At 43.7% G+C, this 243793-nt stretch overlaps 1 protein-coding gene across 1 annotated transcript; it reads left to right on the top strand.

Annotated features, from left to right (window-relative positions):
* Window positions 1-86845: 86845 nt before the first annotated feature.
* F13A1 (coagulation factor XIII A chain) lies at window positions 86846-242626 on the top strand. Its single transcript, XM_016221094.2, has 14 exons — window positions 86846-86990; window positions 100617-100805; window positions 130055-130306; window positions 153815-153933; window positions 156360-156467; window positions 177729-177903; window positions 180638-180776; window positions 197326-197429; window positions 198905-198993; window positions 207362-207515; window positions 215829-216116; window positions 222006-222166; window positions 235121-235257; window positions 240660-242626. The coding sequence occupies exons 1-14, from the start codon at window positions 86861-86863 to the stop codon at window positions 240811-240813; spliced, it is 2199 nt and encodes a 732-aa protein (XP_016076580.2). The 5' UTR covers window positions 86846-86860; the 3' UTR covers window positions 240814-242626.
* Window positions 242627-243793: the final 1167 nt, after the last annotated feature.

The following is a 243793-nucleotide window of genomic DNA, read 5'->3' on the forward strand; positions in this document are numbered from 1 at the left end:
CCTTTGGTCTCAGACTATAGTTGCTGCATTTGAGGAACTGTGGGGCTGGGCTGTTGGCGATGTCTCGGAAAAAAACCTTAGCAAGGGTGCTTGGAAGGCTCAGTGTTTTGTGGAGTTCCAGAACCTATCCTAGTGGTTGTGGAGCACTGTGTAGAAAGTGCTGTGTAACAAGCCTTTGGTCCACTAATATGCATAGGTTTTTATCACCTATCTAAGGGAATTGAACTCCCTCATTAAAACAAAATGCAGACTCTCCAAAGTGTTAGTCCTCAGAGGGGATTGCTTAAGTAAGGCAAGGTATCTGGACCAAGTACATGTACCTTTATTCTTTTTACAGTTTATCTATCCCATGGGTTTGTTTTTTTTAATTACTGTGGCCACTGTTGAATTGGCTTCCTTTCTAAAACTCTGTCCCAGGAATAAACAAATATCACTTTTCTGAGTTCTTCAATTTTGAGCGCTAATTTTCTAAAGGACTTTACTTAATGCTATAGGGGATACAGAGGGAGTAGGCAAGGGAAATGTAAAAGGCAGAGCACGGGTGTCCGACAGGCAGAGTCATCGCCAGCTCCTACCCATTCTCCTCCAATGGGAGCAGAAAGGCATATGTTCTTAATCCCAAGGATGGAGCAGCATTTTGCCTGAGCTCCTAGCCTCCCAACTCCTCATATACTCTGTCCCTGTAGATCATGTCTTAGATGCTTTGTACCTTTTAAGCCCAAGCCAAAGTCAATAAAGAAGACCTTAGAAGGCCTGAGAAGATCCTCTACCCAGTCCTTACTTCTAGTCTGGGGTGTGGACCTTTTCCCAAGTGACTGGCAGGTCTATGCTGACATTCATGATGAGTGAATGGCCTTATACTTCTCACATTTCTACACACAACAGCCTTGTCTCCATCATAGCCCCTTGTAGTAAAATGAATGAGCTAATTAGGTGGCAACCCATCTGTACAATGACCAGTGTGGTGGTCATAAGAATGTATCACTCAGCTCTACAGCGGGAGCATAAGTGACAGACGGGCCAGCCACTGCCGTCTGGATCCACCAGCATGATCACTCGAGACCACACTCCTATGAGCTGTCTCCGTCGCTCTGAGCCTGGCAGTGGTCCTGCGACAGGCCCATTCTGGGAGATACTGCACTTCTATGGGTGACTTGACTAGAGGCTGAACCTGGAGTTTTACTGCAGTTCAACATTCTTCCTGCCCAATTCTCCCTTCCCTCTCTCCTCCCATATTTGCCAGGCCTGCAGTGTGGTCTGAAGGTGCTGCCTAACCTCTCTGGATGCCTCTCCCAATAAATTTTTTGGAAACCTAATCCCATTTTAGCATCTGCTTCTCAGCAGACACAAATTAACATAACCAGTAACCAAGGAGATGTTTGGTTATACATTTGAAATGTGTTGACCAGCATAACTTGTGCGAATTTGGAGGTTCATGCTTTCAGTTCTCCACACATCTGCTAGCCTCTGGCTATTCTGGTAGCTCAGAGCACTGGGTTAGCAGGTAGAGTCAGAGCAGAGTGAAATCTGGTTTCTCTCTGCTGGGTTTTTCCCTTCTATTTTCTAGGGCAACTATAATCACAGGAGGGGACCTTATCACATAGCTGCTTTCAGACTGGGAGCATGACTCTTCAGGAATTCAGCCAACGTGCCTCACCTGTGTCTGTCCAGGTTACATTAGCCAAGCCATTTTGTTACTGTTTGGCATCCTCACTGTTTATGAGCTTCTGACAGTAGCAAAAACAAAACAAAAACAAGCAAATAAATAAAAACCCCACCTTGCTTGAGAAACCCTGAAAAATATAAGACTATGGTCATGTAAAGAATATGCTGCTTATTTAAAAAGCAAAATCAGATTCCGTCTTTGTCCACAGCTGTGCTGGATACTCAATACACAAATGAAGACTGAGCTTAGGGAACCATTAAAGCAGGGGTACCAGGTAATTCCCATTAAGAGTTCTATTTCCATAAACCTTTTCAGAGTTTTGCACCTAAAATAATTTTTAAAAGCCTTTAAACTTGGGGCATGCATATTTTTTATTTATAATTTAGCATGCTTTTTATTTTGTAATAATTTATGGAAAGGAACCTTATAATATTTTCCACATGCATGGTCTCTAAATGTCTCCATCTGGCCCACAAGCATGGCACTTAGACAACCAGTCTTCCGCACGTACTCACGAAAGGGCACCAATCCAATCGGTGGTATTGGTAAATGTTTAATGACTGTGTCTCTGAGTAAAAAGCCTTGATTTGCAGTGTTTGCAGTTTTCTGTGGTGTACAGACTCCCACCCTGGGGGACTTCAAGTTGTCAATGTGATGTCACTGAACACGTTGAGAAGACGTACACATGATTGGCTCCCGCGAACAGGTGGGAACAGGGTCCAGCACCCTCCTGCTTCTGATTCCTCTACTTTCCCTGCCTTCTAATGACAAGGACATCTTGGGTAGAAGGCTATTTTTGCAAAATTTACCCCAGAGGGCTCTTGTCAAATTAAGTCACTGCTTGTGTTTAAACTAAAGCTCAGGGTTTCTTTGGAATTTCTATAAATAACATGCTCTACTTTCTGGTATGAGATATCTATGGCCGTCACAAGAACATTATTGCAATAACAATGCCAACTATAAAGGCAGGAGTGATGCTCATCTCGTCAAAATTCTAACCTTGCTCTTCTACCACAAGAAAGATGTTTCACTGTCCGCACGTGGCAACTGTAAAGCATTTTGGTCAATGAACTTCAGAGATTAGCTTAGTGGCTGGTCATTGGCCCCATAATAAGATTCTTTTCAGAGCCATGAACGACTTCAAGAGCCTAATAACTGCTCTCATTCTTGCTTCAGAAAAATGCACAAGCACTTATAGGCATGCCTACAATTTCATGGAGGTCAGGGTTCCCCTCCTCTTCGACTGCATTTCATTCATAAATCCAAAATTAAGAACACTCATCTATGCAGCTGTAAAAAAGAAGCATCTCTTACCCTTTGGAACAGGGTGAATGGACCTGGAGAGTATTATGCTAAGCGAAATAAGTCAGTCAGAGAAAGACAAGTGTCACATGATCTCACTCATATGTGGAATCTAAAGAATAAAATAAACTGATGAACAAAATAGATCAGAGACATAGAAGCCTGGAACAGACTGACGAACCTCAGAGGGAAGGCAGGGGTGAGTGGGTGGGTGGGAAGAGATTAATCAAGAATTTATATGCATATGTGCATAACCCATGGACACAGACAATAGTGTGGTGAAGGCCTTGGGCGGGGGGGCTAGGCAGGGAGGACAGTGGGTCCTGGGAAGAAGGGGTCAATGGGGAAAAAAAGAGGGCACATGTAATACTTTCAACAATAAAGATAAATTTAAAAAAAGAAAAAGAACATCTACTTGAAAAAGACTCTACAGAAACTCTTTTCTCTCTACCTGCAAGCTCCCAGATCTGAGCCCATGGAACCCAAGGATTTTGTATAGGAAATGCAGTTACCTTGCACATGGAAACATTCTTTACAAGATTTATTCAGATCAAGCCTGTTGGATTCAAAGAGAGGTTCTGTAGAGAATCTAATATTAGACTCTGCAGAGGCACTTCCTGCGCAGAGGGGCTGGCTTCCCTCAGGATTCCGTGAAACTGTCCGGGCGATTAGCAGGAACTGGGGTAAGTGTTTCGGAGCTGCTTCCTCCACGAGAGTTAGTGCTGATTAATGAGCTGATGGCCGTAGAAGTGACAGGAGCAAGAAAAGGCAGGGAGAGAAAGTTGTGGGGGGTGGGAAGATGAGGTCCTTGGGTGAGAAGGATAAAAGCGCAAAGCAATCTCATTAAAAATGCATGCTACTGAGCAGGAAACCTTTCCATGGCCTCATTTTTTGTTCCCTCCTGAAAGACTTCCTAATCCAGTGGGTCTCTGATGAGCCCGTGAGGTCAGTTTCCTGTTCTCCACTGAGCACCCTTCCATTTCTTAAGTTCTGCTGAACTCATTACCACCCTGGGTTGGGTGGGGTGACTCGACCACCTTTTTATAGAAATAAACTTCCCCATCTATAAATTAGGCCTGAGGATAAAAAATTCACCTTAGAAGTTGCTTCAATTTTCTCAGTTTTCTTTAGTTTGGGGGACAAATTCCATCACCTGTGCGGATAGACACGTGTGCATGGTTTTCATTGGGCATTGCTCCAATGACCAGAGATTTCTTTTATAGAGATTTTTCTTTTTTTTCTGGTTCTTCAATTTGTGGACAGAGGGCTTTGACGTTTAAATTACTTTTAAGAGATTTCCAAAGTGCCTAACATTGAGGAAAGCCCTGTCCACTTTTATTCTGCCAGGATCCAGGGTCTTCCGTGTGCGAGGCACAGAGCTCACTCGGCGCCGAGTGGAAGCGGACATGGTTCCCGCCGTCAGGAGCGGAGACGCCTCTCGGTGAAGGAATCACCAGGTGAGTATAAAATGACACCTAAGATCAGGGCGAAGGAGAGGTGCGCGGTGAGCTAAGAACTTGGAATGCAGGACCTGAACTCAAGACAGGGCACAAAAAGTGACCATGTGGTGGAGCTCTGAAAGAGAGGCAGGAGGTAACCCAGGGGCAGCTAAGCGGAGCTGAGAATTAGCGCTAAAGGAAAGAGCACGCCCAAGTCCCTGCTGGTGGCCGTGGGCGGCGCAAAATGTTCAGGGCCTAGAAAAAGGCTAGCTGCCGAAGACAGGAATAACAAAATAATGGACGCGATAAACGTAAAATCTGGGGCTGTGGTTATGGTTGGTGTGGCAGGAAAGATGCAGTCTAGGTGGGGAACTCGCAGGGCTTCGGCTTCCTTATAATGCTGCTTTTTGTTTAAGGTTGGCAAGTGAGTACATGGAGCGCATTATAACACTCATATGTCCAAAGTGTTTAATCCTTGTTTTTTTAAAAAGAAAGACCAGTGAACCTGAGTAGAAGGAGCAAAGGAGGAGAGTTGCAGGAGATGAAACTGGCAGGTTAGAAAAGAGGTAAAGGGGTGTGTTGCTCAGCTTAACTGAATTTAAAACAGTAGGGTGGCTATTTTCACAGCACAGTTTATCACAATCCTGAAGTCCTAATTTTTGTAATCTGCTTTAGAGTGACCTAACCTATTGCTTATGGAATGGTGTTCACCAGGGGCTTTGAACATGCCACTCTCCCGCCATGGGGGCAATTAACCCAGCCAAGTATTATGACTGCTCTTACTATTGATTATAAATATAGAGAAAAATGAAAATACAGCAAAACTGATACTTATTTAGTACACTGCAATTTAACACAACAGAAACACTGAGAATTGAAGAGCTTTATTTTTTGTAAAAAAATAAAGAGCAGTCTGCATACCGCTTGCCTTCTTCCTGTCGAGTGAGTTCCTCTGTGGAGCCTCCCAGGTGCATTGTCAGGTCCTTAGTCTCCTTTCTAAGGCACGTGAGCTTCCAACATCTTATCCTTTGAACTCCCAATGTCGTGAAAAGCTTCCAAGAGTTCCTTTAATATGGATTTTGTTGTTGTTGCCGGTGTCACTTCCTCTGGGCCATGTTCCTCCTTTTTATCATAACCACTTTGCTCCTTCTGTGTGTCCCCTCGCTTGCCCTGAGTTGCTGGGGCTGCATGTCTAGTCTCTCCGGCGGGGACAGTGTCCACACTCCCTCACTCAGCCATTTCTTCCATAACTCCATTTATTTTCTATTTGAAAATAAACCGGTCACCGACAGACTCTGAAGAAAGTGACATGATTGGTCCCTGGTCCTGAGATACGTCTGCAATTTATGCAGTGACCTGTGACCTTGGGAGCAAGCTGCAGTTTGTATCTGATGCAACTAGTCACATTTAACACGCCTTGATAACTGTAGCTTAAGTGGTATTCATGAGGGACTGGTTTATTTATTTAACTAATCTGTGGTGGCTGGAATTCGTGCATGTTGAAACTGTGCCAAGTGGGGACCGCTTGGGTCTACATGGGAGTCGGAGAGTCTTTGTTTTTGGAGACAGCCGAGCAGGGCTCTGAAGAATTGAAACGCAGGACAGTGTAGATGCAAAGGAGGGAGACATTTGGAATCTAAGGTTCCAGTAGTGAGGTGCGACATCGCACCCAGCTCCAGGGACCTGGTTAGAGACGGTAGGAAGCAGGGTGGGAGGCAGGGAGAAAGAAGCAGCAGCTGGAGGAGGAAGGTTCCAGGGGGAAACCAGAGGCTGACCAAGATCAACTACTCTTGCTCTCAAGTTCTCCTAAGCTGGACATGTCACCATCAAAGACTACACGGAGAACATCTGGCTGATGTGGTGTTTCCCTCCCCTTCTGTCTTGTATACAGAAGGAGTATTTCTCCTATTTTTCAAAAGAAGGAAGTATTATGAAAAGATGAGTGTCGCTGAACAAGCCTGTGTGAGTGCCCAGCCTGAGCTAGCTGTACGTATTTCCGTGTGGAATTCGGTGTGAAACCCTCCCGTGCGACGTGAGCAGCCAGGCCCAGTCACCCCCGTCACGCTGCCGAAGGCTCGGGATTCGCTGCGGGAGAAATCGCCTGGCGGGGAGGCAGCGAGCAGGTTTCCAGACCTTGAGGAGAGCTGAGAGCGCACATAAGACACTTCGCTCTGCCAGCGAAAGGAGCTCTAAACTAAGCCTTCACTTTAAAGTGATGGAGACCTTCAGTTTTGTTTCCGTTTTATTGGCACCGTGAATGAGTCTTAGCAGCTCTTCTGGGTTTGGAAAGAGGGTCCTTCCTGGAGGAATCTCGGTGTCCTTCTCGGACGGTTCACAGCAAATAATGACACAACATTTTAAAAGCAGAGTAAAAACAGTGCCGTAAAAATGAGAATGAACCCAAAGCCAGCCACCTAACGGCATTCAGGACATATAATCACTGCTTTGGTACAGGCGAAGGAGGCGAGGCTTGGGACGGTGCTACATACTTCTTGGAAATCACTGTTGCTTAAATAAAAAGAAAAATCATCATAATGTTTCAGTATGGAGAAAGTCTCTATAGATCTCGGGGAAGCCTCCTTCATGGGGTAGCTGATAAATCTGGAGAAATGTTGTTTAGTTTGGATTAGGTGCAAAGTACGATTTGTAATTTTGCTATTTTGACTCCCCAAATCTGAAGCACAATGGTGCAATTAAACTTAAGCAAATTGGTTATGTTTTTAGACTTGAAATTAAATACATCCAGTTCTTGCTTCCTCGCTAGGCTGGCCTTGGGAATAAACTGAACCGTTTTCAGAATGGAACTTATCTTTATGAACCCACACTAGCTTTTAGAGTAATTTAAACATTTTTCACTTCAAATATTTCTGCTACTCTGGGATGCCACTGGACTTGTTTTTACTTTTTAAGAAAGGTAGAATTAAATCATGAAGTTTGAGCCACCCTCATAAACAGACTGAAAACCTGCTCCTTTCGTGTGGAAAGTGGATGCTTCCGTTATCACCTGGAAGTCCTTTCTACTGTTTATATACTTAGGGTAGCAAGATTGAGTTCTTTTGTTAAGACGTTTCTCACTATTTGAAAAGTCTGAAACAGAGCAAATCCTTAAAGCGTCTAAGAAAGGTTTTAGAGTGTGAGCATATTATTTGTGAGTTTTGTTGGAGACTTTATAGTGACTTCAACTTAGGGTCTGTTTCTGAAAAGCAGCTTAAATCCATTATTTGACAATAACGTATTTTTTACAGAGAAGTGTATACAGTTGGACATCCACACCCCCTTCAGCATCCTCGGATTCAACTAACGGCAGATAGAAAATATTTGGGAAAAAGTTGCATGGTTGCCAACGTGCACTATGGAGTTAGCCTATGATGGTTGCATCTACTCTGAAAGTGTATAGACTTTTTTCCCCTTGTCATTACTCCCTAAACAATACAGTATAACAACTGTTTACACAGCAGTTACATTGTCTTAGGTATTGTAAGTAATCTAGAGATGATTTAAAGTATGCGAGAGGATGTGGTTAGGTTATATGCAAATACTAGGGGGCCCTGAAGCTGATCCCCGTGGATAGTAAGGGGTGACTGCTGTTGACAACCTTTATCTTGCTTAATATTTATAGAAAAAGAGTAGGTTGATATTATTACTATCATTATCATTATCATTATCATTATCATTACCATTTTACAGATGAGATAAATGCTGACATTTGAGACATAAAACATTTTCAGTGGGGACCTTTTGCTTTCAGTAATGGAAAAAAACAACATGACCAAATCTTCCTGAGGACAAGTCGAACAGCTGGATGGAACAGGACCCAAAAAACCCTTTAAAACCCTTGTTGTGAGGCATTGGCTGACCCACAGAAAGCAGGTGAAAAATGAAACTGAGGTTTGGGCAGAACAACGGGGCAAGGGGAACAAAAGTCAAAGTCCAAAGCCCACCCAAGGTGGAAGTCTGGGTCACCCCCACTTGTATTTAAGCTGGGACTTCAGAGTTGCAGCCTCAGGGTGAGAGTGGGAGAGCCAGGTGGAAACCCCCATTCACGCTGACTCAGCTCATGTTCTCTCCCACTGGCTGGCCTGAGAACTCCAATGAAACTTGAATTGTGCTGGCCTTAGAATAAACATTCTCTCTGAAGAAAGGCACCGCCACCATCCTAGGTGTCAATGATATCTGCAACTGCTCTTCAGATAGTATGTCAAGGGCAGGCAGACACTACAGGAAATAAGATGCCATGAACAACTATCAGCAGAAAACAGAAAAAGTCCACAGTTACTCTTAGCGAATGATATGAGAATTATATGCAGATCATAGAATCACTATGCTTATTAAGTGTGAAGAAGTAAAAGAGGAACTTAAAATATATAAGCATCTAAAGGAAACTCTAAAAGTAGCATACTTGACATTTTAAAAAAAGCAGAAATTATAGACTTTTAGGCAATAAATTTATCAACCACTGCACTTAAGAACTGAAGGATGCACACTCTTTTTAAGCACACACAAAACATTTTCAAAATTTGTTTACATATATTGGGCCATAAAGTGAGGTCTCAACATTCTTTACATGTACAGGGAGTATATTCTAGCAATCATGCTAGAAAGCAATTTTAAAGAAAAGAAGACTAGAAAATCTCTATATGTTTTGAAATAAAAGAAATATATACTTTTTATAACCAATGGGTCAAAGAAGGAATCACAATGGGGATTTTAAAATATTTTAAACTAACTAATCATAAAAATACTATATATTCACAGTCATGGGATGTAGTTAAAGGCATGATTAGTGAAAAACTCATATCACCAATGAATATATATGATTCTAAAAATGCACAAAAGCAATAAGTTAAGCACCAGTCTAGAAAACTAAAAAAATAACAGTAAAATATACCTAAACAAATTAAAAGAAAAAATATTTGCTGTAGGTTTTGTGTTGATCCAGTCTACTTTTAATCTACTATAGTATTTTGTTGTGAATAAATGTGGAAATTTACAAGACATCTTCCTGCACCTATTATTGTTTATATAAACTTTTAATCTGATCATGTGGTTAATCACAGCACCAGATATGCTTATGTTGAAAGGACCTTGCATTCCTTGAATAAATTCAATGGGGTCGTCATTTTTTATCGCTAGATTACACTTGTTGATGCTTTGTTTACACTTTTGACATTAAGCTTATGGATAAGATCAGCCTGGAATTTTTTCTCTCTCATTTTATTATACTCAGGATTTTGGTACTGAAGTTTTGCTAAAACTATAGAATGAATTGGGGAATGTGCTCTTTTTCTTAACTAAGGAGTCTGGACAATTATATATTTTCCTGGAATATTTTGTAGAACCATTTAGTGAAACCAAATGGCCTTGAATAATTTTTGTGGGGAAAGTTCGGATTATTCATTCAAATTCACTGATAGTTATAAGACTACTTATTTCTTCTGTTTCTTCTTGAATCAGTTTTGGTTTTTGTTTTCTTTGTTAATCCCCACCTGAGGGTTTTTTTTCCATTGATTTCTAGAAAGAGTGGAAGGAAGGGAGGGAGGGAGAGAGAAACATCAATATGACAGAGACAAGTAGACTGGTTGCCTCCTGAACGCACCCTGACTGGGGCCAGGAATCAAACCCACAACCCAAGTATGTGCCCTTGACCGGGAATCAAACCCGAGACCCTTTGGTGTGCGGGCTGACACTCTAACCACTGAGCCACACCGGTGAGGGGTTGAATCATTTTTTTTTTTAAAGTTTCTTTATCTTTATTGTTGAAAATAGCACAGATGTCCCCTTTTTATTCCCATTGATCCCTTCCACTCCACATCTATCCCACCCCCAGGCTTTCACCATACCAATGTCTGTGTCCATGGGTTTTGCCTATATGCATATAAGTTCTTTGATTAATCTCTTTCCACCCACTGCCCCCTCCCAACCTTCCCTCTGAGATCCCTCAGTCTGTTCCATTCTTCTATGTCTCTGGATCCATTTTGTTCATCAGTTTATTTTGTTTATTATATTCCACATATAAGTGAGATCATGTGGTATTTGTCTTTCTCTGACTGGCTTATTTCACTTAGCATAATACTATTTAGGTCCCTCCATGATGTGCCAAAGGATAAAAGATCCTTCTTTTTTACAGCTGTGTAGTATTCCACGGTGTAAATGTGCCACAGCTTTTTTATCCACTCATCTACTGATGGGCACTTGGGCTGCTTCCAGATCTTAGCTATTGTAAATTGAGCTGCTACAAACATAGGGGTGCATAAGTTCTTTGTGATTAGTGTTTCGGGTTTCTTAGGATATATTCCTAGAAGTGGGATCACTGAGCCAAATGGTAGGTCAATTTTTAATCATTTGAGGAAACTCTATATTGCTTTCCATAGTGGCTGCACCAGCCTGCATTCCCACCAGCAGTGTACTAGGGTGCACTTTGCTCCACACCCTGTTGATGGTAGACATTCTGACAGGTGTGAAGTGATACCTCATTGTGGTTTTAAATTGCATCTCTCTGGTGATTAGCAATGCTGAGCATTTTTTCATATGTCTCTTAGCCATCTGTATGTCCTCTTTAGAGAAGTGTCTATTTAGGTCCTTTGCCCATTTTTTAATTGGATTGCTTGTCTTCCTTTTGTTAAGTTGTATGAGTTCCTTATATATTTTGGATATTAACCCTTTATTCAATGTGTCATTAGCAAATATGTTCTCCCATACTGTGGGCTTCCTTTTCATTTTGTTGATGGTTTCTTTTGCTGTGCAGAAGCTTTTTATTCTGATGCAGTCCCATTTGTTTATTTTCTCCTTAGTTTCCCTTGCCCTAGAAGATGTATCAACAAACATATTGCTATGAGAGATGTCTGAGATTTCACTGCCTATGTTTTCCTCTAGGGTTTTTATGGTTTTATGTCTTACATTTAAGTCTTTTATCTATTTTGAATTTAGTTTTCTGTATGGTGTAAGTTGGTGGTCTAGTTTCATTTTTTTGCATGTACCTGTCCAATTTTCCCAGCACCATTTATTGAAAAGACTGTCTTTACTCTATTGTATGTTCCTGCTTCCTTTGTCAAATATTAATTGAGCATAATGGAGTGGGTCAATTTCTGGGTTCTCTGTTCTGTTCCACTGATCTATATGTCTGTTCTTGTACCAGTATCAGGCTGTTTTGATTACAGTGACTTTGTACTATAACTTGATATCTGGTATTGTGAACCGTCCAACTTTGTTCTTCTTTCTCAAGATTCCTGTGGCTATTCAAGGTGTCTTTTGGTTCCATATAAATTTTTGAAATATTTCTTCTAGATCTGTGAAATATGCTGTGGTATTTTAATAGGGATTGCATTGTATTTATAGATTGCTTTGGGTAGTATGGACATTTAAATGATGTTAATTCTTCCAATCCATGAACGTGGTATATTTTTCCATTTATTTATATCTTCCTCTATTTCTTTTTTCAGTGTCCTGTAGTTTTCTGAATAAAGGTCTTTTACATCTTTGGTTAAGTTTATTCCTAGGTATCTTATTTTTTTAGTTGCAATTGTAAATGGGATTGTTTTTTTAGGTTCTCTTTTTGAGGGTTCATTATCGGTGTATGAAAATGCCATCGATTTCTGGGTGTTAATTTTGTCTCCTGCTACCTTGCTGAATTCATTTATTAAATCTAGTAGTTTTTTGGTAGAGTCTTTAGGATTCTCTATATACAATATCATGTCATCTGCAAATAATGACAGTTTTGTTTCCTCTTTTCCAATTTGGATGCCTTTTATGTTTTCTTCTTGTCTGATCACTGTGGCTAGGACTTCCAGTACTAGAGTGGTGAAAGTGGGCACCACTGTCTTGTTCACGTTCTTAGGAAAAATGGTTATAGTTTTTGCCCATTCAGTATGATGTTGGCTGTAGGTTTGTCATATGTAGCCTTTATTATGTTGAGATATGATTCCCTATAATCCCATTTTGCTGAGAGTTTTTATCAAAAATGGGTGTTGGATTTTATTGAATGCCTTTTCTGCATCTATTGATATGATCATGGGATTTTTGTCTTTCAATTTGTTTATGTGATGTATCATGTTTATTGATTTGTGAATATTGTACCAGCCTTGTATCCCTGGAAAAAAATCCCACTTGGTCATGGTGTATGATCTTTTTAATATATTGCTGGATCCCATTTGCTAATATTTTGTTGAGGATTTTAGCATCTATGTTCATCAGAGATATTGGCTTATAATTCTCTTTCTTTGTAGTGCCTTTATTTGGTTTTGGAATTAGGTAATGCTGGCCTTGTAAAAAGAGTTTGGAAGTGTTCCTTCCTCTTGGATTTTTTGAAATAGTTTGAGGAAGATAGCTGTTAATTCTTCTTTGAATGTTTGGTAAAACTCCCCTGTGAAGCCATCCAGGCCAGGGCTTTTGTGTACTGGGAGTCTGTTGATTACTGCTTCAAGTTCATCAGCAGTTATTGGCCTATTTAGCTTTTTGACTCTTCCTGATTGAGTTTTGGAAGGTTGTATTTTTCTAGGAGTTTATCCATTTCATCCAGGTTGTCCAGCTTGGTGGCCTATAGTTGTTCATAGTATTTTCTTACAATTCTTTGTATTTCTGTTGGGTCAGTTGTTATTTCACCTCTTTTGTTTCTGATTTGATTTATTTGGGTCCTCTCTCTTCATTTCTTGATGAGTCTGGCTAAAGGTTCATCAATCTTGTTTATCTTTTCAAAGAATCAGCTCTTGGTTTCATTGATCTTTTGTATTTTTTTAAATCACTATGTCATTTATTTCTGCTCTGATCTTTATTATTTCCTTCCTTCTACTTACTCTGGGTTTTTCTTGTTGTGCTCTTTCTAAGTTTTTAAGTTGTAAGGTTAGAGAGTCTATTAGAAGTTTTTCTTGTTTTTTGAAGTAGGCTTGTAGTGCTATGAACTTCTCTCTCAGGACTGCTTTCATTGTGTCCTATAGATTTGGAGTTGCTGTGTGTTCATTTTCATTTGCTTCCAGGAAGTTTTTTATTTCTTTCTTGATCTCTTTGGTAACCCATTCATTGTTTAAAAACATGCTTTTCAACCTCCATATGTTTAAATATTTTTTAGTGTTTTTATTGTAGTTGATTTCATGCCACTGTGGTTGGAGAAGATGCTTGATATGATTTCAATCTTCTTGAACTTGTAGAAACTTGTTTTGTGTCCTAACATGTGGTCTATCTTTGAGAATGTCCCATGTGCACTTGAGAAGAGTGTATATTCTGCCGCTTTTGGGTAGAATGTTCTGTAAATGTTGATTAATTCCATGTGATCTAGTGTATCATTTAGGGTCACTGTTTCCTTGTTTATTTTTTGTCTGGAAGACCTATCCAGTGAAGTCAGTGGGGTGTTAAAGTCCCCTAGTATGACTGTATTGCTGTTGATCTCTCCCTCAAAGTCATTTAGAAGTTTTTTTATACATTTAGGTGCTCCTATTTGGGTGCATATATGTTTATCAGGGTTATAGCCTCTTGTTGGATTGATCCCTTTAGTATTATGTAAAGAACCTTCTTGTCTCTCATTATGGTCTTCATTTTGAAGTCTATTTTGTCTGATATGAGTTTTGCTACCCCAGCTTTTTTTTCATTTCCATTTGCATGAAATTTTTTTTTCCATCCCTTCAGTCTCATTCTGTGTGAGTCTTTTGTTCTGAGGTAGGTCTCTTGTAGATAGCATATATCATATATTGGGGTCATGTTTTCTTATCCATTCAGCCACCCAGTATCTTTTTACTGGGGCATTTAATCTGTTTACATTTAAGGTTATTATTGAAAGATACTTATCTACTGTCATTTTGTTTCTTTATGCCTGTTTCTCATTCTCTTTATTTCTACTTCTAATTATAGCAGTCCCATTAACATTTCCTGTAATGCTGGTTTTGTAGTGATAAAGTCTTTTAGCCTTTTTTTGTCTCTTTATTTCACCATCTTGATTGATAATCTTGCTGGATAGAGTAGTCTTGGTTTCAGATCCTTGTTTTCATTACCTTGAATACTTCATGCCATTCCCTTCTGGCCTGTAGAGTTTCTGATGAGAAATCAGCTGACAGCCGTATGGGGGCTTTTTTGTAGGTAACAGATTGCTTTTCTCTAGCTTCCTTTAAGATTCTCTCTTGGTCTTGAATTCTTGGCATTTTAATTATGATATGTCTGGGTGTGGACCTCTTTGGATTCTTCTTGCTTGGGACTCTCTGTGCCTTCTGAACTTGTGTGACTTTTTCCTTGACCAGGTTAGGGAATTTTTTTGCCATTATTTCATCAAACAGGTTCTCTAACCCCTGCTTACTTTCAACCTCTTCTAGCACTCCTATAATATGAATATTGTTACGTTTCATGCTGTCCCACAGCTCTCTTAGACTGTCCTCCTGTTTTTTAATTGTTTTTTGTTTTTGAGTCTCTGACTTTTTTCTGCCCTATCTTCTAATTCGCTGATCCAATCCTCAGCTTCCTCTAATCTGCCGTTTATTCCTTCCAATGTATTCTTTATTTCTGCTGGTCATTTTTCATAGTTTCTATATCTTTTTTCATGCTGTTGAGCATCCTTACAATCAGTATTCTGAACTCTATAGCTGATAGATTGCTTATCTCCATTTCATTTAGCTCTTTTTCTGGAAACTTCTCTTGTTCTTTCATTTGGGGTTTGTTTTCTAGTCTCCCCATTTTGGCTACATTTTTGGGTTTGTTTTTAAGTGTTAGGTAGATCTGTTAGGACTTTCTCTTGTTCTTTCATTTAGGGTTTGTTTTCTAGTCTCCCCATTTTGGCTACATTTTTGGGTTTGTTTTTAAGTGTTAGGTAGATCCGTTAGGACTCTCAGTCTTTTTGGAGGGTCTCTGGTACAGGCCAATGTCAGACACAGTTTGTGACTGGCCCTGAGTACCCTGTTTGGGGCTATCAAAAACCCTAGGCTTGAGGTCTCCACTGCTGGGGCTGGATGCTTTTTGACAGGACCATGATGCACACCAAAGTCTACTTTTCTAAGGCCCTGGTCCCGAAGCAGATCAGGCAAAGACTCAAAGCACCCTGAGGTCTGCCTCTGCCTGCAGACTGATTAATCTGATTCTCTGAATGAGCCTCAGGCTGTAGAAGCTCCACAGGGTGGGGTGGCTGGTTGTTAACAGTCTCTTAACAAGCCTCAGACTGTAGAAACTCCTCTGGGCAGGGCGAGAGGCTCCCCAGCAGGGTGGGACAATTGCTTACCCCCTCAAGCAAAGCTGAAAATTTGCTGCCTGAGAAAGATGTCCCCCACAGTCTGGGAGAATGGCTTGGCACAGGAATCCAGATGAGCGTCCCCTGATCTCACTCTCCAGAGCCCACAACCCCAGACTCTCCCCAAAGAGCTCCAGTCCACTCCACACCCTCTCTGCCAGAGCCCGAGGTGAGTGCCTGCACACAAAACTTTGTGAGTTGGCTCTTTAAGAGGGTTCTTCTCCCTGGCAGACAAAAACCCAGCTGCTTTTCTCAGCCAGATGTTATGTGGGCATCTTTCCCAGTTCTGGTGCTCTTGGCTGGAAGCTTAGCCTGGGGTTTAGGCCCCAGAGGCCTCAGTGAGAATCCCTCACATTTGAGATATCCCTCTGGACCTTCAACTGCTGCCTGTGGGAGCCCAGCCAGCCCTCTGGTGCCTCCGCACTTCCTCCCAGTCTCTATGTGGGCTCCACTTTTCCTCCTTGGTTATGAGGGTGCTCTCCAGCTCGTCTTCAGTTGGTTATCAGGATGGTTTTTCTGTGTTTTAGTTGTAAATCCAGATTGGTCCAGGGAGAGTGTCAGTGTAGTTTCCACTCAGTCTGCCACCATCTTGAATCAGTTTTGATGAGTAATATTTTTGAGGAATTTGTCTATTTTATCTAAATTTTCAGATACATTGTGATTAAGTTGGTAATGTCCTTCTTTGTTAAATATCTGCAACATACCTTCTGATGTTTATTTATTTATTTTTTATATTGATTATCTCACTTAATCTTTACAATAAGCCTGTGAGGTAGATAATAATCTCTACTCTGTGAATAAGTCACCTGTGTTAAGGGATGGATCATAGACTTGAATCCAGGTAACCAGGCTCTACTTCCTTGACTCTTAAGTAACCATTATGTCCTACTCTCTCTACCATAATAACCATGGCAACAACACTTCAAAGACATGAGAAACTACAGTTTTAGTCACATGAGCTTTATATAATTTTCTATTTTTTATAAATGTGCTGTAAAATGTTAGCTCAACTAGTTGGCACATAATTCTGAAGGGGTCAGTGTTCTAAAATCCACTCCTGAATGGCAGGTTTGTTTTAACCTATTTTCTTAGTCCAAGCTCATAGCACTGAGACACACTTACTCAATTAAAAGTTTAGGCTTCTGTTCATAAGAGGACTAAACAGAACTCAGAGCCACTTTTGAAACTGACCAGGCAAATGCATCTCCATTCCTAAAATCCTGGGCCAAGCCACCATCGTTGTTTGCCTGGACCACAGCAATAACTTCTAATTGGTCTCTCTTTGATTTATTTTCCACAGAGAAGTCATTATTTTGCTTTAAGATATAAATTATACCATGCCATGTTACTCCCTTACTTATAAAGCTTCTTTTGGGGTAATATTTTAAAATTAATTATAATGTTTTCTTTTTCTTTTATTACCAGGGAAACAACTTTTGCTCTCATCTTAAGACACCCAACCCTTGAGGAGACATCAGAACTCCTGCGATAACAGAAGGAACTACTGGAACTGAGGAGAGGTGATAAGGAGGGGGAAGAAAGCCAGTATGAACCCATTAATGAGCTACGTTACCATGTGGGCAACTGAGGCCTGCCCCCACTGGAGGGCCTCTGGAAAACCATAGGTAATCTATTCAGAGTTGTCCCACCTGAGAATGAGATGGAGTAGTTATTTATCTATCAACTCTCAACTGACGTTAGTTGAAGTCTCCTTTTGGGGAAATTAACTTCCTGGCCCTTCAGGCTAGTCCCATATATGACCAAGCCTGCTCCCTTGATTAGAGAACACCCTAGGAAAGAAGGTCGCTGGTGCTTGCAGCACACAGCCTCTGGTGTACCGGGAACAGTGATGCCAGCAGTGTGCCTTGAGTGCAGCATCAACAGCTGCACCGCTGTGGTCAGCTTCTGTCCCATCTCAGGTTCATTCTGTCTGGTAACTGATTCTTCAAGGTGGAAGCCAGTCATAATTCCTTTAAAACACAACAAAACAAACTTCAGTAGGTAGGTTAATGGGACAAGCCACATAATAAGGGACATAATAGATATTTATCTCCCCCTTCCACTTTAGATTTCTTTCACCCTTGTGCAACACTTCTGCTAGCTTAGGTTGTTTGTGCAATGGGTTACTTAGGTTGTCTGCATCCTTGAGAAGCCTGAGCCACATGGCCATGCCATGGCTGCTACAACTGCCCATTCATGGTTATCATGGGCATGGAAGCACAAAAATCCATCCCTGAGTTCTTGATGTACTCCTCTCTGCTCTGTTTACCCAGCAGCAGCAGCAGCCAGGATCCTAATGATAATCCAGTTGGTTATGTGCAACAATGCAACAAGTCCTTCCTTTGCCCGTTTGTACATTTGCATTAGGAGCTCCAAATGACAAGGTGACAATCATAATTTTGTACTTAAAGCATTTAATGTAATTTTTACTGTGAATTCTGGTTTCCCTTCCCTGAAAAATCCATACTTCTAATCAAGATGAATATAAAATTATAGGGTTAAGAAGCACAAATTTTCCCAAGTGGGTCACTGAGAATGATTACGGGAGAAGCCACTTTGTCTTAACCTTTGGTTCCTAGACTCTTGTAGTTTAGCTATCACAGATAACATATCTTATAATGGTTAAAAGGATATACTGAATCCTAAATGACCACATTCCATTCCAGTCCTACGGAGCGTCTCAGCTGTTGCCAAGCTCATGACCCAGCTGCACCTTTAAAAGGACGGTCGGCATTCTATCAGCTTTGCAGTCCATGGGTGATGTGACATGGGTAGGAATGATGCATCCTACAGTGGCATGTCCAGCATCACACCTATTTTGTTGCCTTTGAGTGACTGAGTGGCTGAGCTGCTGGCATTGACCCAAAGGCTCATACATGTTGTGCTCATTCCCATAGACCCTTCTAATATGTTCTTCTCTAGACGTCCTTGTCTCTGATTTTTCGAACTTGTACATCTTGACTTCTGACCCAGCCAAGCCATTAATCAGTGTGCAAGGAGCAATGTGTAGCCTTACCTAGTACACTTCTCTTTCTACACAAATGCGATGGCCAGGTGTGCTGGACACAGCTCTGTCCGTTAGGAGGATTTCTTCTCTTCACTTCATATCGGAGCAACTCCTGAGTAGGGCTGTAGTTGTAGGTAATCCGTTTTTCAGCTCACATAGCTATGAAGTAAGGGAAATGCATTCATGCAATGAAGACAGGCGGCAATGGTGTCTAGATGTCCTGTTTGTGCAACTGACTTGTGCTTTTCAGACTTGTTCAAGCTCAGTCCCAAGCGTGTAGTTTTCATTGAATGAGAGATTGCTACTGAGCCTGACCACGCCTATAACTTATTGCCTATGATGAATGGGCAGCGCTAGTCACATAGTCACCTGATGCTCCATAATTAGGTACTCAATCTCCAGCAGGGCCCAATAGCGGGCCAGGCGCTGCTTTTGAATCGTGAACAGTTCTCTGATGCAAATTGCACTGTCTTGCTCCAGGACCTTTGGGTTCTGCACTGTGCCATTACTACTGAGGTTTACCTGAGATTCCACACAGTGTCCTCTGCTATCACAGTGATTTTTAAAAAAAATATATCGTTATTGCTTTCAGAGAGAGGAAAAGAGAGAGAGAGAGAAACATCAATGATGAGAGAGTCATTGATCGGCTGCCTAGCCCACGCAACCCGGGCATGTGCCCTGACCGGGAATCAAACCCCGATCGCCTGGATCCTAGGTCGATGCTCAACCGCTGAGCCACGCCCGGCTGGGCCACAGTGATTTCTAACACTATTGGATCTGCTGACTCATGTGGCACAAGTAGTAGTGATGCTCAGACTGCAGCCTGAGCCTGCCACAGAACTATTTCTTGTTCTGGACCCACCCAAAACTTGCAACTGTCTGAATTATCCAATAAATGTGTTAGAAGAGGATTTCCAAGTGTAATATATGATATCTCCAAATTTCAAAGATGCTTTCCAAACATTGTGCCTTTCCTAGAGTTAGAAAGTGCAGGGTGCAGTAGCTTGTCCTTTATCTTGAGAGGACGTCCAGACATGTTCCGGACCTCACAGCTTCTAGAAACGTTACTAAATCTCTGTAGGGTTTTTTCCTCCTGCCTCTTGGTATGCAGTGACTTACAAAAGCATTGGGAGTACTTGCTATTTCTTGCTCCTCAACTCTTATTAATAAGATGCTATCAACATAGTAGATGGGCATGATTTTTTGTGCAATGCCCAGATGACCAGAGCCTTTTTAGACTATATTGTGACAAATATCAGAAGAGGTAAAGATGGTAAATATGTAAAGTTATCTGTCCCAGGTTATTGTTAACTACTTTTTCTCCCTTTTTTGATAAGCATGGGAATATAATGCATTTATCAAATAAACATACATGAAACAAATGCAAGAGGCCATGTTGATTTAGTTCTATGTCTGGTAGAAATATCACATCCAGCACAACTGTTATTAGGACTATCACTTGGTTAAGTTTATGATACCACCCATCAGCTACCATGACCCATCTGGTTTTTGCAAAGGTCATATGGTTGAGTTAAATGGAGATGCGATGGGAGCCACCATCTGATAGTGATTGATAAGAGAAGTTTCAGTAGAGTGGTGGGACCAGAAGCCCATCTGAAGGAGGTTTGAGGAGAAGGGAAGGAGAGGTGGAAGAGTAAAGGGTGAGCATCTTTTCAGCAGACTTCTGTAGTGAAGCACAGTAGAACAATGAATGGGCAAGGAGCTGGAGGGGGTGATGTGGCCAAGCGAGCATTTATATTTTATTGAGGGATGTATTACTATACATCCAGTTGTACCCAGATGAATGATTCAGTAGAGGCAGAAAATGTGATGATACAGGAGAGAGAATGGGCAACTATGGGAATTTTGTCACTGGGAGTGTGAGGGGATGACTTTAGACAGGGTATGCAGAAGCTCTTCATGTCATTCAAACAGCACCTCCTCCAAGAGGTTTTCCCTGATACACAGTATAAGATAGCTCGTCTTTACATTCTCCTGTCCTTTGTTGTGTTTATTTTTAAAATCTTATTGCTTACTCTAATATAAGCCCCACAAGAGCAAAAACTGTTTGTCTTATCCAAATGCTTCATCCCATCCCAAGTGCTTAGAACTAGACTGGACGCAGAGCAGAGGATAAATATTTGTTGAATGAATAAATAAGTAAAAATAATTTCATAGTGCCTTCTCCTTGTGATAGGAGAGTTATTCTGTAGCAGGTTCCATTCCATGAGCCTCGGCCTCTGCCTGAGTAGAGGAGGGGCCGCCCTGTGCTCCTGAGTGATAATGAATTAAATCTACATGCGCATGGCTGGTCAGCCATTCCTTCTCATCAGAAAATCCTACTTTTCAAGTGGGGATCTAGGCAAAAGCAGTTTCATGGAGTGGCGGTGACAGAGCCCATTTGAAGTGGGAGAAAGGAAAAGAGCAGAAAGATTTTGCCAACTAATATAGCAGGTCACTTCTGTGGTCACACCCAGCACTGCCTTCCATCTCAAATTCCACCTGTCTCTTGTCCAGTTCCTAACCCCCCATCCATGTCCTCAAACAGTTCAAATTCTGATATAAGTGAAATTAAATTAAATAACCCGAGTGACCTATTGATTGATTGCCTCTGGTTCCTTTTTCTGGTTACTGTGTTTATTAGCTTTCCTTAGCAGCAATTAGATCTGTCTCTCAAGGGTAGTGGTACAAAAGGGAGAACCAGTCTTTCCTCCTGTTGTCTCGCCTGTGAACTCTCTGTGGGTGTGTTACTTTATAAAAATAGCAGCGGCAGAGCGTACTCTCAGTTACTGGGATTGCAACAGAGTGAAACGTGAAATTTGCTTTTGCAGCTGTTCTCTACAAAATGGCTCCCATTGAATAATGAGTGTCCTGGGGTTTTATCTTTTTTCAATCTATATTGTTTTCCAAATAACAAGGTCAAGTCTGTTGGCTTTGGTGAACTTGGCTGCGATGTTGGCTAGTACTTACTAACATGTGAGAAGGTGCCCCTCCTCCTTTTGTTGAATGCCTGGCCAATCACAGGGGCTAAAATTTATAGAAATTTCAAATGACTGACATTTAGTCTTGGCCATTATTTTGATGTTCAAGTCTGGTATTTTCCAATTTAGTTCATGTTTGAAATGGTTCATTGGCAGTTCCGTGGAATTTAGCTTCTGATGGTGGTGGAGTAGTCAGTATTTGCTGTCATTGCAGGATTCAGCAAAGTGTTGCTTTTTAATTTGATCAAGGTTTATAGTTCAAATCTAAATATTAGTACTAAAATTGGTTTGCTTAATTGTGTGACAACCAAATAGCTAGTAACTACATACAAAAAGCTTGGTATGATAGTAATTGCATCCTGGAGATGAATGCTGCTAATTCTTGATTGCCTAGATGTGCAGTATAAATGTTATCTGACCCTCCCTTTTCAGATTCTGAGCAGTTAATATTAGAAAAACAAGGCTCACAGTATTTGAGTTGCTGAATATCCATAAAGGTTTTTTGCCCAGTGTAGATATTTTGGAACATTTATTATGATCCACCAGTTGCTTGAACATTGCTTGGTTTAATCAAAGCATAAAGGAGGTAGCTTGGTATAGGAAGAGAGTGCAACCTTGGATTCAAATCCCAGGCCCCCCACTGACCAGCTGTGTGCTCTTGGACTAGTACTCTTCTAGTCTGAGCAAGTTCCAGTTTGCTCATCACTGCTGAGGGATAATCCAGATACACCTTTATACTTTCTAGCATTACTGTGACCCGAGTGTAGGAACCGTGTTCTCTTCAAGTCATGGCCACATTGCTACAGACACTATGTGGTTGTTTAACAGAAATGTATTGCGTTAAATGAACAGTAAGACACCTTGCAAGCTGGAAGGCGCTGCACACATCTAAATGGAGTTGCATAAGCTGTATAATTGCCTAAGTCTTCCCTCCTCCCCTTCCTTCTTCATGTTATAATAGAGGGGGAATGCCTGTAAAATTGACATTTTAGATGGGTGATATCCTCTGAAGTCATTCTGCTAAAGGGGCTGCCCAACCAACAGCTGGCTAGTTCAGGGGACAGTGATAGCCAAAAGGAAAGCTAATTCTTTCTGGAGCCTTAAGAGATCATGGTTCTAAGAAAGAGAGTTGTTTTACACCCTTATTTGGAAGAAAGCTCGGGCAGAATAGAATAGCATGAGCAGTCAAGGGCAGGTGACAGGAGGGAGCGCACTCTGCAGGGAGAGGGTGGTAAGGCCTCCCAGGACCCCTCTCCAAGGAAAATGTTGGTGTCCCTTTGGCTTCTGTGTCCTTGGGCTCTGCAGTAAATCCCAGCTCCGGTTCCCTCCCTGTGTTGTAACAAGGTGCTTATTTTCCCCTCTTTGAAGCCATGGGTGCATCTCTTTTCTTTGACCGATAGTACATTCTCTCTGCAGTGAAGTGGGAGCCACCCTCCCAGAAGCCCCCTCTGAGGTCCCCTCTGCCCTCCCTCCCTGAGTGCAGGAAGCAGAGCAGAGATGTCTGGAGGCAGGGGACTGCATCTGCCCTCCCCAGGCGCTTCATGAGATGCTTCCACCTCACACTGGTTCCAACTAGATAGTTTTTGAAGGAGCTGTGAAGGAGACCCTTTGCAAAACTCTTAGAGGTGCCAAAGAGCTGCAGAAGGCTGGTAAAGAGACTACGGGGAGATCTGAGGGGTTCCTGTGGGGATTGGGAGGCCTGATGTGGAAGGAGAAGCAGGGAAGGAATTGAGAAAAGGAGAGGGCCTCAGGATCATCTAGTCCACTGCTTCACTTAACAGTTATGAGGCTGGGGGTCTTGCCTAAGAATGATAGATGGAAATGGTAGAAAAACTAATTTAAGATTAATGTCCTTTTAAATAGGCAGCTACCCTACAAGGAACGTGTAACCCATGAAAAAAAGAACTCCTCTTCATTGCCAAAATATGGACCTATGTGCCACCTAAATGTCACCTATAGAAGGTGTGAAGGTTAATTTTATGTGTCCACTTCACTGGGCCAGGGGATGCCCAGATATTTAATTAAACAATATTTTGGGTGTGTCTGCGAGGGTGTTTCTGGACGAGGTTAACATTTGAATTCGTAGGCCAAGTAAAGCAGATTGTCCTCCCCAATTTGGGTGGGCCTCATTCCATTAGCTGAAGGCCAGAGTAGAACAAAAGGGTGCTAGTAAGAATTCTACCTACTTGGCTGCCTTCAAGCTGAAATAACGGCCTTCTCCTGCCCTGGGCTGGAACTCACACCATCAACTCTCCTAGTGCTCAGGCATTTGGGCTCAGACTAGAACCATTTGCTCTCCTAAGACTCTAGCTCACTGATTACAGATCTTGGGACTTCTCAGCCTCCATAATCACATGAAACAATCCTCTCTCTCTCTCTCTGGCTAATACAGAAGAATCCACAGCAGCATAGTGCCATAGAAACACAATGTAAACTGTGTATATTATTTTAAAATTTCTAGAAGTCTCATTAAAAAGCTAAACAGGTGAAGCTAATTTTACAAATTATATTATTTAATTCAATATAGCCAAAATAGTATCATTTCAACATGTAATCAATGTTCAACATAAAAATTACTAACAAAATATTTTACATTCTATTTTAAAATCCAGTGTTTCTTTTATACTTGGAGCACACCTCAGTTCAGACTAGCCATACCTTAAGTGCTAAATAGCTAAAGTCTTATATCAGAAGTGGGACTAGGTGATTTCTAACATTATTTATTCTCTCTGAAAATAGGTTTATCTTCTTTTATTCAGTAGATATTTAGTAAGCATTTACTATATTTAAGCACCATGCTAAGCTCTTCAATGACAATGGCTAACCTGGCATTTAAGAGTGTCTTAATGATTGGTAAAAAAACCCACATTGGATGGAACTAGCTATCACTTCTTTATCTCATTTCTTTGTTATTGATGGGGAGAAGGTGATAGTCATGAATTTGTGTACTAAAGGGACATAGAGATTCATATTTGACCCAAATTATCTTTTCCTTCACTTGTGATGGCTCATGTACCTGGCCCATGCATTGGGTCTTCACAGCCTCACTGACCAGCTCCAACTGGTCTTATTCTGGCCGATCATAAGCTACACTGTATGTCTCTCATTCAGAGCCCCATGTGCCTGCTTATGTGTTGTCATTGAGAAGTTGGGCGACTAAAGAAATGGTTGTACCAGCACTGAAGCAGAAAAATTGGAGAGAAGACTGGTCTGGAGGGTAAGATGAGAAAGCTGAGCTAAGCAATTTTGTTTGGAGACACAGCTAGATTTCCAATTAGAAATATCCGGCAGGAAATTGAAACTATGAGCTTGGCCAGGTCTGCAGGCACCTTAGCTGTGGAGAAGTGACGGATGAAACCATGTGCGGGAATGAGCTATCAGAGGGGGAGGGTACTGAGAGGGAAGCTCAGAGAAGGCAGCACTTAACCAGATGTAACACAAACATTCATGGGGGGAAACTAACCTTCAGTTCAACTCAGCACACCACTGTCTGAGTGCTTACTGTGCGTCAGGGGCTGTGTTAGGCGTGGGATTTGGGGGTGTAAAGGTAGTTGTAACCCCTCTTCTCATGGAAGTTAGGGTCTACACTGACTGAGAAGATTGGGACATGTCAGAAGTGGAAGACAGACCAAAAGCCATTCATTTCAAAGTCAGTATTACAGCTCAGTGGCAGCGCAGATCCAGGCTGATCCCCTCTAGGGAGGACAAGTCTTTTTCCTTCTAAGGAGGCGCTAAATTAGAAAGTCCTTTGACAGCCCTCTGAGATCTGAGGATATACGCCATGCCCCACACATTCCATGGCATGGATTTCCATCTCCGCACCATTGCGGTAGTTGCCTCTGAGGTTTTAATGTTGATGCCATCTTAAAGTACACACCCCAGAAGAGTTCACAAAGCTCTCACTCGGGCTTGGCCAGCAAGGAAAGGAAGAGGACTGCCCGATGAAGACACAGCATGCGCCAGGCAGGCGCTCCGCTGGATGCGTTACAGCCGCCCAGTCAGTCAATCACTATCACAGTGATCAATGAGAAAAGTCAGACACCCATGTCCTAGATCCCAAACTTCCCTAAACATCCCCCCAACTTCACTTACATGACTCTCCTTATTAAACTTACAACTATCTCCCACGGCTCTTAACCCCCTTCTCTTTCCCCCACCTTCAATGAGGATGCTGTTTTGGAGGCATCAAAGACGAAGACTTTGCAGTTGGTTCATGGCTCCAATCTGTTGATTTCTTATGATCTTCATGGTATAATCCAACACTGTGGGTGCGTTTCTCAGCTTCACAGAATCAAAGATGTGAACAGCATAATATCAAAGTCTTTGCCTGAGATCCTATCAAGTTTTAATAGGGCAGCATCCTTAATGTAGCCCAATCTAGAGAGGTCTGAAGGCCAGGTGCAGAACAAAGCTGTGAATCCTGGAGATATGTTTGCAAGAAGGAGTGATGTGGTCAGCAATGCCAAGGGGGGGCAGGAGGTCAGAGCGCGATATTCCTGGAAAAGTCCAAAGAGTAACTTGATCAAGACGGGAGTAGAAGTCGGACAGGAGGTAAAAGCAAAAAGAGGTAGAGAAGTGAAAGTCACCTTCATACGCCAAGAACATCTTCCATGTGAATCCACTCCATGAACTCTGACTTCCTGCCACATATGGGCATAGGCTTTAGGAAGAAGCTAGTTCTTTAGGAGCTTAAAATTCTTTGAAATAATTTCTACTAAATTCAATGTGCTTCCAGATAATAAAAGTGGTGTTGATTTTATTCTTGATACAATGAAACCATTTTAGAAAGGAGGGGATGAGACGGAGGGGGCAAGGTCCAGGCAACATCTTCATCCTGGGCGGGGGCTCCGGAGCGGCTCGGTTCTTTTGTAAAAGGAGAGCAACCGTTTTCAGAATCTAATTTCTTAGTTGCTTGCTTGCTACTATTCAGCTTACTCATAGTTTTTATCTATGGAGAAAAAGCAGTGAAAAACAGGAAATTTCACCATGCGGCAGGAACTGTCAAAATGGTTGTTCTGGCAAGAAACGGCACATCACGCTGACCGCAGCGCCAGCCCGCCTCCTGTTTCCTCCGTAGAGCCACTGGCCAGAAGAGAAAACACTAAAAATAAGGCCGTATTCTTGGGCTTTAAATATTATCCCTTAGTAACGATAATGACAGTCAACAGGTTGATTATTAAAATAAAATGTTTGTTCTTTAGAAACTTAATAAGCTGATGAACAGAATAGATTCAATGACAGGGAAGCATGGATCAGACTGACGCATGTCAGAGGGATGGAGGAAGGCGGAGGGGGGGGTGGAGGGGGGAGAGTAACCAAGGAATTTATATGCACATATGCACAACCCAAGGACATGGACAATGGGGGAGAGCGACTGGGGAGGGGTGGGATGGGGTGGAACGGGTCACTGGGGAGAAAAAGGGACATCTGTAATATTTTAAACAAACAGACAAAAAAATAAACAAAAAATAAAAAGAAAGAAAGAAAGAAAGAATCACTGGAAAAAATATCCTCAGGTGAAGATTAACAAAAATATAAAAACAAAAAAAGTCAACAACAAAAAAAAGTTTTGACTATTTAGTATATGACAGCCTCTATGTACATGTTTTAGCTTATTTACTTTTCATAATCCCATGAGGTCCTTCTGTTTATTATCTTTATTTTACAGGTGAGAAAATGAGGGACGGAGCTAGCAAGTGACAGAGCCAGACAGACGACATCAGAGCCCCAGATTTTAATCATGACGCTATGTCGTCCATACTTCACACATCACTCCCTCTGAATCTCGGGGACACAGCCGTCGTGAGTACGCAGTGAATGAATAAAGAATAAGTGAGTGACTGTCAACAACAGGGGAGCAGTTGGAGAAGCAAAATAAAGCTTAGAAATCAGCTCTGTGAATCATACAAATAAGCTCGTGTTGATCGCACAAGCAAATTATGTCTGCGAAATAAAGAAATCAGTCAAAAACCCAGCAGGCGTATTATCATTGTGAATCAACACGGCAACTGTACTTAAGACAATAACACAGTGAAACGTATCCTGTGACCAGTGACCTTTTGTCATTAGTCCAAATCCACGCAAATGGCAGGAGGACCGCAGAGCAAACGAGCAATTATGTTTTAAAATCAAGGATCAGAAATGGAATAGCTGAAGCAGTGATTATTTAGAACCAATTTAAATTTCCTGCAGAATTAGAAATGCTGTAGATGTACTTGCTCAACACGGTCGCCGTTATCCACATGTAGCTGCTGGGTACTTGGAATGTCGCTAATGTGACTGGGGAGCTGAGTTTCACTTTTAATCTGAATTAATTTAAATTTAAATGACCACATGAGCTGTTTGCTACTGTATTGGAAAGTGCAGAGAATGAAAATGTAAAAATATTTTTCCAGAATCATGTTATCCATTAAAAACAGCAACGACAACAGCAACAAAAACAGTGAATTAATTTAGCACCAAATCTGCATTTGAGAGACAGGATTTTCTCATTCTGGCTGAAAGGGGTAGGGTTGTCTACACACAAATGCCCGACCCAAACCTAAATAAAAGGGAAATCGGTGATTCCCAGCTACTCAAACATGACCTGAAATCATAAACAGAGCATATCAAAAGACTGAGCTGCTGGGGAGGGGGTCCTGGGAGCAAGTCGGTGACATCCGCCCCAAATAGTATCATTTTACTGCAAAAGACCCACAGCTTGAACAGAGGTGACCTTGCAGATGCAGATCTTAGCCAGCGAGTCGGGCTGCGGAGTGAGGAAAGGAGGGTCACTATCCCATGGCTCTGGTTTGAAGAATGTCAGTTTGTGTGAGAAAAAGAAAGAGGGGACCTCACCTGAGAGAAAATCAGAGGGGACCGTCCTACTACAAAGTCTCCTCCTTAATAATCTCTTGCAGCTGTATCTGGGCTGCCCTGTGCATCTGAGCAGCACCATCTTTTCCTCCTAGGGGTGCAGGCAAATGAGGCTGGGGGGGCATTTTCAACTGCGTGTGAGGGTCTCTGTTCCTCTCCCTCTAGCTCTGGTCTCTCAGGGTCCTTCTTCACTCATTCCCTCCGTTCCGGAAACAGAAGTGTTTCTCTCTGGCTAAGCTCTGAGCTATGTCCTGGACAAGGACTCCTATATCTAATTAGCCACCAAATTAAGGGTATTCGACCCTCCAAGTGTCCCTAGAATTTATCCCCTCCCCCATTTCCTCCTGTTTGCATTTCTATTGCTCCTGTCCTAATTCAGATCATCATTACCTCTTGCCTACACTGCAACAACAGCTTCCCTTGGGTTTCCTTCCTGCCAGTGCATCCCGCACCATGCCAACAGAGGGCCACTAGCTTGCCGCAGAATAACAAGGACAGTAATGTTTTCCCTGCTCCAAATCTAGCTGTGTCCCCATTACATACAGACTAAAGCACCAGCTCCCTAGCCTAGATTTTAAGATCTTCCCTGCTATGGGATAAAGTGTGTTCCCCTCAAATGCTGAAGTGCTGAGCCCCAGTGTTTCAGAATGTGACTGTCTTTAGCAATAGAGCCTTTAAAGAGGTAATTACGTCAAAGTGATGTCAGTAGGGTTGGCCCTAATTCAACAGGACAGATGCTCTTACAAGAAGAGATTAGAGCACAGACAGGCACAGAGGGAAGACCACATGAAAACACAGAGACAAGGCGGCATCTATAAGCCACGGAGAGAGGCCTCGGAGGAAACCAACCCTGCTGACACCTTGACCTCAAACTTCTGGCCCCACGAACTATGAGAAAATGTATTTCTGTTACTTAAGCTACTCAGTGTATTTTGTGGCACACCAGTCAAACTATACGCTCCCCAGCTAGCCTCCAACCTGCGTGTTCTGACTGATCTTCCAGGACCTGCCCATATACCCTAACCCTAGCCTCACTGGTTCTTACATGATTTACGGTCTCTGATTTTCTGTCTTTGCTGTGATGACCCCTCTACATAGATTTCCCTTCACCCCATGCTTGTGTCTGGATCCAGCTCAAATCCCACATCTTCTAAAAAATGTAGTAGAGCATCACAGATGAACGCATTTCTCTTTGCCCTCTACCTGTCCTGCTCACACCAAATCCATTCTCCCCTTCACCTCTCATTTTCTATTTTGTTGAATCAGCAAAGTGTCTTTGTAAAAATTTATTTTTCAGTCTCTCTTTCAAAAGGGGGTTTTGTGGTACTGATCAGTGGGATGTTAGAGGAAGCAGTTGGGTAGGATTCAAAGTGAAAGCCCTAAAACGGGCTGTCATAGTAAAACAGTGGCACCATACAGTTCTAGAAGCCAGGAGTCTGAGATCAAGGTGTCGGCAAGATTGTTTTCTCTTGAGGTCTTTCTCCTTGACTTGCAGAGGGTGCCCTCTCTGTGTCCTCGCAGGCATCCTTTGTGCACATGCATCCCCGGCATCTCTCTCTCTCTTCCTATTTGGACACCAAGCATATTGGTTTAGGGCCCATGCTAATGACCTCATTTTAACTTACTCATCTTTTTAAGGATCTTCTCTCCAAGTACTGTTACAACGTGATTTGGGGGGAGACACAATTTAGTCCCAAACAACATTCATACATGATTTACAGCATGTGCATGCATGTGTATGCATGCATGTGTGTGTGTATGTGTATACCAATTAATAAAGAAAATGAAGAGAACTGAAACGACGTTAAAAAATACTTGTCCCAAACTCCCACTCTAGACATGAAGAGATCCAGCAATGATTTAGTGGCCAGGTTGGGCCTGGGTCTAATGGATTTCCACTGTGTAGCACTCTAGTAAAGGAACAAAGGTAAGAACATTTTAGTTTATAAGCTGGGTCTGGGATAGTCTGTGAAATGAGGAGAACATAATAGATTATCAAACTCCATTCTGTGTTTAAGATACTAAACTGGTTTTGTTTTTTTAAATTTTTTTTTTCAAAAAATTTTTTAATATATCTTTATTGATTTCAGAGAGAGGAAGGAAGAGGGAGAGTGAGAGATAGAAACATCAATGATGAGAGAGTTGTCATTGATCAGCTGCCTCCAGCATGCCCCCAACGGGATTGCACCACAGCCCTGCATGTGCCTTGACTGGGAATCAAACCAGGATCTCCTGGACCTTAGGTCAATGCTCAACTGCTGAGCCACACCCAGCCAGGCTAAACTGTTTTCTAAAGGACATTATTCTTATAGATTGTTAATTGACATTTATGATATAGTTTCTGCAGTTTAGTGAGTTTGAGATCACACCCAGAAAAAGAGAGAGACAGGGACAGAGAGAGAAAGGAGGGAGGAGGGGGAAGAGGAAGGTATAGAGGGAGAGGGAGGAAGGAAGGAAGGAAGGAAGGAAGGAAGGAAGGAAGGAAGGAAGGAAGGAAGGAAGGAAGGAAGGAAGGAAGGAAGGAAGGAAGGAAGGGAGGGAGGGAGGGAGGGAGGGAGGGAGGGAGGAAGGGAGAGAGAGAAAGGAAGGAGGGAAGGAAAGAAGGGATGAAGGAAGGAGGGAAGGAAGGAAGGAAGATGGCATCAAAACAGACAGATCAATGAAACAGAATGGAGAGCCCAAAATAAAACTATCCAGATACAGTGAATTAATTTTTGACAAAGGAGCCAAGAATATACAATGGGGAAAGAACAGTTTATTCAATAAATATGTTGGGATAATTGGATATTCATATGCAAAAGAATGAAACTGAATCCCTACCCTATACCACTGCACAAAAATCAACTTAAAATGGATTAAAGATTTGCACCTAAGACCACAGAACTCCTAGAAGAAAACATAGGGGTAAGCTCCTTGACATTGCTCATGGTGATGATTTTTTGGAATTGACATCAAAGCAAAAGCAACAAAGGCAAGAATAAACATATGGACTACATCAAGGTAAAATCCTTTGCACAGCCAAGAGAACCATGGACAAAACGAAAAAGGCAACCTACAGAATGGGAGAAAATATTTACAAACTGCATTTCTATTAAAAGGTTAATATCCAAATTATATAAGGAACCCAGACAACTCAATAGCAATAATAATAATAATAATAATTTAATTAAAAATGGGCAAAGAACCTGAATAGACATTTTTCCCAATGAAGGCATACCAATGGCCAGCAGATATGTGAAAATGTGGGCAACATCATAATCATTGGGAAAATACAAATCAAAACCACAGTGAGATACCACTTCACTCATGCTAGAATGTCTGTTATCAAAAAGAGAAGAGATAAATGCTCTCAAGAATTCAGAGAAAAGGGATCCCTTGTATGCTGTTAATAAAAATTTACATTTGTGCATCCATTATGAAAAACTGTGGAAATTTCTCAAAAAATTAAAAATAGACCCACCATATGATCCAGTAATCCCCACTTCTGGGTATCTATCCAAAGGAAACAAAATCACTATTTAAAAGAGATACCAGTATTCCCATGTTCACTGTAGCATTTTTCACAAAAGCCAAGGTATAGAAACAACCTAAGTGTCTCTCAACAAATGAATGAATAAAGAAATGTGTAATGGAATATTATTCAGCCTTAAGAAAGAAGGAAATTCTGTCATTTACAACATGGATGAACCTGAAGGGCATTGTGCTAAGTGAAATAAACCAGACAGAAAAAGACAATGTATGGTGCCACTTATATGTGAAATCCAAAACAAAGAAACAAAAAACAAGTGTAACATAATAACAGAGAAGAATGGTGGTTGCCCTGGGCTAGGGTATGGGGGAAATAAGGAGAATTGGTAAAAGGATACAAACTTTGAGTTATAAAATGAGTGATGTAGAACATGGTGACTATAGTTGATAATTCTGTATTGTATAATTGCAATTTGCTAATAGAGTAGAACTTACGTGTTCTCTTACACACAAAATGGTAAATATGTGAGTCGATGGATGTGTTAACTCAATGGTGGGAATCCTTGCACAATGTATACATCGATCAAATCATCACATTGTACACTTTAAATATATTACAGCTTTATTTGTTGATTGTAACGCAACAAAGCTAAAACAAGAAATTAACATTGTGCTCCATAACAGACAACTTAAATATAAAAAATATTTACCAAGTGAAAAAGAAACAAAGAACGAACCAAAGAAAGAAGAAAACAAATTTGTGGCTGCTTCTCATTTACTTTGCTCTAAACCTCAGAAAAGCGTATCCCATGGAAACAATACTCTCTTTTTGAGGGGGTGGCCCCCGCAGTGAAATAGCTGTGTAGGTGGCATTTACACCTGCGATTCCTGTTTTATAAGGGAAATAAATTTGCCTGTTATGTGAGAAACAGTGGAAATCGAGCAGCTTTTACCGCACACCAAGATCTCACCTTGAAGTCATGAAGGGTAATGGCTAATAAAGCTCGGGAGTGGGCGAGACTGAGCCTGTGCCACCCTCTCCTGATGGGCTGGACTGGGCAACATCTGTGCGTGGGGAGATGTCATGGACCTGTGCTGGCACAGGGACCGCCTTCAAAGATGAAGCACAAATGGGCTTGTTTGGGGTCTGTGGCTCCTGTGAAGGTGACATTACATATGCAATGTGGCTCTTTTTGGCCATTTCAGGAAGGGAAGTGAGGCCAACCGCATCAATGCATGCCCATGGCTTCTGCCTTAAAGAAATTGTAATCTCAGGTTTATGACTGCCCTCAGCCATCAGATTGTTTTTAAAACATCAGATTTTCAAACCCTGTTTTCCAAAATCTATTTGCTCGCCTCGCTTACACTTAACAGGATGAAAGTTACAGGGTATAAGGATAAATGCCATGACATGTTTCTCTAAGAATCCTGACATCAACATATTGCATACTAACTGGGTTTATATGCGGATTTTAAATGCTTTCAGGTTCAAACCTAAAACATCTAGTGTTTAATGGCTGAAAGTGGAAACAGCCTTCTGGATGAAAGTCTTGTTTTCTGGTTTTGCCTAAGAAAATATCTTAAACAAAACTGAATTAGCATAGTGTGAGAGTAGGTATTGCATATTTTTAGTGATGCCATTTATTCATTCGTTCATACAGAAAATGTGTATTAAGAACCTGCTGGGTGCTATTGCATGAGACGCAGGACAACTAACTGAGCTTTGCAGGGACTGAGGCATTTGTAGGGGCATGGGACTGTGGTGCTAAAACCAAAATGATTTGGTGACTCTGGTCAGAGCCGAGGCGTCAGTGATAAATAGAATATGATTGGCTAGCAATGTGGTCGTGCTTCAGGAGTATTTTCCAGATGAGAAGCCACACTTAACTTCTACAGAACTTAAATGATTTCTTGATACAGCTACTTCTCACTTGCCCAGAGCGACCAGCTTATTTGTGTTTACACCCATTTACAAAGTTTTTTTTGTTGCAGCTCGCTTTCTTAGAAAGACATAGGCTTATCACCTAATCCGAGAGGTCACTGGAAAGAGGATGCAGCCTCCAGAACGAGGTTCACGGCTTCGGCATGCTCTGCGTCATGCTTCAGTGTGCAGAGGGGAACTAGTTCACCGTCCCCGACAGTCCGGTCTGTTACAGGTGCCGGCTGGTCCACGGAAACCAGAGAGGTGTCCTCATGCAGGTTTGCTTCGGGAACAGAACGGGAGCCATCACACCAGTTGGGCCACTGCGTCCAGCGCCCCTTGTATCAACCCTGGCTACTCCACTCCCACCTTCATGGGCCGGCTGCCTGCTCAGGCTTCCTTGCATCTGGCCCCTTCCCCTGCAACCAGCTCCTCAAAATGTGTCTGAGGTGGAGCGGGCGGAAGGCTGCCAAGGGATTTCCTAAGGTGTGCTTTCCAACACCGCGTCCCAGAGCCCCTCCAGAACTATTATGCGGGCTTTGCTTGCCTCGCCAGGCCTATTTCTCGCCTTTCTCTGCTTGCTCTGTGTCCCACCAGGTAACCCTTGCTAACGGCGCCTCTGGCTCCCAGTCTGCTGCTTGGCCTCTAACTGGGCTTAGTGAAGGGGGGCCCAAGAGGGAGATGAAAGAACAGGGGGCAGAGGGGTGGGCTCGTTTCTCCCCACTGCCTGCCTGCTCTGTCCCCCACTCCAGCTGAGCCTGCATCCGAGCGGGCAGGTGGCTGCTCCTGAGAGATGGGCCCCCGCCTTGGCCAGGGCCTCGTCACAGCTTCAGGTTTTCCTGGGCTCGGGTGGCACAGACTCTGCCCGCAGCCCCTTCAGCCCTTGGAGCAGTGACGTCCTTCTGCATTACTGCCCGCGAGGCGCCCCGGCATCGTTCTTGGCCTTCCCCAGCCGGCCCCATCTAAGTCAGCAGCCTCTCCCCTTAGTCCCTTCCGCTGAGCCATCTGGGATAATCCCCTGTCCTGGTGAGACCCTAACAGATAAGAAATCAGGCTTTCTGACAGCAGGACCCAGGAACCTGCCCCCTCACCTTAGAACTATTATCTTAAATTGTGGAAAATCTATATAACACAACATTTACCCCTTTGCCGTTCTCTGGCAGTAAGTGTTCACATGGCGTGCAACCACAACCCACCCCCCAATCTCCAGGGCTTTCTCATCTTCTCAAAGTGAACCTCTGTCCCCATGAAGCACCAGCTCCCCATCCCTGCCCCCCTCAGCCCCTGGCACCCATCATTCTATTTCTGTCTCTCTGAATTTGACCGCTCTAGAGACTTCATACACATGGAGTCGTGCGGGGCTTGTCTTTTTGGGAATGGCTCATTTCTCTAGCATGATGTTTTCAAGGGTCACACCTGTTGGAGCATGTGTCAGGGTTTCTTTTTAAGAAGGAACGGTAGTCACTGCGTGCATATACCACGTTTCGTCTCGCCAGTCCTGGCAGTGGACGCTGCGGGAATATTGCTGCCGTGTCTGCGAGTGCGCAAATATCCGAGCCTGCTTTTTAAATAGGATGCCCAGGTAGCTCTACTTTTTTTTTGGGGGGGGGTTACACTGCAAACATTTTAATAATTGTTGTTGAGTATACATTTTGGGAACATTTTACTTCAAACTGCAACAAGTTAAATAAATGGCTATAACGTAAAAATAAAATACAACCAAAAGTAAAACTTGCTTTAAGTGTGCCTTGCATCTAGACCTTAATATATCTTTATTGTTGAGCTTCACAAACACACCGAAGAATTTGATCTTTATAGTATGGCATTTAGGAAATAAAAATATACTGCTTGTAATGTTTAAGAATCATTGCTCTTAGGAAGTTAGGAAAGATCTGACATCATTATTTGTATTTTGGCTCAAAATTTATAAACCTTAAGAAGTTACCTCTCCAAGGGCATTTTATTTCTAACTATGGAGTGAAACATTCATCCTCACACTTTATTATAGGCACCAGTGAGCAGATAGGGTGATATTTGGGGGCTGCAGGGGACTCTATTCTTGCCCTGAAGACATGTTGTCCTGAAGGATTGTCTAAGGGCAAAGCCATTTTAACCTGTTGCTGATATTTAGAGAGTACCGAGTGGAAGGGGCTGGGTGGCCTCCCTAAGCTTTCTTAACAGCTTCTATTACTCAGAGGTACATGGAGCATTTTCGCACCACCTCTCTGTCTGGACCTCTCGCGTATAAAGTTAAATTAGATGCCATTTCTTCAGGAAGGTTTTTTGAGCCCAATCCCCAAATAGGATTAGCAGCCTGCCCCATGGGTTCTACCCACTCATTACCATTTGTCTAAGTCCCCAGTGTGTTTTAAGTTCTTTGATGGTGGGACTTGTGGTTCCCCAGAGTACAGCCCTGCTGCAGAAGCTGCCCAGCCCATCAGCATAGATGTGTGGGTGGAGGGGCTGTGGAGAAAGCAGTGGGATGCCCTGTGCACATGGCTGAGGCACAGGAAACCTGGTGCCAGGCAGGACAGGTGTGGAAGGGGGACAGGGAAACCTGGGCTTCTGTTTCTTTAACTATGTGAGAGCACCTGTGCACAAGGTCAGATGTGATGAGCATTTCTATGCATATCTGAGAGGTCATCAACATGGACACTGACTATACAATCAGCTAAGTTAGAAAGAAAAAAAATGTCATTTATTCGATAGTGCAATTAAAGCCATTTATTTATTTAAGGATAACATGTTGATAGGTTTTCCCCCTTGTAGAGTGACCATTCTGAAATTCTATGCACTATTACAACAATCATATGTGTTATCAGATTTTTTTACATTGCTGTAAATTTGGAATCAATCACAGAAGAATACCCTATGCAAGTCCTTTGTTCTTGTTTGCTCCTGGGGCACATTCTCTGCTTGCAACTAAGAAAAATGGGCTGTGCTAAGGACAATGGATGTGCTCTCATGATGCCCCAGGGCCCTGGACTGAAGCCATTGAAATCCTAAAGGAGTATAGAAGGTTGGAGAAGATTCCTGGAGATATCCGAACTCTGTTTTCGAGTATAAGGGGGTATAACTTGAAGAAAAAAGTGAAAAGTTTCAAACCCAAAGGGCAGTATTTGAAATCTTTAGTTTCAATCTCTCTCTCTCTCTCTCTCTCTCTCTCTCTGCACATTACCTGTTTGTTGACGGCAAAACTTGGTGGACATGTGAAGAAGAAATGCATTTTCCATTACACTTGTTAAGATTACTTCAGATTTGTAGGGCATGGATCTTCTGACAGTAGGGGCCACTGCAGGGTTTTTTGGTTGCAAGGTGGGTGAGAGTTTGACGGATGAAGGCATGGACTATTCTGAGGCCTGAGAAAGGAAAGCTGGGTTGGCTGAGGAAGGAGTGATGAGTGAAGGAGACTGACTTCATTCATCGCCATGACCATGTGTTGGGGTGGCTAAGGGTGTGTGTGTTAGAGGATCTGAAGACATCCAACCTCCCAGGATACTCCATGACTACATGTCTTGAGATTAGTGTGGACTCTCTAGGCACAGGAGGGAATATAGAAGGTGTGGGGGGAATGAAATTGATTAAGGATTGTTTTGCCTAAATTGACGTGACTTCAGAGGAGCTTGGGTTAGGCCTGTAATAATTTAGGTATGACTGTTGTTCTGGAAAATGCCCTTCTAGATTCAATGGGCTCCCTTTAAAGGGAATTTATATTCTCTCCCTTAATATTATCAGGTAGATAAAAATATAATTACTGCTCCCAAGGACTAGAAAGGTAACCCGAGTAGTCAGTGGACCTGGTTCACAATGCTAGCTGTGCTCCCCAGAGCAGGTCCCCAGGTACCTCTGTGCTGCCGAAGCACATCACCAATTTCTCTGGCTTCGTTTCTCCATCTATGAAAGGGACGATTGCATGAATGATCGCTCAGCTCTCTAGGCCTGCTAACACAAACACGCTGTCTTTCAGTTGCTATCCGTCTTCTGTGGCAGTGGTCCTCAGCTAGGGCTTATTGCATTCCCAGGAGACATTGGCAAGTCTGGAAATATTTTTAGTTGTTACAACTTGGGGGAAGGGTGTTGCTATGGGCATCTAGTGGGCAGGGGCCAGGGATGCTGCTCAACAGCCTTCAGTCCCAGGACAGCCCCATCATTAAAAATTATCCGATTCCAAATGTCGATAGTGATGAGTTAGTGAAACCCTGTTGAAGGGGGAGAAACTGATGCTCAAGAAAGGAAGTGGCACGGTCTTTTCTCTGTAAGCGTGACTGGGAAAGTTATGACAGTTTCTATGCTGTGAGCTGTAATAGCATAGCATGTTAAAGATAACATGTTGACAGGCTTTCCCCCTTGCAGAGTGTACACTATTAAGGTGAACTATCATTTATCAATAGCTTTCATTTAAAGAATCTGAAATGAACTTTAATTGAATGCACCATCTGGGAACACTGAACTGCATGGAGAGAGAGAGCAGTGGGCTCTATTCACATCCCCCCTCCATACCCCACTGGGTAAGTCTGAGTGTGAAATTCCTGTTTACTCAGTAGTTGTCATGCTGTGCCTTTGGAAACACTTTTTTTTAAAGAAGCTCAGGGTGCTACATTTAACTTGATAACACCACCCCTCTTCTCATCCTAGTGGGGTGCATTACATTTTAAGGAAAACTGAAGTACAGATGGCACTGTTCAGTCCATATCTCAAGAGCAGTGGTGGACTAAGGATCATGAGTTGACTCTGGTTCTTGGCTCTAGGTTCAACCCATTAGCATATCTTGCCCATTGCCAACGTTTCTGCCATGCGTAGGTGTTCAGTGTGAGCTGTGACTCTTCATGAGAAGCTACTGTAAGTCCTACTTGTGAGAATTAAATGAGACAATGTATAAGAAAGTATCTCATGTACAGCAGATGCTCAGGAAACGTTTGTATTCTTTGAGAGGGCCCAGCTAATGCTGAGTGGCAGCAGCAGGAAGATCTTGAAATTAAATGTCACCTCCATGCTGTGCTTCTCCTCAGCCCATTTCCTGAACTGAAGCAGGTGGTGATGGAAACTTAAGGAGGTTTGTTCTGGCCCAGCCTGGATGTGGCTCATGTTTGGGTAAGGTGGGGGAGTAAGACGAGTGGCACAGAAACTGCCTGTTTCAATTCTGTGACCACGAGGACTAATTGCTGTGCTAACAAGAACGCAATTTATTCAGACTTGCCGGATCAATGGACACATTCAATTTTCTGCATGCACAGTTCAGTTCTGTTCCTCCCTCTGGGTGCGCAGGCCAAACAGGCGCCGGTTAGAGAAACCCCCAGATGACTGCAAGTCCTCCCTCCTCAGCCTGGGAAGCTCCCTCTGCCAGGGAGGCCCCACAGGCTGCCTGCAGCCACTGTCACCTTTTCTAATCGCCTCCAGCCTCTCTTCTATGTCCCTCTGTCAACACAGGATTTTTTTTTTTTTTCAAATTCAAAGTACGTATACTGTAAGTAGAATAAATCCTAAGAGGCTATGTGAAAATCCAATTCTGTTCATGAAGGATAATGGAAGGAAAAACCAGATCTTGAAAGGAAGTTGGAAAGAAGGGGGAAAGAAAGTAACTGGCATAAAATTTACAAGCAGACATTTCTTTTCCCTATCTGGGTGGACTTCAGTTTGGCTCTGGATGGATGGTTCAGCTGTTCTGCTGGCAGCACTTTCCCAGGCAGGACTTTTGCTATTGGATTTATTTAGGGATGATCCCTCAGTGTTTCATAGAAAGAGCTGCCTGTGGCAGTGCCCGTCTTGAAGATGAACTTTTATGGATCGAGCGCAAATACCAGTAACAACTCACTGTCAATATATACTCTGGTATATAAAATCTACCATGCAGCTCTGGCTGGTGTGGCTCAGTTGGTTGGAGTATCACCCCATATACCAAAAGGTCACAAATTTCATTCCTGGTCAGGACGCATACCCAGGCTGAGGGTTTGATCCCCGGACCAGGGTGCGTACTGGAGGCAATTGATCGATGTTTGTCTCTCACATTGATGTCTCTCTCTCTGAAATCAGTTTTAAAACAAACAAACAAACATATCCTCAAGTGAGGATTTTAAAAAATGTTTTTAAAAAAATCTACGGTATATTCCTAGCCACCTACTAAGATGCTAGTATAAGTCAAAGTCCTTAGAGGAGCTGACCTGAACCGCCTTCCTGGCATGGTGGGGAGGCCAGACTGAGCGCAAGGAATGTTTACCCTGCGCTCAGACATGACTGAATGTGTTTGGGAGACTAGTGGGTTGTGGTTCACAATGATCCACTTAAACAAGGGAGGCATTGATCTGGGTTATTTTTTGGTTGTAAGTGTGAGAAATCTTACAAGATATTTCAAGGGGGTGGGGGGGAGAATGTGATGACTGCTCCAGTTAACGTGAGCTTCAGGCTGGACTGGATCCCAGGGCTCACTCAGTGTTACCAGGAATTTCCCTGTCTTCACCGAGGGTTGTCCGTTTCTTCTTTGACACCAAGTTGATGGCAAAGTGGCTACCAGCTATACTCACAATTCTACCGGCTTCATGCCTCGTGGGGAGAAATGGAGGAGCTCACTTTTCCCCCAGTGGTTGAACAAGTGTTGGGGTTGGATGTCTCTTGTGTGGTTCTCATGTCTCATTTTATTCCCCTGAACCTGTTCTACTCAAAACCATGACTGGGATGACCATACGGCTCAGTTTGCCTGAGAAGCTTCATATTTATATCTGCTGTCTGGGCACAGATGCTAATAACACTGTTGTCACCATGCCCTCGGGTGGGCCCCAGTTATCCTGGCCTCCAGGTGTTCACACTCTTCCCTGGCAGCCCCAGACTGAGTGGCCCTGACGCGTGTGACCCTTTCAGCCTGCTCTGGAGGAAGTCAGCGTCCATGTCCCCAGGACACTCAAGCTGCTTGTGGGGAGGCCCACTTGGGAGGTGCTGATCCTCCATCCCCGAGCATGTGAGCGAACCACCTTGGAGGCAGAGCTTGTGCTGCAGTCGAGCCTCCGGACACCTGCGGCCCTGGCCGGCATGTGACTGCCGTCTCCTGAGAGCCTGAGCCAGGACTGTCCTGCAGAGCCATTCCCAGGCTCTAGACCCGCATAAACTCTAGGAGATAAAGAATGCTCATTGCTACGCTAAGCTGCTAAGTTTGGGGTCATTTATTACACAGCAATAGGTTGCTAATACTCATTTCTTTCATTCTAGAAAGTTTGGGAAATAAATGTGCCCTCTACCAATAGCCTCCCTGTTAACAGTGGTCTTCAGTTCTCAGGCAGTCCTTAGGCTCGTCTCCCTCGGTGGCCAACAGAACCGGATGCAGTGGGTCACTCCCGGTTCTCTGATGCGCTTTCCTGGCGGGGTCCTCAAGGTGCCGCTCCCACGGCTGCTCCCGCTCACCTCTTGCCGCGCAGTCATCCTTGCCTGGGCTCTGAATGTCGCAGGTCCCCGGGATCCTTCGGAAAAAGTCTTCATGTCTTTTATTTACTAATGCTTAGTACCTAGTTGATATCACTTATTCCCTTTGATTTATATGATGAAGATCCCCAATTAAAAAAAAAAATATATATATATATATATATATATATATATATATATATATATTAAATATATCTTTATTGATTTCAGAGAGAGGAAAGGAGAGGGAGAGAGAGAGATAGAAACATCAATGATGAGAGAGTCATTGATTGAGCCTGCAACCCGGGCATGTGCCCTGACCAGGAATCGAACCCTGATCGCCTGGATCCTAGGTCGATGCTCAACCTCTGAACCACGCCCGGCCAGGCTAAAAATATTTTGTTTTGTTAATCCTTACCTGAGGATATTTTCTCTGTTGCTTTTTGGGGTGGGGGGTAGAGAGAAACACGATGTGAGAGAGACACATTGACTGGTTGTCTCCCGCACGCCCCCAGACCAGGGGCGGGGGGTAAACCCGCAACCCCTTGACCAGGAATCAAACCCTTGCCCTTGACCAGGAATCAAACCCTAGACCCTTTGGTGTGAGGATGGATGCTCCAACCACTGAGCTGCACCAGGCAGGGCAAGGCCCCCAATTTTAAACCACCAGTTCAGATTCCTTTTCGCACGCTCATCTAATATAGCCGGCTGCCTCATCGTAATCGTCACTGAAGAGGTATCTTGAAATCAATGTGTCCACAGTTTTGATTTTACCCCAGCAGCCTGCTTCTCCCATACACTTTCCCACCCCAGCTAAAGACAACTAACTCCATTCCTCATGTTACTCAGGTTGAAAAACCTGGAGCCATCCTTTATTCTCTCTCTCTCTCTCTCTTTTTTTTTTTTAAATACATCTTTAATGATCTCAGAGAGAGGAAGGGAGAGGTAGAGAGAAAGAACATCAGTGATGAGAGAGTCATTGATCGCCTGCCTCCTGCACGCCCCCTGCTGGGGACCAAGCCCGCCACCCGGGCATGTGCCCTGACCGGGAATCGAACCTCGATCTCCTGGATCCTAGGCCGATGCTCGACTGCTGAGCCACGCTGGCCGGGCCATCTTTCATTCTCTTCCCTCCCACCCCACATCCAATATGACAGCAAATTCTCAGCCCAGCCACGTTCTCCAAACCCACTGCTATTATCCTGATCCAAGGTATCACCATCTTTCACCTCTATCATCAATAGCTCCGAAATGGTCTCGCTGATTCCCTCTTGGCTCTCTTCAGTCTATTCAGTCAGAGTGTGATGCTTCTGAAACCTGAGACAGATCATGCCACTCATCTGCTTGATCCCCACAGTGATTTCTTATCTAACTCAGAAGAAAATACAAAGTCCTGCCCCAGGCCTGTGGGGCTCTGTGTGGGAAAAAAGGAGATTGTATGTGACCAGACGCCTCTGCTCCTGGCCTCTTTCCCCTCACCCACTGCGCTGTAATCATTGCCTCCTTCGGGGCTGCTGGAAGGTGCCTGGTGCAGTCCTCCTATCTCAGGGCTTTTCCACTTGCTGGCCCCTTTGTCTGGGGTGCCCAGCACATGGCCACCTCCATCTGCATCAGCTCAAAGGCCACCTTGTCAGAGCGGCTCTTGCTGACCACTCTGTATGAAACAGAATCCCCACCATTACTGTCTGTCTATGTACCTTACTTTGTTTTCCCTCTAAACAATGGTCACCATCACCTGATGGAGTTATAAGATGTCAACGACACAGGTGCGAGCAACCTCTGCCGCAGCGGGAGATGGCACCGAGGCTTCAGCATCCGCAGCCAGTGGAGGCCTGGGGTGGTCCTCACATCCCCGGCAGGTGCGCTGCCAGCCTCGGAGCAGCTAACAACTCAGAGCTCGGGGGTCCAGCTCAGGCGGTGGGTTGCTCTTAGCCTTGACATTTTATTTTATTCATTTCTCTGCTGTTGCCATCTCTGGTCTTGATGTCAATAGAAATAGGACTGCCCTGCCTTCTTTCTTTAGACAGTGACATGTTCTGGCGTTCACTAGGTTACTTGTTGACTCATGCTACAGGAAATCTGGAAATTGAAGACATGACCAGATAATTAAGTCCCAACTCTCTCAAATAAACTCCTTCCCCCTTTCCCTTATTTCCTTGTGGTACACTGGGACTAGAGTGATAAAAGATATCAAATTTGTTTAACTTTTTTTGTTGTTAATCCTCACTAGAGGATAATTTTTCCATTGACTTTTTTTTAGAGAGAGTGGAAGGGAGGGAGGGGGAGAGAGAGAAACATCGATGTAAGAGAGACACACCCATTGCTTGCCTCCCACACACATCCCGACAGGGGCTGTGGATCGAACCTGCAACCCAGGTAGGTGCCCTTGATCGGGAATCGAACCCATGACCCATTCGTGCACGGGACAAAGCTCTAACCACAGAGCCACACCGGCCAGGGCTGTTTAGCATTTTTCAAGAAATATTAACAAAAGGTGAACCCTGACCCTTAAAAAAAAAAATACAAATTGTCATTTTAGCTTAGACTCTGAAAAATCTCCTTACTTTTAGGTGTGTGTCCAAGGCTGGATCTCATGATATAGGGAAGAGAACTGAATGCACAGGGAAAAAGATCCTTGAAGGAGTTGCCAGCCAGATGTTAGATCAAAGAGACTATGACTCATTCAACCGGGGAGCTGGGCTTCTGAAGGCCTGTCCAAGTCGGGGCCTTTGAGGTCCGTCTGTTACCATTCAGAACTTGGTGTGTGTCATTGCATGTAAAAATTATGCAACAATTTGAAAATAAGCACCAGATTGAAAGATGTAATTACAGTGTCTCATCCCGCTGAGCCCCACCCTGGCGAGTAGAGATTAGCAAAGAGACCACACTGAGTGAACAGCAGCCCACAGGCCAGACTGTACATATGACTGAGCTCAATTCCGCTGCTATTTCCAGAGCTTTTCCCAGGCGTTTCTCGGGGCCAGCCCGGCTGCCATACTTTCCCGATTTATTTTCTACAGTTGCTTCTTTTATTGTTCTTGTCTCTTTACTGGCTGTTGCTTGATGTGGTACTTCTGAGCAGCCTCCTTAAAGTTTTTCTGTGCCCACATTTTCTAATCTAAATCTGCATGTTTGAAGAGCATTTTATATAACTTCCATGCTTTTGATATTTTCTGGAGTCACCACAGACTCAGTTAATAATACACAATGGCTTCAGGCCAACATGTTTTCAATGAATTTCTGAGCTTATAACATCCTCACTCTGCTTACAGATATTTTTTTAATTGCTGGCCTGTTTGCAGATGCATACACAGTTCCACACAAAGAAGTAAAAGTGTGCTGAGTTTGGGACTTTTTGAAAATAAAGCCCCATTACTGCTGCATTCAAAAGAGGTCTGGAAATATATAGGTAAAGCCACACATGTTGACATAAACTGCGTAAAAAATACAAACTCTTCAGCAACCTGATTTTTTTTTTACACAGAAATGTCATGTGGGTGAACATGTTATGCAGGGGTTTCCGTTGTGTGTGTGCTACGATTTATCTCAACAAGTCCCACGGATTGACCTTTGAGTTGTTCTCTCATTTTTTGTGATTTGTAAATAACATCCAGGGGAACATATTTTTGTACACCTGAACAAGTATTCCTAGAAGATAAATTCCTAGAAGGCTGACGTTTGGTGCAAAGGCAATGTGCATTAAAGCTGATAGATATTGTTAAAAATCATTCTTTTCCACATTCTTACCAGCTCTGGGTATCAGCATTTTAAAAATTAATATTTTGATTATAGTTGACATTTATATTAGTCTCAGGTCTACAACACAGTAATTAGACATTTATATGCCTTACGAAGTGATCACCACAATAAGCCTTGTACCATCTGACACCATAGTTATTACAATATTATTGACTGTAGTCCCTGGGCTACACTTGGGTATTAGCATTTTTAAACTTTTCCAATCTGATGTGTCAAAAACCATATTGTTTAAATTTGCATCTGATTGATTAGTAAAGAGCTTGAATATCTTTTATACTAAATATCATACATTCACTAGCCATTTTTCTTTCATTTGGAAACTGCCCACTCACGAGCTTTGCCTCTGATTCCATTGGGCTGCTCCTTTTTGCATTGACTTACTTGAGTTCCTTCTGTAGTATACGAAGAAACTCTGCTGTGCCCCGTGGCCACAACTGCTTTGATATTGATCAATTACTGATTACTGTGAAGTATTTTCCTATTTTACTTTATTATTAAAGTCACCCTAGCTTGGCTTTCTGGGCAAATCTGTAAATTTTTAGTAAAAAAATTATAAAACATTTATTTTAATATTATTATCAAAAAGGATCGGAGCCCGGCTAGGTGTGGTTCAGCAACTGAGCATCAACTAGGATCCACGAGATCACAGTTCGATTCCTGATCAGGGCACATGCCCGGGTTGTGGGCTCCGTCCCCAGTCAGAGGCGTGCAGGAGGCAGCCGATCAATGACTCTCATCATTGATGTTTCTATCTCTGTCTCTCTCTCTCCCTTCCTCTCTTTGAAGTCAATAAAGATATATACATATTTTAAAAGGAGCAGGAACAACTTTTTAAATATGCAAAGGCTATGGAAATGTCTGTAAGAATAAAACTTGCATTTTCCCAGAAGATTCTGGGAGCCTGGAAATTCTCCAAGGCCAAGGGTCTTGCACGTCTAACGGGCATTTCAGGTGTGAGAGAGGCCCGTCTGCCGCACTCAGAGCTCACCGTTATCGGCTCCAGCAGGAGCTGGTGCGTCCTAGAAAGAACCTGGGTCATTCAGACACTGGCTCAGCACCCAGCAATCACGTGGCCTGGTCTCCCAGAGCTACTTTCTCATCTGTAAAATGCACATTATGGTACCTGAGGTGTAGGGTAAGCCTACCTTGATTATTAAATTACACACAATATGCAAAATACCTGTGCATAGTGGATGCTCCATAAATATCCATGTTCCCAACCTCTGGAGTTAAAGAAAAATTACACCTATAATTTCTCAGCTGTGACAAGAACATTTAAAATGTAAGATCACCAACAAGTCAAGTGTAGAGGCTCAGCATGCTTGGAAAAGAAAACTGCCAGATTTATTTTCAATTGCCAAAGCTTCTCACATACACGCATATCAAGATTTACTCGATTTTCTAGAAAACGGTTGAAACGATACCCTCTGTGTGAGAGCTGGCCCTCCGTGCATCTTAAATAGTTAATGTTGAAAAGGTTGTGTGCTGGGAAAGAACATGCTCCGTGACAATCGGGGTTCATAAGCCGTTTACGTGCAAAGAGCCCAGGAAGTGGGCCGGGGAGCTGGTGCGCACCATGGGCCCCTTGTAGGTCCACTTTTTCGAGGCGGCTCTCACAGCAATAGTCTACGGGGGGAAGGAAAACTGTCCCTGACGTGCTGATAGCATGTGTCTGATGGCATGTGATGAAGGCGGCACTTTATCTGTGGTCTTCCTCCCCCCAAATCATAACCCTTGTCTAATCATGAGAAAAGCATCAGACAGATCTTAACTTAATTCTACAAAGGTCTGGTTGGTCCTCCTCAAACTGCCAAGATCATCAAAAATAGTCTGAGAAACTGTCACAGCCCAGAGGAGCCGCAGGAGACATGAGGCGTAAATATATGTGGTGTCCTGGGCCCCAAAAAAAAACAAACAAAAAACACCTTAGGAGACAACTAAGAAAATTCAAATAAAATATGAACTTCACTGAATAACCATGTATTGATGCAATTCATTCATTGTAGCACGTGTATCACACTAATGTAAGATGTTCACAGTAGGGGAAACTAAGTGCGAGGTATGTGGGAATTCTCTGTATTGCTTGCACAATTTTTCTACAAATCGAAAGTCGCTTTAAAATAATAAGTTTATTTTTTTAAAAGGCTCCTTAGATTACCATTTATTCTACTCCCACACACTACTACCTTAAAACAAGAAGAATAAAACTTCCCCACAAGGCCTGGAAAAATTGTATGCTCTCAGGAAACATTAAAGTCCCAGCCTCACACATCAACATTTAATTTTCTCCAAATTTGTCCCAAATACTAGTCTTTCTCTCCATCCAGATTGCCCACTGCTTTTGGGGCAAGTGTCAATGGGGGACACCAGTGGATGCTCAATAAATACTAATTGATCCAATGCGATAAGTAAGTCTTCATTAGTGAATTCTGATGAAACTAGAGTTCTTGCCATGAAATAAATTTATTACCCAAGAAGCCAGCCTCCGGGCCGAGCTGCGGGGGCAACACCGACGGTCAGCCTGCGCGTCCACGCACGGCCAGCTCTGCTCACGGCGGCAGCGAGGCAGTCCGGGGCGTGGGCCAGAGGATTCACAACTGACAGTTTGCGTTTTAACAGCGGACATCACTGCCCTGCTCTCCTTGCCTGCAAATTCAATCGGGTGTTGACACGGTCTTAAATATAACCAACAAGTTCAGGCAGAAATCACTGATTCGACATTTTAAAACAAGCGAGCAAGCGAGCAAACATCCTGAAGCACGTTGCCTCTGTGTCTCAGCTAAGTAGAATGCTAGGAATTTGCCAGCATTTTATTTAAATTAATGGGGCAAATCATTTATCGGGCTGAGTAACTGATGAATGTAATTTGCATATTTACATGAACGCATATTGCCAGCCAATTTGGCATGTTTTCCATCTATACAACTGAGTGCTGTACTGTTTGCAAAGCACGTGGGACTTAGAGGGATATCAAGTCCCGTCTCCTGCTCGTGTGCGCCTGCTGGTGGATGTGTGCACGTGTTGGTGCGATTTGGCTACTAATCACGCTGAGCCAGATGAAGGCAGGAGCAGAAATATCTTATATTGAGTGGTCTTTGCAAGTCACTTTTAAATGAAATTGCTGCTTAGTGTTTTCTTTTATGCCGATAATGAACATGGGGGGCGTGGCGGAGGGCTGACTCTTCAGGTCCTGAGGATGGTGGCAGAAGGAGCCCAGCAGGCCTGCCCACTCCTGTGGTTAATTAAAGTATTTTCACGTTCTCCAGGGTGTAATGCACCCTGGGCACTGAGCCCCAGAGAGACTTGTGCAGTCTAATGATCACACGTTCAAATAAATACAGTGGGGGGCCTCCGGGGAGCGTATCGTGTCCCCCACCTCATTAGCGGCTGCAAAGCTTTGCAAATGTCTGAAATGCACTGGCTCCATTTCATATGAATAATAAACGCTAGCCAGGCTCCCAAAGGTTCAAGGCACCACGGACCCCCACCTGCTCGGCTGAGACCTGCCGAGCTCGGCAGGGAGTGGGGCTGACGTTTGCAGCTCAGAGCTGTCCCCATGGCACTCACTCAGGGACTCTCGCCCAAGCCGATTTCCTCCGACTTATGCCACCCCTTGGTCCGAACTGCACTGTAATTCTCATTTATTGGCACTAACAGGTTTGTCTGTAGATGAAAGGGGAAGAGCTTCACGAAGCTGATTTTGAATTTGTCAGAGAATGTATCTTGAAGATCTCAAAGTCTCAGGACAAAATACATTTTAAATACTGATCAACCTTCCAAATGGCTAAATTGTGTATAAGTCTTTCCAATACTTGTAATTTTAGCTGAAAGAAAGCAGGGCAAATTTTACTTCATGGAGATATATAGTCCAAAAATATCAATGTAGGGAACCAGTTACCAAAAGAATGCCAGGGTTTTGACACTTTCCAGTGTTTTAGAGATTTTGCCCCTGTTTCAGGACAGAACAAACACAAGCATAGGTTAACAAAAATGACAACTTACATTTTATTGCATATTACGCTTCCCAAAGTGCCCTATATGTATGTAAACCTCATTTAATCCCCACAACAGCCTGTATGTTAATGTAAGAAACCTTCAAACCTGTGAAGAATTTTTGTGAGTTTATTTGAGCTAAACTGTCGACAAATGCAGAGAAGTAAAATCTCAACGAATTGAGATAATGCTCCTGAGAGCGGCAGTTTTGCACCTTGTTTTATATGTTACAATCGACAGAGGAGCTGTAAGTAGGCTCCAGGACATCCACTGACGGTAGATTAGAGAGGGGGAGGAAGCAAAGTGGGGAAAGCTCTGGGATTGGATAAAGAATAAAGTGATAAACTCTCACTTTTTTTACTTAGGTGGGTGCAGGATAGTTAACAGTCAACAATTAACATGATAACAATAATGAGGGGTTTTGTTGTCCTTTCAGATAGGTGCAGGTGCTTTGAAGGGTCCAGAAAAAGGAAAATTACTTTGTTTTTGCAAAGGCATGTTAATCAGGTATGTTATCACAGATGCAAAGGACAAACGGGTCAGGCTTAGCTAAGGTGAAAATTAACTTTTGTAAAAGAAAAGTACTGCCTTAGGACGTGACTACCCACCATAAGGTGCTCTTAGTTTAAAACATTTTAATTTCAGACCATCCTTTGTGGTTACTTTAGGTCTCTGAATGTGCAAGGCCACCATGCAGGCCTTCCCTGAGCCAGGCAGGTTTAGTATGTGGCCCCTTTTCCAAAACAATGTTCACACCCTAATTGCACAAAACATTAATTTGTGACACTCATCTGGGCAAAGCAGATGCAAAAAATATTGCACTTGTCTGTCAACAAGGCAATGTGACCTCAGTGCACCTCTGCCCTCACTCGCCCCCGGAAGGGTTGCCACAGAGAATATAGGATGCCCAGCTAAATTTGAATAATGTTTTATGTATAAGTAAGTCCCATGCCATATTTGGGATATACTTACAGTAAACAATTATTTGTTGTTTATCTGAATTTTGAACTTAACTGGCCTTCCTATATTTTTACTTGCTGAATGAGGCAACGCTACTCCATGGGGTCTAGGCTCTGCCTGTCCCTGGACTACTTTGGACACTAGGGTCTATTCTCTTTACATCTTTCAGAAAGATGCTGGATATTGTGGGACAATTGCTCTTCTGAAGCCTGTCACAGGCACTATGTGAATGAAGAAAGAAATTTATAATGTTTAAAAGCCTCTCCGTGTGGGCCACCTGATGCTGACATTGGCATTTGTGCTCCGTGAGGCCTCCCAGGGAAGCAAGGTTGTGAGGGCACTGGGCCTGAACTCCTGTCTCCAGTTTCAAAATCTTATTTTCACTCCAATCATAATGCCCTTAAGACACTGTCCAAGCACCTGTTACTGTTATGGAAAAATACTTTAACCCTTGAGTATCTTTGATTACATTCTGTATTCAAACAATGACTTCATTCAACAACGTTAAGAGATAAATAGTTTCAGTGTAGAAGGTAACACATGGATGTCCTAAAAATAAGAATAAAATTAAAGCAGGCAAAAATAACATAAAAGGTCAGGGGTGATCAGTAATAACCAGTTAACAGTGGGATTAACAAGATGAAGGTCTAGAATTTTATAATAGGCAAGTAATGAGATGTTTACAACTTATAATAGATTTTTTGTCCTTTGCATCATTTGGTAGCATTTTAAAACTAGATTTAGATTATTTCTATTTTTATTGGCTGTAAATAAATGAATAGCTTAAGTGAAGTCTGTGAGAGCAGATTCCTGACTTCTCTCACCCTTTAGTATGAATTGTACCATAATTAGCATTTGTTGTCCCTATTAACAAATTTATCATCTATAACTCTACGCAAAGCCTAAGGCTTTGCAAAACTGAGTTTGAATGGTCAGAAGCTAGAGATGAACATACCCCAGAATAATTTTAGAGAGTTTGTAGCCTGAAAAAATGTCCATGTAAAAATTTGGGCACTACCCAACTGCTCAACTAAGTGAGGTGAAGCCCTCCTCGCAGGCCCCTTTTCAGAGCAGAGCGAGCAGCGCGTCGCAGGTGGGCGGGTGGGACCCAGCGGGAGCTGCAGGTCCCAGTCAGGGCGTCTGTGAGCTCGGGCTTCGCTACCTGCTGGCTGGGTGATCTTGAGCTTGTCATGAACCTGCCCATTCTTCGGTTTCCTCTTCTAAAGTGCAGTTTTGGAGTTGTGAAGATGAAATGAATTATCATTTATAAAGGGCTTAAAAGAGTGTCTTACACATAGGAACTGGTATGAAAGTATACTAAGCATTGGTATATATGTGTTTGCTAATTAAATAAAAGATGTACACATATATGTATGTATATGTAATATATAGTACGTATATGTGTATATTTTTTTAAATTAATTTTTTAATGAAGCCTGGAACCCAGTGTAACAGCAGAGATCCCTACATTCCTTTGGCATTTTGGTTCACTTACCACCTGCAAAGAAGCACCTCTAGTCACCTGGTAGATGTAGCCAGAGATTTAAAAAATTGGCAGAAGGTCAAGGCGTCTCCCTGGACATGAACCTGACGGCCTCACACTGGTGGAAGGATGTGTTCAGCACAGGCAGGGCACCACCATCCCCCTCACACGCTGGTGGGGACCAGAAAACCCCCAGTGGACAACGCAAACTGAACACTGTGCCCTTCTTTCCAGGCAAATGAACAGGTTCTGCAGCTCTTGCAGGGGGTCTGCTCCCAACCCCAGAGGTGACAGGAGCCCTTTCAATGCAGAAAAACCCTGAGACGGACATTCCTGGGCCTGGGGCCTGCAAGTCCTTTCATCATCAAGGGGGAGACCCTCCGCCCACTGCTCAAACACCTTTCCAGAAATAAACTCATGCATCTCTTAAGTATGTGGAGGAAGCGTTCATGGACTGCTGCTCCGCTGGGGCCTACTGTGGACTTGGAAGGGGTGTGTGTGGCATGTGCATGTGTGTAGTGGGTATGTGTTTGGTATGTGCATGTGTGTGGTGTGTATGTGTGTGATATCTGTGTGGTAGATATGTGTGTGGTATGTGCATGTGTGTCGGTGGGTATGTGTGTGTGGTGTGTGCATGTATGTGGCAAGTATGTGTGTGGTATGTGTATTTGTGTGGTATGTTCATGTGTGTGGTGGGTATGTGTGTGTGGTATGTGCATGTATGTGGCAGGTATGTGTGTGGTGTGTGTATTTGTGTGGTATGTTCATGTGTGTGGTGGATATATATGTGTGTGTGTTTTCTTTTGTGCATATTTCTGTGCTTTTCTTGTCTATGTGCCTTTGCTAAGCTGAGGTTTTGTTTTTTGAGGCATCTCCCAAATGTCTATGAAACATCTAGTGGAATCAGGGGACTCTGGCTGCATTTCATGTCCTTCACCACGTGGAGAGGAGGCTTTGGAGTTTTCCTCAGCAAGTCTGCTGTCATCCAAATACAGGCTCAGAACACTAGCCATGGGCCTGGTTAAAAGCACTAAGTGTGACTGCAAAGCAACCAGGATTCACAGTCGTGGTTCTGCTGGGAGATATATAAGCAATTACTCCGACTCTTGCAAAATCGAGGCCCCAGAACCAATATCTGCCTACCCACCGAGAGCATCAGCAGCTTGGGGTCACCCGCAGGCAGGTGGCTTTCTCTGCAACTCGCAGGAAGCCGCCCCCTGTCAGTGATGGCAGAGGAGGGCTGAAAGAGCTCCCCCTCCATGCCCGGCTGGCTTCTTTAGAGAGCTTAGGAGGACAGTTTTGAATCTGTCAGTGACTAGGCTGAGCGCCTGCAGCATTTAGGTGTCAACACGGCCCTGGGCTAGCAGCCTGCCCTCAGCTGATGGGCTGAAGTGACAGGCAGGTGTGACAGAGCCAAGCATCCCACCCGGTGTGGTGAACTCTCACCACTGACCTTTGCCGGCTTTACGTAATCCCCACGCTCTCCCTTCTTCCCCCGCCCCTCTTGAGCGCGAGTGGGCTTTGGTGGATGCCCCTCCCCTCCCCTCCCCTCCCCTCCCCTCCCCTCCCCTCCCCTCCCCTCCCCTCCCCTCCCCTCCCCTCCCCTCCCCTCCCCTCCCCTCCCCTCCCCTCCCCTCCCCTCCCCTCCCCTCCTCCCCCAGGTGGATGGCCACCCCCATGCTGCACCCAAACCCCCCTGCTCCCCTGTGGGCACCACTCCAGGAGTTTGCTTGTAGGTTTTCACTTTCTTGTCAGGGGCTTGGTCGGGCTCCTATGCCAAGGAAAATGCCTGCTGACAGCATTTGGGGAAGTCCCCTGGGTGACAGCCACCTCTGCACCCATTTTCTTAGGACAGATGGTATTTTGCGACAGCTGACAGATTTACCAAGACCTCTGAGTCTAGGGAAAAGATTCAAGTGAAGGCGGAAAGCTCCTAGGGAGGGGGAACCTCACCGGTTTCAGTTCTCTTTTCCTTTAGCTGCAGATTGCCGCCTGCGCCCCTCCCGCGCCCCATCCACTTTGCACACGTGCTCTGGGGGCAAGGCCTGTGCGGAAAGGCCAAGGGTGTTACTGTGCTGCGAGTCATTTCCTTCCATCGTGGTCACTGTACCTTTCCACCTTGACTACTTGATTTGCTGCTTTCAAGATGGACCCCAGCAGTTTTTTCCTTCTGGAAATGGGTGACCCACTTCATCTCCATTTGGGCGTTTTTTCCCCAAGTGACAAGTATTCTGAAGAATCTCCTAGTTGCAGCCTATCCAAAGTATACTGGAGATCGCAGTCATTGCTCATCTATTTATTCTTCCAGGATAATCTCTGACTGTAACCCTATTGTCACAGAGTCCAGGGACCATGCGACATTGCCTCTTCTCTCTAAAGCCATGTATGATTAGACCAGGGGTGGACGCCTGTCCACAGGCACTTCTACGCATGTCATAGCCAACTTCAGTCCTGCCACCGACGTCTGAGTGGGACCAAGCAGATGTGAGCTGAGGTATTAGGAGCACTGGCAGCTGATAGCAGAGCTGGGCCTGCCAGGTAAGGTACGCTTGGGAGCTCAGGGTGTTATTGGAAGCACACATGGGGCAGGTAGGTAGAGGAAACCGGTGAGACTGAGACCAAGGAAAACATAGGTGAAGGAGAGCATGTGGCCCCTGAGAGGCCGTGAGAGTGAAGGGGCTCCGTCTCTGTTGTTTCCACTCCAGGCAACATGAGGCCAGGGTATGGTGTCAGTCCCATCCGTGAGATCACATAGCCTTAAAACAGTGCTCCTCTTATGTGACCTTCTTTTTTTACAATCAACGTTCCCAAGAACATGTTCTCTATGACTAAGACCACTGCCTTTATTCCAGCATCTACTCTCTCCTTCTTGGGTAATAGAACCCTGATTCTTAAGTAGCCCACCGAGACTTCGCATATAGGCTGACTTTCCCATGTTCCCTGTAGCTGGCAGTGGTCAGGCGATTCTGTGCTGGAAAAACAAAGGCATTCTATTATAAACCACGTGCAAATCCTAAAATCAGGGAATTAATATTAATACAATTTTATCATCTAATCTACAGACCTTATTGCAATTTTAGTCTCCTTTATTTTATTTTATTAATTTTATTTTATTATTTTAATTTTTGACTCCTTTAGTCTGGAACGATTGTTTCTCAGTCTTTGCTTGATTTTTGTGACTAACGTTTTTGCAGATGGGGCCAGATATTTTGTAGAATATCTTTCCGTTTGAGTTTGAGTTTGTTTGATGTTTCCTCACAGTGAGGCTCAGGTGGTGCATTTTGGCAACAATACTTCCAAAGTGCTGTTGTGTTCTCAGTGCCTCCTATCAGGAGGCATAGGACATTGATACACTGACTTGTGTCATTACTGGACTTGCTTGGTCTCTTGGTTAAGGAGATGTCTGCCAGATGTCTCCACTATAAAGTTACCGTGTTTCCACTTTGACTGTTTTAGAGCTGATGCTACAGGGTGCTTGTCTTTGCAACTGTCCCTTGTTTGATGACTGACAGATAATAAGGAATGGGACATGCAAAGATGGCTTGCTCTGTGAGGATATGTGAGATGGTTTTGATGCGCTGGTTGAGCAATCATTTAAAGACCTTGCTACTTTGTGAAGTTGAGGTTTTATCCCATGAGGTTGATAAAAATCCATATTTATCCAGCTCTTGATTCCTAAAAGATGGGTTACTCTTGTGTTTAAAATGAGCAGCACCCATGTAGAAAGCAGTGCCCAGAGGTATGTTGTTTTTAAAGTCTTTACCTAAGTCAGGACAGAGATAGAAGCTGTGCTGTGCTGCCAATAATAAAACAAGCAAAGGCCAACAGACCTAGACCAAACAGTTCTTTATCTTTACAAAAACTACCCTGAGCTAACTGTATACTAAATGAATGCAACGTACATGTGTCAAAATAGAAGAGAAGCAATTATGAGAGGATGTTTCGATAATCCAAAGGATCAAAATTACTAATATGGACTGTACTCACTTTTTTAGGTTACAGGATCTTTCAACCATCCAGGAGCACTAGATGGGAATTTACCTGGAGTACAAGTGGCACATAAAAATACTTGGGGATTAATACTATGTCTAGTAGTGAATTATTACTTTTTAAATTCAGACCCTATCACCTCTGATCCTTTAAAGACCCAAATCCCATGAGGTTGATAAAAATCCATATTTATCCAGCTCTTGATTCCTGAAAGATAGGTTACTCTTGTGTTTAAAATGAGCAGCACCCATGGAGAAAGCAGTACCCAGAGGTATGTTGTTTTTAAAGTCTTTACCTAAGTCAGGATAGAGATAGAAGCAAATGAGAAATATTAGTCCACCTGTAATGCAGCAGGTTTGAGCCTGTGGTTGAGCACGAGATGAGATGATGACCTGTAGTGGGTAAGCCTGGCTAGCAGGCCCCAGCCAATGCTGTACTGCAAAGAGCATTTAGTAGTTCATAGCAATGCTTACAGTACCCAGCTACTGGTAGGCGAGAAGGTAAAAGTTCAGTAAATATGAAATCCACAAATTTCGTAAACATAAGTGATGCAAATTCCAAAAAGTGCATTGTCAGAAACAATGGATGGTGTAATCCAAGTGTGGCAATCACTGGACAAGAACAGTGACTGTTTGCGCATGCTTTGTGTTAGAATGAGCTGTTTTGAGCCTTTTTGAGAAGGTATTTATCTACCTCCATCAAAAATACATATCCTTGGAATGATTTTACAAAATTAATATAGACTCATGATGAGGATTTTGAAAAGATATGCTACATTGTCCAATGTAACCTTCATTCCTTTACAACCTTCTCAACATCAGAACTTTTTTTAAATTATCACTTTCATTTTTCATAATTACTAAATGCAAAATGCAGCCTACAGATTAATTAGATACCTTCCTATATTGCTGGTCAAGGTAAGATTTACTACACATGTTTTTAAATGACAATTTGAAAACCTGAAATAATAGTCTTCAAAATTTTCATGTCTATTGAGGCTACATTTCTGCTTCTCAAACTCTATTCTAAGAAGAAAAAGATCCCCATCATTATTGCTACTATTCAGCATTGCTCTGAAGGTTCTGGACAGTACAATACAAGAAAAAATATGTGTTTTAAATATTGGAAAAAAGAGATAAGAACTTTGGGAGTTTTTTTGCAGATGGTAAGGCAGTATATTTTCAAAATATAAGAAAGTCAACTAAAAAATAATTTGAACTAATGAAAGAATTAGAAACGTGATCACTTATAAGGACAATATCTAAAAATCAGTATCTTTTTTATAACCAATAACCAATTGACCTGGTAAAGAGAAAGAATAAAGATTATGAAACCTGATAAATAAACCTCATAAGAAATTAAAAAGTATAAGGCTTAATAAACTATATAAAAAACCTGAGCAAACAGAAGGATAGATCAGGTTTATTCAAGGGAAGTCTCAATATTTTAAAGATAACTATTATTCCAAGTCAATATATAAACAGTGCAATTTCAATGAATATAACACCAAGATATTGCTTGGAAAGTGGGAGCATATTTAAACAATCATCTGGAGCAGTAAATGGGCAACAATAGCTATGATAATTTTAAAAGAGAAGAACAGGAACAGTGAGAATAGTGTGTGTGTGTGTGTGTGTTTATTTTATACTAATTGAACCGGGATGGTGGCATGAGGTGATATTAATAGACCAATGGAAGAGAACATTGGCTGGAGTCACAGCCTTGTGTCTATATGGAAATTTGGTTTATGAGACCAGTGTCACTTCAAATCAGCATACTGAGAAGAAATTCAACAAATTATACTGGGATACTTGGCTATCCATTTGATGAAAAAATTACGTTTTCTATCTCACACCATACCTAAAGTAAATTGCAGATTCAAAGTCCTAAATGTTAGAAGCAAAATTATAAATTTTTAGAGGATTTTTTTTTTGTAATTGAGACAGAGGAGGTCTTTATAACAAAACACAAATTATTAGCAGACAGTAACTCATAAAAATTAACATGTCCTCTACTAAAAAAGAGATTTAGAAAGCTAAATGACAAATTATAATTACATGAAAATATTTGTAGCAGTTCAGAAATTAATAACTAGAATAAATAGTTTCACTAATTAATAAGTAAAATACAAATAACCAATAATACATGGACAAAGAATATAATTCACAAAATAGATCCAGTTATTTAATTAAACACATTAAACTTTGATCAGCTTCATTAGTGTTAAGAGACATTAAAATAATGAGATTTGATTTTTTTTATAAAAATAGATATGATTAAATATCAACTTAAGTTTGATAACCTGTTCTGATGAAACTGGGGAAACCAGTGTTCTCACACAATGCATGTTGGAACGTAAATCAGTGTGGCTATAATTTTAATGGGAATTTTGGCAATATCCATTAAAATGAGAAATACTCATTCTCTATGACCCTGCACTTTCTTTTTTAGTATCTATTCCAGAAAAATTTGCTTTGTGAGGTCATTTTAAGAGCATAACAGAGCACCCAGCACATAGTCACTCAACAAATATTGTTTGGGGAGGGGGGATTCATTTCACTTTTAGAAACACGAGTGTGCAAAAAAATTTTTTTTAATCTTTTTCTCTATTACTGAGCTCATGAGTCCTTAATTTCTAAAAATGCAATAAAGCCATACAGTTAATTTAAATTTAGCTGGAGGGTTCCGTGTTAAACTCAGTCTATTTGGGGTGAACACCCTTTTTCCCCTTAGAAGGGCTTGTTCGCTACCTGGGCATCAGAGAATTACCTGAACCCTGATCCCGGGCCTTTGGCACAGGCCTGCCTGAGATGTGTGCTCTCCACAGGTCTCCCATCACTGGCATCACCCATCCCAGAGACGTCCCACAGGATGTTATTTCTAGACAATAGTGACGGCACCTCCACATGGCTCTGCCCCCCCCCCATGTGGCCGATGGGACCCCACCACCCTGAGTGGGTCTTCATCTTAGGAAGCGCCTTTGCACTTGGAAGACACGCTGAAGCAGGACTCCGGTGAAGGAAAGAGAGCAGGAGGGCTCAGTCCCAGCTGGTCTCCCTCGTCTTGGGAGGAAGGGCTTGTTTCCATCGCTGGTTTTGTCCTTCACACCCCTCCTCTCCCACAGCGGGGGCGGTAGGAGCCAGGAGCAAGGCCGGGGCGCAGTTGTAGGGCGAGGGGACAAGGCGCAGGCTGCCGGGCCAGCTTCCAGTTGATGCCTCAGCGTGACGGGTAAACGCAGGTTGTGAGGCGCACTTGTTATTTGGCTTAGTTCCCGAGGGTAGAAAAATCCAGTAGGGATCTGGGACCCAAGTCTCAGCTATGCGGAGTAGGTGTGTTTTCATGAATGGTTTTGGTGTGATGACTAAGATCCTGGAAGGTTTTATTCCTGAACAGAGATGTGAAAGCCAACGAGCCAGCAGCCTCTACGTCATGCTCGGTCAGATGCTTCGGCAAATCTCTGCTTTAGATCTCGGTCTCCAGGTCTAGAAGTAATAGGGGCCTTACTACCTGATCTGTAAAGTCTTCTTTGGTTCTAAATATTGCACAGCCAGCTTTTCCCTGAAATGGAGTAATAGTTAGATGAGAACACGGTAGGTGACCTGACAAGTTCAGTGGTTTAAATTTTATCAATTTCTGGAGCAGTGATTTCTACAGTTATAAATTCCTTTCCATGGCGATTCAACTTCCTTCTTCACATTGGTAAGTAGAAACTTCCATATAAATAAGTCAACCTACTTAATTTCAAGAAAAATTAAGTGTAGGTTAATTACAATTCTCGAAGACCATTTGCCAGTCCCACCGCCCCCCGCAGCCAAACTTCTGTGAAGTGATCTGTGAGCTGCTATTATCTGATGTAACATCGTTGTTTATTGAAACACTGCAGCTGGAGACAATCTGGTTATACTTCTATTTATGGTCAGTTATGGTCATCTGTTTCTGACCTTAAAATATGTCACTCCAGACTTTTATGTACTATGAATAATAACATTTCAGAACCCCAACTCAAGGTGGTCCTTTTTCTTGCAAAAATACGTTATCCTTAAGCCTCCTAGCAGAGTACCAGTGAGATCATCTGAAGCACAAGCAGGAGTTAGTCATGTCTAAGCTGGTCTGCAGCTAACCCAGAGCATATATTTCCTTTTTTTTTTTTTTTTTGGTTAAGTCCATTTCAGAAGATAGCCTTCCACCCTGTGGCATAGCGACTGATTTCATTCAACACTGCTGATTTGTTTTCTATGGTCTATATAATAATAAAATATGTAGTTTCATTAACTGAAGACATTTCTTGGAGGTCAAATTTGACTTATCCAAGAAGTGCAAGTCACCTAAGTCATCTAAGAAATCCCCCAAATGTCAATCTGATTTAGAGAACTCAGATATCTGCACAAAGCTGACAGAATTGTAAAGGCTTTTGCTTTTATGATCAAATGAATTTATCAACTCTTAGTTTTAGAAAACATAGAGCTATGAGAGATGATTATTATTAGTCTTAGTTCTTAACTTGATTTAGTAGGGGATTCTCTACAATCTGAGGATCCTTATAAGCTTCTGTTCAGACCCTCTGTTTAGTTTGCTTTAGGATGGAGTAACATTCTTATGCTTATGAATTCTAAAGAAGAGACTAAGAGGCTTATTAATATCAGGTTTTTTACATGTTTCAAAGAAGCCATTTAAAATTAAAGTTTTAGGACTTCCACTTGTAATGGACAAAGAGCTTATGTAGATCAATTCTTCTTCAGACAACTATCTGAAATCCCTGAACAGTGACAAAAATCTGAAACTGGAGGGGGGGCCACGCGTACAGTAAGGAAATAGCAGGAGGTCAGTTTCCTGTTTTTCTCAACTAAAGACAGGCCGCAGTCAGTGGCCCGTAGGCAACCCCAACACAGATAGGAACCAGCCATCTTATGACTGAGGAATCAGAACACAGGCTTCGGTTCTACCACAGCTACTGGATCATGAGAGGAGGAATCTTGGAAAGGAGAGAGAACATTAGAGGAAGCTCCAATTTCTGCAAACAAAGCTTGCTCAAATCTTTGGCTGGCCATGAAGTGTACGTGCCTGGGGTAGATTCGAAGCAGCTGATCTAAAGCTAAAATAAATCCACAAAGATTTCAGCCACTGCCCACCACAGAGGAGACAGAATGTGGACTTTGAGTTCAGTCAAATTAACTGACTGCTAGGACAAACAAACAAACAAATCAACACTATTTGGAAGAACATAGCATAACTGATGGACTCTACAATATACTATTCATAATGTTACGGTACAATCCAGGGTTACTACACATGAAAAGAAACAGGAAGAGATGGCCAGTACTCAGAGGAAAGGAATTACTGGAGACTAACTTTGAAACAACTCAGATATTGAAATTACCAGACAAGTATTTTATAGTAGTTATTATAACCATGCTCAAAAACATAAAAGAAAACATAGTGACAATGAATAAACATATAGCAAATTTTGTATAGAAACATATAGGAAAGTTTAACTGAGAAAGAAATTATAAAAACAACCTAATGGAAAAAAATTTAAATAAATAAAATTTCTGAAATAATAAATTCACCGATGGGTTTAACAGTAGATTGGAGATTAAATAAGAAAGAGATCAATAGAAACATTAATAGATATTATCCAATCTGTAGAACAGAGAGGGGAAAAAAAGATTGGGGGAAAAGTAAACAAAGCCTCGATGGACTAATGTCCAAAGTTCTAGCACACAGGCCATTAAAACCCTCCAAGGGAAATACTTGAGGAGAAAGAGACTGCAAATTTCCCAAATTGGTTAAAAACATATTTTATTATGTCCCATACTGAAGATTATATTTAATTGCATCCTAAAAGAAATAAAAGTGATTTTAAACCTTAACTTATCAAGCTAAGCTTCTTTGAAAAAACAAACAAAAAACGATAGTTATTCTATTGCCAGGTGATGTTTTATTTGTGCAGCAGAAAAATAAGCAAGGTATGAGTAGTCTTTCAAAATACATGGTTTGGTGCAATAAATAAAACTTAAACCAGATGTCAGCAAACAATTAGAAAAACCTAAAACAGTCACAACAACAGTAACAATGAGAAGACAACAGCAACAACAAGAAACTAGCACTACGGAACCACAATGATCTTTAAAATACATCACAATTGCTGGCTCGCATGGCTCAGCTGGATGGAGCATTGTTGCATGCACCAAAGGGTTGTGGGGTTTGATCCCTGATCAGGGCACCTATGGGAGGCAACCAATTGAGATTTCTCTCTCTCTCTCTCCCTTCTTCTCTAAAATCAATAAAAACCATATCCTTGGGTGAAGATTAAAAAATAAATAAATAAATAAAATACATCACAATTTACTAGCTTAAGTTCAAATTATCCTCAAAAAGCACATTATAGGGCAATGAAATCAACTAGGAAAGTTTGGTTTGTTAGTGAAATTCTATAATACCTAAAGTGGATGCAGAATTTCAGAGATAGAGGGATTTTGAAAGGTCACTGCAATCAATAAAGTCAGTGAGGGTGTTGAGGCCAGGGATGGTTTTAAAGCCAAATACCCAATTCTGTTTCCCAGTTATATAGTCTTGGGAGTTAGTTAATCTCTCCTAATTTGGAAAACAGGTTTTTAAGAGCACTAAATGAGGAATTTGGGCACTTACCACAGTATTTGGCCCAAATGTCCACAAAGTTAATACCCATCCCTAGTGATTTGACCAAGGCCATACAGCCAGTTAGATATGGATCTATCCTCAATTGATCTTGGACTCTACCCTCCAGGGCTTTTTCTCTCCACATTCCCACATTCCACACTCTTAAAAACATCTATATTCCTGGGGTCTGAGAGCATACTGTATCCAAAAAACTCAAATCAGAGACCATTTCTATTTCTTTGGAATTCAGGTGTAGCTTCTTAAAGAAACTACTCCCCAACCTGAGACTACCTTTTAATTATAATTTTGATTTAATTATGATACCCCATCATAATATCTCACCTAATTACCTGAAAAGATGGTTGTAAGATCAATAAGAGGCATGAAATGGAAGTTACATCAAGATTCAGTAAAAAGAGTACTAGAGAACTTCTAGTTTTACCCCTTACTAGCTGTGTGACTCAGTTAGACACCTTCATTTTTCTGAGCCTAGGTTTTCTCATCTGAAAATAAATGTGAGTGTGGGTCTCTATCTATCTTATAGAGTTCTTATGAAAAATAAATAGAATAATGAATGTGAAGGGGTCCTGTAGATAATGAAGTACTATTTAAGTGTGATTTCGTATTACACATTTATGGAAGTTTTTTGAAAAGTTTACAGCACAAATCAAAGAATGGTTATTATTGGATCTAAATTTGTTTGCAATGTGCTTCTTTCATGTGAGCACTCTCAGCATCTTTCTTTGGTTTATGTAACGATCAATCATAGATGTGGCACCAGATGTTCCTTGGTCTCTGAGTTCTGGGAAGCATGTCAGAAGATGTCAGGGGTGACCACTGAGAGGCACACAGAGTGACCTAGTAAAGCTCTTGGATCCAAAACTCACAGCAAAGAAGACAGATGGTTTTAACTGTTTAGTGCTTAATTCACGTCAGTTGATATTTAACCCAATGTGCTATTTACAAAAGTTTCTATTAAGATAGAAAACTCTCCAAATAAATATAAAACTCCTTCAATGATAATTATCTAAACTTACATCTACAAAAATGACATGTGGTTTTTAATTTAATTAAGACTTGTTATATACTGTCCTTCTCTTTTGAAAAGTATGGTTGAACATAGAAAAAGCTAATTTTATTTGTTTGCAAAATATAGATGAAGGTCTGTACTACAATAATTTTACAAGTGATTCAATGTCCAAAGGAGAAGCAAAATAAGGGTTGAAACCTAAGAACAGATGTGACATTACATCTATCATTACTGAAAAATTGAAGAGATTTCTTTCAGTTCGTGAAAACACTCATCCCCTGTAGAACTCCAAATTGCTTCATGATAGAGCTAAATTCAAAATTGACATTCATGGCCTCCCAGCTTTATTATGTTTTAAGTCACAGTCACATGTCCTTTTCATTTAGTCATCTTCAAGTGAAATTCAAATATGTACCTTTCTTTACTGACCCACGTAAAGTAAGACATACATTCACTGTTTTCTCCCATCTGGGGTGAAGGGTTTGCTGTAAGTTCCCATATCTCAGCCTCAGCACTCCCTTCGATGTGACATGGCAATAGCCTGAAACCATGGTTATGCTACATCAGTTTGTTTATTAATTTGTCTTATTTTCATAAAAATGTGCGTATATATGCCTGCATATACCAGTAAGTGGAAGGAGAATGGTACGCTAAATACACAGTTGACAGCTCCCTCTGCGTTGGGGGAGCAGACCAGGAATGTGTCATCAACCTATTTAGAGTCGCAGCTTTACAGAGAGATGCACAAATAGGTAAGATTTCATTTATGAATCCACAGATGACAATTGACCTCAGAGTAAGAAACCCTGAAGTTTGAGGAAGGAAATACCTTCTCCTGTTTTTTTAAAGGCCCTTTACGTTCTCCTCGGAGTAAAAGATCGTTCTTGCATGAGTGTCTGACGGATGGGTGCTTGTCCAGGAGCAGTGGGTCCCAAGTGCTATTCAAGGAGGACTTCATTTTCCATATTCACGTGGGAGGGAAAAGGAGCACAGCCACAGGGTGCATGTGGGTAGAGCAGGAGTTTCACTCCCTCTCATCTCTTTCTTTCCTTCTTTATTAGCAAAGTAATGCCTGAAGCTATTCCATAAGAAGTGGCTGATGTTAGCAAAAGGGATGGTTTTGATATGTTGTGTGTGTGTATCTGTTCTCTAGATGCTCCACTTTGAGGAATCTCAAAGACCTCAGGCCTCCTCCCACAAAGCACAGTAAGGACCTGCCTTCATGTATCTTGGTTTGAGCCAGGAGCAATGCTCAGAAGGTGGGGGACCTGGTGAAACTCACCTAGGATGGGAGCTGGGACCCTGGGAGTGAACAGAGGACGGGAAATGCTGAGGGGGGTGTGGGAATATGGGACAAGAGTGAAGGGGAAGCAATATCACAGAGAGAGGAGGGAACCCCAAGTGGGTTCTTTATGGGCTGATTAGGAACTTGAAAGGAAGAGCAAGGGAAAATGTTTTGCACCATTATATGAGCTCTCCAGATATGTGGTTATTGTGCAGTTAGGGATTTCTATTCAGGTAATGAACTGAACTAGCACACCATTGCAAACACTGCATTGCTGGTGAAAGACTGGCAATTCATTTCTTGAGAGGAACTGGCCTTTATTCAAATAGAATGCATGCTTCCTTCATTGGCAAAGTCTTACTATGAAAAAATAAGTCAGCTGGACTACACGGTACAAACGATTTGTAGCTGGTCCCTGGACCGCATTTTGAGTAACACTGATCTAGAAAACATCTAAAGTAGTTGAAATTACAGATAGAGAACTTGGACTCTGAACTCAGGCAAGCCTAGATTTAAGTCTGGTGAGTGCTCCTGGGCAGGTTACCTAATCTCTCACTCTGTTGGATCAGTGAGAATAATCGTGGTGGTATCTGATTAGGTTGTGAACATGCAGAAGGAACACTTTCTATAGTGTGTTTTGGCAGTAATAAATCCTCAATAAATGTTATAAGTCCTCAATAAACTTTATCTTATTTATTAATTACACATTTATTCTACATTTATTACTTTACACCCTGGCCCTTGCTAAGTACTGGGGATTCAGAGATGAATGAAATGCAGTTTCTCTGCTTAGCAGCCACATAGCTCATGTCCTTTCCACCCTGGAGATTCTGGACCAAGTGGACACCTTGCAGGTGAGTCACTCTTACTACTTCCTCCCCAGCATGCTGAGTGCTCGAAGAGGAAGGATGACCACGAAAGAGCACTTCATGTACAAGGGCATGGAAATCTCAAAAGTCTTTGTTTGCAAGAACCTGAAGGACCAACTCCAGCCGGCGGAAGCAATAGGAATTGTGTTGGCTCATGGATCTGCAAGCCCAGAGTAGGCTCAGCTTCAGTGCTCACTTAATCCTGTGGGTCTGGATCCATGTTTCCCAACAATTCTTTGACTCAGCCTTTCTCAAAACATTGGTTTGCCCTCGGAGAGTGGTAGGGAGATAGAGATAGCCTTTCAGATTCTACATCCTCACCACCAGGTCTAGAGAAAGAGAAGGGGGGGTTTTCTCAGGAAACAGGAATGAACATTCCCAGAACCTTCAATCCAGTGTCCACAACCCTAGACACATTCCCATTTCCAAACTAATCACAAAACTGGTTTCTCTTAAGCCTGGGGATTTTACAAGATGGATGAAAGAGAAGGCAATAGGTGTTATGAACACAATAACAATAAAACTTTTTAGGAATTCCTAAAGGAATGAATAGTTGCACATAAAGATACAAAGTGTTAGGTCTTACAAAGCAGTTAGAAGTAATCTGTTGAAATTCTTTAGTCTATAGAAAGGGAACTCAAGACAAGAAATAAATTAAGTAAATTGTCCAGGGTTGTTCAGCCAAAGTTGATTCAGCTGTGACTCTAACTTGGGCATTATTATTTCAAATCTATTGTGCTTTCAACACCAGCCCCCCCCCTTTTTTTTTTTATCTTACCTAATAAAAACAAAAGCAAACCACATAATTTTGATTGTTTTCCCATTGCTTAGGGATTCCAGCAGCGGGTGAGAGCCGTAACTCATACTGAAGAGAAAGGTAACTGCAGTTTATGTGATATAACTTGTTTACAATACCCTTTAGTTTCTTTGGAGAATATAGATTACCTTTCAACATTCTGGTCTTGTGTAGTTATTTTGTCCCGTATCAATAAAATTTTAAAAGGGCATCTAGTGTTCAGGAAAGAACTACGGAGCTTGGGGAGAAAAGCTGCATTAATTTGTGATGCCTGCTGTTATGTATAGTAAACTTCTGGATCCTATCGAACCAAGTTTTATTGCAGATGGATTCTTGAGTTTTCGTTGTTTAGTTGTGCAGAATTGTAAAATTATTAAGAAGAAGTTTTTTATTTGGAGCTATTGCATTATGGCTTAATGCATGATCTTATTATATTTAGAGTGGATCCCAGAAGAACTCTCATTCTCTTGAGCAACTTCGTATATTGAAGGCCTTATACTTAATTATTCTAAAAAATAACCACACACTTATAGTGAAAGTCTTTTTAGTTCATGTCTCTGAAACAGTTTTGGGGGAGAAAGAGATTAGTGTAGGAAGCCCCACTGGTGGCCAGCAACTGAATGATTAATATAAATCTAGAACTTCAAATCCTTAATGTAAAAATTCAGTCATTAGGCCAGCAGACCAGGCATTTCATCTGGCCTGTGAGCACTGTCTCTTCTATTCTGTGACAGGTTTAAGGGTATTTTAGTGTTTCCATATAAAGACACATGTAAAACTGGGAATACCTTTTGGATACACAGTCCCATTGATTGTTTCTCAAATCCCACTAAGAGGTCTTGGTTGCACAGAAAAATCATTCTGATGTTTTAATAAAGCGTAAAGCCCGTGCATCTTTAAACCATATAACCTAAATATTTCTTTCTATTCCTTTTGTCTTTTCCCGATGAGCGTTGTACCATTTCTAAATATTTGACAGAGGCAATAACGTGCATTGGCCTCCGCGCCGCGGAGACCCGGGGAATCACTCCAGCTGCAAGCGCTTCTGGGGCAGGATCATCAAGATCAGTGACTTTCGGACGTCAGTGTGTTTCCCCAGCTGTCCTACGATGTGGACATGAGAAACTGTGCTGGTGCTGCTGAGCCACGCTCTCCTTCTTTTGAGTGTCAACACGTGGATTCCTAGATGGAGCTTTGGCGGCTTCTCCCCCTTCCCCCGAGTGGAGGGAGCTCAGTGGGGAGTGTAAGGACGAAGCCTAGGCCTGGGGTTCATTCCCAGCTTCTCTTTCTAGTGCACGGTTTCTCATAGCCTCTTCTAATGCTCTAGTCTCTTTACTGTCTCAAATGAAACTAATTCTGTTCTGGCTAGGTAATGTTGATTTGGGTAAAATGCTATGACTTATAGAAAAATGTGTCTTATTTTTCTGAATTGTCATCAGTCTTGTCATATGGGGAGTTAGACCAGTGTAGCCTGTTTTAACAACAGTGCATGAAATAATGTGGTATACTTGTCGATAATTAGAGATTAAAAGGAACAGTTGTATTCCTAATAATTTCCAAGACTATATAACCTATTTATATTAAAGGGAATTTGAACCAAGTAGGTCATTAACTGCAGGCTTTGTTATAAATCTTGATTTTGTAAATTATTTTTGAGTCTTGCACTTTTGAGTGGGTAAAGGGAAAGAATGACTAGCAACATATCAGCCTGTATTGTGTGCATATTATCCTTCCTGAATGTAACCCTGATTTTGGTATATAATGTACAAGACATTAGTTTTATTTTGCTTTATTTAAAGCATTTTAAAATTCTGTTTCTTATTTTAGTTCCTTCTTGTCATATGCTTCGAAGACTGATGGTTCCTCACCTTGCACACCTTAAATTCACACAGTGTTTTATGTCAACTATATCTCAATAAAACCAAAAAGGAAAAAAAAAGAAAGACTGAATACTTACTGTTTGGATTGGAGACTCCAGTTCTCCAAATTGGATTATCTCCCGGCTCTAACTTCGTGTATATAGTCCCTTCCTTTCTCTGTCTAGCACTTGGGTTTTGGTATCTCATCTGGGTCATTCCCTTAGCGTCCCTATGTCATGCCAAGCTCAAAGATAGCCTTCCCAGGTTATAACTCCCGATCCCACTGAAGCATTTCAGGCTCTAAAGGTCACATACAAACAGAAATTGTGTTGAGCCACCTTGCCTTCTTTCCCTTTGTTATAAACTCCTTGAAGCCTGGGATCACGTCTCGCCCCCAGAATGGGATCTACTATAACTCAAAGCAGAGCTCATCAGATACCAGGGGCATACACTGGTGGCCCAGGCATAGGACAAGTTCAGAAATGTGTTTTATTTGGCCACAAGGCATGTTTTAGAAAAACCTGAGCACACCCAGGCAGGGAATGGACTCTGGGGCTTTGAGCATGAGTTCCCGACACTCCAGTATTCTTCAGTCATGCTGCGTTTACATTACCTGTTTGTCCCTGAAGGTGCTGGAGACTGGGATTTTTGAAGCCTGGCTTTTTACCAGGCTTATTCTAAGAAAAGGTATCCTTCCATCATTTCTAACCTGAGGCTTTCCTGGTGCTATGATATCATCCCTGCTTATATAGTTGACAGGATATTACTTTGTTCTTGGTGATAACACAAAGGCAAGCAAACATCAGTAGGTGGATGTAACAACCCCTGTGTCATCCTGAGCAGCTCTAATGCACCAAAGTCTGTGAGGATGATCTGTGATCCAGGTTGGTTTAAATGACAAAGACAAGAGCAGTCCTATATGGCATCACTGCTCTTCCCCACCTTCTAAGACCAATGAAAAATTTATTCTCTGTTCTTTTATTATTTTGATGTGCGTATTAGGAATAGATTTGGTTGCAAGTGATAAAAAATAGTGCTTTAAGCTAGATACCTGTTTGTTTTACTTTCACTTAAGAGCTGGCATAGGAGCTCCCCAGCTATCAGGAACTCAGGCTCTTGCTAATTTAGTGCTTCACTCACCATCCTTAAGGCTCATAAAGGCTATTTTAGCTCCAGCCATCAGGTTCACATTCCAGCCAGAAGGAAGGAGATTGCAGCAAGAAAGGGCACACCCACTTTTAAGAACTCATCCCACTGATCCCACATGCATCTTCATTTATTTTTCGTTGTCTAGGGTTCTGCCACCTGGTCATAACTAGCTACCAGAGAACTTGGGAAATAAGGTTCTTCTTCCAGAGAAGGGATCAGCTAGAAATTGAGAGTTCAATTACTGTAGGAAAAAAAGGAAAAATTAATATTGAGGGATAACTGGAAATCTGTATTTTAATATATATGCAGAACAATTGTTTCTATAACTTACTGTTTCATTTCTTGTGCAATAAACACAAAGATATATGTTTACCCCTCCTCCCCCCAGAAAATATATATACATCCAAACATACTCACCATGTCTGAAATCAAAGCTGGAAAACCCTAGTTTCCAGATGTATTATGTATTTTAATAATATTTATGTTTATTATAAATGATAAATCTTTGCTATAAACTTTACAAATGCTAAAATTTGGCCATTTTGAGTGCCTATGGCCCTTTTTGTTTACTGGATTCATCTAATATGTGATCAATTTACCTGTTGAATTTTCCATGAGAAATGAATAAGCAATTCAGAAAAAAAGAGAAAGGAAGGCCCAACACATGAGCTTCACTTAGAGAATTTAATTAGGTGCTCACGGCTCACTAGACATCCTGGGAGCCACATCAAGAGGAATTTCAGAGAGCAAATGAAAATGAGATAAACAGGAGCTAGTCAAGAAACCTGAAGGAAGGACATCTCTGCTGGAAGACTGGCCGCCCAACTCTGCGGCCCGAGCAGCTGCGGGCAGATGGTGAGTGCAGAGGGCATTTCTGCAGAGCTTCAACACAGTGTCTAGGGAGCACTGCTGTGGAGCTTTTTAAGTGCTTGCCAGAAAAAGAGGTGACCTCGCTCAGTTGCTTGGGGCCTGCAGGCCTGTTAGGGTGTTAGCTTTGCAACATGGACCCATCCTGCAGAGTTTCCATTTCCCTCCACCAGCAGAGGTGCTTGGCCTGCAGCTGCAGCCATCCAACAAGAATGCGGAGGACTTCCCCCTATTTGGAGACTTGGGAGCTTCTGCAGAGTGCACTCAGTTAAGCTATTCTTTCACATGAAGTCAGGAGAAAAGTGACCCTTAGTCTTCGACCTTGATAGCTCCCAAGCAGTCCTGGCATCTCTGCAGGGACACAAGCCATGGCCTTCACCTTGTGAGTAGCAATGCAGCCCAAGAGCTGGGCTTCATTCAGAGCAACTGCACCAATATCCTGTCCAGGAGATGTTCACCCATTATCACTCTGAGGCATTATAGTATAAACAGAACGTAGACGGGATCAGGAAGAAAGGAAAGTGACACTCAAAAAGCCACCAGTGAAGTGGACTGAGGTTATAAGCCCACATTCCCAGAAAAGAAATGGTAAAAATAAAATAAATATATATATATTTTTTGTCAACAATAAATATATAAGTATAAATAATGTAAAAATAATAAAATAAAATTAAAGGAGAGATGACATCAGGACAAGCCCACAAAACCCAACAGTTTTCCAGCTCTCTCTAAAATAAAAACGAGAGACTGAATTACAAATGGACAATGGTCAGACCATGTATGAACATGGAGCTCTGCAGCACTCTGCCTAGGAAACCAACTCCTTATCCATAATAGCCAGTCCGGGAAGCCAGCCCACGCTAAGTCGGAACTTGCAGGAAGCCACACTGCTATCTCAAGGAACAATCCAGAAAGCCGAATGCTGACGTCGATAACCATTGGCTCCAAAAGTAAGGACTAAATGAATGGAAGCCTCTCTCATTTTTGTTACCACGTCCAACTTAGGACTAACCAGGGAAAGCGGAATATACAACCTTAACCAGTCACACGGGGTGCCCGGCTTCTATCTAGTTAGCCCGTCTACTGCCCCTCATGCCAACAGCCTCCAATCAGAGCATGCCTGCAGCCTTTCCTATAAAACTCCCGGTCCTCTGTCTTCTGGTGCGTCTCTGACAAAACACAAGTGCTGGTAGCTGACTCCCTTGCTAGAGCAAGGTCAAAATAAATGGACTTTGCCTGTTCTCATTTGGTTGGTCTCCATTTATTTCCACAGAAATTATGTACCCTGCACACCAATCTCATCAGCTCTCAGTGCAAACTCCATCATCAATTATCCCCTTTCCTATCATTAAATATCACCTTTATTGCCCTTCTTCAGAAAGCCTTTTCCTCTCTTCTCACCATCCATATCATGCACTTTCCTCAAAACCCTGCCTCGGCAAAGCCCTAGCCCAGACCAGTGTCAAACACAGCTGGCCCTTGGACAACACAGGGGTTAGGGGCACCGACCCCTGGGCAGTCGAAGATTTGAGTGTAACTTTGGACTCCCCGAAAACTTAACTACGAATAGCCTACTGTTGCCCAGAAGCCTTACCGACAACATGTTATATGTATTATATACTATATTCTACAATAAAGTAAGCTAGGGAAAAAGAAATGTTATTAAGAAACCCATAAGGGAGAGAAAACACATTTCCAACGCTGTCTGTATTTACTTTTAAAAAATCTGCATGTAAGTGGGTTTGTGAAGCTCTAGTCCAGATTGTCCTCTGGTCAGCTCCTTTGGCCCCCATAATCCTCACTGCCTCCTGCAGGCCCTTGGCATCTGCCAGCTCCCGTGTGCCCCTGGGGACCCCGGCTATTTGGTCCTGTATTATTGGTTGTCTTAATCTCTAATTTAAATGTGTTTGAATGTCTTTCCAGAGCCCCTGCGAATTCATTAGGGGCGCTCACAGTGGTGCTGCTCAAAGTGGGTCCACAGACAGCACCCCCGTGGAACTTCTTCCGAGGACAGATTCGTTGGACCCTGCCCCAGACCCACGTAAACAGAAGCTCTCCAGGGGATCCATGCCCAGGGCGGCGGAGAGGCACTGCTGGGCAGCCTCTGGCTCTGTCCTCGGGTCAGAGGAAGTGTTCAGTGAACACTTGCAGAATTAAATTGATCGCTCCCTTTTGAATGAACCAAAGCTTCAAGTAGAAGCTCTGCCTTCTGCCTTCAAGGACTGAACAAATGCGGCTGAACAATACATCTTTGCCTGAGAACACAGGGTAAAACATGAAAAGGCAGCTCCTCCCACACCTTCTGCCTTCACACACTCGAGAGACTTCAAGGAGCAGAGCTCTTTACGGTCTGTGGCAAGTGAGTTAAATACTAGCAAATTCAGACTCCACAATAGTGCCGAAGGCCGCTACCAGATGGAGAGTCTCGAAGAAGAAAGGAGGCTGATGGCCGTGGAGAGGCCGATTCCGAACCAGGGGCTGCATCAAAAGCCCAGTGCTCAAGGGAACGAAGTCCCTCCACACCTCGGGCCGTCACTGCACGCGAGGGAACAGTGCCGGCAAGCCAAGCTGCCCAAGGTGAAGTCTTTCCCTTTCTCCCCAAACATAGTGACTTCTGCAAAATCTGCACTCTGTGAACAGTTGAAACCAGTGGAGAAGTCAAGAACGTGGAATTGCATGTGGGGGGAGCCTGGCCTGCCGTCTGCCCAGGGTGCGCGGCCACAATCACCATTGGGAGAAAATCAGCTGTAGCAGGCAGATCTGTGTACCTCTATTGGCTTCTCTTTAAGGAAGTGAGGCCGGAAGACAGGATTTTCTTTCTTTCTTACTTTTTAGAAAGCATATGAAAAGAACACCTGCAGTTAGGAAGATTGTAGCACTGGCCTTGGGCGTAGGGTCCTGACAACCAGCCATTCTCCAGCTCTCTCATTTTTATGTCACTGTTTTCTTTGTTTTCTTTTTTTTAAATATATCTTTATTGATTTCAGAGAGAGGAAAGGAGAGGGAGGGAGAAAGATAGAAACATCAGTGATGAGAGAATCATTGATCGGCTGCCTCTTGCACGCCCCCCACTGGGGCTCGAACCCCAAACCCAGGCATGTGCCCCGACCCGGAATCGAACCCCAATAGCCTGGATCCTAGGTCGACGCTCAGCCACTGAGCCATGCCCGGCCGGGCTGTCACAGTTTTCTAAGTGGTCCATGGGTTTGTTTTGTGATGGGGGCTGCAGAGGGAGCCCAGGGACAGGCTGTGAGAGCCACCAGGTGGCTGCACTAAAGGATCTACAGATAACCTGATGCAAAATCAGGGCTGCTTCCACTCAGGAAAGGGAAGACGCTCCTTGGACCCAGTAGGCCCGTGTCACATCTAACAAGGAAGCGTGCTTCGTAGGGAGAGCAGGCCTCGCCTCTGCTGTGCAGATATCACACTCTCCCAAGGAATCAAACCGAATTAGAAAACAGTCTGAGGTATGTTATTGGCTGTGTTCTATAAGTCATGGCACCAATGTGAAAAAACTGATCATGAAAAGCAAATCTATAAGTAGCTCAATAATTCCTCCATCTCCATTCTAAAGGAAAAATATGATTGAAATTCTACAAGAAGACATGAGCCTGACTGCAGATGGGAAGGCTGGAAAGTACATTAAAGCCACCTTAAAATGTGATTATCATGGAACCGTCTGAGCAATTAGACATGACAGTGCAAAATAAAGAACTAAAAGCCAATTACAGGTCCCCTGGGCTCCAGAGAAATTTCATAAAAAATTAATACCCGGTAAGATAGAGATCATCTGAACTGCAGCTGGCGGACACATGCTATGTACTTCAATCACTGAGGCCTGACAACAAAGAGTGTTTTCAGTTATCATCTGTTAGACTGGAAAATTCTCCTGTCATATTTTTTTACTGTGCTGAAAGGCATTTTTGGATTAAAGAAGTGGTGGTGGGCCTCCCCTTTAAAGTCTTGCAGAAGTTTCTTTTCCAGCCTGTGTGAGTCTTTTGTTCTGAGGTGGATCTCTTGTAGGCAGCATATTTGGGTCTTGTTTCCTTACCCATTCACCTACCTAAAGTCTTTTGATTGGGACATTTAATCCGTTTATATTAAGGTTATTATTGACAGGTACTTATCTATTGCCATTTTATTTCTTTATGCCTATGTTTCTCATTCTCTATTTCTACTTCTAATTACAGCAGTCCCTTCAACATTTCCTGCAATGCTATTTGGTGATGATAAACTCCTTTAGCCTTTTTTTGCCTGGGAAGCTCTTTATTTCACCATCTATTTGGGACTTTAAAGGAGAGCTCAACAGCAATCCAGTCATAGTCGGGGACTTTAACACCCCACTGACCTTACTGGATAGATCTTCCAGACAAAAAATCAACAAGGAAACAGTGACTCTAAATGGCACACTAGATCAGATGGATTTAATTGACATTTACAGGACATTCCACCCCAAAGCTGCAGAGTAAGCATTCTCTTCAAGTGCACATGGGACATTCTCAAAGGCCACATGTTAGGACACAAAACCAGTCTCTACAAGCACAAGAAGATTAAAATCATATTAAGCATTTACACAATGGAATACTATGGACATTTACACAATGGAATTTACACAATGGAATACTATGCAGCTATAAAAACGAAAGATTCTTTACCCTTTGAGACAGCATGGTGGGACACAAGCCAGTCAGAAAAAGGCAAATGACATATGATCTCACTCATATGTGGAATCTAATGAACAAGGTAAACCAATGAACAAAAGAGATCCAGAGACATAGAAGCATGGAACAGACTGACGAATCTCAGAGGGAAGGCCGGGGCGGGTGAGTGAGGAGAGATTAATGTAAGAATTTATATGCCTATGTGCTTAACCCATCGACACTGACAATAGTGGGGTGAAGGCCTGGGGGGAGGGGTGCAGGGGGGAAGGCATCAATGGAGGAAAAAGGGGGACATTTGTAATATTTTCAACAATAAAGATAAATTTAAAAGAAAGAAGTGGTGGGAAGTAAGGGTTGGAGTGATGGTGGTTGACTGGTATATTCAGAATAACTGGGTAGCTTTAACCTGCTGTGGGTAACCAAGGCATCTACAATACGATCAGCAAAATTCCTTAAGGCCAAGCCATCAGTGAGGGCCCCAAGGGGTGGGGGTGCCAGGGTTGAAGTGCGCAGGACAATAATACTTGTTCCTCTTTTTCTTACAGATGAGCTTAAGGATAAGCGCTCTCTTGCTCCTTGCGGGGATGTCCTGCAGCACCTGCAGAATCCCTGGCCCGTACAGCTGACCCCTGGTGCAGTGACCTGATGGCGAGCAGCCTGGCAGACAGAGGTCCCTGGGGACCAGCAGGTCAGTCCCTGCCTTTGGCCTCTGTGTGTGGTCCTGAGGAGTGGGCAGTACTGAGCACAATGCTGCCTTTTAGAGCTTGCAATTGGCTCCCTCTGAGCTTCAACTTCGATGGGAAATACCCCTACACTCATCAATCAATCATTAATCATCAATCTATTATCAATCCCCTGCAACACCTGCAGCATCTCTGGCTCAGATCCTCTGAGCAGTGACATGGGAGCAGTGCTCCTTCTATGTGGCTCTCAGACTTGGAAATCAAAGTTCACAGTGAGTGGCTGAATGTTTAAGGCAAGGAAAAGTAAAATAAAATCCAGCTCTCCATATGTAATTCACTGGGGGCCTTTGCTTCCTATTTTTTGTTGCTTTCATTGATCAGAGAAAGTCTACTGACTTTAATTCATTAATTATTCAACACATATTTTGAACATATATTATATGCCAGATTAGTTCCTTATAAAATATATTTGTCATGGGAGTGATAAAGAAAATATTTTGAAGTTTATGAAATCATTCCAACAGGCCTGTGATTAAATTCCAAAAAGGCTAGCTTTTAATATAGTTTTCCCCTCTGGACTGTATGCTTTTAAGATAAATATAATTTCTTATTTATTGCTCAGTCCACCAATAGTAGGTATTTGATAAGTATTTCTTGGATTAATATGTCTCAGTTACCTTTTGCTATATAACAAACTATCCCAACATTTAGTGGATTAAAATAACAGCCATTTTATTTAACTGCTCAACATTTTATGACTTTGGCAGGACTCAATGGGGCAGCCTGCCTCTGCTCCGCATGGCATGAGCTGGAATGCCTTGATGGGGCCAGAGCACCCACTTCCAAGGTGGCTCACTCAGGTGGGCAGTGAGCTGGCAGGAACAGGTGAAAGGAGGGCTCAGTTAGGACGCTGGAGCAGCCGGGCTCCTCTTTCTCTCCATGTAGTCTCAGGGCCTCCACCTCTCCATATAATCCCTCCACATGGTAGCTGACCTCCATGAGTATAGCTCGACTTTTTAAAGGTGATATAGGTCCCAAAAGCACAAAGTGGAAGCTGTCTGGCCTCCTAAAGATTAGGCTGAGAACTGGCACAGTGTCACTTCCACTGACTCCGTTGGTTAAAGCCCAGGTTCACTGTGGGAGACAACTATACAAGGGCATGAGTACTGGGAGGCATGGATAATTGAGGCTATATTTGCAAGCTAGGTAATTCAAGAATAAATGAATAAATAAACACAATCATTAAAGAACGCTTCAGGTTTCAGAGAGGATGTTTTAGAACAAGTGGAAGAAAGTACTGCATAAAACCATATCTATCTAAAACTATATATAATATACATATATATTATATATATGATACAATGGTACCCTAGAAGGTTGCATACAAAGTGAAAATATAGTAGAGAAATGCGTGGATACATTTTAGACCAAGTCAGTTTTCATAAAGTGCAATGCTACTTATACAACATTATTGGTTCTATCCCCTCCTCGAAAAACCTTTTTAATGGGCTCTAGGGGAAACACTCTATAAAGTATATAATTGACTAACCACTATGCTGTACACCTGATACTAATACAAAGTAATATTAAATATAAACTGTAATAGAAAGTATTTTAAAATAAAAATATAATAATATAGGAGGAGTTTGAATAATCAAAGATAATGCCTTACAGTGAGTTATGGCTGTTAGAGGATTTCTTGTAGAATTGACGCTAGACTATTATTGCACATAGAATTTAGGAGGCAGGATGGACTACTCAAGACCCCTAATATTCTAAGTCACAATATCTGAATTTATTAAACATGAACTTTGTGTGTAGGTAAACTGTTTTTATTTAAGTTAAAAGAGTTGTGGGAACTATTTTCAGTGGATCACAACATATGTCCACACTGTACAGCTAACATTTCCATTGCAACTTTAACAACTCCCATTGTGTCAGGAGAAATGCACTAACAGGGAACAGTCCCCAGGAAGGGCTCTGGCATGTTTCCCTGCAAGACCTCACCGCAGAAATTGCTGAGTGGGCATCAAAGAAAAGAGAACTTGCTCTTCTTTGACGGCATTTTAGCGTCCATACATGTGATTATGCAATGGCCTTTCGCTTGTTTTGGAAATTCAAAGGTCATCATCCAAAAGTTGTGCTTCTAGGGAGACCTGCAGAACATCATGCCCTTTCCATTTCCGGCCTGGCTGCAATCAAAGCTCCTCTTCCAGTTTCCCAGTTTCGATTTTTGTCTCTGCCCTTGCTCCCCTTCAGAATAGCCCTGCAGGCCTGGCTCCAGTGCCTCACCTCACCAGCAAGAAGGTGTTACTGTGCAACCACAGGAGGGAGCAGCCACTGACTGTGGTAAACTCAGGCAACCTGCCGCTGGCATCCATGGGCCTCACTGGAAGAGTTGGAGATACCCGGGCAGGGCAGTCCCTTGACCTACCTGGACGGGGACTTCCAAAGAGAGCTTTGAACCATATAAGCACTGATCCATTCACTGGACATAGGTCATTTAAAATCTTTCTCTGGCCAAGCCTGCTTGGCTCAGTGGTTGAGTGGACCTATGAACCTGAAGGTCATTGTTTGATTCCCAGTCAGGGCACAGGCCTGGGTTGCAGGCTCGATCCCCAGGAGGAGGTGTGCAGGAGAAAGCCAATCAATGACTCTTACTCATCACTGATGTTTCTCTCTCTCTCCCTCTCCCTTCCTCTCTCTGAAATCAATAAACAAACAAGAACCAAACAAAACCCATAAAATCTTTCTCTGACCCACTCCCCTGACAGCTTCTTTGTGATGGAAGGTTTTTCATTGGTTTCAACTGGAAACAGACCCATGTGTATCTTCACATGTACAAGCGCAATCAGCCAATTATAGATCTATTTCCCCATGGACAAGGGTGAATGGCAGATGAAACTCCTGAAGAGCTTCTGGACCGAAAACAAGGATAGTAAATGCTGATTATGACCTGTCTCCCAAATATCTGAAATTATTAGCAAGTTAAATATTTGCTTCCCAGGTAGTGAGAAAGTATGAATGATAGCAATTATTAAGAAAAGTTAAAATATTCCCTGTGGATGAGTTGAGGTTGCTCAGTTCGCACCTGCCACTATTGGTGATATTTAGGGTTAGTGTAGTGCTGGGGTCACACAGTGGGCATGTCATCCTCTCCTTTAATCTTCACAGCCTATGAGGGAGATACTGGCATGATCACCACTCTGCAGGTCAGGGACTGAGATGCAGAGAGAGCACTTTGCTCAAGGTCACACAGGTAACAGGTGAGGAAGCCTGGATTCTAACTCCAGCTGCCATATCACCCTTGGGACACTGCCAGCTCCCACCGAAGTTGCAGTCACATATGCACACACGTGCACAGACACACACACAAGTAGCTGGCACTCCGGCAACTTTAACCAAGAAGCATTGCTTGTAGCGTCTCCTTAGAAGAGCCGCGGGGGAGTTTTCACAAAATCTGACAATGACATTTAAAGCCCCAAGAAGAAATTTATGAAGTACCGGCAATGGTTTCCCATGGCTAGAATTTTTTCAATTAATACGTTTGTAGTAACTTTGTGGTGTTACTCTTAGGTTGAGCTTCCGTTGGTCATTTTGTTCATATGCGTTGCTATGTTACTATCTTAATTGCCTTTCTCCATAATGCTTTTCCACCACTGATTGCTTTTCTGCCCAAAGAAAGCAGTGGGGTAGTGGGTGTGGCTCTCGCTCAGGAGAGTCTGGGCCACGGCAGAGTCGGAAACAGGATGGAATACACCCCCAGGCCTTGCCAGTGTCCCGCTGCAGGCTGGAGCGGGGCTGTTCAGAGCTTCGAAAGGGCCTCTCCCCACTCTGGATATCCCTAGTTAATCCACATTGTATAAGAATTTACTTCAGCCAGGCTGGGTGTGGCTCAGCGGTTGAGCGTTGACCTAGGATCCAGGCGATCAGGGTTCAATTCCCGGTCAGGGAACCTGCCCGGTTGCAGGCTTGATCAAGGACTCTCTCATCATTGATGTTTCTATCTCTCTCTCTCCCTCTCCTTTCCTCTCTCTGAAATCAATAAAGATATATTTTTTTTAAAAAATGAATTTACTTCAAGCTTGAAAGTTTTCATCTCTAAGAGACCCATTTCTAGTTGAATTTCATCATATTTTATTAAGTCTGAAAGTTTAAAAATCTCTTGGAGTCTTTTTACACAGGTCCAGCCAGAACTGGGGAGGCCCTAGGAAGCCCACGGACAGGGCTGTCTGGAGCTATACCCCATGGCTGAGACATCCCCTCGGGAATTCTTCAGTCCCTCCCCTTTCCCTGCACATACACTCACTCACACACCCACACGGAAGGGCACACACTCACACAGAGATACACACTCACAAATGCAGTCAGACATGCACACTCACACAGACAATACACCCCCATGCAGGCACACACTCACAAACTCTCTCTCACACCCGCTCATACAGACACAGACACTCATATGCAGTTGTTTGGTGGGTACAGACTTTCAGTTTTGCAAGATAAAGAAGTTCTGGAGATTGGTTGCACAAGAGTGTGAGTATATTTAACACTACTGAAGTGAACACTTAAAAATGGTTAAGTTGGTAAATTTATGTTACATGTATTTTACCAAAATTACAAATAACAATAATAATAGAGATAGCCACTGTACGCGAGTGCATTAGCTAAATCACGCATTCTAAGGAGAAAACAGGTTTCCCGCACTCTTCCTCCTGGGGGGCCCTGGCCTGAGGGGAGACAGCCCAGCGACCGCTCACCTTCGGCGGTAGAGTAGGGTGACGGCAGGGTGATGGCAGGCCACCAGCAAGAGACGGCTGTGCCCAGGGAAGCGGCTGCCATCTGGAGCTGTCACTGGCGTGGAAACATCTCTCCCAACAGGAGAAGGGGGAAGAGAGCTGCTGGGGAAAGGTCCTCTCCTAGACCCAAGCTCCACGGCTGTGGCGGCTGTGCCGGTGCTTCACAAATTCTTCTTGGGGCTTTAAATGTCATTGTCAGACTCCGTGAACAGTCCTCTGAGGCTTCTCTGAAGATGGGAACGGGCGCAGAGGGCCCCGTCCTTCACCAGCTGCTCGCCACTGCAGCTGAACCGTGCCGATCAACATTGTGCCAGCTCCCTCCCACCCCAACCTACCCCACCTCCCCTGCAGTGGAAAGTCCCCCCCAAACGCCCAAGGCTCAAGGGCGTTGGAAGAGAAAGGCTCCCTCAAGAGATGGACTTTGGTCATTCCTATGGGGGAGCATCTGTTTATATCCACTCAACCTCCCTCTGCATCTACCTCTATAACCAGCAAAATCCAGGCGGGGAAAAACTGCAGGAACCAGCCATGGCTGAGTTTCTGTTTTTCTATTTTCTGAGATGTGAAGTTTTGCATGTAAATCAAGTAGAGTTTGCTGGAAAAGTCACCCCCTGAGCAAATGCGGTCTGCTTCCTGGATACTGCTGAAGAGAAAGCACTTTATCTAGAGAGAAGGGGCCCCATTCCTGAGAACTAAACACTCAGAATTAAAGAGTCAGAGGAAGGCAACTTGGACCCTTCTTCCCATGTGTCTTCTGTCACATACAACTCCCAAAGGTTTCTAGGAGATTCCGACAGGAGCCGGACTCCTACGTGACCGTTTAGGCCTTCTTGCCCTGGCCCTTGAGCAGGAGATTGGGTAAGTCGCAGCTTCTTTCAAGTTTCAGTCAACAGAGCACTGGGATCATGGTCCCCTTGGTTGCAGAATATGAGAGCTGCCGGGGCTCTGTACTCAGAGAGAATGCACGTGTGTCGCCTCGGGGGTTCCCCCTGGGCCTGTGAGGCCAGGGACAGTGGGGGAGCGGACTGCACGACCCCAGCGACCTTCCCATCAGAGTGTCCGTGGCCATTGCAACAGCAATGTCTGGAAGGGAGACGAAAGGGCTGGTCGGACTGTGACAGGCTCTCCGTGGTCCGCTGTGCCAGCCCTGGAACACCTGCTCTGAGAGCCACCCTCACTCCCCCTGCTCCGCTCCGTCCCAGGTCGGGGCGAGGAGAGGGTGCAGGAGGGAGTCAGCGCAGCAGCCCTGGCTCTGCCCCCCTCGGAAAGGCCTCCCTGCAAGGCTGCCCCTGGCTGGCCCTGCACCGTTTGCATGGACAGTGTGGCTCACGGTCAACACTGGCCACCGCTTGTTTTCGGAGAGTGTGGAGTTTGGTTTGTGCCTTTGTGACCAACCTCAAACGAAAACCCCGGGCCTGGAGTCCCTAATGATCTTCTTGCTCGGCAACATTTCACACGTTATCACGCCTCCTGGCTGGGGAGTTAGGCGTGTCCCGTGGGACTCTAATGGTAGGGGACTCTTGGAAACTTGTGCCTGGCTTCCTGCTGCGTTTGTCCCGTGTGCTTTTCCCTTTGCTGATTTTGATTTATATCTTTTCACTGTAATAAGTCATAGCTGTGAGGGTGACAGCCTGGTGGGTCCACCTTGTGAATTGTTGAACGTGGGGGTGGCTTTGGGACACCCCTCCCAACGGGTGTGGTGGTGCCACTTTGCAGGCCGTGTTTTCCCAACTCCTTTGTCAACTGGTTTTGGCTGAGTGCCGCAAACGGGAGACAGTGGAGGGCAAGGGAGAGACAAGTGAGGATCTTTCTTCCCTCCCCTTTGACCTCAGACAGTGGCTCTTGTAATAACTGAATCTCAGACGATTCCAGTCCTTGCCACACAGCCCCATCCCTGTGCCGTGACCCCACCACACTGTCCCTGCTGTTGCCAACTGCTGAGCTGGCTTAGCTTCCCTTGTTTGGCTTCTTGTCTCTTCCATCACCCATGTAACCAATCCCCTGTGTGAGATTCCTTCTTTCAAAAAATACCTAAAATGGTTTTAATTTTCCTGGAGGGATCCCAACTGCTATATTTCTTAAATACCTACATTGGGCCACCTCTGTGCCAGGCAAGGGACATTCAGAGGTAAAAGTTACCATAGACCTCAGCTGCTCCTGCAGAAGTCACATTTCCTGGCACAGCGCAAGGCTCAACCGTTTGGCCAGAAAACTTTGTTCCAATTTCGAAGTCACAGGACTGTGAAGGAGGGCTCTGTGATGAGGACGGTCTCTAACCACGTGCTAGGCTTGGCTCTCGGACGCTCTGATTGACACTGTTTGTTAGGCAGAAAGAAAGCCTGTGCACTTTTCATGCCCCTGGGTTAGTAGTTTGGAAGAGTTAGGGAGTTAACCAGCATGTGTGCATACACACAATAACCAGCAAGTCTCAGGCCCAAAGTGACGCTGGTGGAGGCTGTGAAGGTGACAAGCCTGTCCCGAAATGCTTAACGCAGCCAGGAATCCTGGGGGACCTGGCAGCTGTGCAGCCTAACCCAGAGGGTGCAAGGCTGCACTCATCCCACGCCCCACTTGGGCCGGGGTAGGTAGGAGTCCAGCACACCCAGGCTTGATGTCTGCCAGGACTTAGCGTCTTTCTTAGAGCCTTTCTCTACCACTTGGCAAAGAATAGGGGAAGGGTGGGCTCTGGGTGATCGAATGATCTGCAGCCTCTCCTTGGGAAACTCTGGTGGGGTTCTCTACTCCTTTGTAGACTAGTAAGGGTGCAGCCAAGGAAGCAGAAGATGGACATTCAGTGTAAGAAGCACCATGACAAGGCAAGCTCCTTGTAGAGCAGCTGAGCTGTTTAGCTTGAGATCTGGAGAGTGAATGAGAGACAGTCTCATGGTGAGAGGAGGAGAGGGAAGGGGCACAAGGTAAGAAGGTCATTGTGACGAGCATAGAATGGGGTGAACAGATTGCAGGTGGGGATGGGGGAGGGAGACTGTGCCAGAAAGAGTGACAGAATTGGGGCTGGAGAATAAAGCAGGACCTAGACCGTATAGGACCTTGTCAGCTGATGCTTAGGGTGTTTAGTTAAAGCAAAGAGAAATAACGACAGAAAGGTTTTGTTCAAAGTATTTGATTTCAGATTTGAGGTCCACAAAGTTCACTCTGACTGCACTGTGGGGAATGGATCGGAAGGGGTAAATGGGTATATTCAACAGATATTTAAGATGTAGAATAGAAAATATTTGCTGAAAGTTTAGATTTGGGGGTTGAGGGGGCGAGAAGGAAGGGTCAACAATGCTACGTGTTTGGCTGGGCAACTGGCTACAGGGTGATGACACTCACTGAGATAGGGAACTCCTGAGATAAACCAGGTTTTCAGGGAAAATTACACATCTCATTTTAGACATGAAGTGTGTGAGTTATCATTGGGACATGCCAAGCAAAGATGGCTGGTGGGCAGTAGATGGGGGAGTTTGGCATTCTGTAAAAAATCATGGCTAAAGACCTAGATTTAGGAGTTGCCAAGATATAGATAGAAACTGAAGACATGGGAGTTGCTGAGATGATCAGGGGAGCTTGCACAACTCTGAGGACACCCCAAGGATTGCAGTGTCTCAGAGGCCAGGGGAAAAGACCTTCTGGGCTAGAGTTGCAACAGAGGTCAGTGCTATCGAAGGTTAAGTGAGTGAGAATCGGATCCTGTCCTTTGGATTTAGCAGAGGCCATTGGTTAACCTCAACTACAGTTTCAGTAGAATGACAGGGGCAGGAGCCAGGTGGCAGAAGTTTGCAATGAAGAGGAGGAGAGAGAGGAGCAATAGCTGGTGGATGTGAGATGAAGAAGGGTTTCAAAAATGTAGAAGAGACTTGACTTGGAGTTGTGTACATGCTGGGGGGAAGCAGCTGTTAAAGGGCAGGAGCTAAAGCTCCAGGAGGGAGGATAGATGGGCAGCCCAGCAAGGCCTGGAGAAGGGGATGTGGGGCACAGGCAAAGGGGACAGGCACATGTGGCCATCGACAAGGTGGGCGGGGATCCTTCCCACATGAGTAACAGGAAGAAAGAGAGAAAAGATGTCCCCAGTTGCAGGTAAGTTCATAGATTTGGCAGCAGAAAATTGAGAGGATGCCTAAGCAATGTCATCTTCCCCCACCTCTCTGTGAAATTAGACTAAGTAACAGGGTCAGAAACGTTGAGGCAGTAAAAAGAGGGTTAGAAATAGCCACGGCTAAAAATAGGAGTATTTATACATGCAAAGACTCAGAAAAAAAATAGGGAAATTTTCTTCCAATTATCTGAAGATAAACCAAAATGGTTTTCCAAAGAAAGTGTTATTTTCTCATTTCTGTGGCACTCTTAAAAGTATTTACTCATGTTCCCTCCGGCTGGGCATGCCCTCCTACAGGAAGTCTGTGGTTAGGTGGTGGCTGTGGCTCCCGTGGATGGTTCAAGAACACAGGCCATGTCCCTCAGCTTTATTTATGCAAGAAGGGCCCGTTCCTCTTGCTTTATGCCTGGTCACAGCTGTCTGTGACCTGTCTGCAGGAGTGCAGACCCTTCCCTCTGCCAAGCCCCACCTACCTGGATGGCAAAATCCAGACCCTCCAGACCTCCCCACCTAAGGGAAGGGGGCGGGGTCTGCTTGGCACTGCAGGGTCATTAGCTGGTCCTCCCAGCCACCAAGTGAAGAGGGGGAGACACAACTGGAGGTGGGGAAGGTGGGGAGAAGCTGGGCTGGGAAACTGGGAGTGAGGGGTTGTGGGTGGGAGGAGGGGGCCTGCCAGAATAACAGCAGGATGGCAGAAGCAAACAGAAAGTCCAGAAGCTGCTCACTTGCTCCAGCTGTCAAGAGGGGGAGGAGAAACCCTGTGGGACGGGGGAGAAGGGAGGGAGCTGTTAGGAAGTTATTTAAGAGCCAACTTTCTTGTCGTTTTTTCCTGCGTCCTTTTGAGGAAGTACCCTAGAGACGCCCAGAGCCAGCCTGTGCTAGGACACCTCAGGAGGGGACCACAGGTAAGCAGCCATCCCTCCTGCCAGCCTAGCTGCACCCCTGCACCCAGGGGCTCGCTGGGGCCCACTGTACCCGCCCCCCTGAGACTGAACCCCTCAGGTGGCTGCTGGGAGTGCCAGGGGCTAGGGGTCCAATTTCCCCTTTGTTGGCCCCTCGCTCCTCACCCGCCAGCCCCTCTTCTGAGCGGGGCTCCTCTCAGGCACTCCAGGAATCTTTCTTGAGGGCACCGCTTGCTAAGAAGGCCACCAAATGTGAGTGGGAGGATTGGGGTCTTCTTCAGGGGAGCAGGCCACGGGAGAAGGGACACAAAAGTTGGGGAGAGGAGGAAGTAGGGCCAGGGAAGAACACCTGCTTTGCTGCATCGCCAGGCGGGAGCCGAACTTGAGCACCTTCCCTTCCCCAGACCTGGGAGAAGGGGGTGCTACTCTCCATCTGCACAGGCTCCCCGGGTCTCTGCTTCACGGCTCTCTCTCTCAGCCAGCTACTGCACAGGTGCCTAGTTCTGTGCCCTGCTCCCCCAAACCCTCCCCTCCCCCCGACCCCACAGCCTATCCTCGCTATTCCCGCGGGGTCTGCTGCTTCCTGCCTCTCTCCAACATTAACCCTTTCCCCTCCCCTCCCTCCCTGCCTCCCTAGCTCACTGGAAGCTTCTGGAAATATGTCTGTAGGTCCATACGGGCACCTGTTCAGACCTTATACTTCCAAACAGCGCTGTCTCCTCCCAAGACCAAACCCCTTAAGAAGAGATCCTCTTGTTTCCAGCCGCGTTGCCTCTGCTCAGCGTGTTTCTGGAACAGTCTCCTCTAGTTGCCTCTATAACAGGGGCTCTTCATCTTCGGAGGGTGTGCCTGTTTTTTTGAAAACAGGCAAATCACCAGGGGGCATGATTGTGTAATCCAGGTGATCAAGGGGATGCTTCATCGGGGCCAGGAACAAGGTCTCCCTTCATTTGGTCACTTGGTCAACAACTACCTTTGGGCACTGAGGTGAGGCGTGTGGCTCTCACGCTGGCGCTTTGCCTGCAGACTCCAAGGAAGGGGAGGCAGGCCTGGAGCCAGGGCAGTGCAGCACCTCCGACCGAGCCAGTTCAGAGAGTGGACTATTGGCAGCCCTGCTGCAGCGCGCCTCCCTGTCTCCTGCCCAGACTCTCCAGCTCCCCGATCCTGTCCCTGTGGTCCTGGCCCCAAAGCAGGTGCCATCTTCTCACCCCCTACTCAGTTTACTTCCGAATCGTGGTGGGCTGGACCCTACCTGCTGCTCTCCAAGGCAAGAATCCTTCTGTCTTATTTTCTGATGTATCTCAAGTGACCAACCACAGCTGGCACATAGTGGGCCCTTCACTGACATGGGTTAAATTAAGTTGCGAACACGAACACTTGGGAAGACGGTATCTGGACACGGTTGCCTGAGTTTATGCTTCAAAGGAGCTCAGGCCTGTAAGTCCATCCGAAATGGGCTTGTGCGACAATAAACATCTCTCACAAAAGTATTGCTTCAGGGGTAACGAGAAAAACAACCTTGCTCACAAAATCTGCTACATTTTTTATGTCTTCAAATTGGCCCCCTTTCTTCTGCTTCCCATATGTTTTGACAAATCTCCCCAAGATCCTTGGGGAGCTTTACTCGTCGTTAGAATACCCATCACTGGCACTTCTCAGGTTTTATTTATGTGAAACCCAAAATGTGCTGCTCAAGGGCTATCACACCAAGTTATGTCTGCTTCTCCTTTTTTGAATCCTGTGTCACAGGTACCTCGTCGCTTCACATTCCTTTTTCGTGGGCCCCTTTTATCCTCCAAGGAGCTTGAGAAGCTGAGAATGTCGGAGACCCCCAGGACCTCTTTCGGAGGCAGGAGAGCTGTCCCCCCCAACAACTCCAATGCCGAAGAGAACAACCCCCCCACTGTGGAGCTGCAGGGCCTGGTGCCCAGAGGAGTCAACCTGCAAGGTACAGGCCCCTCTGGCCCGGACACAGAGTCCTGGGCCTCCCCCCACAGGCTCAGGCTCAGCACCCTCTGTCTCCACTGGGCTCCCCCAAAACAGTCTCTGGTTTTAAAGTAAGGCCTCCTAAACCCTCTTTTGAGTGGCCAAAGCTCCAAAAACCCGATTCTTGACCCAATTCTGCCACTTAGCAGCTTTGTCATCTCAGGGATGTCACCTTTATGAAACAAGGACGCTGGCTTAGCTGAGGCCTTTTCCAGCCCTGCCGCTCTGTTTTTAAGAATGCTCTCTAGCTGGAAGTTTCCACTCCAAAATATTGTTGCTGTTTTGATTGTCTGGCTTGCACCACCTTGCTCCTCTCTCCTCCCTCCTCCATCCACTGCTGTGAATTTCGGAGCTGGCGAGAGATGCCAGCCTCTGACAGTAATGGAGATGGAAGCCCTCTATTTCTCTCCAGAGCAGCCTGGAGAGCAGGCGAGGTGAGCTGCTTTCCCTGCTCTTGCCTCTGTTGATCCCGAGGGACCTGCCCTGGGAGCAGCAGCCAGCAGCTGACCTCCCCTCAGCCTGTCAGCTGTGACAGGGCCCAGGTGCCAGTGGTGGCTTGGTGACCCAGACACCATTCTCCTGGGCCAGGCAGGGACAGGGACATTCAGACTCATGTCCCTGAATGGCATCTAGCAGGGAGCACTTTTTGTCAGGAGCACATGTGTACCAAGATCCACTCTTGCTCCTGAGGGTGCTCTGTGCTAGGTTTCAAGCGGGGGTGGACTCCTGCTTGCTGAGGTATGCGATCCCCTGCTGGCTGCGGTTAAGCCACCTCATCAGAAAGAGCCCAGTGGCTAAAAGCAAAGGGAAGCACAGCTCTGACTCCACAGTCCAGCAGGTCAGCCCCCGCTGGACACTGTGGACGGCTCTGACTGTGCCACCTTCATGTCCAGGCTCTTTGATAAACTACTGTGAAAACAAGGATATTCAGTACCATCTGTCAGGTACCATTCAAATTTGGAAGAGGGTCTTGCAGAATAGAGGACATCTTCAGCTGAGCAGAAGAAACTTGTAAACTTGTTGTTCTGAGTGATCAACTGTGCATTCATTCTACAAGCAGTTGTTGGACTTGTAAACTTGTCGTTCTGAGCTCTCTCTCCCAGCGAGGTGTGGCATCTAAAACCGCCATCAGAGCCACAGAACTGAGTTTAAAAGGACATGATGACCAGCTCATCTAAACCCCCATGTTATAAGTTAGGAAACTCAGGCCCTCTACTGATGTTCCGCTCCTTCACTGTCCGGTACAGGAGTCTATTATTTTTTAATGCAAATAAGTTGGAAAGGGTGCTGGTGTCAAATTCTCAAGCAGATTACCTTGGTTGGTTCAGTTTTCTAGCAAAATTCCCCTCTGGCAGAGAAGCCTCTGGACCCCAAGGAAGGGTGCTGGAAGAAGTAACAGAAGAACAAAGGGAGAGGCTGGAGACAGAGCTCTGAGGAGAGCCAGGAGCCTGCACAAAGGCCATGAAGGTGGCTCCCGTTCCACATCTGCCACACGCTTCTGCTTCCCTGGGACTCGGGCAAGTCGTACAAGTGCCCCAAGCCCCAGTTTTTCCATCAGCACGTGGAAGCAACTGCACAGCGGTCATGAGGATCATATGGCCAGAGCCTGTGAGAGTCCCTGACCCACAGCACATGACCAATAAATGCTCACTGATTTAGAATGTCAGCTGTCACACTCCCGCACAGTCAGGAGCCCACCCCAGTTTCTAAGGGGACTATATACAGCCTGCTCCCCTGTATATCTCAAATCTGAACAAAATGTTGTCTAGAAGAAATCAAAACTTCCCGGGAACTTGAGCAGGGAGGTCAATTTTAAAATAACCTGGTTTTACTGTTTTTTGTTTATTTACTTTTGGAGGCAGAAGTGGGAATTATTTTGAACTAAATTATTTTGGAAAACCTGCCATTATTTGCTTAGTAGTCATATGTTCACAACCCAAGTGACATTCCGGGATATTTACTACAGACCCTGGCATAGCAGGGTGAGTCTCCAACGACTGCTTGTAGAATGAATGCACAGTTGATCACTTGAGAATTGAATGACTCATCTGCCCTGGAGTCACTATAAGCCTATTATTAATAGCAGCTTCCAGACTTCACAAACATGCACCCATTTACTATTTCTCACACGGATGAGCTAAGTGTTACATGCTATGAGGGTAGGGTCTCTGAACCCACGGAGCATAGTAGTAAGTCCCAGATGAGTAAGACAGAAATAAAATAACAGCCTATAGACCATCTGACCAAGTAGGCCTATCTCCCAGTTATCTTTTGCATTTAAAATTTCTATTTATTATGCTAAAAGGGTTTTCTGGCACTAAGTACATACTGATTTTTCCCCAAATTGTCCCTGCTGAGGCGGTCTTGTTTAAATGCCATCTCCTTGCAGTTCACTGAGTGGCCACTAGTGGCCTCCGAGAGGACTTGTAGCTCCCGGATTCCCTGTCTGAGCAGCGCTGGCTCCGGGAACACAAAGCCATAAGTCAAATTCTCTCTCCTCATTTATTTCAATGGAAGATTTTTTCTAAAGTGTCCCTTGAGCAAGATGCTCTTGTAAAACTGACTGAGAAAGGCAGAGAAGCAAGAGGAGAAAAGTGTGTGTGTGGGGGGAAAGCTATGGCAGATTTTTCATTCTGAATAATCCTATGGCAGTCAATGTATACAATATATATTGAGTGGGTATAATACCTTTAATTCACAGCTTTCATAATTATTTGGGTAAGAATTATTTTAGCCTATAAGTCAGAATGTATAAACTTAAGTAAAGTTCTTCCCATACAGTAGCACAATATTTAAGAAAAATTGAAATATTTGGTGACAGTGGAACCCTGGAGACCGGGTCAGCCAGTGAGCAGCGGTGTTTGATGTCCTTTGTGTTTTTAAGGATCCTTAATGCTCCCCTTTGAACTCAGTTGTAGCAAGAAAAAGTACATGGAAATCTTAGATTGTTTGAATTTGCATCTATTCCTAATAGACGGTTGGTGTTTCTGAAAAATCTCTCTATAGCCTTCTTGTCTCAAGGGTTATTTTAACAGAAGCTGTGATGTTCTAGAGCATAACCTTATATTCTTGTGCTGGTTTGACTCTGCCTTATTAACAAGAGGCCATCATTTGCAGCAGTAAATGTAACTGTTACTTGACAGGTCTAATGCACTGAATTCAAACTGGGAAGCAAGCCTGGATCTATTTTTTTTTAAATCAATTGCAGACAGAATCTAGTATTTATTTGGTTAAAGAGCTCTTGTGTCTTTCTGAGCATTTCCTCCCTTCCACTATTCCATGTCTGAGCTAAACCAACTAGTTAACTGGTTAGTTATCAACCTGCCTTTGTGCAGAGCAAACCTCTCTGTGTTCAAGGTTATTGAAAGAAAAAGAAAGTCATTCAAGGTGTGAGTAAGAAACGAGGTTGCGTAGAACCAGCTCATTCTGTCATTTGGTTTGAGGAAAAGCGCTCAGTGATGACCACCTGTGTGTGGGGCCCTGTGCCACACTCTCTCTGGGGACACAAAGGTGAGTAAGGCAGTCCCTGTCCTCAAGGAACTCTCCATCTAATCACACAAGTTAAAAGAATGTTGAGCAGTGTCAGTGGAGCTGAAAAGCGGGTGAGGAAGATGAAGAGGGTTATTCCAGGCAGACGAGCGTGTGGAATGGCATTATAGCAGAGGGAACAGTATGTGTCAGGCAGCGAGGACCGGACAGGAAAGATGAGCCTGGGACCAGCAGGCAGGGATCACACCGCGACTGGCCTTGGAGACCTTACTTTTCCTCCTGCTTATGAAGGATTCTAAAGAGCAGAATGACATAATCAGAATTATGTTTTATAAGGGGAAATCTTGCGGTGAGGGGGAGATGGAGAGGAGATGCATTTAGAGGCTGTTGAGATTCTTTGGGATAGAAGGAAATTGGCCAGCGGGTTGTGGCCCCTGGAGAAGATGTTAGCCTCATTTCTCTTACCCTAGCTTCCTCTAAGCAGCTGAGCATTTCTTATACATTCTACATACAGGACATTTTTAATTGCAACAGTTAAAAAGCAATAAGCTGTTTAAGAAAATGTTTTTAATCATTCTAGTTAATAATACTTTAAAATTATGGCTATCTAAAAGAAATATGAAAAAAAAGCCTTTATCCTATAGTTTTCACAATAAACAGACCTACTTCTTCATGGGCAGTATATATGCCTATCATTTGGTAATAATATTAAAAAGATTGCATGGAGAGTTTAATTCACTATGGATGCCTAGGATATGGACCTAAACATTTAACTTATTTCAAAATTCCATCTGTGACAGGTATAATCATTCTCTGAAGAATATTTGTATAACCAAAGGAGAATATAATCCACTTTTTACATATTAGGGGAAGGGTAGGACAGGGAGGCAGCTGGCTCATGAGGAGAGACTTTTTTTAACAGTCCATTTTCTTATGTGTTTAGAATTAGGCTAAATTGTGGAAGGTAGACTTTTTTAAAGCTGTCACTTTGAAAGAGTGAGCTGCCAAGTTTCCAGCTACAAAATTTCTCTAAAAAACAAAAAAGTGACTTAGCAATGAGTTGCCCCATTTTGCCAGGGACTGGGCTTGGATGGGAAAAGCAAATTAATTTCCTGTTTGTGGCAAATGGAGCTTGGGCCATGAGAAGGCCCTTTCGATCTAAACTATGTTTTGTTGAGCAATAAACAAAGCAAAAAAAAATCAATATGCCAGTTTAACAAATATATAGAGAGAGCCTACTCCATGGGAAGGCGCACAATACTAAGAAAAATGAACGATAGAAAAAACTATGATATTTGCAAATCTATGCTTGACGTGATCCCTGGGTGACTCTCCATGAGCAGTGAAAGAAATATTGTTTATCAGTGGTGTTGGGGACTTCAGCTCACCCCCCAATACTGGGCACACCCTAGTAAATCTATAGCCCTATTAGGAGATGGCGCTGGAGAGAAGGCATCATGAATAAACTGCGTCACGAATTTGACTACAGTCTAGAACATTGTTTCTTTAAACTCTTGACTTCTTGGTGTAGCTCTTAATCTTTCATATTCTAGTCATTTATTTCTTAAATAAAATGTTTTTCTTACCTTCAATTATCTTAATATGAACTTTAAAGAGACTCTGTAGAGGAATTTTACTATCATTGCCTTAGTTTCCCCTATTTAGAGCACCACTGTGGTTCCCTATGATTTTTTTCCTTCCCTCCTGAAGGCACTGACTTAGGGATAGTACAATAGAGAATTAAAAAGATCACTTAGAAAAATAACACTTTAGAAATGACATGTTTTGAATTAAATGTTGTCCATCACATAACCATATAGTCTACCCTGTTTTAAAACAAACGTGTTATATATTAATATCTATTTATTATCTATGTTTGTCTTCCCTAGTAAAAACTGTAAACCCCTGAGGTTTATTTGGGGGGCGGGGCCGATGTGCTTTTACACCCGGGAGTCATGCACACTCTTGCCTACCGTGTGTTAGAAGCCGTCTAAGTGGGCTATGGAGACCTGGTGCCTTTACTCTGATTTGAAACCAAATTGCGGGTCCGAAGGCCTGAAGTTAAAAAATCCCTCATCACCGTCTTCAACAGCACCTGCACACAGTCGGGAAACTAGCATATTTTGAGAATGACATTGTCTGAGAAATGACATTGAAAAACTCCTATGGCAAATCCTATGGTAAATAGAATAATCTGTTTTAAAATGAACAACCAAGTCCAAGCTCAACTTTGCAGATATTAAAGTTGTTTAAAGTGCAAAGTGGCATGTGGCTAAGGCAGTTTGCACACGGTCCCGGGCACAGTGACAAGATGATTAAGACGTGGCCTGGTCCTCAAGGGACTTACAAACCTATAGATTAAATCACCTATATTAAGATAATGCCAAGTGTTTAATGATAATAGGCTTTTTTAAAAAGAAAAACATATTCTGGGAACAGAAAGGAGAAAATGATTCCACGCACCAATAGAAACTTAGGAAAAGAAAAGGAAGTCTGTCTCCTCAGAAATCAGTGTTTTCTCATTTAGTCCCCATAATACCACCATTTTTCAGATGAGGAAACTGAGGCACAGGAAGTTTATGTAACTTGTCCAAAATCACAAAGATAGTAAATGCCAGGATTGGAATTTGAGTCAACGCAGTCTGGCTCCATAATCCACGCTCTTACCCACTATGCTATTCTATCTCTCCTAATATTAACAATAATTATATAATAAAAATTGTTGAGAATTTGTTGCCAGACACTGTGCTAAAGCACTTCACATACATTTTTTCACTTGATAACTTTTTTATCGTTGACAGTATTACATTGTCCCCCATTTCTCCCTCCCTTGTCCCCCCACCCACCAACCCTATGAGATATTTTGTTGCCTTTTTAAAAATAAGAAAACTAAGCTCAAGAAGATTAAATAACTTTTTTGAGGTTGCACAATTAGTAAATAGTGAAGCATTTCCCACAACATATTCTGCAAAATACTCCACAAAAAATAGTTTCCACAGTCATTTAAATTTGGAAAACATTGTACTTGTAGGAGATTTGCAACGCATATCAGTATGTTAAAGCCTCCCATAAATCCCACAAGAGTCCAGCATTTCCCAAACTGGCTTAACCGTGGAACCCTTAATTACCCCAATAGCCATCAATATCCCATAGAACCAGCACTGCGCGACACTAGCCCAGGGACGGCAGAGTCACTAGGCATTAAGCGGGTTCGCTGGGCTGGGGTATGGAGCTGGAAAGCCAGTTTTTGTCTGCAGTGAGAACTAGAACCACTGAGAGCTAGATACCAGAAATATACTCAAATTTCTCTCTCTGGCTTTATTTTTTCCTGTAGGCAGAACTGCTCTGGAAGCCAAGACATTGAGCTAACTACTCATTCTCAGGGGCCTATGGCCATGGGGTGGGAGTCAGAGAAAGTGAGGCAAAGCCTGCAGTGCTGCAGGGCGGGTGGGCAGACGACACTTCCCACCCCTCACTGGAACCCTGCACCTGCCTCCTGCGGCCTCTCTGCCTCCAGCACTGCCACCACCCCACCCGTTTCCAGACGCTCACCTGAAGGAGTTTAAATTTGTGTGTGTGTGTGTGTGTGTGTGATCATGTCAGTTTGCAGTTTCAGATTCTTCACTGGATCCCCAGTGCGACTGAAGTCCGCACTCCCTAACATAGCCAACGAGGCTGCAAGAGCGGCTCCTGTCTCCTCTGCCATTGTGACCCCACTGCTACTTCAGACAACCAGTTGTCTTTCCATTTTTTAAGTAAACCACGTGTTCTCTCGCTCCAGCCTTCATTCATTTTCCTCTCTCCCTGAAAATTCTTCCCCATCTCTTTCTACCTGCATAACTTGCTCACCTTTCTGACCACTGCTTATACCTCATTTCTTCCAGAAGCTTCCTGAATCCCCTCTAGCCTGGGCTAACAGCTCTCCTATACTTTCCAGAAACCCTCCCTCACCCAATAGCCTATCTTTCCTTTATCAGGGTATTTATGACACTACATCATAACTATCTGCCCAGTTTTTCAGTGTCTACCACTGTGCATTTACCTAGTTTGTATTAGGGCGTGACCTAATCAGCATTTATATTCATATCTTGAATGTCAATATAAAATAGCACACTTATAAAATTCCTAGAGGAACAGGAAGTTAGGAAGGACATTAAATACATTGACTATATACTTAGGGTCTCCAATTATCTTAGGAACTTGGAGCAATTAACCAAGTTTAATATGAGGGGGTTTGATATTAGTTTATGTAAGGCCTTAAAACTAAGCTAAAAAAGGGAAAACAATTGCATAAATAAGTATGGCTGAATTTTTAATCCAATACTGGTAAAAATGACATCAGAATGTATTTCTGAGACTTTTGCTTTACCAGATGCCTAATGTAAATCAACAATAGAATAAGAGTATTCAAAACACTAATATTAGCTTGGCCTGAACTAATAGAAATATACTATTCCTTTTGACAGATGTAGTGGTCTTTGTTTTTTATTTAAATAACAAGAGCCAGAGTAATGTATTATTTTTTTTTAATTTAATTTTTCCCATCAGCAGTTATCCCCCCATACCCTCTTCCACCTTTCCCCTCCACCCCCACAATCACCACACTTGTCCGTGTCCATGAGTGAAATAAGCCAGGCAGAGAAAGACAAGTACCACAGGATTTCCCCTAAGTGTGGGACCTAATGAACTAACTGAACTAACAAGCAAAATAGAGACTTACTCAGACAGCAGGCTGGAGCCCTGGGGGTGGAGAGGAGACAGGGGGTGCAGAGGGACTGAGCAGCAAAGGAAAAAAGATACAGGAGTGTATTTAATTCTAGGGAAAATACTATGAGATACATTTACCAAATGGAATATATATTCCAGAACCGAGGAATGAGTAAAAGGTATGGAAATAATTTCTTAAAAGTAAAGACACAGGAGCGTTTACCCTGAGTCCTGAGGAAATGTATAAAATGCCTTCTATATTTAGCCAGAAGCCAGAGCCAGGAGCCAAGCTTCGGAAACACACAGGGAAGCAAATGTCAGTTCATCTTAAGAGGGTTTTTCAAACAATGAGGTTTGTTTAGAAACGAACTGCTTGCTTTGTGAGACACCGGGCTTCCAATTCCGATGGAGGCTAGAAGCCTAATCGTTAGGGCTTTCGTGATGTTTCATGTAGCATATAGCAGGCCTGCCAGATGGTCTCCAATGTATGTTTGCTCTCTGAGATTCTGTGGGGCTGAAATATCCGTATATTCTTCCTACTGTTGCTGAAGATTAAAGAGCTGATTAAACTCATTTCTGAGGAATTGGGATTTTAGGCTTTTTGGGGAAAAAAATCACTAAAAGGCCTGGTTCTAAGAAAGAGGGACAGACGAGTTGATTACTAAGGTCCTTTTAAACCGGGACATTTATGATCCTCCAGCTCTTTCTTTCCTTTGTTTTAATCAAAATACAGTTGGCATACAATATTAAATTAGTTTCAACATAGTGATTTGACATTTGCATATCTGACAAAGTGATCATCGCGATATGTCTAGTAACCATCTGTCAAAAGTCATTATGATATTAATGACTATATTTCCTACGCTGTACATCATGTCCCCGGGACTTATTTAGTTTATATCTGGAGCTCTGTGCCTCTTAATGCCCTTCACCTTTGCCCCCACACCCTCACTTCCCTCCCCACTGGCAACCGTCAGTTCGCCTTTGTGTCTCTGAGTCTGTTTCTTTTTGTTTTATTTGTTTATTTGTTTTGTTTTTTTAATTTCACATATAAGTGAAACCTTACAGTATTTGTCTTTCTCTGTCTGACTTATACCATGCCAGCATAATACCTTCTAGGTCTGTCATGTCACAAATGGCAGTATTTTATAAGTGATTGTTCCACTACCTTCATACTCTGTTTTCCTTTACTAGTGAGATTTCTTTTCTTTCATATATTTTCTTTTACTTTTGGTCTTTCTTTTCCACTTAGAAAAGTCCCTTTAACATTTCTTGTAATGCGGTTTAGTGGTGATGAACTCCTTTAACTTTTGCTTGTCTAAGAAACTCTCCTTCAACTCTGAATAATAACTTTCCTGGATAGAGTATTCTTGGTTGTAGGTTTTTCCCCTTTAATTACTTTGAATATATCGCCACTTCCTTCTGTCCTGCAAATTTTCTGCTGATATATCAACTAATAGTTTCACAGGGATGCCCTTGTACTTAACTAGTTGTTTTACTCTTGCTGCTTCTAAGATTCTCTCATTATCTCTAACTTTTGACATTTTTAATTATTATGTGTCTGATGTGGATCTCTTTGGGTTTATCTTGTTTAGGACTCTATGATTCCTGGATTTGGATATCTGTTTCCTTCACCAAGTTAGGGAAGTTTTCAGCCACTATTTCTTCAAATAGACTTTCTGTCCTTTTCACTCTCTCTTTTTCTCTGGGATTCCTATAATGTGAATGTTAGTATGGTTAATGCTGTCCCAGAGATCCCTTAAACTATTCTCATTTTTTAATTTATTTTTTGCTGTTCTGAGTGAGTGATTACCACCACCATGTCTTCCAGATTGCTACTTGTTCTTTTACATCATCTAATTGATGTTGATTCTCTCTAGTGTATTTTTTTATTTCATTTATTATATTCCTCAATTCTAATTATATTTTCTATCTTCTCATTGGCATTCTTACTGTATTCATTCATTCTTCTTCTGAATTTGGTGAGTATTTTATGACTATTATTTTGAACCCTTTATTTGGTACACTGCTTATCTTCATGTTGTTTAGTTCCTTTTCTGGGGTTTTGTCATGTTCTTTTGCAGCATATTTCTCTGTCTCTTCATTTTGCTTAACTCTCTTTGTTGTTTCTATGTATTTGACTGGTATGTCAGCTATGTCTTCTGGTATTGAAAGAGTGGGCTTAGGTAAAAGGTATCTTATGGGGCCCAGTTGTGCAATCATTTCTGTTCACCAGAGCCAGATGCTCCAAGGTTGTTCCCTGTATGGGGTTGTATGCACTTGTTTTGATTGGGCTGCAGATGCTGAAGACGTGTTGGTAAGCAGGACAGGCCTCCAAGCTGAATGCTGTGAAACTCTGTCACAATTGTTTCTGATACATTGGTGGACAGGGCTGGTCTCTGGCCCGGTTGTCAGCGAAGCCTGGGCATGACTATTATGGGTGCACTGAAGGGCAGGGCAGCTCCCTGTCCTGGCTAGCTGTGAGGCCAGGCTGAAATTTCTGTGGGTGTGCTGGTGTGCAGGTAAACCCCTAACATGGTTAGCTACAAGGCTCAACCTCAACTATTATGGACATGCTAATGGGTGGGGGCTAGTCCTGTGGAATCAGAGTCTCTTTGTAGGGACACTTGTCCTAGACAAAGCTGTCCATTGGGTGTGGAGGGATGGAGTTGGGCTGCTTTGGAGGGGTTCCAGTGCCAGAAAAGGCTGCCAAACAGGTATAGCAGGGTGGGAGCTACTCTGGAGTGATGCTGGGTGGAGTAGGAAGATTGGGTGGGGTAGGATCTCAGGGGAACACTGGGGCTGGGTGAACCATATTAGAAAAGTTAATGTAAAGTGTTAGAAATGTTGCCTGCCACTCTAGGCCAGCTAGGAGTATAAAAAATAAATAGTGTTTGCCAGTGCTTTTGTCCTCAGAGAAAGCTTGAACAGATTCTTGCCCCTCCAGCACTTGCCCTAAAATTAGCCAATGTATCTCCTTCATGTTTGACCCAGGAGTTTTTCAAACTGCTGCATCAATGCTGGAATTCCAAGTGAGTGAGTGTGTATATGAGCCTTTTAAGAGCAGAGTCCTGGTTCCCTAAAGCCCTTCAGCTCTCCTGGACATAAGCCCCACTGGTTTTCATAGCCAGATGTTATGGGGACTTCTCTTTCTGGTTTAGGTTCCCCCAGGTTGAGAAGCTCAATGTGAAGCTCAGATCCATCACTTAGGGGGAACCTCCATGTTGGTGAAATCCCTCCAACTTGTGGGAAACCATACTGGGGGTGTGGGTCATGACTAGACCCTCCTATCCATTTCCATGTGACTTTTTCTCTAAATCCTTAGTTGTAGAAAATCTATTCTGCTAGTCTTTAGGTCATTCTCAAATATACAGGGTGTCCCAATAAATGTATGAACACTTTAACAGCTGATAGTTTAATTTTGAAAATGAAATGTGTTTTAATAAACACTGCCCTTATAATTACTTAAAGTGTATGTATACATTTTTGGGGGGAACACCCTATATTTGTTCTACATATAGCTGTAGTTTTGGTGTGTCCATGGGAGTAGATGAGCTCAAGATTTTCCTACCCCATGATCTTGACTCCCTCTTTTTCAGCTTTTTCTGAAGCTGGTTTAACACTGGGGATTGTGACTTTAATAAGTCCAGAGAACTTAGGGGAAAGGCAGCTTGTAGGAGAGAGGTGTAGCGAATTAAACATCTTTAGCCCATGACGAAATGGAAGGAAAGTGTCCTTCAGGGACCATGTACTATGGCAGGGTTCTGAGATGAGGTAAAAATAAAACTGCATGTTGCACTTTCTGTTTGCTGTAATGTTGCAGTCAGAATAGCCCTCTGAATACCACACCATGTGAAATATAAACTGGCTCCATCGGAGCTCATGTTCAGTGAGCCACAAGTAAGCCTATGGCCCCACTATGTGCCAGGCATAGCGCCAGACACATCGCATTATTGTACCATTGAATCTTCACAGAAATTCTCAAGGTATTTGCATCCACATTTTAAAGCTGAGAAAAATTCAGCTTCTGAGAGACAACGTTCCTTAACTAAGTAAGTATGACACCTGGGGGGGATGGGACACCTGTAATACTTTCAACAAAAAGATAACTTTTTAAAAAAAATTACCTGAATTTTGAATTAAGAGTGTTTCAGAAACTCCTCGATTTTAGAACCTAAGAGTGTGTTAATGAGCCCAACTTCTTGGTTTTCTCAGTGAGAAAAAAAAAAATGAGGTTGGAGAAAAGCAGGCGCCCTACACAGGTTCCTGTGTAGAAACAAAGGAAGTCATTGGAGTCTTGCAGAGTGATGCCCCAGCACCAGCTCAGCAGCTGTGAGTTCCATGCACACTGTGTTCCCAGCTGTGAGGGCGAACCATGCAGCAGGCAGGGTCAGGGAAAGGAAAGGAAGGCAAGAGGCCAGTGAGTTCCCCACCCACCCTTCTCTCCCCAGGGCCCCATTAGCACTGCAAATGCACAGACAAAAACCTGCCTCTAGACTGGATTTTCTAAGCTGCCATGTAGATGGGTAGTCAGGGTTAGCTTCACATTCAGTGATCATATGCAGAGGGAAGAGGGAAAAGGCAGGAGGATATCCAACTTTTATCCAGTGCTATCATGTCTCAAATAAATGTATTACTGACAGTTACACTCTCAACATTAAGAAACCTGTAGATTTTGGCGTCAGACCAGGGTTTGCTTCCAGATTGGTTGATTAGTAGCTACGGAAATGCTGAGCCTTGTTTCCGCACGTGCAAAGTGGAAGCAATTAGAAGTGAAAGCGTTTCTCACAGAAATGTTAGTATCTTTTCTCCACACCTGTTCCCTCTCTTTCCTGCCTTGGAGGGACAAGATCTACTTTTAGAATTACAAAAGGAAGAGCACTTGACCTTCTTGAATTAAGAGAAGAATTCTGGGTCCATGGTCAACTTTGTCCTTAGAACATCTTGCAGGCTTTGTCAGATTTGCTCCCTCCTCTTTTAATGATAAGATCATTGCAATGGCTACTCCTTGCTCATCTCTAGTTAGTGCCACAGTGTGGTGGTGACTACCAGGAGAAGGACCTGACGTAAACAAAGCCAGGAAATGGAAAGACTTCCACTTCAGTCCTAGTCTCTCTGTACCTAGACCTGTAAAACAGGCATGATCAACACTGCTCCATCTCAAAGTCAGTGCCCAGAGGTCTGGAATGAGATCAGAGTGGGAAAAGGCTCTTTAAAAATCCTCTTGGAAAGTAAAAATGTCACAAGACAATGACTCTCAAACCTACCAGTCCTCTGCATGGAGTTTTATCCGGTAGACCTTCCTGCCTCAGGAAAAATGATCTTGTTTTTTGACTTCCCATCTAAATAAAGTTACTGAGTGGTTTCCCTCGATCGTTTTCTTTGTGCTCAGATTACCTTCATGTCTCGGGTGTTCACCTCTTCAAGGAGAAATGGGACAGCAACAAAGTGGATCACCACACCCACCAGTATGATAACAGCAAGCTAATTGTGCGCAGGGGACAGTCTTTCTACATCCAGATCGACTTCAATCGTCCATACAACCCGAGGAAAGATTTCTTCAGGGTGGAATATGTCATTGGTGAGTGCCATGTGCAAGCCCTAGTCATGGTAGTCCATTGATGTCATCAGGTCCTGTGAGTCATGACACTATAAGTCACCAAATAGAGGGTGGGTACAGGTTCAGTTGCATTATTTCCTAGAATCATACTTTAACAGCTGGCTGAAGTTGAATTACATTTAACCCCTGATGACCCTCTGCTTGGATGGGTCTGTATAATGTCAAACATCAATAGTTTGGGCTTGCCCAGGAAAAACTATGGTATAAGTAAAGGTAAGTACAATTGGCATAAATGTTAGTTATTTTTTCTGAATGGTTTTGGCATCCTATACCTGTGACTTTTACTTTATTCCTCTGCCCTTAGGATTTAATTGGTCTCATGTGCTGAAAATATTTGCAAATCTTAGTACATAATCTCCATTTAAGCATTTCCCAAAAGTTTCTTCTGCTTAACATAGTACCATGAAATGGCCCATGAAGAATGGATGGTCAAATAAAGTTCACTAAGCGCTTTGTACCCTAATCTCCTCTTGTAAGTTGACAATGCACATTAGCTGTAATGGTTCTGGGAAGTACCATTTAACTTTGTTTGGTCCCATGTTTCTCTAATTAATGTGATCATGAAACCCTTTATTAAATTATAGCTATTAACCTTTGATGCATTTGATAAATATTTATCTAGGAATTTAAAAGAGTAGCAAGTAAACACATGCACAAAAAAGCAAGGATGGCTCAATATCAGGAAATCTGTCTATATAATCCTATACATAAATAAATTAAAAGAAAAAGCAAGCAATCAAATCAATGGTCACTAAAAAAAAAATAATTAAATTCAACAGTTGATTTTAGAAAATCTTTAAATAAAACAAAATAGAGGAAATTTCCTCAATTATACTAAAGATTATTTACCTCAAACCAATAACTTTTGGTATCCTAAGTGGCAAAAAGTTAATAATTTTAATAATGTTCATAAATTAGAGATGCCTGCTATCACCGTTTCTTTTTTTTTAAAGCATTGCTCTAAAGGTTTTAGCAAATGAACAATATATAAGAAGTGTCTACTATAAACACTAGAGAATAAGAGACAGAAATTATACTTTATTAATGCAGTGATTGTGCATATAGAAAAACCAACAGATTAAAGGGAAAAAGCACAGAATTAATAAAACTTTTTTAGATGGCTAGATAGAAGTAAATTTCTTTTCTCTACCACTAAAGACATAGGAAAAAAAGTTATGAAATGTAGAGAGGAATTTTATAAAACGCAATCTACGTAAAGAAGCTATAAAATCTTAATAAAAGACATGAGAAACCAATAAAAAGGTAAATATGTTCTTGGATTTGAAGTCTCAACATATTTTTTAAAATGGCCTCCCAAGACTAAAATGTAAATTTAATTCATTTCCAATTAGAATCCCAATGGAAGATTTGTTTTTGTTTTGGTTTTTTGACTGGTAATATAACAATTGCTTTGAGAGAATAATTACCTGTCAATAACCAAGAAGATTACACAAAGAAATAATAAGTAAAAAACATTTTCTATCAGAAGCATCTGTAAGGGTATACAATAAAAATTATTTAGTAGAGCAGAGAATCCAGAAATGGACTTCAGTATAGAAGATTGCTTAAAGCAGTTGTTTAATGGAGTAAGAAAAATATGTGGATTTTTTATCTGTTTGTTGTTATTTTAAAAAATTAAATGATATGGAAATAACTAGCATTTTGTATTTTGATATTTTAATATACATATAAATATATATTATATATATGTAACATATAATATATATGTATGTATATTTGTTATAGACATACCCTAATACCACAAATGACCATATGTATGAACAAATGACCAAAATATAAATATATAACTAAAAATACTATAAATAAAGTCAATGGACAAAATAGGTACTGAAAAAATTCAAAATATACATAGAAATAAAAGGTTAACATAGAAAGCAAAAGAACTTTTACGAATTGGTAATATAAAGACAAGCAATAGAAAAGTATGCAAAGTATATGAAGAGACATTTCACAAAAGAAAAAATCCAAATGGCCTATAATCATATTAAAATGTGCTCAGATTCACTAGTACAGTTGGAAAGCAGATCAAAGTATTATCTACCAGACTCACAAAAATTTAGGAGAGACTATACTATCTGTAATATCTGCTGGCATGTATGTAGAGAAAAGCATATATTACGGATATAAATGTATAATTTTATAACCTTTTTAGAAAGCAATTTGCCATATCTATTAATATTAAAAAGGCCCAGCAATTCCAGTCTGAGGAACTAATATCAAACATATTGAATATACAGTTTATAAAGGTGGGCATTATTTACTGCAGCATTGTTCATAGTGACAAAAGAAAAAACCAACCTAAAGACAAATGTTTCTCAATGGTTAAATGATTAAAAATATTGTGATATATTCAAGTAATGGATTGTCACTTTTAAAAAAGAATAAATTAGATCTATGCCCGAGGCCTTCCGGAGAGGCAGGGAGTGAGAAAACAAAGCGTGGGAGAGTGAGCGTGAGGTCCCCTGGTGCGGGTGACTGTGCGTGTGCCCAGATCTGGACAGCACCAAGCGCAGGAAAGGACAAGCAACTCGCACGTGTTGGCCTGAGCGCCCTGGTGGGACTGCAGCCAAAGCGGGGGGAGCAAAAGGAAGGGGAACCAGGCGAGAGAGGGGTAAAAAGAAAGAAAGACAGGACTATTTGGAGGCATCTATGGAAAATTATTGATCTCTGTGGGAGTTTATGTAAAGGGATTTAAAATAATTCAAAGAAAACGAAAAATCCTTTCCTAGAAAAAATTGTGACCCTCACTACTTGAGTAATAAGGTTTGTGCTTGTTTGCATTTACCATGCAAATGTGTATATTAATGTGGGGAAATAGGTTGAAGCCAGAGTAGAAGGGGGAGGGGAGGAAAGAGAATCCTGGGTCCGAATAAACAGAGTCCGTGTGATGCCTGGGTCCTGGGCATTTGTGTGTTGTCCCAGGTGTGCAGGAAGAGGGGGAAACTGAATTACCGCTAGTGTTAGGGAAAATGAAATAACCACAATGCAATCACACTGAGGGAGCAGACCATTACTGTTAATATTTTTTAATAATGGGCACTTTAGTTGAGAAAGGAGTTCACAGCAAGTATTTCTAACAATATTTTAAAACCTGATGAAAGTTTATTTTTATTTCTTTCCCTAAATTTATTTATCTGCTCTTTTGTGCGTTTGTGCACGAGCTTGTTTGGATGAAATTTGATTAAAATGCCCTTGACACATTTATAATGGAGCGATCGCTTCACAAATGTCAAGAAATATCCGTTTGAAACTCTGTCCACAGTTTTGCTCTGACTTTCAGTGATTTTTTTTCTCTGCCTTTAGCCAAATGATTAGGGCAGTGAGAACAGGGCCGGGAGCTTTGCCCCTGAGTTGGACTTGTCTGAGTCTGAGACCCCCTCTCACTGACCACTTGGAAAATGAGTATAATAGCAGAGGTCCTGGAGTGAAGGGCAAGGTGAGTGCCTTAGGTGTGTGCAGAAAGCCCCTTGGGGGTGCTCTGGGGATGGGCCTCTGTGAGGGAGTCAGTGTTGGCCCCAAGGATGGGGGGCCGAGCCTGGGCTGGATCTGCAGGATTGTCCAGTCTTGCGGCGAGGGTGTGGGCCCTTTATACGGTAGCAAGGAGCAGGCTTTGGCTCCAAGCTCCTCCTGACAATGACTGTAGCTGGCTCTCCCTGGCTGAGGGCAAACCCCTGAAAGCAGCTCACTGCGACCTGGGACACCAGCACTCCCGGCATCAGGGCCATGGGTGCCTCCCTCCTAAAGCCGCAGGGCAGGGCCCTGCACACAGCACCCACGGTGAGCACCCGAAGCCCTCTTTTCTACAACCTCTATCACTTTTGTTCCCTTAGTAAAAAGGTGGGGGAACGGGAGCACAGCAAATTTGACTTTGAGATAAAAATTTATATATTTTAAAAACCAACATGTATTTTAAACCCTTCTTAGATACCATAAAGTGTACTTTCAGAGTTAAGCTGTATTCCAATATGTATGTCCTGTTACGGGACGGCTGCAGTGTCGCTTAACGTCGTCAATAGGTTCTTGGAAATTGCCACTTTAAGCAAAATGACAGAGATGAAACCCATTTTATCACAGGCTGATTGATATAAACAAGAGTTAAGCTCCTAAGGCATGTTTCTAGTCACACAAAAAATCACCAAACTTCTAAATAAAGACCCAAAGCACTTCCAATATTAAACATTGAAATAAGTGTTAATTATACATACATCTAAGAAAAATGAGTTAAACCAGTAAGATCGTTATTTTCCAATCCCCTGATTCCAGTTCAGGGTGACCGGTGTCCAGAGCCTCTCCTGGGCGGCTCAGCGCACAAGGTAGGGCTCAGCCTGGGCAGGCTCGGCAGGCCTGTGCTCACAGACACACACACACACACACACACACTCAGACTGGGGCAACGTGGACGCCCATTCACCTCGTGCAGTCTCTGGGATGTGGGAGGAAATCGGATCAGAGTCCCTGTAGAAAACCCACGCAGACGAGGGGGGATGTGTACTGTCCACAGGCAGTGACCCCAGCTGCGGATCGGTTTTTTTCCTTCTTAAAGTTGTAACAAAAGGTCATGATCTGAGGACCTGCTGTATATTTGAGGACTTTCCATTTCCAAATTTATTATAGAAACAAGAAAAGGAAAATGACAAAAGTCCACATTCTATGCTTTAGGGTCTGAGAAATCAAGCACATTTCTCAAGGCCTTAGAGGAGCAGGGTTTACCCCAATCAGCTTCTTTCCTGCATCTCACCCATGCGGGGAGCCTCACAGCCCAGGCCTCACGCTTCAGTAGGGCTAAGACCGAAGAAAGGAGCAGTGTTGGACGCTCACCGGGGCTCGGAAGTAATTCTCTTAAAATACAGTGCTTATTTCAGTAGGGTTGAATAAAGCCTTGGGAATTCGATTTTAAAAGTAACTGAGAATCAGACGCCAGTGTCGAATCTGAACTGAAAAGGAAATTAAGAGTAAAAGTTTGTGTATGCAGGTGTACCTCAATTTCAGGATACCTCGAGTGTGAAAACAGTGACTTAAAAAACAGAAAAGAAGATACTTTGCAAAAAATAAAAGATATAAAAGAATCTCTTCAAATATGTCTATTAGAGTTTATAAACGAGATTAGACTTATCAACAAATAATGTACGCACTACTTTTAAAGAATATAACTATGCCACAAAGCAACTCATTATTAAAAATACAGAAAAAGTAACTTCACACTTAATTGTTTTCACTCGCATTTAGTTTTTTGTTACCGTTTTTTCTCTTTCCTGTGACTTTGTGTAAGATGAGCTGGCGTGTGTTAGTCCACTGCGGTTTCTTTTTGCTGCTGTTCTCAAGACTTAGGTCATGAGATTTATTTATAAGTGACTCTGCTTTCCAATCAAGTTTCTTTCTCTCTTTTAAAATATTTAATTGCCTCCCTCAGATGGCCCCAGATAAAGCCACTGTGTGCGGGGTTCTCTGATGGGGGAAGGTGGGCAGGGAGCACGTGAGCAGATGGTCCCAGGGCTTTGAGAACTGAGGTCATTAGCGGCCGGCACACACAGCCCTCGCTGCGAGGTGATGGAGGTGTTAATGAATTTGAAGAGGTGGGTGTGGCTGAAAAATGTGCCTAGCGTTCTGCGGGGTCTTTGTCTCTCTCCTGTTCTGTGCCTGCAGCCATGGCAAATCCTGAAAGGTGTGGAGCAGAGCGTTAATTATAGGTTTTGTTAACCTGAAGCTGGAGCTGTGAAAATGTAGGAACAGCTTGTGGTGTTAATTGCTGTCACTCTAACGTGGGCCCCCTAGTTCTTTGATACTCAGTTGAGGGAGGGTCATTGTAAGGAAAGAATTCTCAGCTGTATTTCTTTTTATTTCTCTTTCATTTATCTTTATTGATGAAAGTATTACAGATGTCCCCCTTTTCCCCCCAATGATTGACCTCTTCTACCCTGCACCTGCCCCCCCCAGCCTTCACCACACTATTGTTTGTGTCCATGGGCTTTGCATATATGCATATATGTTCTTTGGTGAATCTCTCCCCACCCACCCCTTCTCTCTGAGATTCAGCTGTAATTCTTACCAGCTCTCCCCCTCAAAACAGTAGATGCCACCCTACCCAGTGAGCCCTCCAAAGTTAATGACTGAGTCCATGAGCAAGTTTCTTTCTCCCTGGAGTCCAGTCACAAGAGCCCAAGGGAGTCAAGGCCAGCGCCTTGGAGATTCTCTTTACCCACAGCTCCAGGCTTCAGTCTGTGGTTGTGGCAGAAAGGAGACGGGAAGGATGACATCAGCAAAGCCTGCTCCTCTTACCAGGACAAAAGCTCTCCCAGAAGCTCCCAGCAAGCCAGCCAGTCTCATTTGCTACCCTTACCTGTAAGAGAAGCATTTCACTTTCCCAGGCCCTTCAGAGGACAGGGTCAGGCAGCTAGGCGTGGATGCTGGGAGACACAGTGGTGTGCGCCTCCCAGCTGCTGGCCTGCGAGTGGGAAAGTGCAGCCCTTACGTGTTGAGGTATGTTGTTCACGGTGCAGTCATGGTGCACGCACAGGACCCTGTCAGTTGCTCATGTCCTGCATTATTAACCCCACAAAGCATTGAAATATCTTCAGCACATCAATATTTTTATTTCACACATTTCTTAAATAGCATTTATCAAAAACTGGCCAAGGAGGCAGGCTCTGATGTGTCTTAAGGATGAGAGTGACTTGACGATCCTCACAGGGGGTTCAAGATGAGAGAAGAGCTCAAAGGAGAGAAGATGAGAGCCTGGATTGGAGCGGGAGGAGCAGAGACGGAGAGGAGGGGCTGGAGGTGAGAAATGTTCAGGAAGCACAATCTACAGGGCTGTAGATTGGTAGTTTGCATGGGGTGAGAGGGAAGAAAGGATGGCTGGCTTGTGTGACTATGACGATAGATGCTAGCATTTCCCAATAAAAAAAAAAGATTGTAGGGAATTTGGGAGAAAAAAAGCAACTGTGGGGAATGATGACAGTAGTGGCTCCCATGAACAACAACTCACTCGCTGACCCTGGGTACTTATTTAATTCTTCCAGCATCCCTCTAGGCACTGGATTCTGATTATCTCCCTTTTTCCCAAATGAGATTAGGGTTGAAGTGGTTAAGTACTTTACCCCAGGTGACACCTAGAGAGTGCTGAATCTACAATTTGAACTCAGGCATTGTCTCCTAGTCACAATGCATACCACCCCGCCAATGAAACTGGAATGCATAAACAGGATTCTACTTGAGCCTGCTGAACTCTGAGGGACCCAGGGACTTCCAGGCAAACATGTCCAATAGATGGCTGCATAGATGAGCCTGAAGTTTAGGAAAGAGGTTTGGCTTAAATATATGGAAATGTGGATATCATACACAGGTAGGTGGGCAAGATCATTCAAAAAAGTAAACACATGAGAATTAGACTCAGGCCCTGAGGAAAAACACCTTTTAAAAAGTCAGTCCAGGAGCCAAAGCTCCTGGAAGAGACAAAGACCACAAGATCAGATAAATAGGAGGGAAATCAGGGGAGTGCAAATCACTAAATCCAGGAGAGCTGGATATTTAAAGAGGAGGCAATGACCAGCTTTATCAAATACGAGAAGGAGATGCAGCGAGGTAAGAACTTTCCACCGGACTCAGCAGTCAGGAGGACACTGGCTACTTGAGGAGAAATCAAATTTTAGTGGCCCGAAAGTAAATGAGATGTGAACAAATAGACATCGCAAATGTGGGTTAATTTCTTTAGAGGACATTAGTAAAAAGGGAGGAGCGTTTTGCTTTGAGTGCTTGTTTTAGGATTGGAGGTACTTGAACATGTACGTAGTTAGAGGGGAAGGAAGCAGTAGAGGAAGGATCCTGAAGGTTCAGGAGAAACATTCGGTCACCGAAGGAGAATGCTGGAGGAAGGAGAAGCTCAGAGTGAAGAAGCCTGGGTGAGGGACTGGCCAGGAAGAGGAGGCCCTTGTCCTCCGAGGTGTTGGGAAAGAGGAAGAGACAGTGTGGCTGTATTAGGTAAAGGGACAGGAAACTAACCTCACGCCTGGTCACCTCAAGTTTCTCAAAGATGCAGGAGGTAAGCAGGTGCTGCAGGAGCTTACAAAGCAAAGGACCATTTCTTACACCTGAGAGCTTCATCCAAATTCTTTAAGACGATGTGTCCTGTGGGTTTGGGGTTCAGAAAGTCCAGGTAAAATCACCATTTGTGATTGTCAAGGACCTAGCACATTTTCTCTGCTGAGAAATTTCTTGCCCCAAATCATGCAGCTGGTAAGATATGAAGAACTATTTCTTAGCTGATGCTCGATCCGCTATAATATGCTGTGTTTTGATGAGGATGGGCTACCTGTGTCATTATTTTGAAGCAACATTTATATAGGCTGTCATTTTAGAGTTTTGCTTCTGTGTGTTTTGGCATCACAGCGATCAGTGTGCTCATTTTTAAGTGCCTCTTGAAGTGACTGATGATGGCATCTGAGAAACTAGGACAGTGTTTCCTAGAGTTAGAGTGTGCTATCTGTGAACAGCTGTCATGGGAAATGCTCCTTAAAACAAGTTCCGTGGAAAAATATGTTTGGGTTAGGCTATGTTTCATGTGTCTTCTCAGAGTCCCAATCCCAACACATATTAATATATTAAAAGCTCTGAAGGTAAAAAAAAAAAAAAAAAAGCTCTAGCCTAACATTTCCCAAAATTGCATTACTACAAACACTACTCTACCATATTTCTATTTTATAATACCCTTTAGTAAAATGCAGAACTCACACTAGAAAATGTCTAATTACAGTTGCAAATTACCTTCATGCTGTAGAACATAAAGGAGGGTGGATGACAGAGCCTGAGTGGATTTGTAGTCTATAAATTATGGTAAGTTAATATAATATCTGTTTCTTCTTTTTGATACTTAAGATTTTGTGCCAACATTAAAATAACTCTATCAATCTGGCATTCACATCAAGTAACTTTTCAAAAATGATTACTTTACTTCTTTATATTTATATATTTATTTTCTAGATTTTTATTTGGCTTATTTTATCATAAAGCCAATTTGCTTCCCTTCTGAGTGTGTTATTGGACTCTTACTGAGCACTTTTCATGTGCAAAGCACTGTATTGGGATTAGAGTAGTAACACAGATGTTTATCTTCCGCCCCCGAAGAGTCTGGATGGTTCAGCCTGAACAGTAGAGACTGAGTTCTATGTCAGCCTCTTAGGCAAAATACTTGGAAAACACCTTGGAGGGAGTGATTGTGAGGCTAGCTGGAGGAGTTTCTAGGAACTGTTATTTAAGCTGGGTCTCAAAGGATGGGTAGGAGTTGATCCAATTGAATAGAAAGAGTATATATTCTAGGAAGAAAGAAGGGAAGTTCAGTGGAGAAAGGACACTTGGACACATATTGACAGTCTTGTACACCCAGACAAGACATTTAGATCATACACTACCAGCAGCTAGGAGCCTTCATGGAGGAGTTTTAAGTGGAGTAGTAAAAAGATCTATGCTTTTACTTTTTAGATTACTGTTACATTGTTCAGTGGATTAATTCATTTATTCTGTCTAATCTCCACAACTGTCTACTGGTAAATGGAGACTTTTGCTGGGGGACCAGCCTAACCTGACTCTAGATATGAGTGACTCTTCAAGCAGCTTTCTATGGGGTCAACTTCTCCATTATTAAGTATCCACCCAGTAATGCCCACCCCCATCCCGGATCTGAAAAGATGGGGGGTGAGAGAGAAGACTCTCACCCCTTCCCCTTTGATGCCAGGGGAAGTCCTCCAATGAAAGACTGGTACTAAATAAGAAAACACTATAAAAAGGCAAATAGGAGGTCATTGCTTTCTGTCTTCTCTCTCCTGGTAGCAAAGCAGAGAGATAACAATTGCTGAACCTCCAAACAAAAATATTGTGTCTTTATGCTGACAGCTAAATTAGTGCAATAGGAACTCTGACAGCCCACAGGCCAAGTTCTGCCCAGAATCATTTGACCACAGTTCTAGCTGAAGCGAGAGGCTGCTCAGTCTCGATGCAGGAGGGAGTGCCAGCCGTCACAGTCTAGTGCCAGAGACACCCAGGGAGCCCCCTCGGCCCTGCCTGGTGGCCCACATGGCATCCTGCAGAGCTCGAGTTTCTCAGCGAGCTCGGTGTCCCGGGGCGACAGAGCTGCCGGTGTGTTTCATAACACCGAGCGCAGTGCGTGGGCAAGGGCCAGGAGGATTCCCACCCAGGTGCCGGCCTCCCTCCGTCTCCCCCTCTCTTTTATCCCCCTAATTTGCCTCCGCCCCCACTGACCCCTCTCGCTTATGAGAAGTCCTCACCTCGGCTAATTAGCACCCACGTAATTGTACCTGCACTCTACCGGACACTCATGGTCTGCCCTCGGGGGTCACACGGCGAAGGCCTGCCCTGCCTCTTCCATAGAAATTCTAAGAAATCCTTGCAGTTTGTGACGATGGGGGTGAAAAAAGGTGGGGGGAAAACTATTTAATGAAAACTAATGTGCCCACTGTTATACCTGGCTCTCAAGTCTCCAATCTGTGAAAAGAGAGAGAGTGTCGGAGCGGAATTAAAACCCGCTGAAGAAAGAATGAAAGCGGACTAATTATTCATAGTCGGTGCCCTCTCATTACTCCATGAGTGTGTTGTAAGGATTAATGAGGGACCCGGAAAGCTCCTGGACTCCTCAGTGATAGTTGCTTGCTAATAAGGTGACCCAATTACCAGCCTTATTTTGATTATTGCAACTGTATAGGAAAGCTAAATCCTTATAGTATTCCTTAAGGAAGCATAGCCTCCGTAACAGCAGTCAGAGCCACGCAGGGCCTGGAAACCATAAAATAAGCTATGAATAGCTCTACCTCCTTTCGCTCCCCTTTCGCCCTTTCTTTCTTCTCAGCACCTCAGCCCTTCCGCTCTTTGTAGCCTTTCTTGTCATTTCTTTGCTCTCCATCTCTGCCTGTTTCTCCCCTGCTCCCCCTGCCTCTCTCCTTCTCTCTTACATATATAAACACTGTCCTATGGGTGGGTGTTTGTTATTTACCCATCAGTTAGGAGACTGCCAGGAGTTACCTGCAGGAGGTGGGTATGGAAGCTTCTGTGTCTGTTCACGTGTTTCCTCAGCTTCCAGGACGCTGGGGTTGACTGTTCTGAAGGCCCTGGGTTTTGGGCAGCACTCACTCTCAAGGCTCGGAGTTTTGGGGAACTTGCAGTGGTATGGGGGACCCATCTGGCAGGCCCGTAGGGATGTGCTCACCCTGTGGAATCAGTCGCCAGTTGTTGCTTGCTCTGTGCCTGCACTTTGGGGTAGTGAGGTTCAGGGCTCAGTTTTTCTGCTTGTGCAGAGGTGAGCTGTGGCATCTGGTGTCTCCACACAGCAGAATCATCATCCTTCCTAAACAATCCATTTCATTGCGTCAGATTAAAGCATCAGTCCTGAGAAACTATCCTTGATCAAAAATCAGAAGCTCATTAACATGATCAAGTCTAATTAAGTTAATTTGTTTTCAAGAACAGTATAAAAGGGGCTCCGTAAATGGTGTGGGTATCTTGCACATGGGAGTAAAGAGAGACTTGAATGATACCCAGCCTTTTACCTGTATGCCTGCGGGAGAGGACAGTCCACACTTTTCTGCTAATCTAGAGATGATCAGGTTCTCATACTTTGAACTGTGAAACCAAGTATATCTTTAAAACTAAAGGCTTCTGGGAAAGGGATGTGTAGAATAACAAGAAAAGGGTCATAATAAAAAGAGATTTTTCAATCTCATTCATTCATCCTTTCGTTCATCCATTTACACATTATGGTCACCAATCATATGCTGATGACCTAGGATTGCCACCTGCCAAATCTATAGCCAGACAGAGAGACATGGACTGTGTTCCAGCAGCAGCATGTTGAATTCCTTCATAGTTGCTCCTTTGAGCACCTGAACCTCCCCTACAAAATGAAAATGCTTTATGAGGGTAGATAATACTATCCAACTGACTCCCATTTATAAGTTCACACAAATTGGCTTTGCATAACAACTAGCTGACATTCTGCAGAGAGCAGTGTCCTGAGGAAAGAAGATATTCTAAGAGCCCGTTTTGAGAGAAAAGATAAAGGGCATGGGGAGTCAGGCATGGACAGATGAAGGCGAGTTGAAAGTGGGTGGAATGAAGATGCTGAGGGCTGAGCTTGTAGCCAAGGCAGGCACAGGAAGGAGGAGGAGAACTGTCTGGGCACCACTGCCCACTGAGTAATTAGGATTGGTTGCTCCAAAAAAATCATGCCTCTCTAAATGTTTTACTGTATGTGTCTGCTCTTTGGTAAAGGTAAAGCCATCCAAAACTTGGTGTGTTTCATGGACTCACAGAATCAGAAATGTTAGGGCTGGAAGGAATCATAGCAATCGCTTTGCCCACCCACTTGTTTTATGGGTCTGGAAACTAACCATACCCAGTAAAAGGTTCAAATACATTCACTCACAAGGTCAGCCCAGGGATCACAGCTCAGTGGGTCACAGCTAGGATGATGCTATTATTTACCCTCTAAAGCAGGACACTTTTGAGAGAAAAGGAAGGGCTAAATAGATGGGATGCTGGAAAAACAGGCATAAGCAGGGACCTAGCAAACCTTGTGTATATGGTTGCCCAGTCAAAGCTGAAGCTTCTAGAAAGCTAGAGGAATGTAGAGGGCAAAGGGGAGCTATCGTATGATGTTAACAATGGGAATAACTGTCCAAACGGGGCACAGGAAATTTGTGCTAACAAGGGGAGACATCTGGAGCCTAGAGCATTGGATTGGGTGGGGTATAGTATTGATTTTGCTTTGGAAGTGCCAAATCAATGGAGATGGTGAGTTAATCAAGGGTAGGTGAGGTCAAGCAGAGAGAGACATTCACTCAAGATGAGGCAAGACAAAGACAAGGAGACCCAGCCACATGAAAGGGCGAACAGGCACAGAGCTGGAAGCTGCCCTCAGTGAGCCACCGAAGGATAGTGGAGGCTCCCTTGCACCTCCTCACTGCAGAAGCAAAGAAACCTGAGGGGCTAAGCAAGAAGCCAGCTACTTGTGCACTCCAGTTAAGCTTCTCTTCAGGTCTCTCTTTTGGGGGCTGTGCAGGCCTCTGTAACCCCTCAGGGTGTCAGGTGAGGGTGCTGGCCTTGAATTAGCTGTTCAGTAAGATCACCTGGGAGTGGACTAAGGCTTGAAAGGGCAGGCACTGACAGAAACTTGAAACAAACTGGGGAATAAATGGACCAAAGTCACATGAGTGTGGCTCGACCAGTGTGGAAACCCAGGTCTACAGCCATTCTCTGTATGTGTGATCTAGCTATGTACGAGGTAGTTACAACTGTGATACTATGAGGAAACTGAGTCAGCAGGCTTCCAAGTGTACCAAGAATTTTGCACTGAGCACTAGCCTGCTCAGAAATCCTTATACTGGCCTTCCTCTGGGCCTGCCTTCCCTGGAAGCACCTGGTCATCAAACATCTCCACACTATACCCCGTAAACTCAGCCTCTGGCAACTCCTTCTAGGGAACTGGTTTCAGCTAACAGCTAGTGGCAAAATTCTAGTGAATTCATTCTTACTAAAATGTTAATATCTGATAAGACTAATTATACTTCTTCCCCTTCCATATTTCCATATTTCCTTTTTATGGAAATAATTCCCTAATATCTTAATGGATAAACTGTCATAGTTGAATTCCAATCATCACATAAAATTTAGAGAAGGGGTGGATTTCTGTCTTCACTTCCCATTCAGTGGACTCCCTACTTTTCCAAGACCTTTCCAGATCCCAGGCCCAGCATCAGGTCAGAAACGCTAGGATGAGCCAGTCATCTGGATTTCAATTCTACTGATTCCTCCTTGAGGTGACAGATTAGGTATGAGAAACTTGGTTAAGGTATAGACTGGGCAGGACAACCTGAAGACCTTTAGTAAGAGACAGGCTAAATGTTTGTATCTGTCCACCACCCCCCTACCACCAAATTCATATGTTGAAGCTCTAACCTTCAGTGTGATGATATCTGGAGGTGGGGCAGTTGGAAGGTAATTAAGTTTAGATGAAGTCATGGGCGTGGCTCCCTATGGAGGGATTCATATCCTTTTAAGAAGAAAGAGAGGCCAGAGTGCGTGCTCTCTCTGTCTCCCTACCATGTGAGGACACAGCAAAATAAATAAATAAATATAGTCATCTGAAAGCAGGGAAGAGGGATCTCACCAAGAACCAAATCTGCCAGCGCCTTGATCTTGGATTTCCCAGCCTCCAGAACTGTGAGGTGTAAATGTCTGCTATTTAAACCACCCAGTCTGTGGTAATTTGTTCTAGCAGCCTGATACTTCCTGAAGTCCAGCAGCTAAACACTCAACACTGTGGTGTTACCTGAGGAGCAACACATAGGCAGGATTTTATTTTATTTTTTTTCTAAAGCAGCCATCAGCATAATGCTATCAACCCTTCCAAGTATCATGCTTTCCATTTGAGCTTATAACCTAAGAACTAATGCTATTTCAAGTCCTGTTTCCTTGGCTAGGAAAATACAAAGGCAAAACACCTTCCTCTCAACCCCATAAGTGGCTCCCAGAGAAAGAAGCCGCATTTGGTGTTCAGCATCTCAAAATTAGGTTGGCAAATATGCTGTAAGTTCTCTGGAAAATCAGTGCACAGGGTAGACAAGAGCTGTTGGTATTCGGAAGCAATTAATTTCACAGAAAGAGACAAAAATAATGGTTTTATGACTAAATGATGGACATGAAGAAGTGGAGACAGCTAGGGTGGCATTTTCCATCAAACACGTTTTTTATTTGTGTAACATATTTCTAAGTGATGGAAAATGACACACTGTCTCCATTACTTCATTTCCATCATTTCAATCTTTTCTTTCATGTTTGTGAAACAAATTGCTTTAAACATGTCAAAGACACTTGAGTGGAGTGTTAGCCAAATTTTAAAAAATAAAGATGATTCATAGAGACAGCGCTTGTGTTTATAACCATCAAGATAAAATTTCAAGGAAAAAAAAAATCACAGTCTTGATTATTTAGGGCACAAGTATAAGGTAATCATCTTCAGGAGGTAGAGAGAAATCTCTTTTTGCTCTCTGCCTCATTTCCCCTGGATTTATATGGCTCAGTAAACCTGGCCTTCTGGGTGCTAAATCATCCCCTTTTCCATGATTTACTGAGTAGCCCGCTCTTGGGCATATTGATTTCTTTAGTCTTGGATTTTGAATTGCGTTTGCATTATTATGAAACAGGTTGAGCTCCTCATTGACATTCTGCTTCTCACCAGTTAGTCCCTTATCCTCTTAGAGCTGACGCTTCTTGACGGGAGGGCACACGGTACCCTTTCTTTGAGACAGGATGTTGCCCAATACAGGGCAATTGGGGATATCCCTTCAGCACATACTTTTGAAGAATTGACGTTGGTGCTCCAAAGAGAGAAAGCTCAAAAAGTACTGCTCATCTTAAGAAACTTAAAGACCTACATCCCTGATGGTAAAAAAGGAGGACATGACTATACAAGGTACTTATACCAACAGTGGTTACACATGTTATTCTGTTGCTGTTATTGTTGGAAAGCTTTTTTAAAATTTTCAAACAAACTTCACTTTACAGACAATTTACAACTAGAGTGCAAAGAACTTCTGTTTTTTGCCCCTCAGAATCATTAGAGGGTGGTCAATGTGATGTCCAATCACCCCTGAATTCTTTAGCACAAAGACACTCTCCTACATAGCCAACAAAATCAGAATATTAACACTGGTGTGTTCTGATCATCTGATCTTCAGGCCCCATTTGGGCTTCACCAGTTCTTCCAATAATGTCCTTGACCCAAGAGGATCCTGCCCAGCATCGTATGTAGCATTTTGTTGTCATGTCTCATCTCTAGTTTTGTTTTATTTCCGTTTGGAACAGTTTAATAGTCTTACTTTGACTTTCATTACTTGACACCTTTGAAGATCATAAGGCAATACTTTTGTGGAATGCCCCTCAGTTTAGTTTTTCTGTTTCCTCATGATTAAAATCAGGTTATGGATCCTTGGCAGTGACAATGCAGAAGTGATGCTGTGTTCTTCTCTGTGAATCCTAGCTGGTTACACATAATTTGATGTACCTTGGTGTAAGTCTCTTTGGGTTCATCTTTATTGGGACTCTCTGTACTTCCTGAATTTGTGTGACATTTTCCTCCACCAGGCTAAGGAAGTTTTCTGTCATTATTTCTTCAAACAGGTTCTCTATCCTTTGCTCACATTCTTCTTCTTATGGTTCCCCTATAATGCAGATGTTGTTATGTTTCATGTTGTCCCAAAGTTCCCTTAAATTATCCTCCTGTCTTTTAATTATTTTTTTTCTTCCTGCTGCTCTGATTGAGTGATCTTTTTCTGTTTCGTCTGCTAATTCACTTCTCTGATTTTCTGCTTTGTACAACCCACTAGCTATCCCTTCTGTATTTCAGATATGGCATTCTTCATTTCTGACTGATTATTTTTCATGGTTTATATGTCCTTTTTCATGCTGCTGTTGTTCTCACGAAGTTTCTTGAGCATCCTTATAACCATTGCTTTGAACTCCCTATCTGATAAATTGCTTGCCTCCATTTAATTTAGCTTTTTTTCGGAAGATTCCTTCTGTTTTTTCATTTGGAGCCTCTTTGTTCGTCTCTCCATTTTGGCTGGCTCTTTGTTTTTGTTTCTATGTATAAGAAAGAACTGCTATAGACTCCCAGTCTTGGTGGGGTGGCCTTTTGTAGTAGGTGTTCTGTGGGGCCAAGTGGTACAGTCTCCTTGATCTCTTAAGCTGTGTGCTCTAGAAATATATCTTCTGTGGGTTGTTTGTGCCCTCCTGTTGTAATTGGTTCTTGATTGCTGTTGGCCTTTTCATGGCGGGATTGACCCTCATGTTGGCTGAATATGAGGCTCAGCCCTGACCATGCTGTGCAAACTGCTATGCCAGCACAGTCTCAAGATGTCTTGATGGGCTCAGTGGCACAACCATTAACCCTTCAGTCTGGGTGTCTAAAGAGGTAAACCTTTATCACTATGTATGAGATGCTGTGCAGGGGCTATCCCTTGAGGCAGAGTTGTTCCTAGTAGGACCTGGGGCCTGCTGGTATCCACATTTGGGTGTGCCATTTGTGTGTCTAGTGGGTCAAGCTCTGGTGTGGTCTGAAGCCCACCACTGGTTTTGTTGGTTCTGTGTTCTTTGGGATGTGTTTCAGATGCAGGTCACTGTTGGACATTGTATGTAACTGGCCTTGGGCTATCTGTGCCTAGTATCCACTCTGTTCACTGATTGTGTCTGCATCTACTAGACCTGTGTGTGCATGGAAGGGACCAATCTGTGTAACTGGGTTGGCTTCTTTAAGCTTAGAGCTGGGGAAGATCTGTGATTGTACTGAGGCTCCCTAAGTACAACCTGTCAGCTACTCCACCTCCCCCTTGAGGTTGCCTGGTATTCCTCCAGAGCCTTCTGAAGGGAGTCTGTAGAATGAACCCAGATAGCTTAGCTAAGGCTAGTGGTCCCCCTGCTTGGGGGTTATGCAGTCAGCATTCAATGCAGGGAAATTAGTTTCTGCTTCAAAGCCAAACTCCTCGGTCTCTACCAGAGATTTAACTCTAGTTCTCCCTAAGGGGGCTCACTACAGGTTCAGGGTTGGTATAGCCTTCGGCCTCCTGTGCAGGAGCAGGTGCAGCCACCCTGGGCTTAGGGGGATAGAGCAAAAAAGAGTGTCCGGTTGAGAGTGTTGCCAGCCCAGTCTGCAGGAGGGGGTTAAGCGTGTCCTCCTGGTCCCAGACAACAGCCTCAGAGGGCCTCACACTTTGGATGTCCCAGTCTGCTCTCCAGTCCCGCATAGGACTGCTCCCAGCAGGGTTATCTAGGACTTCACAGGGCTGAACCAGTCTCCTGTTGAGTGAGGATGGTGCCTGTAGACTGCAGGAGGTGCGGACAGGCTCTACCTCTCCTTCCAGAGGCCATCTGGCAAAACTCCTAGGAATCTCAGGTCAGCCTCCCCACAATGCAGCACTCACCTGTCTCCCCCACAGAAGCTTCCCAGGGGATATAGTCCAAAAATCCCAGCTCTGCGTGGTACCAGTGCCTTCGTGTTACCAAACCAAGCAGGAGGAGTTAGAAAATCAGCCCTGCCCGGGATTCTGATCTCTCTGCATGGCTGGTGTAAGCAAAGTGGAGCCAAAATTCCCAGCTCTGCTCGAGCTCCAGACTCCGCACTGAGGGCCGAAACTCCCAGACCTGAGCTGCTACCCATGCCACCGACCCGCAGGACAGGGTGGGCTGGGTGGCTCCACAGGTGGGGAAGGATTCCCACCACGTGCTCGAGGTGGGAGAGATCTTTTCCTTTCCCCCAAGCCAAACAGTTTAGTCACTGACTAGGGCCCAGCACAATGCCTTTCAAGAAAGTAGAGGGTCCCTCAAAATCACTGCTGGATGTAGCCCGCAGACCCCTCCCCTACACCCAAACACTGCAGTGCAGCCTCTCCAACAGGCAGAGCCAGGAGTGAACTTCTCAGGCTGGGGCTGCTAACACTGGGCGGGGCTCCTTCACTGGGAAGGTGCGACCCCAGTCTCCCAGGCAGACAGTCACCCTGGTTCCCACTGCCTGATGCCATACCAGCTCTTCTTCTCGTCTCTGTTGCTCTGAGTTGGGGATCCCTGCAAGGGGTTGAGACTGCACGCTCCCAGAGGGAGGGACCTTTGCAGCCCCAATATACCTCTGGCTCTCAGCTGTTACACCTGCTCGGGGGGGTCTCTCCCTTTCTGCAACTATGCGCCTCTTACCAGTCTCTACATGGCTTCTTCAGTGTTCCTTAGATATAATATTTCCAATCAGCTATACTTCAGTTGGTTTTTCAAGTTGGTTGCTCTGTAGTTGAGCTGTAAACCCTGTCTGTGGCTGGGAGCACCTGCACGCAGCCTCCAGCTATTCTGCAGCCACCTTCGATTTGGGTTCGGTGCTCAATAATTGGCTGTAGAATGAACTCAGGAACCATGCCACATCAGCAGTCACCTTTCTACTCAGAAGTAAAAATAAAATAGGTTTAGTAAGTTTTCTTTGCTGCTGTGACCACAGACACCATATAAAAATGAGAATAATAATTATCTGTTCAGTTCACGACATGGCCTTCAAATATATTATCACTTAATTCTCACTTTTTATAATTGCCATTTACAGGCAGAAAATAGACTGCGTGTTTCATTAGCTTCCCGAGTTATGACCGGAACAGACTCGGGTTCATTATTATTGTTCTGCGCTTCATAGCTGTGTAACCTGGAGCCAGGTACTAAGTTCTCTGAGCCCCAGAGTCACAGCTATAAAATGGATGTAACTTTTGAAGCTGATATAGAGTGTTAGTACAATATCTGACACACTGTAGGGTCCGGAGCATAAAACAAAACTCCTCAACAGGAGTATATAAAAATAAGCAACAGAAGTTTATTCAAAGGAATTGGTTTTGCTAGTGAGAAAACGGCTAAGAAGCCAAGCAGGTGACACAGGGAGGTAGCCCAGGACACAGTAACAGAAACTAACTGCCACCATACCTGGAATGGGAGGGAGGCACATGCAGGAGGCCTCACCAAAACCCAGAAGCCACCCCCGAGGTCTGAGCCACAGCAGGGAGGGGATTCGGACTATCAGAAAGCAGGGAGGGAAGGGGACTCGCTTTGGTGTCTCCCCCATCTGCCTCCAAAAGGTCTCATTGGCTAAAGTAGTGGGGAACATTTTTTAGGCCAAGGGTCATTTGGATATTTATAACATCATTTGTGGGCCATACAAAATTATCAACTTAAAAATTAACTATGAAAAGGCTCCTAGATTTATTGAATTTTGAGTCCCTCCTGTGGTTGCCTTGGCAGGGCCAGGCTTATCTGGGCCTCAGTCCAGATGTTCCCCACCCCTGGCACCCAAGTAAAAGCCAGGAGGTAAAGGAGCCTGGGAATCAGATTTCCTGTGGAACCAAAAAGAGGGTTCTAGAAGGTGTGGACATTGGGTCTGAGAGCAACCGGGCAGTCAACAGACACAGTAGATTAGTAGAGATTTTACGTAGATTAGTTTTTCTTAAAGACTAAAAGTATTCTGTCTTCTCTCAAATGAGGTAACTCACACGTGTGGTTAAGAGAATTTCCAGAAGCCAGCTTCACTGAGGAGGCAGATCAGCCTAGCGGTTACCCACACTAGGCCCCACTTTTTGGAGCAGACTCTTCCAAACAGCCGGTGCATGCAGGCTTGCAGCCTGGCCGTGACTCCCAGGGTAAGAAGAGATGGCTTTCTCTCGGGGCTGTACGCATCTGAAACGGCGCCTGGCAGCCACTCAGCACCTCTCTGTGAAGGATGAACCAAGCCTGGGGTTATCTTTGGCTCGGTCCCTCTCACTAGGAGCCAGCCCCTCATTTCTGACCCAGTTTCCTGCTTCTGCCCAGCATGCCTCCACTTACCGCCCTCCAGAGACGATCATTAGCCCTCTGGGGACACAGGCATGTCTCGCCTGAAAACCTCACAGCCTTCTGACTGGGTGCCCTGGCTCCGCGCTTGCCCCTCCAGATCACTCTCCACCCTGCAGCCAGAGTCACCTCTCTGAAGTAAGTGCAAATCTCATCAGGCCCCTTAAAGTGTCTCGTGGCTCCTGGCCTGTTTCCAGCCCCTCCTGGGAAACAGCTGAAAGGCCTTCGCACGGCATCCAAGGTCCTTCGGTTCTTACCCCGCCCAGGTCAGCTGCTTCTCCTGCCAAGGGTGTCCTGAGGGTCTCCTCACTCCCTTAGGCTCCAGGCGTTCACTATGCCCTCTGCTGGGAGGCTCCTCCCCACCATCCACATTTAAAGTTGTATTTCTAAGCCACATTTCTGAGGGGTCCACGCCGACGTTTGTAAGCACCGTTTCTGGGTTTCTACCACACTCAGCAGTTGTGATGGTTTGTTTCAGAAGTGCTACCACGCCTTGTTCCTCAGGCCAGTAACCTCCTCTGTAGCCTGGCACACAGTAGGCCCACTTCAAATGTGAGTCAAATTTGTTGAAGGATCTCTACAGCCTTATTTCACAGATAAAGAAACGCTCCTACCTTGATGTTGTTGAAATCTTTATCTCCTGTCCCTTTCTTCCTCTCTATGCTTTAGCAGCCCCCTGGGCCAGGGTCTTGTCTCCTCACATCCAGATTATGGCCTTGGTTGGCCGTCGAAGGCATGTGCTTCCTCATGCAGATGGTCAACATCAGGCAGTCACCTTGTTATGTTTTCTGAATCCTTCTAAGAGTCTAGCACAGTGCTGGTTTCATATATATTCCACCAATGTACACCTTACTCCAAAAAAGATTTTAAGAGAATTAGGTAGGATTGAAAAAAAAATGAAATAAAATTAAGGGAGGTAAGACACCTTAAAGAGTACCTACCTTCAATTAGGCAGTTATTTATTACCCATCTATGATGTTTCAGGCATCATGCAAGCCACTGGATACACAAAGTGAAACAACTCAGTCCCTGTCCTCCAGAAGTTTCCGCTTCCTTCCCGTTTGCTGGACCACAGAATATTCCTTTAGGAAGCATCATTGCTATATATCCATAAGCCACAGATCTATATCCATATATCTACACCTACATGAAGCAAGGGGTGAAAAAAAAGGGCAGGTTCCTGGAGGTGTCTCCTAGATCGCTTGCTTTTAAACATTTTTGCTTCTCTCCTCTTTGCTGCTATGACCTGAGGTTTCTGGGCCCTTCTGATTATTTCGTTGTGGGTGGTGGTGTTTGTTTCTGAGCTGGTGGCCTGCTGTTCCTGACAGTCATTCCGGGGCTTATTCCAGCTTGGTCTCTGTGCCGCCCCACTCCGTCCAAAGGCTGTTGAAACAGGTTCCCTCCCTCCACCAGGCACGGCGCTCCCGCTTCCAGATCTGCCACCTGTGTCCCTCGTCTCAGGAACTCTTCCAGGGCCCATGTGAAATAAATTGATTACTTTGAACGTGAAAGGTGAGCCTTGGGACAAACAAATGAATCAAATGGAAAGATGAATTACCATCAAGAAATTTACCTTACCAGCTGGAGGCATGACATCTTCACAAGTTCCTTAGAGACAATCTTCTTGTAAGAATCCACTATTAGAGTCTGCAGTTGGGTGCAGTCAGAGTTCAGCTTCAAGTGTTTGTATCTGAATGGCAAACACCCCCTGGAAGAAAGAGTTTAGAACCAGAAATGTTTATTTCGTGTGAAGGGCTCTTGGAACTGACGGCTGGCTGGCCGCAGGCATCTCTTCCCAGGGCTTCTAGAGTCTCTGTGATGTTTTTCATGGGACTGGACACCTGCAGAAAGCGCAGTTCAGTCCCACTGCCATTCACTGTGCACCCACTTGGCTCAGTGTAAGGCCCCGTGACATCCTGCGGGGCTATAAGGACAAATACGATAATGTCTTTAATTCAGTTTAACGAGAAAAGTAGATATCTACGAGAATGAAAGGAAAGGGCTTTGTTTGGGGTTTTCTGGGGACTAATTAGGCGTGCACAGCAGAAGTGTTACTGAGTACGGTACGGGACCACAGGGCACGGCCACTTGATTCACGGCCAAGATGCCCAGGAGATGAGGGAAATCGGGCGTCCTGACTACCAGCTTCTGTCAGAGCAGCTGGGGAGAGTGACTGGGCATGTTCTTCAGGGCTGGGACCTGCTTCTCCCTCTTGAGTATGTCCTTCCAGTTCAGACACAGGCGAGGGGCAGCCCCAGGCATTCTACGAGCAACATTATTCACCCTTATCGACCATCCTGTATGCGAATGAGTGGCCTTCCTGGACCACCTGGGAACCTAGTCACCACTTAGGAAATTGTGTTTTTAATGTAAACCTATTCCAAAGCCACCCACTGACTAAAACATTAATTTTTAAAAGGCAGCACATTCCTCTGGGGGGTACTACCAATGTGGGGCTTTGCCTGCAGTGGGTTCTTAGGTTGAAATGAATGGTTGAGAGTTGATTTTCCCCAAAGTCACATGGAGCTGAGTCTGAGCTGGAGGTAGATTTCTCTAGCTGACCTGTGACACTAATAGAAAAAGCCATGCAGAAAGCTCGGGCCCACTGAGCCAAGGTTGGAAAGGAATAAAATCTTAAAGGAATTAAATATTTTCGCCACCTTCTGCCCGATTCCTGGCGGGGGCTGGGGAGAGTGGAGGTGCTGAGGGAGCTGCATTTCTCTGCTTTTCTCACATGTATGTGTAGGGAGAGAGGAAGGTTAAAGAGGGCACCAGGGCCTTCCAACACAGGCACAGGGGCCAACCAAACTCTTCCTCGCGAATATTTCTATGGCCTCAAAAATAACTGACCTATTAAAACAAGCCTTTCAACAAAGAGCATATGTTCATTTCTAGATCACCTGGGAAGGTGGCACCAATTTTAGATAAGTGTGAAAAAATGCAACTGGTCATTACATTTTTTTTTTAATGTTTAGTAATCCAATTTCAAGGACTACGTTATTAAAAGCAAAATGAGGATCTTTTCTGGGATATTACTTTTCCTGCTTCTATTTTTCTTGCTGAGATTTTTTTAGATGCAAAAGTTACACAGCGTGTGGCGGGGGGAGCAGAACAGCACCTCCCCCCAGGCACCACCCACCTGGGCGAAGGCGCCGCTGCTCCTGCGCCGGCCACGCGTCGCTCCAGCCGCGGGGCGCTCGGCGCGCAGCCCCATCGGGTCCCTGCAACAGGCCGCCTCCCGGGGCGACGAGGGCTGCTTAGGGACATGAAAGGCCATGCTGTCGCCGTTTCCTCGCTCACGATTCAATCACGTAAAATGCGTCCCGGTGCTGTCGCCGAAGTCATTCCGATCAGAATGAAAGGTGGCTCGACGGGGCAGGGGGCAGTGCCCGGGCGCGGCGGACATGCCCGGCCCCCCATTAACCACCAGCTTTCCCACTGCGGGCGTGGGTTCTGCTTTCTGCCTTCGGGCCACCGCCTGCCCCTGACCCGCCCCCGCGCGCCCCCTGTGCCCGCCGCCTGACCTGTCCTCAGCGCCGTCAGTCACCCGGGACCCGGACCCCTTCCCGGCTGGGCTCCTCGGAGGCCCCTCCCCGCCGGGCCTCCCTTCTCCCCGCGGGGGGTAACGCCCCGAGTTTCAAGCCGCTTCTGGCTTCCACGCCTACCCCCCACCCCAGGGCGGCCCCCTCTCCTCCAGCCGCGCGTCCCTGGGTTCCCCCACTTTCTCCCTCCCTGGGCTTCCTTCACCTAGGTTACCCCCCCAACCCCCCCTACCCCCCCCCCCGCCACCCCCCCCCAGCCCTTCCTGGTCACTACGGGGTGGCGACGCTGAGGACAGAGCCCTCCGTCCCAGAGCAGAGACTCGGTCCCAGCCCGGCCTCCACTCCGCGGGGCTGCAGGACGTCCTGCATGCGGCAGCCTCACGGGGCCTCAGTTTCCCATCTGTGAAATCCCCTCCCACGGCTGTCCTAAGGACCTAAGGACCCAGGAAACAAACCGTTATTCCTGTCACTTTATTTCCGTCTCTAGGTGAAAGGCCTTGGTAGCTTTTCCAGTGATGAAACTGAACATTTTAGCGTAGAGTGGAATCAATAAAAAGTCACAGCCAGCTTGTTCTGACTTCAGCACCCTCCGAGACTGAGGGGTTTAACTCGCAGGCTTTAAGGCAGAGGTGGGGGGCCTTCTCTCTGCCAAGGGCCATTTGGAGATTTATAACATCATTCGGAGGCCATACAAATTATCAACATAAAAATTAGCTATGAAAAAAGCTCCCAGATTGTTGAATTTCCAGTCCCGCCTGTGGTTGCCTTGGCAGGGCCAGACCAAATGATTTCACAGCCCTTATATGGCCCATGGGCCAGACATTCCCCACCCCTCATCTAAGGAACTAAATGTTGAGCTAATAGTAGTGCAGATGTTTGTTGTTTGTTTAATAATAAATTTCTCTTTGGAAGAAAAAAACAGGTGATGATACTTTCTTCTTAGGCCCAAGTCTTAGACTTCTGTGTCTATAGTAAATTACCGCTTAAATAATAAAACGTAAAATTCCCTAAGGCAAAGTTGGTAAAGTTTTATCGTAAGGGCTACATACTGAATAGTTTAGGCATTGCCGACCATGTGGTCTACTCAGCTCTGCTGCTGTAGCCAATAACGCACAAATGAAGGAGCTGGATTGCATTCCAATAAAACTTTATTCACACAAGTAGGTGGCAACCTGCATCTACTCCCTGGACTCTAGTTTGCCAACTCCTGCGCTGGGACATGAGTGGAGATTACAGTGACCATGAATGATGAAGGAAGTCAGGAATTATGCATGGGGTACAGGTGTCGGGTAATTCTTTCATAATAATTCTGGAGTTATTAAGGCTTTTTGGCTAATAGTGAACACCATCGTGTGTGTGTGTGTGTGTGTGTGTGTGTGTGTGTGCGCGCGGGCACACATGTGCAGCAGGGTGGCCTGCGTAAGTTCTTCTGACAGAAATAGTAGTCAGCTCAAGATTTTAGGATCTTGAGTGAACTAGCCTTTGAAGGTAGATTTGGGTTCCGTGGGTTTGTCAGTGGTCAGGGACCCCACCTTGGCCTCCCAGCTCCCGGCGCAGAGGCATCGGAAAGCCAGAGAGAGTGGGGAAATCACAACAGCAACGGCCACAACTGAGCAGCCCTTCTCCTCACAAACACTTCGCAGGACAAGGCAGAGGCTTGACAAGCAGAGAGCGGATGAGTGCTTTGCCCACACTCACACCCTAAGGGTCAGGCTGCTTTCCCCGGGGCCACAACTCCCGCAACAGAAGCAGCTGGCTTTCCCCGGGACACCCACCTTGTTTCAGATTTAGAACCAGAGCTGGTCGAAGGGCCTCTCCTTCCATCTTCACTTTCCAGTAGCTGTTTCAAACACAAACAATACATATATCGGAGTCGGCCCATACTGCGCGCCAGGCATAAAGCTTCCATTATATTATAAAAATATTTTTTTTCATTTCCAGAACTAAACTGCAAAGAGACACGGAAAGGAAAGCTCAGGCAATAGCTAACAGGGAGTGATAACTGGGACTAGCTCTCACCAACTGCAAAGCACTCTCTACACACGGAGCTGCCAGGGAGCTGAGGGCTGAACTCTCAGGCTCTCAGCCAGGTGCCCTGGTTCAAGTCCCAGCTCCACTGCTTACCAGCCGCGTCACTTCGGACAGATTTCCTAATGACCTCGTGTCTTAGTTTTCTGATTTGTCAAATTAGAATGATGGTAATAATGATCCCCTCCAAACACACACAGTTTGTTATAAGTAATAAAGCAGCACAGGCATGAGCTCTGTGTACAGCCTGCAGGCTGCATGATCACGGGAGTCAGTCGCATTCACTGTTGTGTCCCCAGCACTTAGAGTAACTCCGAGCACGTAGTAGGCAATTGTTGTATGAATGAATACCGTTCGAATAAACTAGAGTCTTTAAATTAGGTCATGTCTGGTTTCAAAACCAACATATTTTTTTGTATAATGTGAATTCGATAGGTCAAATTTAATGAGCATTTGAAATCATAATTTGAAATGTAATAATGGAAACTAGTAATTGTCTTCATTATTTCAATGCACCCAACAAAAGTGGTTGTTAGTACAAAGATGATGCTGAGGCTCATAGCACAGAGCACACAGCACACAACACACAGAGCAGAGCACAGAATACTGCACACAGCACAGCACACAGCACAGCACATAGCACTGCACACAGCACAGAGCACACAGCACTGCACACAGCACAGAACACAGCACAGAGAACACAGCACAACACACAGCACTGCACACAGCACAGAGCACACAGCACAGCACACAGCACTGCACACAGCACAGAGCACACAGCACTGCACACAGCACTGCACACAGCACAGCACACAGCACAGCACACAGCACTGCACACAGCACAGAGCACACAGCACTGCACACAGCACTGCACACAGCACAGAGCACACAGCACTGCACACAGCACAGAGCACACAGCACTGCACACAGCACTGCACACAGCACAGAGCACACAGCACTGCACACAGCACTGCACACAGCACAGAGCACACAGCACTGCACACAGCACTGCACACAGCACAGAGCACACAGCACAGCACACAGCACAAGGCACACAGCACAGCACACAGCACTGCACACAGCACAGCACACAGCACAGAGCACACAGCACAGCACACAGCACTGCACACAGCACAGCACACAGCACAGAGCACACAGCACAGCACACAGCACAGCACACAGCACTGCACACAGCACTACACACAGTACAGAGCACACAGCACTGCACACAGCACACAGCACGTTCACATACATTCCCCTAGTTCTTTGCTGTTCCCGAAGGAGTGTCTTTATGTAATTCATTTCAAAATTCCTTCATCTTTTTTTAAAAAAAATACCTAAATCTGTCATTTTCACATAGTTTTTTTCTCTCAAAGTTTATTTTTACTAAATTTGTGTTGTACTTAATACTATGTATGTTAAATCCAAGCTAGTATTTAGTGACAACAGCTGCCGGGAGCTACTGTAGTGAACAAATTATGGTCCCATTTAGTGGGCAAGATTGCCTCTGATGCCTGCCCTTCAACAGTGATGGGGCTCCGGGGGGCTACAAGCCTCCAGAGGAAAGGGTGACCTCAGCCCCGGTGGAACGTGCGCAGAGAGGAGCATGCACAGGAAACCTGGGGAGGAGGTGCATTTGGAGCAAGCAGCTTTTCCAAGTGGCGTTTCCTGCAGGCTTCTCGGAAGCTGAGCCCCACAGTCCCAGGAACACCACCTGGACACTGTCGCACCTTTGGCACAAACCCATTTTTAAAGCTTTATCAGATTTATGATAATATTCATTCTGAGTGGTGATTAACGGATATCCCTAACACACAGCAAAGCACTGGGGTTCTAATCTTTCTCCCCGTCTTGCACAGTGTAAATTATTTTCATTAAGATTAAGTATCTCCCTGCAGTAACTCATGCACCCACCTCCTCTCTGTCTCCAGCCAAAGAATATTTCAGAGGCCTCTGCAACTGCAGATGCCAAAATGAAGCATCTTTTTTGTTTGCTTTAATGTAGTGTCCCTTACGTGTTTTATATAAAACAATTAAAGTGCATGAGTTTTGTTCTTGCAGTTTCTTCTGTTTTCAATCAAAATAATGTACAGACTTAGTCTGATGTGCATTTTTAGCCAAGTGAAGAATTAAATATGTATAGCTGAAAGATTTGCTTCAGTTTAAATTATTAATGCGCTTGATTACCTTATCAACTAAACTGTAAATTAAGCTGTAAGTAAAAGAGTTAAAGAGTGCTGGGGGGTTGAATTTCTACATACGGTGAAGGCTGATTTTTCAGGAGCCCATTGGTAAAATCCAGTTATGAGGTTAACATATGAAATAAGAATTTGGTCCTAGATGGTAGTAATAAAGAGAAAGATTTACCCTGACACAGCTTGTATATAAAGTATGAAGAGCCTGCAAACGTGGTCAAATGTACCGAGGATGTTTAATCTATTGAAATAACAGCTAAAAATGTGTTATGCATCGGAAATTGTGTGCTAAGTATCTTACTCGTATTATTTTATTTCGCCCTTAGATAGTATTAGCATCCCCATTTGCTGATGAAGAAAAAGAGAAGGAAGGAGGGATTTGTAGAGGTCAAGTAATTTGCCAGGGGTTGCGAGCTGGGGATGGAGCAGAGCCAGCGCTCCAAGCCAGACAGTGTCCCTGCAGCGGAACGCTTGCCCGGGACACACGCCTAGACCGTTCGTGAGGCTGGCAATAACCACATCTTGGGTGAATGTGAAACTGGTTCCCTATGACAACCTATACATATAATCCTATTTTATGTAATATAACAAATAAAAATTATATACAGACTAGGAATAAACATAAACGTTCACCTTATGACCTTAAAAAAGCAATGCTAGCTTTTTAGAGAACAGGATCTCAGGGATAACTTCACAGTACCGTATGGACCCGTTTTTGGTTTTGCACCCCAGGTTAGCATTTCTGTATCTTATTTGAATTAGATAGGTGGCCAATCAAGCAATCAAAATCCCTATAAATACTGTTATTTCTTTTTAGCTAGACATGACAAACCTGAGCCTCAAAGAAGTTAAGAAAATGGACTACCATCCTGGTAGCAGAATGAAATTCAACCCAGTGCTTGTGATTTCAAGTGTAACACAGTAAATTACTTTCCACCTTCAGCTCTAGGACGGCAGAGTGAGAACAAAATCGGTTTGTGGAACCTCAACTCGTGTTTTTTCTTTCTTCCTCTAGGGCGCTACCCTCAGGAGAACAAGGGAACCTACATCCCAGTTCCTGTGGTGTCCGAGCTGAAAAGAGGCAAGTGGGGGGCCAAAGTCATCATGCGACAGGACAGGTCTGTCCGGCTGTCCATCCAGTCTTCCCCCGAGTGCATTGTGGGGAAATTCCGCATGTACGTGGCCGTCTGGACCCCCTATGGGATACTCCGCACCAACCGGAACCCCGAGACCGACACCTACATTCTCTTCAATCCCTGGTGTGAAGGTAAAGGCAGGCGTTTATTTTGCTCATTAAAAAAAGAGTTCATATATTTAAGATACTTATCTTTTTTAAAAAAATATGTCTTTATTGATTTCAGAGAGAGGAAGGGAGAGGGAGAGAGAGAGAAACATCAATGATGAGAGAGTCATTGATCGGCTGCCTCCTGCAGGCCCCCGACTGGGGATCGAACCCCCAACCCAGGCATGTGCCCTGACGGGGAATCGAACCCCTATCTCCTGGATCCTAGGTCGATGCTCAGCTACTGGGCCATGGTAAGCCTGGTGGATTCTTCTCATTTTTGAAGTTATAGGTAATTACTGTAGAAGACATGTTCCTTTTCTACGTATACCTTTTTCCATGATTAAAAGACAGAGAAACATGAGAAATTTGTCCTTAATGTATATGAGAACAAAACCTGTATTTATAACATTAACGCCGCTATCCATTTATTCCAGGGAATAATTGAAGATTGCCTAAATTTACACAGTCAGTTAATTGTGGGATTACATGCTGATGGCATTGCCTCTGTGTTTGCGAGTGCTTTGTGAACAAAATAGGCTGATTAAACTTGACTTTCAAAACTATTAAGCTCCAGAATCTGGCTTCAGAAAAATACAATAAAGTTGATCCTTTAGTCCATAGTGGAACTAATTTCTCTCTCTCTCTAAACCAAAGACAGAAAGCCTCAATGTCTAAAGGATCCCATAAATTTGTTTATATGCATAGAGGATGCAAATTTCATAAGCCATAGTCTGGATGTACAAGCATGTAACTTTATTGTAATAGAATACAGCTTAATCTCTACTGTGATTTTGAGTCTTCTTTCTGTCTGCTGCAGATGCTTAACCTAGTTATATTTAAATAAACTCAGTCAAGTCCAAGAATTTCTCTATCAGTTGAATTTAAAGAACTCAGTCACACACAATATTTTCTCACCACCCCCATGTGTACCCCTCTATCTCTGCCCCTGCTTTCAGACTGACCTGGGCCAATTTTAGTTCCAGAGCCAGCAGCATGGATGGGAGAGGGACCACTTTTAGATCTTGAGAAATAAGTAATGAAACATGTAAAAGCTGACATAGGAGGGGAGACTTCTCACATCATCTATCCCACATGCATTGCTCTCTAAAATCCTCCAAAATGAGTCACTAGTAATGCTAATTTTGAGTGACCCTTGCTTGTGAGAGTTGCATTTGAATAAGGGTTGGTCTGGACATAAGTCATAAGTGAGAATGATGTTTTCTACTCATATGTAACATTAATCTGGATCCTACAGATCTTTTCTTTGAATTATCTGTTTCAATAACGTTGGCAGATGGTGCTGAGCTAATTCTATACTCCCCACCTACCCCTCTTATTACCTTGTGCCCAGTAATCTTATCTATGTGACAGCTGTTCAAGGTTGATGGTAATGTGTTAACTGGGCCCCCTGCAGTTCAAAGGTGCACTCCTGTTTATAGTAATCTTGTTAACCAGATAGCAGGCATTCTGTAACTGAGGGATTGGGACATTATTTTCAGGGATGGAAAAGACTGAGGCATAGAGACAAACTAAGATTTTGAAAGTGTTAAGTTCGAGATAACGTTAGATACCGAGGAGAAATGACAAGTAGATGTCCGGATGCGGGAATCTAGTGATGAAAATTAGAGATCTTATTTGGGAGTTAGCTGCACCTCAGGAAAAAAATGTAGATAAAGAAGGAAAAACGATGTAGTGTCGAGTCTTTACCAACGCCAGCATCTATGGCGCTGATACAGAGGAATCAGCAAAGGGGTCTGAGATGGAGGCGCACAGCCGAGGTGGCCTAGTGTAAGAAAATGGAACTTAAAAAATCCATACTTATAAAATACATAAATCAGGAATTTGTTATTGACGTCCCTTGCATTACAAAAAGAAAAGCATCTAACCACCCAACACCCTAAGATAGTTAAAGAAGGATAGGACTTACCCAAACTTTGGTTTGTTTGCCGTTTTCTGGGTTACATCGTCTTTGTAAAATGGGGCACATGTCTACACGCATTTCAAGCTATGTGACCACTCTTCTAGAGGTGGAAAGGGTTGGTCCTGTTGCCTGGCATATTAACTTTACAGGAGAGCCATTCAGCAGGTGGATATCCGATAACCTTTGGCTACCTCATCTTTGGTGGTACCCATGGTGAGCAGCTTCTGGTGACCTCTGTTCAGAAAGAGGTCCCTGCATGCATTAGATGCTGCGTTTCAGAAAAGGAGCAGAGGGACCTCCCCTGGGCATCTCCCACTGGAGGAAGGTGAGAAGAAAACCAAAGAGCTCAGTTTGAAAGCTGTGGAGCAGGACAAAGATGATGATGAATTAGACCACAGGGGTGGCGCTGGAGAGGAGGAGATGGAGGAGACGGGTTGGAGTTCTACTTTGGACTTAGAACAGACAGGGCAGAGGGATTAAACATGGGAGATGGAGAAGACAGTGGAGTCAAGAATTATTCTGCCCGGCCAGGTGTGGCTCGGCTCGGCAGTTGAGCGTCGACCTAGGATCCAGGAGATCGAGGTTCGATTCCCGGTCAGGGCACATGCCCGGGTTTCGGGCTTGATCCCCAATGACTCTCTCATCATGGGTGTTTCTATCTCTTCCTCCCTCTCAAATCAATAAAGATATATATATATATATGTGTGTGTGTGTGTATATATATATATATGTATATATATATAATTTAAGAATTACTCTATGAATCTGGTTTAGCCAACTGGGTTGCTGTTTTCAGAGCTGAAGGAGATCAGAAGAGCATGTCATCGCAGAGCCAGATCTATCGGTTGACTCAAGAAGGCAGCGATCAGCTCTTTGGATGCTGCTGATGAGTTGAATGATAAGGAAAGACCGTGGCCATATGTTTGGGAAATAGAAGAAATTAGGGAACTTAAAAAGGTTGTTTTGCTGTGAAAGAAGCCAGAGAGGTGGGATGGGCTGCAGTGTAATGTGAGGTGAGGAAGTAGAGACGGCATTTCCCTCAGGAGGCCTCTCTGTGAAACTGAGATGGTGATATGAACACCAAAGGAGAATTTTTCAAGAACAGGCGAGTGTGGGCATAATTTTACAGTGATGGAGCAAACCAGGGGAAAAGTCTTGCCGCCCAGAGAGAGGGTAGTGGTTCAGATGCTTGGCTGCACATTGGAATGACCTGGGGAGCTTTGAAAACTACGGATGCCTGCCTCCCACCCAGACAGTCTGAGACAGCCTGCAGTGCAGCATGGGCTTTAGGTTCCCACAAAGCTCTGCAGGCGATGCTTGGAGCCAAGGTTGAGAAGCACTGACCTCCGGAGTACAGCCCTTGAGTGGGTGGGATCCAGGCAGCAGATACATGCAGGGCTTGGCAGATGGAGCTCTCCACCCTCCACTGTGACAGGGAAAAGCAAGAGATGGGCAAAAGTGCGGGTTTCCAGAACCCACTCAGCCAAGGAGGAAGCCGGGAGATGAGCTTGTTGCTGCTATGTGATTCTTTTTCTCGGTGGGGTGTAAAGTGGAGTCATCTGTGGGGAAGGAGAAGGAAGGGGGGTGTTAGAGGCTTGAGAGAGAAGACGTGAGAGTTTGTAGTGGGAAGTGGGCTTATGACTGAAACATGGCAGATGGATCTTCCCTGCTCCCCAGGACACAGGGCAACTACCACAATCTCCCCTAGTTCCTTGGCCTGTAAAATTCCTCAGGGATTTCTGTCCTTATGGCCATCTCTGCTTCTAGGGATCCCATTTCTCCCAGCATGGACACCAGTGTTGCCTTAAAACCAACAAAAACGTTCCACAAAACATCTGTGATGTCGAGAAATTAATTGCGATTTGATGTGGAGGGTGTGGGGAGGGAAGATTTAGTCTGGGCCTGAGACTTGGAGCACATCGCAGTCACCTGGAGGGCTTGTTGAAACAGACCCCTGAGCAGCACCTGGAGGGTGAGCAGGTCTGGGGTGGGGCCTGGGGATGTGCGTTTCTAACCAGCTCCCAGAGATGCCGATGCTGTTGGTAGGGGCCTCACTTAGAGAACCACTGGTTTACGGAATAATCATAAATCAATAAATACAAAACATAGGAGAGTGTATTTTACTCTTAAAATTGTGCTGAGTGCTCCCTACACCTAATCCTTCTCTCCCTACCTTACTGCCGCTTCCCTCTCCCCTTCTGTTCTCTGTTCTCCAAATGTCTCTCCCGTCCTCTCTGCCAGCAAATTCTCTTTCTTCTCTCATGCAAAGCAGCTCAGCAAGCTTTTTTATTTTGCTGTTTGGGCTCCTCCACCAGTCAGGCTTTTGGGGACCACACGCTTTTTAAAGACCATTCCATCCCTGCGGAAAAAGTCTGGTGTCAACTTTTAAGATAACAACATTTTATATTCTAATGTCAATATTCACTGATATCTCCCAGGGAATGTTAATGAAATGGGAGAGAGCGGCCACCTCTTCGTTTCACTCATTGTGTGATTTTCCCAGCCTCGAAGCTAAGGCATAACCCAAAAAGGGATCTGTGCCATGAACCCCACGCACGCTCAAATACACAGTAGGCTGACAATCACCCAGTTTTGCCCTTGCAAATGCTCATTCATAACAAGGGACTCTTAGAGATATGGTCTGACAGTTGGAAAGTAGATAAAAAGGAAGGGATATGGCCATTGCCCAGGTAGAAAAGGTAACAGAGGAGGAAATCAGAAGCTGTCAAAAGAGAGCAAGGTGAGCAAGATGCTGGGAACAGCACACTCGATGGGGAAGTGGCGTCCAAGGTGGCTTAGGACCCTGGTTTGAAATATTACAAGTGTGCACAGAGCTTATTGATAAAAGAAGGCTCAGCTGTCTTCCTGGGGCCCTTCAGCTTGCTTTGCATTCATAGGCGATCTATCCTGTTTAATCACTGAATCGTTAAAGGGGATCAATAGCAACATCATACTAGCGAGGGCAGGGTGGAGGCGGGGAGAGCTAAGGGCTAGCGTTTTCAATTTAATTGCACCAAATCGGCTTCAGGTCAGTTCCACGAGGGAGCCCTTCTCCAGGAGGCTGGAGAGAGAATTGCACCCACAAGGGCAACAGGAGTGAGTCGGACAGTTAGTTTGAATTCGTCTTGTTTTTCTGACCACTCAGAAACTCTGGATTATTGAATGTATTTTACTGTTCAAATTCAGAATGTTCCAGATTCGTAATCTAGCCTTAGTGCCAGATAGTATGTTCTGAAAGATTTAGATGTCCCATACCTGTGCTTGGTCCTCTGTCCGGGGCAGTGTTTGATTGGTTGAATGTCATTTATCATCACGGGATATTTCTTCTCTTGATGACTTGTTTCCCGCACATTCTCCATCATTGATTTTCTTTACCTCTTTCAGCCTGTATCTAGCACCTAGCACAGTGCCTGGTACATACTTAATATTTAAAGAATATTTGCCATATTGATTTAATAATTCCAAATAAATGTTTCATTAGGTTCACTCCACCTGCCACCACCAAATAAGTTGTAAATGTAATCTCACACTGTACCATCTTGAAAAACTTCAGAAACCTGTATGGTGTGTGTGGGAGTGTGTTTGTGGGAACATGTGTGCGTAGATTTCTCTCTTTCAGCATCTGACACCAAATTTGCACCTGGTATTTCTACCTTTTGATTCCATGTGATTTTTGTATTTTCCTGGAAACCAAGAAATCAGTTAAATTTAATGTAAAGAAATCAATGAATTTCTAATACCTGGATGCTTTTAATAGGTAGCAAGTAATACGACCAGCTTGTATTTTATTATGAAATTCATCCTTATACTATTTGCTTTGTAATTATACACGTCTTTTAGACCTTTCAGTGCATTCATCCATTCAGTCCATGGATACTGAGAGTATGTCTCCCCCATGCCCATGACGACACAATTACCCAGTGCTAGCAGAGCAGTATTTTTTATTTACTCACAAATATGAAGGGTTACTGTTACATTAGGCACTGGGGCTATGACAGTGAAATAGACAATCTTTGCCCTCACAGAGCTTTTAGCAAAGGTTTCACAAGTGTGAAAAGTGCTGAAATAAGTCATGGCACAACCAGAACATATAATAGGGCCACCTGGCCTAGATGGGGAGTGGAGAGGGACAGATCAGTGGCTCATCTTTGTAACCTCTCTAGCCCCTAGAATAGGGCTTTCATACAATAGCAATTAAATAGTTGTTTAATCCTTGAATTTTTATGAAGTTTTAATCAAGCTTATGTGAAAACTTCAAGCCCTTGCTTATTCAAACCTGCTATATAATAAAATCACATCCATCACTCTTCCCAGTGGCCAAATCATTAGAGGCTCACTCATCTTTTTTTATGCCTTGTGGCACTGAGACCCACAAAGGATCACAGAGAACGCAAAGTAAACGTTCCTTTAAATGGCATAAAGATGACCCCAGAATCAAGGTCCAAAGCTGTTTATGCGATATTTCTGGAAGGAACAAATTCGAAAGGATCTAATCCAAAATCACATTAATCTGTCAATTCATGTGTTTTACAACTCCTTATATGTGTAGGTTTTCAGACTCTCCAAAGAATGCTCATAGCCAGTGTCTCCCTGCATTGCGCGTTTTGGGAAGCAGGATCCTACTCTCACTCAGCTTAGCATGGTCCTAGGCACAGAGTTAATGCTCCATGAGCGTTTACTTAATTCAATTGATCACTATCACTCTGAGAGGCAGGGAGGGGATTATTAGCCTCATATTTCAAGAGAGAAATCAGACTTTGTGGTGTTACATACATTTCTCAAGGTCATGTAGAAAATTAAGAAACAAGCTAGAGCTAAAATTTGAACATCCTAATTCAGCAAGGATAAGCTTTTTCTTTTTTAACCAGAACCATTGGTATCCTGTCTTGTGTCATATGACAAACAAGAAGCAGGTGCCAACCAGGAAGCTTCTATAATGTTCTAATCAACATTGGCAAGCCCTGCCATAAAAAATAAATAAAATAAAGCCATGTTGATAACTATAAGATCAAACAAAAGTTTCCTTTGAAAAAAATATAAGCGTGACACAGGGCACAGGCTCCCTCTGAGGCTGCATGCTAAGTGAAGGATCTCTGACACTGCTCTCTGTAGAATTGCTTCATGAATAACGGTTTATCTTCTGAAGATGTCTGAGTCTACTGAAAAGTCCTTAACCAGCAAAACTGGCAAATTAGCACAAATCAAATAAGCTTCTCAAGCTGATCTGAGCTGTAATGTAAGGCAACATGTTTGCAAGGAACATCAATGGACCCGCTTGCCTGTGTTTTATGGATTCACTCCATTTGCGTTAATAGGAGCAAAGCAGGCCTCCGGAATGCATTCAATCATTTTAGAAAGATAGTGCCTTTGGAACCTTCCAGAAAAAAACAGAAAGCACAGACTCTGGAGATGCCATTCTTATATGCTCTGTGGGCAAGAAGTTGTTCCTCACATGCCTACAGCACACACGGCCTGCTGGAGTCACAACCCCTTCTGATTTGCTTTGAGATGGAAAACATATCATGATGACACCCATCTGGGATCACCTTTGCTCTGCAGGCGCAGCGACTCCCTGGAAGAGTGATTGCACCGCCCAGCACAGTCCTCCCTCTTTCTTTACCGATGCTCCGCTTTATACTAAAGGGAGGCGAGGAGAAGTTATTCCCAATCCCCTCACTCAAAATGTCTCCCTTCACTAAAAAGGTGACACATTTCACCTTTTTGAAGGGAACAAACTATCATTCCTTCTAAAGGACCACACACACAAAAGCAGACTAGGCTTTAACCCGTCCGGCAGTCTTTTTACAGATCACTTGCATGGTGGTATTTCTGGCCACTTGTTTTCTTTGATCCCTGAGCTCACTCCGCTAGGCTTGACTTCAGTGACTTTGGGATGGGACTTGCTTTCAATTTAAAATAGCATGTAAATAAGCAAAAGAAATTTTCAGCCAGGTGGTGATGAATAACCCTTTCTCCCCAAGACGTTACGCAGATACTAAAATCAATAGGCTCTGCATTCATTTTCACCTGTTTGTTGTAAAATCCTGCTTTCTCTGGGTGGGGAGGCAAGTGGTAATTTCCACAGGTACCTGAGATCAGCCCTATAGCTGAGTCACAAAATTCCTCAGCCCACAATGTCCTTTTTAAAACTGTGTCACTATTCCCACCAGAGGAGCAGTAAAATGAATGAGGCCATCCTTGTCTGCTCCCTGCCTCGTTGGTCACCCGAAGGCTGGTCATTTACAAGGACTGTGGAAGGCTGCTCTGGTGCCAGAGCTGCTGGGTCCAGTCGATGGAGGCATCGGGCCCCATTCACCAAAGATGCCTTGTGGAGTTTGCTTTCCTGCTGAGCTTTGCGTTGGTGGTTGTTTGCCAGGGGTCACTTAGGATCAAGAAATTGTGCATAACCCGGCCGGGCGTGGCTCAGAGGTTGAGCGCCGACCTAGGATCCAGGCGATCGGGGTTCGATTCCCGGTCAGGGCACATGCCCGGGTTGCGGGCTCGATCAATGACACATCATTGACGTTTCTGTCTCTCTCTCTTCCTCACTCTGAAATCAATAAAGATATAAAAAAAATATTAAAAATAAAGAAAAAAAAGAAATTGTGCATAGGTCAGTGGTGCTGCCATCCAACTCCACGAGCTATCTAGGCCTGGCTTTCCCTCTCAGCTCTCACTCAGTCACTACACCACATAAGCGCGCACGCGTGTGTGTGCACACACACTCACACACCCGCCTTCTAACACTTCAAACTGACGGCGTCCTAGAACACTGAGTTCTTGGACACTTTGTTTTTCCTCTTAGTATACCTTCCATTTTATTAAGTGGTGAATAAATTTCCCCCTGGAACTAGTAAACCCCCCCAAGCCCTCTAACACTAACCAAAATCTTAAAACAACACCAGGAAGCCAACGACAAAAGTCTCCGGAGGCAAATGATTAAGTTTTCCTAGTTTTGTTAGCCTATCAAACATAGGGAGATTTTTGGAATGTCCATAGTGAAGTGTTTGTTTGCTTGCTTTACCCAAGCTTTGGACAACTGTATTTTAAAGTGGCAGATCTGAATAAAAACGTGAAATAAGGCAGTACTTTCCACTTTCAATCTTCTCTTAAAGCCATAAATAAATTTAAAATTAAAATCAAGGCTTCCCGTTTGACTGCCTTGCCTTGGCGAGAGGATTCATGATTATGCCGCCCATTTCCAGGGCAGATTTACTTCCGCTGCCAGAAGCAAAGGGGTTGCCTGGTCTTGAGCTACGGAGCTCCTTGCGATTCACTGTGCCGCCTATATTTATAACTTCCCATCAATGGCAACCGAAACCCAAAAGCAAATCCTTCATTTTCTTGGATTCCTCTCTCCCTCTTCAAGCGCCAGACATCCATCCCTTCTTATTCCTGCAGTAGGACCCATGAGCCGCATTCCCAGGCCCTGATCCCTTGGACTCAAGAGAGTCACAGCCCACTCGGGAGGCAGCTTAGCGTTCAAATCCTGGCCTCACCTTTACTAGCACTGTGGCCTTGGGAAAGTTACTTCACTTTGCTCTTCCTAGGTTTCCTCATCTGTAAAATGGGGGTGAAATAATACCTTCCTCTCAGGGCTGTTATGAGTTTTAATGATTTTATTTGTGTTTGTACTGCACTTGGCACATAGAAAATATGAACACATGCTTGTTCAATACATAATTAAATCACAGAGCAACCTCCTTCTGGTGGGATGGGTGTTGCCGCAGCATCCCTAGGACACTAAGGGACACTAATCCAGCCTGTGCTGGTAAGAAAAAGACTCAGGGAGACTTAAAGGAGGAGGAAAGGTTATGATTCTATGATGACGGTTAGTGAGGACATTGATAATAAAAAAGGCTATGACCATGCTGCTCTTGGAGAAAAATTAATACATAACAGTTGAACTTGGTGGCCTCTTATTAAATTGGTAGTCTCACCCAAAGGCAACCACATTTTAGAAAATAACATTTTTCTGATGACAGAAGTCTTATTATAGAAATAAAAATAATGAAAGCATAAAAGAACCCAGAGATCTACAAATCAGAGATACTGTTAACATTTTGGTATATTTTCATCTACTTAATGTATCTTTGAAGGTTTTAGTTTTTAATCGGCAATTAATTGAATACATTGTCCTTTTCAAATATACACACATATATACTCACATATATGGTAAAAAAGCAGACTTTCCCATTTTACCGTCTAATCCTAGAGAATCTCCAGAGAAAAAAAAACTTTAACTGTGTTTATAGTTCTGGATACTTTGCTATAATTTTACATATTAATATCCTATATATATCTATAGAATTTGGATTTTTTTTAGCAACAAATGGGATTGTGTTATGCATGTTACTCTACACCTGACTTTCTTGCACAATATATCTTGGAGAGTTTTCTATATCAGTACATAATATTCTTTTTAATGGCTGCTGGGTATGGTTGTATCATAATTGATATGGTTTTTTATTTACAAATATTTAAATTGCTTCTCATTTTCAATATAGCATACCATGCTATTTTAAAATACAGTTTGCACAAATGTATTTCTGGAAATAGATACCTGGGAATAGCATTGCTTGGTTAAAGTGAATTCACATTTTAGATTTGCATAAATACTGCCAAAATACCCTTTAGAAAGACTGTGGTGTTTTATAATACAGCCACAGCACATGAGAGCATCCATTTCTTCACGCCCTCATTGACACTAGCTGTTACCATTTGTTTCACAATTTGCCAGTATAATAGGCAAAATATGATATTTCATGATTATTTTTGTTTGTATGTCTCTAATTATTAGTTAATTTGAGCATTTTTAAGTTTGTATTTCTTTACTTGTACATTTCTGGGGCAATTTATGTGAGTTAAGGATTGGAAAGAAGACACACACAGGCACTCTTAAATCTATCAGTAAACTTTGTATACAGTGAGAGAAAGAGATCTTACTGAAAAAAATTTTTTTCACATGAGTAGCCAGTTGACAAAACATCATTTATTAATCAGATCTGTCATTACCTATTGCTTATAAATGCCATCTTTATCTTGTAATAAGACTAAATATACATCTACCTCTATCCTTATATTTATTACTGTGCCCAAATCAATTTTAATTACAGCTTTGTTTTGATTAGCTATAATCATGGCAATGTTTCATAAGAAAAAAACAGGAAATCTTACTGGTATACAAAAATAAGCATTTAATCTCATGGTTCTGGGACTTGGCCGTGGTTGGGCTAGAGTAGGCCAAGCTTGACTGGCCAGCTCTGCTTCAGGTCTGAGAGGCTACACCCCTCGCTGCCTGGCTGTGGAGATGCTTTGCTCCACATGTGTCTCATCCTCTGTGACTAGTGGGCTTGCGGGGGTATGTTTTTCTCATGGTGCTGGCATAAGTTCAAGAGCACATGCTTAATTGTGCAAGCACATTTCAAACCCCTACATGCATCCCTTCTACCAACATCCCTGTAAACAAAGTAAGCCCAAAGTCAAGAGGGGGATGTTCCACTTTTAGAGGGAAAAACAGCTAGTTACAAAGCAAAGAACATGGTTACAGGAATGGGTGAACTGGGGTCAAAAGTTCAGTTAACAATGAGACAAGCTCCCAAATTTTCTTTTTCAACATTTTACTATTTGGCTATTCTTTTCACATTGTCTTTTCAGATAAGCTTTGTTTCAATTACAGTTAACATTTAATATTATTTTATAATAGTTCCAGGTGTATAGCATAGAAGTTAGACATTTATATAATTTATGAAGTGATCACCCCAACAAATCTAGTACTAACCTGGCACTGTACATAGGCAATATAATATTATTGACTATATTTTCTATGCTGTACTTTATATCCCTACAACTGCTTTGCAATCACCAATTTATACTTTTTAATCCCTTCACCTTTTTAATCCAGACCTTCAGCACACTTCCCATTTTGCAGCTATCAGTTTGTTCTCTATTTATGAGTCTATTTCTGTTTGTTCATTTATTTTGTTCTCTAGATTCCACACGTAACTGAAATCACATGTTGTTTGTCTTTCTCTGACTTATTTCACTTAGCGTAATACTCTCTAGTCCATCCATGCCATCACAAATGCAGAAATGTCTATTCAGGTTCTCTGTCCATTTTTTGCTTGGATTATTTGTTTGTTTTTTTGGTGTTAACGTTATATAAAATCTTTAAAGATTTTTAATATTAACCCCTTACAGGGTCTTTCATTGGTGAACACGTTCTCCCATTCAGTAGGTTATCTTTTCGTTTTGTTGATGGTTTCCTTTGCTGAGCAAAACATTTTAGTTTAATGCAGTCCCATTTGTTTATTCTTTCATTTCCTTTGCCTTAGGAGGTATATCAGAAAAAATGTTACTAAGAGTAATGTCAGAATGTTTACTGCTTGTGTTTTCTTTTTGAAGTTTTATGGTTTCAGGTCTTCTATATAAGTCTTTAATCCATTTTAACTTTATTCTAGTATATGGGGTAACGAGGAGATCTAGTTTTGCTTTTTTAAGGTATCTGTACAGTTTTTCCAACAGCATTTATTGAATAGACAGTCTTTACCCCATTGTATATTCTTGCCTTCTTTGTCATAAATTAATTGATCATACAGATATGAGTTTATTTCTGGGCTCTTTATTCTGTTCCATTGATTTATAGGCCTGTCTTTTAAAAAAAATAATGTATCTTTATTGTTGAAAGTATTACAAATGTCTCCCTATGTCTCCCATTGATCCTCTCCACCCTGCACCTCCCCTCCAAGCCTTCACCACACTATTGTCTGTGTCCATGGGTTGTGCATACGTACATATAATTTCTTAGGTTAATCTCTCCCCACCCACCCACCCACCCTTGCCTTTCCTTTGAGATTCATCAGTCTGTTCCATGCTCCTATGTCTCTGGATCTTTTTATTTTGTTCATTAGATTCCACATATGAGTAGGATCATGTGATACTTGTCTTTCTCCGGCTGGCTTATTTCACTTAGCATAATATTCTCCAGGTCCTCCCATGCTGTCTCAAAGAATAAAGAATCCTTCGTTTTTACAGCTGCATAGTATTTCATGGTGTAAATATCCGAGAAGATGCTTGATAGGATTTCAATCTTCTTGAACTTATAAAGACTTGTTTTGTGTCCTAATATGTGGTCTATCTTTGAGAATGTCCCATGTGCACTTGAGGAGATTGTATATTCTGCAGCTTTGGAGTGAAATGTTTTGTAAATGTCAGTTGAATCCATCCGATCTAGTTTGTCATTTAGAGTGAACTCAGGGGTCAAAGAAAACTGGTGTGGCCAGAAATGCCACCATGCAAGTGATCTCTGAAAAGACTGTCTGACGGGTTAAAGCTGAGTCTGGTTTTGTGCCTCATTATTTAGAATGAACAATGGTTTATTCCCTTCAAAAAGGGGAAATATGCCACTGTTTTAGTGAAGGGAGAAATTTTGAGAGGGGATTGGGAATAACTTCTACTTGCCTCCCTTTTGTCTAAAAGCTGAGGATCACTAAAGAAAGAGGGGGGACTATGCTGAGTGAGTGCAATCACTCTTCGAAGAAGTGGCTGGGCCTGCAGAGCAAAGGTGATCCCAGATGGGTGTCTTGCCTCCATTTCATTTTGTTCTTTTTTTGGAGTTTTCTCCTGTTCTTTCATTTGGGACATGTTTTTTTAGCTTTCCATTTTGGCTACCTTTTTGTGTTTGTTTCTATATTAGGTAGATCTTCTATGTCTCCCAGTATTTGCAGTGTGGCCTTATTTAGTAGGTGTCCTGTGGAAACCAGTGGCAAAGTCTCCCTAATCACCTGAGCTGGGTGCCCCAGGGTATCCCTTGTGTGTGTGTTGTGTGTTACTTCCTGTTGTAGTTGAGTCTTGATTGCTGTTGGTATGCCATGAGTGGGGTTGACCCACAGACTGACTAGCTGAGAGTAGAGAGATTTTCCCCAGCAGGCTTTGGTGCCTGCTAAGACCATCCTTTGGATGTACCATGTGTGGAGCTAATTATGTGGTGCTCTGTTGAGGTCTGACGCCAGCCACTGGGTGTGTTGATTCTGGGGCCTCTTGAGAGGTGCAGGACAGTAGCAGCTTTCCCTCTAGCCCTTGCTCTAAAGCTACACAACTCAGTTTCTCCCTGTATGTCTCTAGCACCGTCTGAGCCACTGTCCCTCTGCTAGAGACCAGGTTGAGTGCCTGCAAGTGAGTGAATCTGTGTGTGGGCCTTTTAAGAGGACACCTGGGTTTCCAACAGCCTTCTGTCTCTCCCAGATGGACAAAATTCCTGCTGGTTTTCACAGCCAGAATTTGTGTGGGCTCCATTCCCAGCACTGGTGCTACAGGCTGGGGATCTCAGTGTGAAGCTGGGACCCCTTGCTCCTCAGGGGGACATCTGCAGCTGAGAAACCTTTCCTGATTTTTAAACACCACATGTGGGTGTGGGACCAGCCTGTTTTCATCTCCACTATTCCTATCAGTTTTGATGTGGCTCTTTCTTTATCCTTGGTTATAGGACTTCTCTTCAGCTAGTCTTAAAATGGGTCTCAGGTTGATTGTTCTGTAACTTAGTTATAATTTTGATGTGGTCATGGGAGGAGGCTGGCATAGTATTTACTTACTCCACCCTCTTGACCTCTTGACCGGACTTTCAGGTAAACTTTTGAATCAGCTTGCAGAGTTCTAAAAATTCTGAGTGTAATTTTGGTTGGGTTTGCTTTGATTGTACAGACTAATTTGGGTAAAATTATATATTTACAATTTTGAATCTTCACATCCAACTAGAAACATTTTGAATGCTTTTATTTATTGAAGCTTTCTTTTATACCATTTGGTAGTTGTTGCTACTCCCTTGGTTGTTTTTTTCTAGTTCTTTTCAATGGATAGACTAGAAAATGTTATTTTGAAAGAGAAAATGTGTTACAAGTTATTACTGATATTTCCAGTTTATTTTTTTCTAAAATCCTTTTGCTTAATGTTTTTATTATAATGGAGTTAAGTTTATGATTATTACAGTCTGCTCTGATTTAAACATTGAACAATATTTCAAGAACTAGCAGAAATAGGAAAATCTCTTAGGCAAGCTTTCAAAAATCCATTTGTAGGCCAAAAATCCATTTGTTGAGATAAGCACAACCCAGTGGAAAGAGATAAGCAGTCTCTCCCTTCAAATATATTCTTTTATTTTTTGTTATATTTTCCTAAAACAGTAGTTAGAATGGTCATTTCCCACACTTAAAATAATCATACCCCCCAGTGGGTGAACAAACTAATTTGGGTAAAATTATATATTTACAATTTTGAATCTTCACATCCAATTAGAAACATTTTGAATGCTTTTATTTATTGAAGCTTTCTTAGTAATAATGTAGAGCCCAGCTGAGTGAGCCACTTTGGAGCCTAGAGGAGGTCTTCCAATTTCAGAGTGATGTGTCTCCAAGTTTCATCATCATTTTATTGGAAAAAACATAATTCAATTTTAGTGAAATGACATTCATCTCCTGATTGTCATTTATTAATCACATTCACTGCATTTTACATCCTTCTTTTGTTAATTATGAAGACTTGAACAGGATCTAAAGGTCAGTGGGGTTCCAGCTGCAGCTGCAGATGGAATGATGGTGCACCAGGACAGAAACACTGATATTTTCATTCACAAATCTAATAGTGGCTTTAACTTTACAACTTAATTACAGACCAACTACACCACAACCATTCCAAGTGGCAAAATTACAAAAAAAGTGTTACATAATGTTTCAGGAACAGTGCATAAGTGTAAGTGCATAGTAAACAAAAGCATTGAAAAATATCTTGCTAGAAGGAGTTCAGCTTGAAAAAATTATTACCCAAGCTAAATATTTTTATTTTACACAAAGTATACTCAAAAAGAGATTTATGAGGCTAATTTCTGGCTAAAAATATCAAAGAGACTATTAGTCCCAAAACAAATACCTTAACTGGCATGAGTGGATGGGAAAGAAACAAGGCACTTGCCTACCCCAAAGTCCTTACTCATTAAGATTTTCGCAGTATTGCTGTGCTGGCATATATCCCTTAATGGCACAACGTGGTAAGCATAGAATTACCGTGGAACCTCAGTTCTTGAACTGAATTCATTCTAGAAGGCTGCTTGAGAAGCAATTTATTCGAAAGCCAAATCATTTTTCCCATTAGAAACAATGTAAATTGAATTAATCTGTTCCAGGCCTCCAAACGATTCCCCGTTTTAACCTTTCCTATATATAGTACATGTCTAATGTACTGTTTAATCTATAAAGAAACACTTCTTTTCTTAAACTAATCAAACCACCCCCTCCAATCTTAAACAAATCACTTTTAGCACTTGTTCCAAGGGTGTCTTTCAGGGGGTCAGTATTGCAGCATCTTCGTTTTTTCACATATCACTGCCTCCGAAATGCTGTCACCGACTAATTGCTTTTCGTTTATCGAAGTTAACAACAGTTTTTCTACCTCTTCAGTCGCCTGTGATCATTGTTTCTTTCATACCCTTAGCAACATTAGCACTCTTGATGGCTTCTTTATTTTAAAATTGTGCTAATTGTCCATTTTGCCAGAAACCAAAGCAAAAAAAACCCCACAAAAATATCCACAGCACAATTTCCTGAGATGTTAACAAGACAAGGTTTACTGTAAACTGACTCATACGGGCACATGCGTTCTCTCCTTTGTTTGTGGCCTGAGAGATGCTTTTTGTCATGCTGATGGACCAGCAAGAAAGGGTTGTCAGGTCCAGAACCAAAGTTAACTAGATTTTTTTTTCCATGAACAACTTGGTGAGAACTGAATTGTTTGAGATGGGAGACTGTTTGAGAACCGAGGTTTGACTGCAATTATTGCTAAAGTCATTTTAAATTGAAAAAAAGAAAAGAAAAAGAAAACAGAACAAATTAAGCCTGATACAATCTGACCTAACATGTGTCAATTTACAGTTTCCAGATTGTTTTACAAAATACCTACATTTACACAATAGTCTCCAGACAGCACTTTCAAACAAAAGCTCTTTTAATTTATCCGGAAATGCTATAAGTGAATGAATTACACTATTTAAGCAATTACTTAATGTTTTCTTTATTAAGGCTATTTATTTATTCAATAAGGCTTTCTTTCTCTTGACTCAGGGAGAGAAAAAGAAGAGAGCACACATGTAAGATAGTGAGAGGAAGTGCAAGCACGCAGACAATTCACAGAGATGGCGGTGGGCAGGGGGACCAGCAACCCTGTGAGCCTCACGCAATGACATACTCTCCAAGGACAGGAGTCAATCTTCTCAGGGCCACTTAACAAGGATTCTAAAGAAAACCTTCATTTGTAGTCGGATCCTTAACGCTTTCATTCTTATTTAAAATCAGTCCATCTGTTAGTCTGCAGCTGCATCATATAGTGCATGAAAGTCATTAGATGTCTTTCCCCTTCAGATTAAAAAAAACTTCTAAATAAAAGAAGTGAGGAAAAGTAATACTAAATCTAGGATGATTTGCAAAGAACTATTGTGTAACAAATGCTTAAAATTTAGTATACAAGGTTTAAATGATCATTTCTTTGATTTTGTTTATGCATTTCTTTTATATTGCAAATCTTGGTCTCTAATGTCATTAAGCTCATTGCTTACGTTATATTAGTTTCAAAATAGCAATATCAATATTATCACTAATGATACAGTTACTAAAACAGCTTACCATTTTTTATTTCTTTTGTTTGCTTATATTGCAGTTTTTCTTGCCCCTATGTTATATTCGACAGGGAGTATAAAGTGAAATTGCTTTGTTCTAAAATAACTTGAGGTAATTTTCTGTGGTTAAGCCATCAACCTATCACAGAGTCATGTTCGTGTGTTTCATTTTGGTTTCATTTATGTAGAAATTGCTTTGTCTTTCATTTTTATTTAGTTTTGTTTTATAACTTTATAAAACATTTGTATAACTTTAAAGTCAAATTTACAAAACAAAACAAAGATACTTCAGAGAGAAAGTCCAGCTTTCAATCTTCCCAACTCTTGAGATAATAACCTAGTTAATTTTGGCTCATCTCTACATTTAAAAATACATACACGTGTGTATGTATATAAATGTGTATCTAACTCCTTTATCTAACTACTTATTTAATTCCCTTTTTTCTTAGATAAATGTAGTGATCTATACATATTTTTGTGTACCTCATGTTTTCTTTTTTATTTTTTTTAAAACATACCTTTATTGATTTCATAGAAAGGAAAGGAGAAGGAGAGAGAGAGAGAGAAACATCAATGATGAGATTCATTGATCGGCTGCCTCCTGCACGGCCCCAACTGGGGATCAAGCCCGCCACCCGGGCGTGTGCCCTGACCGGGAATCGAACCCCGATCGCCTGGATCCTGGGTCGAGGCTCAACCGCTGAGCCACGCCCGGCCGGGCATGTTTTCTTTTAAATGTCATGACAGGTTCTAGATATCCTTACATAGCAGTGCCTAGAGATCTTCCCGATGCCTTTACACAGCTGCATAATACTCCAGTGTACAGATGTCCATACTTCATTCAACCAGCTGCCTTTGACAAATATTTGGGTTGTACCCACTATTTTTCTATTACAACTAGTGCTTAGATTGTACGTATGTGGCATTCTGTGTGTATGGGACAGATCTCTAGAAGTAATTTTTCTAAGCCTAAATACAGATGCAAATGTAATTTTGCTAATTTGCCCTCCACTGATGTATAAGATTTTGCGCTGCTACAACTTATATATAAGGGTATCTTTTTTTCTCTCCAGTGTTACATTAGAGTATACGGTCAGATTTTTGCCAATCTAAAAAATTATAGCCCTGGCCAGTGTGGCTTAGTTTGCTGGGCATCGCCCCACGCGCCGAAATGTTGCCTCTTCAATTCCTGGTCAGGGTACATGCCTGGGTTGAGCTCTGTCCCCTGCAGGGGGCTTGCAAGAAACAGCTGATCCATGTTCTGCTCTCACAGCAATGTTTCTCTCTCTCTCCTTCTCCCTTCCCCTCTCTCTAAAAATCAATAAAAGAATTGTAAAAAGAAATAAATTAAATCAATAATGATAAATAGTATTTTAGTTGGATCTTTAATGTTCTCCATCTTCTTTGAGCAAATTTAAGACTATCTTCGTGCTATTAAAAGAAATTCAAAATTTTGGACCACAGATTTAATCTTATTTCTTTTTCTGTCAATGCAAAACATAATTAACATATGTGATCTCCTTCAGGACAGGGAGGAACCTTTGCAGGCATTTACTTACCTTTTCCACTCAAGCCTTACCACTTCCGATGTTGAAATCATCTGGAATTCTGGTTGCATGGCGTTAATGTTTGACATCATACCTCAATAGTTTTTTTTATTGGTTTTTATAATGCTTTTGCATTTGCATTTTCCTCATTTAGTACATTTCTAGTTAACTCTTATAAAGAAGGCGTGCAGGTCATCAAATTTCTGCGTCCTTTCGTGTCCAAAGGTGTCTGTTGGTTGACATTCATTTGATGCCGACTCTGCTGTGGGAATAGAATTCTGGAGGCAAAACCCCTCGTTCCTTTGGGTGTCCATGATATTCCTTGTCTGCCTTTCAGCATCCAGTGACACCTACGAAAAGGCTGCTGTCAAAAAGGACATTTTATCTATGAAAATACTATTTTAATCTCTTTCATTCTTTTGCAGATATTTTTTAACCCGGCTTTAAACTTTTTGCTTTTTCTTAGAAGTTCTGACATTTAAACAGTTGGCATCTAGGTGTGGGTCTTATCTTCATTTATAATGTTTGATACACTATGATCCTTTCCAGTGTTCACAATTTAAGCCTTTCTTTAGCCTTGGGAGTTGTTGTTTTTTCTTATACCTTAACTATTTCTTCCTTTTAGTTTTTCATATGATCTGACAATAAAATGCCTTTTAGGGCATGCTCCGGATGTCTTTCATGCTTCTTACCACACATTCTTATCTTTATAAATATTTTTTATTCTAGGAATTCCTTAGTTTTTCTGGAGATGCTCATAGCATTCTTTTTTGCTCTCCACCCTGAATGTTATGATTTTAGTATATGTAATTTTCTGTAATTTCAAGGAATTTGCAGAAATAATAGAGGTAGATGAATGCATCAGTTATCTTTACAAAATTATCTTGATTTTTAATTATTTTTACATACTTACACATATTTTGTACATGATTTTGTGTTGCACACTATGTTTTCACTTGTTACCCATGTAGTTCCTGGATCATTAAATATTTTTCCAAAGTATATTTTAATGGCTTATACTATTCTATTTTGTGGACAAGTAGTTTATTGGGAACATTTCAGCTTCCCCCCCCCCCCCCCAGTTTTTCACTATTGTAAGCAGTGCTATGATGAACAAACTTTATACGTACATTTTTGATGTATTATTTCTATGGGCTAGATAGATTCATTACTCTGAATCAAAAACCACTTACATTTTCAAGGCTAAATTTTTTAAATTTAGAAAAAAAGAAAACAACAATTAAAAAATATTGTAGCTATTACAATCCCATCAGTAGATTGACAATTCATTACACAATGATTGGTATGGAGTATAAGTTCAAATGAATAAATAAATTAACATATAGGCATATATATTTTTTCCTTTTAAATAGTTGCAATCTTCTAATACTGCTTAGTTAAAATTGTTTTTATGAATGTATGGTCACATTTTCTCTTCTATGAAATGGTTTTCCCTTTGCTGGCTTTCTTTTAGACACTGAATGATTTTTAAATAATTTTTGCATTTGCATCTTTCTCAATCAGCATATTTATCAATTTATTGAAATTTTTTACATATAAGGGAAGTTTACTAACATTTTCTGTTGCTGCGAATGTTTCCCTAATTTGTTATATACTTTAAATTTTACTATACTTGAAAATTAAGTTTTATATTTATATTAAATAAAATGCATTAATCATTTTTTCTTTTCGATTTTTTTCTATTAGTTATGTTTAGACAAAACTTTCTCATCTAGAGGCCAAATAAATATTCACCTTTATTTTATTCTAGATTTCTTCTGCTTTCCATTTTTAAATTCAGATTTAAATTAATTTTCAGTTTATTTTGATGTACAGAAAATTTACTTTTCCCAAACAACCAATTTTCTCAGCTGAATTTAATGAACACTCCAGTCACTCCCTTTGATTTGCAATGACTTCTTTATTATATATTAATTTCACAGATAGATATGTACATATTGTAACATCTATTTCTAGGTTATCCATTTTTACTCATCTCTTTTTATACCAATTTAAATTATAATAGCCCTATAACTCAATCTAACATCTAATATCTTATAGGACAAGTCCATAAATATCTCATATTATAAGGAAAACAGGTTAAAAACATTCCTAAGTGGCATTTCTAGACCTCAGTGGTCTTAAGAGGAAATTTCTATCTCAACAACAGGCATTTGAAACCCAATTGGCTAAAATGTTTATTATTACAATAGTTCCAACAGTTAAACCACTTTTACAAAAGAATAAAGACCAGAGTAGCCTTTTCTTTTCAGGACACTTGATAGCGTCCGGTGAGTGCCCTGTGCTTGGAAACGGCCAGTGCCCTTTCTCTTATACCCCTCACATTATTTTCTTTTACAGTGAAAGTCTTCTTTCATGCTTTTACCCAGAAATATTGACCTTAGGCTCAGCTCTCACTTCTTCATGTGTTACCCACTTGGAATGAAGCTGTGATTTCCATTTAGAGGCCTAAGCCTGCGTAGAAACTGCTGGTAAATTATGGCCTCTGGCCTCTGGAGCCTGGCAAGGCCAGCAACTTGAGGCATTAAAGTTTACACTTGAAGGGCTCAGGGAAGGTTGCCACACACTTGCCATGTAACTGATTTTTTTGAAAGACAAAATGAAATCTTGGATGAATGAACTATGCGACATGCTACAATAGGAATGAATCTCAAAATAATCAGCCTGAGTGAAAGAAGCAAGACCCCTCCAAAAAGTACATATTGTATGATTCTATTTACATAAAATTGTAGAAAATGCAAACTAATTTATAGTGGCAAAAAGCAGATTAATGGTTCCCTGGTGGTAATGGGGGATCCAAAGGAGCACAGGAAATTTTGGTGTGAATATTTTTATTGTTTTTATTATGAAATTGTTTATTCTCACTGCCATACAGTTTACTGGGCGTGTGTGTGTGTGTGTGTGTGTGGTGTGTGTGTGTGTGTGTGTACATGCGCACGCAGTATTCACAGTTTCATGAAACCAGGCAACTGGTGGGCAAGAGGTAGAGAAAAAGGAAGGTACAAGAAAGTCTTAGAGAGCAGCCAAGACCAAGGAATCTCTGAAGGATTCCATCAAAGCTACAGTACAACCCAGGACGGGGGTGGGAGCTGGTTGGGCTGAGCAATGCTTTGTAAACCTTAATTCGTACATAATTCCCCTGGGGCTCTTGTCCGAATGCAGCTTCTGATTTAGTAGGTTTGAGCTGGGGCCTAGGATTCTGCATTTCTCACAAGCTTCCAGGCGGCTCTGATCTTTCGGCCAGCCTTTGAGTAGCAAGGGCTAGAGCATTTGTTATCAACTTTGGTTCTATAGCAGAATCACCAGAGAGCTAAAAATAAATGAATAAGTAAATGAATAAATAAATAAATATTTTTAAAACCCTGATGCCTGGATCTCACCTTCAGCCCCAAAGATTGTGTTTTAATCGATCTTGAGTTCAGTCCAGGAGTCAGGAGTTTTTAAACCTACCCAGATGATTCTAATGTGCAGCCCAGGATGATGACTACTATTCAAGAGGGAGTGATAGAAGCCGTATCAGGGGGTGAGGAAGAAAGAGCCCCGAAAAGGCGAGAGCGGTGGCAGGTGTGACCTGGGCCGGAGAAATGCGATGAACCAAGCCCCCAGTCAGAACCCAAATCCACCCTTTCCAAGTATGCAGATTTACCTGAGTGTAACGCACACCTGTGTGGTTCTGCCCGCGTTAAAGATGCTTTTGCTGCTTCCACACCTGCCCCGGGAATAAGTTTCAGGCTGATCACTAAGTAGGCAGATGGGCAGTGCAGCCTTCCTCAGGGTAGAGCCACAGGGAAGGAGAGACACTGCAATAGAAGAAGCAGGGCAGGGAGGCTGGCTGGGCTTCCACTTCCCGTCACATCCGCAATTGACAGCCCCCAGCCTCCCTCTTCCCGTCTTTGATGGGCCACAAAGAGGCATGACAGACCCTGCTGCCGTCTTCCAATACGCCCCAGACTTGTTCTAAAAATTCTTTTCAAATAGGTTGACAAACATTTTTTGCTCTGGTTACAGATTTGTATCTGCGCCATGGAATTCTGATTCTGAAACTACGGATGCACCAGAACCCTAACGTGTTTAATGGGAATGTCTATTTAATTGTGCTGCTTGGAACTTAAAGAGACAGAGTCTGTCTGCATTTTGTTGACAAACGTCATTTACAGACTGACCCTGGCTGCTGACTAGGTTCACCATTGCTAAAAGTGCATATTTGGAAATGAGTTATCTTAGCGAAACAAAACACTTTTTCCCCCTTAAGTTGATTAAACTGCAGCCTAGGAGCAAAACAAGCTTCAGATACAGGCATGCAGCCCGGTTCGATAACTCCCTCTGTCTCATTTCTGATGCAGACGATGCTGTGTACCTAGAGGATGAAAGAGAAAGAGAGGAGTATGTCCTCAATGACATCGGCGTCATTTTTTACGGAGACCACAATAACATCAAGAGCAGGAGCTGGAGCTATGGTCAGGTGAGCCACTTAAAATCTGTCACTGTCGAGGGCATGTCGCTTAATACTTTAGCCACGTCCATCACTGCGGTTGCCACATGTCAATATCAGACAAGCCTAATTTCCTGCTTTTCAGGATTTGAGGCTCCAAGACAGAGAGGCCAGGAGCAGAGACTCAGAAAGGCGGCTGCATAACTGATCAGCGGAAATCACGCCTCTTAGGTTGTTACAGGGCTGCAGGGATCGGGGCCTGGGAAATGCAGCGTCCCAGCGCCCGGTGTCCCAGCGCCCAGCGCGGGGCCGTCTCAGCGGGGTGCAGTCCGTTAGCTCAGGCCTGGCTCGGCAGCCTGGAGGGGACTGAGCTTTGCTTTTCTTACAAGGAAAGGTGTTTTGACAATGACGCTGAGGATACTGCCATGTGTGTATTCAACTCAAAGAAATCACTGTTTTAAGTGGTAGTATAAGATATGACTGATTAAAAAAGAGTTACCATTTCTTCAAGGGAGGGCCCACTGGGCTCTTACCTCAGGACATTGAATCAGCTGCAACGTCAAGTTTCTGTCCGGATATGAAATCGCTTAATTGGGTTTCATTTATGATACTGAGTGATTTAAACTATCTCAGTTTGGTATCTTTAACAGTGGGGCAAATGGATGATATTTTTTCCATATTTCCATAAATGAATGCATGTCCTGGGATGCAGAGACAACTTTTCATTAGCAGCCTGGGAGGGGATGAGTGTCCTTTCTCAGAGTCCCGGCTGAGATGACCGGGCGTGTGCACCACGCTGGGGACCGAGGCGGAGAGTTCACAGAGCCCTGCCTCCCCGGGTCGCACTGCTTTCTTGGCTTCTTGATGCCTTGTTTTGACTTTCATAGGGCCTCTCCCTTCTTCCCTCACCTGTGCCCCAGCCTGACCAGCGGGACCCATGTCATCACTAGCTCTCGCCCCCTGGCTTTGTGCGCTCCTCCTGCCCCCTCGCTCCCGGGAATCACGCGCCCAGGCCTCGGGCTTGCCCACCTGCATTTCTGACGTCCTGCCAAGCTAATGACCTGTGTTTCTCTCCCCCTGTTTTGGACACCTGCCTGGCTCCCTGGTTATAAGTCTCCCCCTTCCCAAGTGACATGCAACTCTTTACTATTGTCCATTGTCTGGTGGCCTTGCTCTGGGCCCCCGATTCCTAACCTCTAGGTGTGATTCTTTCCATGTTACCAATGTTACCAATGTGGCAATAGATAGTTAATAAGGGGAAAGCCACCAAGGTGGGTCTCAAAGAGGACTGGAAAAGGGTCCCCCTCAACCAGAATGCCTTTGGTCACCCTTAAACACGGCCACGTCTGCTCATTCGGAGTCCATTAATTTAGGTCCCTCTGCACAAAGAACCAGCTAACCCAGTAGTCTGCAGTGATGCAGAGAAGCCCCTAGTTCTGTGACTATCCTTTTACCCCTCCGGTTCGCTGACAGCATGTCCCACAGACACAGCTGAGAGATGCTGCTTAAGAAGAACCAGAACACTGAGTTCTTTACGTGCCTGAAAACAAGTGCGGTTGCCCATTCCTGCAGCCATGTGTCTGTTCAGGGCACATGCAGAGTTGATATTCTCCCTGGACTTAATAAAGAGTTACATGGTAATTGGCCATTAAGATTGTGATTTCTGTCACAAGTCCTTGTGTGGATGATTGCAAGATTTCTGCGTCCAGGAAATCTCCTGTACCGCGAGGCACAGTAGAGGTGAAACCTTCCATTTTGTCATTTTATTACTACTTTACCTTTATTCCTGTTTTAGAAATTGCTAGTGTTGCAAACGGCTAGCTGTTCCCTCTAAGGAAATTGAACTGCCTACCAGGTTGTTCCCTTGATAATAGAATTGACTTTGTCCTGCCCTCTCCTTGAGTCCACCTTGTCTCCAGAGAGGGAAAACCTTGGGCAGACATTCAGTGCACGGGGCCTCCTACTATTTCCCCTGCGAGGTATACGGACCCTGTGCCTTCTTGTGCTTTACCTGAGAGCCATTTATTTTCTAGACACACAAGGACTTGTGTTACTTTTGAGGTGTTGAGACCTTGGCCTGACTTCGGCAAATCGTTTATTCCTCTGCCTTGGGCACTGGAGCCAATATGTTGGAGAGATCCTCCAAATTACCTCGTACGATTTTCCAAAGAACTTCAAGTCAGTTCATGATCCTTAAGTATGTCGGTTCTCCAGTAGTTCTGTTTCTATTTCTAGCTTGCTTTTAAGTTCTTACTTATTTTACTGAGAAATAAAAAAGGATGTCTCCTTCATTTCACTTTAGTGAGAAATATTAAGTATAAAAGATTATAAGCAATTACTGTATAGGAATACACATTTCTGAACATTAGGTTGTGGTTTTATTTTATTTTTGGCCAGAGAGTATTTTGCTTGCCCAGTGGACATTAAGTAGTTTCTCTGCTCTTTTTTCCAAACAGTTTGAGGACGGCATCCTGGACGCTTGCCTGCACATGATGGACAAAGCACAGATGGACCTTTCAGGCAGGGGGAACCCCATCAAAGTCAGCCGCGTTGGGTCTGCAATGGTGAGCGACCACGCTGGCTACTGAACAAAGTGCACATATGTCCTCAGTTCAGATGCCAGTTTATTGGGAGCTATTGAAATGGTGACTTAAACTTAGCAAACTTTGATTTGTACTAGCCTGGAATTCCCTAAAGTTGTCCTGTGCTGTAGAACAAAATTCTCATCTTGGTATTGTATGTTTCTTTGGCTTCAGACAAGTGGTGATAGATGACATGACACCATAGACCACTTATTGTTAAGAATCTCTTGCTTAGGGACTAAGGAGTGACCACGACAAAAGGTGAGTGACTATAATCAAGCAATCAAACAAACAAACAAACAAACATCAAGGAGCACCAAAGAATGTACGAGACACAACTTTTCTCCGTTTTCCCACCCACAGTAAGAGTAAAAACATAAGTGCCCCCATGCAATCCTAGCTTCTATTGCAATAATACCTCGCCATGGGGCTTTATGATTTATAAAGATGGGCTTTGATCTTTCATGGGAGTCACAGGAGATAAGTAGGGTGGATATTACAAGTTTGGAAACAGTGTGATGACAGGTTGTTGGTGACAAAGCTTCCCCTAGAATCCAGGTGTGCTGGCCCCGACTCTGGGCATTCTCTGTCTCCCATGCTGCTCCCTGTAGGAGATCAGGAGCATCTGTGAGGGTGCAGAGATCCTGCAGTGGAACAGCTTCCTGGGAGAGGAAACGTTTCCCATGAGTGGGGAGGCTGGGGGTCAAGTGTGGGAGGTGAGTTAAGGAGATGCTCGTGTCTTGTGCAATCCTGAGCTGGACTGACATACACAGGACACAGACCCTGCCTTTGGTTCATAACAGGGTATTAAAGCTGATTCATGAGCAGAATGTTCCAGAAGATACATTAAGCCAGGTGCTATTTTATTCCATCAAAGACTGAGCAAAAAGAAAATCCTTGTATCACCAATTTTCTTAAGTTTTCTAAAAAAAAAAAAAAAAAATTATCTCTTTCGAAGAATTTTGTGTTTGGTTCAAGCTCAATATAATCAATTATTATCCAATCAGTCAATATTAGACTGAGAATTATATGAAATGCAATTTCTGGTTAGCTCATCCGAAGAGTTGCTTGTATTTTATTGAAAACTAAGCTGCATGTGAATTTAGGAAACAGTGGAGCTTGAAAAGCAGAGGTAAGAACAACCTCTAAAGGCAGTTTTGTTTTCTCCTGTTAGTTTACACTGCGTAATGAAAAGAGAATGAATTCTAAAGAATTTAGGAATTTGTTTGCAAGAACTGTTTAAAAGCACATGCATTAGACCTGCAGCCAGTCCCAGTTTTTCCTGTTTCGCAGACCAGATTTCCCTTTCCTCCTCCCTTGAAGCCATGTGGCAGGCTTACAGTGAGAAGGGGGCCCTAGCAGCGGGGACATGTAAGTTAGTCCCTTGTGATGCGTTCTGCAACAGCATGCTTGTCAGCCTCGGCTCACTCACACTTTGGGTGTATTTTTACTAATCCAGACATCACTGCCTACCACAGAGAATGCGAGAAGGAAGCTACCATGCAGCAGCTAGCCCAACGCTTTCTACAGTGGCAACTGGCCAAGTGAAAGCTGTTAAATTTTGAATTAAGCACATAATCTTAATACAAATTGCCTTGGAATTTTATTAATCATAAAAGGCCTATGAAGTTCTCATTTTGGAAATCTGTAACCTAATTACAAGCTTTAGAACAAGTCAGAATCTATTGGGGGGATGGCCTGGCTTTGCGTTGCTGTGTGTTTCGGAAGGGGAGTCCTTGCGTGTTAGGGGCAATATCTCTGTTTCCACCACCATCAGTGTTTACGTACACAAAATACATGTGTGATAGTTTTAAAAATCTTTTCACAACTATTACCTTCTTTCATCCTTCAAAGAGCTCTGTGGATGTTTCTAAAAATCTATTCAGTTATAAAGATTTTAGAAAATAAATACTAAGCCTCCAAAAATCAATGAAAAAGGTGACACTTTAAAAAAGTCAACTGTTGCCCTGGCCGGTGTGGTTCAGTTGGTTGAGTGTCTGCCCTTGCCCCGAAAGGTCGCCTGTTCGATTCCCCATCGGGGCCCAGGCCCAGGTCGTGGGTTTGATCCCCAGTCGGGGTGAACGCGGGAGGCAGCCGAGCGATGTTTCTCTCTCCCATCTATGATGATTCTCTTTCTTTCTCTCTCTCTCCATCTCCCTTCCTCTCTCTCTTAAATCAATAAAAACATATTTTTAAAAATAAAATTTAAATTTAAAAATCAACTGTTGAAGTGAGGACAAAGGTAGGAGCAGAAGCCCGGGCCCCAAAGATGAGTAACGGGAGAGTCTAGCAGCGAACACGGCAGGAATTTGCAGGGAACAGGTGGGCGCGATGCTCCGGGAGCCCTGATAGCAACTCAGGTTGTGAAAACTTCCTAAGGGTAATAATAATAATAATAAAAATCTGGAGTTTAAGTGCACAGCCCCCAGATAAAAATCGTTATTGCCCGGTGTCTATGACCTTAGATAGCTCTTTGCTGTGGGAACCGTCTTGTGTACTAGAGGCTGTTCAGCAGCATCCCTGGTTTCTGTTAAAGAAATGTCAGTAGCAGTCCCCCACCTCCTGTGTAACAATCAAAAACGTCTTCAGGTATTGCTCAATGTCCCCTCGGGACCCAAATCACCCCCAGTGAGGGCCACAGCAGTAAGCCCCTTTGTGGCTCAGTTTCCCAGCCTGTGCAATGGACATAACGCTCTCTTCTTGCCTGCAAAGGGGATCTGTCTTTCTGCCCCATTCAAAACCTGTTGCGCCCGGCCGGGCGTGGCTCAGCGGCTGAGCGTCGACCTAGGATCCAGGAGATCGGGGTTCAACTCCCGGTCAGGGCACATGCCCGGGTTGTGGGCTGCAGCCCATCAATGACTCTCTCATCATTGATGTTTCTCTCTCTCTCTCTCTCTCTCCCTCTCCTTTCCTCTCTCTGAAATCAATAAAGATATATTTTTTTAAAAAAAAAAACAACAAAAAAAAACCTGTTGGTTTTCATTCCGCCACGGAAGAGAAAGTGGGAGCAGCACCCACCGGGCCCCGGTCGGCTCAGACCTCTCGGCTCAGACTGGGCCGCTCTCTGTGTGACCGGGCAAGTCCCTCAGCCTCCCCAGGCCTCTCTTCATCTTTAAAGGGAAATATTGTCCCTAGACTCAAACGGCATTTGTTATTCCCAGTGGCAGCAAAGATATCCTTTTACTCTTCAAAATGAAGCTCTTCTTTCTTCTAATTTCCCCTTTATAAATTCAGTATCTTACTTGGTTCTTATTTTAAGTTGTGTTACCTCACTTTGATGGGAAAATAGGAACTACTTATGACAATTTGGACAGCCTTGGGCTATTGGATTCTCCCAGGAGAAAGTCTGTAAATTTTGTAATTTCATTGTCTGGGGATTGGGCCTGAGATGTTATAACCTTATATAAGCTACCTTTTATTTAGGTTTCTCTACGTACTGAGTGGTACCTTTTACCACAGCTTCACTGCAGATTGATGTAAGGGAGAAAATTTTTAAAAGGAGAAAACTATAACTTTGATTTGCCCAAAGTTATACTTTCTCCTTTAAATTACATTGCTTGGTTGCTGTTTTCTTTGAACTTCATACCTGATTTGACAGTACCCACCAGAACAATTGCCAGGAAATGTGCTAGGGAATTTCTAGAAAGATGCTTTGTGCCATAAGAAAAGTTATTTTGCTCACAGAGCATTAAGAACGCATTGCATCTTTGGCCCGGGATTACTATGAAGAAGCCACACATGGACTCTGGGCCACGATCAGAGCATCAAAACAGTTGGGTTATGCCATGTTGTGACAAGGACAGCATGGTCCTGGGGAAAGGGAAGACAGTGACAATAGCCTGGCATTCCTGCCGCGTGGTTACCTGTGGGTGCCTGTTTCTGCCCGCTGACTGATTGGATCTGGCAGCAGCTGTGAGCAGAAAAGTTTGCAGGGAGGCGCGCTGTGGCTTATTATGTTGATCTGCTTGTTAAGCAGATACCGCTCCCTTATTCACTGTGAAACCCCTAACACCTCACCTCAGCGCAGATTCGCGCCTTTGAGTTGAGACTTATCAATAGAAGAGCTGTGTTGAAATGCAGAGAATGTGTACATGAGATCTGGAAGATGCTCCAGGTAAAGGACAGAGGACCCTGAAATGATGTCACTCAAGCGCACACAGCAAATAAGTGGCTGAGCTAAAAGTAGATATTGTCCTCGCTCTTAGATCATGTTACCTTGGAGGGCCATTACCAACACATTAGTAGCAATAACACGATTATATCAAATTAAGTAGCTGTTTCCTAGAAAAAAAGGACCCAAGAGAATGGGGTCCAGAGGCAGATGAATTTTGAAATAAGGGAATAAGTGAAGAAAGATATAAATCAGAGAATTCTTAATAGCCAGAAACACTGAGCCCCTGGGGAAAAAGTTCCTAAAAAGAATTAGACACCAAATACGTCTTGATGGCAGTGGTGGTGGTGCTGGTGGTGCTGGTGGCAATTATGGTGGTGCTGCTGGTGGTGCTGGTGCTGGTGGCAATTATGGTGATGGTGTTGGTGATGGTGGTGGAGGTAGTGGTGGTGACAGTGATGGTGGTGATGGTGTTGGTGATGGTGGTGGTGGTAGTGGTGATTACTATAATGATGCTGATGGTAATAAAATGCTCAATATTAACTTATTCATTTGACAAGTATTTATTGAGACTCTCAGGCCTAGGTACTGGGGTATAATTGAGAACAAACCATAATTTCTTCCTTCACAGAATTTAGAGTCTAACAGAGACAACAGACAGGTAAGTAGAAAATTTCAACACAGTATGGCAAATTCTCTGATGAAATAAACATACGGGAAAGCAAATCTCTCAAGCTTTGCTCAGAGTTTTCCCAGAAATAAATGCCAGCCTACCAAGTGTTGGGATATTGGCTCAAGCGGTAGAAGAGTGGTTGCCAAGGGCCTATAGCACCAATAAACCATACTATTACTCATGGAGCCCTTTTTCCGTGGTGGAAATTATACCCAAAGAGCCAGTCACCAAAACCACTGCAAGAAAACGTAGACTGGGATCATTTGCTCCTCTGAGGGCTTTTTTGATTTAATTATAATAATTTTTAAAAGGTGACATTATTGAGAAATTTTGGAAAGAGGGAGAGGAGGAAAAAAGGTCAATAGTCACATATTTTAAAATCCCAGCCTTGATACTGTTGCCAGCCTGGACTTTCCTGTTTCCCTTGAGGTGTCCACATTTATTTTTAACCTGGTCTTTTGCTAATATCGAACCACAATGCCATCATTAATCCCCATTAATACTTGCTCTGACTGTGCCTTTTGGAAACTAAACTCAAGATCAAACTTTTTTAACCAGTCAATGTTCGATGTACTCTTTAGTGTTATAAAAAAAAAAGTCTCGAACTCCAGCTAGTAAATCAAACTGACCACAACTGGTGGTAGGTCCTGACGTTTCCTGGGGCCCAGGACAAGATGAATGACCGTAGACCTTAGAGATAACATGGACTTCAGGGCTCTGCTCTCTAAGCATATGTGATCTCATAGATACTGAAAATAAAGTTACTTTTCACTCTGTCCATTTTTATCGCCTTCTCATTGTCTCGGTATTTAGGAAGCTATTTTTTCTTCCATGCATGAGGAGCAGTAATGCCTCACTGCTGAAATGCTGCACCGGCAGCTTACTACAAACCATGGCCCTCCAGTTGTTCACCTGGGCATCTTACGGGAAGCCTTGCAGTCGGCAAACCTCTTCCAGCAACAAACTATTATGACTATAATGCATTTAAAAATTCACTTGGGCTAGAAATTCTACCCTTCTGTTATCCAAATGAACTTTAGAGCAGGAGTAAGTACATGAAGCCTATTCCTGACCATACAGACCAACCCCAGCACTATCTAGCGCCTTTGGTTTACCAGCAACTAACAGCCCCTTTCTCGGAGTCAACTGTCCTGGAGAGATCAGGACCCATTTCACCACTGATGAGCTCTTTCACATTCCCCATACGGATCCTAATTTTGGAAAAATTGAATCTAGCACAGAAGCATGATTATGTAATAATAATTTGTTTCTGGATTTTCATATCAAAGATTTCTATAATTGCCCACCAGGACTTCTCATAGTGGTGGCGGTGGTGACACCACCACCACATAGTCAGTGCAGTGCACTGAGCAGGACCCAGTGTCGCCTCTGTGAAGGTACAGAGGCAACTTCCACCTGGAAGGGTGGCAGTGACTCACACACCTGCATCCTAGCTTTCAAATGTCGAGGAGCTAACGTTTCCAGGCTTTGACCATTGCCGGCTGTGGGCTCCAAGGTGGATTGAGTCTCCATCCAGAGTCTGGGTTTCCAACCCTACCGGCTTTCTTATTTTAAATTGTTCCTTCCTTTCTCCAAGATGCATGCCCAGGAATATCAGGACTGCTGCCTCGATTGGGGTAGCTAAGAAAGATAGAGGCCTCTGGTGCTTTCCATAACCTTTCCAACAGTGACACAGCTCAATGAGAAGGGCTCCCAGTGATGGCAACTTTGGAGAATCTACTGTGAGGCTTAATGAAAACTGTTATTGTGGTCCAGCAGAGAAAAATACTAAAATGCCAATTCTAAAAAAGATTTTTTAAACCCTTAAAGGTGAAGCTTCAAGCTATCCCTAAACATGAGGCGTTTCTACAGTTCAGGAAAGACCGAGGGCATCCAATGACGAATGGGAGGTAGAGTCAGGACAATCTCCAGTACATTTCGAACTAAATGTCATACCACAAGGTCACCTTACTCACCTCACTCACTACAGATTTTTATTTCTGTTTTTTTGAAGAATTTTTAACAATTAATAAATATATTGGAAGCCTGTGGGAAAATAGAATTTACCTAACAGAAATTGTTACCATAGCCACTTTTGAAAAATTATGTCCATTCCATAAATAAATAAAGTGCAGCTAGAAAGGCTGAGGTCTCAGGGAGTTAAGTGACTTATACAAGGTCACCGGTAGGAGCGGAGATGGACCTCATGTTGCCTGCCCCGCCTGCCCCACCCGATGCTGTTTCCCTGGACTTGCCCTCTGTCTGTCCTCTCCCCACATCACATGAGCTCCTTGGATACAAATATAATGTTTTTACAAGCCCAGCCTGATTCATTCTTCTCTTTCGGGGGGAGCGCAGGGCAGCGGGGAACAAAGAACTGCTCAGACATCATTTCTTTCTTATGGTAAAAGCCAGCAATGTGATGAAGTTTCCATTTGTGGGCAAACAGCTTGGTTTCTCAATTATTAAGGTTACATTTCTTATGCCTGTTCTCCCCATATTTTTGGAGAAAAACAGGCATTTATTACAAGCCATCTCTTGAATGTGATAATAATAGTCAATCTAAATGCCTGCTCTCCCTGAATTGCTTCCCGGAATGAGGTTTCAGGGCTGCATCTCTCTGAAATTGCGCAGGCTGTTTGGGAAACAGGGATGCTTCGAGCACGTTCTCTCGGCCGTGCAGTCGGGCTGTTCTGCTCTCCTGGACAGACGTCCCCAGGACGGATGGACAGAAATGCAGCAAAGCTGGTGCAGCCCTTTGGGACGTGCTCTCACAGCTTTATGCACCTTGGGTCCCCTTCTCACCTTCCCTCCGCCTCTCTCCCTCATCCGCATCCTTTCCTCCTCTCACCCTGCGCTTCCCCCTTCCCATCGCTCCATTCCTTTCACTCCAAACTTTCTGGAGGCCTGCTCTACACCAGCCCTCCACATGCAGCGGTGGGATAGAAATTTCAAACAGCAGACATGAGCCCGGCCGGGCGTGGCTCAGCGGTTGAGCATCGACCTAGGATCCAGGCGATCCGGGTTCGATTCCCGGTCAGGGCACATGCCCGGTTGTGGGCTTGATCCCCAATGACACTCTTACCATTGACGTTTCTGTCTGTCTGTCTCTCTCCTTTCCTCTCTCTGAAATCAATAAATATATATTTAAATAAATAAATAATAAATAAATATAAAACAGCAGACATTAGAAATGCTTGAAATCTCGGGACCTCTCTCTGCCCACATTTGGTTATTTCTTTCTTGATGGCCAATTAGTAAAATATGTTTTGGCCAAATAAGAATTCTCAGTTACTAAGGGAAACAAGGTTAGTAATCTCTAGTTGTAGTAGTTTGCTCTAAAAATGAATCTAATGACCCACCCCTGCCGGAGCCTGAGCCAAGCATGTCTACCAAAGGACATTTGCACAACAGCGGTTGTATGCTTCACGGTACAGGTTAGGGTTAATCCATGTTTTTCAAATTGAAGTAAAATTTACATACAGTAAAGTATGGATACTAAATGCAAAATTCAGCTAGTTTTGATTAGGGTAATCACCACCCAACCAAAATATAAACCTTGCCATCAGCCCAGAAATTTCCTTGTGCTCCACTCCTAGTCAATCCGCACCCCTTAGGCAACCTCTGTTCTGATTTCTTGCAATAGGTTAGATTTACCACCTGAAACCGCAGCCTGGATGCATGTGGTATGCACAGTTGGGGCCGGCTTCTTTCACTAATCAGATGTTGCACGCGTCTTTCATTTGTGCCTTTATATTGCTGAGCGCTATTTCACTGTATTCTGTATCACAAATTGTATATCCGTTCATCTGCTGATGGACATACGAGGTGTTTTCAACTTGGGGCTATTATGACTAAGGCTATTATGAGCATTATTGTTCAAGTCTTGTTGTTACAGATGTTTGCATATCCCTGGGGTAAGAGGCTAAAGGCGGCCTGTCTAAATCACAGGGTATGCCGATGTTTCTCTTTGTAAGAATCCGCCAGGGTCCGGAGCGATTGGGCCGCCTCGCGGACGGCAGCAGTGCAGGGGCTTTCACTGCCCTGCAGCTGCACCTGCTCTTGGTGTTGTCGGCTTTCCTAATCTTAGCCACTCTCACGCGTGTATAGTGGTATCTCACTGGGATTTTAATTTTCATTTCTCTGATGACTAATGATACGGAGCACCTTTTCGTGCGTTCGTTGACCAATCTTACACCTTTTTTTGGTGTGGCATCATTTCGAATCTTTGCCCACGTGGTTATTGGATTGTCTGTCCTTTTATTCATGAGCTGTAGTTGTTTTCTCTATATTCTTAATACAAGTCCTTTGTCAGGTGTGCATTTAAGATATTTTCTCCCCTAATATGACTTGGCGTTACATTTTTTAAATATTGTATTTTAAGGAACAAGCTTTTAAATTTTATAAAATTCAATTAGAAAACATTTTTTAAGAATTCTCCCTAGGAAATATGTTATTCCCACAAGGTTATGAAGATATTCTATATATTTTTGAAGCTTTGTAATTTTGCTTTTATGTTTAGGTCTGTGATCCATCTTGAATTATTACCGTGTGTGGTGTGAGATCGGGGTCAAGCACCCCCCACACAAGTTTATCCATTTGTTCTAGTACCTTTTGTTGAAACAAACTGTTGGAAACTAATTTGTTGAGAAGACTTTCGCTTGTTGAAAAGACTGTCATTTTTCCTCCATTGAATTGCTGTGATGACTTTGTTGAAAATCAAATGAGTATAAAAGTGTGGATCTATTTCTGCTTCTATTCTGTTCCATTGGTCTATTTATCTATTCTTATATACCATATTATCTCAGTTACTACAGTGTTATAGTAAATCTTCAAATCACTTAGTCCATAAACTTTGTTTTTCTTTTTTTGTATTATTTTCGTTATATTAGATCCTTTGCATTTCTATATAAATTTTAGGAACAACTTGTAAGCTTCAGCAGAATGTCTGTTGGCATTCTGATGAACCCATTTGTCTTGATCTAGTAAAGAAATATTAAAGGGTGGCCTACCCCGCCTTCCGCTGATACCATATCCTTTCATTAAGCGAAACTTATTTAGTGCCCACTCTGTGCTAACACTGGTAATACAAAGTCAAAACAGCATGGCACCTTCCTTCCTTCTGAGAATGCACATCTGGTAACGGGAACAAAGGCACTCAGTTAATGACACAAGGCAATATAATAAATAGGAGGGTAGTACTCAGCAAAGAATGCTATGTGAGCACAGAGAAAAGACATCCAGATCAAAGAGATAGGTAACGATTTCCAGAATGAAACGATCTGGATTTTAAAAAATCAGTAGATATTTGCCAGGTAAAGGAAGGGTTTGAGTATGTTAAGTATGGAAAGGCATTCCAGAAAGACAGAGTAATGCTGCCAAGAGCACTGAGGCAGAAAACAGCTGTTGTTAAGCCCACCACTGTGAAAAGCCAAGGAGATTATAGATGGCTTTCTTTGTCTTTGCTATGTGTATTATGAAATCCAAAAAGAATCAAAGATGAGAATCCAGGCAAGGGACAAAAAAGAATTCTTGCTACCCTAATTTCTCCTTTTGTGTGTGTTTGCTGGGAGTCTCGCCCATGGAATAACTTGTCTAGGTCTAGGAGTACTTCATCTCCAGTTCGTCTCCCTTCCTATCCTCAGCACATAATTTGAAAAATGGCAGAGAAGGCATAAGAAACATATCTTCAAATTCCCAGGCCAATGGGTGTTCAAATTTTGCTTTTGGGAGCTATATTTTTAAAACAAATATCAATCGATCCTAAATGTATAGAAGAGAAAAGTAGAGCTATTGCCATTGAAGAGAGATGGTGCCTGAAGACTCCACCATCCCCACCACTTGGTAATCTCCTTCCCCCAAATGACTACTGAGGTTCTCTGTAGAACCCTAGAGTGTCATGAGCCCAGTTTGACATCTCTAAGACTTTCACCTACAATTAGATTGATCACCACCAGACGATAGCTGGGGACTTATGGTTCACAAAACCTGGAAAGGATCTTGTCCAAGGAATAATCTTTCTCCTTTCCAAATTTAACTCTCCACATTTGGAGCTAATTCATGTTACCCAAAATTTATAACCAAAGGTCTTTGAGAAACTATTATAGACAAGAGTAGGTATAAAACTGTATTCTACAAGAGTTATAGAAATCCTAGCCTTTATGAGAACATAACTTTCAACAGTGGAATTTAACAGAATACAGGTTTTAATAGAGAAAAGTAATTTTGTTATAACCATATAAAATGTTCACACAGGATAAGTAAAATACTTTTACCTTTAAAAAGAAGCAGAAAAAAATAGCAATTATGCAAAATGTAAAGGTGTGTGCTATAAGAAATCAGAGAATCAAGAAATATCACATTTCTTTCTCTTTTTTTCCTTATCCAGTTAACATCTACTCCATCCCCCATGAGCGATACTGAGAAGTCCGGTATTGGTCATGCTTTAAGGCCCTCTCTGTCCTTTGAATTGTACAGGGACCCAGGGCGTATTCTGACCTTAAGGTGAAGGCTACTCAGTGTGACCCCAGTGCCAGGCCCCAAGGTCAGGCAGCTCCACTTCAGAGCCAAGCCCAGGCCTGTCCTCCTACAGCCACCCCATTTAAAAGACCTCCCACCCAACAGCAGTGAATTTCCTGACTGGTTTTCCCACAGTTGTCTAGTCCCTGATGGTCCACCTCCTGACTGGTTGACTTTCCTTGTCAGCCCTCAAAGAGCATTGCTTCTGTCCCTCCTCATATTTGAATAACCCAGTTTAATCACACCCCGTGGACCTAAGCCTTGAATTCAGAGAGGCAGCCTACCCTCTTGGAGCACAAACGAAATTTCAACTATTCTCTCCTCTAGGGAAAACATCTGAGGAAATTCTAAACATTTTTTAAAGTATAAATAAGAAAATAATTATTACATATACATTCGCACTACAGGAATTGAATGCAATCGGTATCTTGGCATATCTGCTTCCAGTATTTTTTTATGCAAGAAGATAATGCTCTCTCTAAAAAGAATTTGTGCATTCCAGAAAGATTGTTAAATGAAAGTTAAAAAAATTTTTTCTCTCAAAAAAACCATCCCAAATTTCAACATCAAGAAACGACCATTATTAATATTTGATGCATATCAGACCAACTAGATATGTAGATATTTAAAGAGATAAATATAATTTTAAAACCATAAACGGTATTATACTAGAATGCTATTTTAATTTAAAAGTATTTTACTTACTTTTTATGATTTTATTGAGATATTTTTGACATACAATAAAATGTACAAATTAAAACTCACGATTTGATTACTTTGATGCACTCATGAAACCATCACCAAAATGAAAACAGTGGACATGTCCATCTCCGCCCAGAAGGTTTTTGTGTGATTTCTTCCTCTGACGACTCCCTGCTTTGTCTGCCATCCCCAGGTAATCACCGCTCTGCTTTCTGTCATTAAACATGGATTTAATTTTCTAGAATTTTCCGTGAATGAAATCAGGCAGTATGAGCTCTTCTTTGTCTAGCTTCTCCTGTGCCTCTTCATCTCCTTTCAAACTTCATCCATGCTATTATGTCCATCAGCAGTTCATTTCATCTTATTTCTGAGGAGTGTTGCATTGTATAGATGAACCACAATTCGTTTATCCATTTATTTGTTGGTGGACTTTTGAGCGGTTTCCAGTTTTTTAAATAAAGCTAGGAATACTTATGTAGAAATCTTTGTATAGGCCTAGCTTTTATTTCTCTTAGATAAATAAGAGAGAGGGTGGCTGAGCCTTATGGTCCGTATAAGTTTAATTTTAAGAAACTGCCCAAGTGGTTACCATTTTACATTCCCATCAGCCGTGTATGTGCGTCCCAGGTGTTCACATCTTTCCCAACACTTGTTATGATCAGTCTTTTTGATTTCAGACTTCCTAAGAGGTGTGTAGAGCTATCTCATAGGAGTTTTAATTTGCATTTCTTATGATGGATAATGTTGAGCTCCTTTAGTTGTGCTTATCTGTCATCCATGTATGTTCTTTAATGTAGTACCTCTTCAAATATTTTGCCCATGTTTTTTAATTTTTTTCCTTTTCTTATTTTTGAGTTTCAATATTCTGGTTATAAGCCCTTTATCGTAAATGCGATTTACAAATACTTTTGCCCACTTTGAACTTATCTTTTCATTCTCTTAACAATATCTTTCAGAGAGCAAAAGTTCTTAGTTTGATGAGGTCGAATTTGTAAATATATTCTTTATGGGCCATTCTTACGGTATTATATCTAAGGAATCCTTGACTAATTGAAGGGTACAAAATTTGTTCCTATGTTGCCTTCTAGAAGCTTTATAGTTTTAGGTTTTAAATTTAGGCCCATGATTCATTTTGAGACAGTTTTTGTCTATGGTACAAGATAGAAATCAAAGTTCATGTTTGTGTATTAATGTCCGATTGTTCCAGCAGTATTTGTGGAAAAGATCATTCTTTGTCCCTGAACTTGCCTTTGCAACTTTGTCAAAAGTTAATTAACTATATTTCTGGAGTCTCCTTCTGTGCTCTCTATTGTGTTCCATTGGTCTGTTTGTGTTTATGCCAAACAGTGCTGTACTATTTAACTAAAAATACTGCATTTAATTGTATTTGCATTCTATTAAATTGTAAGATTTGTTTAATTTTATTAAATTTTACTTTCTCAGAAGAGGAAAATGGAATTACCATAGAAGAAAACTGTTAACTTTAAATAAATGTTTCTTTACCTCCAGAAATATTATTTCCTAACAGATCCCTCTAAGGTTATTAAAAATTTATGAAACTATTAAAAGAATAAAGTAATTATATTTTTAAATTATATTTTAATGTTTGATGATGTCAATTAACTAAGAGAGATCAACACATTAAAACACTAGCAATTCCTTCTTTCTTTCCTCCCTTATGTCTAATTTTTCTTAGGATTATTACTGTTTTTACATCTTCAAGTTTTATAGTTCATATTCAATTTATTACTACTATAATTCCCAAAGGTTTTTATACTTATATGAATTTTCTCACCACCGGATTTTTTTTTTTCTTACCACAGAGTCCCTGTTTCTGGGCTCTTTGTTTGATTCAGCCCTTAATTATCTTGATATGACTTTTCAAGTGGTTTGATTTGGATGGAGACTATTTCCTGAGGTCCTTCATGTGTGTAAGTCTGTGCTGGTTGCCTTTATACTTGCAGAACATCTTAGCTCTGCATAATATCCCTGGGTCAACCTTTCTTTCTCTCAGGACTATCGATTGACTGTGCTTTGATTGACCGTGTTTGCCACTGAATGGTGCTATGGAGAAGTCTGAAGGCAGCTTAATTTCCTCCCTAGTTGCTAATTTGCATTTTCTATCTGTATTATTTCTTTATCCGTAAGTTCAAAAAGCTTAATTAGTTCAGGTTCCTAGGCAATGAGCATTCTACATCAAGTTAGCCTGAAGCACATATTGCTCTTTCAATGTATAAATTCAACTTTTTCTCAGTTTGGTAACATTTCCTTCTATTATGTCATGATTATATCTTCTATGTCATTTGTTGGGTTCTCTATTTTAGGGATACTAATTGTCCTTATGGTATATTATCCTTGTCTTTCATAACTATTAGCTTCTCTCTAAATAACTTCACCTCCTCACCTTTTTCATTGGTATGTCCTTTATCTCAGGCTTTTCTTCTGTCATTAATTATATTTCTAGCAGTATCTATTGTTCCTTACAGTTTATAATCTTTTTAGTTCCATGATAATGTAATTTGTTCTTCATTTTGTTCCTTTAGGTCTGTGATCTCCTAAGAGATTGTGAGAAAATTATTTATGTTCCTTAATTTTGTTTCCATACAAGTATTTTTAATATTCTCTCTCTCCCACCCCTGTCTTGTCTTCTTTCCTCACTGTTAATTTTCTTTTTATTCATGCTCAGACTTGCAGAAGTCTTCTCCAAGTGTTCTGTTTGCTCTGATATAATGTAGGTGATATCTTGACTCTTGCCGATCTGAGATTAGTTTAATTTCTCCTCTGCATATCAGTTTGAGGCCTATCTCCTCATTAGGATCCTGGGAAAGATTGGAGCAGGGAAGGGAGTTTAGCTGAAGAGAGGACAGTCTCTGTTAGAATACTTGGAGTCTGCTCTTCCTTTTAGGATTCTGTCAAAATTCTCATTCCAGAATCCACTCCACCTAGTTGGAGGCATGTCTCACTCCCATGGAAGAGCAACTCTCGGGCTTTGTATAATTTCTCACTGTCCCAGAATCTCTACCTCTTTAGAGATACGGACCTTTTTTCACCCATTTATCCATAGCAGTTGTGTTCACTATTCTCATCAGAACAAGAAAAAGATCTGCATTTTCATTCAGTTTGTTTCTTTCCAGATTTTCATATACAAGTGAGAAATCTCAAGATTATGTTGAGTTGACAGTAGGGCTTCTGAAGAACTGGTGGTTAGGGTCAGGGTCAGGGTCAGGGTTAGAGTTAAGAGCTGAGCCATGTTATCTTTCTGATCCTCTCCGTAACCCTTATCTTTTCTGGGAATCAGATTTTGAAGTTTATTGAATTATGTTATGCGCCTAAGGTTGCTAACAGTGACTTTGAGGGGAGGGCTGGTACTTCATTTTTCCAATCTTGTAGCTATTATGGGAGAATAATTTTGTGCAAACCTTAATTAAGTTTAATAACACTTCCTGTCCAAAGTCCTGAGCTCATGTTGTCTCCTTGACCATCAGCAATGCAAGACCGAGATGTTTCATTCTGTCACTGGTCAAACTCTGAGTTCATGATAGTATGTTAAAACAGTCCATTGTGGCCTAAAAAAAATTATGCCCTTGAAGTGTCCAAACATATCTTGTGGTATAGGAAGGAAGCTATTACTTTAACCCTTTCCATCTGTAACTAAAACTCATCTGTTTCAGTGTCTGGACTCTCCAGAAATCAATGTTCTAATTAGAAAACAGTAGCTAACCTGGCCAAATGCTAATAAATGAGAGTTGTGATTTATCTAACTACAGGGGAACAGCTCAGCATTAACAATTAAAAGGTCTGTAGAGGAGATGGCTTTTTTTTGCTTTTCTTACTCTTCCTCTTAGCTGATTGGGTTCAACCATGAGCTATAAATAGCCCTCCTAATTAACGGCTTTCTGTTTGAAATCAGTCATCGAACTATAGTTTAGAAACTTTTACCTCTGAGAGTCATAAGCCCTATTCTACTTCTCAATGGTAAGGAGAAGGAAATGGCAATTGAGTTAAAGCTGCATCTATCTGTCCACAGAGGCTAAACCACATCATAGCTTATGGAGGCATTCTTCAGGCTTCATTATAATAGGTGCAGAATTTTAAATAATCAACTTAACTGCAAAGAGCAATAGTGATCATGGGTACAGCCAAGATGGTTGGCTAACCCCTGCTGCAACTCAGTCATTTCATGGTGTTACAGAATGAAATCAACGTTTACATCAAAGGCATGAGTTTGCAGTTAGTTGAACAAGGTCCTTCAGAAGTCTCAAAAAAATTACATTTTTCTACATTAAACAAATTAACTGGGTAAAAACCTTCACTTTAACCTGGCTGGACAGAGTCAAGGGGGGAAAATAGCATATCTAAATCAAATCAAATGGGGATCTTCTAGAGAACACTCCCAGAAGGACCCTCTTTGGGAAATGCTACTCGGTGCTAAGTAAATATCATATTTTACTGGAGGGTTTGTCACTTAGAGTAGAAGGCACTTGCCATCTTAATTGTTTTCTTCTAGTATTTTCTATTTCATCCGCTATTGTCTTCTTACATGGTACCCAGGCAGAGCTCCTAGCAGGTCCTTGAACCTGCCATGCTATTTTATGACACCAAGCATTTATTCAAACTGTTTCCATTATATAAGTGGCCTTTTGTAGTGACCAGCCCCTCAAAACCTAGCTTTCATGTCATTTCCTCTGTGCAGCCCACCATCACCATCACCACCTTCCAGCCTGAAAAAACAGATGCTCCCTCCTTTGGGCCCCCACTCTGCCTCTACATCTTTCTGTCTTAATACCAGTAACCTTTACTTGCACTTGGTTGGTTTCTTATCCGTCTCTCCCCAGGGAGAAAGTCTTATTCTTACTCAGTTATACAGTGTTTATCTGTTGAGTATATGAGTGATTATTCAACAACTCGAGCAACCTGTTCTTTGCCAATACTTTGTAGAAGTCAGAAAGACATGATTATCTCTGTTCTCAATTAACTCTTGACCTACTGAGAAAGATAGACTCCTATATAGCTAAACTCGGCAAGCGTAAGAGAAGGGTCTGGGACAGTGCTGACGCTGAGCTGTTAGTGGGCAGGGTAGTGAACACATAAAAATTCACCACATTTTAATGTCTTCTGTGGTTTTCATAATCCAAACATCTCTGTTTCAATCGCATGTTTCACATTGCTTACTAATGTCTTCTCAGCATAGTCTAAACCTATGCTTCCAAAGCTAATGTGCACCCAGATAACCTGGGAACTTTGTTAAAATGAAGACTCTGATTGAGCAGCTCCGTGGAGATGCCTGGATTCTGCATTTCCAGCAAGCTCTCAGGGGATTCCACTGCTGCGGGCCCACAGACCACATTTTAGAAAGCAAAGCTCTGAACCATTGTCATGTCAGCATATAAACATTGTTGAAGTAGCACCAGTTTTTGAAAAAAGTCTCACTGCTACCCACCTAGACATTCTTCTGACTTATAGTTAAACATGATTTTAAAAAGTTACACCAAGAAAGATAAGATTCAGCCAGACCCCAGCCCCAAAAACTGACCAAATGCCTTGAAACTGTTACTTTCCAGCCTTTGTTTTATTATCTAAATACAAAAGGTTTTCGTTCCTGTACTTGAGGTCTGCTGCTACCAGATGACTATGGTCTGAATGTGCCGCAAGGTTTTCCCTAATGTACAAGATTACCAGTATTTGCTCAAGTCTCCTCTATGTTTAAGCTATAATATACCCCAGGACCATGATGTAAATGGGAATATCTTTTAACAAAACTATAAAATCTTAATCACCTTAAATAATCATAAATAAAAATATTGCTTTAACGCAAATTTTTAAGACAAATTCCGTGAGGTACCAATGGGAAACTAATTTTTTATTAAATTTTTAAATAATATTTTGTTTTCAGTAACAGTTGACATAAGTTATTATATTAGTTTCAACTGTACACCCCAGTAATTAGACATTATATAACTTACTAAATGATCATCCTGATAAATCTCATACCCATTTGACACCATACATAGTTATTAGAATATTATTGACTATATTCATCCATCTCTCAACCCCCCTCCATCTGGCAACTATCAAAACATTCTCTGTATCTATGAGTCTGTTTCTGTTCTGCTGGTTTTCTTTTTTTTTTTTTTAAATATATCTTTATTGATTTCAGAGAGAGGAAAGGAGAGGGAGAGAGAGAGACAGAAACATCAATGATGAGAGAGTCATTGATCGAGCCCGCAACCAGGCATGTGCCCTGACTGGGAATCAAACCCCGATTGCCTGGATCTTAGGTTGATGCTCAACCACTGAGCCACGCCCAGCCGGGCTGGTTTTCTTATTTTGTTTTTTAGATTCAATTGTTGATAGGTATTTATTGCAATTTTATTGTTCATATTTTTTATCTCTATTCTACTTTTTCTTCTTAAAGAAGACCCTTCTTTAAGGGTCTTTTCATATAATACGGATTTGGTGCTGATGAACTTTAGCTTTTTCTTGGCTGTGAAGCTTTTCATCACTTTGGCTATTTCTTTCAATCCCTTCTGGCCTGCAAAGTTTCTTTTGAGAAATCAACTGAGTGTTATAGGAGCACCCCTGTAAGTAACTAACTGCTTTTCTCTTGCTGTTTTTAAGATTCTCTATTTGTCTTTAACCTTTGGCATTTTAATTATGATGTGTCTTGGTGTGGGCCTCTTTGGGTTCGTCTTGTTTGGGACTCTCTGAGCTTCCTGGACTTGTAAGTCTATTTCTTTCGCCAAATAAAGGAAATTTTCTGTCATTGTTTTTTCAAATAGGTTTTCAATTTCTTGCTCTCTCTCTTCTCCTTCTGAACCCCCATGATGCAAATGTTGGTACACTTGAAGTTGTCCCAGAGGCTCCTTACACTATCCTCATTTGGGGGGGGGGGTCCTCTTTTCTTTTTGCTGTTCTGATTGGGCGTTTTTGCTCCCTTATATTCCAAATTGCTGATTTAATTCTCAGCTTCATCTACTCTACTGTTGATTCCCTGTAAAGTGTTCTTCATTTCTGCTAGCATATTCTTCATTTCTAACTGGTCCTTCTTTATGCTGTTGAGGTCCTCACAAAGTTCATGAGCATCTTTATAACCAGTGTTTTGATTATATCTGTATCTGGTAGATTGTTTGTCTCCATTTTGTTTCGTTCTTTTTCTAGCGTTTTGTTCTGTTCTTTGAGGCATGTTTCTTTGTCTCCTCATTTTGGCAGCCACACTGTGTTTGTGTCTATGTATTAGGTAGAGCTGTTACATCTCCCAGGCTTGGAAGAGTGGCCTAATGTAGTAGGTGTTCTATAGGGGCCATTGGCACAGCCTCTCCAATCACCCCAGCTAGGCACTCAAGGTGTACCCCACCCTCGTGTGGGCTTTGTATACCCTCCTCCTGTCATTGAGTTTTGGTTGCTGTTGCACATCAATGGGAGAGATTTACCCCCAGGCCAATCAGCAGCAAGGACTGCATGCAACCACTGACCACAGACCTCTGACCACTGTGGAGGATCAGCTGTGGAAGGGCCCACCCCACAGAGCAGGACCTACTTCAGCAGGGCTCTGGTGCTGCTGAGTTAGCTCTTTGAGTGCGTTGTTTGCAAAGGTGGTTGGGTGGTGGTGCTTCGATGTGGTGTGAAGCTATCCACTGGGTTCACTGGCTCTGGGGCCTCCTGGGAGGTGCAAGCTAAGTTCAGTCACTACCTGTGTTCTGCCAGGGACCACCCAGCCTGAGCTACAAAGTGATCTGCAGATGGCTGCTGCTTGTACTGGACTTGGAGGTGCCTGGTGAGACTAAACTACAAGCCAAGGCCAGCTGCTGCTAGTGCTGGGCCTGGGGCCACTTAGTGAGGTACTAGGCTCACTGAGGCCAGATGCTGCTTGTTTGAAAGATTTTAGGAAAATCTGAAGCATGAGCCAAGACAGGCCACTCCTGTGGTAAAGCCCCTGGAAACAGCTTGAGTGGGCCTGCAAGTTTGGGGAGGGGGGGGCGTGTCTCAGGGAATCATCAGGGTAGGGCAGTGTGAGCCAGGTTGATGGAGTCTCAGATATGGCACCTGTCTGTGAGCTCTGTGGGTGGAGGGCTCATCACAGGAACAACAGCACCTGCCAGCACTTCTGTCTGAGGGAAAGCTGCCCCCTCCACCTCCAGCTCTCAACCTGAAGCCAGATAATTCCTTTCTTCTCAGTATGTCCCTGGTTCCTTTTGAGCTGCTGCTCCAGTGCTGGAGTTCAGAGGGCATGAGTTTGAGTTATTCCCTGTGTGGACCCTTTAAAAGGAACAACCTGCAGCCCTCCATCTCCCTCAGCCTCAATCCCTGCTGGTTTTTACAGTCAGAAGTTATGAGGACTTCTCTTCCTAGCACTGGAACCCCAGTCTGGGAGGCCTGGTGTGGGGCTGGGACCCCTCACTCCTCAAGGGGGACCTCCATTAGCCAAGATATCCTCCCAAGTTTTATCAATGTTGGTGTGAGACCAGACCGTTCTGCGTCTCTGCCCCTCCTACCAGTTTAGATGTGGCTTCTTCTTTAATTCCCTAGTTGTAGGACTTCCATTCAACCCAGTTTCAGGGGGTTCTAAATGATAATTGTTCTGTACTTTAGTTGTAATTTCGATGAAGTTGTGGGAGGAGGTGAGTATCATGTTTACATACACCACCATCTTGACCAGAAGTCTCTTATTAACTTTTAATGGTTCCCATGCCAGCATCTGTTTAATTTTTCAATTCATTGGAGCATGCCACTCATCATCAAAGTCAAAACGCCTTAGACCATGAGTCTCTGGGCCTTCACTCTATCTATACACCTTTTGTCATTTGTCAGTTTTGAATTCTCCTTTCACCGAGACAGAATCTCTACTTGATCCCTACTTGAGCTGTCTTCTTTTGTAGGTCTTCTTCCTCTCTTTCTTACATCATCCTCTAGCATGATTTCAAACAAACCAAGTACCCTATGTACATTTCCTCCTGAGTACATGGAGAAGACATTATAGGTTCTTCATATCTACTATTCAACACCACCTTACCACAATGATATGCTACTTAAGAGGCAGTCCAATTATTTTGTTTCCCCTTGCACAATTAGTTATTACATTATTTTATCTGACAACATAACAGTGGATTAAACAGTAGTGAACTGTTTTCATCACATAGGCCATGTGGAAGACACTGGACTCTTTACCTTTCCTTATGTCAGAGTCTGGAGAAAGCTTTTCTAAATGATCTTTCTTCTCACCACTTGTGGTCTCATTTAGGTCAATTCCAAAGATGATGACGGTGTCCTTGTTGGATCCTGGGACAATGTCTATGCCTATGGTGTCCCCCCTTCTGCCTGGACTGGAAGCATTGACATTCTGTTGGAATATCAGAGTTCTCAGAATCCAGTTCGGTATGGTCAGTGCTGGGTTTTTGCTGGTGTCTTTAACACATGTAAGTATCCAACTGAGTAATATTTTTTTAATGTAAAGGAAATTTCACTTCACGATATTTTATCTATAATCTGGTACAGAGACCTAGCAATCCCCGTTGGCTCTGTAGAATTTATGGGTGGCTATTCTGGGATGTAGTCAATGCATAATTAAATTGTTCTGGGCCAGATATGCTCATAGTTTCTCTTTGACTGTAGAATCTTTATAGAAAGAATGATGGACTATTTCCTATATAATCCATCATCCTAAATCCAGAGAAATGGAGGGTCCCAGGGGCCAAGTAAGGATGTGGGGCTAAGGATATGGCAATTTTTTTCAGTCACCCCCCCACACACCCATTTTAAAAAGATTAAATTAGCCAAATTTAAAATAATAATAATAGTAAGAAAAGATTTATGTGGATTTTTATTTGTTATTGAGAAGTTTTATAAATATGCTTAGTTGCATATTGTTTATCACTGGGGTTTTTTAAATAAATATATCTATTTAATTTTTACTCTAGCTATGGAAGGGATTTGGCAGGTGGTCTCATCTCCACTTTTTTCATCTTCATTTTTATATGTGAGTCTCAATGCCCCTGAGCAATTAGGTATCAGAATTTAATGAACAATTGTCACTCCCCAGTTTCCTTTCTGGCTTTTAATCCACGCAGCATCCAATCCACGGAAGAAAGCATATGGGAACAGAATTACTCTCTCCAGCCCCATGAATCATTGTGTGAAATGGCATTTGCCTATATAGGCCCAATGTTATTGTTAATTCAGTGAATATTTTTAAAGATACATGTATTTCAGTGTGTCTTCATGATTGGTAATGATTTTCATTCACATGCCATTTCTACAGCCTCGGAGAAAACATTAAGCTCAAATTGGAGTGTCCTTTCTGCTTACTCATTAATAAGGAATGTTTCATCAAGCTAGCTTTTTTTTCCTTCAGAAAAATTAAGGCAGGGTCAGAGGCTAGAAGCTGAGATGAGGCCATTTTTTTAATAAATGATTATGACGCCTATCAGTTTCAGCTCAAAGTTGTTATGGTCTAAGAACTAGTCAGTGATCCAAGTGAGAAGAAATTATGAGTTTTGTATCATGCGTTCTGTTTCCCCATGGCATCAAAATGAATATTATTTTCCTAGCCACTTAAGGACACCCAAGGACTAAAAGAATATACGTGTATTTCCTGAAAGCAATCAAAGTCAATGCATCTGTCTCTTAGAAGGGGTGGTTTCTGGAGTTCTAGAGAGAAGCCTGAACTTCAAGATAGTAGTTCTACTCCCTCGTGGTTTGCAAGCCAAGACTGTGTAGACAGCACCCAACAGAGGCAGTCAATCTTATGAAAGGATTCCAGGAAAGCAGAAAGAGCCCTCTGTCGCCCCATGTCCTCCTGCTGCCGGTAATTTCACTATCCCAGTGTAATTCCTTCGGGCTTAGAGCCAGATCAAACAGTGAGCACCTTCCATCCATTTGTGCCTTTTGTATAAAAGGGTCTCCAGAGCTACTCCAGGCTTCGATGGTAAGCTAGGAAAGGCAGAAGCGCAACGTGAGAGTTAACACAGTGAGAATAAACTCGAAGAGGGAAGTTGGAGGGAAGGAGTCCTGGCACCCCAGTGCCAAGCTTCCCCTTACCAGACTCCAGTATGGACTTCCAAGGTTGTCCTGTTGAAGGAGGGGGATAGTCTTTGGTTAAAAATGCTAAACTGTTCTGAGGAAATAAAAGGCAAGCCAAGTAATTAATCTTAAAATTGTCAGCTGAATTATTTTCAATGAGCCCTGATGTGTGGCATCCTGGGAGCCAGGGAGGGCATTTGGATTAAATTTAATCAATAGGTACATATGGCAAGAGTTGCATCCTGGTAATTTATTATGTAACAATTAAAATGAACCTGTGGTGTCACCTTCCACCAAGTGTTACGGAGCAAATTCCAGCCAGGAAAGCAAACCCCACTGAGGACCTGCTTTGTAGATTTCTAACTTCATATTAGCCAGTTTTTTATTTTATTTTCAGAAACTTAGTCCCCTTAGCTGTACTAAAATACCACTTTGACAACTGTATGGTTTGCAGCTAAACAGTTGGAACCCTGTTACTGGGCTTCTGTCCCAGTTGGCTTCATCTGGCCCAACTGCAGTTCTGAATGACCATGCAGCAAGGTTTCTCTCTGCAGCCTTGATCCTGCAATAGCCCCTTCTCCAGCATGGAATGTTTGAATGTGCGAATGGGGCTTTCCATGTTGGTGTTAAAGTAAAAAACAAACAGAGACTAGCCTTGAAGATTTCCCTAGCAGAAAAAAACAGTTTGCACACAAAAATCTTACTTTGGCTTATTTTGCAAGGCTAACTTGACCTGGGTCATTTCCTGCTTATGCCTCTGGAAACCTTGAACTGCTTCCTAACCCTAACCACTGACCAATTCCCTATCTTTTAAGAAAATTCTAATATAAGCAATCACTGTGACAACTAAACAGTCACTGCTTCCTCACTATATAAGCCCCTTTATAATAATACGTCCTTGGGCCTCCTTCTGTGTCTTGGTTTGAGTGTTCCTGGTTAGTGAACTGTCTCTTTGGTGTGCACACAATACTCTCACTAACTACCACTTTGGTGACTCATTGGATTTACTTATGTTATTTTCGAACTTTTGACTTTGCTAGAGAAGAAAGTCCCTATGAGGAGGGATTGCTCCCTATGTATTTATTAAATTTCGGTGATGTGATTAGTTGTGGTCTGTCTTCTTCCCTGCAGTTTTGCGATGCCTGGGGATACCAGCAAGAGTTGTCACCAATTACTTCTCAGCCCACGACAATGATGCCAATTTGCAAATGGACATCTTCCTGGAAGAAGATGGGAATGTGAACTCCAGACTCACCAAGGATTCAGTGTGGTGAGTTTGATTTACAAGGGCATTTGCTGATATCAAATTAAAATGACATTACACATTTACCACAAGACAGACTTGGTCTACTGTGTCTTTCTTTTCTATTTTAAGGACTGTTCAGTACCATAGACAGGAATGTCTGATTGTCAGAGATTGTTTTTACCTAATGTATGAGAAATGTTACTGAACAGGCAGTTTCGGTTCTTAGTAATGAGGATCGGTCATCCCATATGATAGCAGCCACTGATAAAGGCCATTGTTTCAGTGGCGAGGGCCTACGCTAGCTCCTCTCTGCCTTAGTTTATGAGCATTATGGTGAATGGCAGAGAGATGGGAGCCAAGCATTGTCTATGTCAATACTCTCAGAGTCATATAGCTAACATTTATTGAGCACTATCCACCAGTCTCTGTGTGTACATGATCTTATCTAATCCTTATCAAGTGGGTGCTCAACATCTCCATTTACAGATGAGGAAACTGAGGCCCAGAGAGGTTAAAGTAATTTACTCAAGGTGACACATCTGGTATGCTGAGAATAAAACCCAGCTAACCTTTGACTACAACCTTTTTGCCTCTGCGATCATCATATATAGGGTTGACCTTTGAGTGTAAAGTTGTGGCTCTCCTTGATTCGTGACATCACCATTCATTCAGAGATCGAAGTAAGAGTCAAGTCGGCCCTGTTACTGCCAAGTGCTCAGTTCTTTCACTGCCCACTGTCTTAACCAATATTCTAAAAAACAGGAAATCCTAAGAGTCCAGATTTAAAGGACATTCATGAAGGTCTGTACGGAAGGAACTTGCCAGGCATTGAACTAGGGGGAATTTGCAACCCGAAAATTTGTCTCCTCCTGTCTTTCTTTATAAGTAATAAAATTAAAACACTGTCAGTGGTGAAAGCATCCAAATGGGGATGGTAGGAAGTCATAAGCTCACTTTAAGAGAAATTAAAGGTTAGAAGTGCCTTCACCCCCCCACGTTACAGGAATGGATCACAGTTGTAGGAGGAGTGTTGACTCTCGCCAGTACCAGTAAATGCTCTTTTGAGGATGTTGGAGAAGGAAATCGCTGAACTAGTAGCGAAATGCTCCTATGAATAAAAACGAGTGCAGTTCATTTGCAGGGAATGAGCTGAGCAATGGTAATCCGGAGAGTACAGGCAAGACAAAAACCTCACCTCTGCAAACTGAGCAGCAATTTAAAGGCCATTTAAGCCTTAGGAATCACAGTATAGCAGCCATGCATGTATATGAAATGACAAAAACAGACCAAAATAGCCTCCCCAAAAGCCTGTTGTGACAGTCGAAAGTGGCAAAATGAGAATTATTTTGCCTTTCTCACTGCGGGCACACACACACACACACACACACACACACACAATGCCTTTGTGGTCAACTGCAGTTTGAAATTATTCCTCCCAATTCCTTGATCCAAATGCCTCCCATCATAAATCCCCCCGAGGCCATAAACAAAACTGATACAAAATTGTGAAGCTGATAGAGCTCCTTCTTGGTAACCCTTTCGTCTTTCAGGCCCCTGCTCCTGTCACCCTCTGCTCCTTTTTTGCCTTCCCCAAACACCCCAGACTGTGTTCCTTAGCCTGGGACCCCCACTCACCCTCCACAGACCACTGCCCTCGGCTCCTCTCCCTGCCCCTCACTTGGCACATGCACAGCAAGTTTCTAATATGTAATGAGACAGTCTGACTTGCTGAATGGCTGATGTTAACCCGACTCAGGGCACGCCAGACCAGGGACCACAGGGAATAAAGGGACCAGCCAGGTCTGCGTCCAAGGCCTGACTCTGCTACTGACCAGCTGTGTGACCTTGGGCCTCTCTGTGCCTCTCTTTTCTACTTGACTCAGCACAGAGCCAAGCATAACAGGTGCCTAATGAATGCTAGCTGTCATCGTTGCCTTCATTATTAGTCGCAGAGCTGGAATTCCTTCGAAGCAACACGCGGCCATCAACCCAAGCACATCAGCACATTGAAGCCGTCAAAAGAAAGGGGGTGGCCAGTGTGCTGGGATGACTGTGCTAATTCTGTTACCTTGGGGTATTTTTAAAACCAAAACAGAAATGTACGCCTCCCCAGTGCAAAAACACTAGTGGAGCCAAGAAGCTACAGATGCCCCAGGAAAACAAAAGGATTTCTAAGCCCTTCCTTGATTGACGAGGCTGGTGGGGCCACCCTGACACGTTGGCCAGCACATGGTCACCACAGCCACATCTTCCGTCGAGTGCTGTCTCGGGGAGTTCTTTGTGTGACCTTGAGAAAATGGCTTTACTGCTCTGAGATTCAGTTTCCTTATCAGTAGAATGAGGGCAGTCTTGATAGGGACCATTTCCTGATGGGGTAGCTGTGACAAATGAGATAGTCCGGGCAAAGTCCTCACCACCGACCGTGCTGAGCCAGGACTGCTCACCGAGTGCCTGCTAATAAGATGAGAAACAGGCAGCCTGAGCTGCAGGGGGCAGACGGCCAGCAGGGGCTGAGGTTAACGCAGGGAGGAGGTGGTGGGCATCCGCTGACCCCTGAGAGCCAGGGCAGCATGGCTGCCAACATATGGCCCAGTGAATTTTCTTGCAGGGGCCTCAGGAGGAATTGGTCTCACCCAAACCCCCAGACTCACTTCCCTCCACAGGCTCCAGTCAAATAAACGCCCCAACTCTCTCTCAGTCTGTAGGTGGCTCCTGTCCTCCTTGCCCTGCCTCTTTCCGCTCTTTCCAAAGGAAACTATGAGAGTGACTTCTTGGTTTCTCTCTCTTGTGCCTCCATCAACTCTTCACCGAGGTCCTGATGGTACAAACTTTGTGGTGAATGAATTTATCCAGTTGGGTCTCGAAGGCCAGGGTGTCCGCTTCCCCACCACTCAGCCAGGTCCGGCAAGCCCAGAGCAGAAATAAGCCAGGCCAGCCCGGGGCTCCGAGGAGAGCTCCGGGATGCGCGTGGGAGCCTGTCGTGCTCGGTGCACTCCTAAGCCACAAGGGGCAAGGCTGGGACTTCATCCCGTGTCTGGACTCTTCTTTGTCTACACAGGGACTGACTGTTTACTTGGCTGCTTTCTGGTTTGCCACCTCAGGTCCCTGCATGGTGGGTTTCCCCTCTGAGGTGCCTCACCTCACAGAGGGCAGGGGTTTTGCCCAGAGTGGGCACAGAGTGATGCCAACAGAGGAAGGACTCAGCTTCTTAGTGATTCAGGTGAAGGGGTGGGGGGGGGGACTTTCGACGGACACAGCTGGGCAGAGTAATTAGACCTCAGGGTAGAACATGAAATGCCGAGTGGGCCAAAGCCAGGTAGCACATCCTGGAAGGAGCAATCTAAGCCGCCTGTCCCCAGTGTGCTGATGGCTTTGGAATTTTGTGCACCCTCTGGGGGAGGCGTCTGTGAATCACTGTGGACGCTTTAACGAAGCGCAACCTCAATGCTGCGCAACATTGAGCGGCAGCCCACAGTGAGCATGGCCATGAGGGCTCCCTGAGGAGGGAGGGGACGGGCTCGGTCGCTGGCCTCACCTTGAAAAAGATCAGTTCAGTCGCCTCGTTATAGGAAGATCACAATGGAAATGGAAACACCTGTTAAAGAAAGGGAATTGCAGCTCTTATTAGAGTTGTGAAAGGTGTTTCAGTGAAAGGCCTCTCTCCTGGAGGAAAGCACTACCCTGGGTGTTTTTGCTGGAGGGGACGTAGTCAGCTTTGGTCATCGGGTGAAAGAACTGTGCCCATCTTTTGGCCTGACCCTTCCAGAATGCATCCCCCACAGTGGGGGGTGATGTCCATCTAATTTATTTTTGTTTGTTTTGCCAGCATGTAGCAGGGCGCAGGGCATAGAACAAGAACTCAATAAATGGAATTAGTTGAAAAATTTTTTTAAATGTTTATTTAGCTAAATAAATGTCATTTAATTCATTCAACAAACACCATTGTGCACTAATATGTCCGAATATCTAGATGCTAAGGATTCAGAGAGAAATTAATCAGGAGTCATTCAGTGATTGTGGCTGAGACAAACACGGCTAGAACGCTCCATAAAACGTACAAGGCCGGCTGTCCTGTGAGCCAGGAGACACGGAGACGCGGGCAAAGGGCTTCCATCCCAAGCCCAGGGAGCAGGGGAGAGGCTGCCACGTGCTGAGATGAGACGCCAAAGCTCAACCAGTTGGGAAGAGCAGCAGGAAGGGACGAGCCTCATAGGGGCTGCAGCTGCTGAACACTGAAACACTCTCACCCTCCTGATCCAGCCCCGCCGCTCCTTCCAGTGCAACAGCGAGGACGCCGAGCTCTGTGCCTGGCCTCCCGAAGGGGCTGCTTCCTCCAGGCCGCGGTCCTCACCAGGAGGGGGTGCAGTTAACAGTGCTTGGGGCGGGGATGGGCCACTATTACCCCTGTTCCCCCGCTCCCCCTGCTTCTCTGCCCTCTAGGAGCTGTGCTGGTCTAGGTTCTGACTCCTTTGAGATAAACTCTCCCATCCCTGTCTTTGTTTTAGAGGGTCCAGTAGTCAACAGGGTTCCAGATTCTCTCCTGGAGCCAACAGCTTTCTAGACCCTGTGACTCCTTTTTGCCCAGCTTCCAACCCCCTTCCTCATGTTCCCCTTTTCGTCCTGCGCATGTTCCAGAGAAAGGTGTTCATCTCCGGGGAAGCATGTGCTGGTTATGTCCTCAGGACGTGATCACAGGGGGCTGAGCAGCATGTGTCCCCCAAGGCCCCTAAGCTGCCCCGTCTCCCCGTCAGAGTTCAGCTGATTGGCCAACTGGCAGATGTAGAAACCAGCCTAACTCAGAGCTTTAAACACCTTGTATTAATAAATGAGCATTATAAAAATGGTCAGTGCTGAAGCAATTAGCAAGGGCCTTTATGTCCTTTATTGCCTCTTCATTTGAAATTAGGTTTCATTAAACTGGCTTTTTCAATTTAATCTTTTAAAATAATTGGGGACTAGCGAATTTGTATTCATCAGTTTCCGCTCACAGTTTCAACAATCTGAGAACTAGCCAGTGATCCAAGTGGAAAGGAATCACAGTTTTGTTTTGATTTTCCTCGGGGTATCATGGGAAACACCAAATCAAGTCAAACCTAATTTTTTCCCTCCCTTCCTCTCTCTGCGGTGAAAAGCCATGGGATTGACTCTGCCACAGATTAGCTGCGTCATTTGGGGCAAGTTACTTGATTTCTCTGGGCCTTAATTCTCTCAGATGTAAATGTATAAATGTATGAGTTCGGTTTTAATGAGCTATAGTGTCACTTCCAGCTCTAAGTGACCTTATTATTTATTTTTTAAGTAATTTTCCCTGTTCTTCCAGCCAGTAGTCAGCAGGTTCTGCCACTTGCTTTGTTCGAGAACCTGCTCAGCCGCACAGGGCCCGGCTGTGACCGGCTTACTCAGGGTTAGCTGCTGCATTGCAAATTGGCTTCGCATCAGTCCCAGAAAGGGAGAAAACAAAACAAAACAAACAGAAATGAAACATACCACAGAAAATTTCTATAATTGTTGGCTGGCCTCAACAGGTCTGGCTCTTTAAAAAAAAAGTTCCAACTTCCTTTACTACCTTTTACAAAAAGTATAACTGCTATTGTTTTGTTTTGTTTTGTTTTGTTTTTTCAGTCCAAATACAAAAGTTTCTGTGCTGCTATGGATAGTACTGAATCTGTAAACAAAGTTCTTTCAAAGCAAGTTCTAGAACAGAATTTAAGCAGCTTTCATACCTGGGTGGCAGCCCTGGGTTTAATACAGCCACCAATTCCAATTCTCATTGCAGTCTCTGCACTTGGCATGGTGGTTTGCATGTTGTGGGCGTGTCTTTGAAATTTAGACTAATCTACCTTGTGCATTGTTTGAGATGTTCAGAGTGCTCCAATTAGTTGAACTTTTATATTGTTCTATTATCCTAAGTTTTAATCACTGTATGTGAAATAATTATTTAAAAATGAATCCCAAATTTTTAAAAAGTAGGAAAAAAATTCTAAACATAGACCAAACTACTTCAAGATCCCTAAGGGTTTGTAAAATTATCTTACGATGCATCCAAGTTACCAATTCTGAACAGCTACCAAAGATATCTAATTTCTTTCTTTTAAATCTGTTGTATTGATTTTAGAGAGAAAGAGGAAGGGGATGAGAGAGAGAGAATATTATTTTCAAATAGACCATCTTGTTAACCACATTACTGTCAGCCAAATTGTTTTTGAGAAAATCACTTAGAGCTCGATCACGAGAGCTGTCATTAGAGAACTGAGAATGCGCATTGTGAACCCACACCAGAGTCTTTAAGAAAAGACTGAAAAGGCATTATCACCCTCAAAGAATCAAAATAGCTCATGCCTATGAAATACCTTTTTTTGGTACCAGATCCTGATCTTAGTGGGTGACATGTACTAACTCATCTAGTCCTTTTAACAGACTATTAAGGTAGTTACTGTTATTGTCTCCATCATAGATGAAGAAACTGAGGCACAGTAACTTAACCCTGGTCCCCAGGAAGAAAGTGACAGAACCTAAGTTACAAACCTAAGACAGCTCACCATAGAGCTTACTTTAAAAAACCAAAAAACCTTTATTGAAATATAATTCACATATTAGTAATTATAAAATAGTGTTGATGTTTTTATAATATAGAAAGATGTAATCTGTATTACAATAACCAGTAAAAAAGGCCGAGGGAGAGGAACAAAGTTTTTGTATGTTATTAAAATTAAGTTGCTATTAATCTGAACTATATTGTTTTAAATTACGATGTTAATTGTAATCCCCAGGGAAACTACTAAGATTAAAACTGAAAAACATGTAGTAAAAAGAAACAGAAAAAAATTAAAATGTTGTACTAGAAAGTACCTGTTTACACAAAATAAGGAACAGAGAAAGAAAAAAGACCAGTGATAGCAGAATTGCAGATGTAAATCCTATTTATCAGTAATATCAGTAATTACGTTAAATGTTAATGGATCAAAATTTAAGATTTGTTTTATGGCCAAACTTACCCATTTGCACTTGAGAATAGTGTGTATTTTGCTATTTGGAGGTAGTGTGTTCTATCGATAACCATTATGTTTAGTTGATTTATTATATTGTTATAGTTTCCTATTTCCTTGCTAATTTTCTACCTGTTCGTTCTATCCACTATTGCAAGTGCAGCATTAAAGTCTCAAACTTATATTTGTTGAATTGTTTTTGTTGTTTGTTTTTATTGAAGTAAAATTGGCGTATATCATTGTATTAGTTTCAGGTGTATAACATAATGATTCAATATTTGTATATATTACAAAATGATTGCCACACTAAATTTAGAACATCCATCACCATACAGAGTTATAAAATATTTTGTGGGTAATGAGGACATTTAAGATCTACTCTCTCAGCAAGTTTTAAATATCAATAGCGTATTACTAACCATAGTCAGCACGCTATACATTACAACCCATGACTTACTTGTTTTATAACTCGGAGTCTGTACCTTTTGACTCCCTTCACCCATTTCATCCAACCCACATATACTGCCTCTGGTTGAATTGTTGAATTGTCTCTTTCACTCTTTAATTCTGTCAGTTTTACCTTCATGTATGTTGGGACTCTGTTAGTAGATGCACATGTGTTGACTATTGTTATGTCTTCCTGATAGCATTATTCTTTTATCAGTATAAAATGTCCTTCTTTGTTTCTACTAACAATATTTGTCATAAAGTCTGTTTTTTTCTGATATAAATATAGCCACTCCAGCTATCTTCTGGCTGTATTTACATGCTATATATTTTTCATCTTTTTTACTTTCAACCTACTTGTATCTTTGAATGTAAAGTGTATCTCTTGTACACAGTATATATAGTTAAATCATGTTTTGTTATCTATCTTGCCAGTCTCTGCCTTTTGATTGAAGTGTTTAGTCTATTAACATTCATGTAATTACTAATAAATAGGATTTATGTCTGCCATTTTGCTATTTGCTTTTTATATGTACTATGCCCTTTTTTCTTCCTCCAATTCTCCATTATTTTCTTATTTTGTGTAAAATATATATTTTTAGTATATCATTTTAATTATTTTTTCTGTTTCTTTTTACTGTATATTTTTCAGGTTTTATCTTAGGGGTTTCCCTGGGGATTACAATTAACACAGAAACTTAAAACAATCAAGTTCAGATTAATACCAACTTAATTTCAATAGCATACCATAACTTTGTTCCATTCCCCCTGCCCTTTGTGCTGTTGTAATACAGATGACATCTTTCTACATTATAAACCCATCAGTACAATTTTATAATTATTGCTTTAAAAATATATATATATATGTCTTTATTGATTTCAGAGAAAGGGAGGGAGAGGGAGAGAGAGAGAAAGAAACATCAGTGAAGAGAGAGAGTCATTGATTGGCTGCCTCCTGCACGCCTCCTGCTGGGGATCAAGCCCACAACCTGGGGGAGGGGCCCTGACCAGGAATCAAACCGCAATCTCCTGGATCCTAGGTCAATGCTCAACCACTAAGCCATTCCAGTCAGGCTAATTATTGCTTTATGAAGTTATGTTAAAAATTAGAGAGGAGAAAAATTACAAACAAATATACATTTATACTGTGTTTTCTATTTCTCTGTGTAGTTATCTTTACCTTTTCTCTTGAAGGACAGTATTTCAAGATATACAATTATTGGTTAACAATTTCTCTTTCAGCAGTTTGAATACATCTTACCACTGGTTTCTAGGTTTTATGGTTTCTGACGAGAACTTAGTTTTAAACTTATTGTTGCTCCCTTGTACATAATATATCACTTTCCTCGTGCTGTCTTCAAGATTTTCTTTTTGTCTTCAGTTTTTGGCAGTTTGGCTATGAAATGTTTAGTTGTATATATTTTTGAGTTTATCATGTTTGGAATTTTTAACTTCTCAGGTGTATATATTAATGTCTGTAATAAAATTTTGAAAGTTTTCAGCTATTCTTTCTGCTCCTTTCTCTTTCCTTCAGGGAGACACATTTTAAGTATGTTGGTACACTTGATAGTGTCCCATTTCTGACTTGGACTGTTCATATTTCTTCATATGTTTTCTTCTGTTATTCAGATTGGATCATTTTAATGGACTTTAACTTCACTAATTTCTTTTCTTCTTTCTGCCTACTAAACCTGCGTTTGAGACCCTCTGGTACAAGACGTCTAGAAAAACTTTATATGAGCTATCAACCTTGAATTTTATACTCATTGACAGCTTTATAATGCAAAACAGTAGCTTTGGTAGCTACAAAGACTGATTATATTTTTTAAACACTTTCTTCATTAACTGTAGATAAACTTGGCCAAAATTTATTACAAAAGTTTTTTACACATTAGTGTTATCCAAACTAACACTCTCAAAATCCAACCTTTTCTTCATTTTCATGTGGATTATCAATTCCTAATTTCTATGCCAGAGAGAGTAGTAAAGAAAGACAGAGTCTTATTTTCAAAATGAATTCAGCAGAGGGAACCTAGCAGAGTTACAAAGGAGTTTCTACTAAGTAGTGATGGCAAATGAGACTTATGTGAATGAGTGGCACCTACATCCTGAGTATTTTGGGGGGGGGGGTTATTTTTTTATTTTTTTGCCTTACTTAGTTTTATCCTGGCTCTTTCATTTTCTGGTGCCAGAGTGAAAAAATAAAACAGATAATCAAAATAGGGGAGCTATTAAAGCGGGGGTTAAAAATAAATCTACATGATTATCCCTCAATTTTTTAAAAATCCCTAATAAAGCTGCTGTATAATTCTCTTAATAAATATTCAAGAAATCCTGGACACTTAAGAAGAGAGTGGAAAGGCTATACACGCAAGGCTAAGGAAAGACACACTCCCAGCTAACTTTGAAAATGGAAAGAAACTTAAGTACTATCAGACTGTACATGTAATTCAACATATCTGGACTGGCATTTATCCTGTATGCTGTGGTAGGACTTCACTGGCTAAGAGTGAGAGTCCTTTCTGACTGGTTGCAGCTTCCATTTGGTTCATGTCTGTGTCTGGGAAATCATTAATTATTTTGGTTATCACGCCTACTCTAAGTGCACCTCACAGTTTCATTTTGGAAGTTACAGCACATATTCAAGCCCACCTCCCCCCCACCCATCTTTAATCCCGCGAATGGGGTCTCTCCTGCTACACCAGACTGTGCTTAAACTTTGATTTCCCAATGAGCATTGTAGGACCCCTTTCCTGCATGGGACAAGCAAAGCAAACACCTTATCTTCCCTTTTTTCTTGATAGTCAGATGGTTCCTGCAAGGGGGATTGGCCTGGCCTCCACCTGACTGGGCCTCTGGCCTTTGACTGGCATGACCCCAAGGGACTCTAAATGCCCTGCCTGGTTCCAGCCCTCCAAGAGCCCTGACTGTGAGCAGCGGCACCTTGAACAGCTCACTGACCATGAGTGGTGCTCCCGGCTCGCAGCTCCATCCAGGATTCCTCCGGCATGCCTCCCTTCCTCTGAATAATTCCTTTCTGTTGTCTCACGTCATTACCTTTCCTAACTTAAGAGATTTCTCTTGGTCAAAGCTTTCACTTCCACTTTAGAATGTCTTATTAGACAAGCCTCAGAATCCACCAGCTTGTCCCCACTTCTTTCCAGCAACTCCAACCCCGCCCCAAGCCTGCTGCCACTGGAATGGCCAGGGCTTCACAGTTGCGGGATGTGCTACCATTTCTGTCACCAGTAGCATTGCCTGTATTAGAAGTGGATCGGCAGGTCCAGGGAGGCGGGCTGTGCTCCTTTTCTATGGATACACGAACAATTTGCAAGTTAGATGAGTGCCTCTCTTCCACCCCCTGCCATTGTTTAAATAACAGAATTCAAGCACTTGGTTACCCTTGAAGTGGGTTCGAGGCATTCCTCAGGGCCTTCTCTGGATCTTGTTTGCGCTCTCCCTTGAGCCCTAGCAAAGCTGCAGAAGCAAAGTTACAAGCTCAGATCCTTTTCTTCCCTTTTGGAGACCCCTTTTCCCAGCAGCCTTCCTGGACAGATTGTGGGATGACTTTGTGGAGTATTTGAGCGGTGAGCTAAGTTAAAGGCAGTAAAGGGCCCTTTGCTGCAATCGGCCACTCTATTTTCTTTGAATATATGGCACATGGAGCTCTGAAGCCCTTGTGCTCTCAGCCATGTTCTCCATCACGTCACCCTCCCATGGGCTCTGCAATCTGGGCGTGACCTTAGCCAGCTGTTAGAACCAGGGCAGATTCTGAGCTGTGCTCTACCTTCTTTAAATAAAAAAGAAATTAGTCCTCTTAATGCTTTTTTAAGGGAGTTAACTAGTACATGTTTATTATAAAAATTTCAAACATTACAGAAAAAAAGCACAAAAGTAAGAGTCATGTATTTTCTAACTACTCAACGTTATCAACATTTTATTAAGCATTCTTTAATGTTTCTCTGAATATTGTGTTCATCTTTTACTGCTGCATGACAAATTACCAAAAGCTTAGCAACTTAAAACAACGCAAATTTACTATCAAACAGTTTCTGTGAGTCAGGAGTTTGGTCACAGGTTAGCTGGGTCCTTCGCTCAGGGTCTCAAACGGGACTGTTGTCCATCTGGTGTTCGGGACTCATTCAGGTCCTTGGAAAGACTCAGTTCCTTGCAGCTTTAAAATTCATGTAAGCGGCCATCCTCTTCAAGGCCACAGCATAAGGTCTCTGCTGCTTTGAGTCTCTGGCTCGTTCTGTCTCTGACCTCTAGACTCACATTGAAAGGACTCACCTGATTAAGTCAGGCCCACCTTGGTAATCTCACATTTAATTAACTCAAAGTCAGTAGATTAATTACCTGAATGGCATCTGCAAAACCCTCTTTGCCATGTAAAGTAACATAATTTCAGGAGTGATATCCCATCTTATCCGTAGATTCCAAGGGGAGAAATTTATATAAGAGTGGGGATCATTTAAAATCCTGCCTTTCACACTTATTTACATGCACAATGAATGTATAATATACATTGCATATGGTATCTAACGTGCTTTGAAAACATTAATATGCCATAGACATCTTTTCTGTCTAATAAATACAGATCTGCATTTTTGACTGCTGAATAGCATTCTATTTTGTGTTTCAGATCATTAATCACATATTGGGCACTTGGGCTGTTTCCGATTTTTCCTTCTTACAAATAATGCAAGGATGAGCATTCTCATATACTTGCCATTGCATCGCGTGATTATTTCCTGTGTGCAAATTCCAAGGAAAAAGGTTTACTGAATCAAAGGATAAACTTGGGTTCACTTCTGTGACATACCTCCAAGGGCCCCCAAGCAGTGCATGGTGCTGTTTTTCTAGTGAGGCTCTGCCTTTGGTGAATACTTTCTGGGCTCTTTGTACTGAAACTGCTGAATAATTACCATCCCTTGAAAGGTGCTCGGGAAATCACTGACTGTCGCTGCAGGAAGCGTCAGAAAATAACCTAAAGCAAAAATGTGTTCTTCACATGTCATCTCCATCATTACGCACCCCAAAGTTATCTTCGACTTGGTTAAATAGCTCTCAGTGAAATGGGGGCTTTGTTTGCATTTCGACACTGCTACAAGGCAACAAGGAAAGTAGATCACTTTGAAGGTTTATAAAGTCTATACTTTTTTTTTAACTTTAAAGAGACACTGCATATTTCGATGATACAATGGGAAGTCAAGCTTCAAATGAAGGCTCTGAGAAAATATAAAACTTTGACTCTTAAAAATAAACAAAGGTTTAATTACACCTGCCTTGCTAGGCGATGCCCTCACCTTTTAATCAACCATTACTTTGTGAGCGCCTCCCGAGTCCCAGCTCCGGGCCTGGGAATGTGCTGGTGGACAAGGCAGAGCCCAGAGTGAGCCCCTGCACTCCACACATGCGCGATGAAGCCCCGGATGAGTGCAGAATGGCTACTAAGGATCTAGACAAAGTAGCTGTAAAATAAGAAATGACCTTTCAGGAAGCATGTAGATTTCCCACCCCGGAGAGCAGGGAAATGGAATTTAGAAATGTCTGTAATTATTAGCCTCTTTCATAGGGGAACTTGAAATATAAAAGACAAGTATGTATACCCAGAAATACTAACATCCAGCCAAAAGAGAACCCCCATGGCATGAGTAGCCCAAAATACACTTTCCCTGGCCATTGCTGAGCAGAGAATAGCATGCTGGCAAAAAGCCCCATGGCTTCGGAGGTAGCATCCTCTCCCTCTGCTCATGGCCATCTGGGGGCCCAACCATTGGCTTCGACTAAGACCCAGCCCCACTGGAACCAGTAGGCAGTGGGCGAGGTGGACAGCTCAGAGTTAGTTCTGTCCACTTCTGCCACAAGTTCCTGACCCTCTTATCAAACTCTTATACCCTAAATATACAAATAAGGCCCCTATCATAGGTTTAAGTGGAAGAAATCACAAATAGCTAGTTATATATCATAATGAGAGGATAGTTTTCCCCATCTCCTTGTCATTTGGAAAAAAATATTATCCTCAAGTCAAAGTTTTTATCTGAGATCTTCAATGCAAAGTTTGTTTATCTTGTTCAAGGCTTAACCTTGCCCAAGAGACTTAAATTTCAATGAGGAGATTCTGGAGCCCATTCATCTAGATGGTGTTGTATTGGTGAAAGCCAGGTTGGTGAACATCACACGTTGTGTAGGAAGCAAGACTGTGTCCATGTGGGATTTCAAAGGCTTCATTGCTGTGTTCTCTGGATCTCTCTGCCCGATGGTGCAGCCTTCACTGTTCTAAAGAGAGGCTAGCAGCCATTGTTTATTACTGTGACTTTTCTTGGGGTTCTCAAGTGGAACCAACCTCATGTTCCTGCCCCAGCGCCTCCATACCCTGACCCTGACCTACATCTGCACCTCCCTCCGCTGCAGGCAATGCCTCGCTCCCCACACCTGCCCACGGTGCTGCTCTTGACCACTTGCATTCTTGGTATTAGAGCCTCCTTTTTTCCCATCTCCCTTCCTTCCTTCCTTCCTTCCTTCCTTCCTTCCTTCCTTCCTTCCTTCCTTCCTTCCTTCCTTCCTTCCTTCCCTCCCTCCCTCCCTCCCTCCCTCCCTCCCTCCCTCCCTCCCTCCCTCCCTCCCTCCCTCCCTCCTTCCTTCCTTCCTTCCTTCCTTCCTTCCTTCCTTCCTTCCTTCCTTCCTTCCTTCCTTCCTTCCTTTCTCCTCTCCCAAGGATATTCTTTTATTGATTTTAGAGAGAGAGGAAGGGAGAGAAAGAAAAAGAGAAGCATCGATGTGAGAGAGAAACTTCGATCGGCTACCTTCCCTATGCGCCCCAACCAGGCATTGAACCTGCAACCTGGGTATGTGCCCTGCCCAGGAATCAAACCTGAAAACTTTTGGTTAAGGGACAATGCTCTTTATTCTTTTTTAATTCCCACTCCTTCTTGACAAGCATGACAGTCTCTCCTAATGTAAAAATAATCACAGTAGCCTTCCCTGAGCTGCGTTATTTCTCGCCGTTGCCCTCTCTCCTGTCCTGCCCCTCACAGTCTAGGTCGCTTTGGGTAGAGGAACCTACACGCACCTCTCCCCTTCCCCTCGCTCCCCATCTGCCTCCCGCTACTCTCCTGCTGGTCAGGGAAGATGCCAGGGACCTCCTCCTCATCAAAGCCTGAGTGTCCCAAGTGTCTGTAAAATGCCTCTGGGGTTGCACCTCCTGGGTTGGCCTCGGGCACTCACCCACCCAGCACCACCCCCTTCAACACAAACTTTCCTCCCCCACTCAGTCTTGGTAAACAAACCCTCCTACTCCCTGCAACCTGAAAGTCTTCCTCAACTCACCCGATCCCTCACATCTCCATCAGCCCTCAGCTGAACCCCCCAATGGCTCCTCTCCCTCTCCACCAAGATGACCACCTCTTTAGGGAACAGATTTTTGATCCATTGCAACTATTGCAGTATTTTGGTTGGGGGAGGTGGGTAACTTGGCTCAGTCTCCCATATTGCCTCTTCACACACCTTTCATAAATACAGAATTACAAAGTTAACTTTCCCAAGAATAAAGCCCAAATATTGAATTTGGAATAAAAGGATCTCGCAAACTCATCCTTACCTACATCATAACTCAGTGTTTAAGAGCAGGGACCCTGAAGTTCTATTACCAACTAGCTGTGTGACCTCAGGCAAGGGTCTTAACCCCTCTGTGCTTCAATTTCCTCCTTTGTAAACCGGGGATGATAAATAACAGCCCCCCAATACACCATGTTGGCTGTTTCATGCCCTCACAACTTTGTTCCTGCTCTTTCTGTTGATCTGCTAAACTTCAGGACTCAGATCAAATACCACTTCTGCTGTGACACCTTCACTTATTCCCTGAGAGCTTCTCACTGAGGCTTATTGTGCCCCAGATGAATCTCCATTGTAACATGCAGCATGTCAGTTATTTTTGAAAGTCTGAAAGTTACCATTTTTGAGCACTCATCACATGTCAGGCATAGAGTGCTTTACGTGTAGTATCTTGTCTAAGCCTCACAGCAAACTTATGACATGTTTGAACAAATGGCTTACATGCCTGTTGTTTCTTCTAGATTGCGAGGCTGTTTATGAGCAAAACCCATGTCTTCATCTTTGTTGAATCTCCAGTACCTAGCATGGTGCCTGACATGTAATGGGTACATAGTTAAATAATACGTCTAAATTGAGCTAATCAAAGTTGAGCTGTACTCAAAGAGAGTACATGCATGAATTACTAACGTTGCAGGACATTTAGGGAAAGGATGGGTGGTAGCTGGGTCTCAAATGCATCAGTGCTATAAATAGACTGCGGCGATGACCTCACCCACCATTAAACTGTTATCACTATAGGAATATTTTCTGCAGTGCGGATGGGTTCATGTGCTCATTTGTTTCTGGGCTGTTATATAACTTCAGGTCTTTCCAAGGACATAATACAATTTGTGATGACATTTATTCCATGCTCTTGCCTCCAGGGTCATATGGAAAGTTGTGAAAAGTTTTGCATGACCCTCAGCTCATGGGTTGCCCATCTTTGATAAAGAGTAAAGAGACATTTGCCCTGAGAACTTTTCCTTCTTGTTGAACAAAAAATGGAAATTTTCCACAAATTATAGACAATTATAATCAGGAGTTAATGTTATAGTCTCCATGGCAATGATCTAAACCCATAAACACAGGCATTTCATTGCTTAATTGTTACAAGGGATATGCTTTTTATAAATCTAATACATATAAATATAAAAGAAATTCAAAGAAGTTCGTATTTTGCTTTTAATTAACTTTTCTTTCCTATCCACTTAGCATGTAGTAAGTTCTGTTTCATTAGGCAGCAGAGAATGGTTAAGATCAGAACTGTTTAATGTGCTGATTAGAATATCTCTGGAGGGCCTTGAAGCTGATGTTAGCAGAAGAGCAATGGCCAGCCATGTGAATGTCCCTAGGAGGACCAATGGGAATGAATCTGCCCCACAAACTCAAGCCTAGGGCCCCAGGATATCTCTGGGGGTCATCAATTTACTTTAACCCATTCCCACAATAAGTAGATGGCATATCCTCAGGATCTGGGGTCACTTTCTTATGTTTTGGAGCATTGGATGTTATGGGATGTTTAGTCTCACTGAGTGGTGTTTTCCAAGGAACTACCACTGCTGGAATGAAGCCTGGATGACGAGGCCCGATCTTCCTGTTGGATTTGGAGGCTGGCAAGCCGTGGACAGCACCCCCCAGGAAAACAGTGACGGTAACCTGCATCCCCCTCCAGGGAACTGTTGAACTGCCCACCTTCACTCGGCCTTTGTGATGGCACTTGCGTGGGAAACGCTCCCGGTGGGAACCCACAGCAGGAGCGTGCTCCCTGTGCTCACGCCCAGTATTAACCACCTGCCAATCAGGCTTAACTTCAGTTCAATGGTTGGGTTTACCTTGATTGTTTTATAACTTTTAGAGAAACAGCAGGAAGCTTAACATATATCATTCACCTACTCCTGCTTCGATAAGCAGTTTTGAAGACAGGATAAAAGTGCCTGTGTGCACATTTCAATAGGCTGTAAACCATGCTCCACCCGCCACGGCACAGGGTGGTGAGAAATAAGGCAGCAGGGGGAGTGAAGGGCTCAGAACACTGGTGTTTCCCCAGAGCTAACCTCTTTTGATATTGTGAGATTTCTTCCAGAACTTGGGTATGTGGGTATTTGTTGTCTGACTTACAAAGTCTGCTAAGCAATGACCAGCAGCTATGACCTCATCGGGATTTCTAGAAAATTCCATTATAAGCCTCCAATAATCTTTAAATGATGATAAAGGCAGTGGCCTGGGGACGTTAGGCTTATTTCCTCGGGTGCTGATAGAAGATATCGTTGTGTGTGTCTATGCACATAGACACACACTCATTGAGCATTTACAAAGAGAATCTTAGTGGAATCTAAAGAAGAAAGTTCAACACTTTCTGGTGTTTCGGATTATACAGGGTGGGCAAAAGTAGGTGTACAGCTGTTCGCATGGAGACTACAATAATTAATAATAATAATACCAAAACAAACCCCGTGTTTCACGTACTCACAACTGTGGACCTGCTTTTGCCCACCCTATGTCTTGAGGAGACTTCAGAGGTGACTAATGGTGGTAAGTGTCTTATTAACTGGAGGTAGCTGGTTAAAATGTAAAAATTTTGGAAAAGTAAACGTGGGCCTATTGACTTCCTCAGTGCACACTGGGCACTGCCCAGTGTGGCTAGTGTCCAAGTTATCCAGTTAAACTTGACGTGTTCTTTTTCCTTTCTTTTCTTTTTTATTGAATTTATTGGGGTGACACTGGTTAACAAAATTATACAGGTTTCAGGGGCTCAAATGTCCAAAACACAAAATATACAACAACGCAGCCACCAAGGACACATCACCATTCCAACATGCCAGACGCCAGCTGTAAGAGCATAAACGCTCCGTTGGCCAACAGTCCGGCACCCACACTCAAGCGCATGTCTGTAGGTAGGAGGATAGACGGGAATAGTGACGCCGGCATTGTTTTCATGGCCTCCGTCCTGATTGCACACCTTGCCCACCTGCCCCCTCTGGCATGGACAGCCTTTGGGCTAAATCAATGACCAACCTGAGGGACACTTGCCTCTGCAGAGCCACCTCAGTGCTACGGCCTATCCTGTGTCTGTGTCTGGACAGACGTGAAGACATAAACTCACACGCTCTCCTCTGTGTGACGCAGGGATGTACCGGTGCGGCCCGGCCTCTGTCCAGGCCATCAAGCACGGCCACGTTTGCTTCCAGTTTGATGCGCCCTTCGTCTTTGCAGAGGTGAGTGGAAAGCTGGCGAAAGTGCTGCTCTCTTCCCCTGCCTCTTACACCTCAAAGAGTAGGGTCCCGAGCTGTTACTCTTGAACTTCCCTGGACGTGGCCCTGTGCTTTGTAATCACAGTTAACTGGACATCAGTCCAACCTCCAGGCCCTCAATTCTAAATGCAGCTCTAAACCAACATTTTTCTTTCCTAGATGTTTTGAGATTTTTTTTCCCCTCAAAAGAAATTGCTTTACTAACCACCACACCCTCCAACTAGAATGAATAACTATTATTGATATGCGAGGCCTGTGTCCTTAAGCAGCTTGATTCTTGTTGGAGGCGGGAGACACAAACACATCGAAAGTTAAATAACAATCACACAAGAGATGCTATGGGACTGTCAAGTGAGCTACGTAGGTGATAAATGATCTGCATTTATACAAATAGATTCATTCCCTGAGAAATATGGGCTGGGAACTGAAGTAGGACAGCAAAGACGGTAAGACCACGTCTAGGGTGGGAGGGTGACACAGGGACAGACAGGAAGGTCACCTCCGTGATAGCCACAGGGAGACTAGCAGACTGTTGCTGGAGCATCTGGAAGGAGCGTCTAGTGCTCCCTGCAGGGGTTAGTGCTCTAGCTGAGTCTTGAGAGGTGATCAGCAGTTACTCAGGCCAAGGGGCTAAGAAGGAAGCCAGAGGGAGAAAAGAATTTCAGGCAGAGAGGACGACTTGAGAATCCAAACGGTGCATGGGGAACATTAAAACCCATCTCTGCACGCTCACAGAAACTGCTGCACCAGCAGGTGTCAGAGGTGACAGCTGAAGGAACTAAACGTAAGGAACTTAGGTCCCGAGAAGCAGGCGCTTCACCTTGTCACGGAGCCTCCATGGGGACAGACATGAGATTTGTGGAGCACGGACTTGATGGGAATGCCGCTGGGGTGGGGGACCAGCTGGGAGGCTGTGACATCACTCCACCCCGGGGAGGACTGGACAAACCGCAACTGGGGCGAAGGAGGCGGCGGGATTGGAAACCGTCTAGGAAGTACAGGAAGCATAAATATTTAGACAGCAAAATCAGAAATGTGAAACACACCAAACGAGCAGCATTTCTTCCACCGCACCTCCCATTGCAGTTTCTAGAGCCCTGGGAGAACAGGCGTACCGTGTTTGGTATTTTACTCCCTCCATTTCCCTTTGGGATTTGAAGATTTATCCAAACCTCCCAGCTGCCATCTATCTAATAGTTTCTGACACCACGAGAAGCTCTCAATAGGAAATCACTCTGAAATTCACAAGCCTTGTTTTTATATTTTTATCATGCTTTACTGTGGCAAAGACGGGGAGGGGAAGGAACCTCCCTCCAAGAGCTGATTGCCTGATAGCTGCTAACGCAAATGCTTTCGCTGTTACTAAATCTAGAGCGGGTGTCATGAATGTCATCGGGGTTGCAGGTTATAATTACGCCTCGCACCGCTGCGGACGCGTCTGACAGTGTAACGGTTTGCTGCTCTGGTCCAGGGCTGAGTCATTTCTAAGAGGTGTTGGAGGTGTTGGAAAGGGCTGAGGAATCTTTTCTCAGGGGTACCTAAGTCAGGAGCCCGAGGGGAGTGCTCCATGACTCAGGCTTTGGGCCGCACGCCCCCCTCACGGTCCCCTGATGGCTGAGCAAGCTCGCCTCCCCCCTGCCAGGCCCGTCAGCTGGGGCCTGCCTCTGCCTGTCACCCAGCTTGTCACTGGCTTGGTCATGCCTTACTCATTTCCGGGCCAGAGCAAGCGTCATGTTTGCTGACTGTTTTTGCTCTTCTCTGGACCTTGATCTTCTTTAGGGAAAGCAGAACCCCAAATATGAGGGGGCACGCATGGAAGGCACCTTACCTCTGTTCTTTTCCCGTTCCCCTCCGTTTTGGAAATTTATCCTTAGCATTTACAGATTCCTTTCGGGGCTTAAAACTTATTTCCCTCCCCTGCCCCCCTCTGGTGCCCTCAGTGCTGGGGTGAGTTCGTCAGTTCTGATGGGACATCTGCCTTTTCTCTCCCCAACTAGTGGTGCCCTCGGCGTCCAGAGAGGGGAGAAGGGAGCAGAACAGTCTTAAGAGCCTGGAGTCATCTTCCGAATTCCCATGTTCACGAGGCTCGAGGGAGTAGCTGCTTCTCTTCTAGCAAAGCTTCTTCTCATTGGATCTGTTGTCTCCTTCACATGATCCCACTCCAAACTCTCTCTCTCACACACAAACACACACACACACACATGCATGCAAGCACACACATGCACACACATGCACGCCCACACTCTTGCCTTCCCTCCCTGGCACTGAGCTGGCCTTTGCAGCAGTAATTTACTGACTGACTCCTCAGGGCCACAGTAGCCAACCCACTGCCCCAGAGCTGCTCCTTCCCTAGCTCTGGGCTGTCCGTTCTGTGTACAGGCTGTGAGGCTGCTTCTCTGCAGATTCTTTATTCTTAATCCAAAGTTGTTTATTTTGCCAAGACTTGTTAGATGCAGCCCACTTTTTGGCATCTTCTATTCTGATCTAAAGTAATTCTTCCATTCATTCGAATAACATAAACCTTGGAGATCATCTTGGCTTCGCTCTTTCTAAGCTTCCCCAGGCATTTTGCCAGAAATACCTTTAAAAACTGTCAGTCATCAACCCTGCCTGTGATCTTCATCATTACCCTCTGAGATCTGGACAGCTCTGAGTCCTGTGAAGTTGCCTGCCTGCTAATTCATCTCCCTCCTCCTCTCTTACCCTCTTTCCTATCCATTCTCCACAAATCAGCCAGAATTATCTTTTAAAATGTTAATTAAAACGTGTCACTACCCTGCCTCCAACCATTTAATAGATTCCCCTCATCCTTAAAATAAAATTGAACATAAATCTTTACAAGATTTGATGTGACCTGGCCCTTGGCTTCCCCCTCACCACCATCCCTTGCTCATTTCTCTCCAGCCACACTGACCTCCTTACTCTTCTAGAAACATCCAAACACGCTCTTGTTTCAGTCTTCACACATGCTGATCCTTTTGCTCTCAAGCTCTTCCCCTACTGTATGTTACGGGCATGTTCTGTTTCCTCACTGTATGTTCTGTTCCCTCACTGCGTCCTGGTCTCTGTCCAGGTCCCCTCCTCGGAGTGGCCTTCACTCAGCCCACCCCGGCCTAAAACATCATAGTCCGCTCTGGGCCCTGTTGTCTCTATCCCTCTGTCCTGCCTTCGTTGATGACTCCCCTCCCGGGATTCTCACTGCTGGAGGCAGGCCCTGGCACGTGGTAGTCATGAACAAATACTTGCTGAATGAATGAATGAATGAATGAATGAATGAATGAATGAATGAATGGGCCAAGCAAGCGCGCAAACAAGGGCTGGCGCCGAGCACACTGTAAGCGCGGTACCTCAGAGAGATGGGGCCAGATGGCACCCGGGCCTGGCGCGTGGCCAGCGGCAGGTGGCAGGAAGGGTGAGCGCAGGTGCATTGACGGCAGCTGGGCCGGGGAGGCTGGTGGACAGGCAGGTACCCACTGCCTCAGGATGTCCCCCAAGGACCACTGCTTTCCGGGCACAGCTACGTCTCAGGCAGTTATCTCCATTTGGGAACAAATGAACAAAGTCAACTGTCCTGGGTTCTGAAGAAAGGGTCCATCCTTCGTGTAGCTTCTGGCAGCAGTGGACATAGGTTTCCACTCCATGGGCATGGTTAGAGGTTTGCAGAGAGGCCCCCGTAGCCTTCTACCCCAACCCCTCTTTGCTGAGCCCCGGGGGCCGAGGCTGGGGAGGGAGTGCCTGTGCCTGACCCAGAGGCAAGCTGTGGTGTGCTAGAAACAGCACCAGGTTTCAGGCTGGGAGGCCAGGCTCCCAATGACCATGGTCCCTTCAAATGCGGAGGAAGGACTAGCTGATCACTAGGGCGCCCTTCCATTCCAAAGAAATTGGCCTTAAACGTGGAGTTTTCACAAGTAGTACAGATCTACCTACCAGCCTTGCAAGGATAGAATTACTTAATCCAGAGGCATTCAGCAACTTGCTCAAAGTTACACAGCCTGGGTTCGATATTTGTTCCAGCGTCCCCTGCGTGTACTATTCTACCGCAGACATGCAAATGGTCTTGGGTGGGGCCCTATCACTGCTGCTTTTTTAAGCCCCTCGGTGACCCTCCCTTGCAAGGTGGAGAACCACTACCCTAGAGGCTGAAACTGGTTGCTGGTGTCATGCTGATTAGATGGAATATGTCCCCTTCACCCCAACCCCAACATACAGATGCGAACCTCTGCGGTCGCCACAAGGGACGGTGCTGTTGGGCCGCCTGCAGTTTTCAGTCTCCGCTACATAAATTCCCTAGCTGTGCTCAAGGGGAGACAGGGATTTAGCCCCTTTCATATTTCGCCCCTTCTACCTGGTAACTGTGAGCTGTTAATTGAGAGGATATTTATCACTATTGTTGCTGGAATTTGCAAGTGGAGGAGGGAGCTTTTTGTGCTGGCTTGGCCTCCAGAGGAGAAGGTGACATTCTCAGGAAGCTCCTTTAAAGGTTACTTAACTTGCTTTTTTTTTTCGAAATGGCAAATATCCCTTAGGTGTCTGCTCTATCTATTGTCCTGATGCCTGATTTCACATTTCAGGGTCATTATCTGTGTCCCCTCAGAAATCTGAGTCCCAGGCATGGCACATGTCCCCGGGCATGGTGGTGTCCTGGGCCCAGGGGTGCTGTGGGCGAGGCCCGTGCTATGAAGGTCAGGGAACGTGCTGTGGCCGGTTCTGGGTGAGAGGCAGGGAGCAGGCATGAGCAGCCCAGGGCCTGCCCTTCTCTCTACCAGCTCTCAGCCAGGTGTCCACAAACACCCTGCTGACCTTCGGAGACTTGGGGCCTCATCTGTAAAATGGAAATAAGAACACATACCTCACAGGGTTGTTGTGAGGTTTAAATGAAACAATTTTTAAATGTCCCTGAAACATTGTGGGTATTTACTAAATGCTGGCTACTTACTTTCTCTGTAATACAATCAGATTTTATGTAAATTCAAAACATTTTGTGAGAAAATAGACTTTAAACGTCTTTAACCTCAGCTTTAAAAGTGACAGATCATCAGTTTTCCCCATTAGATTTTTCTCCGTTTTGAAATGTACAAGCCACGCTCACCTAGATGCTGTCTCACTCAGTCCCAAAAATTGTTCTGCAAAATTGGTCACAGAGGATAAGGTAACTTGTTAAAAGTTTATATGCAAGATCAGAAGCCAAGTGTCCTACAGCTAAAAGTCTTCAGGACGCTGAGAGACTGGGCCCTCAGCCTGTAACAGCCACCCTTCTCGCCATTGTTTGGCTTTAATTATTTTTAGCCTTAGTGGGGGGTATAGTTGATCATTTAAATTGCACATGTTTCATGTATGTGTCTGTGATACCATCACCACAACCAAGGTACTTCACACATCCGTCATCTCCAAAAATGTCCTATGTTCTTTTGAGAATTTTGTGTTTGTCTGGTTTTTGGTATGAACACTTAACATGTGGTCTTATTTCAACTTGGCTATTGCTTCCTAGCCCCCCAACCTGTCCCACTCCGCCCCAGGTGTCCCCCTGGTATTTCAGACGTTCCCTTGAAAGCTACTTATTGCACTACTGTATTGCAGGAGTTCTCAGGCTTGCTGTCCCATAGAATTACCTGGGGCCTTTTTTAAAAAGATGGCAGATTTATGGTCCCATCCAAGACATCCTTGACGAGACATCTATTTTTTAAGTTCCCCCAGGTGATTCTGACACTGAATATTCCTTACTACAGTATAAGCCCGTGTTTATCATTAAGACTTCAGCACCTTAAAAAATATCTGGCAATACTAATAAATAATTTATTATTCTTATTATTGATAATATTTATGAGTTTTTCCTTTATGCCAGGCACTATGATAAGTAATTCACATAAGTTTATTTCAGTTAATTATTCCAAGTATCCTGAGGAAGGAGCTTTTATTACTGTATTTAATAGAGGAGAACTGAAGGTTGGAGGGGATCTTGGAAAACAGTAAATACATCAGTAATTATATTCAGCTGAAACACCTGATGTAGCGGTGCAATTCCTTTTTTTCCTACCTGCTTCCATGCCAATGAACAGAACCACAAGAAAGTGATTTTAAAGAATATAAGAAGGGACTCTAAGGGAATCAGCCTCCGGGCATAGATTTAGACATTGTCTCACAAAAGTAGAGAGAACCTTGAAAGAGCTTGGGGGTCAGCCAGCATGGCCCCAAGACACTATTTCCAAGTCCCATAAATAACAAGGTTCAGTTGCTGAATCACCAGAAAATTCTCCGAATTCCACCTGCACAGTCTAATATTATTTTTCAATTAAAATGCCTTTGGCTGCAAGTAACAATTAAAATCACTTAAACAGTAGGAGTTTAAGTTTAATTTTTCTCATATAAGTAATCCTGAAGGTTAGAAAGCTAGTCCGTGTTTTATAAACTGCAGGAAAGCCTGGACTGTGGGGATCATGAAAAGCTATGGTTGCCCTGAAAGGAATGGGCGGGCCTCAGCGCCTGATCCCGCTGATGTCTGGCCTGTGTCGTGAACAGGAAGTCACTGTAAGGATAGGATATGGAGACATGCTTTCCTATAGTCAAAGGTGCCAGGTGGGGTGAAGTTTATCTTCCCATTGTTTAATCTGTACACAGAGCATATCATATGAAAAAATGGGATAGACTCAGAGGGAGGAGAAGTGAAAATTGGTAGAAGAAATATCAATAATAACTTAAGATATGCAGATGGCACTATGTTGCTGGCAGAAAGTAGCAATGATTTGAAATGATTTCTGATGAAAGTGAAAGAAGAAGTGCCAAAGCAAGATTGCATTTGAACATTGAGAAGACAAAACTATGCTTACAGAAGAAATACACCATTTTAATATAGACAATGAAGACAGTGAAATTGTTAAAGATTTTGCTTATTTTGGCTCTGTCATCCATTCAAATGGAGACTGAGGCCAAGAAATCAAGAGAAGGCTAAGACTCAAAAGACAGCAATAGAAGAATTAGGAAAGATCACCAAGAGCAAAGATGTATCATTAGAGACCAAGGCTAAGACCGGCCACATCCTCACATTCCTAATTACTATGCCTGGATGTGAAAGTTTGACAGCAAAGAAGGCTGATAGGAAAAAATATATATTTATTTAAAATATGGTGTTGGAGGAGAGCTCTGTGGATACCCTGGACCACCAAAAAAATGAACAAGTAGGTTCTAGAGCAAATTAAGCCTGAAACATCGCTGGAAGCAAAAATGAGAAAACCAAAGCTATCCTACTTCAGGCACATCATGAGAAGGCAGGCTCTTTTAAAAAGACAGTAACACTGGGAACAATAAAAGGCAGCAGGAAAAGAGGGAGACCAAATAAGAGATGGGCTGGCTCCATAAAGAGGACACAGGCATGAGTCTAGGGGAGCTGAGCAGGGCTGCTGAGGACAGGACATCGTGCACATCACATATTCGTAGAATCGCCAGGAGTCGGAAGTGACTGGATGGCATGTAACACACACTAGAGGTCCTCAAGTAGGTAGTCCCCAGGTTGGCTTAGCCTTTTAACAGCCCTGCGAAGCTCTCAAATGCTCCTTAGCTTTCCACCCTACCACCTTTGTATTGTTGGCAATGTGGCTTTGCACTGTCTTAGGATGACTAAAGCAGCTCCAAGCATCACTTCACTTCACATGAAAACATTCAAAGGCAAGAGAAGGGCAAACTCTCCCAAGTACTTCTCTCCTTTTATAAGAAGTCTTTCCCAGAAGCCACCCAACTGACACGCTTTTTTTCCTGGAAGTAGGTCACACAGCTACTGCTACCTTAGAAGTCTGGGAAAGCAAGTAACAGACATGGTGCTCTCAGCCCTCTTTTGAGAGGTGGAATTTACCAGCAAGAAAAAAGAGGAGAACCCTGGCTGGGTGGCTCAGCTGGCTGGAGCACTGTTCTGTACACCAAAATTTTGGGGGTTTGATTGTCAGTCAGGGCACATGCCTAGGTGTGGGTTCCATCCCCAGCAAGGGCGAGTATGGGAGGCAACCAATAGATGTTTCTCTCTGTCTCTTTCTCTCTTCCTTCCTCTCTCTCTACAATCGATAAACATATCTTCGGTGAGAATAAAAAAAAAATAAAGAAGTGATTAATGTTTAGACAACTGATAGTCCCAACCCTAAATATTCTTAATTTAAAATACCTGATAATTAACCTAGATTCGATTCCCCTTCAGAATAGTTTGAAAATGAGTTTAGCCCTATGAATCCAATGTTGCTGAGGAAACATGTCAACTCTAGGGATTTTAGATGACTACACCATTGAGAATTAGATCTTTTGGTAACAAAGACATTTGATAATTGCTAATGTTCTCTTTTCCTGTTTCTAGGTCAACAGTGATCTTGTTTACATCACAGCTAAGAAAGATGGCACTCAAGTGGTGGAAGCTGTTGATACCACCCATATTGGGAAATTAATTGTGACCAAAGAAGTTGGAGGAGATGGCATGAGGGATATTACTGACACCTACAAATTCCAAGAAGGTAATTTACTGTAATTGAATGATAATTTCTCTGCCCAAGTCCGTTTTGTACTTGCCACGGTCACTATGAGATGTGTCCTAGAGAATGCGCAGGTATTCACAGCATATGGTAGTTAGAGAGGAAGTACGAACTCTCACAAGTGAAAGACACATCACACCCACGATTTTTCATTGTAGTTCATTAGTATGTTTGCTTTGAGCAGAATTCCCCTCCACGTGGCTTATGAAAATGATTTAAGTCGTATCTACTTTAACAGCATATAGAATATATGAAAGAACAAAAAAATATTTTAAATGACCCTATTATAAAACATTGTTTAACTAATGTAATTTCAGTTCAATAACAGAAATTTAAATAGCTATTCACATCTATTTAGTACTTTATACACTATTCTTACATACATTGTTCTACTGAATTATTGTGGAAATCCCTTGTGGTAGATAAAACAATATCTAGAGGACAGTGCCCTCTTACTATTCAGGCCAATTAAATTGAAGGTCTGTTTCAATTATAAAATAATGACCAGGTGGTTTTGTTAACTTTCATTGCGTAGGGTGTTTCGAATGGAGCTGTTGAGTTCAGTTCCCTCTCAGGCGGTACCGGTTGCCTACTCTGTGCCTGGAATTGTGCTTGGTGCTGGGGATCATTTTCATGAGCACAGCCCGATTTCTGTTACTGGCCAAGTGATAGGATCATTATGCAGAGAGGTCTTTGATAACAAAGAAGAGGGACACTCCGTCCTCCAGGAGATTCAGAAAAGGCAAAGCGGGGTGGGAGAAATTACAGACCATGGCTAAGGAAAGCTGGCCAGGGTTTCCAGGTGTGGGAACACAACCACAGCATGGAGGTTTGAAACACGTGGTGTGCTTAGGGTCCTTCAGGCTTTACTAGGCATTAAGCTCAGACTGCCCAGTGGCTGAAGACAACGCTGCCCCGGGTCAGCAGCGGACAGGGAGTGAAAGGCCTCAGGTGTCTTGATGGGGATGCAGAGTATATTTTATAGATGATTCACTGCCAGAGTTCTCAGGAGTGGCAATTATTTTAGTGAATGGATAAAAATGATGAATAGTTAGCATGTGCTTAATACCCACCAATATTCCTGAAGTGTTAAGGAATGCAGAATTTGTTTTAAATAGTTTAGACAGTCTCTGTGCTGTTACTTACAAAAGCAATTTGCACTATAAAGAGGAAGGTTTCTGAAGTGAGAATTTTTGTGCATAGTATTAGAAAGTCAAAATTTCTGTCATCTGAAATAGTGAATTTTTGTTGTATTTCTAAAGTGGCTCATTCTTTTTTTCTGTTGTATATCATCCATTGCACAACATAGATACAAAAGATTTTTTTCTTTTGTTCTTTTTCCTTAAAAGGCAGCTAGGGAATAATAAATTTGAAGACAGAGCAATAGAAATCATCTAAAAAAATGTTTTTGTGCTTAAAAAAGGTATAATAAAACCAACAAACAATGCTCTCTTGTTATGGAGTTATAGGCAAAAAGGTTTGGAAAGGAAAAATAAAAGTCCATAAAAAAGCTAAAAGGAACTAGCTATAACACTCATTCATTCACTCATTCACTCAACAACTTGCTATTAACCACCCCCATATTTTCAACACTGGATACAATTGGAGACGTGCATAGCCCTGCCTTCCCATCTAGCTGGGGAGATCGGCAGGATGCAAACCCTCACCAAGTTGTGGGATGGGTGGCCAGGTATTACAGGGCACAGTGGAGAGAGTCCCAAGCCAGACTCAGGGATCCTGGAGGACTTTAGTGATGGGCTCCCTGAGATGGAAAGACAAACGAAAACTGGCTAGGTGAAGCGTAGGGAAGGAGTTCTCCAGAGAGAGGCAGCAGGACAAGGATTGTGGATAAACTCTCTCTAGTGTGGACGAAGTCCTGCTCAGACAAGAGAACAAGAGGGAAGCCTTCAGGAAGCTGTCCAAGACATCATCTGTCTTGTCTAAACCACACAGCAGAATGCCATTAGCTGTCAGCCGGCGAGGTGAAGTGGAGTCCAAATCAGGGTCAGATGTCAAGAAAAGAGGGACCCAAAGGCAGTCTACAAAAAAGGAGTCAGGGGCTTGGCCAAGGGTGGACACCAGATTAAAACAAAAAGTGAGCAAACTCTAAATGAAGAAGGCATTTGTGGTCCAGGCCTACAGAGTTTGGCAAGCAGGCAAGGCTCAAATAGGTGGACCGTGTGGGGGTTGGTCTAAAGAGAGGAGGTCCTAAATTCCCATAGATAGTCGTAAGAAACCCACCCTGCTTCTGGGCTAGAGTTTGACCCCAGGTGGATGGATAATTAACCTCTTAATAAAAAATGGCATAAGCATTTCAAATTCTAGCTTCGGGAATGACCTAGTTGAGTACTATTTAGAGAAGGGTGCTGAGACTGCTCTCAAATAGAGTGGGAAAGAGTGAGTGATCACTGATGTCTGCCACGGGCATCTAGGAAGCGGCTGCCAGTATCCGCGGTCACGTATTTGCCACGCTGATTCTCATTGCTGAGCCTCTCATATCATTTCTCTACCTGCAAATTTCTCTACACTAAAATTTGGAGATGAGTAAAAGCATAAAAAAGGAATTATTACCAGATTTAGGAATTTACTATTTTAATTAACTAGATAGTGGATAGATCATTTTTCACTTCGACAAACTAAAGCTTAACATTAACTTTATACCTTTTATGCTATAAAACTTAGAAAACCCGGAATCCTTACAACTTCTTCTGTGGCAACATGTCTTCTTTATGATGGTGCCGGGACCCCATGTCCCCGTTGCTCCGTCAGCGATGCCTCTGTCACTTGTGCTTTTCCCTCTTCATCTCTGTTAGCTCCTTCCCATTAGAACTTCTTTTCCAACAATATATCCCCCAGCAAAGGTGCCCGCACTTCCTCCCTCCTCGCCGCACGGCGGGTGTCTGGGGCGAGCCGCCTGCACCTGGCAGCCCCGGCCTGTTCCTTTCCCTTTATTCCTCACCTGTCGCACCCAGAGTTCTGCCACCAGCACATCCTTGAGGATCTTCTCAAGGTTGCCGAGATTACCTGATTGCCATGTGGCATGAACGTTGTGCGGGCCTCAGCTTGCCTGACCCTCCTACACCTTTTGATGCTATTACTCACTCCCAAGCCTGAAATGCTCTGTTTTCTTTGTTTCTATGATGCAAACGTCTCCTGGTTCCATCCCAACCTGCTTGGTTCCTTTTCTGTCTCCTTCCCCACTCTGAGCTCCCCTTGCCTTACTCCCTCGAATGTTACTTCATTCTAGGCTTCCACCCTTGGGTGTCATGCCCACCGCCTTCATGCTCTTTCTCCGCAGCTGGTGTTACATCCACATACCTACTGAGATGCACATCTCAAGTCGCTGACTCCAGTTTAGACTTCAATTTCCAGCTCCACATTTACCCAAATGTCCCACAGAAACTTGAAACTGAACCTTCCCAAATGTCACCTCTCCCACTCCCTCCCCCACCCAGATCTATTTCTCCTCCACTCTCTACCCCAGTGAAGAGAACCACCATCCACCAGATGTAGCAGCTTGAGAATCAGTCAAGCAGAAAATCTAAATGTCTCCTCCAAAATAGCTCAACTTCCTCCGCCCCTCTTTTTTTATTATTGATTTCAGAGAGAGGGAGAGAGAGAAACATCAGTGATGAGTGAGAATCATCGATCAGCTGCCTCCTGCACGCCCCCTGCTGGGAACTGGGCCTGCAACCCGGGCATGTGCCCTGACCGGGAATCGAACCTCGACCTCCTGGTTCATAGGTCGATGCTCAACCACTGAGCCACGCTGGCCAGGCTCCTCCGCCCCTCTTGATCTCCATGGCCACTCACTGAGAATTAGATGGTATCATATATGGAAAGCCCTCAGCATAGTGCCTGATACCTAGAAAGTATCCAATAAAAGTAAGTTTCTGCTACTGCTGTAATTTTCTTATTCCTACCATACTACCACTGTTAGCTTGGGCTATGATGATTTTCCTCCTGGATATCTGCTATAGCTTCCCTGTTTCACCTTTCCTCCTTACCCTCTTTCCCTCATCCTAAACCCTGCATTGCTGCCTAAGTGACATATTTAAAATGTAAATCTGAGCTGCTGCCTCATTATTTAAAAGCCCTAGCTCTCTTTAGTCATCTCCAGGGCATTTCAGTCAGAGCTTGGCCACTCCTCTGCCATTTGCCCTTTTGGCCCCTCACCTCCCAGCTAACCACACCCACAGGTATTATAAGTAGCAGCCAGGTGAGCTGCGGACAGTTGCTCCAACAAGCCAGGCTCCCACTTGCCTCCAGGCCCTTGTTCTCACTGTGGAGGAAAAACCCCTCTGAGAAGCCTTCTCTGCCCCCAGCTGGCGTTGAGTCTCCCCCACGTTTCCTGCATCACACAGAAACATCTGCCCCAGTGCCTGTGATAGACGTGTGTATGGTGAGCCCTTTTCACTACCACACTCTTAAGGGAAGGGCTGTGCATCTCATCTGAACACAGTGCTTGGACGCTATAGCATGGAATGATCAAATGAGTGGTAACGCAGGCGGCACTTTCACAGGTGAGCTTCATTGAACATCAAGTGTCCTATACTGGACTATTTAGCATCCATTATAAAGAGGAAAGCTTTGCCCAGCTGGGTGTGGCTCAGTGGTTGAGCGTGGACCTATGATCCAGGAGATCGAAGTTTAATTCCCGGTCAGGGCACATGCCCGGGTTGCAGGCTCAATCCCCAATAGGGGATGTGCAGGAGGCAGCCGATCAATGACTCTCTCATAATTGATGTTTCTATCTCTCTCTCTCCCTCTCCCTTCTTCTCTCTGAAATCAATAAAGGTATATTTAAAATAATAATAATAATAAAATAAAGAAAGAAAGAAGAAAGTTTTGTGTCTGGATGAAAGTAGAGGATTTCTCCAAACCTCAGTCTTCAGAGCCTCTGGGCCAGGCTGGGCTCTAGGTCTGGAGGACATGGAGCTTGCATTGTAACAGGGGAAATAATATCACATAGTGACAGGTTCAGGCAACAGAAAGTAAAACCAGGTAATATGTTAGTGAGAGATGAGAGGACTGGGGTTAGGGACACATTGCCCAGGACAAAGGGAGGGAGGGTACTCTGAGAAGGTGGCAGTTGAGCTAGGACCCAAACAATGGGAAGAGGGTGTTATTGGCAAGAAGAGGAGACCTCGGTTCTTGTCTTCTTGAAGGAAAGAATTCAATCAAGAGACAAAGTGTGGCAAAGTAAGAAAGAATGTATTGGCCAAGGCAAAAATATACATAGAACAGTGAAACAAGGAAAGGGCATAGAAGAAGCAACAGGAGAGCCTAGGCAGGGCTGCTCTGGCTCACTGGGAAGTCAGAGAAAAGGGGGCTTTGGAGACAGGTTCAAGGGGTTTGCCTGGGATGAGCTGCAGCTGCCCACTGCTCCCCTGGTTACAAGTCTCATGGGGTCCCCTTGGAGAAAGAAGGAGAAGAGCAAGCCCTAAGTCCTTTGTCCTGAGCATATTTATCTCTCTCTTGAGGGTAGAAATCTTAGGGGAGGCCTCAGGGAAGGGTCTCAATAAAATATTCACCAGCTTTCCAGGGGTTCTCTTTCAGGGTCGTGGTCTCCACGAATTGGTTAGTGCCAGGGCAGGGGGACGTTAGTCAGTGTATCTGGACCTGAGGCAGCCATGGCACCACTTGTCTGGTTTTGCTTCTTATCTGGGTCTGGAGCTGAAGTACAACTGAGGCCTAGGTGCTATCTTTAGGGAGGAAAAGTCAGGGGATCCAAACGGTATGACCAGCAATATGCTAGCAGAGAAAATGTCACTCCGGGAGCAGGGTTCTTGTTTTTCAGTTTTGCCCCTTGCTAGGCATCTGGGCTTTCTGCCCTGGTGACCTTCTGTACCTGGCTCATAGTGGGTGCTCAGCTCATGTCTGTCTAACTGCCTACAACAGAGGGTAGTCTCACTGCATCCCAGTTAACAGAAAGATGTTTTCGACCTTACTCCTGGAGGCCACAGAGGAATCTCCGAAAATGGAATCTGGCTTCAGGCCATTCTCTCCCAGCACTAAATCTGTGGCCTGAATCATGTGAGACATCAGAGCACCAAGCACAGCTGCAGAGCAAGGCGGGTTCCACCAGCTCTGGGGGACCTGCAGCTCCTATCTCCTAGGGGCCTGTGCTTCCTGTGACAACCCAGCCAGCCTCTGCTTGGCACTGCCTGCTCACAGGGGCAGGCTAGTCGCCAGGGGGAAGGGGGAGGTCCCTCCATCTATGACATGACACGCTATAAAGTCTCTTAGCCCCACAAGCCTCCACTGCCCCTTCCCCTCATCCCAGCCAGCTCAGCTTCTCTCCCCGAAGTAGGCACCTGTCTGACCATGTTCCTGCTGCTGGTGTTCAGCCCCTGCTTTTTGCCTAAATGCATATTTGGTATCCATCCAAAGTGATAGCTGTGAATGCTCTCTTTCTCGTAGAGCTATTTGTCAGATGCATTCTGCTAAAATATTTCACTGCACTTTCCTTGTCACAGCCCCTCCTTCCCTTTATTACTATCTCCCCTTATTGATCTGTAAACATGTGCTCTAGCCAATGCTTGTCCTAGACAAACTGTTTCTGGCACATTCTGGCAGCCTTGACAATCAGAGCAATTCTTAATACACACTCACACTCAAACACACATTTCCGATTGTTTGCAACACCTGCTGGCATTTTCTCTATCTTTGCGCAGTACTAGCAGCTGCCAATTCTTATGCATGTACTACCTCTAATTCACCCAACAACCCTATGATGCTGGCTCCCTTGTTTTACAAACCAGGATCCGATGGTAATAATAATGCCTGCCTTATAGAGTTGCTCTGAGGATTAAATGAGATAGCGTACAATACGTGCTGACCACAACGCCCATCACATAGTTAGTTGTCAATGATAATTAATTGACCTCTTCATCTCCATTGCTTTTTATTATAAACTAAGTGAAGTGAAAGATAGTATCTTAAAATTAACATCATTATAAAAGCGAACACTTTTATTTTGAAGTGCTTATATGTTGTCGTTTTCTGTTTTTGTTTTTGGGTTTGTTTGTTTTTGTTTTTTGCTAGCCAATCCCATGACTAGTTTTCAGAAGCCAAAAAATGTGCCTCTCTAATTTCCACAACACACTAAGATATGCCCAAAGGAATTAGAATGGTAACGAGAATAGCAACTATCTCTCCACACCTCCTTAACCCCTGCCCCCCAAAGCCAATCATTGTGTCCTGTGCTCTGGAAGGACCGTTAGCCCAGCCTGGAGTCAGGAGCAGCGAGCTCTGAGCCCTAACCAGCACCCGTAATTCTCACTTTCTCACATGTAAAAGCAATTTTTTTTGTTCTTCCAGAGCTCATCCCCGCTCCTCTCTGTGCCTCACCTTCACCACCACTATGGAAACCCTACATAAGACATACTCCCAGAAACAGCACGCATGTCACAAACAGCACCACCGTACCAATAGGCGTCCCTCAAAAAGAGTGTGTTCAGTGTCAGGTGGCTTTGGGAAATCTTGTTAAACAGGTCTCCCCATAGGGGGACACAATCTCAGAACCTTTCAGAGGCTCTTGCACATTGTGAACATCCAGGCGGCACTAGAAAACCCAGCGCTCCCGGGGAACTTGGCCTCAGAGCCCTTCGGGGGGCAGGCTTGTTAACAGCTCGCTAGATCAGAGGTGCCGCGGTGCACTGTTTGGGAAACAGCCATCTCTGCTCTCTGCCGGGAGCGAATGGCAACAGAGGAAGGAGCAGAGGGAGGGTGAGAGCTGCCGGGGTTCAGCTAAGCAGGAGCAAGTGGGACAGGCCCAAGTGGAAGGAGAGATGAGGAAGACAGGTCTTCTCAGGGAGAGTCATGAATAGGAGAAAATTCAGATGCAGACGGTGGAATGGCCAGATGCGACTCTTGCCAAAACCTTTGCTTAGAGATCAACTTCTGGCTACATGGCTAGGATTTGGGGAGGGAGGCAAACCGATACCACAGTTTAGGGGGAGTTAGATTTTACCTGTTCAACCTTCTGAACCCTGAAATAGTGGCACTGCAGAAACAACTGTTCGAGCAAGCCTCTTAGCAACCCCTTGCAGACAGGCCCGGGGATGCCACCGAACTCGGCAACCTGGGCAGGTCATGGCTGGCTGGGAACTTGATGTGGCAGAATTTGTAACATAGGAATGACTTGGGCGCCTGCCTCAAAGGAAGCTGTGTGGCTTGTAGAGGCGGTCCCACGGGCACAGCGTACAGTGTGAGGTCAGTGTGTGTCACTGCGGCCTTCTCTTTGATGAGTTGCATTTCTTTCCCCTGTCATCACCTCTGCATCCTTCCTAGGCCAAAAGGAAGAGAGACTGGCCCTCGAGACTGCCCTAATGTACGGGGTTAAAAAGCCGCTCAACACAGAAGGTGTGGTGACCTCGAGGTCCCACGTGGACATGGACTTCGAGGTGGAGAACGCTGTGCTGGGGAAAGACTTCAAGGTCATCATCACCTTCCAGAACAACAGCCCCAATCCGTACACCATCTCAGCCTACCTCTCCGGCAGCGTCATCTTCTACACCGGGGTCTCCAAGGAGGAATTCAAGAAGGAGACATTCAGTGTGTCCCTGGAGCCCTTGTCCTGTAAGCTACTCGGGGGGCTGCTCTCTCAGGGCCTTGCGATCTGCTTCTCTGTCTGGCAAGGGCCTGACACCCTTAATAACTCTCTGTTGAAGTTTAGGTTCTGGCCAGGGTTCAGGAGCTTGAACCACATGGGAAAACTGACTTCTTTCAGGGGGGCCTCACCTTTCATTTTCGTGTCTCACGCATACAAGTGAACACTGAGATTTTCAAAGCCTAGAGCAAGATCCATGAGTTGTGAAAGTTAAATATAACCTCTTGCCACTCAAAGTGTGGGCCGAAGACCTGAAGCATCAGTGTCCCTGGGGAGCTAGTTAGAAATGCACTCTCAGGCCCCACCCAGGCCTTTCAATCAAGATCTGCATTTTAACAAGCTCCCAAGGGCATTGAGACCATGGGGAAGTTTGTGAAGGACACGTCTCAGAAAGCAGACCTCCTGGTGGTGCCTCTCCCCAAGTTAGGCTTTGGGGGGCTGCTCCAGCAGGAATGATGGGTGTTGCTTTACTGTTTAGAAGGCAGGGAGAGCTAAGTTCTGCCTAAAGGCTCTTTCTGAAAATTGATCTGTCTGATACATAAGGACAGGAGAAAGCCCGCCCTTGGGAGAGGAGGTGGGAGGCTCGGGCGTGCTGTCCAGGAGCCTCTGAGGGGCCTTGCTCTCTCTGCCATCTCTCAGGGACACTTTCTCATCCTCAATCCCTTCCAGCCTCCCCTGTATACATGCCCCTCCGAAGCATCTTCACTTCAAAAATTTAGAATATTTTAAGCAGGATGGGATGGGCATGGGGCATCTTGTGCTGGGGATTGCAGTTTCAACCCATCTCATTTCTTAGGGTCTAGTATTTAGTGGGCACGACAGTTGGTAAGTCCACTGGCCAAATGAGTCAGCCAGAAGAAGCTGGTCTCCAGGCAGCGCATGTGGAGTTAGATCGAGCAGGTTGGAAAGGACCTGGACTTCGGGGCACCAGGTTTTTGTTGCGCTGATGTGTGGCACTGAAAAAGAAAAGAAAAAAGGTATACGAATGATCAGTTTTACAAAACAGAGCCAAACCACGTCTCCATGGTGTTCATGCTTTCTGGATTTGATGTCTGGGCGAAGCTACAGTACGTTCAGAAAGATATTCCCAGAAAAATGAGAAACTATTCCTAAAACTGCTAATTCTAAGAAACCTACCCAAACTTGAAGGAGGAAGCCAAGCTCCCATGCTTCAGTAACGTGGCTTCAACAATTAGGAAATCAATCAGTGTGGCATTTTCTTTGGAAACTGGAAGAGCTAGCATGCTCCCATCCCTGGGGGTTGGAAAGGGAATTCTTATAGAAAAGAGCAACCAGGGAAAGGACTCAGGAGCAGAAGGGTCATCGCAATTGTTTAGTGCAGGCAGACACAGTGAACTTTAGAGCCTGAGCCTTGGAATGAGACAAATCTGGATTTGAGGTGTGACTATGGCGCCTCCTAGCTGTGTGTCCCTAGGCAAGCTGCTCCAGCCATCTAAGCTCGCTCTCCTCATCTCTACATGGAAACAATGCCACTCATATCACAGGGCTGTTGATTCACTCTTCAGACCTTTATTTTATGCTTATAAGTCTGGGTTCTGCTTTGCGCTGGAGACAGCGTTGAACAAAACAGAAGTTCCTGCTACCCTCGTGCAGCCTATGGTCTCTTGTGGTGGGGCAGGGACTCGACAATAAACAATCAAGCAAGGGGTATATAATGTAATGGGCATGTAACAGAGAAATGGGAGGCGGGGAAGGGAGGCAGGAAGTGGTGGTGGAGATGGGGTGCTTGGGGAAAAAACGATTTAAGAGAAACCTGACAAGAGTAGGAGTGAACTTTCCAGCCAGAAGAAATCATAAGTGCAAAGGCCCTGAGGCCAGAGCATGTCTGGTGTGTTCAATGAGCAACAAGGAGACCAGAGTCGGGAAGAAAAGTGGCAAGAGGAGAGTGGGGCAAAGACCATGAAAAAAGATGTAAGCCCTAGGAAGCACTTTGGCCTGGCTTCCAAATGAGCTGAAAGAACCCTCAGAGGGCCCTGAGCGGAAGTATGGCCTGATCTCACTTAGGTTCTGAAAGATCACTCTGGCCAGTGTGTTGAGAACAGACTCATGGAGGAGTCTGGCTAAAGCTTAGAGACTAGTTAGGATGCTGCTGCAGTAGTTTAGTGAGAGACGGTGGGTAGCGAGGGGAGTGGTGAGAACTGGTCAGATGTTCAGAAGGTTGAGCCCACTGGGCTGGCTGACAGGTTGGCCGTGTGGTGTGAGGGGAGAGCGAGATAAATACGTGAAGTGGTTGCATATGGTTGGCTCTCAGTAAATGCTAGCTTCCATCATGTTTACATTTTGGGAAACCGAGACTGAAAGATGAGCTGATGTGTCCAAGGTCACACACAGTAACTAGAGGCAAAGCGGATAGTAGAAGCCAGGTGCCATTCCGGCAACGACAGTGAGCCAACTTGGTGCAATCCTGGGGCCAAGTGGGCCAGTTTCCTTACTTGTGCCTTTGCTGCCTGGAGTCCAGTTGCCCCTCACTCCCCTGAACAGGGAATCTTTTTCCCACCTCAAGAGCCCCGTCTCTCAATCTCCTCCTCTCCCTAATCTAAAGAATGAATGAGCTCATGTGAGTTAGTGGGCTAGAATACATACTATACTAGCCCTCTCAGTCACTGATCTGATCTGGAGACAGCTGACCAAACCTAAGCCAACTCCGTACTGACACAGGTCCCACCTGCTCAGCCCACCCCGGGGCTTGTCCTGTAAAACGAGAAGGGAGTTGGAGACTATTTTTCGCTTTACCCTAGAGGCGGGTGGCATTAACTGCATGCAATAAATTGTGTATTGCAATCTAAAAGAAATTGCACGTTATTGCAAAAAGCCACATGATTCTAGACCTTGATTTAGCAGGTCAGAGTACATTCCTTGGAGGCTGTATTGCAAAGAAAGTTTTCCAAGTAGAATGGGAGGCATACTTTCCAGATTGATGATTTAAGAAAATGTGTGGGCTAGAATCAGCTTGGAAGACTTGAATAACTTAAACCTCCCAGTACCTTCAAAGGTGCTATCATTTCCACTTGGCTATATTTAGTTTTCTCTGCTTTTTGGAAAAGAGATGAGGCAGCTCTAGTCTGTGTCTCCCTTGGCTTTCCCCAGACACCGTAAATGATATTGGCAGGATCCCAGCTCCACCACTCATAGAATGAAAATCTATTCTTCTTTCTCTTGCCACATTTAATAAACTTTATCTAGAACAATTTCTTGTACGGTGGCAAAACACAGCACTTACATAACATACTATTTCAGGAGCACTGTTCTCCTGGGCTGGAAGCACAGCCCAGTTTCCTTGGTGCTATGATTTAAAGAATGCTCTGCCTCTGAAAGGGGTCCTCATGCTGACATTGTGAAGGCAGCAAGAGCCTCCGCAAAGATTGCTGGAAAGAAGTCAGGCATGTCTCTCCAGACTAAAGGAACCCAGTGGTCCAACACAACCCTCTAGAAAGAGCCAGAAGATGCCCCGTTTTATTATTTCTGGAGGTAGCCACAGGGAAAATGCACATCCTTCAAAGCCTGTCATTTTGCCTCTCCATCTGTCCAGATCTGGGGAAGTGAGAAGCAGGCCCCATATGCTCATCTGAGGTTGTATCTAACTGAGGGACAGAGTCTGGACAATTCATTGCTGGGGAGCCATGGGGAAATCAGACTCTAGGCTCAGGCCCAAAGGAGGCAGCCTGATTAGGTCATTCAAAAATGCAGAATTCAAGGGCCAACGTCAAGGCCAGTTCACAAATTCAAAAGGCAGGCTCTAAATGAAATGCGACTGCCCAAGTTGTTAGTACTTGCCTAGGATGGACCAATACCTTCTAATAACTTCATAGCCTGGAGCAGTTTCTCAGCAGAGGCACCACTGACATTCTGGGCTGTGGATAATTGTTGTGGGCCATCCTGTGCATTGCAGGATGTTTAGCAGCATCCTTGGCCTCTATCCACTAGATGCAGTAGCAACCCCCAGCTCTGACAACCAAAATGTCTCCAGACGTTGCCAAATATCCCCTTTGGGGGGGGGGGGCGGTGAGGAATTGCCCCCAGCTGACAACCCCTGGCTAGAATGACCAGCCTTTCCAGTTTTCAGGAATTGAGTAGGTTCCGGGTACAGAACTTTCTGCTTTAGACCTGAGATTATGCTAAATCCACCTCAACTCTGCCACTTCTGCTGCTAAAACCTCTTGTCTGGGAGTTTTGTAAACCTGCGAAGCCATCAGGCATCTTAGTCAAGGGAAGACTCTGATCCAGGAGGTGGATGGTCAGAGAACCTGCATCTCTAACAGCCCGGGTGGTGTCTGCCAGCCCGCAGAGCATACTTGGAGCAGCAGTGCCTGGGGTGGAAAAGCCATGCTTTCCTCTTGTTCAGGTGGATTCTGTGGGCAGCCCCTGTGGTTGGAGCGCTACCTCCCAGCCCCAGCTGCACACTAGAGCCCGCTTCAGCACTTAGAACAATGCCGAGCCCCGACCCCCAAGATTCTGACCTCATTGGTCTGGGGTGGGATCCAGCAGGGCAGGTTCTTACACACCCCCAGGTGACTGTGCTGTGGAGCCAAGACTGAAAACTCTTCGGTGAGAGGACGGGAGGTGGCCACAGCACCTGCTCACCTGTGGGGAGCTTTGAAACAGGTGCTGACGCGCCCTCACCTGTGAGCCAGCCGGTCAGGAGGCCTCCCTGTGCCCTGGCGCCGCCTCCACGCAGCCTTCCTTCCTGGCTGCAGGGGCTGCTCCTTTTGGAGGGCTGTAATGAACGACCCTCTGCGCTTGAAACTATCAGCCATAGCAGCTATTTCCTTTAATAACTTTTGCAAGAAGGAGGAATCTTTGGCACAAGGCAGGCATTGGGCAGGGAAGCGGTGGTGGAGACGTTCAGTTCCCTGGGCGCTCCCGGAGCCGGTGCTCTGCGCGGGGGTGGAGACATGAGTCCCCTGTTCTGCTGGGCGGCTGGCTGACGGTGCCCACTCATACGTGGCTCTAGCCAGGTAGGTAGCAGCAGGTGCTGCATGGGGCCCAGGTCCAGCCTGCAGAAGGACTGCCCTTTGCTCTAGCATCCCGGGCTGTGGGAAATGAATGTGACAGAGAAAGTGGGTGATGTGGCCACACAGAACCTCATTGCCGTGGCCAGAGCCACGGGATAGACTCCCTGCCCCCAGCCTGACGGTGAGCAGAGGGAGCCAGGACCCTCCTCAGCCTCCAGATGTCCCCCTGAAAGCCAACCTCAGTGGCCTGAGGAAACAAGCTTTGGGCACAGAGGCCTTTTAAGTGGCAAATAAGAGAGGGGGCGGGAGGAAGCTGAATCCTAGGGTGAAAACTGGCTCCAACAGCTTCTTTCTCTTAAATAGAACATTCATGTCAGATTGGCACAGAAAGGCTGGAGAGAAACTGTGGAGCATTACAAGGGCAAGGGGTTAGGTAACTGACCGTCCTGCTCCAGGTGGCCCATGGCCTACGGGAGCTGCTGTTACTGCACGAGGGGTTGGCACGTGGGAAGGTGTCCTTGAATTCACTGCTCCCCACCTGCCCTCTTTGGATTGTCCCTACCCAGATCAAAACCACAGTTAAAGCTCCTTGGTCCTTGATTTTAAACATGGCATCCTCTTTTACAGCAGAAAAAGCACTCTTTGGAAAATCTGACACATTTTCTCTACTAAGACTTTACTGAATATTAAATTTCCAGCACATTCTTTCTTTACTTAGAACAGAAGAGCTGACCCCGACTGACTCTTTGTTCCTTTCTCCCCTCCCTCACCCTTGCTGCGTGCCGGTGGGTGCTGTGCTGATGTGGGAAAGATGGGGCACTGGGGAAAGGGAAGCAGGCCCTGTCTCAGGCACTGATAGCTGGCGTGTTTGTTTCCCTCCGCCAGCCAAGAAAGAGGAGGTGCTGGTCAGAGCCGGCGAGTACATGGGCCAGCTGCTGGAGCAAGCGTCTCTGCACTTCTTTGTCACTGCGCGTGTCAATGAGACCAGGGACATTCTGGCCAAGCAGAAGTCCACTGTGCTGACCATCCCCAAGATCATCATCAAGGTAAGTGTTAGCATCTCAGACAAGGGAGAAAGGCAAAGTTGTTGATCAGTTAATCAGGCTTACTGTGCTTTACCCTGTGTGTGTGTGTGTGTGTGTGTGTGTGTGTGTGTGTGTGTGTCCTGCTCCCCCTACCCTCCCACGAAGGAAAATGGAGCTAGGATCCTCCCGTTCTTTGAAAGAAGTAAACTACCCTATATATAGACACGCACGTATAACACTTTCTCTCCTCTCCAGATTTAAATATGTAGATCTGGCTGCAGATATAAATATAACCTGTAGGTATGAACACACTGGAGGAAGAGAGGGATGTGTGATGGACACATATGCTCAGAGCTCTCACTGCCTGCAGCATAGAGTGGGCTGTGAAATGGAAACCCTCGGACCACCTCCCACCGGCGCCTTGAACAGTGCTGCTGTTCCCCAGACGGAACTGCGGGCGGCAGCCACACACACTGCGAGTCAGCTCGATGACAATGGCTTTTCACCTGTATATTCACCCGGCAACCACCGGCCAGGTGGAGCTGCAGAGGCCTGACACCCCAGAAAATCCCCTCATGCCTTTTCCAGTAAATAATCCCTCCCCCATCACCAGGATAACCGCTTTTCTGACTTTTGTTGCCACAGGAGCATTTTTTGGCCCACTTGGCTAGTAGTTTTAAACTTGTCTCCCCCATTTACCACCAGAAATCTCTGCCCAGGTGGCTCAAAGGCACCTGACGGATGAAGGCTGAATGTGGCAGCCTGTTAGCTCCTGCGTCTTGGGAGCACTGGCAACATCGTAGCCATATCGCTGAGGCACCTTTCTGCCCTGTAAGCAGGGACCCAGGCCTGCAGCAGGGTCCATGGGGTACGGCCTCTCCTGCCAGCCTTCCCCAGGGCTCAGACCTTCCCAGGTCACTGGAGAACACTTTTACATTTTTCCTGAATTGATTAAAGTGATTAGCACAGATCCTGAGCTGCATTCCTCTAGAGTGACAGACAAATCAAAGTTTTACAAAATTTCTCATATTTTAAATACCCCTAGCGCTGGAGTTGGGGGTGGAATAGGCTAGGAAGGAGGGGTTAGGCCTTGTGTCTTATAAAGACTTTTCTGAGGATCATTTGGTAAACGAATCATTGTTTGGTAGCACTGGAAATGGCAGCCTTTGCTGGGTCCCTGGCCACGTGGAAGGCACTTGAGGACCTCCATGCAAGGGGTCACCCTAGGACAAGGCTCACCCACACACAGACATGTAGTGCCGGCCGAGGACAGGAACCCCAGGCCCTTCATTCCTAGAAAGGCTTCAGCCATCATCTCTGGTTGGTTACTTCACCCAGCCACCCCCGCCCCCAGGCCCACCAGAGCACCATCTGCACAAGAGGCCTTAGAGACAAATAAAATGAGGATGTGCTGGGTCTGCAGGCAGAAGAGGGAACATGCAAAACGGGAGAGCGCTCCTCCAGGGTGCCTCCAATCCTGTGAAACAGGACTTCCACAGTGTGAGGCACTGGGCACCGTAGCAGGGGGCCTGCCCACCCCCCCCAAATGGGCAGGCTGCCCACATGGCCTGCTACCCCTGGGAGACACGGGCGGTGCCCTGCAGGCCTCTCCCAGCAGCATGGGGAGGCGCCCTTAGTCTCTGCCACCAGAGGCAAGGCCCACAAGCTCTCCCCTTATGAAGCGACAGCTTGTCCCAGGGAAGGTCTCAGGAGAGGCTGTTCCAGGCTGTGCAGCGCTGAAACCCAGCCTGCAATAGAGTTTGATCGCATCACTGATAATGAACTGGGTGTATAAAAGAAACTAATAATTTTCATCTTTTAGACATTATTAATTTGAAGGATTATTTGTTAATGACCTTCTGGGCTTACTTAAAGAGCAGTTAAATTCCCCAGGGGCAGAATCGAAATACCATCTCCAACAAGCCAAGAGAGCTGGGCAGGGACGGTGCACTTTTTGAAAAGTTGTGTTTTTGTTTGGTCTTTAATTTCCGTTAAAGCATCAGGGATGCTGTTCCTGGAGGACACTTATTTAGAGGCACAACCGTGTGACTGGGACTCAAGCGTGAGAGAAATGGAAATAGTGGCTTCTGTCCAGGGCCAAGGTTGTTCAGGAGGGACAGGAGACAGCCTCGTGTGAACTGCCCTTAACCCCTAACCCCACTAACCGTACTAACCTCACAGCAAACTCAGTCCTCGCAGGGGAAGGGGTGTTGCTGGGTGAAGCACCTCACTCCGTGAAAGCCATCGGCTGCCCCTGAGCTGCAAGGGGCCTGATTCCAGAAACCCTGGTAGTGGGCTGGGGCCCTGGGGGGCTGCTTAGCCTGCTGGACAAACGAAATAGAGTCGTGGTGTCCAGACACAGTCTTCATCCTGAGCTGCTGAGGGAAGGAAGGAGGGCACAGAGAAAGGGCGGGGGGGGGGGGGGACAAGAGAGGAGAGAGGGGGTGGGGACGGAAGGGAGGAAAAGGAGGAGAGGGGAGAGAAAGGAAGAGCAGAAGGGGGAAGAGAGGGAGGGGAAGGAGGGAGGATACGAGTCACACTGAAGTATCACTCAGGAGGCCTCAGGGAGAGGTGTCGATGGAATAAAACAGGAGTTGGCCCTGGCCAGTTTGCTCATGGTTAGTGTCGGCCCACGGAATGAAGGGTCCCAGGTTGGATTCAGCCAGGGGCACATACCTCAGTTGCAGGCTCAGTGGCAACCAATCAATGTGTCTCTCCCACATTGATGTTCCCCCCTCTCTCTCTGTCTCTCTCTTTCACCCTCCCTCCCTTCCACTCTCTCTGAAAAGCAATGAAAAAAAAAAGAAAAAACAGGAGTTGGAGAGGGAGCTAAATGCAGTGAAAGTACAAAAAAAAAAAAAAAAAAAAAGTACAGTGGCTTAGAGGTCCAGAATTGCCTAGGACTAGGAACATGCTAGAAATCTTTGTCAATCTCTTTGAGCCTGGCATGGGTCCACAGCCATGGGTCCCTGCCACGAATGTGCCCGGCATGAGGGAGTTGACATGAAGGCCAAGGGTTGGGAGGATGTGACCCTCCGTCCTGAGCTCACGGGCAGGAGGAGGGAGACCAGGACACGGATGACAATGATAGCAGCTATGAGTGACTGAGCTCTGCACTATTATTACTTCTCCTGCATTATCTTATTTAATCCTCATATTATCTTACGAGGTGGATATTATTGTAATCCCCATTTCACAAATGAGAAAACCAAGGCCCCAACAGGGTAGTCCCCTGTGACATAGTGGTCAAAACATGGGCTTTGGGACCAAACTATCTGAGTTCAAAGCCTCTTTTCTCAACATAGTAACTGTGTGACTCTGGACACATCACTTATCTCTCTTGGCATCTTTTTCCATCTGCAAGAGAGCTGATGGTGATATTTCCTTCCCAGGGTGGCTGTGAGTATAGAATGAGTTAATGGGCACCTGAGCGCACTTCAGAGTAAATGCCAACTGTATGGTGGTAGTTATTCTTATGGTCATCATTACTGTTCAGAAGCAACTCGTCCTTGAGCAGGTGCTAATAAGGGAACGGGTGAAGCTTCTGGCCCAGGTCCTTCTGACTCAGAAGTCTGTGCAGATAACCACTAGGCTACACTGCTCTCACATGGGAACGTTCACAGGAAGCAGAAGACGGCGGCTACCTTCACAAAGGCTCTGTGCTTCTCAAGGGAGGGAGATCGCATGAGTTTGGTTGAAATGGGGTATCAAAGATTAAGGCTGTAGAGCAATAGATGATCTTCAATGAGTGGACAGCATCTCAAGCAGTAGAGATGGATGGAGAGACCACTCCAGGTCCTAGGACAACACATACTCAAGGACAGGAGAGAGGTAGATGGCAGGCGTGGAGTGCAACTAGAAGCCTGCTTTGGTTGGCGTCGAGGCTGGGAGCAGGGGACTAGTGGTGATAAACCTAGAAAGGCAGCTTGGGGCCATTTTAAGGTGAGTCTAAAATTTGGGGGTGACAGCTTTATAATTGCATCTATGAACAGAAGCTTCAGTGAAGATTCTAGATCATAAATGTTAACATTATGGTCAACTCCCCCGTCCCAAGAGTCAGAACCTCTTTCGTTTCTCCTCCTCAAAGCCTTTGCCCAAGTCATCGTCTTGTTCTGGGGGCCCCCAGCTCAGCCTTGGGACTGGAGCTTCCCGGCAGCAAGTTTGCAGCTGTTCTTAACTAGCCCCCTTTTTAGAGCAAATAGAGGCCAACCTGGAACAGTATTGAGCCCACCTGTCTGATTCCACAAGGGGGATTCAGACACCTGTGAAGCGAAGCAGTTGGCCAGTGGACACAGGCACCATCCTTCTGGGCCCAGTCTCGATTGCATTCTCCCCACCATGAGTTAGCTGCTCCGGCCGCCCACCGTGCATGAGTCTGGTGGAAAATGGCAGGGAGAGAGTCATTAAACTTTAATGAGCACACGTCTCTTTTTCCATGCCATCACAATATTTTGATGAGCAAAGTATATTTTATTAAAATCAGACATAGAATTTTTCTCTGACTTCCCATGTGTTGATGGTTGTAAGATGCTTTAAGTCAGAAAAAGACTCTTAGGCATTTTGATTTTTAATGAACAGCTATTTTTAGGAGACGATGGAGGCAATTGTGGGGATTCAGCTGGTCTCCAGGCTGCAGACTGGTTTGTGTAGAGTCGGTGGTGTGCCATGTGGGAACAGCATTCTGGTGGGTCTCGCCCACTGTCAGTCAGCAGTGAAGATTTCACATGTTTTATGCTCTCACCCAGGTCAACTAGAACCAGGAGGGACACCTCGAGCCCCTTTCATAGAGACACAGGATCCTGAATACTTAGAGATGGCTACAGTCAGACTGCTTGGGTTCATAACCCTACCTGGGCTGCTTCGGGCTAATTACTCCACCACCTCAGAAGTGAAATGGGTCCAATGATAGGACTGACTTCATTGGGTTCCTGGGAGAGATCACCAAAGTAATTCCCATAAAGAACTTAGCATGGTACTTTGATTGTAGTAAGAACTCAGTGAAGACCCTTGTCTAGTAGCTTCCACCACACCCACCTCGCTTCCACTTTATTTTCCTCCTCCCCTCTTCCCCTCCTCCCCTTCTCCTCCCCTTCTCTCTCTCTTTCCCTCTCTCTCTCTCTCTTTCTCTCTCTCTCTCTCACAGACACACACACACACACACATCTGCTCTCTCTGAACTTTAGTGCCCCTTTTGCAAAACAATTAAACCACTAATAATTATAATACTACTCCTATTGATTGCAATTACATATCAGGTTCACATCTGTGATGTTTGTGAGAATGCTTAGCCCCTGCCAGGACCTGGGAGCTGCTGTTAAGATTGCCTCCCTCCCTGCTTAGTCCCACCCGTGCCTGGAAATCCCACAGGCACACCCTGAGAACTGCCCAGAGCAGCGTGCGGCCCTCTGGCCCACAGTGAAGGTGACGCTCCCCTGGTGGCACTGAATCGGACCGCTGGGTGTCGAGTGTGTGTGTGTTCCCTGTGGAACCCTCATGTGAGGGAAGCTGGAGTAAGGCTGGGGGAGCAGATGGCCCCCATTCAGTAAGGCTGGGTGGGGGAGCAGATGGCCCTCATTCAGTATCTGGGAAATAAGCTCTTCTGAGCTCCATTCTAAAGCAGCTCAGGCGCCAAGACTTCAGTAGCAGTATCCTGTGAAACAATCCTGCAGGCTTTGCAGAACACCCCAAAACCCCAGCAGAACTCCTCTTCTCATATGCGCTAGGAGCAATTTTGCTAAGAGAAAATATAACCATTTTCTATGTATATAATTTTAAAAATTCCAACCAGGAAGACACAGGTGCCCCCAAATTTTAAAAAATTCTTTTAAACACTAAAAATAAGAATAATCGACTGTTTCCAAGATTTTTTAACATGGGTTTTAACATGCTCACCGCCTCCCACCCCTAGGTGAACACAGTCCTCACAAGTGAGGGGTTGGCCTAGAGTGGCACTAACAAGATTTTAACACGCATTTGCCCCGACTTACTTGTTTTGTTGACAGAAAGAAATTTCTAGTATTCATTCCTCCTTTTGTATAGTCCCTCACTCATTTATTCATTCATTCATTCAATTCACTCAACAAATAGTTATTTGGTGCCCCCTCTGCAGATAATGGTAGAAAATGCTTTTTAAAAATTATCAGGGAAAAACTCAACATTAAGAACACTTTTATTTACTTTTCCTTTGAAAGATTACCGGTATTTCCATTCGCCCTCAGTCAGCTCTGGGAGCAAAGCTGCTCTGTTTTCTCATGGGGGTTCCTCCTGCAGGGACAGAGTATACAGGGCCTAGGAAAAGCGGGGAGTCACAGACATCCCCAAGCAGAATGCCTGCACCTCCGGCTGTGACAGGGCAGCCTCGGCCTCTGGGCTTGCAGCTGTGAGGATAACTAATGCAATCATGGGGGCGATGTCTGAGCCTGGGAGGGGGGCTGTGAAGGCACCAAATCCAGCCCACTCACTGCTCACCGAGCCACACAGAGAGCTGCACGCACCCCGAAAAGGGGTGCCCTTTCCTAACTTTTGCTGACGCAGCTGGCGCTGGCTCCACGTCCTGACCTCTTCTGATTTGAGACACTATGAGGAGGTGATTTTTTATTGTTGTTGTTTTTTTAGGCTCATCCAAGGATATTTTTTCCATTTTCAGAGGATGGGGGAGAGAGAGAGAGAAACATCGATGTGAGAGAGGCGTATCGATTGGTTGCCTCTCACTCGCACCCCAACCAGACTGAGCCTGCAACCCAGGTACATGCCCTTGGCCAGAATCAAACCCAAGAGCCTTCAGTCCACGGGCAGATGCTCTAACCACTGAGCAAAAGGGCCAGGGCTACGCTGTGTTATTAACAACCATCCTAATGCTGTGTTCTAAGTGGATCCACAGTTCTTCCCTAGGTTAAGTGCAGAAACTTCTTCACGCCCCTGGGAGCCCCCATTTTCACCAGAGTAGAGCAAGGCCAGGCTGCTTGCTGTGGTGGGCGCCCAGGCCCTGCTCCGACATCCCAATTCATGTACCTTTATCCCACAGGCAAGGCTAAACGTAGGGAGACCGTCTGAGATGTGATGAGTGCCCCGAAATGCTTGCGAGGCAGTGGGTAAACTGTCAGACCTAACTGCAGTTTTGTCCTGTTCTGTGAGAGTCTGAATGTCTGTAACTTTCCATCAAGACAGAAAGTAAAAACAGAGGCCGTTCTGATTAACCCCTGAGCCCTGCACCATTTCCTCCCCACAGCTCCAGCCGAGCCCTTCTCTCCCTTCCCAGCTCCCTGTGTCCTCCCTGTCGCCCGTCCCGGTCTCCAGGGCGCACCTCAGCCCTGCCGGTCCCCTTGGCCCTGCCGTGGGAGGCTGGGCGGGGCGGCGGGGTGGCCTCTCCACTTCTCTTTGGAAAGGAGGCTGCCGGCTTCTCTCCTTGGCGGCGCTGTTCCCCTAAGAAACCTAAGGAGCGCATCTACCTGGTTCCCCATGGGGGGACTTAGGGGTGGGGAGGTTCTTATGTCACCCTGGCAGCATTTCTTTCTTTAAACCTCAACAGCATTTAGAGTCAGGAAATGCTAGTATGTCACAGATGCTCAGCCAAATCCTTTCACATCAAATCCTCCCCGAAACCACCTAAGAAAGTGAGGCCCAGAGAGTTCAAGCCACTTGGCTGAAGGACACACTGCGGAAGCCCCCGGTCTTCAGACCCTGAGTCCAGCAGGCTATCCCCTGAGCTTCTCCCATGTACGGTCACTGTCTCTGTCTCAGCCACTGTGGCTGTGCCCCTCGGTATTGGGTATTGTCCTACACTGTCTCAGGAGAAAATCAAAGCAGTCTGTCTGAGCTCCTATAACGAGGGGCTCTGAGCAGTGAAAGTCTATTATCCTGGGAAGGTCCCAGGCAGGGCTCCACCAGCCATGACTTTACATGTTCAGGCTGTTGGTCCCAGAGGACCAGACACTGGGTGTGCTCCATCCACCGGGAGAGCCCATCCTAAGCCATGTCAGCGAGTGAGCCCTGCCACCGGAGCGTGACCATGTCCATCTCCCACAGCAATACAGCTGCAGAGCAGCCTGTACTTGAGAATGGAAATGAGCAATCTCTGGTAACTGGGGTACCTGAAACATAATTTGCTCTATGCATATCCTGCTTGCTATTTTTTAATCTTAAAAAAAGACACACATAAAGTAAAATATCAACAATAATGACTCCCATCTACTTTATCATATGATCCTACTATGTTTAGGCGACTGGTTATTTTTTTAAATGATTTCTCCTTCTTTACCTAAATATGAAATCCTGTTATCATCAAGTAATGTAATCTATCAAGGCCCCAAGGCTATCTTGCCACATTTTACTCTGGCATAAAAATTTGATTCTCTCCCCATAAAGTCAAAAAGAAGGAGTTGGGTTGTATATATGTTTTCAAATTTAGTTCAGGGTCAAGTTATAATCATTGTGCTCAACTGGTAGTTTAGTAACAGAAGAAGGTAATACAGCGAATGATCCCTCAGTGGATTGCAGGAAATAATGAGCCTCCTTCCCACAATGAAAAGTTACTATTTTTGCCTCTCTGCTGTGACAGATCACAGTGTATGTGGTGCTTGGAGATAAATATTGTGGAGTCAGAAAGGCCTAGATTCTTATCTGGCATCTACCAACTTACCAGCTCTGTAACTTGGGCATTTTGTTTACCTTCCAAGTTTCAGTTTCCCATCAAGGGAACGTGATATCTGATATGTAATGACCATGTCTGCTCCCAAGCCCATAGGGCTGTCGGGAGGTTTAAACTAGATAATACAAATAAAATTATGAAAGGATGCCTGCATTACTGAGTGAACACTATAAAATGTCAGTTATTATCAATACTGTTGTTCTTATTCAGAGGCAATTAGGGGTGTAGTTAAGCAATGACTCGGCACTAGACTATCTGTAGTTAAGTCTCCCTTCTACTTACTGTCTGTGTGAACTTGAACAAGTGACATGTCTTCTCTGAGCCCCAGGGTCCTCATCTGTGGAATGGAGATGCACAGTATCTACTCCATATGGCTGTGAGGGTTAAACGAGTCAACAGCATTGTGCAATGGGACTTTCTATGATTATGGAAATATTCTAAATCTGTGCTGTCCAGTATGATAGCCACAAGCCACATGTAGTTCTTGAGTACTTGAAATGTGGCTAGTGCAACTAAGGAACTGAATTTTTAATTTAATTTAATTCAGTTATTTAAGTGTGAAGAGTCACATGTGGCTGGTGGCTACCATATTGGGCAGTGCAGACGTAGACCATTGCCTGACTATCTTAAACCGTTAGCATCGTCCGGGTAATGCCAACCTAGGCCTGACCGCTGACAGCAGTGGTGGTGCCGGTGCCCCTGAGCATGGGTTACAATAAGCAACTGCTTCTCCCCTGCAGTGGCCACAGGCTGAGGAGGAAACGTTCATCTTCCAGGGATACATGTGACACAGGATTGAAAGCACTGGGGGTGCAGGCTGCGAGGTGAACTCATGTGTCATGAATCCCATTGCCAACTAAATGCATTCTCTCAAACCTTCCTTCAATCCCACTCCAGGTCTGGATATGGTTGTGTACATTGTAAAGCATATACTCCGTGGAAGAGATCTTGTGATTTCCTACAAAGTAATTTCTTCCCCAAAGTTTGTGTGTGTACGTGTGTCAGTAACTATCTTGTTTACCAGAGAATCAGAATAGTTGCTCATTATGAAATAGCATAAGAAGACAGAGCTTGGTACGTCAATATGTTTAACTTGGAAATGCATATTTTGTCAGTTTTCAAAACAGATATTTTAAATGGAAAATCATAAAGAGTCAGGGCCATCACAGCCGGAAAACAAGTGCATGTCACCGAGCATGGCATGCGCTTTTTCCTTTCCCCTGGTCCGAGCAACAGCTACTCTGCTCTAGGTTAATACGCATAAAGTGCCTAGATCTAACCTCCTCTGGATTGCTAGAGGCTCCCTTTACTTAAGGTTTTATGAGAGCAAGAAAATCAGAAACATGATTATGTTGATATGAAATTATTTTTACAGCGTTGAAGAAAAGCAGTGCAGATTCCCTAAAAACTAGATCTGAACAGACATTTTCAGCACAGTAGTCGTCACTCACAGACGCCGTAGCATGGCACGCCGCTCCAACCAACACAGCATGGAAACGCTACGTGTGCGCTCCATCTTCCTCAACAGAATGGGGAACTATCTCCACTTCAGTTCCTAAGCAGAAAGTAGTGATGTTAAATGTTGGGCAGGCTTTTATATTTAGTTTAGTTTAAGGCTCATAATCATCTCAGTAATCAGTTGAAGGAAGTTTAAATTTGGGTCCAGGAGACAGATGTCAGAAAAGCAACACCGAGTCTTTGTGCACAAGAAACACTCTCCGGCCTGGGAGGGCCTCCTGCTTTGCCTCCCACCGCTCCCCAGCCGCCTCCCGCCCCAGCCTCCAGGAAAGCTGGGCAGTGTTCCTATACCCCTGCCAGCAGCTAATTATGGAGATTATCTCTGGAAGCAACCTGATTAGGCATAGCATAAAATTAGCTGAGAAGGCTTAATCTTCTAATCCTACTCAGATCTAAAACTTATCCATGGAGGCCCAAACACATGGGCCAACCTTTTAAATACCGAACTTCCCCCTCCGGCTGTCATCAGTGGCCTGGAAAGGTGCACCTGGCTTTCCACAGCCCCAGCCCTCCTGTGGAGCTCGCGTCCCAGGATGGAGATGACTCTCAGCCTGGAGCTCATACACCTCAGAGGGCCACGGGGAGATGGCTTGGGTCTGTCTACATGAATCCCCTAAAACTACATGCAATTATGCATGTCTCATATTTGTCACTGTGTATGTCAGTGTGGAGGAAGGGTCAGTAGCTATCATGAGATGTTTTAAGGGGCTTGTGCTCAGACTTGTAAAAGTCTGCAGAAGGCAGGCAGCTCCAAAATATTTCCCCCCAAAATTAAAGCAATTAGACTTTTACTAGCAGTGTCTCTGGAACAGCCCAACTTTCTCGAATCTAGATAGATTTTGTAAATGTTATCTTTAGTTTGTATTTTTTTTAATGCAAAAAATGTTCTGAAAAAAATTTTTTTCAACTTAGGAAAAATATTTTGGACATGTTTATAAAGTATGTGAAGTATTCTCATGATGCCCTTCTCTACCCCCAACATCTATGATAGAGCCAGGACATCCGGGAAGGAAGGGGGACATCTAGCCTGTCTGTCAAATGTTTTGTCTGCATCTGTGATTTTCAAATGGGGGCAGTTTCCTAGTTGGTCCTTAGACATCAACAGGGCAGCTTAAAGCCAATAAGCTCTACCATCTGAGATGCTGACGTAACTGATTGGGGTGGGCCTAGACCTCTGTAATGTTAAAGTCCCCAGTGATTCTGTTGTGCTTGCCAGGCTGGGGACCACTGGCTAAAGTGCTGAACACACTGCCTGGCACACAAGCCATGCTCGGTGGGTGACGTCCTCTGTCATCACCATCGTGCTCATGTCTGCTCCACCCCTGACTCCTGTGAGCTTACTCCCCACCCACCCCAGGACATGGCAATTTGAATGCAATAAACATGGGGAATCCTTTGCAATTTCCATTTTTCTTACACATTTTAAAAATCCCATAGATGTTTAGTAACAAATTGTATCTTACAGAGGAAAGCCATACAGTTTACTCTTGACCATAGGCCTTCCACCCTGGGTAATGTCCTTCCCTTTCATTAGGAAGGCTCATTTCCACATGATATTTTCCACTCTCGTAAAGAAATAAGGTATGATAATAACTGGGTTGTTATAGAGACAAGTCAAATAGGCATTAGATTCCTTTTTTAAGCAGTCGGCCTAATTTAACAACTATCTACTGGGCATTGGCTAGATATTGGAGTAGAAAGTGGGCTAGAATATAAGGTGAATAGAACCAACTACCCCGATCATTACCTCTTCAGAAAAGTGAAGCCATAGTGTATTAAGCTTTTCCATGTGCCGTGCGGTGTGCTCGCTGCTTTATATGCACTATCCCACCCTACGCCTTTATGGTGGGGAAGAACTTTTATTAGTATCCTGTTCCCACGTTACTCGGTGCATGTACAGACCCATCCATCTGGGATGCAAAGCCCCTAAGCAAACACACTAATGCTATCGCCACCTGGCCACTCCCCAGCACGTTGTGTTGGTGTCGGGAAAGCATATAGTTCCAGGTGTGTGGCACAGAGTAAACGCAGGGTAAAAACCACTACCGATAATAGCATTCTACACAGATCACCCTGTAGAAATGTCAGCCATTCAGAGCCAAGGAAACTGAGCCTCAGAAAGGCTGAGTCCCAAGGCCCCACTGCTAGGAAGTATTGAAGTTGGCATTGAACTCTGGTATCTCCTTCCAAACACCTGATCCGTCTGAGATTTGTTCTGGATAAACTCACCCACAATTAGCCTCACCCCTCCTGGACTCAGATGTTGGAGCTGCAGATGAAGTCTCTTCTGACTATCTTAGTGTCCAGCTTCCTCAAGTTCAACACTGAGGACTCCCTCTTTGGACAAATTTCTTTACGGTGTTTCTAATAGTGAGAAGCACAGGCCCCTGGAGCATTTTTCCTCTTGAACCCAGGAATTCCCCAGGTCCTAGCAGGAAACTTGAGCTCAATCCAGAAGCAGGGTTCACCTGGCCACCCACCACCAAATCTGTTACTACACCAAATGCACTTCCACCTCCTGCTGACACGAAGCAGCAAGTAGGTAGGCAGGCAATTAACCTGAGCTCTAATTAGGGTGGTTTTTATAATGAGGAAAAGAGTGTGATTCTAATTAGTGATTTTCCATCTTTTTCTCAATAGGTATTCCCCAGTCAAAGCAATAAGCTATCCTCATCGCACTGGTTCCGTTGCCAAAAAATAATCCTACTGCAAAACAGAAGCAACAGTGAAGGTGGCAAAGGACCCGGGAGAGCAGAGGGAGGTTTTATGTGCTGCTAATGAGCTGCGTTCTCCCCCAACTCGTTCCTTAGGTCCGTGGCACCCAGATGGTTGGTTCTGACATGGTTGTGACAGTTGAGTTCACCAATCCTTTAAAAGAAACTCTGCAAAATGTTTGGATACGCCTGGATGGTCCTGGAGTGATAAAACCAATGAGGAAGATGTTCCGGTAGGTGCTGGAGGGTTGGGGGGAGGAGTTGTGGGGCTGTGGGAAGTTTTATCTTTCTGTGTCTTTTCCAAACTGACATCTAATTCCCAGTAAAATGTCTGAGGAGCCGCTGCTTCCTTATTGGCATTTCTGTGGGGCACGGAGTAAAAATAGTGTTGGTTTGATAGGCACTTACATCACTTAATCCCTAAAACCACCCAAATGAGGCGGGTGCTGTTATTATCTCCCTCAGTAGAGGAATTTGAGGCTTTGGCAGTTCACCTGATTTGCCCCGAGGTGCACAGTTTATAAGAGTAGCACCAAGATTCAGGCTCAGGGTGGCTCATTCCAGAAGCCAACTGTCAAGCATTTTGCCATACTAATTCTTCATGGATCAATTCCACTAATATTTATTGAGTGCCTACTATGTGTCCAATAGTATGCTATTCCTTAAGTGTTCCTTTTCTTGGATCCTTTCTCTAGAGCTATTGTTTTCAATAGAATAAAGGGGAGTCTGAGGAATTCTAGACTGTCTCCCAGTCAGGGAACCAGTGACTACCCCAAGCTCTGTAATAATATAAATGGAAGTCGGCCTCATTCATACCGAGCACCATCAGATTGTGCCCTATAGTTCTCAGCTTCTGTGACTTCTACTGACAAACACTGTCACCCAACCAAACAGATCAGAATGGTCGGGTAGTGCTAACTGTTAGAAAACAATTGCACCTTTTGATCCTCCCAGGGACCCTAATTCTGTCACCTGGACCTAGTCACAGAGTAAGGCCCACCTCTCTTCCATCTGATGGCCTGCAAATGTTTGCAAAGAGCTGTCACACCTTCCTTAGGTCTTCTCCCTACCTACCCTGACTTTATTCCTCTCACCTCCAATGTGGGTTTAACTCCCTCCCGCTCCCACATACTCCAATTTGTCAGCGTTCCTCTTAGAGTGTGACACCCAGAATGGATCCCAATTTTCGAGGTTTATTACTTTCATTTCTACCACAAATAAGTCCCTGTCAGCATCAATCAATCTAGCAGATTTCCTGTGGGGTGACCTTCTAAGGTACAGAAAGGGAGATGGAGGGCTTTGGAAACTGCCCGATGACCAGATATGTTAGGAATTGTCCCAGTGTCCCTTATAGAAGCTACCTTGCTCTGTAATCTGTGGGGCAACTGCAAGGCCTCCTTCACCCCTTCTGGGGTACCTTTAAAATCCCATTTGCCCACTAAGGGCTCCCTACATTTCTCCTAAATTACAGTGCTCACAGCTTCTGCGCCTCATGGTTTAAGAGATGCCTGATGCCGGTGGATGCAATAAACAGCAGAGAAAATAACTTGAGTGCATTAAAAACATGCAAGCATAGATCATAACAACCTTCCTGTGCTAATAGGGAAGTTGCAGGAGAAAACAAGAATTAAATTAGAAATCAACCCTAGCTAGAGGGAGAGGTCAGCAATAATAGTTCTGCTTTCATCAGAAACGATAGTCTCACTCATTCTCACGCCTTCCAATTTTAATTAGATGCAACAATTGCTCAGGCGAGTGAAACAGGTTTCTCCTTCAAAACAGCCCCCTGCTGTATTCAGCTTTTCCTTCGCAAACAGTAACCCCGCCAGCCTCATCTATGAGGGCGCCTTGGCACCTTTATTTCTGCTGCCTTTGTACCTTGGCTATGCCAAGAATCCCACCTTGATCAAAAGCTCGTGCATAAAAAGGAACGATCCAGGTGTTAGAAGAAAGATTAAGGCCCAGGCAGCACAGTGACCCGCTACTTGGGAGATACAAGGCTCAAAATAAGTGCATCGCTTCTTGTTAATATCGGGCATCGGGCGGGCAAAGTGGAGTGAGTCAGGGAGAGGCTGAAAGAGGCCAGTGCCTACATGGACGCCAGGCAAATGGCCCGCCCATACTCTGCCTTCAGGGACTATTTCTAGTGACTTCAATATATTGGCCCACGGCAAGTAGGTAACAGACGAGCGCCAGGCCCTCAGTCTCTCACGGGAATTAAGATTCCAGGGGTGGATCTCTCCAAAGCCAGGAAGCTTTATTTCCCAGAGACTGTCAAAAATTGGAAACTATATATTATCTAAGGTAAGCGTGGGACTTTGCAGAGCACTGCTTTTTCCATTTCCTCCTGACTCCAGGACAAAGCCAAGACCTGAGCCACGGTGCCCACAGCCTTATTGCCAGTTAATGAGAAACACTCGGTGTGCCCTCCGCTGCCAAGACCCAGCCTAAGAGAGGCAGATCTACATGACAACTAGGACTCCTGGAAAGGGCGATTCTATAGAGCCAGAATCCTTCACAAGGCCCTGTTCATTTCTAGAGCACACAGCTTGAATAAGCAAGGGGGTCACCGCCCCGCTGTCCCCACACACGCCTGCCGGGGTCCGAGAAGGCAGGGAGCCCCTTGCTCAGAGCAGTGGGCCTGGGAGGTGGGAGCTGGTGGGCAGGGGATTGAACCAGGAACGAGGAAGGCAATGGGGGCCACGTCTCATTCCTCGGTCGGGGGACAAGCCAACTCCACTCCAAGAAGGTTTTCGTTCCCCTTGCTCCCTCCATCTCCTCCCACAGACTCAGCTTTCGAGTTTCTGCCCTTGGTATTTCCGGAACATAAAATAATTCATCTTCCAGATTCATTTTTCTCTTTTAAAAGTGATCAGGTTCAGGGAGCTATTTCAAAAAAAAAGTTCACTGACTTTGTGATTTGGGTTTAAATTTTGGGGTTTTCAAGTAGGACAGAAGCTGAGGGCTAGACCCATGGAAGACAAACCACGGAGGGCTGCAGTTTATTGTAATAATCATCCCACTTGCCTGCGTGTGTTCAAGATGATAAATGGCCAGCGTATCCCGATGGCTCAGCACATTACTGAGAGCCATTTATCACCACATCTATCCCCAAGCAAATGAGATTATTTCAGTATTACTCCACTTACCAAGACGGGCAAAGGATTTGTTTCTCTCTTTCTCTATCTATTTATCTGTGGGTAAATGCATATTTAGACATGCATGTGTTCCTTCATGTACTATCTTTGCGTGATGCTCATACATGATGAGTGTACAGGGTATACATGTGTGAGATACAGGTGTAAATACCATTATGTGGGTGAGTTGAAGAAGCAAAGCTCAGAGGCTACAGTTTCTGTCTGAGGTCGTTTCCTGCATGGCCTGGCTCCAGGCCAGATCCCTGAGCAAGGTGACTAATTTCACTGAGTGTTTCTTGTTGATCACTTGGGGAAACCAGAGAAGGGAAAATGAATGATTGGGGTAAAAATAACACAGTTATTGAGAAATAATTATCTCAAACTTATATTCCCATTGAATTAATCACTGCAAATTAAGGATAGAGAACTGTTTTCTACATACAGGCAGGAGGAACCTACTGTCCTAAATTGTTTTACAGAAGGTCCAGGCAGAGCAAACAGCAACCACAGAAGTGGCTAAAAATAACACCCCATCCTACCGCTGGGCACTTACCACGCCTTGCTGTAATTCTAAGCACAGGACAAATATAAACCCTGCACACCCTGTTCCATATCCCATAGTGTCTGCCTCTTACAGGTGAGGAAGCCCCTGCTGAGGTTGGTGATGTTTAAACCTTGAAGCAAAAAATCATTTTAGTGAGTTTGAAAACTACATATATAGGTTATGTGTGTGTTCTTTTCACATAGTTTGCCTTTATGTAACTGATATAAAGAATTTATATATGGGGTGGAGGGGTCAGTGAGGGAAAGGGGGGCATCTGTAATACTTTCAACAATAAACATACATTTTTTTTAAAATAAAAAAATAATTTATCTAGTCAAACTTATAAAGAATAAAAATTATGAAAAGTGTTAGCAAGTACCAAATAAACTAAGACATTTTAGACTGTCAGTGTCAAAGTCAATGCTTAGAGCAGCCCCAAAGAGAGAGGGCCCAAGGCCTTGGATGCCTTTCTCACTTCACTGGCCACAGAGAGAAAGGGATTTCTTATTTAGTGTCTGGATTTCTAGGATTTGGGCTCCTTCCCCTTTTATCCCAGAGGATACACCCACAGCCAGTTGAAATATACATTGTTTTAGCAACATTTGAGGAAATCTTTGGGTTCCAACTTTATGTAGAATAGGTGAAGCACAGGTATGTGGCCCGTGTTTCTCCCTTCACCCTGGCTCTGTCTAAAGTGATGCGTGTGGCTCCAACCCCCAAGAGCACATGGGCGCTCATGCGGCCCAGGCCCGTGGACCACTCCAACCTCTCCTTCACAGTTCTTCCTTGCAACCCTTCCAGCCACCCTGAGTCCAAAGCTACAGTGTTACCCCCAGATCCTTTGGTCCCTCAGGTCCCTCCATGGTGCTAACGAAAATGCCCTCTTCCAGCCCCTGGCCTATCTATCCGGGGATCTATCCACAGAATCCCTCTACACAACACGTTTCTCATTTCTGAACACAAGCGTCCTCATTGTGTCCCCCAGTGTGTCTCTCTTTTCCCGTCGTCTAGACCATCGGACTCTGTGGCCATAGAAGCTGCCATATGTCCCTTTGGATCTCAGTTTCCTCATCTTTAGAATGAGACCCCTGAACTAAGTGCTTTCTAACTGCTTTCCAACCCCCACATGCTGTCCTCAGTACCCCCTGAAAATAATCAGATCCCTTATCGCTCTTTTCGATTCATTTCCCTGGTGCTCTCCCCGCGAGGCACTGGCCCAGGGCCCCGTGCTAAGCCACCCAGCACCTGCCCCCCCTGAGTCAGAGAGCAAAGACCAGGAACCCTCCATGAACAACACTCGCAGGAAGCTCTTAGGACAGAATAGGTATCTGTCCTGCTTGAGAAATCAAGCATTGGAAAGGCAAGCAGCGTGATCGAAAGTCACCTTCTTATAGGACACAGTATGAAACACAGTGCGCAGTGGTAGCAAGAGCATGGACTTGGAAATCGGATAAACCTGAGTTCGAATCTTATCTCTGCCCATTAACAGCTCCGTAAGGGGGCTGGTAAGGACTAATCAGAGTGTCAGCATCTCGGCAAAGGCATCCAGGGGATTCAGACAGGAGCTGAGTCCCAGATGAGAAGCAGAGGGTCAAAAAACGAGCCAGGGCAGATGGTTAACGTTGATGAGGCTCCTGTGGAGGCTTGGGAACAAGTGAGAGCTCCGTGAACTCGTGGCTGGGAGGGCTCTGTCCAGCTCTACCATACACTTCATGGACCACACACACTGAGAGATACGATGATGCATCCAAGAGGAAAAACCACAACCAAAAGGGACTGTCACCGGCAGGCTCTGGCCGAGCCTCACTAGGGGCCTCCTCTGGGTTGTAGCTGGTGGACCCGGCCAGTCTTCTAGCTGAGAGCAGGGAGCGGGGCTCTCACTGCCCCTGGTCAGGTAGGAAGCTGGATCTGCCTGTGCGGGAAGTGAAGCGTTTCCTGTCTTTTCCCCTTTCAGCGACGTCCAGCCCGGCGCCACCGTGCAGTGGGAAGAAGTGTGCCGGCCTTGGGTCTCCGGCCCGCGGAAGCTCATCGCCAGCATGACCAGCGACTCCCTGCGACACGTGTATGGCGAGCTGGGTTTGCAGATTCAAAGACAGCCTTCTGCGTAAAGGCACCGGAGGCGGAGATGGGCCCAGGCACTTGGCCTCTTGGAGTCTTGGCTAAGGAAATGCTAATGCAAAAATAGTCTGCTCTTGCTTTAAGTCAAGATAGGCAGGATAGGGGGGGCGCCAGAGTGGGGATGCCGTGTGTTTCAAAGACACACTTTCCCAAACTCAGGCCATTCAGAGTGGAAGTTAGTTTTCAATCGCTCCACCTTCCAAAGGATTCTGAGGATTAGCTTTAATTAAGCCCTAATTAAGCTCTCATAGCTCATAAGAGTAAACGTCATCATTTATCATCGCAAATGGCTGCAGCTTCAAGTATCAGAGGCCTCCCTTAGCGAAGGGATTCGCTTAATGCCTGGCCTCGTATAAAACAAGCTTTCTGGTCCCCCACTCAGCCTCTTATAAGGCTAACATACTCTCCCAAATGGAGAGAAGCACATGATTTGGGCCCTAAATTCTATTCCCCCGTCTTAGAAGCAGGTTCTGCCTTCTGTGTCAGAATATCGTTCCCATGGATTGAGTACGGCCTCATTTGTCTTCTTGACAAAGCGAGGGAAAGGCCCTTCACCTGGCACCTGCAGCAGAGCAGCTGCCTGCCAAATTTCAAAGATTCGCCTTGTGAGAAGATGTGGCCCCATATTAACAAATTGCATTTGTGAGAAGCTTAATCACCTAAGAGGAGCTAAGAAAGCAGATGCAATACTCGGCTCTATTAAATAATGTAGTTTTATGGTGCATTTTATAGGAGGTGTCACACCGCGGTCTGATCAGCAGGAATCACTAGCCCTCACTTTAACCCTTCCTGGGCTGCGGTACAGGTGGATCTCAGAGGTTGCAGGTTGGTTGCAGACCACCACAGTAAAGCCAGCATCCTAATGAAGCGAGTGTAACCTTTTTGCTGGTGAAGGGCCTTGCCTTCAGTTTGTAAAAAATGCAAGGATGCCTGTCCTAGAGAGTAATGAGCCTGGCTTGGGACAGGAGGAACGAAGATTCAGTCTCTTTAATTAGGGATTATATTTCACCTGTCTCTCTGGGATCATCTTTGCATAATAGTGCAGCCCAGGTACATTTTTAGAGATAGAGTAAGCCCAGCAATTCAGAGACACTGGCAGATTTAGTGCCCAAACATGCAGAAGGATGGGCAGCCACTCGTCTCTTGTCCTTCACACCAGCCATGCTGAGGCCTCAGCTCAGCGCCCAGGAGCTGAGAGGTCAGGCGGACGCACCTTGCAAACAGCCAGTAGTACTGCAGACCCCGGGCAGGATGCTGACATCATTTGTTTTGTGCTCCAAGGTATTCATCTGCAAAGTTGATTTATGGTCAGAATTACCCACCGACATGCCAGGGTATGATTTAGGTCAGTAGATTGTGATTCTTAACAAACAAAAACAGAGCAGGAAGAAACCTGGAGAAGCCAGAATGGAATTCTTGGCTTATGTAACCACATTTCTAAGCCTTTGAGACTGTTCCTGAGCCTGTAGCACCAGGAATCCATGAGGGTAGCTGGTCCCCTATAGGAACATCATACTAACTTTATTAACAAATTTCCCAGCATTTGCCAAGCCTTCCAATATCCAATTTTAAAGTTGAATGCATTTTGTTAGGCTGTTAAACTGGCTTAATGTAGTATATTCTTATTAACTAGAATGTAATCAAGGCTTAAAATAAAGTTAATCTGATCATATTTGCATCTGCACGGAAGTGAACGCTTTGAATTTTCAATACAACATCCTACTGCTCACAACTCGTCCGTAAATCACCCGTCTTTAGCAGTAGATAATCCCTCTGGACAGGAAGACAAGCATTCCTGCCTTCAAAAGCACAGCCTCTAATTGGCATTGATGGCACATCTAGCTTTCCTTGCTGCTCTCTCTGCTTGAGCCACTTTCACTGGAGGAGGGAATTTACATATTTAGTTCAAAAACCAGCTTCCAGAAACTTCCTCATGAATGACCACATTAATCATTAGGGTGAATCAGTGGACAAGCCAGCATGAATACCTATCTTAATGAATACCTATCATAATGAACACCTTTTGTGGTCTTAAAGCAGAGACAGAAAATACATGGCAAATATGCACAGGAGAGCCTACATTCATGGCAGACGCCACTAAACAACTGCAGCCCCTATAGGCCTGAGTCCTTCTCAACACAGTTCTCCAGGAAGCTATTACCAACTAATGTGGGGCTGGCCCACAAAACCTGTTTGCTCTGTCTGCCTTAGAGTCACCCCAACTCTTGATCGCTGGGATTCTACACCGTGCAATAGCACTGTGGCTCCACAAATTGTAGTTTAGCAACACTAAGCAGTGTATCTCAGATAACAGCAGAGATTCTGAATTCTAGTTTCTGCCTGTGCTAGTCCTCTGTGCCTCTGGACAAATCCTTATTTGTGTTTATAGCTTCAATGGCTAAAGAGGGGTAACAATACTTACATTTCTACAAGGTTCTTCTGGGGGATATATCAAGCAAACCTTAACAACACATGCAAAGTGATAGAGATGAATGATAGATACATAGATACATAGATGATAGACAGATGACAAATAATATTGTATGAATATATATGTGGGTGTGTTTTTTCAAATAATTTTACTTCATCTACCTGTAAAAGGAGTAAATATAATTATTTCCAAACTTTAAAAGGTCTAAGAAGCCAGGTATCATGGCAAATTAAGCTGGGGTGGGAGTCAGCAGTGAAATCAACCTCTGGTTTTCTGTAACTCTTTAAATCCTTTGTCTCCCCAGAGTTTTAAGAATGCTGATTTAAAACCAACTTCAAGGCTCTTTGAAGAGCTGCAGTATAACAAATATATGCATAAATTTATAATAGTAATGTGCAGGGAGATAGTTAGTGCTAGACTCATTAGCAATTAAAAGTCACAGAAGTCTAGGTGTAAGCTTATTTATGAACACCCATCCAATATTATTACAAAGATAAAAAGTAGTCAACCAACCCAACCACCCATTTATTCACCTTTTC

Source organism: Miniopterus natalensis, chromosome 9 (assembly GCF_054644295.1).
Source record: "Miniopterus natalensis isolate mMinNat1 chromosome 9, mMinNat1.hap1, whole genome shotgun sequence".
Lineage (NCBI taxonomy): Eukaryota > Metazoa > Chordata > Mammalia > Chiroptera > Miniopteridae > Miniopterus > Miniopterus natalensis.

Bases quoted from the DNA above. Each gene is read 5' to 3' on its own strand.
- F13A1 (XM_016221094.2), top strand. From the start codon at position 86,861: ATGTCGGAGACCCCCAGGACCTCTTTCGGAGGCAGGAGAGCTGTCCCC. The intron at 207,516-215,828 runs GTAATTTACTGT...CATCCTTCCTAG, and splicing joins CACCTACAAATTCCAAGAAG to GCCAAAAGGAAGAGAGACTG. The intron at 235,258-240,659 runs GTAGGTGCTGGA...TTCCCCTTTCAG, and splicing joins CCAATGAGGAAGATGTTCCG to CGACGTCCAGCCCGGCGCCA.